The sequence below is a fragment of the Cygnus olor genome, chromosome Z (assembly GCF_009769625.2).
Source record: "Cygnus olor isolate bCygOlo1 chromosome Z, bCygOlo1.pri.v2, whole genome shotgun sequence".
NCBI classification, from domain to species: Eukaryota; Metazoa; Chordata; class Aves; order Anseriformes; family Anatidae; genus Cygnus; species Cygnus olor.
Genome location: NC_049198.1, coordinates 15991974 through 16280331, shown reverse-complemented (window position 1 = coordinate 16280331; position 288358 = coordinate 15991974). Strand labels below are relative to the sequence as shown.

The 288358-nt window shown below is 38.5% G+C and overlaps 2 protein-coding genes and 3 long non-coding RNA genes across 11 annotated transcripts; 2 read left to right on the top strand and 3 right to left on the bottom strand.

Annotated features, from left to right (window-relative positions):
- Window positions 1-57346: 57346 nt before the first annotated feature.
- On the bottom strand, window positions 57347-64789 carry LOC121061675. Its single transcript, XR_005815209.1, has 2 exons — window positions 64668-64789; window positions 57347-60745 (listed from the first exon to the last, which is right to left on the bottom strand). It is a non-coding gene; the product is annotated as an uncharacterized LOC121061675 (long non-coding RNA).
- Window positions 64790-78595: 13806 nt separating this feature from the next.
- Window positions 78596-84485, top strand: LOC121061674. The gene is made up of 3 exons (XR_005815208.1): window positions 78596-78762; window positions 82520-82675; window positions 84393-84485. It is a non-coding gene; the product is annotated as an uncharacterized LOC121061674 (long non-coding RNA).
- A 13155-nt stretch (window positions 84486-97640) lies between these two features.
- Window positions 97641-123010, bottom strand: EMB (embigin). Of its 4 annotated transcripts, none has more exons than XM_040540873.1 (11): window positions 122990-123010; window positions 117358-117441; window positions 115102-115194; window positions 113655-113744; window positions 110551-110725; window positions 109213-109301; window positions 105811-105938; window positions 104352-104634; window positions 103562-103595; window positions 101570-101643; window positions 97641-100217 (listed from the first exon to the last, which is right to left on the bottom strand). In XM_040540873.1, exons 2-10 carry the CDS (start codon window positions 117383-117385, stop codon window positions 101586-101588), a joined length of 978 nt encoding a protein of 325 aa, XP_040396807.1. In that variant the 5' UTR covers window positions 117386-117441; window positions 122990-123010; the 3' UTR covers window positions 97641-100217; window positions 101570-101585. The 4 variants fall into 4 exon arrangements, with proteins under 4 accessions (XP_040396807.1, XP_040396806.1, XP_040396809.1 ...); XM_040540872.1 differs by lacking the exon at window positions 122990-123010 and adding an exon at window positions 122332-122523; XM_040540875.1 differs by lacking the exon at window positions 122990-123010 and adding an exon at window positions 122155-122175.
- A 24135-nt stretch (window positions 123011-147145) lies between these two features.
- Window positions 147146-156076, bottom strand: LOC121061644. 2 transcript variants are annotated; one of them, XR_005815196.1, is made up of 3 exons: window positions 155717-156076; window positions 152301-152369; window positions 147146-150011 (listed from the first exon to the last, which is right to left on the bottom strand). It is a non-coding gene; the product is annotated as an uncharacterized LOC121061644 (long non-coding RNA). The 2 variants fall into 2 exon arrangements; XR_005815195.1 differs by lacking the exon at window positions 155717-156076 and adding an exon at window positions 153086-153506.
- On the top strand, window positions 153064-269346 carry PARP8 (poly(ADP-ribose) polymerase family member 8). Of its 3 annotated transcripts, none has more exons than XM_040540786.1 (28): window positions 153064-153512; window positions 153882-154034; window positions 155263-155336; window positions 156087-156093; window positions 206563-206600; window positions 210633-210722; window positions 212056-212126; window positions 214412-214489; window positions 219091-219185; window positions 222255-222315; window positions 223387-223477; window positions 226846-226912; window positions 228617-228742; window positions 230847-231411; window positions 232738-232791; window positions 232895-232990; window positions 247050-247142; window positions 250923-251048; window positions 252499-252564; window positions 253846-253913; window positions 254262-254310; window positions 255175-255287; window positions 255455-255527; window positions 257586-257655; window positions 259510-259586; window positions 260534-260603; window positions 262621-262705; window positions 263710-269346. In XM_040540786.1, exons 2-28 carry the CDS (start codon window positions 154018-154020, stop codon window positions 263810-263812), a joined length of 2523 nt encoding a protein of 840 aa, XP_040396720.1. In that variant the 5' UTR covers window positions 153064-153512; window positions 153882-154017; the 3' UTR covers window positions 263813-269346. The 3 variants fall into 3 exon arrangements, with proteins under 3 accessions (XP_040396720.1, XP_040396719.1, XP_040396721.1); XM_040540785.1 differs by having other exon boundaries at window positions 153065-153512; window positions 156087-156141; XM_040540787.1 differs by lacking the exons at window positions 153064-153512; window positions 153882-154034 and having other exon boundaries at window positions 154633-155336; window positions 156087-156141; window positions 230847-230958.
- The last annotated feature ends 19012 nt before the right edge of the window (window positions 269347-288358 follow it).

Below are 288358 nucleotides of genomic sequence, written 5' to 3'. Positions count from 1 at the left end.
CTCTGTACCTGCCCATACAACTCCCAGCAGATTGTTTGCCCTACTGGGTGCAGCACTTCCTAGTTTTTAAACTCTGTATTTGAATAGCAAATCTGGATGCTTTTTGCATGGCAGCAGCAATGGGAAAAGTATTCTATACAGCATTTTCAATCTCCTACTCCATCTACTCAGAGGCGCTTACAGTTTAACCTAGTAAAGATTTGTTTAAAAGGTATTGGCTAAGCTAGTCAGCCTGTTTGACATTTGCTGCTGAAAATTGAAAGTGTGGCATTTGTGTTTATCTTTGGGTCCATAAAATAATAAAAGAGTTTGTTGAAAAAGACAGCTGGGGGTTATTGCATCTTACTACTCCAAGCAGGACTAGCTTCAAATTTGGATCAGGTTACTCAGAGACTTGTCCAGCTGAAATTTTAAAATCTCCAGGGGATACAAAGTGCAAAACTCTTTTCAGTAGCCTTCTCTAGTGCTAGACTACCATCCTAATGAAGAATTTATTTATGTGATGTCCAGTCTCAGCCTTCCAAGCTGTGGTTTGTGACGACTGCCCCTTTTAGTTCATCTGACATTACCAGGAAGAGATAGGTTATTTAGTCTTTGTAGCTTTAAAATAATTGTAGAGCCTGTATGATTTACATTGTTAGAATTCTGAAGGGCACTATATCATTTTACACATGTCCATAGAAAATTTTAGGAAAAAAAAAAAAAAGAACTAACAAATGGAGAAAGGTACACTCAAAAGGTTCTCCTTTTGAGGAGAACTAGTTTGATGGATTTTCAGTTGGAAAGGATATCCATAACACGAGGTACAGAGGTTCTTTCATTGCATGCAATTAAACCTAAATAGGGTTGAGTAATTACAACTAAAAACAGAGAAGAGTTCTCTCAAATTTGGCTTGCATTAGAGGTTGATACTGAATTTATTTTATTCATAGCAATCATGTATTATGTAAGTTAACATATGTTAAGGAACTTCCTGAGTATGTGCTGTAAGCTGATGGAGAGGGGATTTGGGTATAAAATTGAAGCCAAAGTTAAAAGAAAGTGATTTGTCTCAATGAAGTTCAAAGAAATGAATTTAAATAAACAAAGGCAACTCAAAATTTCAGATTGATGGCTTCTAAGGATGTTATACTGTGCTCAGGTGAGTCTGGTAAAACTCATGGCAGCTGATAGCAGACGTATTGAAAAGATAACAGTGAGGTGTAGGGCTCACCTGTGCATGCATTTCACTGTCTGAATGTATAGAGAGGAGCCACCCATGGAAAAGTACTGAGTAAATGTTGTACATGAAACGCAAAAATATTCAACACTTGAAAGGAAGATGGATGACCTCAGTAAGGTCAATATATATAATCAGCATAGAAATGCATTCAAGAAAAATACAGTCATTGCTCCAGGGAGACTAAAAAATAATGGTAGCAATAAACATTATGGCACTAAGTCATTTGAATATATATACAACTTTACAACTCTAAGATATTAATTTGGTTTTACTTAAATAGCTATCTATACATTTTGTTTGGACAGGATGAAGAGTTGCAATTTAAACTTGCTGAAATGCTCTGTTTTATAATTTGTTTTATTATTTTTTAGCATATTTTGTTTAGCAAAGATTTCAACAAAGTGATAGTTATAATGAACTATTTCTATTTGTGTTAAAATTAAAAAGGCAAACTTTACTGTATTTGAAGCCCCTCAGTGGAATTATTTAGATTTAAACTAAGATTTAAATTGGTAGTCTGCAATCTTAAATGTGAAATATGAGGTGCCACATCTTTGTAGAACCTCTATAGTCATTTCACTTCTGCAGCTTCAATTATGGAAGTAATGATCAGCTATCATTACAGCTTCATTTTGTGGAGTAGATTTTTCTTAAAATCAGACGATGAAATATGTACATTATCTACAAATCTGGGCCTCATAAGATCCAGGAAGACTGGATTCAGGGCAAACACTGCTTTAAAAACAAAACAAGACAAACAAACAAACAAACAAAAACTTCAAGAAGATGCAGCAGTTGCCTACAGCTTACATTTCAAGTCATAAGAAAGTACAGATAAAAATCAGAGCAAGATAAGAGTGAAGGTTTTTCTATTCTGTCCTTTTCGTGCTTTTTTTTTTCAAGACAAAAGAGTTCTGAGAAACGAAATATGTTAGTGCAGTATGGGATGAAAAAGTGACCTCAAAGTAATGAGTTTATCTGGTTACAAATGAGGCCACATCTCTAAGATCTGCCAAAATGTGTGAAAACTACAGTGGAGCCAACACTGCTAGCTTGTTGCCTTCTCCTGCAACAAGCATTTAAATTTAAAAAACACACTAATCTGAAAGTGAATTTCAATTGCAATTGCAATTGCTTCAGAAATATATTTAATGCAGATTTCATTTTAAACAAGGATAACATTTGCTCCAGTGTGACCTCAGACTTGTATAAGATCTATTTTTTTTTTTTTTAAATATACTAACCAGTATGTTGAAGTACAATAAATTTATTTACAGTTCAAGGCTTTTCTATGTTATAATTACATGTAAACTGTTGCCACATACTATGCAATATATTTCACTTGTTCCATTAAGTATGCTAGTTTAGTAGCACATTTGAAATATTATTTAAATTAAATCCTGTTTTTTGCAGATTGCAGTGCAAAATCCATTATATGCTGGATGGAGACAACCTACTTAGCTAGTGCATATTATTGCATATGAGAGGATAAAAAATATTTTTCATGCGCAAAGTTGTCTTTAAAGGCAAAATAGTATTCTGATATTCTCAGAGAGAGAGAGAGAGAGAGAGAGAGAGAGAGAGAGACTGGTATGCTAGAGATTATACTGTGACTTTCTTTTCTTTATATCTTCCCTAAAAAAAATCCCAAAGGAAAAAAAATAAACCCTTTGCTGAATCTATTCCAGGGTAACGCACAGCCTTCCAGATGAATGATTGTAACATCTGGGGATCCCTGGATGGTCTTCTCTGCTTAGAAATTTGGGTAGAATTTGATGATTTTTGCACTTGCTTGTGTGTTTGCACTTGTCTGGAGTTCCTTGTCAGCTGCAAAAGCATAGAGGATGTTTGTAGTGTGCACAAAGAGTGAATCTAATATTCTGGAAAGTATTTCACTCTTTACTTATGGATACAGTGGATAAATGTGTTGGGGGAGGGAGTGAGGAGGGAACAAGGCAGAAATGCAATGAACTGCCTTCTGCAGCAGCTTACCCTTGCACTCAAGATGAATAAATGCTATGAGAGAGTGTACTGTAACGGGGCTGGAGAAGAGCTTTATGGGAATGGGATGTGCCTGAGTCCATATAAGATAGGGACGAGTATTTATTTACTTATTATTTGTTTTAGAAGGCTTTGTTTCATTAAGTATATGATGTGTTAAATGGGTGATCTGGGGTGGGGGGCATCCAGCTAATCCTAGCTGCTTCAGAAGACTGAACCTAGCAAGACAGAAAATATATAGAAAAATAGGTCTGAAGACTGATACGAGACTAAATAATGTAGTATTTTGAATATTTAGGGGTTAGTTGTTGTTGTTTGGCTTGTTGTTTTTTTTTTTCCCATCTTTTTTTCCTGCTTTGTGATAGTCAGGTTCTGGCCTTGCTCCTCTGCTGCAGAGCATGCATGTGCTCTCTGGACTAACTTAACAAGGCTAAGTGCCAGGTCCTGCACTTGGGGCACAATAACCCCATGCAACGCTACAGGTGGGGGAAGAGTGGCTGGAAAGCTGCCTGGGAGAAAGGGACCTGGGGCTATTGGTCGATAGCCAGCTGAATATGAGCCAGTAATGTGCTCAGGTGGCTAAGAAGGCCAACAGCATTCTGGCTTGGATCAGAAATAGCATGACCAGCAGCACTAGGGAAGTGATTTTCCGCCTGTACTTGGCTCTGGGGAGGCCGCACCTCAAATACTGTGTTCAGGTTTTGGCCCCTCACTACAAGAAGGACATGGAGGTGCTGGAGTGTGTCCAAAGAAGGGCAATGAAGCTGGTGAAGGGTCTAGAGAACAAGTCCTATGAGGAGCAGTTGAGGAACTGGGGTTGTTTAGCCTAAAGAAAAGGAGGCTCATGGGAGATCTTACTGCTCTTTACAACTACCTCAAAGGTTGTAGCAGGGTGTGAGTCTCTCCTCCCAAGCAACAAGCAATAGGACAAGAGGAAATGGCCTCAAGTAGTGCCCTGGGAGGTTTAGGTTGGATATTAGAAGAAATTTCTTTACTGAGAGGGTTGTGTGGCATTGGAACAGGCTGCCCAGGGAAGTGGTTGAGTCACCATCCCTGGAGGTCTTCAAGAAACATGTAGAGGTAGTAGCATGGCTTAGTGGTGGACTTGTCAGTACTAGGTTAAAGGTTGGACTAGATGATCTTAGATGTCTTCTCCAACCTGAATAATTCTATGATTCTATGCTTCTGTGAATCAGTGTTTCCCCTCAGTAGTGGGATATGTACATCTCTCAAGAGCTGTTGGCTCCCAGTAGTGAAAACAACTATTCGGAGAACAACTGTGGGCAGAATTACAAGTTAACATCAGTTGCTTCTGTCTTGGGAGAATGCTAATTTAGGTGTAGTTGTTAAAAACTTAAAATGACTGTATGTAAAGGTAGGTAAGTTGGTTCTTAATAGGTCTGTAAAGAGCAATTACTCCCTGAGAGAGACAGAACTGAATAAAATGTTCAGAATACATCTCTACTGTACAATAAAACCTATTTTATCTTCAAGCTCCTTAGACCAATAGAAGGAAACCTCTGCTCAAGTTACAGCAATGTCTTAGACTTGTGCTGTGTGCTGTAGCAGGAGAAATGCCTTTGAGCTTGTTTCAACTCAGTCCTAACTTCTCTGAGTGTTCTGTGTGCTCCAGGATAATCAACTGCAAGGTTTTGTAATTTTTATTATAGAGACACCTTATAACTGAGTTTACATAAGTGTCCTGTAGTCCGTGTTTCTCAGTCTTAACATGTAGTGAGAATTTGGAGGATCTCTATCAAATGTACTGTTGTTCGTTGCATTTCCTTCAGCAATGACTGTTACTGGCTATATAATTTTGTCTCTGTGTGTGTGTGTGTGAAATGCTGGATATCCTGCTGTTTCTGACAGCATCTCTGACTTGCCGATAGGAGCTGAGCTCTTGACACATGCTGCCTCTGTAGGCAGCAGGTCAGTCTGAACTATGACCCTAAAGACCTGGGGCATAAGGCATGCTGGATGTGGTCAGAATGCAAATTGGCTGAAATGCAAAGGAAGGATTTGTTAAAGCTCATACCAAAAGCACCAGTGTGTTCCAGAGGGTGGTAGGGACATAATGAAATATGTAAGTTTTGAAGATCCAGATCAGTCTGGCTGCATTTATTGAAGCTGACATGTCACCATGGTATGGCTTTTTGTTCCTCCGCTGTGAAAATTATTGAATGGTCTAAAAAATGCCACAGACAGGTGGTTGACCAATGCAGTCAAGACTGGTGGCTCTAGAGCAAGATCCCAGAATGCCTAACTGCTATCCATTCAAGTTTAATTAAAAATTAATATTTTTTTGTATAATGGTATAACTGCAATATAGTAACTTTCTGGATGGCTGTGTTTCTAAGTAACTGAGTATGTCCTACAAGTGGATCTCTGATGAGGTCAGCTGTAGACTAGAAGCAGTCAGCAGGCTGTAATCTATGTGGATTTAGGGTTGAGAGCTTTTCAGAACGGAAATAACAGCATTACTTTCCATGAGGCTCTGGACAAGGAAGTCCCCTGATGCTTGCAGGGATTTTGTGTGGTGAAGTGCAGGCTCTCTGCTGTTCCATGTGCAAGGCAAGAGGTTGTAAGCAGGGGAACCTTCTTTTGGGATAAAGGGGATACTCCACTACCATGTGACAGGACTCTTAGAAGTTAAAACAATTTGATTAATTTGTTTAATTTTGTCTTTTTTCTTTAAAGAATCAGCCTGAGTTCAGATGAGTACTCACCAGAAAGGATAAAAGAGCGCTGTGAAGTCAACTTGATACCTATGAAGCTTTTCTTCACCAATTGTGAACATAATGGTTTAAAATAAGCCCTCTCAAACAGTTTTTTTCCCATGCAGAATGAACTGTAAAATTTTCATCTGACAAGGGTTATTTAAATAAAAACAGAATCACTCCTTTTTAAAAATTATATGGCTATCAATTATTTGTAAGATTAAAATATTTTTATGGTAGGTCAGATTTTGTTTGTAATAGATTACTTGAATAGCATTTATTTTAGATCCTCCATGCTTCATGCTTTTCAGAGACGACGTAGAGAATCCGGACTTCCAATGAGACTAAACTTTTTGGAAACGTTTCCTGAAGCACATGGCATATGAAATGGGAGCTTAGATGTGATATTAAAGCCACATAAATGAAATTATGTAGCATAAGTAGCACAGTTATGAAACTCTGAGATGAATAATGGAATAATATAAGCTTATAAGAGTAGTAAGAGGTTTTATCCCACAGTATCTTCCTAAGATAAATTTTAGAAGCTCTGATTTGTCTATAGCACTCAAGTACTACTGATTTTCAATGTGTGCTAGTTCCTAGTTTCATAAGCCATATAACACCTCTGCAAATACAAAATGTTGTAAGACACTTGGAGCTTTGGATTTAAGCAGCTCCAAAATTAATCAGCCTCTCATCATCTGGTGAATTTTTCTTATGAGATAGTCTCTTGTTGCTACAATGTACTTAAATTCTAAAGGCTAGCTTATAGGAAGAGTTGAATGATAGTGTTGTAAAAATAACAGACTCAGACTCTGCTTAATTTAAAGTTTATGTGGAATGGTTGACTACTCAATGCTTGGTCATTGCATCTCCTGAGACCATAGCTATGCACTGCTCCTGCTTTACTTTGACTAGAAGTATTAACTTTGCTTTTCTGGAGACTTTCTGTAAACAAGACTTCTTTTTGAAGGAGTCTGAATTTTTTGATTGTTTGGTTCTTCTGGAAGGAATCCTTCACTATGAGGGTGGTGAGGCACTGGAACAAGTTGTCCAGAGAAGCTGTGGATGCCCTATCCCTGAAAGTGTTCAAGGCCATGCTGGATGGATCAACCTAGTCTAGTGGGAAGTGTCCCTGCCTGTGGCAGGGGTGTTGGAACTGGAAAATTTTAATGACCTTCCAAGCCAAACTATTCTATGATTCTTAATGTTTTTCATCTGCTTGCCATTCCCTGCTTGATTTATATAATTTCAAAAAAGTTACATATGTTTTAGCCTAGCAAATTTTCAGTCCCTGATTCAAAACATGGTTTCTAACAGTTATCAGAGAGGTTATTTTAACTCAATATAGGCAACTGGTTTTCTTCCCAAAACACCTTCTACAGTTTTATTTCCCAAAACTGAGTTTGAAAAATCTCAACATGGAATGGAATACGGATTTATGTGGAATAAATTAATCTGAAATTGGGATCCTCTAATCTAAATGTCATGTGCAGCTATAGGCTACATTGGAAATGAGTTCTGAACTTCACACTTGTCAATACAATATTAACTTATATTTTGATATACATGACATTGGCTTGTAACAGCGATACTTGCACAGTCCATCTGAATCATCTGTTAAATTTGGAAAACTTATTGGAAAACACAGATCTAGAGTAGTAACTGTTAGGAGCCATTCTTTGTTTCCATCCAACATTTTTTCTCTATATTCACCTTGCTAGTATTTGTCATTATTGTATTAATTGCTGTAGTAGCAGAAAACATTTTTAACAACAGAAATAGCAGAGTTATCGGAATTGAACTTTGCCCCATTTCTACACAGTCATATCAGATAATGTAAAGGCTTTTTAAGCTTCCTTCTCAGCTGTTTCCTGTCACACTTCATTTTGAAGTGGGTTCAGAGAAGACCACTGCAGTTTAGTGCAAGTGTCCTACAAACTTTATCTGAAGCCATATTCTGTCACTTATGTCAGACTAAATTTGAGTAATGCTTGCTTCACATTTGCATGTGCTGAATGTTGTGAAATTCCACTTAAGCTTTTTTGTCTTCATGAGTAGATGTTAGCAAATATGGGCTCAAGTTTAAGACATTTGTAAGCCAAGTTTTTCTGTTCAATGCTCTTAATGTCATGTCTAGTCCTGTTTCATCCTCTACATTGCAAGTGGTCATAGAACAGACCTGAGAATACTTGGACTTTCTCTTTGCACTACCTCCAGCATTTAATGTTTCTTAATACCTCTTGCTTCTTTAGTTTACTTTATCTTCTCTCTGAAAATGCATATCATAAGAACAAGTACCACTGTTAAGAATTTATAATACAAACAGAAAACAGTACTTACATGAAAAGTAGTTGACTTAATTCTAACTTGGACAAAGCCAATGTGAAAAGCAAGCTATTAATAAAAGAAAGAATGTTCACTATATCCATGAGACTGCTGTTTTACTGATGATAGTGTTTTGAGGCAATTGGACATATCCTTGACCCCAAGGAAATAGGTAAAATGAGTAATGGGCCCTGGCAGCCAAGACAGTAAAACGCATTTTGGGCTGCATTAAACACAACATAACCAGACAGTCTAAAGAGGTGATTTTCCCAGTGTATTTAGCATTGGTGCTGCCTCACCTTGAACATTGAGTGTAGTTCTGGTGTCCACAATATAATAAGGATGTTGACATACTAGAATGCGTCCAGAGGAGGGCAGCAAAGCTGGTAGCAGGGCTGGAAGGCATGTCCTGTGAGGAGAGGCTGAGGACACGGGTTGTCCAGTCGACGGCCTCATTGCTCACTGCAATGAGCAGGGGAGGTGTCAAGTCTGGGAACTGGTGACAGGACGTGTGGAAACTGCAGCAGGGGAGGTTCAGGTTGGACATTAGGAACAATTTACTTACCATGAGAATGGTCAAGCACTGGAACAGGTTTCCTAGAGAGGTGGTTGATGCTCCATGCCTGTCTGTGTTCAAGAGGCATTTGAATAATGTGCTCATTAATATGCTTTAACTTTTGGTTAGCACTGAAGTGTTCAGGCAGTTGGACTAGATGGTCTTTGAAGGCCCCTTCCAACTGAATTATTCTATTCTGTTCTAACTGTCCCTAAGTCCACGGATGTTAAATATCATGTTTCTCTCTATGCTTTTGTAATGCTCGGGCTTGAAACATTGTAAGTACTATGGATGCCCTCTCCCACACCAAATCAATTCAGACCACCTGTCACATACTTAGTGCTTCAGTTATGAGAAATGTTACTCGATTAGATGAATGTCCATAATATGATGGGTAGCAGACTTGCAGGTTGTCTAATGAGGTCTGAAGTGCTTGGTTTGAAATGGGAGTTGCTTTGTGTAAGTGCAAAGCAACACTCTCACCTTTTAACCCATTGGGCGAGTGAAGGGAACATAAATATTCCTTATTCTGAATTTTGGTAGCCTCATTCTCTTTACTTTCTTTTAAAAAGTAATTGTTTATTTCCAGTCCTAATCAATGTATTTTGTTCATCCTAGCTCACACAAAGAGGATTTATATTGATCTAATGGTCATTTTCATTTGTCATCTGGGATCAAAACAAATTTTTCCTGGAAGTTATTGGCTTGAAAATTGACTTAGTTTTCTCAATTGCCTGTTATTTATATTGAGTTTGAAGCATGTTTAGTTTGATAACATTGACTTAATCCTTTGCAAATATATTTCAGTAGGCTACTCAAACAGAATGAAAAAATAAATAAATAAAATTGGCATATCAATCCATACATCTAGTAATTCCAAACTGCAAATAGCTGTCTTAAAACAATTACAAATTTTCTATTAGAAGTTCAAAAATTTGCCACAGGGGCTGGATAAGAATTGGTTCAAAAGCCCTATGGATTTTGTCATGGATGTTTTAATGAACTATAATATTACAATTTTAATTTTGGTCAGGATGACTTTTATTCCCTTTATTGTTTAAAAGCATTTGCTATTCATGTAAATATTATTTATAGTTTTACTTAAAAGCAAAGCTGTATGTTTTTTTAAACTGAATTATCAGAAAAATACATGTAATATAAAATATGCTGTTTTGTTATTTGGTAAGGATGTGTATAATCACTTTTGAGGTTAATACAATATAAATGCAAAGGTTTCTAGATTCACAGAACTATTCCTATGGTGTCAAAAGTTATATCAAAATAAGATAACTAGTAACTATCTTAGGTATATCTCATTTCTCTGGGTAACAAACCCCAAAGAGTTAAGAAGAGTTTTCAGTATTAGAACTTGAAAAAAAAAAAAAAAAAAAAAAAAAAGCTGTTATTTGTGATATAATCCTTTTTTTCAACAACCCAAGTTATTTTTATCAGTGGCAACAGCTATGAAATCTTGAAGTCTGTAGGAACAGAGTCAAACCTATTTCCAAGCAAATCCATTGCAGTAGGGTTGAGTCTTTTGTACTGTCAGGTTATATTAATTAGTTTTGTAACATAAACAGTGTGTGTGTAATAGAACCTTTCTGGTTTGGTCTATAACTAATGACTTTGTTGACCACCAGTTGTTCATAATTACATGAGGTTCTGTCATTGTCCTTCTTGGTGTCTTCTAATAAAATGAAGAGCCTATACAAGGTCTGGCCTTGTATGCAAAGCATTCTTCATCTTCGACCTATTCTCTAAAACTTTTTCCACATTTACTTGTTTTATTTTGTGAGAGGGAAGGTTGGAAGGATTAAAACTGAAAAGTTATGGAAAATATTTTTATTTAACTATTATCATAGGAATATAGAATGGCTTGGGTTTGAAGGGACCTTAAAGATTTTCCAGTTCCACCCACCCTGCAACGGGCAGGGGCACCTCCCACTACACCAGGTTGCTCAAAGCCCCATCCAGCCTGGCCTTGAATGCTTCCAGGGATGGGGCATCCACAGCTTCTCTGGGTATAATTATTCATTGATGTTATTGCGTTTGTGTGTGCTTGCTTGTTGTTCGTTTTTGTTGTTGTTGTTGTTTGTTTTAATTTTGTTTTTGTTTTTAATGATTGAGCATCAAGATGGTACTTGCACGGTAATTCCAAAAACCTACTTTAAGTGACAGCTTAAAATACATAATTTGTTCCCCATCCTAACTCTCTGTGTCATTCTGATAGAAAAAATGTTTTCCATGGAAGTAATATTATCCTGGAAATACTTACTTAGTATACAGAATTTGAAGCATGGGCACAATGCTGTGACTTAATTTTACTCATAAACTTTTAAGTATAAACTATACAGATGGGTGTAATTCAGACACCTAACTCTGAGTGACATTATCAATGCCATCTGTTTTGTAATATGCATGTTATGTATCTTCAGACACTTTTTCATTTTTACTGAAAAAAAAAAAAAAAAAAAGTATTAACTTATTCTGGTAACTCCGGTATTCACAGAAGATACATATGCTAGAAACAATTGAAAGTATGACAGTTTTCTTATATATACAATTACCTTCCCTGCTGAATGTACTAAAACATGTCTCTCCATTTCCAGACATCTTTTGTTACATGAGAAGGAGCACTTATTTTTCCAAAATATTTCTCTTCTGAACTTGTTTTATTTCGTGCTCTTATTTATTTCATTCTGCTTATAGATGGTAGATATTCACTTCTTTTGACTGCATTATACAGAAGACAGAATTTAACTGTGACACTTCTGAGAAACTCAGTATATTAAATACAGAACATGTCTTGGCATGTCCATAGGAAATTAAGTCTCTTGTAGAGGAGTAATGTGAAGTACTTTATATTTTTATTTATGTATTCGTCAATTTGTATAGAACACCCATCATGACAATAACAAATTCTTAGAATGTGATTAATGAATCCATTAAAGCATTTAAGAAATAAATCTTATATCTTTCTAAACCTTAGCTATCAAAGCAGCTGTCTGAGAGAATGGGAAGTGATCTAGGATGCTTGCATATCCGTACTACATAAGTAATTGTAGATTTCTTTGTAAAAATGTTATGTCTATACTCAGAGCAAGATTCTAGCCCACAGATGATGCTTTTTGTGGACTGGAAAGGTTTCTGAAGTATTCCATAACTATTTCTCCACTTACAAAATGCTTCTTATTTGTGATCTCAAGTGGTTTTGCTTTGCTTATCAATTTGATCTCTTTTTTTTAAATGTTATTTAGACAAAAGTTAAATGGGACAGATAACCCTGGCAGGGCCTCTCTGACAGGAATATGAGCTGATAGGGCATTAGTGTAGGTGGTGATAAGAAGTAGTGGATTACTACCTCATGCCTATTACTGATGCCTTGAAGACTCAAGAATTTGGTAATTTGACTGTAGTTGGCTTTAAACTTGAGTCAAAACTATATAAGAACTTAGTTTCATAGAAGCTTAGGCATTGGTAAGTGCTGTGTATATGCGTAACACCTTCACCCGTCTGCCTACTGCTTAAAATCTTTCATGAATAGTATATGCATAATAAATTAGCTAATATTGCAAAGCCCTTGTTTTTTCTCTCTCAGTTCTTCATGTGATGAACAGTACTTTTTTATTATTTTTTTTTTGACTTTCATATATGATGATTATACATGTTGAGTCATAGTACTCTATGAAGGGTTGGAGTCTTCCCAAAGGGAGCACAGGAGAGAGTGTTCCCGTTGGGTAAGCAAATGAACATACTTGTATAGTAAGGCAGCTTGGTTGGTAATTACACAGGTGGCAGACACAAGGGAGAAAACAGCCTGAATTGAGAGGCAGTGGGGGGAACCCTCCAGGATCAAAACGGGCTGAACAGGGTTTGTTACCACTTGGTCACTGATTTTAATACTGGAAAAGCTTGAAAGTGAGTCTCTGTCTCCAAGAGCATAACTAGTAGGAAGCTAACTTAATGTCCTATAAAGCTTAGATTTTAGCCCTATGCAGGCAGGGAGGATATTTTCTGCAAGCAAAGCCTCTGGTCCTCCCAGAAGACCGTGGCTATTTTCTTTTGTGTGGTGAATCCTGCTTCCCTCAGAATGTGGTTTCTTCATCCTGGTTATTCCTTCCTTCTAGCTCCCAGGTCCATATGATGTTTTGTATTTTTTGTTTTTTTGATCTCACCAAACATACCTGGAAACAAAAAGAGATGCACACTTCTTTTAAAATATTTTTGCTGGTCTTTCTTGAAAAGCCACCTGGCTTGCTGAGTGCTAGATATTTATGCAACCACTTTGAAGTTCTGTTGCTCTCTTACAGTTTTGATAGAGCTATCTCCTCCTGCAGCTCACTCACTTCATCAGCAAGTACCTCGTGCTATAGGTAATGTCACTTAACCTAGCTAGCAAGGAGGTTACATAGATACCTCTGGGATGGATACTAAGATTTTTATCAGTACAGGCAAAAATACTGAGAGCAGTGCTGCTGTTGTAGACATCTGTCATCTTTTCTCAGGGACTGCACATCACAAAACCAGCTGGTTATTCTCTAGGTAAATGCTAGTTACATCTCTTGAACTCCAAACTGCTTTGGCCAAAGCAGAATGGAAATATCACCGTTTCAACAAATTTTTTGTCAGTGGTATGCTAGCCTTTTGATAGTACTCTAAGTTCACAGGAAGTCACATACATACTGAGCAATAGCCTGAGATTCCTGAAGAAGAGAAAGAGAGAGAAAAAAGACAACTTCCAAGACTGTGGAATTTCACCTGTTTCCTAATACTGAACCAGAGTATTTTATCCGTGAAATCATTTAGTGATGGTTGGATTGGCTGGTATCTGAACTCGTTCACTGAAAGATCCCTCTAGCCTCCTAGATAGATGTCTTGATTTTTATTTATTTATGTTTGTTTGTTTGTTTGTTTATTTATTTTCCAGCCAAGTGCAATAGTGATTACCAAAAGAATATTCATCAACAACACTAGCATGAAAACAAGATGGTTCTGCTGATTTCAAAATGCTCGGTGAGGCCAAGTTTTGGAGGAGAAAAAGAAAAATATTGTTTAGTATTTGGGAACATGCTGTATTTGTATTTTTTTTAATAATGTTTTATTAAATATTAAGAACAGGCTTCCCATTGAAATAAAACATTCTGTTCAAATTCAAAGTACAATGCATTTTCTTCATTGACTTTTCACTATGTAGGTGTTTTGGCATGTCCTACTTTTCACAGAAGCCTTTTATTCCAGAATGAATGTGATGTATCACAGATATGTAGAGATATTTATATCTACTGATATTTAGATATAAATATCGATCTATGTTGGATGGATAAATCTATATACAACTATATGAATAAATAGAAATAGAAATGTAGAGATATATCTAATATATTTTTGTCTTTTTTATATCATTTATATATAGATATAATCTACATTTTCTGTATTTATATAGATGCATATACATTATCTATGTAAATATAGACATATTTTTCCCTGTAAAACTGATGTATATATAGGCATATGTTTATCTTGCACTGTTTTACATGCTTCTGTATTAACTGAAAATAAGAATGTGCAATGAAAAAGGCTGTGTGGTAATGAAAAAGACTGTGTGATAGGCTCATCAGTATTGCTCTGAGATGTCTAGGCCTGCTGTAGAATTTGATTATTCACTAGAGGAGAAGATTTAGTAATTAAAACTGAGATTAATTTGCTCGTTAACATTAAACTTTTTACAGTTCAAGCACCATTAGCCAAGTACAGTCTCTGACGTCTTTTCTTCATCGGAGAGCTGATATCCCCTGTGCTAGTTACAGAGGAGAGGCCAGACGCTGGTAACGAGTGCTTGCCCGGTTGCATTCCCTGCAGTGAGGACCAATCCTGGAGTCACAGCTCTGATGTGACCACAAATAAGAAGCAATTGTACCTTGTATGTGACACCCATGAAGTCAGCCTTGGACCAGGTGGCTGCTGTGCCATTAAGTTTGAAGGCGCAGTGCTTAAGGGTGGCATGCTCCTCACCATAACTGTGGCCAAGGGGCTGAAGCCCTCTCTGCTGTCATGCTTTGATGCCTCAGAAGCAGTCTGCCAAATGACTTATACTTAGCACCAAAGCTCAGGCAGCCAACCAGAAGCCAGAGCAGTTGCTGCACAAGCCTCCGTTAGCTCTAATCTTGTCTTATTATGATGGGTCCAATTTCTGTGTTCGTCGTGTCGTCAGTGCTACAAGCTAACACGGTGCTAGGGGAAATGAACTAGTATGGGCTTGAGTTGTGTTCTTAAAGGAAGGAGTAATGGTGAAGAATATGTCTAAACCAACCAAACAACAACAAAGAAAAAGGCCCAGGAATTTATAAAGGGTTAAAAATGGAGAAACAGCAGCTAGGAAAAGCTTTATTTTATTCATAAAAAAGTCCGTGTTTTCTGTTAGAGAAATAGATTTAGGTTTGTTTGTGCTAATTATGAACATGGTCAAAAAAAACTTCAGATGTTGTGATGCCATATTAAAGATTATTCTGTCACCTGCTCAACAAGACTGTGTTTGGATTTTCCTGCACATAGCTCCCCTAAGTTGTGACATACCCTAAATGCAAGGAAATGATCACTACTTCTGATCACTACTTCCTTTCCTTGGTTAGGATGATCTACTCCACGTTCTTGGCCCTTCTTATGGGTTGGGAGTAGATGAATGGTCCTTTTCTTTTCTAGGCCTGACAGCAAGCACTTGTGTCTCAGACTGTTATAGGAAGGATACACTGGAAGGATAAAACAATGAGAAAATCAGTGAGTCACAAAATGTATAATTTAAACATAATTCATCGTGACTCATTCATAAGATGTTTTTTTTTTCAGAGTTTCATGTGACAAAACAATAACCATAAGCATAATCATCAGTGCCTAGTCAATCGTCTTTTTCCAGCTATGCAATTCTGTGATTCAAATTATTTTGGAGAGTCTTAGCAGATACAAATCAGCACAGAACCGTTAGAAGCAAAAGAATTCAACGACTTAGACCAGCTGCAGGGTCACTCTATTTTATGAGTGTCATACGGTGAGTTGAACTGGCACAAACATCTTCAGTTATTACTGTCCCTTCAGAGAAAATAAGCTGTCTTTCCCATCGACCCTTCACGCAATCCCCGTATAACTCAGCCTCCATTCCACTTCTTAACCAAGATGATGGTGGAAGCAAGCAATGGGAATTATTCTGGTAAGGGCAGCCTATCCAGGAGACTCTCACAGGACCTGCATGGGTGCTTCTAGAAGATAAACAGACCAGTAGTGTCTGTCAATATTGCAGCCAGGGCTTTTGTCTCATAGGTCTGCCCTGCCTCTGGAATAAGTTCTGTGGGTCTGACTACTAAGAGGTGTTGATGTTGCAGCTTAAATGATGCTTGCAGAATAGGTAGCAGTTGCACAGCTCTCCTAATGAATGTGTCCTTTGTTGTAAGGCCTTGACACAGTGCTTCACATTCTCAGTGCTTCTTGCATAAATTAGATTAAAATACAAAAGAGAAACTGAGTAAGCAGACTTTTAATACAAGAAGACTTGGAAGGGACTGAAATGAGGAGGCAGACAGAGGCAAATTCTTTTATCAGTATGCTCCCAGTACACTGGGGGAGCTACAGCAAGTTACTAAATCAGAAGCGGTCATGTACAGCTTTTAAGTAAAAAGGGATGTATGAAAGAAACACAGAATGTAAATCAAAATCTAGTATTCCAGAAGAAGCCAGAGCAAAGAAAGGCATATGCAACCGTTAAGTGGCAGCTTTTATTATTATGGAGAAAAGACAAAGAACAGAATTTTCCAAGAGTCATCTTCCACAAATCCAAAATGCTAGACATTTGACAGATCCTTCTCAGTTGTTGTTAAGGTTGTTGTCCTTGTGAGTGAAGTTCATGCATTGTGGTTTAGATTAGCAATCCGATGTATTCAATCATTAACACAGGTACATTCCTATATGTTAAATGGTACGTAACTAGTCATGGCTCTCAGCCTACATCACATGAAGATCTTTATTAGTTATAAGAAGTAGTCTTCCCAGAGGAGGTTTTTATATTGTTGCTGCATGATAAAAATGTATCTGGTTTTAAAGGTTGGTTTGGTTTGGATATTTCCCCTAGCAGGTTTCTTCTGCTGTTTCAAACTTATTTAGAAGGTTTTTGAGAGGTTAACGTTTTGTGTAAACTTACTGTGTACATAAAAGAATCAAATTGTGGATACATTTTCTGAATAAAATATGTTGCTATATTATGTCATAAGGCCTGGGTTTGGTGCTCCTGTGACATCACTTATTTCAAGATTAAGTACTATGCAGAATTTCCGTTGAAATATCCTATAAACTTGTGTGAGTGTATTGAGTTTCGTACCTGATTAGCACCAGATGACTAGTGAAGGTCAAAGCTGAAGAAAATGAATAATAAAGTGACAAATGTCTTCAAAAACAAAGGACTCTGGAGTTGCTCAAAAGCCATCTTTACTACCTTAAATAATCTTTTTGTAGACAGGTGAGAAGATTTGATAATATGATACAGATCAGATTAAGAGCATAAATTCTGACAATTTGATTTTAAATAGCGTATGTTACATAGTGATGCAGAACTGTAGCTATAAAACCCTAGCAACTCAAGAAAGGAGAACAATTTAAGGGGGTGGTGCTGTAAGGTACAATTCTCAAGTCGATAGAATACTAGAGATGAAAAAAGAAGATCCAAGTATTATCCAGATAACCTATGGCTAAACTTTAAAAATAAGTAAATAAATCATGTTCTGCCATATTATGCATTCGTTTACATTTATGACAAAACATTCTGAAGTCATATTGAATAATCAGTCATTAATAGGAGGCAAATGTGTTAAATTACTGAGATTTCTTTGCTAAATATTTCATCCTTAAAATGTATTCCAGCCTTATATAACATAGCCTACAACCATCAAAATAAGCCAGGCTCATACTGGACATCTGACTGTAAGGGATCCTAAGTAATTTTGAATACTGAAAACCAGCACCAACATAATTGTCTGATGTCTGTAAAATCTTTTGAGTTATTTAAGGAAGGTAGAGATTCCACAGTCTCTTCAGGCAGTCTGTTCCACTGGCCCTGACAGAAACTTTCCTAATATCTAACCTGAATATTTTAACTACTAAGCACATTATTATTTGTTCTGTTCTACTGCGACCATGAACTGATTGCTTCTACTTTTCAGATGCATAAAAATATGCTTTAAAAGTCTTATCATGTAAGCTTTGGTTTCTCCATTAGATAAAATAATCCTATGCTATTCAATCTTTGATAGAGGTTCTGCATGGACCCTTGATCATTCTCTTTTCTCCTGTTTTCTGCAGTTGGCCCATAGTCTTCAGAACTGCAACTGAGCTCTTACTATTGTTGACTAGAGCACAGAGATCAATTTGTGCATATTTCAGATAATGATTCGGATTGTGGTATTTTCTCCTTTGCAAATTTATTTTATTTTGATAAAGATGGTAAGAGATAAAAATGCAAACTTCTTGTTTAATAGACTTATTCCAATATATTTGTCCAGCTAAAAAGAATAATAAAAATGCACGGGGTATACAGGCAAATGTAAAATATATATATAAAAAAATCATATGCAAATTTTTCATTTCAAAAGAAAGATATGCAAAAAAACTATTTTTTATGAAGGTAGTGTTGATGATAAAGTCCTGATTATGTCAACTTTATTAATTTTTCAATACTGTAAGTGTGAAAGCTTTAATGGGGCTCCTGTCACAACCACAAATGTCGGTTGTGCATTCTCTGCAAAGCTGAAATTGTCCTGTAACTAAAGGTTTCATCATGTATACCAATTGAAGAGAAAATATCATATTCTCCAGATCTTTTCACTTCCTCTAGAATACTTGAGTAGCTTCCACTTCAACCATTTTGCAGTGTCATATGTGTATTGTCATTTAATTCTCTAGAGGAAAAAATAAAGACTTGTCCTGAAAAAGAAGATGTTCCTGAAGGAAACAGAAAAATAGCAAAAGTTTTTATGAGGTGGGGTAGGGTAATTAGTATCTCTGAAAATCAGGCCATAAGTGGCCATTTTTTCAGTTAGAAAATAGATTAGTTTTGAGATGGTTCCTTTTATGTGATTGAATTAACTCTAAGGTTTTTTTTATGAGCTATTTATATCAATGTACAAATCTACTAGCAAAAAGAAAACATTCTGAAGATGTAATTAATTTGCCTTGATCTATTCTGTATATTAAATTGTAACAGCGTATGCATCACTCTTGAAGAGCTTGCTAAGACACCAGCTGAAGTGATTAATAGTTTTTTGGATCAAATATCAGCCTTTCTTTTTAAATAAAATAAATCCATGTGAACATCTTAATACAAAGTAAATAGTGTGCTTCAATATGATCCATTAGGTGCAGTCAACAGTAAGAAAATTGAAAGAGTCCCAGCTGTTCAAGCATAAAGCAAAGCCCAAACGTGTTTGTCCTGAATTCCTTCCAGAATAGTTCAAGATGCTCTGGCAAGCATACTTAACCTTCTTATTAAGAAGCTCTGTATTGTGAAGTCCTCTTCTATACCCTATTTATAATAGATCGAGCATTGTATTTTGTTACTTAATTCCCAAGACTGTAAATGTGCACACACATACTATGTCAAAAAGATTAATATTCTTTATTCACATAAAGTCTGTCTGGACTTAGCTTCATTTTTATACACCTACAGCATACACAAGTTGTCATGCAGTTTTCCTGGGGGAAAACTCAGATCCTGAAAAAGTGATATAAATAAAAGTTGTATGAGAACTGCAGTTTGATAATCCTTATAAGCCTTTGGTATTTGTATATTACTTCTTTTATTTTTTCCAAACTATGTCATGTTTTTATGTGCTGCTTATGACAACGTTGAGCTGATAAGTTCTAAGGTGTGGCTATGATTTGGCAGCTTGTATTTGGCTGTTTCCTCTGTTTGAGAACAGACCAATGTGTTTTGTTTGTTGGTTTTCTTGGTTTTGTTGTTGGTGGTGGTGGTGGTTTGTTTGTTTGTTTTCTTTTTCTGAACCAACAATTAAAATTGCTGTTACTTGACACTTCATTAGTTGTCACATAATCAGCTTGCAACCATCTGACAATTTCAAATTAAATAATGACTTCACTGTAAGTAGGCAGGAGTGTCTCATCTGGAACAGTGTTGATACCATTTAAGTTGAAGTGTACAATTGTTTTTCTCCATGATTACTATAGCAGTATGTGACATTTTATCCAGTTCCCAGAAGTCTGAGTAGTAGCCTCCAATAATGGATCAAGTCAAGAGTCAGTTCTGTGCCAAGGTGCACTGACAATACTGTGTATCCTCCCTCACACTGTGCTCTTCAGGCTTCATTTCGACATGCTCACTGAAGAAGTCTTTGCATCTCCTAAGTGTATGCGGGGTATGGATGAAATTCATTTGGAGTAGAGATGACAATTGCTAGATCTTCAGACCTAACCATTTTTTCAGAAAATGATCAAGAACTTTTTGGAGGCAAATAGCAGAATGTTGATCTAAATTTTGGGTTTGACTTTAATAGTAATGCTAACTTGTGCACCCTAAACAGTCGTCCTCTCACTAGTTCTTCCTTCTTTTCCCTGTAACATTAGTGAATGCTTTCTGTGTCTGCTTTATAACCAACTTGATAACGCTTTTCTGTTAGGTGAGAGCTTCATATTAAAGGAGTGCTTAATATAGCTTCAAATTGAAATTTAGCTCTCAATTCAATTGATTTATTTATTTTCACTGGATTTTCAGGAACACCTATGTGTTGCAGTCTGGGGAAAAACCCAAACTGTCAAGTGGTTTGTAGTCACTCAAAAACATTTTGTGCTTAAGTAAACTATAAGAAGTTTAGTTAGCATACCCCAAACAGAGAAATTGCTCAAAATTGCATTTTGTGGATTAAAAAGTATCATCCTGCGATATGAAAGCCCCTGTGTATGCTTTGGGTAAGGACAAGGCTTCAAGACAAATCTTAATGGTGTCACTTTTTATGGCTGCCTCTTACGCATGGTACTGCAGAGATGATCAGTATCATTGACTGGAAAGACCTCTGCTGAACAACTTGTTCATGTACACATACCAGTTTGTCTCACAGGAAAATGCTGATGCCTTGCTTGTAAACTGATTGATTTTCTGATCTCCTCTCAGGGCTTGGAGAAACTGAGTTTTGATAACCTCCCTGGTGGGCTGCTGCAGAACCAAGGAGCTGGAAAGCTTTTTCAGTCTCACCTCCCAGACTTTTGACTCACAGAAACGACGTTTGCAGAGGTCTAAGATCATTGAGTAGGCTAGTTGGCAATCAGATTCCACAGTTTTTGGATTCCATGGTGCTGAAATACGTCACTACATGGTGAGATAAGGTCAATACAATTTCAACCCACAGAATTTACTCAGTCTACAGAAAACAGTAATTTTCTTTAGTTTCATTTCAAAATATCCAAGCATTCAGATATTGAAATCTCAGACTGAACTTGCTTTCACTTTCCCATCTCTAATCATCGTCTTCTTACATCTCAATCATGTTTGCAGTTACTATATTCATTACCTGATATTACCTCCAAATTTTTGAGACATGTAAATTTTTTATTCCACTGTTCTTTAAACTGCAGATGATTGTCTTTGCCTTTTTTTTTTTTTAACCATACTTTCAAAGTAAACATCTTCTGCATAGTACCAGAATTAAGCTGTAATTCTGTTCTGATTTTTTTTCCTGTTTCTCTTCCTCATGTTTTCTAGCATGGACTTGATTGTATTTTTCAATATTTATTACACTGAAGTATGATTGTTGTTTTGTTGTTGTTGTTGCTTTTTGTTTGTGTGTTTTGTTACAGTTTGTTTCTTTTCCTCCTTTCCCCAGATAAATGCCCACATAACCCCTACGATTTAGGTTAAGAATCTGCAAGTCTGTAGTGCAATTCCATGCTCCATGTCTGTGCTTTCCTGCACTGGTGAATGTTTTAGAGGATTGTTCCTTCTTGAATTTTTTTCTGTCAAAGTTTTCAGCTGTATGTCATCTTTCTCCTAGTGCGGAAAGGTGTCTTGCAGTGGATCAGAAGCCACTGTGACAAATTGAATTAATTTCTAAAGATTTGGTCAATTATTTTAGAAATTAGTAATTATGTACTGACTTTTTTTTCCAGATTGTTTTTATACTCATTACAAAGAAACTTTTAAGCAAGCCACAATCTGTGGGTTAAAAATGGTGGGAGCTTTTCAGGGAGTCTCTAGTAACGCTCCCTTTCTTTCACCCAGTCATTCAAGCAATGTTTGATGTATTCCAGCATGAGCCTAAAGTAACTAACAGTGTAACTAACCTTGCTTTATTTGCCCTCTGTCAGCCTCCACTGCAATTATGAAGTTTTCACACAATCTGAAGGACATTTGTTTACCTGCCTTTTACTGTGAAGAAAGAGATTCTGGATGTACTTGATGCATTCTGGATGAATTCTGGATGTACTCCACCTACTGTTATCTCTTGCTCTTTTCTGATATTGCTGTTCTTTTGATATGACAAGTAAAGTGCCAAATACATATGAACTTGGTAAGTTGGAGATAATAATAAAAAAAAAAGCCATCAAAGCTCTTAAGAACAAGAGAAGGAGATCCTAAGTACATTAATAATATTTTTAGCTTTTTCTGGAGACAGTTTCATCTGAAAGGCTTTTCTGATTCACATGCACAACAAAATTTATGAAACGTGAGATACTCAGTTCTGCAATTCCTTTCCTGCTGCTTGTTAATAGTCGATAAATATGAAACATTATAAAGTGTTCAGAATTTAAAAGGATGCTGAAGACACGTGGGAAAACTTAGGGCTTGCTGAAGAACATAATTTTGTATTGGGAATAAAAGTAGTAGAAGTAAAGATTTTTATGTGAAGTCTTCTTTTATTTCATCTCATCCACTGAATTACCCTAAAAAGCACATTAGGTGAAGAACAAAGACTGAGCAGAGGCTCTATATCAACAAAACTTTGAGTCACCTAAATAATTCAGCAGGCTTCTAATGCATTTTGTCCATTAAGGCTTGTGATCATTTTGGACAACTATGAATTTTGCTGCGATTCTCCTGTTTTCCAATATGATCATGAGTGCCTGTGTCTTTTTTTTAGTTTTGTTTTTAGAGCAAAGATAAGTGTGATTATGTGTCTAAGCATTTTCTCAGGCATAGGAAGGCACTTTGCACTTCTAAGAACACTTCTATTCATCTTGTCTGCTTGAATCTCAATTTAAAAATAATAATAAACTCACCCAGTTTTCTATACCAGTTGATGACAACCTGAGCAAACAATCACCCTTATTTTGTTGGCAGGCATACCCACAGCTTAACAAAATCAGTAATTACTTATGCAAAGTCAACGTGTATGTAACAAGGTACTCATTGCAAAAGTGTAACACCACTCCATGGATCTTCTGTGAAGACCAAACTGTTGAAGCACAGTAATCACATGTGCTGCTTCTTGTGGCTGTCACTTCTAACAAAGCCCTCTTCACCAACCCCATATACCCTGTTATCTCTTCACTGTTTGCCATTTGTGATGGCACCCCGTGTTTCCTGAAGTGGCAGGCTGCATTTATAAATCAGTAATCACCACAGTAAACATGCAGTTGATTATCTTTTTACTTTCTGGGTATAGGGGTGTACATTTGTATATCTCTGACACCATGTGGTTCTCGCTATCATGATGATGGGGAATGGGATGGGATGGGATGGGATGACAGTAGAACAAACCCCAGGTGCCTCAAAACTTCCTCTCTGTCACTGTGCTTCTCATGCTGGTTGCTGAAACTCAAGGGATCAGAAATCTCTGACATCGAAACCAGGGAAAATAGCTGAAATAGACAGGACTGCACATACATATCCAGCCAGTTTTACTTCTAAACTGTGATGGTAAATATGATAGAAAAAAAATGTGTTTGTACTGTCCAATTTTACACTTAAAAAAATCAAGACACATGAACCCCCTTTCTCTCAATTTCAATGAGATGACGCAGAATGACTTGTGGCTGTGGAAGGAGAAGGGCTGTGGAGAACTCAAGAGAAGCATAACAAAGTTAGGTGCCTGGGAAGCAGAACAACAGATGAAACTGACTTTTGGCAGTGAAAGCTAATGCACAATAAAAGGAATAATGGTAACTGCAAACACAGCTTGTGGGGGGTTAAATTAACTGTACCTTTAAGGGAAAAGAAACCTGTGCATAAGTCCATGAAATTATTTGCCTCAAACGTAATTGGAGAGCAAATACGATTGTAAGAAGGAGAGCTAATTAGGATATCTGTAATCATTTTAACCTTTGTATAATAAAGATTAGAATGAAATACTGAATACAGTATATTAGTTATAAAACTTTATGATTATTTTTATCTATGACTGATCCAGGTCATCCTATTCAGAAACAGTGAAAACAGATATAGCATAGAAACATGTCTTTTATTTAGGTTTAAATTTACATATATTAATGTATATGAATTAATCAGAACCTCCTGTAGCTAAATATTCATCATTTTTTAAATAGCTGTACCGATGAAACAGTATAGTTTATTTGCAGAAAGAAATATTGTTCCTGGGGAAATACAGTGAGCTGAGGGTAAAAAGAAAGGGAAGCTGTAGGGAAGAATACTTCTGTGTTATCTCATTTCTGTAGTATGTAGGAGAATTTACTGTATGATTTGAAGGAAAATTCTTGACTTTTGACTGAAGATGGATTCCACACTGTTACTAGACTAATAACTGGCAATACAGGACTATCAGTATCTGTTCTATAGAGTCTCCTGGACTTAGTACGGACTGAGTTCAGGCTTAGTAACTGGATGCTGTCATATGTCAGTTTACTCTCTAGAATTTGAGCTTCATTACAGTATTCAGTTGAAGATGTTGTCAGGTTTGACGTACTGCCACGGAAAGAATTTCTGACAGCTTTATATTCGATACATTATTCTGCTAAAAACATTTCTCAAAACAATTAGGAAAATCTTCAAGGGAGTGGTTGAACTCAAATATGTATTCTTGGAACTACAACTGTCAATGAAATACATCATTTGAATGTCAATTTCATTTTGTTCAAACATTACAGTTAAAGATTGCAATGTATTTGGTAACTCTAAAGCAATTATGTCAGTGTGATCGCCATCTGCACTAGTCATAATTTCAAACCAGTGCTATTCTTTTATTTTATTTTTTTCTTGAAAGGGAGAGGCCTTTGTTAATCTTATATCGAACTGAAAATAAAATAATCCTTCTGTGGAACTTCATCTATCATAAAAGGAAAATGAAATATGAACCTCTTACATTATGGCATTAATTTGTCTGTTGGTACATTCGTAAAGCAAACTGTTGGAAGTATAAGAGAGAAAAATGCTTCGATTCTGTTCATGCAAGCTGCAAGTACATAGATGGCTTATGAAATAAAGCTTTTGAAAACTGTCACAGTGTATTTGTAGGACCTGATTCTGAAATGAACAATGTGCTGGAAAGCTTTCATCCTCCTGTATGGTCTCAAATAAATCAGGGGGGTTTCTAGAGCATTTCTAAAAAATGTCAAAATTGCTAATGTTATGTGCATATTCCTATTTCAAGCAATTTCTGAAGTAAAATGCAAGTGTATGATATTAAGAGAGTGATTTATATAGCTTGCAAGTTCTAAAAAAAAATTGAAAACCCATATCCATGTTTGAGTTCAGTCTATATTTGAGTATTTTGTCAGGTTTAGTAAATAAACAGATAAAAATTGTTCTCTTGATGTGACCTCCATTTGTAAGGTTTGGACCCTACAGTAATGCAGAGGGAAATCTATTTGACCCTGGCCTATTGGAATACAGCTACTGGAAGAATGAATAGCTTTGTCATCTGCAGTTTGTCTCTTTTAGTTTTGTACTAACAGAAGAAAATCATAGAACTACAGCGGAGAGCATTAATAAACTAGGAAAAGCATTCATTCAGCTCAAACCTTACCTCTTACAGCAGCCAACTGTTGAATTGAATTCCTAGGGCAGAATGAAAGAAGTTTTTTATTACTTGGTCTCCCACCACTGAAATACTTGTATTTCAAGCAAGAGGCATAGAGAGTGCCTGTGTACTTAATAGATGTCTCTCCCAGACAGTTTCAGCATCTGTGATGTTCTGTTACAAAGAATTCCACCACTTCCCTATGCTCTGTGAAAGTGTTTTGTTTTTTTTTTCTCTTCACAGATTTATGCAGTTGCTTGGAGACATATAAAGTTTGATAAATCTGACATGTCAGAGGGCGTGGTTTATGTTTGTTGTTGCTGATGATTAAAATGTGAAGGTAAGTAAAATATTTACACCTGTTAAGGTCAGTAGCTTCTCTAAGACAATCTCTCAAGCACAGTTAGAAGGATTAAAAAAAAAAAAAAAAAGGTGCAGCTGTTCCTTCCTATGGTGCTTATAGTATTATTTTGTCTCCCATGTAGAAAGATGTTCTGCAAGGAAGGGAAAGGAGTGGTGAAGAAAGACCTGTACTGTAGTTCTGGTTTAGTTTTGAATCATGTGGAGGGGGAATCTCTGACTCTGTTCTTACCGTATTGAAGGAAAATATCTTATTTTTGTTAATTATCTATAGGCATCCCTGGAATCTGGGAAAATTTTTTTTCGCTTTTCATTCATGAATGAAAACTTTGAGCTCTACCATATGAGTTCTATATGTGCTGGAGGCCTTCAAAGGACAATGGTTTCTGTTGCTGCATCTTGTGTTTCAATAAGCTGCACCTCAGTGATACTCAGCCTGAGGCATGAAACTGTTGTACATAATCTTCTGTGACTTGTCTGACCTGTCATGAGGAGCAGGGAGAAGACAAAACTACTCTGGGTATATTTTCCTAGCTCAGAAAATCCGTAAATCACTGGTTATTTGAAGCTCAGAGGGCATGGCAGGAGAGCCATTTCTTCTTGATATGCTTTGGCTACACGTGCTACTCATCATTGTCAGTGGTGGGATCCTCTAGACCATGTGGATGTTGGGTCTCATCTGGTGTGACAGTTCTGTTCTTTAGTTGCATTCAGACATTTGGGGAATGTGTTTGTTTGTTTGTTTGTTTCACAAGTCATTAGCAGAAGACAAAACCATGACAATGCATGAATAAACATGAAAGGAAAGTCATGAAAGGAAAGGTCCTGGAATGCCTCTGTGGATGATGTGTGAAACATTCTTTTTGTTTTATTTTACTCATGGATATAGGATGCAGTTGCAAATATATGCAATATATTACTATAAAAAAGGAATATATTTCTTATATTAGTTAGGTTCATTCATTCAAATAGTATAATACCGTGTGGCTTAGGTGATCTGCTAATTGGCTCAACTAATCAATCAATCACTTTGCAGTGAACAGCAAATGTTCAGTTTACAGTTGGCAGACAATCCATAGCCTAAAATCTGTGCATGACCTTTTCACTGTGGAATGAGATCAATGACTCAGCCTGGGGACTAAATGCTCTCATCTGTGTGATTTGCTTCCTCTTGTGTTTCAGTGAGTCCTGTCTGCATGTGAAGGACTACTGGAGCCCTTGTAAATTTTTTTTATTTTCCTGTGAGACTACAGTCCTCACTATCTACTCACAGACTACTGTCTCACAATTCTCTCTGTGTGGAATTTGGACATAGGAAGCACCTGGAACAATCTGAAGGTACCGTCATGAGGGGAGCAGAGAGGCAGGTGCTGAACTCCGTTCTCTAGTGACCAGCAATAGGACCCAAGGGGATGGCATGGAGCTGCCACAGGGGAGGTTCAGATTGGATATCAGGAAAAGGTTCTTCGCCCAAAGGGTGGCCAGGCACTGGAACAGGCTCTCCAGGACATGGCACCAAGTGTGCTGGAGTCCAAGAAGCATTTGGACAACTCTCAGACATACAGTCTGATTTTTTGGGTGGTCCTTTGGGGACCCAGGAGTTGGGCTTGTTGATCCTTGCAGGTTCCTTCCAACTTGGATATTCTTTGATTCTGCGATCTGTGGTCAAACCTACTTAAGCTGGTTTAGCCAATGTAAGAAGTACCAAAGCAAAATAAATTTATTTTTTGTTGTTGCAAGCAAAGGGAGGAACTGAGATGAGACACAGAACATGAAATACAGTCTGGAAATTTAACTGAATTTGTGCTTTGCTCTTTAAACTGCTCTCATGAGATTCTTTCTGGAAGAGAGCAGTCAGGCTCTTGTAGTTCCTTACATCAGTTTATATGATTTGGAGGTATGAATAGCTATGCACAGTGTTCACCGTTATAGTTTTTCTTTATATTTCTGGCTAAGTTGTTTAATGTAAAGTCCAAGGGGGGGGGCGGGATGGGGAGAGAGATTGTTTGCTTTGGTTTGGTTGTTGTTGTTTGCTTTTTAAAGGACTAGTTCTCGTGGCTTCTGTTTCTTGAATTCATTCTTCTTTCCACGAAGTTCGCAGGTGGACTGTAGATGACTATAGTAATGCCTTCATTGTGTTACATGTATTGATGTATTGCCTGGGCAATACTTTTGTTATGTAGTAGTCTGTCACCCTCTTTGATTTTTTTGGGTAGATTAGAACTTTGCAGAATGAGCTTATTTTATTTTGGTGCATTTTATGTACTTTCTCACATAGTTAGGCATTACTTCAGATTGTTGTATACAAGAGTTGATACAATATAAACTGATGTATCATCTCCTCCCCTGTGTGTCATCCATTCAAATTCAGTTCACATAAACCATGACAAATTGCCAGCTATGAAATAAGTAGATACTCTCTATTGGTACTATATTAGTATGAAATTTAGCACCCCTAATCAACACAGCAGACTGACACATCAATGTGAGTTAAAATGAATTTACTTTACCATCAGTGAGTTTGTCCCCTGGTTTGCAGGTTGCATGCTATTTTATGGAAACACAATTTCAGAATCTTGAGCCATTAATGATCCTGAAATTCACTTTGAAAGGGTTATCTTCAAATCTCATCAGATAAAAATTCATTCCTAAATTGTTTCATGCCTTTGGGCCTCTCACCTACAAAACGTTTGTTGTATTATTGCTGTGTGACACTGGATTGTTAAAATTGAAAAAGAGAAGTCACAGTCAAGAAACTACACACCTGTAAGAGATTTCTTAGCATTGAAAATAACTTGCAGACCCTTCCAGGTACGTGGCATATTTTACGCTTAATACTGATTGCCTAAAGAATGCCAAAAAACAGTCGGGGTAGCAGCAGGAGGTGCTTTAATCTGTAATTCCCCAAATACTGAACTGCTTTGTAAACATCTAGTCTTAAACCAACCTAATAATGTTATCACCTGATTAGATGTTTCCAAATTTATTCTCCATTCATTGTTGTCCCACCTGGCATTCTTAACACTCATTACAAAATTGAGTCTACTTAATTTTATTTGTCCTTTTTCCATGCAGGTAGCTATCAATATTGTATGCTTGGTTAGGGAACCCAGTTAGGAAAAGCTTGGGGAGAGTAGGAGGAGGCTTCCTAACTGTTGGAGCAGATTCACGTACATGGGAAGGAAGTGGGTATAAAAGAAAATGAGCCCAAGTCTGTGCTCTCTAAAAGGTACACACCTCCTGTAATTTAAAGCACATGATTCAAGAGGGTGGATGTGACCTGTTCCAGCCACCTGGAAGCCAAGGACTGCTAACAGACAACCAAATGTAGCTGGTATGGTGGAGTAAGGTATTTTAATCCACCACTGGGCTTTCTCTAATAGAGAGATTAATTTTTGACTTGGAGCAGTAATTCCATTGATTGCAGCGCATGCCAGATCTTTTCCCCAGCTAAACAATTACCTGTGTTTCCTGAAGATTAGGCTGAATTCTCCATGTATCCCAACTTGATGCTGTTTGCTCTGTATTTTTGGTTGTCTGCTTTCAGGCATCTATGCCTCTCTAGGAGAGCTTCATATTTCTTCTCAGGCACATTTCTTCTCAGAAGCCCTGCCAGTTACATATAACTTGCTCTGACAAATAGCCCTGTCAAGTAGTCAGAGTGCAGCCTTCAGAAGTGTTCTGTGTATTGCTGGTTATTGTGGGGGTTTTTTTGAGCGTTTGTGTGAACATTTGTGTGAGCTGTTTCGTTTGTGGGCATGCTGTTATTTAAAACGATACATTTTCACTCACTGCTCTTGCCTTGTCTGGGCTGTGACTGAGGGACTGATCCTTCCATTCCCTTTTGCTGACAATTGTATAAATTCATCTCACTGATAATGTCTTTTTCTTCCTAATGTCCAAACTGCTTCTCCTGTTGTTTTGTTGTTGTTTGTGGGTTTGTTGTTTTGTTGTGTTTTTTTTGGTTTTTGAAGTAATTCAAAACTTTAACACCTGCTGTGACAGGCAGTGTTAATTGATCTGCTCTAGAGAGTATTAATATTATTATTAGATACCATGCAGGAATTCCTGCACCATTTCACTCAGTTAACTGTATCTGTGGCAAGACTGTAAATCTGAGGACTTTTTAGGATAGGCTGTGAAGTCCTCTAAGAAAACCAAACTGTTGCCCCCAGCTTTGCTGATATCATCCCAAAGGCTTTAAATGGTGTTATTTCTATTTTTGGTATTATGTCGTGTTTCCTAGAGAGGAGCTGTGGATTACAGCTACTGTGGGTGATGTGTTTTAGAAAATGCCAGGCTGTTTTCAAGATTGCTTGCCCTCTTTAAGGCTGATTTATCAAAATGCTTGATTGCAAATGTCACACTTGTTCCACTGAAGTCTGTGGAGCTATTAGGTATTCAAATGACATGTTTCACTTTTCAGGGCTTTGGATTTCATAAAACTGAAATATTGAAATACAAAGTGTGGGTCAAATAGCATGCTTATATGAAGTGAAAGTTCTGACAGTTCTTTGTCTTTCCTCGTCCATTTACTAAAATTATAGATTGCTGAGCAGATGGACATATATCAACAGAAGAAATGTAAAAGAGATCACCTCAGCCCTGAATCAAGTCATTCTGGCCATTAGAATTAGCCAGGTTTCCTCCAGTTTTAAAAAGTTAAATTCCAAATGTAATCTCCACAGATAAGATGACTATGAACTGAAACTATCTGTCTGTGGCCTGCAGCTGTTGCTGGAAACCGTGGAAGCACATATTGGGTTTGCTTCAGAAAGGAATCACCTTCAGGGTCTCTGGTTCTACCGATGCTTGTGGCTGCTTCTGTAAAACCTCTCAGACAACCTCTGCAGCATGCTGAAAACTGTTTCTGGTTCTGCAATGAGACTAGCAGTTGGAGCAAGACTGGAATAGTTCCCTTTTGCCTTTCCCCTTTCTTTTTACTGTAAATACTCAACACTATATTTGCAAATTGCTCTAGACTTCTCAGTCCCTCTTATTCCCTGCTTTTGCCTTTCTAAGGAGTAGAATTGGGGTGGGGAGGAGGAGATGTGAAGCCTGTTTCTCAGGGCTTTTGTGGTGGCAGTCACTGTTGTTGAGATGTTACTTGTCTTTTGATCACAACAGGGGCAGCTTGTAGCAAGTCTGGTTGCCAGTTTCCCCCCGCAGTCACTGAATCCACCACTGTTTTGATGTCCACCATGGTGCATGGCAGCCCCTTACTGTGGCTCCATCTGTGTGCTGGCTTCAGTGAGCAGTAGACATGATTTTTGATACTCACTGTGTTGGGACAGCCCACAAGTTGGTGGTGTCAGCCAGAGCCCTAATGAACCATGCTTTCTATGGCTGCTGGCCTGAAGACCAGTATGGTAGGTGATTTCTTTGCCAGCCCCACGTGAAGCTAAACATGCTTGTAAATGTGATAAAGATGCATCCCTAGACTATTGCCTGGGTTTCTTTCACAGAAATTAACTTATTCCCACATGGTCTTATTTTCAGCTTTTAAAATTCTGATGTTTATATAAACTCTTTAAAACTTGGCTTTTATACCTACATATTATCTAAATAACTTGATCTTCTATCCTGAAGATTGTCTACAACCAAAAGATTTAATCTTAAATAGACCATATTATGGGCAAGATGAGTCTGTGCTTGTCTTCCTTGCTCTTTTCGTAACTGTTTGCTGCAATCAGAGATGAAATATTGAGCTGGTTGGACCTTCAGGATGACTTTGCCTTCCTGTACAAAATGTGTGAATGGAAAAAGGAACACCAGGTTTGATTAACAGCCATAAAACACTGAACTCATTATAAGATTGACAGCATGTAATTAATATTCCAAAGACTTTTATACAGCATGTAGTCAAATTAGATATTCTAGTTAAATGTCAGATTCCAAACATGGAAAACTAGGGCAGAAAGGAATACTTATAGGAAGAGCATTTTTTCATAATAAACTGAATGAAAAGACAACTGCAGTGTTGATTCTACTGTCATACTAAAGGAGTCATCTAAATTATAGTCTGGCTCAGGTGACTGATTCCTCATGAAGAAATGATTTCTTTAAACAGACTGCCAAACTAGGTTCTTAAAATCTCATTTCTTACTTCAAAGCTTATTATGTAATACTAGCATGTAACCTGAAAAAGAAAAAAAAAAAAATGGAATTATTGAGATTAATAAGGCAAATGAAGTTATAGAATGTTTTATTCCTATCAGTACAGATGAGTCTCCTGCTTGAATTTCAGATGTTCCACATATGGGTGCTGTTTACTATTTCTAGTATAAACTAGGTGGTCTGTTAAACTGCATGCACATTATGAAAATAAAGGCCTTTAAAATGTTATTCATAAGTATAGTTCACAAAAAAATGTAGTTGATATAGAGTTCATAAATGCTAGTTTTAACTAATCAGTTATATATATATAACTATCAGTTATATGCCTGCATTTTAAATTGCTCACAAATACAGTGCTGAATTTGGCAGATTGACCTGTAAACTACTGAGCATAATAAAGGTAGTTTCAGCTGTATCTTTCAAGTTCTTGACTTCTTACACGGAGTGTCTTGCTAATAATATCACTCTTACATTTATTTGAGATCTCCAATTAGATAACAAATATCAAATTATCTAAGAAAACTTGAAGGATTATGCTGTGAAATGTCATCCTCTGGACTTTTCTTATTTCTTACACCTCTGAGGAAGCAGTATACATGGCAGGGGTGTCACCCATATGTCAGCAGAGGCATCCCCAGGACTGTGAAGATGAGGTTGTGATCTGCAGCAGCAACCCTGGTGACATATAGGTCAAACTTGCCAACTATAAATTGGATGTTGTTGGGACAATCTAATTGTTTGATGAGCATAAGGATGTGGTAAGTGGCTTGGGATGAGTGTGTGCTTTACCAACACTGCAAGACTCAGTTGTCCCTTGGTGTTTTTACAGGCTGCAGACAGCTTCAAATGAATTTTTAAGCACCCTCCTACTGTTTTGAACTGTTTTATATCACACATCTTCTTTGCTCAACTTCCTTGTCACAGGAGCTTCTTAAAGCTCCCTGATTTCAGACAGACTGTGGGTTGTGCTGTGGCCCCTAATTTGAGGTGTGTTTCCTGACACCTAAGCCTTGGTTTTATGTAGCTTGTGACACCTGATTTTGGTGTCTGTTTTGGTCTGCATTTCTGATAAACAGGAAGTTGGCAGCCGCCCAATGAGTATGTGAGTCCCTTCTCTTTTTTCTGGGTTTATCCTAAGCAGGTACAATGTCTTCTTTTAGAGTCCTTATGTGGGATGAGTTTTTAAGCCTTAAGGGGGGAAAAAATGCCTTTCTCCTCCACAAGAATTCAAACACTTCATTTTAAACAAAACTATTCTCCAGATAATATTTATCTTAGTAGTATATCCTTATATATATGACAAGATATATCTTATGTTGTCTGACCAGTTAGCTTAATGACTGCAAGGTGTGGAATGAAGCCATCTTTATTATGCCATGGGGACTCAAGTATTTGAATAATTAAGCTTGAAAGAGAATTATTATTCTTCATAGTCTAACTCACATTAAACTGCAGTCCAAAGACATCACAGTGGTAATTATCACTGAAAAGCAATGCACACTTTTTCTTTTGGTAGCAGAGCAGTTTAAAAATGCTCTTTTCCTTTTTTTTTTTTGGGGGGGGGCTATTTCTTGGTGTTTGTTTTTGTTTGTTTGTTTAAGTTTATGTACCAACAATGTCTTTGCCCAAGATGATCTTACAGCATTTCTTCCCCTAGATTTCTACAAAACCTCCTTGAGTTATAGCTTTGCATAGCAGCTGACCTCACCTTTCTTTTAGTGTTCTATACTGGCTGTTAATACTTGTTCTTCACACAGGCAGGCAGCATACCCTGAGGCTAAGGGAAACGCATAAGGAGTGGCAATGTTTTTTTTTGCTTTCCCTAGACAAACTGCTGCATATGTGTGCCCCTTCAGTGTCTCTGCCTGCTAACATGGCAGGTTATTTATGAGTGTTTTTAGCTTCAGAACATAGCCGTGTTTTCTAGACAGACTTTGGCTGTTTGGAATCTCTTGCCTTGCTCCTCCTCATCGCTACTGTTGTAAGGAGTTCAGTCTTGTTAGTCTGTGCTCTGCTCCTGTCCCAGCCTTGTTCCATGCTGCTTGCTGCTGATGACAGAGCCTTTCTGGGATCACCAGGAAATGTCAAATGTGTCATCTACTTTCATTTTCAGAGACTGGCTTCTCTTACAGACATCTTCATGAAATTGCAATGACATTCCTGCTTTGTATTTTGTTGTTGTTTTTATTTTGTTTGTTTGTTTGTTTTACTGGATTGGGGAAGGGAAAGAAAAGGGAGAATGACTTCTGTTTCCACTGTTTCATGTGAGAATTGAAAATAACTTTCCTACAAGATATTACAGGTTTTTGACATAGCAAATGTCAGAGCAGAAATAAGGTTAAAACTGTTGGTGGAGGTGTTGTCTTTCCTATTAGCTTACCTAAGGAAACTGGCTTGACTGTCTGCATTTGGCTATATAGTGTTCCTGTGTAGGTGGAAAGCACAGTACCTGCTTTATTAAATAATGCTCATAAAGCATCTTTGTAGATACTGATACTAAGGAAACCAGAGCCCCTGTCTGCAAAACAGAGCAGAAGGTTTTTTGGACACAGGACTCTGAATCACATTTTTCTTTACCCCTTCTTTCATGTAGTTTAGCAGGTCAACAAGCTTAACTTTTGGAGGTTTTTTTCACACTTTCACTTAACCAGTGTAAATAGTTTTATCTAGACAAGTGCGCTTACTAGCTTCATGAGGCAAAAGTGCTGCTCCCTGCAATTAAATGAATCAGAATTTAAAAAAAAAAAAAAACGCTTTGGTTGTCTTGAACCGTTTTTTTAGTTACCAGTGCCTCCTTTTCCTGTTCCTACTAAATGTTAAATTCTGCTAGCCGTTGAAGTACAAACACATGTACAAATACAGTGAAATGCAGCCATACTTCTTCCTTGCAGCATTCACTTTTCTCCTGCAGTCTGGTGGTTATCTACTTGCTCAAGCTTTGTAGCTGGGAACAAAGAAAGTATCTTGCCAGTAACAGATGGCAGTGAAAGGAAACATGGAATGCATTTCACTGAATCATTTGTTCATTAGTTACAGTTAGGGTAGAAAGAACTATTTTTGACTGGTGCATATCCCTTGGGAAGCTAGTTTTTCATTTGCATATTTTTTTGCTAAATTCTCCTGGGGCCCTGTTAAAAACAAGATAAAATACTTGACAACTGCACTCTAGCTTGTATTCTGCATTTTTAGGTGGGTCATGAGAATGTTTACCTTCTATTTCTCCACAAATATGCACACACTGAAATATTTTTTCTGTATCAAAATAAAGACTAGAGACATTGATCATGGGTGATGATGGTTGCGAAATTCCCAGGAGACAGTTACTTTGCTGTCAAAATACAGGAGTGTCATACAGCTGTTTTGCACAAACAGAATATTTCAGCCTCTGAAGCAATGAAATTAAGCTTTATTCACGCCTTCAGTGTATTATGAATAAAAGATGCATTCTGTATCACTGCTTTGTAAATTTAAAAAAAAAAAAAAAAAGCAGCACTGTATGGCTGCCAAAAATAGCTGATTTCCCCCATCTGCCATGGACAGGCTGGAATAGGGCTGTGTGAATCCTGCCAGCTCAGTCTGGATTTGAATAACAGCTCTTGTAGTAACTGAGCAACTCTCAAAGTAGCAAATCAGTAAGGAAATAGAAAAAATGTGATGGAAAGGTGGTAATTCCTACAAATACAGCCAAGTGCTACAAATACCTGAGGTTTCCCTCCCTATTTCACCCGAATCAAAAGATTTTGAGGAACTGTGGTGGCTTCACCATGCTGGGCAGCTCAACTCCAACACACGGTTCTTTGACTTCTCCTCCTCAAAGGAAGAGGGGGAGAAAACACAATGGAAAGATTGCAAGGGTTGAGACGAGGACAAGGGGATCCATCACCAAATGCTGTCACGGACAAAACAGACTCAGCATAGGGAGATTAATATAATTTATTTCCTATCACTAGCAGACTAGAGCAATAAGCAAAAAAAAAAAAAAAAAAAAAAAAAAGGCAAACCAGAACCACTTTCCTCCCCCCAAATGCAGTGCAGGGAAATGGGGAATGGGGGCTGCAGTCAGTACCTGATGCTTCATCTCCGCCGCTCCTTCACAGTTGCTCTCCACCAGGGGCCTCTCCACAGGCCGCAAGGGGAACTTCTGCTGTGTGCCTGGAGCACCTCCTGCCCTCCTGCTGCACTGACCTTGGTGCCTGCAGGACTGGTCCTCTCACATTTCTCATGCCTTTCTCCCAGCTACTCTTATGCAGCAGGTGTTTGTTTGTTTGTTTTTTCCTTTTCTTCCATTTGCTCTCCCAGTGGCCCAACCAGCCTCGTTCCCTGGCTTGTCTCTGGCCAGCGATGGGTCCCATTTGTAGCAGCTGGAGCTGGCTCTGATCTGACATGGGGCAGCTGCTGGGCTCTGCTCACAGGGGCCAGCCCTGCAGCCCCTGCTACCAAAACCTTGCCATGTAAACCCAATACAGGAGTGTAGATTTTCACCTTCCTCTTCCTTCCTTTTTGCCTCAGTTTGCCTATCTGTTCTGGAGTAAGTTAGCAATGTCAGAAAGGGGAGATTCATTTTGCTTGTGGGTTGTGAGATTAGTGGTTGTTTCCATTTTTTCGGTAGTACTTTCCAATGCTTTGATTTGATTTTGGCATAAACCATCTCTTTCTGTCACAAGGTCAGACCTTCGGGCTGAGAAATTTCTGGACGAAACCATTCTGCTATTTAGATCATTGCCGTAGCAGTGGTTTGCTTTGGTAATATGGACCAGCTCCATCAGAAACCTTGAAAATTGAGAAGAGACTTCTAAGGAACATTTGCTATCACATTGTATGAGGAAACAGGGCTGTGAGTCACTGTGTTGTCATGGAAGATGTGAACATGTATTACCATGCTTTGACTTATATATGGGTGCACAAGAGCTGATTACACAAAATGAAGACAGTAATAGCCCTAATCTTACTGTCTGTGGTTCCAAAGGGACTTTGTGGGATGTGCGTAGGTGGTAACGGGTGGGATTGTCCAGATCCCCATTTATTTTGTCTGGTGGTTGCTCCGCTGTTTTTTGCTTGTCTGTGCTTTTGCATGGTGCATGATGATTTCTGGGATGAAGGTGTGCAGCATAAAGCTGCCTTTATGTTCTGGATGCCTCTTTATATACACAGAGGAGAGCAAATTACACTGAAAAGCAAGCTCTGATCCTGCCCACTCTCGTGACGTTTCTGTAATGCATTAAAACGGTCATGTGTTGCTTAAGGTAATTTGTGCTATATAGAATCATGGAGGGTGCCTCTGCATGAAATAGCAGATGAAGATGAGCTTTGAAAGGCAATGTATGTTCGCTCTGTGGAATTAATCTGCCTTTAACAAAGCTCCTATTCATGCTACACCATTGTTACATAATTTCCATGAGTTGCTCTTTCTCTTGGTATAAATAAATAGCAGGAAAAAGCTACATGGGGTTAGAAAACAATCTAATAAAATTAGAATGCTATAATCAAATCACAGGTTGTAAAATATGTTTTATGAAGACAATATTATAAGTTTGGAATTATATGTATCTGAAGATGTCATATGTACCTATAGCTGATCTATTCTCATACACTGTGTATTTAAGTGCTGCTTTTTAGCCTGTGATTTCTAACAGTACACATTTGTCAGAACTACTTTTTTTGTTGTTGTTAGTAATTGCTTGGATAAAAAATGCTAATAAATCATAACAATTCATATCTTTATTTGTAACATATCCTTTTCTGTCAGACTGAGTCAGAGGTAGAGCCAGTTATTTGAAAATCCATTCTATTACGAAAAAGCTCCGGCTCATCAAAATTTAATAGAGGGTAGGTTTAGGCTAGATAAAAGGAAGAAATTCTTTACTCAAAAGGGTGGTGAATCACTGGAACAGGTTGCCCAGAGAAGCTGTGGAAGCCCCATCCCTGGAAGTGTTCAAGGCCAGGCCGGATGAGGCTTTGAGCAACCTTATCTAGTGGGAGATGCCCCTGCCCATGGCAGGGGGCTGGAATTGGATGGTCTTTAAGGTCTCTTCCAAAACAAACCCTTCTGCAATTCTATGAAAATGATAGTAGGCTTACAAATACATCTCCATAATAGAGGGAAGAAAGATGCAAAAACTATTTGATTCCTATTACCAGCAATTTGACATAGTGCTAAGTCACCATTGTTCAGAGGTGTAAAATTATGCAAAAGAAAAACTATATTCAGTTTCCTAAATGCTTTAGAAATACTTTTGTCAGGCAATAGTGAAGTTGACATCAAGTTTCCAGTTCCGTTCAGTACTTTCAAAATATTCCCACAGTGGTTACTGCAGCTTCCCTGTTGTCATGCCCTTCTCCTAACTACCTCGGTAGCGGTCTACCTAGTGTAGCTTGAAATGCACATTGACTGATCTTTGTGAGTTCGAGGAACACAATCTGCAAAAACATTGCATGTACATTCATGGTCGTTCACTTGTTCGTCATCGGAACATCACTGTATGAGAACAGCTTAAGAAAGTAGAAAAGTAATAACCAGAGTCTGGGTATCTCTTGAATTGTAGTACAAGGCCATGTATTAAAAAAAAAAAAAAGTCTTATTTAAAATTGTGTGAAAGACAATGTTCAATAGTGTGCAGTAGGAAGGGGTATAAGTCTTTTCATTCTGCTTTCTCTCTTGTATTCTGACTCTTGAGCAGCACATCTGTGTGGGTTTGTTTGTTTGATTTTTGTTTTTAAGATTACATTCACGTCTAATTGGCACTTGTTCTGAATTTTGAGACATGGATCATAACTTCACACTGAAAGAGTCACATGTTGACAAAAGGTCAGCATTGAGGGACATCTTCTGAACTACAAACTCATCTTAATCTTATTATTCATTAATAGCTACCAATTCTCTGGTTACGATTCCAACAAAGTGGTGGTTACTCACTAATGACAGAGTGACTTTGGTGATTTGGTGACTGAACTAGTGGTGGTTTGTTGCTGATTTTTAACTGAGTGACAGGAAGTAGAGCTTACCTAAGTTTACCCTATCCTGTTCACTGGAACATCTTGCCTCATGTCTAAAGTGATGTTTAACCTCTCAGTCACCACACTAAGCTTCGGAAGCTGTGGTGATTGATCCTAATTACCATGTGTCCTTTTCCTATGATATACTCAAATGCATAATAATAAGCTGTTTCACTACACTGTTTGATCCAATAACACGCACCCAACTTAGCTGGAATGCATATTAGCTTAGAAGTCTTCTATTGTGACGAAGAGCTGCCTTAACCTGAACATCTCTGCTCAGGTTACACAGGAAAAAGAATCTGGCTCATTAAAATGTATTTTATCATCTGTATGCAAATGCTGCATTTTCAGGACCTGAAAATATAGGGAATTATTCAGAGCTGTCAGTGGGGGGAATGACTGGATGATTTAATTGGTCTCTTCCCTGTCTAACTCCTAAGATTTCAGGAATACAGATGAAAATATAAATTAAAGAGTATGCAAAAAAATTATTTTGTACTCTCATCTTTTGTTAGGTTGATACTTTTCATTCAAGGGCTGAGAAACTTCATAATTGGGGCAACTGAAGAACAGATGTATTAATCAAGATCTTATGGCCTGAAAGAAGGGAAAAAAGACTAAATTTTTTCTTTACTATTCTTCCACACCTCTGCTTTTCTCTGCTAAGACCTTTAGTCTGTATTGCCTTAAATTTGCAGATCCTATTTTAAAGTACAATAGAGTTTCTTCATATGAAAACCTGTAAAAAAATTTAAAAAACAAAAAGATTTTTTAAGCTCTAAGACACAAGCTCAGGAAAGAATGTAATTGTTATTCAATTTTTAGGTATAAGAATAATTTTCTTAATCTTCAGGGGATTGTTGACGAGTTTAAAAAGAAAAAAGATACCTAAGTAATTAAGGTATCTTAGATACTAAGTAATTAGGTATCTTAGATACTGAGTAATTAGGTATCTTTAGTAAACTGTCATTAACTATCTGATATAGAATCATCTTCCTTTCAGATTTTTTTGAGTGGATATATTCTGTAAATTAATTTATCCCAGAAAATAAAGTAAGTGGCTATTCTTCTGTCATGAAGATAGTCTTTTTTTTTTTTTTTTTTTTTTTTTTTTTTTCTGTCTGGAGGATATCCTCTGCACACAATTCACACATTGCCAACAGCTAGAGAGGCATATCGGTTGGTGTAAAGAGACTGAAAAAACTTTTAATTTACTGTTGTATGAAAAATTAAGAGGACATGGTTTCTTTTTTCTTGGTGCTTAGTACTGTATGCGTTTATAGTTTCTGGATATTTTAATTGCATATGTCTCTGTATGGATGATGAGACTGTTTCTCTCTCTCTAATCATTGTCCTTTATAGGGGAAAAAAAGTCTTCTTCATTTTGTGACTTCCACTAATACTTCTGGGTATTGTAAAACAGGCTCAATGAATCTTGTTTTCTATCCTCTTGATACATGCTTACAGTAGAGACAGAATAATAAATTGCATATTTGAAACTGGATACATGTCCCTTAGACCGATACTAGTCTATCTTATTCAATTACTTCTGAATCTTATCCTTCTCTGCCTATGTTATTTGTATATGGAAGATAGAGTCCTCTGGGACAGCTGCATCCTTTTTCGGACAACATTGCAGAGGATGCAGTCAGTAGCCTTGACACAGAATTTCCTTTTCACTGTCATATCCACAGCAGTACGATCACTTTCCCTCTGCATCATACTGGGAATTACAGATTCTTCAAGAAGCGTACAGCTTGGCACTTTGTAATCTCTATCCAAATGGAAATCGTCACTGAAAATAGGACCAAAGGTTGCATAAAGCAACAGGTAGAAAGAATGTGTTATGTTGGGAGGTCCCTTAGTATTGCACCAAATTGAATATTTTCTTCAGACTTTTCATATAGAATTCCTTCAACTTCAAGCTTAACTTAATTCTGTTTTTTTTATTTTACTGATACTTGTATGTATGGCTAAATTCTCTTGTTATGTGTTCTAAAATCAGACAGTCCACTCTAGCTGTGTGTGTTCCTAATGTAAACATCAACACCTTCCATTTTTTAAGGCCTTGAAGATGTAGTAGACATCTTGAAACTGTTTGTTTATATGTGAACTAATTATAGATTTCTATATGAAAAAAAATAAAACACAAAGTAAAATTTCTGGAAGTTATATAATCATTACTGTGTCAGCTTCCAAGTTTTTGAACTCAAGTAGAGATAACTTCAAATATCAAGCCTCACCGCTTAGATTTGAGAGCAGTAATTATCATGCTCTTTCTCTACTGTCAAAAGAGAGGAAAAAAGAACTGAGGATCTGTCTTCTGTTTGTTTTCACTAAAACAGAGAAGTTGACAGCCTTGGAACTTCTGTCTGGTTAAAATCTTTAATGTGCTGGTACTTTCTGTGGCAAGAATGGTTCTTAGTCATTTTTCTTCCCTTTTACATGTCTTATGCATCTCATACATTATCTAGCATTGGCTGTCTATATGAATATTACCTTTCATAGACTATGGAAGAGCTGTATTCTCTAATAACTGATTGAGTATGCAGTCAGGTTTTTTTTGGTTGGTTGGTTGGTTGTTGTTGTTTTTTCCAAAATAAATATATTTTTCCTTCTGCAATGCAACAAACCACTCAGTTACCGTGGAACTGAGTGGGGACTATGTGTACATTATCTGTCAAGAAAAGGAAAATGATGCAATTGGAATCAGTTGTCTGGTTAATCAGGGAATAACGGAATGCAGCACTCATTTCTGGGACATTACATATAATGGAAGTATATAAAACTATCATTGACTATGCTCTCTCCTCATGATTTGTGTGATAAAGGATAAAGTACTCATTCTAGTCTAGCATAAATGTGTCCACCTTGTACAATAGTGTTATTGAAAAATGCAGTTTGTAGGGTAACATTCAAACATTGCAATCTCAGCTTTTCCCTTAAAAACAAGAGCAATGAAATCCTCCTATCTGTGCAGAAAAGTTTTTTTTGTGTGTGTGTGTGTCAAAAGGTCTTCTGCCACAGGTTGTTCTGAGCCCAGAGGGTTTTACTTTATCAGAGCTCTCTGGATTGCTGAACAACAGCAAAGAATATCCACTACAGAATGATTTCAGAGAAGAGTTAGAGATGCAGTAATGACCTGGGATGTGACCTTGCAAGGTGCTGACTGCAGTCTGCAGGATGTTTGGCATTCACATCTCCCACGTAGTGTTCATTAACATCAAAATTTTAAGCCTGCTTAACAACGTAGAGAGTGGGACCCTACCAACCTTACCTAGAGCTTCCAGTTGTATCAGCTCTAGACTGCCTGATAAAGTGCTCTTAATATATTAACTGACTGGATATTGTAATTCACTTGAGCTAAGTGGCTAAGTTGCAAGGCTTAGAAGTTGCCATAGTAGCATGATTATGAAGGCTTAAGCTCTTCTTTCACACATACACACAAAAATGCAAATGGGTGCAAATGGGTATCAAAAATACTTTACTGGTATGTCCTGTGAATGCTTCTGAAAGCTTTAATTCAAGAACTGTATATGTAGGGGTAAGCCTTCTTTAAAATTTGCAGAATGCTGAGTAATGTTGAGCATCTAATAAAGCCTTGTCTTTTAATTTTAAGAACCTAGAAATACTCTGCAGTGCATATATGCAGAACTTCAGAAACATTTTATTTAATCAGCATCTCATTGCGTCAGGAATCTTTAAATGTGGATTTAAAAGCACAAAAGTGTAGTGTCCTTTAGGAATGGTGATGTATTCCTGATGAATACTGAAATTTTGTGATAGCTCTTCAAACCTGTCCTGTGCCGTAGTTCTCAGATTCACTGAATGAGTTTCAATTGCCTGTCTTGCTGAAAAGCCCGTGTGTGTAAGGTAAAGCACACATGATAGATGAGATCATTCTGTAGTGTTCTGTTTTTCTCCCCTTTGAATGTACCCATTCACATCTGAAACATAATACTCTCGCTTTGTCTACTCTATCCCATAATGTGTTTTGGTATTCACTAGTGTTACACTACAGCAGTTGGTTCATGAGCTCTTCCAAGCAACTAAATCCAGACAAATCCAAATGTGTATCGTTCTTTCTATCTCATTGCAGTAGCTGGGGAGTGCAGCTCTGACAGTCTTCCTGAAATCAAAGCATTGTTTAATAAATCATAACAGAGCTTTCAGCTTTTAGCCTAAGCAAAGGACTGAGTTCTAATATTTAGACTTGCTGACAGCTGACATTTAGGAAACTTATTTGGAGGATTTATTTATTTATTGGGGGGGGGTGTCAGATTCTTTCTCAAGTAAACCACTCTAGTCTACCATGTAAATCCTGATAACACTATGAACATATAGTATTTTTAATTACCAAGAATGCATGATGCTACTTATTAATCCTATGTTTTGTTAAGCAGTCAGGAAAACAGTCTCTGGGGTTGTCTAATGCTCTTGCCAGGTATACCTACATTGTTCAGAGGCAGAGTGTCAGCACTGCTTTGTTAAGAGTCTCCAAGGTGAATGGAGGAAGAGAAACAGGGAGAATTGGATACAGCTAATAACCAGGATCTTCAATTTCTTTCCTCAGTTTTCTGCAGCTGCAATTTATGCTAATCTTTCAAGTTTAGGGAATATACTGCCAGATGCATTGGGTGAAACCACATGGGTGTCCTTAGGTGGAATACTTGGAATATGAAGAATAAATTTGTTTATGCTTCATTACAATGCTTGTTTGTTTGTTTGTTTGTTTTTTGTGTTGGTTGCTTGCTTGCTTGTTTTCTTCTCGGTATAACAATACATAGCAGCAAGAGGCTTCATCTTGAGAGAACTTAAGAACAAAGTGGAAAGGCAATCGTGTTTAATTTTATTGCACTATTACTACAATTCTATATTGAGATCAGACAGTTGCACGTGAAATAATTGTAATTGGCTGCCTGTGCATCTCATAAGCAGCTAGCTTCTATACTAGTACAATCATAGTAAATCCATTTGCAAATTAAATTGAATTGCAATCTATTATTCCAGCATGTGTCATGTGTGTTGGGCTTCCTGAAAGCTACACTGGTGTGTTAAAGATGCACAATAACTCAGATGTCCAACCCTTGGAAAAATACCAGCCACAGCCACTGCTGTTTCAATATTTGTTGGGACTGTGTTTGTGCTATTGCAAATAACATCAACAACATTACACTTAGCTTTCTTTATTATTGACATTTCCATAAAATAATCACCTATATTCTTTGGGAAGCTTCTGGAGTATATAAGCAAAACCTTAAGCTGGAAGTAACCCTTTCATGTCCTACCTTTCAAATAAATCCATTTTGTGTTCACTTTGCCTTTTTTAAATTAAGAAGAAGAAAAAAGAGGGGGGAGAGGGAGGAGGGACGGGCAGATGGATGGACCGTTACAGCTGAGCTGATTTCCCTGCTAAAGAAAAACAGAGTTCAGATCAAAATGAGCATGCTGCATGTGTATGACTTTCTTCAGAAAAGCTTGGATGATACTGTTAGGTCTCAGATTAAAAAATGTCTTTGGTTTCTATTAGAAAATGGAAATAGAAGAATTTGCAATTTTGTGCTGCAATTCCTTCAAGGCTGCCCAAGTTCTGCCTGTGTTGGAGAGAGCAGTTGACAAAATTGCACTCTGAAGACCAAAGATTCCCCAAGCATCTATGCATACTAGGGATACAAACCTACTTCTCAGAAGCATTTAAATATGTTATGGGTTATTTTGCCCTTCATCTCCAGGAATATGTAGCCCAGATCACAGATGCTATTCCCTTTTCATGGCAAAAGAAAAAGAAGACTGATTGAGTCTTTGACAAAATAAACCTTTTTCTATTTTTAACAATAAAAAGCTATCAGTGATAAATCTGTGTATGCTGAGACATTTTAGTTCTAAAATGCCTCATTGTCAGTGCTGTGCAAGGTGCAAAAAGGATGAAAGAAAGTCTTATTTCCAAGCCTGTGCACCTATAAAGCTAGATACAAAAGGGAAAAATAAATTTGGCTGGTAGTCTTTGTGAAGACGTAGTAAGCCCAAGGACATCACTTAGTTCAAATATTAAGTAGAAATATACAGTGAAAATTAGCTTGAATCTTTACATTGGGATACCTACAAGTAGTCCCTTCATTTGAAATTGCTGGAAAATTTCAACAGTTTGGGTTTTTCACTATTTTTTTAGCAGCAAATAGTTCTATGTTATGTGAGCAAAAAATATTTGTTTGCAATGGTGCTATGGGATCATGGAATAGCTAAGGTTGAGGGGGACCTCTACATGTCATCAAGTCCAAGTCCCATTCTCAAAGCAGGGTCAACTAGACCAGGTTGCTCATCTTCTATCTCCATTTTGTTTTGTTTTGCTTTGTTTTAGGGAAAATAAAATAAGATTTTTCAATAGCACTAACGAAACCAGTGCCCTGCAAAAAGGATAGATGAATAAGAGGAGAATGAGCCTGTTATTACTGATTTCTGTATCTCTTGCATTTGTTTACTTGCTTGTGTTCACCAGATGGCCTCTATTTTATGCACAGTCCACTTTATTTTATAGTTGTGTGTAAATTCTGTACTGTTATCAAGAAAAACAGTATTGATACTTTGATAAATAGGTTTATTCCATAGCCTCTGCTTTGGAAGTGCTGCCTATACAGCCAGCTGAGGTGCCTGTCTGAGGTTAACTTGAAACCACTCTGAGTTTGTTAGGGCTCATATGTACTGTAACATAAAGTGATCCTGTCTGTCTGATATTACCTGGTGTTTTTGTTGTATCTCCTGGCGTAAACAGTGGCACTTAGCTACATGATACCCTATCTGTTCTCTGTTCCTCGGACTTCTCTGGTCACTGATATTGCTGTCTATAATAGTGCATTGAAATATTGGTAGGAAGGGGATTTTAATATTGTTTGTTGTATTTTCCCGTCTTTAACATGAAGACATCTTTTGGATCAATTCCCTTTCTTGCTTATGATTTTGTACATGGGATTACAGGAGAAAAAAGAAAAAAAAGAAAAAAAAAAAGAAAGAAAGAAAGAAACAGTCACTGCCAAAGTGAAAAAACAATGGGTATAATTAAAGCTGTCTTTGTACAGCTTAGCAGTAGGAAACAAATACAGTTTAATCACCCAAGTATTTTGGTTTGCTGTAAGACTTACAATAGACCTGAGAGACTATTTCTAATATTTTCCTGTGTAAGATTCTGAAATTTGAATTAGCTAATATATCAAGTAATAGAAAATGTTCAAATAGTTAATGAAGATTAAAGGTTTCTTTTTTACTTGAAAGGTGAACAGTAATTTATTAAAATTAATATAGAATGTGGATGAAGGCACAGTACAGAAACTGTTAAGCTTTTTTAAACTAATTCAAATACAGTTGCCATTGCTGTAAGATTATTTGCTCAATTACTTGTCTATTAGCTGAACTGAAGATAGAGTTTGGCTTCAGCATTTTTCCACTTTTTCTTAAGTTTTATAACCAAGCTTTTCAACTCCTTGGATTATCTGATCAACTGATTAAAAATCAGTTATCTACAGCCGTGGTTCCAACTTTCTGTTGCTTAGGGACTCATCACATCTATATTCTGCTGTTCTCTAGAACTTTCTGCAATCTTATAACATTGATTGCTTTCACAATCCTTTGTAGTATTTCTGTATGCTCAGCCATTGGGGTGCATATGAATGCATAAATGAGACCCCATCTGTATGAGTATATTCAAAAGTAACTTTTCATCTGTAGCTTGGTAATAGCTTAATTCATTATAGAATTGTAGATTTGTTTAGGTTGGAAAATACTTCTAAGATCATCAGATCCAACTACTAACCTAGCACTACCAAGTCTAGCACTAAACCATGTCCCTAAACACCACATCTACATGTCTTCTGAATACTTCCACAGATGGTGACTCAACCACTTCCCTGGGCAGCCTGTTCCAATGCCACAAAACTCTTTCAGTAAAGAAATTCCTCCTAATACCCAACCTAAACCTCCACTGGCACAACTTGAGGCCATTTCCTCTTGTCCTATTTCTTGTTGTTTGAGTGAGTCCACCTGGACCCATAGACTTGTGTACATGTGAGTGGTTTAGCAGGTCACTAACCATTTCCTCATGGATTATGCTTCATTCTGCTGCCTGTCCCTGTCTACGAGCTTGGGAGGCTGAGTACCCAGAGAGCAACTGAACTGGTCTTGCTGCTAAAGACTGAGGCAATGCAGGCATTAAAGACCTCAGCCTTTTCCTCATCTTTTGCACTACTTTTCTCCCTACATCCAATATTTGATTGAGATTCTCCTTGCTTATCCTTTTCTTGTTTATGTATTTATAAAAACATATTCTATTGTCCTTAATGGAAGTAGATAGATTGAGCTCGAGTTGGGCTTTGGCCCTTCTAATTTTCTCCCTGCACAGCATTATGACATTTTAGTAGTCCTACTGAGTGCCCTGCTTCTCCTTCCAAAGGTCATAAACTCTCTCTTTTTCTTCCTGAAGTCTAGCCACAGCCCTCTGTTCAACCAGGCTGGTTTTCTTCTGCGACAGTTTGTCTTTTAGCACATGGGGACAGCCTACTCCTGTGCCTTTAGGATTTCCTTATGTGATAAGGCTGACAGCTGTCAATGTCCAGTCCTCAGCTGTGAAATCTGATGTGGGAGAGGCTGGAAGCTCAGTGTGGAGCTGAGAAGTTAGAAACCTCTGGGGGTAGCAGGCGTATACCTGAAGGGTTAGGTAGAGCATATTGAGTCCTTAATTACCCCAGTTCATGTTCTTTTACTGAGGAAAGATATGCTTAACCAAGATCTGCTCTTTACTGAAGGTACACTGATTTTTGCTCTTATTACTGAGAACTTCTGTTTTCTATGTAAATGTTATTTCGGTGTATATTTTTGATATATTTGCATAGATCGTCTTCCTTTTAATAGTCTTAAAAATGAGACAGAGAAAAACCTTAACTCTTTTACTTTGAACAAAAGCAGCTTTCTAAAATAGAGTGCTTAATCTGAGGCTTTTATCTCTGCAATTTATTTAGAGAAGCTCAAAAGTTCAATGTTGATATAATTACTTCTGTTCTAAAATCATGAAAACAAACAAAAATAATAATAAAAATAGATAAGTGCATGGAACTAAAAAAAAAAAAAAAAAAAGCTCCCAGCATTGAATTTATTCCCTAGGGAGCATTTATCAGGAAGAACCCATGTAGCTCTTGAACTTTTACATTTTAAAAGCTTCCAAAGTCCTGGTGTGTGAGAAAGAAGACCTGATAAAAGTGGAAAATCCTTGCCTTAGAGTGTAAGGATTATGGAAACTGTTTTAAAGAAGTGTGTAGTTTTGTAACTTCTTGGAGGTTATCTGTAGCAGTTTAAATTTAGAGATTATGTGGAATAGCTACAAAAATGCTAAAATATTAATAATTTGTTAACTAAAGAACAACATGAACTTCCATATTGTAACATGACATGACTTTTTTTTTTTTTTTTCCCCAGGTAGGTAGGACAGAGAATTTTAACCAATTTTTGATTTTTTAAGTATTTTTTGATTGCAAGAAAAATAGATAATTTGGGTGGAAAAAAGACCCAAATTACAGTAAGATGCAGAAGCAACTGTCTGTGATAAATTGTAATAGCCTTGATGAACACTGCCAGATGGATGGATGTTGTGCAACACTTCCAAGGGCTGACTAGTCTGTTCCTTAAAAAATTAAAAAATAAAAAATGCATGATATCTGAGAAAAAAAAACATGTAATGTCAACGCACCAGGAAAATTTATCTTTAGAAATCTTGAAAATAAATTCTAGGCAACAAATGAAAAAGTGTTGAAAATAATGTTAAACCTTTCAACTAAAATCTCTAATACCTTGACAGATAACGCAAAGTGGAAAAACTTCGTTGGGTAAATCTACATATGCAAGTGCAAAACTACTGCACACTTGAAGCAGACTTCATTATTGTTCTTTTATCCTGTTTTCCAAATCAGTAAATAAAACTTCCTTCTGGCAGGAGGAAAGTTCTTTCCTACCTTCCCCTCCTACCTTCCTTCTTCCCACAGAAAGGAAAAGAAACAAAATGGTTCCATGTCAAGTCCACAAGTAAGCCTATTTCTTATGGATTGTAGGATGAAGTGTGAACTCTGATCAAGCTTTTCATATGGCTTGGGCAGCATGGAAGTTTTTCTTCACATTTATTTAGCTGATAAATGAGCAGTCAACTGAGCAGTTTTCCCACCTTGGGAGCACTGGAAGATTGGTTTTCACAGAATTTTCATGAGTTCTTTCCTTTTTTTTTTTTTTTTTGTCAGTTGTGGCTGATCTTGGCCAGAGTGTTCAAAGGTTGTCACTGGATCATGGGCATGCATTTCCACAGATTTCATTCTTGTAGGAAAACAAAATAATAACTTCACAGTTTTGGCTGTATTCAGAGTACATGTTTTTTGACAAAGAATTGCCATCATGTTGGTGGTAAGTTCTCAGTTCCTCAATATGAAAAACCTTACCTATGATAGGAAGGATATCCATAAATTAGATTGTCACTAAAGTTACCAATTTCCACAAATAGTTTAATATAAAGCAATTTTTATAGTTTTTATATGTAATTTTTATACAACCTAATTTTTACAGTTAGGTTAACAATGAAAGTCATCTGGTTAAAGGTGGTGAATGAAGTAACTGCAGAATAACTTTAAATCTATTTATTCTTTTCCTAAAAGTAATTATCCTGTGGGCTTTGAGGAAACACATTTCTTACTATGTAGGATTCTTGAGAAACCTTCAGAGAGAATCTAGAATGAGATATCAAAGGATGGACTTGGATGGTGCTTCAAAAAATTGTCATAGATCTGGGAGTCCGTCGTGTCAAAAAGAAATCTGAAGCCCTGAGAATTGTGCCAGCCATGAAGTAAGAATAAGAGGGGCACGCATCCTGAGTGTTTGCAAGCACTGAGATGAAAGAGTTGATATTAAAAAGTCATAGCTATATCTCTGACTGTGATAGCCTCTCAACAGTACAAGTGTCAGAACCTTATCCTACAACCAGGGAGGTGATGATTTAATATTTCATGTTGTTCTGGTCTTCTGTTTTTCTCACTCTTGCTGGTTTCTATTAAAAGACCTTCTCTATATATTAAAGTAGGCTGTTATAAAGAAAGATTCTAAGTTTGAATTGTTTGTAAAGAAACTTGTGTGTCTCTGAACCTGGAAGTGCTATGGAATAAGAAAAAGATGATACATCGTCAGCTGATTGTTGCAGAGTAGTATGTGTAGTGGCTTTTTTGAGTGACCTAATGCAACAAGAATAACATGCAAAGGGGTAAATCTGGAACTAATTTAATAGACATGACTTACCACAAGTTCCTTTCTAATGGTAGCTAGAACACAACCTTTTTCATTTCCAGAACTCTTAATTTGTCGTTAAAAACTGACCAACTTCTTGCCCTAGTCTTGTAGTCTATGTGACTCATCTTGGTAGCTCAGAGATTACCACTGTTCTGCCTACCTGATTGTTTTGGTACAAAGCAGTAGAGCTGTGGAAGGGAAACTGCTTGTGTTTACTACAGAAAATCCTGGCCATAAAAATATTTTGGTTATTATTTCTTAAATGCCTTAGTGGTTATATAAAATAGTATAAGGGATAATAAAGTTTTGGAAGGCAGAACCCTATATCACTGTTTGTTGCCAGCAGTTTTGATGCCTGTCAATTTTCAGGAGTTGGTGGAGGTATGAATGGGACAGCTGCTGGAGCATTTTGATATAAATTGTTTGTCTTGCTCCTTAGCAGGCTGCTTCATTCTCAAAGTCAATGCTGGGTCTTGATCCACTTGCCACAATCATTTTGCTGCTGATCTATGTCAGAATTTCTGCTGTTTTGAAAAATACCATTGAAGTTTTGTTGTTATAAGCAATGAATCGTAAAAGGGAGGGAAAAAAAAAAAAAAAAGAGGGCACTGGCTACACTGGCTATCTATTTGTGGCTTTAGATGCAGAAAAACAGGATGTGAAAGAGCATTTAAGATGTTATTTTCAGCCTACAAAAAAACTGCTGCTGGGAGGAACCCCAAACTGGAAATTTATTTGCACTCGGTATGATGTAATCAGCAGAGCATTTCAGTGAGAGGTCAATTTTTGCTTCATTCTTCATCTTTTCTTTTTTTTTCCCCAGTTTCCAAGAGTAACTAGAAAAGTAATCTTAATGGTGAAATATTTGCTCTTTATTCCATTCTCAGCCTTCAAATGTCAAGGAGGGAAAAACTACTAATAAATGAAAGAGGCTCTAGGAGGCCACAGATCTGAACATTGGTATTTTTGCAAGAACATTTGTATTATGGGGTCTTTCTGGCTTTCTAAATGTGCGTGGGTGTGTTTTTACATTCAGGGTCAGCGTGACTTCTGTAGAGAAGTTGGTACTCTGAAAACTTGATGTCTGCTAGATCACCTTTCCATTTTAAAGAAACTGAGGAAGCAACTAATGGTGCTCTAGCAAGTGCTTGGGGCGTTGCTAGGCCCTCTCACTGACCCTGTAGAAAGTACTATGTGATTTTTCCTCGGTGTTTGATGAGTTTATCTATTCTGATTATATGAAACACAAATGAACTACTTAAAAGTGATTAAAAGATATTGCCATGAGCTCCTCTATAGGCAGTGTTGATGGGACCAATATCCTGACACAATGTCCAATATTTAAAAAAAAAAAAAAATTTGGAAAGTGTTGGATATTATTATATTTGTTAGGTATTTTGCTAGGGTTTTCTACGTGATGAAATAATAACCGTTGCAAATTAAGGTAATTTATTCATTGCTACCTCCTTGAAATGAGGTAACTAGACCACTGTAAAACTGAAAACTAAGAAAAAAAATTTTAATAAAATAAACATTTTTTTTTTAAGAAATAGGGCGAAATAAAAGCTACCTCTGAAAAAAACTAAGTACTCAGATACTGGAAATATCTTTAAATCTGGGTTTTTATGTAGAAAATCTGTTATTTAATTTTTAAACTTCTCATAAAACTGAATTAAAAAAAAATCTTTCACATTAAAACATCTCTGAGGAAGTTAAATGGTAATTTATTTTCATGTTCACTTTTTGTTATTATATATAATTATTTTTTTGAAAGAATGCCTGAAATGTAAACACCAGTAGAAATTTGAATATCAAACCAGGAAACTGCAACTTTACCAGAGTAATCTTTTCTTCCTTTAATGCTTTTAAAGAGATAGGAATGCTGTGTTTGTGAAACACAATTTTTCAGGCAGAAAAGTTTAATCCAGTCATACATAGTTCTGTTTCTGTTCTTGATAATGTTCTGAGATTTAAATAGCTCTTTACAGCAGCAATGGCTGATAACTGTTGGTTTTTTTGTTTGTTTGTTTGTTTGTTTGTTTTTTCCAGTGATAAGTAATGAGTTAACAAAAAGTCTGTATTGCTTTGAAAAAATATTTAGTTACTTTTTGACTTGCTGCTCATTATATTGAAAATCAAAAGTGAAATATTTATCAATTATCAATTATTATATTCTCATTTGGAGCAAAGAAATGTAAATGAAATCATTTGTACTTTGTTTTTCTGTCATGTAGGCCTTCACACACTGTTAAGAGTAGTTTATACATAGTGTGTGTACGTAAGTGTGTGTTTATAGGTATGAGAAAAACTACCTATCCTTCCAAAGAAGTTTTCTTTGATCACAAATCTGTCTTTGATACTTTCATATGTGGACTTCTGATGACTTTATGGTTTAGATAATCAAAAAGTAGTACTGAATCTTTTGCGTATGTGCTTAACACCACTCCTTTCCTCTGATTTTCAACTTTGCCAAATGTAAAAGAAGTAAAATGAAACAAAAACACAACACAATGCAGTGGCCTTCTCAAGCCAATGCTTTTGTTTACCTTGTGACTTTCCAATACCCTGGATCAGTTGCTCAGAAACATAGCATCCATAGATAAAAGTATTTTTTCAGCTAAAAATAAATAAATAAGAGAACTGTGCATTGGGCTGGACCCTGTTGCCTGTCCTGATGGTATTGAATTATTCCAGAAAGCTGACTCAGATATCTTGTTCCTCTTCATCAGACAATGAAGTATTGCTCTCCTAGATCCCATTGCATCCTCTCACATCTCCAGACATAAGGTATTTGACAGTAGCTTTCTCTAGGATGTTACAGTGATTGCTTTGTACTAGCTGGCAAAGCTCTTGCAGGCCTTTCTAAAAATATGAGAAACTATTCATTATACCATCAGATGTCAGATCCTCAGTTTGATCAGAAAATATACCAGCTTTATGTGATGCTTTGTTGCATACCCTGCAGCTCTAAGATATTAATTTCTTGATCTATAAGAGTGCAGTTGTAGAGATAGTCTTACAATGTCAGTGCAAAGAGGTAATTTTTTTCCAAGTGGAATGAAAGTAATCTGAATTCAGAGAGCATCAGGTTTCTTTAGAGTAAGTTTGCATTTCAATTTAATCTCCTTAGCAAGGATTGCATCTGAATCTAATCTACTTCTAATGTGTGTGTGAGAGGGGAAACTACATCAGGAAACCATGGATCTGAAGAAAATTTAATTTCTGATTTAGTTAGTCTCTGACACATTACTTATCTATTCCTTTCCAGATTAACAGCTATCCTGTTCATCTCAGGTAGATCGAAAGCTTTGATAAGATATCACAAAAAAACGGAGATAGTATTTGCTCACACTTACTCATGTGCAAATAACCTCTTACCTAGCCCCAAGGCTCTTCAGTGTCAGACCTGACACACAGATGACAAGTTTCCACTTTCCAACATTCCTCTAGAATTGTTTTTCCTCTTAGGAGTGCTTACAGTTAGTGACTTCTGTCTTTTGTGTGCACTGTGTGTTTTCAAGGAGGCTTTTTTTTTGTGATTCAGAAAATATTAGAGGGTATTTGTTGCTCTGTGTGAACGGATAATACAAATGACCACATGAGGAAAATTTGATAATATTTTTAATGATTGTGTCTGATGCATTATTAACAGTTTTCATTTAATGCAGATCATACTCTGGCAATGATCTGTCACTTCAAAAACAGCAAAGGTTTCAGCATCTATTTACCATTGTGGGTATATTATACAGGCAAAAATAAATCATAGAATCACAGAATATTCTGAGTTGAAAGAGATGCACAGGGATCTCTGACCCACTCCTGGCTCCACTAAAAAAAAAAAAAAAAATGGTGTTTGAGAGCACTGTCCAAATACTGCTTGAACTCTGGCAGCTCGGTGCTGTGACCACAGCTCTGGGGAGCCTGTTCCAGTGCCCGACCACCCTCTCGGTGCAGAACCTTTCCCTAGCACCTAGCCTGACCCTCCCCTGTCCCTGCTCCATGCCATTCTTGTCCCTTAATCCTTACCCAGGGGCTGCCAACCATGTCATCACCACCTGCAAGCTCTGTACAGACCAGCCCCTCCATTACATGCAGCACCACAACCCCACCTCGCCTGCCTCGCCTATCCCTTCTGAAGAGCCTATAAGAGCCCTTCATAACACACCAGTCACAGGACTCTTCACACCAGGTTTCACTTCAGCCGGTGATGTCGTAGCTGTGGGACTGAGTCAACTTCCGTCTCCTCTTGCTTGTTCCTCATGCTGTATACATTGGTGTAGAAATATTTCAAATGTGCTGCCATGTACCCAGCACCTTATGGAGCAGACTGAGAGATAATGCACGCAGTCCCTCAAATGCTGGTGTGCCATCCCATAGTTTATGACTGGCAAGCCTGGTTTTATCCTTTTCCCCTTCAAATCCAGTTTAAAGCTCCATCAGTCAGCCCTGTTAATTCCTGTGCAAAAATCCCTTTTCCCCTCTGAGAAAGATACATTCCATTAGGTGCCAGGAGGCCCGGTGTTCTGTAGGCCATACCATGACTGAGAAACCTAAAATTCTGCTGGTGACACCAGCCTCGGAGAGACACATTGATCAGCTGGATCTGCCTGTTCTTTTCTGTATTGTTCCCCACTACTGGAAGGATAGAAGAAAACAATACCTTTGCCCCTGGTCCTTCACCCAGTTGTACCAAGGCCCTGAAATCCCTTTTGATTGCCATTGGACTTCTCTTTGCTACTTCATTACTGCCAATACAAAACAGACAAACAAAACTGATAATAGTTAATACACAGAGGGCTGTACCAGTTTAGTGAGTTCTCTATTAACATCTCTTATGTGGACCCCAGGGAGGCAGCAGACCCTATAGCAACCCTATAGGTTGGATCTGGTTGGCATGTCAGGCTCTCTGTTCCCCTCAGAAGGGAGTCACCTATAACAACGACCCTCCTACCTTTTTTTTTTTTTTTTTTTTTTTTTTTGTGGAGGTGGTTGTAATATGGGGGTACACTGACTTGCCCTAGGTGCAACTCAGCATAGACTTACCTTTGTCCACATCATCGCCTGCCTGTCCAGGTCCAGAGCCTCATACTCTTCGTGTAAGGGCAACTGTGAAGGTGAGGTAGGCAGGGACGGGATTCACCTGCCTCTCTGAGCAGAAACCTGCTTTCATTCCCCCCTTTCTCTTGGGTCCCCTCCTGCCTGGTGGCAAGAGAGTAGGGGATCCTTCATTTCTTGTGTTGTGGCTGGCTGACATATCTGTCTCAGGGATGATAGGATATGGTTCCATCAGTCAATCTCCTTTTCCAAGTCCCAGATGCCCCTCAGCCTGCCCACCTCCTCCCAGCTATGTCACCAGGCTGAGCCATTCTTCTACCCAGGTGCACCTCCCACAGGTGTACTCACTGCTGCTGTCAGACACTGACAGAAAACTCAGGCATACCCTGAAGCCTGAGACTCAGATAGCCACAAGTTCCCCTGGGAGCCCCGTCTGAACATTGTTGATGTACTTTGGTGCTATCTCTGTGATGATGTGAGTAGGTAGCCTCACATCTATGATGATGTGAACAGTTAGCATATTTCCTTGTATTTCTTACACTGCAAGGTAGTGGGTTATTATTCACAGGGGTATGCTAGGATGCCTTTCCCAAAGACCTTGTGGAGACAGAAGTTCTCCTGAGGGCCATGCATTAGACTGGACATACACAGCAGCTGCAATGTTTGGTGCCTTCTGAGATGAAAGACGTGATATTTCTTTGATGTTTATTTCAAAATTTTAGTTTCATAACTGTTAACTATTTCTGCTCTGGGACAGTAACATTTGGTGAGCCTGTCAGCCAAGGCACAATTATAATGATATTAACTCTGTCACCAGTGCTCCAGACTGTTCATGAATGTGCCAGAGAAGCTTGCTTTGTAAGCACAGGCTATGAGAGACAAGGTAAAAATACATTAACAGGGTGGCAAGAGTTTTTCAAGCAGGTAGGAAAATTACTCTGACTCTGGATGTACATATTACATTAAAAGTGGTGATCTTTGGGACTATTGCTTCTCTGCTGCATGGCTGCTGGGCTGGGACAGAATGGGGGAAGGATTCAGCTTACCAGCACAAACACCAAATGTGTTTACGTTTTATATTCTGTCTCACCATTAGTGTTTTAAAATACCATTATTCTAGTTTCAGCTCTAATGAATCAGCTCTAATCACAACCTGGCTCTGCAGTTGTGATAGACACGTCTATTTTTTATTTCTTTGCCCATGTCCTGAAAGGATGCACCTGTGTATGTGGAACGGTAGAAACAAATGGGAAACTCAACCCTCCTTCGGGAGGGCAGGGGAGGGATGGGGAGGAGAGGGAAGGGGGAAGGATAGGGAGAGAAGGGGAGGGCAGGGCAGGGCAGGGGAGGGGAGGGGAGGCAGTGGAGGAGAGGGGAGGGGAAAGGATGGGGAGAGGAGGGGAGGGGTAGGGAGAGCAGGGGAGGGGGGGAAGGGGGAGGGAAGGAGGGGAGAGGGAAGGAGGAGAGAGGGAAGGAGGAAAAGGAAGGGAAGGGGAGGGAAGGGGAGGGGAGGGGAGGGGAGTGGGGGGGGAGAGGGAAGGCAAAGCAAGGCAAGGCAAAGCAAGGCAAGGCAAGGAGCTTGCTTTATAGTTGATGGAGGAAGATGTGGTAGACATGTTTGATTTTTTGAAAATGTTCAATTACTCCTGAGAGAGTCACTTATTACTGACTAATTCCAGGCTGTGGTTTGATCAAGATTAGAAGCAGTGCTTATTCTTATCACAAGCATTAATTAAATGTTAGGTTTTTTAATATGGATATAACTGAATTGAAGATTACATAAATTGCAACAGTAGCAACACATCTATGAAAGTACAGAACAAAAAGGAAAGCACACAGCTATACCTAACAGAGATCGCAGAATCACAGAATTACAGAACACATTCACTCTTGTGATTGGCCATAATATAGATCAGCTACCACAGATCACATCTATCACATAATATAGATCAGCTATCAGATATTGCTGCTGAGGATCTGAATATAAGCAAGATATTGATTAAAAAAAAAAAGAAAAAGAATGTTTTATTTAACTACATTTACACCAATCCACTGAGCCAAAGTGTTGTTCTCTGAAGGGGACAAGATGTACTGGGCAGTAGCTTTTGGTTAAACCTGAATTTCCAGTAGAAAGGCAACAGGTAAAAACTTCAGAAATTACATTGTTCTTAGATGACAATAAGAGGATAATGCCAATAAAACCATGATCGGGTCAGCAAAAAGGAAAATGGTTTCTATGGAAAGGTAGTGATGAGATCAGTCTGAAACCTTTGGTTGGTTGCAAATGCAAATGATCCAGGAAGGTACTGAACAGGGAACTGAGATTTCCTAGGGCTATGAGGGGCCTATAGAGTGATGTATATGCTGCTGGTAAGTATCAAATTACAAGATTTTTAAAGGTTTTCTCTTTCAAAACCCTCATGGGACTATTAGAATATAAAGATATAACAGTGTAAAAAGAAATAGATAAACAATAAAAGCTACCCTACTGATCGTGGGTAGCAGTGGAAATATAAGTGTTCTATATTAGAACTGGGGATAGGAAAAAGAAAGCTATTCTGAAGTCCATACTTTGAGTCCATGTCACGTTAAAGGGGATTTGTCCAAGTCAAACATTTACCTGTTTCAGAGCCCTGCTAGGGACTTTCACTAAGACAGTTTCACAAAGCTGAACTTATTTAATAAGGTGACATATATAACAGATTTGGAACAGTCATTTATAAATTTACTTACTGCAATAGTGCTAATATATGGTAATAATGCTAACAAAATGCTATCCTGGGTATTCCTCACCAAAGGGTGAAGGCACAGAGCTTAACAAGAAGGCATCCCTGTCCTGGTGGAGGAGAAGGAGCATAGCCTGTTGACTGCCTCGTCTAGATTTCCAGTTTCTTCCTTGTCACCCCCACTCTACTTTTTCCTCACTCTTTTTTTCCTAACACTATTTTTTCCTCCTAACACTAATCTTTTTGTTATTTACACTAATTCCTAACACTCTTTTATAACCTAACCTTATCTGTTCCCTCCCTCAGGTGATGTTTAGCATGATTTTGGGTGGAGAGTCGAGTGCTATAGTCACGTATGTTTAGCATGTACTTCATTAAGCTCATTATTGTATTCAGGGGCATTAACTTTAATATCCATTTTACCCCTAATGAAGCAAAAGGTTTCACTCAGGCACCATGGCCTTCAAGATTCTGTTCTGCCGCCAAAGCAGGGCCGTCCTGCCAACACAAGACTCCGTCCTTCAGCAGCCTCTCATACCAAACCTGCAGACCTCCGTCCACATAGTTTGTATAAGAGATAAACAGGAGCAAGCTGCCCAACAACCTTTTGCCCAAGGCTGGTGTTTAACAGTGACACTAACAAGTCTGACTCTTCTCCACATTATCCACCCGGTGACTATAGTCACTCAATTCAAGATACAAATCATGCTTGCATGGAATCAACCTTGGGGGTATCCCTTATGTTCAAATTTTCTTCATCTCAACCTAGACACAGCTCTAATTCAGTCCATACAGACATCATGCACAACCGATGAATCAACATCCAAGTTAGCATGCATTTGATGCAAGCTAATAAAACAGAAGAGTTACAATAATTACTGTCAATGTAGATTGTAAAAAAGAAACAAGCCATCCTGATAGTGAGAATCCTAATCCATGCAAAAGTTTGTTCAACCATCCTCCTTCCATGCTTTCTGTAAAGTCTCTACTCGCTTTTGCCATGTACCTCATGCTGTCTGTTCATTAAGGTACTGTGTTACTATTGGTATATGGATGCAGCAGGCACTGTTGTCCAAGTCCAAGTATCCACACACTCCATTTTCATGCAACAATAGCAAATCTAATGTCAGTCTGTTCTGTAGTGCCATGTTCGACATTGCCTGTAGTTGCATATTCAGTTTTTCCAGCGTGACCCGAATTGCACTAGCCAGTGCTGCAATCTGCCTGGTGAGGTTACACAACATCCTTTGATGCTGGAATGCTGTGACTTGAGGTGTGAAAACTGATTCCAGGGCCCATTCAACTACAGTTCCTGTCTTGGTGTATTGACAAGGGTCTTTTGATTACCTTTTGGTTCGTCCCCATGGAGCTGGTGCAAGGTGTTGTTCTCTCCAGAGGTGGCAAAGTGTTAACGCTTCCAGCACATGTTGGCATCGCTGACTTCTCACAGGTAAGTCTGTAGTCCATGTTCCATCGCTACTAATCCGTGCGGTGTGTCCAGTAGAGGGTTTAGTGAGTTCTGAACAAATCGTATCAGACCAGGTATCATTATTAGTCAAATGAGACCAAGCGTCATTAATTGGGGTGGTACAGTTACAACAAATGCAGCATATTTGGAAAGCTTGAGCTACCAGGCCCAATCTTTGAATTCCAGCCTCTCAACTGCTGCAAGTTATATTCCAGTTATAGTATCTTGAGCTATCGATGAGCAATATTAAAGTTTGCATATCAGATATTGACCTGTATGGGATCATTTGGTAACCCAGTGGTCCCATCCCAATTAATACACCAGTCAGTAATCTGCATGTAATACCAGTCATCATGCTGAGGTGCTCTCACCTTAGGAATATGCATTCTCCATGGTGTGTTTGTGTACTTTTCTCCAGACAATAGATTGTCGCAGCTTTTTCACCATCAGCCTTAGTTTTTAGTGGTAGCTTAGTGATATTTCAATTATCTATGGTTACATTTTTCTTAAGGGTCCACTGTAGGACGTATTTCCCTTCCTCAATGTGCCATGTTAAATTGGTATGGTTTTGTGTTTTCCACGTAGCCTCCCAAGTTTAGGTCAGTCCCATGGTCGTTATTCCCCAAGTCACTGGTGAACTGGCAGACTGGGGAAGGGAAAGGCATTCTGTGATTTGACTAACATTATCCATGTACCCAAAAGCTTGAATTAATCACAATATGAGATTTGAATTTTCAGGTTTTCCAAGAAAGGCTCCTAATAATATGATAAAAATAATCCATGTAGCTGTCCCCATGTTAAAATTTTGGTATCTAAATTACTATCACTATTAAAACCACAGTAACTCCAACCATAAATATTAACAGCCCTTGAGTGCATCCCGGCTCAGTGTAGGATAACCTGTTGTCCCATGTGCAGTTTCTTGGTGTCAGTAGTCCTGTAAAATATAAAAGAGAAGATGCTCGGTCGTATGTGACCGACAGATGTTAAGTTAAAAGGGGGTGTAGTATCCATCCAGTATTGATTTGATGGAGTTTTCCAGAGCAATCTTTTGCTTCCCAAGCATAAATGTTCTTTGGGATTGTTAGCACCATTGCCACTGTCCCATACTGAGGCATTTTAACCAGCACAGGCTGGCCTGCATAAAAGGCAGTAGTGTGTTCCCCCACTTTTTTGTCTGCTTTTGGTACTACAGTTGTGGCAGGAATGCTAAAAGCTTTCATCTTCGGGCAACTATCTTCACTCCATCTATTGTTTAGTTGGTAGATGGTATCACGGAGTCGTAGATGCCACCCAGATTCATAGGTTTTAGCATATTGCTTGATCAACCCATTTGTTCGTTCAACAATACCATTGGTTTGGGGGTAGTATGGGGTGCGAAATACCCACCGGATCCCTTCCTCCTTTGCCCAGTCTTGTACCACCGTGGTTGTAAAGTGTGATCCATCATCACTCTGAATCTCTTCTGGAAGGGGAAGTACACTAAACCATTTCTTCAGACTATGGACTGTATTTTCCCCGGTTACAGCTGTAACAGCTTTGGCTGTGGTAATTCCTGAAATTAATTCCACCCCCACCAATATGTATCTTTTACCCCTTGAGGGTCGTAGTGGGCCTATATAACCAATCTGCCAGGTGTGCCACAGCATTTTCTTATCTCGGATATGTAAGGGAGGTGCTTTACTCACATGGTCTTTGTTAAGTCGCAAGCGACATTGTGAACAGGCAGTGACTACTTGTTCACACAGCTTTACTGATACAGGCCATCCTCGAGCTATGCCTTCTCGACATAAATCAGCTTGACCAGCGTGGCCTCGTTTTACATGCAACCATTCGAGTAACCGTGCCCATTTGTGGTCATCATTCTCGACATCAGTATTTTGTAATTGTGTGAGGTTGTCAAGTTGCTGATTAAACTGAGAAGTGACAGTGGCTAACCGATCGCGTCCTTTTACCCAACCAATATGCAGCACCCTTTGTTCTCTTATTTCTAGCAATTGCTTCCAGCTGTCAGTCTGCCAGACAGGGACTCTATCTACCTGCCAGCTGTTTGCTGCCCAGTGGCCTATCCACTCTGTGGCTCCTTTATAAACTGCATACGAGTCAGTATAGATATGACTGGCACCATGCTGTGCAGCTAGTAAGACTGCTCTAAGTTCCCCCACTTGAGCACTCCCTTTACCTGTTTCTTCTAATCTTTGTCCTGTGGCTACTTCTAAAGCCACGGCCTTATATTTCCACTCATTATTTTGCCTATAGGATGATCCATCAGTGAACCATACCTGGTTAAGGTCACTGCCTTCCCTCAGAGGAGATGCCACATGAATTGGAGATGGTTTGCTTGGTGGGGTTTGGAATAGTAAATTACAGTTTATATCTTTCTGGAATTTAGATACCTTAACATTGCCTTCTGTAATAGGCATGATTTCATTAATACCTTCCAGATAGGCATACCACTTACGGACTTTGGGTTTCTGGGCAATACCTGCAGGGGGTACCATACCCTTGTGAATTATATCTAGGAGACAGAAAGGCCCTTGAACAATTACACTCTGTTCTCTTCTTATCTGTTCTGCCCGCTTCACTGCTCGCACTAGAGACAGCAAGCCTTTTTCAAGATCAGAAAATCTCATTTCGGTGTCATTGAAAGAGTGGGAGCTAAACTCTAGTGGTCTCTGTGGTCCTTCTGGTCCTTTTTGCCAAAGGTTACAATGGGAACCATGCTCACTGAATCCCCATTCTACATGGATAGGGTCAGTCGGGTGTAAGGAACATAGCTGTTGAAATAACCTCAGTTCTTTTATTAATAAATCTAATGCATCCTCGTGCTGTTTACTCCAGACCCATGATTTCCATTTTTTTAGCAGATTGTATAAGGGACGGGCAACGTTAGAAAAACAAGGAATATGTTTACGCCAGTGACCTAAAGCTCCCAGAACTTGCTGCAACTCCTTTGTGCTAGAGGGACTCTGCCCCTGCTGTATTTTATCCAGGGTGTCCGGAGGAATAGAAGCAGCTCCTTTAATCCACCAGACTCCTAGGAATTTAACCTCCTGCATGGGCCCCTGGCATTTTGATATAGGAATGTCAAATCCGGACACTATCAATTTTTCTCGTACAGCTTCCATGGCATTTCTGACTCCCTCTGCATTTTCCCCTCCTATCAATATGTCATTAATGTATTGATATATTACAATGCCTGGCGGGGTGGGGATTTCTGTTAAAACCTTTGCCAAGACATCATGAGCAATAGTAGGGGAGTGTTTATATCCCTGAAGAAGCCCATTAAAGGTATACTGTATCCCTTTCCAAGTAAAAGCAAATTGAGCCTTATCATGTTCCTGGAGCGGAATCATGAAAAACATATCTTTAACATCTAAAGTTGCCATCCACGGGTGTGATGCTTCCTGAATTTGTGTTACCAATGCTGCAATATTTGGCACAGTGGCAGTTAAAGGTGTGGTATTGGCATTCAATTGCCTATAATCATTCATAAACTGACACTGTCCATTCAGCTTTTCCACCAGACATACAGCAGAATTGTAAGGGGAATGCATGCGAGCAATAATACCTCTTTCTTCCAAGTCTGATACCAGCCTGTCAATGTCCGAATGCCCAGCTGCTAGCAGAGAGTACTGCCTTAACACATCACTCTCATATATCACTTGTATGCAGGCTGCGTTTTGCACAGATGCAGCCAAATCAGAGAACCCTGAGATCTTAATAACAAGGGAATCTCCTCCTTCTTGCGAGTCTAAACCGCCATCCCAATAGGCAGCTTGTGTAGTCAACGAACAATTTTGATTATCTTCTGCAATGTCTAAAAACACTGCAGGACCCCCACAGCCGCCTGCCTCTTCCCCACTTAATAAGATGCTCTCCCCCGCCTCAAGGGAGACTCGCCACTCATATTCCATCCTGGATTCCTCCGGGTGCCTAGAATACTTTTCCTGCAACTTTGCTAATTTTTCCGGAGACCATGGGGTGGTTTGTACTGTAGTACAAGCATTGTCATCTCCATCATTTGCAATTTCGGTTTTGATTAACGGTTGTATAGGTACAGGTTCCAGGGTAAGATCATAATCCGAATCTCCTACTAGTTCATTGTCCTCACTACTGTAACAGATGTCTCCATCCCATGTCTCAGGATTTGTACTGTGTATTAGTTTGTGGGTTTGTTTATCAGAGACTGAGAATGGCAGCTGATTTAGTAAGAGATCTAATTTTTCCTGTAGTTGTTTTTCTCGCCTTTCAGCTGAGGCCAATAGCATTTTAAGTTCCCTATTTTCTGTCCCTAGTTTCTCCTGTTTTTCATTTTCAAAAGCCAGTGATGTTTTCAGCCCTTCGTTTTCTGATTTTAATGCAGCATATTCCACATCTGCAATTCTTTCAGGGGGAGGAGATTCTTTAACTTCCTTTTCCTCACAAGGCAAGCAAGCCCCCAATACTGCACTAACAATTCCTTTGCCCTTGCCTTTACCTTTCCAAAATTTTTCCTCACTTCTACATTCTTCTATCAGCTCTATCACTTTGTCGTCGTCATTCCAAAATTTTTGGGCCCATTCTTTTCGTGCTTTTGATGGTGCATACTTACATTTTCGCAGCAGTTTATCCATGGCAATCCTGCCAACTATGCCAATTTTAGTGCCACGTTAAAATGGATTTATCAGAGTCAAACATATGCCAGTTTCAGAGCCCTGCTAAAGGCTTTCACTGAGTTGAATGTATTCAATAAGGTAACAGATATAGTATTGTCATTGATAAATACACTTACTGCAGTAGAGTTAATATACGATAATAGTGCTAGCAAAATGCTATCCCGGGTATTCCTCACCAAAGGGTGAAGACGCAGAGCTTACCAAGAAGGCATCCCTGTCCTGGTGGAGCACAGCCCGTCATCTGCCTCTTCTAGATTTCCAAATTTCTTCTTTCTCTCTCCCACTCTTCTTTTTTCCTCACTCTAACATTTTTTTTCCCCTAACATTAACTCTTTTTTTTTCTCTTTTTTTTTTTTTTTTTTTTTTTTTTACACAAACTTCTAACAGTCTTTTATATCCTAACCTTATCTGTTCCCTCCCTGGGGTGACGTCTATGGGTGGAGAGTTAAGTACAATAGTCGTGTATGTTTAGCAAGTACTTCATTAAGCTTATTATCATATTCTGGGGCGTTAACTTTAATATTCATTATACACCTAATGAAGCAAAATTTTTCACTCGGGCACCGTGGCCTTCAAGGTTCAGTTCTGCTGCCAAGGCAGGGCCGTCCTGCCAAGACAAGAATCCCTCCCTCGGCAACCTCTGATACCAAGCCCGTAAACCTCTGTCCACGTAGTTTGTGTAAGAGATAAACAGGAGAAAGCTACTCAACTCCCTTTTGCCCAAGGCTGGTGTTTATTAGTGACACTAAGAAGTCTGACTCTTCACAGTCTAAAATGTTCAGAAGTAATACTAATCATTTTTCTTGGTTTCAGGAAAAAAATACCATCAGAATACTGTGTCTGAACAAAACTGTTGCCTCTCAGAGATGAACCTCCTATGTAGACAATTTGGTCAGTCTTATCTTTCTATATAGGAGACTGTCTATATAGAGTAAGAAAACTGTCTGTTCATACAGAGTAAGAGTGATTTACATTGTGTAAGAGTAATCAGTTACCCTAGCCTATCTTATTACAAAAGACAGAGGTGAAATAAACAAGATTTTCAAAAGTGATATTTTCAATTTTGGATTCTTTAAAAAAATAAATCTTATGCTCAACTGGACACTTTGAAAATGAGATGCAGAAGTTTTTCCCAAACAACTTCATAGTATCAAAAGGGAGAGACAATGATTTTATGGAAATAATAATTTCTGACGTTGTAGCATAGATGGGATGTTGATGAGGCAAATGCATGTGTTGAATATTGTGTTTTGCCATTACATTTTTGCATTTTTAGTGGTATTCATAGTTGATCCTCTTGGTATTCATTTGCCACAGGCTTATTAGGAACAGAAGCTTTGCAGTTGTTGTCAGGAAGAGCAGGAGAGGGTTGTGTGGGAGTGGTGGTGTGTTCTGTAGAAAAAGGTCAGCAGAAATTAGGCTTGCAGATTATTATGCATATTTTTTAACATCTGAGCTTTGATACAGCTGTTGGATGTGAATATATCCGTGGGAACATTCTTTTCACTTATCTGTTCTGTTGGTATGTATCAAAAGAAAGCAGAGGGAAGCTGATTGATTCTTGCCTGACTTTTCTTGTCTGTCCCAGTTAACTACAAGAAAGATTAAAAACAGTTCTTTGTCTAAAGTTTCTTTGTCTAAAAGGTATATCTATATCCTTATGTATGTATATATATGTTTATATATATATATGTATAAGAACCTACAACAGTGGTGTTTGTAGGAAAGGAAAATAAGCTGAGTTTATGTTCTGTTACTGTTGCAATTAAAAATGTATTGCCTGGAGCTATTAAACTACTAGGGATTCAATGCCTGTTCTTCAAAAGCAGTAAATTGGAGTAAAATGGAGTAATTTCAGTTGGTGTGGACAGTTGTCAATAGAACACAGGCAGCTGTGGCATACAAAGCTGTTGTCTCACCTACACTCCCTGCTTTTTAAACCCTTTTTATTCCTTAAAAGATAAATACCTAATGCATGGGTAATCCTGAAAGACAGTATCTTACCTTCTGGCAAAAGATAGAAACAAAAGATAGAAATTTTACAAAACTTTTTTAAAGCTGTTTTGACAAACATATGGTAATAAATTACTGGTACACACTAGAATTTCTTCCTACATTTTTAGCATTAATTATGTTAACTATTATACATGCTATGGAAATTTATAAATGTTTTCTTGTAGTGTCAAGCATCACAGATGTCAAACTTAAAGAGCCTATTTATCTGGATATGTACATAAGTAAGCTTTTTCTAGAATGAATCTGTTTATTTGAAACAGCATATGCTCACTGTGTTTTACATGTAACCATTAAAAATCTGTGAAATATTAAATATGATATTAACATAAATGATAATACCAGGAAAACAAACATTTTCTTCTCAGTTTTTCTATCACAGTATGTATAATAGGACAAAATATTTTCTATAGTGTATGTAAATAGTGAGCATTAATTATTTGCTGTTTCTAGAGGATTGATGCATGACAAACTTAAAGTATCATGGTTATGAATACTATCATCATACATTATGAAAGGACAGCATATTCCCCAAAACTATGCAATACAAATGTAATATAATGACATAAATGGGATCTTCCTTCTGTAACTATCCCAACAATTTAAAGTGCTTCATTAACATAAAGATCTTGCATAGAAGAGGATTTGCTGACATTTTTCTCTGATTGTGGAAAGCATCTTCCTGTGAGGCCTGGCTGCCTGCATCCCATAGGGTCAGCAGCTGTAGGACCTGCACCAGCTGTAGGCCCTCATTGATGGTCCCACTCCACTTCTCCTGTTCTGTCTCTGTCTGGAAAAAACCTGTTCCTCCCCCTGCCCCCCTTAAGTGATTTGCTTGAATAGCAGCATTTTGTGGCGTTGCTGCTGAAATCCTGGGGTGCTCAGGTTTTGAAGCTTTGCTTCCCTGACAGGCATCAAGCCAAGGCGTGCAGATGAGAAAAAGGGCCTCATTCTCCTGGAGTGCTTTTTGTGACCACCTGTCCCTTGAGGATACGATCAACCCCCTCCTGCCTCCCAGCCACAGCCACAGAGTCCTGGGCTGGAGGAGCTGGAACTGGTGTTGCAGAGAAGTGTCATGGAATGGCTCCGACTGGTGTGGCTGGAGAACAACAGGGGAAACTGGGGTATGGAGTGACAGGGGTCATCTGTATTTCCTATGTGCTTCTCAGGATCTGCAGCCTGGCTGCTGCTCTGAGGGTTTGGACGTCCCTGCCCCGGTGCTTGGAAAGGGGAGGCTGGGAGGGTGGGAGTGAAGTGTGATCTTTTGCAGCATTTACACTAACTAAAATCACCACACATTCCAATAAATTCTCCCCTCTTGATTTCCTACATCATTGAGGAAATGTTGGACAGAATTCCCTGCAACGGGCTGTTCTTTGGTTTTGAAGAAACCACCACTTGAAAAGCACTGGGATGTTTACTGGGCTCTCTGAAAGGAGAGCTGGACATGTAGAGGTGGCAGCAGCAGCGTGCCGATGCGGATGTACGCTCCATACCCATGGTTGACCAGGCGCTCCCCTGTGTTCGATGGGGTTCGCTCCACAGGAGCACTGGGTGCAGGAGCCTGACGGGAGCTGGCGCTTGAGGGCACTCGAGCTCTGTGACCCCTTGACACTTGGCCACTGCCCATGGGACGACTCCCAGATGGGGGCTCATAGTTCCTGGACCACCTGCGCAGCCATGGGTTTCTGCTCTGGGGCCTCTCCCTGACCCTGCTCCAACGCCGACGGGTGGATGATCTGACTACGTACTCCTGATAGTCATCATCTGCTCTCACTGTGTGCAGGACACGGTCAAAAGGCTGCCTGCAGAGTGGGCACAAAGCTGTTGTGGTGGCCCACTTCTGGATGCAGCTGAAGCAGAAGCAATGCAAGCACGAGGGCACACAGGCTGCGTTGTTGATGTCACACAGACAGATGGGGCAACAGCAGGGTTCTGATGCCTACGATGGCTCTGCCTGTTGAGTCCTGCTCCCAGTGGCCATCACAGCAGAGCCACTTCCCTCCAGTGTCTCCTCAACACCCGAGGTCATGTCCTGCAAGAAAGATGTGCAAAGTGCCTGAGTTTTCCATGTGCTAGGAAGAGAAAAGCAAAGAAAACTCAAGAAAGCAGAGGGAGATGGGAGGTGAGGGCCTCCCAAAGGGTCTCCTTGAGGGCTGAAAAGCACCAGCAGCCCTCAGGCCAGCCAGCTCCATGGACTGACCTTCGCCCTGCCTGTCGGCTTGGCTCTCCCTGTGCTGGGAGGGGTTGCAGACTCTGCCCCCTCTGCAGAGTGGGTGCTGGGACCCTGGGGCTAAAGAGCAGTGAGGCCATGGGAAGTCACAGCCACCCCACAGTGACATCACAGGGGACGTCAGGGCCACTGGGTGAGGAAAGCAAATGCCCCGGAGAGGGGGGGCAGAAAGCCTGCTTCATGGGTTATTTTCCATTTCTGTGTGGCCTTGCAGGGGGTGGTTTAACCTCAGACTGATCAGGTCCTGTGACAGGAGGCTGGTGTCCCTGGGCACAAGGGCCTGGCAGTGGGCACTGGACCTATGCAGGCAGGGAAATCCTGGTGACCTCCTCAGTGCCAGCAAAGCGCTCAGTGCCTCAGTGCCTCCTCAGGCTCAGCTCCTCCAAGGTCTGTCAGAGGATGTCTCGCACCTTGCCACCAGTGGGAAAGCCCCAGAGATCGCAGTATGGTTGAGGTTGAAAGGGGCCTCTGAAGACCCTCTTGTCCCCCTTTGCCCTACCACCCCAACTTGAAGCAGGGACAACCTGCCCTAGACAATGCCCAGGACGATGTCCAGGCAGCTTTTAAAGATGTCCAGGGACAGGGGGGACTCTGCAACCTCTTCAGGCAGCCTATGCAGTGCTAAGTCCCCCCTTCTGTAAAGAAGTGTTTCCTGATGTTTGGGAGGAACCTCCTGTTTTTCACTTTATGTGCATTACCTCTTGCCTGGGCACCACTTGAAAGAGCCTGGCTCAGTATTCTCTACAGCCTCCCTTCAGATATTTATATACATTGAGATGCAGCCTGAGCCTTCTTTCCAGTTTGAACCCAGATCCCTTTCATCAGAGCTGAGATGTGTCAGCCACAGAAATGGTTGAAGGCTGAAGGGAGTCCTTGTGGGATGCGAGGATGTTTGTGAACATTATGAGGGGATGTCGTTCAGGGGCTTGTGGAAGTGTGCAAAGCTCATCCTGAGATGGCTTAGGGAAGGCCCAAAGGCGGGGGGAATGGGCTGCATACAACTAGGTCTGGGAGGAAACAGAATGCAAAGAGAAGGAAAATCATAAGCTCATAGGAAGATTCAGGTTGGAAAGACCATCAAGAGCTTAACTGTGCAACTTACCTGCTTAAAGCAGCATCAGTGAGGTTGGGCTCAAGGCTTTCTCCAGCCTGGTGTCAAAAACCTCCAAGGAAGCTGCATAGTCTCTGTGGACAATATGCTCCACTCTGGACTGTTCCTGTTCTGAATTTTTTTCCTTTTATATCCAGTGTGAACTTGTCTTGTGTCTGTGTATGCCAGCTGTCTTTCATATTATCATCATTCACTGCTGTGAAGAGCCTGGTTCCATCTTCTCAACATGCAGGTCATAGGTAGTGGTTTCCGCAAAACTTCCCGTTCTCCAGGCAGAAGCAGCCTCATCCCTCAGGCTCCCCTCCCAGGGCAGGTGCTTCAGCCCCTGGACATCCTGGTGGGCTTCCGCTGGGTTCACTCCATTTTGACCACATGCCTTTTGGACTACAGAGCCCAAACCAGAGGATGCAGCTTCTAGGTCTAAGATGTGCTGAGCTGAGGAGGATCATCACCTCCCTCCATCTCACTGTGCCCCTGTTCCTACAATGCCAGATGTTGCTGATCTTCACTGTGTACAGCTCCAGGGTGACTCCTGTACAGCTTGCTGTTCCCCAGGGCCCCAGGCAGGTACCTTGCACAGAGATTGTTGAACTCTTTGAGGGGTTATTTCAAGACTCAGTAGTCTCCTTAATAATGTCTTTTTGTAAAATTTGGACTAGAATGACCTTCAGGTCTTAACATTTTTAATGGGTTCTGCATAAACTTTTATAGTATCTTTAGATTATAGTGATAGGATAACTGAGATAGGAAGGGTTCTTTTGCAATCACTTACTGACTGTAACCCCTGCTTAAAACAAGACTTACTTCCAATGTAATTCTTACTTACAATGGCTTTAAACTAAAAGAGGGGAGATTTAGATTAGAGATTAAGAGGAAATTCTTCACTCTGAGGGTGGTGAGGCACTGGTACAGGTTGCCCAGGGAAGATGTGGATGCCCCATCCCTGAAAGTGTCCTAGGCCAGGCCGCATGGGGCTTTGAGCAACCTGGTCTGGTGGGAGGTGTCCTTGCCCATAGCAGGGGGACTGGAACTGGGTGGTCTTTAAGGTCCCTTCCAAACCAAACCATTCTGTGATTCTACGATTCCAAGACTTGCTATATACATTACTCAGGGTCTTATTCAGATGAGTTTTTAATACGTCCAGTGGTGTTTCCTTAGTCTTCTTGCTGTCTTTATTTCTAAGTTTCCTATATCTATGATTTCTTGACTTTTTATGTAATTGTTACAACTAAAAAAGGCTATAAATTTACATTGGAGAGAAATATTAATTTTCTAATTATTTGTATGTGATTATAGTTTAATTAACAGCAATGCTTTTACTTGGGCTATTACTTGCATTATCTCAAGGTTAACAATATTTTAGAATCATAGAATCATCATAGAATCATAGAAACACAAGGTTGGAAAGGACCTACAAGGTCATCTAGTCCAACCGTCCTCCTGTCACCAATACTATCCACTGAGCTTCTAAATCATATCTCGTAGCACCTTGTCCAGGCGCTTCTTGAACACTGCGAGGGACAGTGAATCCACCACCTCCCTGGGCAGGCTGTTCCAGCACCTGACCATTCTTTGAGAGAAAAAGTTTTTCCTGATATCTAATCTAAATCTCCCCAGAAGCAACTTGTGGTCATTTCCTCAAGTCCTATCATTAGTTATCTGGGAGAAGAGGCCGACTGCCTCCTCGTCACAGCCTCCCTACAGAAAGTTTTAGAGTTCAATGAGGTCTCCCATGAGCCTCCTCTTCTCCAGACTAAACAATCCCAGCTCCCTCAGCCACTCCTCACAGGACTTGTGTTCCAGTCCCTTCACCAGCTTCATAGCCCTTCTCCGGACACGCTCCAGGGCCTCGACGTCCTTCTTGTACTGAGGGGCCCAAAGCTGAACAGAGTACTCGAGGTGTGGCCTCACCAGAGCAGAGTACAAGGGGATGATCACCGCTCTGCTCCTGCTGGCCACGCTATTTCTAATACAGGCCAGGATGCCATTGGCCTTCTTGGCCACTGCCGGCTCATGTTCAGCCAGGCATCAATCAACACTCCCAGGTCCCTTTCCTCTGCACAGTTTTCCAGCCACTCTGCCCCAGGCCTATAGCACTGCACGGGGTTATTGTGGCCAAAGTGCAGGACCTGGCACTTGGCCTTGTTAAACCTCATCCCATTTGCCTCAGCCCAGCAGTCCAGCTTATCCAGATCCCTCTGATGGGCCACTCTACCCTCCAGCAGATCAACACTATCTCCCAACTTGGTGTTGTCTTCAATCTTACTGAGGGTACACTCAATCCCCTCATCTAGGTCATCAATAAAGATATTAAACAAGATAGGCCCCAGTACCGACTGGGTGCTTTAAACAGAGGTTGTATAGATTTGATCAAAATGTCAGAACTATGAGAATCAAAGGTACATAAAATTTGGAAAGGGTATGAGGAGCAGGCTGAAAAAGCAGGTAGGTTGTTTGAGAACTTGGGAATTTATTTGCATCTTTTACTTTAAGTTGTCTGAGCGTAGGTACTTAAAACAGAACCAAAACCAAAACAAAGATGCCTTGGAGATGTCTAGAAAGTCTGTGAGAATCTGTGCTGATGAATGAGTGACTCTTTAATATTAGATCACAGTTAAATGAGATATTCTCTGATGATAGCATGGATTCTCAAGGAGCTTCTGTCACCATTGGCTTCCGTATGTGGATTCAGAAGGTGGTGGAAATGTTTACAGTACAACCAATTCATACCAGTCTAACACAATGGTAATTAACATCAAGTCCAAAAAAACATTTTTTCTTCAGCTTTTCTATTTCTTAAGAAAGCTTTAAGCTTCTATAGCCTGTAACTAAGTGCGTATGACATAGGGATTTCCTCCATTTATACACTCATAACTAATATTGGTTGATGAGAAGCTCGATGTTTGACAACAAGAGCTCGCAATGTGTGCTTGCAGCCCAGAAAGCCAACTGTATCCTGGACTGCATCAAAAGCAGCATGACCAGCAGGACCCCCTACCTGGAGTCCTGCACCCAGCTCTGGGGCCCCCCAGAGGGAGGCCCCAGAGAAGGACAAGAAAGATGTGGACCTATTAGAGTGAGTCCAAAGTAGGGCCATGAGGATGGTCAGAGGGCTGGGGCACCTCTCCTGTGAAGAGAGGCTGAGGGAGTTGGGGCTGTTCAGTCTGGAGAAGAGAAGGCTCCAGGGAGACCTTACAGCGGCCTTCCAGTACCTAAAGGGGGCCTATGGGAAAGCTGGGGAGGGACTCTTTGTCAGGGAGTGCAGTGATAGGAGAAGAAGTAATGGCTTTAAACTGGAAGAGAGTAGTTTTCAATTAGATATAAGGAAGAAATTCTTTATTCTGAGGGTGGTGAGGCACTGGAACAAGTTGCCCAGAGAAGCTGTGGATGCCCCATCCCTGGAAGTGTTCAAGGCCAGGCTGGATGGGGCTTTGGGCAACCTGGTCTGGTGATGTTTAAGGTCCTTTCCAAACCAAACCATTCTGTGCTTCTATATCCTGCCTGAGGACAGATCTCTGGGTGGTATTTTTAAATACTTGTTTAATCTTAAACGAAACCTGAAACACACTCAGCAGACATAACAATAAGAACATGCTGTTTTGAACATCCCAAGGATATTCAAAGTTTTAAAGAGCTATTGTAACTAGCTGGGAGGAGAAGGAGGCGGTGAGGAGAAAGGGAGGGTGAAGAAGTGGGGGAAAGCGTCCACCCTGTCTCCCTCCACAGATTGGCTCCCTGAGGAGAAAAGGTAAAATGTATAATGATTAATAGTTTCTCAGAGATATTTACTGAAGTATAGAGATGATGGCAATGAGTACAAATACCAGATTAATCTCACAACCTGTAATTTTATCATATCATAAGCTGATGTTACACAGTACAGTGAATGATAACCTGAAAGCAGCCCACAGAGATGATAAGCAGCGTGACAGAGAACACATACAGTAACTAACATGTTATACAATACAACCCTGAGAACAAGCACCACCCAGAGAGAAAAAAAAAATCAATATTGTGACCAGCAACTATTAAGTCAAATTAGTGCTTATAACAAATTTGTTTTAACATGCCCTGATCAGATCTGTTGTTACCTCAATAGTGTCTGCCCCGTATCTGGGGCCAAAAAGGCTGTTCTGGTTTAACCCAGCAGGCAGCTGAGCACCACAAAGTCATTCCCCCACTCAACATTGGGATGGGGGAGAGAATCAGGAAAATAAAAAAAAAAAAAGTAAAATCTCACGGGTTGAGATAAAGACAGTTTAATAGGAAAGAAAAGGAAGGTAAAATAATATTCATAATAACTTAATAATTCAATGTATTCATTCATATAGCTATATAAATAACATTGTTAATAATAGATTAAAATATTATTAATATGTCATATGAAAATATGATTCAGTTTGTACAGCTCATATTTAAATAGGTCATTGAAGCAGTTATTTCTGGTTTTGAGCTCAAGTCTCAAAGTAGTTATAAAACAGATACAGACATATATGACTGTCTAAACAACTGCCCTTGTTGCAGAACTATAAGGAAAAAGAATTTTAAAATTAACCTGTTTTTTAGTTTTTCAACCTATTTACTTTTGTTTTGCCCACCATTCCCACAAATGATCAAGAAATCTATGAAGTGCATTAGGTCATGCACTTTATTGGTACTGATGTAGTTATTGACATTTCTTCTCAGTTCCTGACTTGGTTTAACATATTTCAGTTTAGGAAAGCAAGGGAAAAGTAGTCAAGGTACATCACTGTATATCAAACTCGTATGAGTCATTCATAACAATTTTAGGCCTTGAAGAGTCCAAAATTGTGTAAATGCTGATTATCAAAAGGTATTTCTTTCTCAAAATATCATCACAGTTTGAGACAACCAGACAGACAAATAACCAGAGAAAATACAAAATGTATAGCTTTGTGCTTTAAAACCTTCTTCACTCTGAGAAAGTTGTAAATCTGACCAAAGATCCTCACAGATCAAAGGAGAAAAGAAGCAAAAGGACAAAGATTGGGTAGCACTTCCCCAAGACATGCTGCCAATGTTTCATTACTAAAGTTTTGTCTGATTCAGATGTAGTATCCTGATGCATTTTACTTGAACTGTAATTTGTTCAGCTCTTACAGATCCTGCATAAGCTTTTAGCACCTACTGCATCAAGAAGTTTGAAAATTCGACTTCATAGGGTACTTGGTGCCCCTAATTTTGATACTGGAAAAGACAACAAATAATTGTTTTGTGTTTGCTGCCCTCATGCCATTCATAGTTCAGGTCTCACATACAGGTCTCCAGAAGATCCCTCTAACAGTCACTTCTGGGCTGAAGAACCCTAGTGTAAGCACTTCATTTCTGCTGTTAGAAAGCCAGGAATGGACATACCAGGAACAACTAAGTAGATCTAAGACTCTCCAGCCTGCAGAGAGAGTAAGGTGGAAGTTTGTGAAATCAACAGGGAATGATTGTACATTTTCTTTTCCAATGTACAGGCTAGGGAACATTAAATCAAGCTATTGTGGGCAAGCTGAAAACAAACCAAAGTGGGTGGCCTTTTGCATAATGTTCATTTAAACTAGGGAAATTTACTGCCACAAGCTGCTGTGCATACTGAAAGTTGGAGTTGGTTCAAAAAGCTTGTGAACAAGGGAGAAATCCTTTGCAAGCTCTTAATGTAGAGTTATAGCACTTGGTCAGTAAGCACCAGACCTGCATGTTTTTGAAGATAATGAGAGCATTTGGAAAAAGTAGTGCATGCTCATTCTGTTCTGATTTAGTTCCATAAGCATACATTATGGACAGCTATCAGAGCATGGATAATACATTAGATGGACCTCTGATATATGCAGCCCTTTTGACCAGCACTATCATGATTTTAGTTTGGCAGAATCTTTGTTTCTTCTGGCTTTATTTTCTGTAAGCTTTTGCCAAAACCAGGAAAACATGAAAACTCAGATTAGCATCATAGTCCTTGATCAGGTACATCTAGGACAAAGACTTCCTTCTAAGGACTGAGCATAATTGTTTTGGTCAACTGACTTGTAAAGGCATACTTGTCTAGCTTATGTAGAAGCTGGCAGCACAGTTAATTTGAGGTCTTTTAGCTGAAAAAATCCCTTTAGCAATATGTGCTCCTCTCTCTGCTGGGTCATTTGCCTGTGAAGCATGGAAGCTGACAGTAAAATCTTTGAAATGAAACTGCCCTTTGGAATTACTGCAGCAAACATTGTTCTTTCTTATAATGAAAATTTTCCTCACTAGTAAGTTTCATCTGGCAAATACTGACTACTGTTTGTGATTTTTTCTTCCAAGATTTTAAATTTAATAGGGTGCATTTTAACTAATTTGTAAGTCTAGCAAGAACTAAAACTTGTACAAATCCAAATACAGATGCTGATTTCTGGATATACTGAAGAATCCCTTTTCTTTCTACACATGTAATGTATTATTTCTTAGGTTTTCCTAGATAGTATGTGTGTGAGTCTTTTTTCATCTTTCTCTTTGTACATTTCTTTTTGCCTAAAATTCAATTTCAGCTGTGTTGCTAATATGTAAAATGACATTCACAAAACATTGTGAAGCCATTAAGTGTATTTTCACATTTGTCTTCTTAAACTGCTGTTTGCATGTTGGTTCCTCTAATACAAATATTAAATATAACTCAGGAGGCTAACATGGTTAACTATTCTTTCATTATCTATTTTAAATAAGACATCTGATCCTGTATCTAACCATGTATCTAACCATGGCATGCTGAATGTAGTTGTCCAGGCTGGAAAAGAAATAATGTTACTCTCCAAACAGACCCTTTCAGTCCAATGTTTGGATGCTTAAACAAATCAAAACACATTATTTTAAAGGTGCATTTAAGAGTGCATTTTAAAACTTTTTTACATAAATATTCTACTAAAATCTTTTGTGTACCTCTTCTGGCAATTTATGCTAGAACAGTTTAAAAGACTTCAATTCTCACGTGCCTCTCAAGTTCATCTGATAGAGATTATTGCACTGAGAAGTCTGTTGTTTAAAAAGTCAAGGACACAGATGTTGCTTTATTTTTCATTCTCTCAGTCTCACTCATTAAAAGAGGAAGTGGTGAATGACTATCAGGACTGAGGACTGACTTAACAGTGCAGCTGACTGAACTTCTAGCTAGCTATTGTCAAAAGGGGTGCTTACCCCAACATGGGCTGTTCTCCTGCTATTTGTCAACTCTCTGACTCCATAGGGAAGGGGTTCCCAAACCTTTTTGATCATGCGCTCCATCAGCAAAAAATGTTTCAGAACACCTGCCCAATATAATTTGTTTTTGGTTGTTGTTTATATGCGTGTACTACTGTACTAATATACTATGTACATTATAAAACCTGCACAAAAATAGAAGCTAAAAAAGGATAAGTTAAAGATGAAGTAAAGACTACGTTTTATTTTAAAATTTTATGTATTTGTGTTACAAGCTGTGGTGCTCTGTGAGCCCAGACTTTTAGGCTGTCTTCCAATTTTCTTATTTACAAGCTGGCTCTGGGTTAACCCTTCTCGTAACAAAACTATTTCCAAAACAATGACACCCTGTGTTACAATATTGTGGGCTTAGTCCTTGGAGCTTAACAGAAGCATGTACTGCAAATATTCAGGCACTCCAAAAACTGATATTCACATCAAGAATGAGACAGTATATCTTTATGTTTGGAGCTCCCTAAGAAGCAAAGCTGTGTATTACTGATGAAGTTTAAAAGCATAATTTTTTTTTCTTTTTTTCTTCCTTTTTTTTTTTTTTCTCTGAAGGTAAAGGTTAAGAACTTTATTCCTTGTTAGAGGACTAGAATATATGTTGATGAATGTATGGAGACTCCTTAGACTTCTTTCTACCCTCTTTGTCTGCATCTTCCTGTGCAGAGAAGCAGACAGAAATCCTCTTCTCTCTACTTTGTCAAGTCTTCTGTTTAGCCACAGTGGTCAGGGACAGAGACACCACAGGCTAATGAGCTGGATCAGGCTTCTCCAGAGCTGCTTAATTTGCACTTGCATCATGTCTCAAATACGCAATGGTATTTCTAGGTGTCACTGGTTCTGGTGGCTGTGTTACAAGTGTCAGTGGTTTGAGCCTACCTGGAAGCTTAGACCTACAGAAGAGCTTAGTATCTGCAGCACTGAGTGCTGCGATGCTGGCACTGATGTTCTCCAGCAGAACTGGAGCTCCTGGAAAAACACAATGGTTTTCTGTAGAGTTCTGGAAAGGAATTACATGCTTCAAGAAAATTATAGAGAAAAATCATCACACTAAGTAAAGAACCACTGTGCCCTGTAGGGTATACTAAAGCTTTCTGCGAGGAAATATTGAAGACAGTGGTACTTGGAAACTTGCTGATGTTTTCAAAATGCAAAACTAAAGGAATGATCAGTGAGATGAACTCTTACATCCATGTAAACTAACGTAATTTGTTGAATTCAGGCAGAAGGAAATTAGGATAGAGGAAATAGGATAGGCTTTGGAAAATTAGAAATTGGAAATTAGGATAGGCTTCGGAAAATGACATTGCCTGCAAACTAATTCGTCTTCCTGACCTGGAAGAAGACAAATAATATTTTACTGCCCTATATACTTTAAAATGATATAAACTTTCTATGTAGACAAAATTCCAGTTTTGACAGACTGGAAAAGATGATAGCAAAATGGAAATACATATATCTTAAAAACAGACAGACATTCTGATTAGTAAACTTAGAAAGTTTCACTCTGAACCCTTTTTTTTTTTTATGAAGTTATTACTTCTCAGCTGATCTTGCTACTTCAGTTCTGCAGTCAAATAGTAATGTCATTTTCCTGATATTTCAGCTCCCAACCTGTTTGTCCTTTCCAAATTCATTTCTGTTTGGATTGAGAGAGCTATCAATCATACAGCTTAATCAATGTATGCTGTTCTTTGCAGATGTCAGTGCTATCCAAAGTAAGTTTCATGCATATTAATATTGTAATTTTATTTAAGCTTTTGAGCAAATAATGTGATACCTTGTGGGACACTGAGAAGGGAACAGAAGTCATCAAGACTAATACGTGAGAGAAATGTATATTACAGAACAATGCTGAAAGTCTTTTAATCATTGTCCAATTTCTGGTTCCACATGAAGAAACAATGGAATTGTGAAAAAAAAAAAAAAAAAAATGAAGCCTGTGAGTAATTTCAGCTTCTCTTCCGTAAAGTATAATAAATTTGATGCTTCCCACTTTAATTGCTGATGCATCATATCATCATATAAAATATTAGTTACCATTCCTACATGTTAGGATGGGGAGCCCCTCACAAATATCCTGGTGTAAGATTCAAGTCATTTTTGAAAAGGCAGCTCTGGGGAGGTAGAGAAGTTTTTCAGAACTTCTGGTAAATTGGAGAAGACAGTAGAAATAAGAGTGATTTCATTGGTTAAGTCAGCAGAGAGAGGTGGCTTGCAGGCTGCACGCTAATGTCTATGCTGCCTTCAGGTCTGTCAGCTAAAATTAATGACTTGCTGCAAACTAGAATGGACTGTTTTCTGTGAGCTGCTGGGGACAAAACAGCTTGGCAAGGTCACATTCCGTGAGCACTGTGTTCTCATTAACCTCAGCCCAGCCTAATAATCAGTAAAAAATAAAATTCCAGTGTAGATGTGACAAAAAGGCAGTAATGTCTGATTATATTTGGGATACCAACAAGAGTTAAGGAAGCTTATTCTATAAACAACACATTTAGCTAGATAAGACCTTAGAGGAGCAAAACCATATTTACTGAAATTAAAGGAAGCAAAATATGAATATATTCCATACCTGAGAATGAAATATGGTCCTATGATATTCACACTAACATTATGCATTTCTTTTATGAAGCACAGATTCTGTAGGCATTTTAACTTCCTTAATTTTCTACTCTCTAACAATATTAATCATGAAGAAGTGTTTTCTTTATATTAAAGAAGGGCCACAATGGTTTTTTTTTTTTTCATTTTGTTTAGATTCCTTAGGAGATTTTATAATGGAAAAAAAAAAGGGGGGGGGGAGGGAAAAAAAAAAAGCTGAGACTTTGGATTCTTTGCCAGAAAATAGTGTATTTTGACCTATAGCCGGGGTACTCTGCCCAAACCAAGTCAAAAGCTATGTGCAAAACCACACCACATTGTGTCTTCATTTTTTCTTTCATAAACTTAAACTTGATGTTGTGTTTCTTCATACAGGAAAAGAATTTTGTTTCTCTCGAGGTATTGCTAAGAAAACTCATAAAGCTAAATTAAAACAACAGAAGAAAAACCACAACACATTTTAGAACTAAAGATAAGGCAGACTATAGAAAAACATGAATAAAGTTTAAGATCATCAAAATTTACTTCAAATGCCACAACGTAAAGAATACAGGAGAAAAGTTAATGATTTCACATGATATACATTGGTATAATGATGTTATGCTAGTTGTCAGCAAACTATGCCATTATGCCAGGCACTGTGCACGCAGTAACTCAATCTACATCCCAATAAGCTTGCAGCCTGCAGTGAAGCAGCCAGCCTCCAGCAGCTCTTTGGAGCTGCTAGCTGTCCTTGAAAGGAAGAAGTTCTTGAGAGTTTCTCAGGGTTATATGTCTTTCTTATTTTACAGTCTCCCTGTGTGCTGTAGATTGGATGTTAGGAAAGGGTTCTTCAGTGAGAGAGAGGGTGGTCGGATACTGGAACAGGCTCTCCAGGACAGTGTTCACGGCAGCAAGATGCTGTAGTTCAAGAAGAATTTGGACTGCTTTCAGATACATGGTCTGATTTTTGGGTGGTTCTGTGTGGAGTCAGGAGTTGTACTCAATGATCTGCACTTGGGGCACAACAACCCCACGCGATGCTACAGGCTGGGGGAGGAGTGGCAGGAAAGCTGCCTGGCAGAAAGGGACCTGGGGGTATTGTTCAATAGCTGGCTGAATATGAGCCAGCAGTGTGCTCAGGTGGCCAAGAAGGCCAACAGCATCCTGGCTTGGATCAGAAATAGTGTGGCCAGCAGCACTAGGGAAGTGACTGTCCCCCGTACTTGGCTCTGGTGAGGCCGCACCTTGAGTATTGTGTTCAGTTTTGGGTCCCTCAGTACAAGAAAGATATCGAGGCCCTGAAATGTGTCCAGAGAAGGGCAACAAAGCTGGTGAGGGGTCTGGAGAACAAGTCTTATGGGGAGTGGCTGAGGGAGCTGGAGTTTAGAGCCTAGAGAAAAGGAGGCTCGGGAGACCTTATGGCACTGTATAGTCACCTTAAAGGAGGCTTTAGTGAGGTGGGGATCAGGCTCTTCTCACAAGCACCAAGTGATAAAACAAGGAGAAATGACCTCAAGTTGTGCCAGGGAAGGTTTAGTTTAGATATTAGGAGGAATTTCTTTACTGAGAGATTTTTGTGGCATTGGAGCAGGCTGCCCAGGAAAGTGGTTGAATCACAAACCCTGGAAGTTTTCAAGAAACTTGTAGATGTAGAACTTAGTAGCATGGTTTAATGGTGGACTTTAGTACTAGGTTATAGACTGGGCTAGATGATCTTAGAGGTCTTTTCCAACCTGCATGACTCTATGATTCTATGACCCTTGTAGGTCCCTTCCAACTCAGGATATTCTGTTCTGAGTCAAAATTAATTTTGTTTATGCTAACATTTATCATATTTGACATATTGTACCTTTAGAAACAGATAACCTAAACTAAGTTTGAGGAATTACATATTTCTCTGGAAGAATAATAATAATCTTATATTTATTTTGCCACATGGTAAAGGCAATGCTGTTCTCCTTTTTCACATCTTGTATTTTTTCTATGAAGCATTACTGAAGATATTTAAGATATCTCTCATTTTTTCTTTATGAGCTAGCAAATTTCTCCTTTTCCTTGTCACCTTGGAAAAGAGCAAACATACTCAATGAACTTTATTGTTGTTCCTAATTTGGAAAACAGCTGTGGGAACAAGTGGAGCCTTGCTAGGAAAAGAGAAATCTACACCTGTTATGACTGATATAAGTTGATGATTCAAGCCTTGCATCTTTGGTCTTCCTTGTTTAAAAGGGCCACTGAAGAAGAGGTAGTCCAGGTTCATCTCAGGGCTAACTTCCTGAAGTGTGCATCTTACTATGATGCTTGACTTGAAGAAGTTGTTCAGGTCAGGCTGTTGTGTATACATAAGGCTACTTTAGAATTTAAATCTTTGTTTTAAATCACAATTGTCACTGGAAACATCTCTCTCTGTCTTTTCATGAAGTGCAGGGTGAGCAAGATATAAGAAATCTTAGCTAGGACGCTGAGTTAAGTATGCAGCATTAGGAGAGAGAACTCCTGCACTGGGAATACACTCCTACTACTATACTTAACATACTGCATCTCAGTGACATTGCATTCTTCAGTCACACACTTCCCTGTGATCTGTTATCTGTCAAAAGCAATGGTATCTCCTGTAGTTTACAACAGCAACAAAAAACAGAAACTTAAGTAACTTAGTGCTTAAGTAACAATTATTTTTTCGGAAAGGAGTCCTATCTAATGTGATGTGTGTGAAGTCTCTGATGTATGTATTAGCAGTCTCTGAATGCTTGCAGAAAAACACCAAATATCTAAAAAAGGTATAGTAATTTAGGGATATTACGTAATTCTCATATCACAAAATGGTGACATCCCTTAAATGTATCAGAAATTAAAATGATGGGCTCCTTATAAATGGTCTTCTTATATTAGCAGGCATGACTAGGGAGTAGATCAGTGGTGACCCACATCTGGGGAGAAACAGCAAGGATTGCCAGAGAACCACCTTTTGCTGAAAGAGAAGAAAAGGAATACATGTAATACCTAAGAAATGGAGAAAACAAATGAACTTGTCTCCCTGGGATTTTGGTGAGTGTTTACCAGTATTTAAAGCATGGTCTCAAACACCGACTCAACAAACTCACAGAGGAACAGCTCTGTGCTCTGATTAAATTCATTGTATTGCCTTTCATGCTGTAGGCAATTTGTAGTCCAGTGACAGGATGCCAGAAGCAATGTGTTTATTTCTAATAAGTTTCACATCACTTCACGTATGAATGTCATGTGAGCTTTACTGGTCGGAGGCATGACTGTGCACCACATGCAGGTGCCTGCAGTCTGTGTTTAGGGGTAATCCCGGCACGGGCTCTCAGTAATGACAGCTACTGGGTTAAGCGGAACAAAAGCAGCTCGTCCTTAACGCCAAGTGCTGAAAAAGGCAGTAAGAAGGTGACATCTTCTGGCCAGAGAACAGATTTGCACGGCCCGCAGACACTTCTCCCGCTCGCGTGTCTTAGGGAGAGCAAGGAAGTCGTCATCGTCTCTACCGAAATCTCCATTTGCTTTTAAAAATAAATGTTAGTGGTGATACCTAACTATTTTCCATTGATATCATTGAACCTCCTAATTTGGGCAATCTTAATAGTCTACTACTAGTACTTGGTCACTGATGTTTTTGAGTTGGGTTGCACTAGATAGATGAACTCTAAAAAAGTGAAAAAACACTTTTTTCAACCATTTTTGTTTTTAAAACTTTTAATGAATATTCATTACCTAAGGGAATATAAAGAATAATACATCTGTAGTGATATATGGTAATGGCATCTTCATTATCTTGTCCTAATGCTATATGGCATGCAAATAAGTGCTCATTCTAACTCAGAGACTAAATTTATGCAAAGGAGAGTTTCATATATTATAACACAGATGGCAAATTCCAACACCCAATTTCTTTTAGTGTCTGAAAACTGATGGACAGCTTAGGTTGCTGAGTGGGTGAAATGCTCCAGGATAATTTAGTTCAGAAAACTTTTATATTATTCTTTCTGCATACTGAATTTACTAGAAGTCCTTTGAAAGTCACCATAAAATTTCCATTATTGAAATGTTACCTGTCAGTATAGACATTGATGAATAGAATTGGTGGTGAGAGCTGAGGAAATCGTACAAGAGGTTTTTGTTTTTGTTTTTGTTTTGTTTCCTGTTGGTTGTCTCAGCTGACGTGCCCATTTAAGGTCATCTGAGACTTTATCAAGATTTGTAAACATTCTCTTAAAAGTTGCCTGGGGCTTAGTAACTTGGGTAAATCAATGACTTTCTTTAGAGTACTTGACCTTAAGCTGTGACACCAGAAATGGGAAAAATTAAATAGACTAGCATGTCCCTTTTTCAAAGAGATGGTTGGGGACGTCTGTGATGGGGCAAGAAAAAAACATCCTCCCCATACTCCTTCTCCCCACTCCTTCTCCCAATCCTGGAAAAAAAAAAAAAAAAAAAAAAAAAAAAAAAAAAAAAAAAGCTGTTTTGGTAACAAAATACCAGCCCTTGAGCATGCTCCTAGTTAGGTACATCGGTGCTTTGCCATTGCCCTTAATTTCACCAAGATAACTATATACCTTTCTCCTTGTGGATCTTCAATTATTCACCAACCCTTTGTATGGAAATTACACTTCCACATACAGCTTTTTTTTTTCTTTTTTTTTTTTTTTTGCTTTGTTTTGTTTTCAAATTACATGTTAATACTTTCTTCCAAAAATCTGTTCTGCTTTATTCTTCTCAGCAACAATTTCTATCTACTGTCTTTCAGGAAAACCAGTGCACCATGTCTTGTGTTAGGCTGCATTTCGGTCTTCGGACTGTGTTTCTGTGATTCCTTCCATCCAGTGTTGATGATGATCAGTCAGTCTTTATAATCCTGTGGTATTTGAGGGGTTCAGTCACAAATTGGGACCTTCACTATCTGGGTGATATGCAAAAATAATACTACAAAAATACAAATCTAGGTAGGGTAGGTTTTGGATGTCATTGCTAAATTTGCTGTTGCTCTTTTCTATCTATATTAGGGAACATTTTGTTAAAGTCCGGATCCTGACTTCAGGGATAGGGACAGGTGGATGTGGCTTGTGAAAGTAGTTACCCTTTTCACAGGCTTTCTGGAGGGTCTATAATAGAACTGCAGTGTGCAATTTCATCATCTTTTTCATCGCCATTACTAGCATTAGAGTAGCAAAAAGGGAACAGTATTTTGACTCTGGTTATCAAGTCTTGATAAATGGGTTGTAGGATTTCCTTCCTCATCATTTTTTGTTAAAATGTCCAACAGTTTAAACAACTCCCTGAAAAACATCGTGTCATATCATGTTTCCTGACTGGTTTCACTCTGTCAAAGCAATTTATCAGCTGGCTCATTTGGTCCCTGAAGTTTGGGAGCAAACATTTTGCCATGTGCACTTCTGTCACATTCTGCATTGTGCAAAGTGGATTTCCTTTTGGAGGCTGGGAGTCACATCTTTCTCAGAATGAATAACATTCATTCTGAATGAATGGTGGTGGTGGTGGGTTTTTTTTCTTTCTTTCCTCTTCTTTTCTTACCTTTTTGATGTTGTTGGTGTTGGGTGGTTGCTTTTGTTTGTTTGTTTGTTTGTTGTTTGTTTCTTATTAAACTGTCCTTATCTCGGCCCATGAGTTCTGGTAGTTTTCAATTCTCTCCCCCATCCCACTAGGGCGGGGAGTGAGCTAATGACTGTGTGGTGTTTAGCTGCCTGCTAATAACAGCCATAACAGAAGTGTAGCCTTTGGGGGCGTATACCCATAACACAGCCTTTCTAGAAATAAATTTGAAGAAAAGAAACTCAGCACTATTTTAACTATTTATTTTGAAATATTTAGTGTACTGTAAAAACAGTAAAGTGAATTACAGCTGAGGAGTTGTACTTGCATTAATAAAAACACTGGCTTGATAAGGTGTATAAACGATTGCTAGATGATGATGGTGTTTTCACCCTGATAAAGAGCTAAACTCCACCATATCACTTTGCTTTCTGACCCGCCCATGATCCCTTAAAGGATTCCTGGGCAGTTGGGTTTCCCTATTCAAGCCTGTTGCATAATTAACTCTACACGCTTACTCCATATAGCATTAGTTGCCTGCTGTGTAGAGAGGATTCTCCCTTTGAACATCCAGTGTAACACAGGTAGTTGTGGTGCCAGGAGCAGCTGTGCTTCAGTACCGACAATTTCTGAAGTGTCTCAAATCCCCTCATATGCTGTTACTATCTCCTTTTCAGTTGGAGTGTAGCGTAAACTTGATAACCCTGGCTCCAGAACCCCAGAGGTCAACCTTGAGTTTCTCCTGGGGTTTTCTGCCAGAGGCTGCATGCTCCCCAGCTGCAGTGTAAAGCATGTTTTGCACAGCTGTTCCAGTACGGACAGGCCCAAGGACTACCTCATGAGCTATTTCCTGTTTGATTTGTTCAAAGGCCCATTGTTGCTTGGGGCCCCACTTGAAATAATTCCTCTTTTGAGTCACTCAATATAGAGGACTCACAAGCTGACTAAAGCCTGGCACATGCATTCTCCAGAACCCCATAAGGCCTGAGAAAACTTGTGTTTCTCTCTTGTTAGTTGGTAGGGACATGGTTGTTATCTTATTGATCATATCCATAGGGATGTGGCAATGTCCCTCTTGCCATTTTACTCCCAAGAACTGGATCTCTTGTGCAGTTTCTTTGACCTTACTCTCTTTAATAGCAAAACCAGCTTTCTGTAGAATTTGAATTATTCTCTTCCCTTTCTCAACTACTTCTGCTGTGTCACCCCACACAATGATGTCATCAATGTACTGCAGGTGTTCAAGACTTCCCCCTCTTCCAGTGTGGTCTGGATCAGTCCATGGCAAATGGTAGGGCTGTGTTTCCACCCCTGGGGCAGTCAATTCCAGGTGTACTGGACACCCCTCCAAGTGAAAGCAAACTGTGGCCTGCATGTTGCTGCCAAAGGGATGGGGAAAAATGCATTAGTGATATCAACGGTAGCATACCACTTGGCTGCATTTGACTCTATTTCATATTGAAGTTCTAGCATGTCTGGCACGGAGCTGGTGTGAATTCATTCAGGCCACAATAGTCCAGTGTTAGTCTCCACTCTCCGTTAGATTTTTGCACTGGCCATATGGGACTACTAGAGGGTAAGTGAATCTTGCTGATCACTCCTTTGCTCTCCAGTTGATGAATTAGCTTATGGATGGGAATCAGGGAGTCTCGGTTGGTGCAATATTGCCACGATTGCACCATTGTGGTAGCAATTGACACGTGCTGTTCTTCAACCCTCAGCAACCCCACACACAACAGAATGGGCAAGGTAAACAGCTACTTAATCTCCATACTTACGACAGCTATACCAAAAGCCTACCAATAAATAGCTTTTTGGGTCCTCAAGTACCCTCTCTTGAGGTAGTCTATGCCAAGGATGCATGGAGCCTCCAGGCCAGTCACAATGTGGTACTTTTGACACTCACTTCCAGTTAGGTTTACTTTGTCCTCCAATACAGCTAATTGTTGGGATCCCCCTGTCACTCCAGAAATATAGATGGGTTCTGTCCCTTTCGAGGTTGATGGCATTAGGGTACAATGTGCACCAGTATCCATTAAAGCCATATATGTCTGTGGGTCTGATGTGCCAGGCCATCAGATCCATACAGCCCAGTAAATCCAGTTACCCCTTTCCTCTGCCTGGCCAGAGGCAGGGCCCCTCTAGTCCTGGCTGGAGTATCCATCACTTAATTCTTGCAAGTGTGAAGCAGAGGTCCTTTTATTAGGGTCAGGAGTAACATCAGCCCTTCTACTCCCTTTGGGGAGCTCCCAACAGAAACTGCAGCAGTATTTTTTCTAGGACAACCCTTTTTGGCTGCTGTTTTTCCTTGCAGTTCATGTACCCGAGCTTCTAGGGTTGAGGAAGGTTCACCATCATGTGGAATAATTGCTGGAGGTGACTTACTGAGACTAAAGTTATGTCCACATCTTAAGAGAAGGTTCAGCACTGAGGAAACTTCCAGGGTGAGATGTGGCAGATATGCCAGGAATCTGTTCCATGATAGTCCCCTTGGCAACATAACCTGTAGCCTTAGATAGTGGCACCACCACAGGAGCTTGGTGTGCTGACTCTGAGAGAAATAGCATAGAGGGTGGAGTGACATGGAGACAATGTGGCCAGGTTCTGTGATATCACCACAGGGATGGGGAATTTGGTGGTACTTTGGAACTGACAGACTGCATGGACAGCCCTGAGCCAAACTGATAAACTGCATAGCCAGACCTGAGCCAGCAGTTTTCTGTTTTTGTCAAAAGCATGTCCTCTGGGTGAACTTCGCTCATTATAATCTCATTATAATGCCAAAACACACCTCCATCCCGAAGGCTGCCCACCTCCAAAGTACAACCACCCTTTGCATGCCCTCTGAATTCCTCTAAGCCTGTATCTTTAAAGCAAAAGTGAGAAAATTCTGTACCAATAATAACAAAGGTTTGTATGAGTAGAGTCACTCAAGCTCCACCTGAAAGTAAGAAAACAGTGTAAAAATAGCTCAAGAGAGGAAGAATGTTAGGGAAGATAGCACAGACAAGCCAGGAGGACATCACTGACTTCTGGGATCAGTCAATGGGCTCAACCTCTCTTCTCTCTCCCTCCTTCCTCCCTGCCCGCCCGCCCCCCCCATACAGATACCTATTGGGTGAGATTTGGGCCCTTGGTGATACTGAGTGCTTCCCTGGGAAACCTAACATTCTTTATGGAGTTGTTTCCTAAGTTAGCTTATTTGCAGTTGGCTGTATTAGTCATATTTTTGGTTTGTACATGTTTTGCAGAGAGTGTTTATCACCAGCAATCCGAAAGAATTTGTACTCCTGTTGCTTCAATAAACTGCACCAGTTATTAATCTACTAGGCTGAAGATGAATCATAAGATTTGTGCATCCATGATCATGGTAGTTCAATATATTGAATGCCAATGGACCTACAGTGCTGAACTGGGCGTTGCTCAGAACCTAAGCCAGTCACCCCTGGCCCTTCTGATGTCTGAGGACAAGCTGGAATTCAAGGGAGTTTAGTTCCTGCCAAACTTCTATACCCTTTAATGACACACATTCCACTTCCTCATGTCCTCCCTGTGGTCACACACATAAGGATACTCTCTCCCTCAAGCAGGAAAGCACTGACACATAATAGTTGAGATACTGGTCTATATGACTGAGAAGGAAGATATATGTTCTTCAAGGTGCTGAACTTGTTGGGAAAGTTACTCCACAGCCAAAATTCAGGCCCATAGGGAAAGGGAGATTTTATTAATTTTATGAAATTTATGAAATTTTCTTCATATTGCCAGAGCTAGCCAACCAATAAATCCACTGTTGGTTTCTCTCCATCACTCCAGTTCATTGCTGCCAGTGCACTGGAGTACAATGATTCACTCTGTACAAACTTCTGCGAAGTAGACTGCTTGCACCAGATTTCATTTGGCTTTTTGGGTGCCTGGTCATTGTCCAGATCACTATTAGCTGTCTCCAGTATGGTTAATTCCCTTAGGTCCCGAAGACTTCTCTCCGTGGTGGTCCACTCATCTGGGTGACATAGAACATCTTCCTTGAAGGCATATCCTTCTTTCATGCCTGACAGGAGTCACCTCCAGAGGCTTGTGCCTCTTTCCCAACCGCTGTCAACAGCCCTTTCCCTGGAGAGGGATCCCAGCTGCCTGGCTACCAGCCTCAGTATCCCAGTATTAGGGCAGCCAGGTGAGAAAGTGCTCACCTAGGTGAGATCTGAAATCCTTTCATAAATCTCACAGCTCACTCAGGGATAGGGATCAGGTGGTTTCTGGCTTGTTTATGATTTCTGTCCTCCTGTTCTTGTGATGGCCCTGCCCTACAGCAGCCTGCCCCTTCCATTTCTCCCTCCTGGAACCTCTTAGGAGGAGCTTCTTCCCTTACTAGATGAGCTGACTATTTGACTATAGTCACCATCGACTGTTGGCCCTCTGCGTTAACCACAGGATGTGTTACCAGTTTCAGAGACCTCCTCCCCCCCTTGAGGGAGCTGGATAGAGTTAACTACTGTTTGATAGGAGCAGGCCAGGCCCAGGCACAGTGCAGCAAGCTGGGCTGGAGTCCTCTGGCATTACCAGGGTCAGGGTACACGTCTATCAAAAATTATGTCAGCTTTTTAGGATTCTGCACTTGTTCAGGGGTGAATCGCAAAACCATCGGAGGAGAAAACCGTGACAGGTACCTGTCCATATCCTCCCACACACCTTGCCACCCACCACCACACCGTCTCGGGGCAGTTTCCTGGGTGGTATTCTTAACTAATTGTTCAACCTTAGGAAAAAACAGAAACACATTTTGCAGACCGAGCAATAGGAGTACCCAGGGATGTTCAAAATATTCAAAAGCTGTTGTAATTAGCCCATAGGGAAGGGGGAAGGAGGTACTATTCCTTACATCCTCCAATTGACTCCCAGAGGAGAAAAAGGAGTGAGGGTAACTGTTAATATTCTACAATAAAAGGTTCCTGAAATACAGACAGGATAGCAATGTAGGGCCTGGATACCAATTACGCTCAAGGCCAATGCTTTAGAGCACAGTGAACTGAAAAACAAACAAACAGGACAAACAAACCAACAAACCACAGCCTTTAACAAGCTCTCAGACCTGATATATAGCAGAAGAGAACATGGCGAAGATCACATAAAACGGGATCACAAAGAACAATATTGAGAGCAAACCAGCCACAACATGGCCAGCAACTATTAAATAAATATGATAATTGTAAGCTCTCTCTAAAGTACTTTGGTGATATCTATTGTTATCTCAACCCTTCGAGCCCCATGCTGGGAACCAAAAAGGACTGTGGTGGTTTCATCCAGCTGGGCAGCTGCACTCCACCACCCCGCTCTCTCACTCCGCCTCCTCAAATGGAGACAGGGGAAGAAAGCATGACCAGGGGAAGAAAGCATGACCGGGAAGAAAAAAGGCTCACAGGTTGAGATAAGGATGATTTAATCAAATGGAAAAGATAGAGAAAAACAAGCAAAGGCCATGTGGAAGCAAAGAGAGACAAAACAGTAATTCTCAGCTTCCTATCAGCAAGTGATGTTTCGCCACATCTTGGGAAGAAGGGCCTCAGTAAGTGTAGTGGTTTTGGGAAGGACAGATGTTTTCTTAATGAGAGACACACAACCCTCCTCTACCCCTCCCTTCTCCCTCCCCTTTCCCAGCTTTAATTGCTTTTTCTACAGCTTTTATTGCTGAGTGTGCCATCTCACACTATGGAATATCCCTTGGTTGGTTTAGGTCAGCTGCCCTGGTGATGTCCCCTCCGCACCTCTTGCCCACCCCCAGCCTGCTTGCTCTGGGGGTTTGGAGGCAGCCTTGGTGCTGTGCCAGCACAGCTCAGCAACAGACACACCAGTGTGATACCAGTGCTGTTCTAGCTACAGGTGCAGAGCACAGCACTGTACGGACTGCTGCAGGGAAAGTTAACTCCATCCCAGCCAGACACAGTATAATGTCAGTTTGCATTGGGGAAAATTAAAATTGGGAACACTGTGCCTTAATTTGTCTTGTTCTCAAGAATCTGTTTAGTCATATGTGGTGACATCACCTTGAAAAAACAGGTCAGTATTATGCAGCTGAAGTATAATTATTGTACTAACCCTTAAGAATAACAATAATAAGAAGAAGAAACCCATGTACTACCCATAAGAATAACAGAACAACAAAAAATTAGCATGTTTCTGCTAGAAGTCCTTAAAAGATACCAGGAAATGGTGTGAGAACATGGTTGCCACACAGGGATATGCTTCAGGGATGCCCACCACAGCTTGAACCATCCTTGGATTAGGCTTGTTGTGAGACAAAGGCTCTAATCCGTGTTTGATAGACTTTTCTTCTCTGAATTTACATAATTACTTTTTAAGCTTGTCTACACTTTGACACTGCTGCAGCCGTTAGTTCTCAGTTTAATGACATCTTCTGGGAAAACTACAACCTAACAATATGTATACAAGCTAGCTGTTATTTTTCTCGTATCAACTTCTGTTACCTACCGCTTAAACTGTTTAAAATTTTATTCTTCTATAATTCTGAAAACTGATTTTCACATTTACAGTTTTGTATTATTGGCAAACTTTCTCATCTCACCAAGAACCCTTCTTGCTTTTATGAGTATGTTGAACAACATAGATCTTAGCACTGATCCCTTGGTATGCTCTGAAAGCTCAACATTATTCCTCATCTTTTACTGCTAAAGTCTATAATAGATCTATTGGTCTATATATTGGTCTATAATAGATCTATTACTTTTTCCCTAGTCTTTTCAGGAATTTTTGGTGTGTTTTTGGAAGTGCAAATTCACCAATTATTTTTTTCCACATGCTTACTGATTCCTTCAAATTCCTTTTACAAGTTTGTGCAGTGATACTACTCCCTCTGCTGACTCTTCCTCACTGTATCATTTGTCTCTGCTGATTTTATTTTTACTCTACTGATGTATTGACCAATTTACACATCTGTCACCTAAAAGATTTCTTTCCAGATGCTTTCCAAACTGTAGTTAATAAAGAACAGGGTACACTCTGTTCTGGAGGATATATTTTCCCACATCTTCTTATGCTTCTATAAGAGACAGATACGCTGCCCTGATATCTTTCCTGGCTATTCATTCTGGCATTCCTGAGCTTGTCTGGGATCAGGAGGCAGAACACTTCTAAAGGACGTTTGTTTTAATTCACGACCAAGGTCAGCTTAAGTCATTCATCTCTCTACACATTTATCTAATGCCTTCCAGTTCTTTGGCACACCTCTTTGCCTCAGCCTCTTCTCACAGACTCTCCTTCTTGCCACCCTGTCACTTCTGCCTTTTTGCCCGCTTATCATGTCCTAATGTTCACTATCATTTTCCTCCTTTCTTTCAGGTTATGCTCTCCTGCTTGCCTTACCTGTCTGCTGAGACGCTGGCCAGCAGCAGGGTTCAGTCACAACATATTTTATCCATGCTGTGATAGATAGACATCAGAGTATACTTTGCACACATTTTGGGGGGGACAGGTCACTAGGAGGACAAGAGCAAAGGCACACTGTACAGTTTTCATAGACAGTATCTGTGATCTTGCAAAAGAAAACATAAAATCTCTGGATTCAAAGGAAAGGTCAAATTATCCACTGTTAGTATTTTTTTTTCCTGTCACTCAACATACATAGTACAAGTAGCATCTTAGAAAATAAGTTAGGAAGGGCAGAGACAGCTTTTCCCAATGTTCTGTTTTAACTGTTGCTGCATGTAGGGTGTGGCAGAAAAATTATTAGCCTCAATTATTAGACTCATTGGCTAAGTTTGATATCAATTTCATCAGCTAGTAAACAAAGTCATGTGTCTTCCACAGTAAAATTTTGCAGACAATTGCTGCACAGTAGCTAATAGGAAACTGTTCCTTCTCTTCTCCTCGTCTCTTTAAAGCCAGGATTATCCCCCTTCTCCCTCTTTTCTGGCAATTTTTCCTTGGTATGCTGGCTTTCCTTTGTACGCAGTAAGATACAGTGCCCTAAACTAGCCTGCAGATAACTTTACGTAACACCTATAATTTTGTTAAATGAATAATGACGATGTCATTGACCTTTTATTAGGTTTGATGTACCCCATTATCAACATAAGCTGAAATAGCAGCTAGTACCATTCTTTCTAAAATGTGGGTTAGCAGAAAGTTTGCTGTTCATTCTCTGTGCACACTTTGCTACCTACCATCAACACCAGAAAACAGCCAAGCAAAGCAAAACTCCAAAGGTGTGGAAGTCTGAAGTAAGTTATAGGAAGTGATTAAGAATATTCATTAGCTCACAGATCCACACTGTTAACAACTGTGGCTTAGTAGAAGTGAAAATACCTGAGTAATTTTTAACCATAGTATCTTATTTCCTCATGATGGCATCTGAGGTTGCTGCAGATACTTGTAGTTCCCTCTGTCTAGCCTGACATAAGAAACACCAATTGGGAAGCTAGTTCCCCCAAGTTAGCCAATCTGACAGAAATACTTTTATTTAATTCTCCAACAGCATACTGCCAAATTACATCAGATATCCTAAGTAATATATGCACATATTTGGATGGAAAGAGGCCAGCAAGAACATTTACATACACTGTACTTTTCTAATTAGTGTATATATCTCTTGGGATTCTTTTTTTTCGGAACATTTTCCTGATTCTTTCTTATCTCTCTGTTTTTTCATTTCTGTGCTATAAAAGTTTATGGTCACAGACATTAGCATGGGCACTTGCTGAGTGGAAGAACCACACGCCCTGAGACTAGAGAGATCCTAGCAAGTCCTGATTGTGCAACAGTAAAAAAAGAGATTAAGCTACAGTTGTTAAAAATATGTAAAGGCTACTGCTGTTGTATTTGCACAGAGGAGATGATTTATTTCCAAATCCATTGTACAACGGTTGAGCTGTCAAATCTTATATGGTATTATTTTATGTATGTTCTTTTAGAACTTAGAAGACACTACGACCATCAACAGCAAAGGATATAAATACTGCTATTTCTCTCTTCTGAAAGAATTCCAATTTTTGCCTCCCCGTTCTATTACTGTATCTCCCTTCTACTTACTGCATTCTAAATTTCTATTGCAGATTTTTCAAAAAGCAATAGAAAAGCATTTGGTAATGCAAGCATATGGCTTAACTCTTTTATTCTATGACAGTAAGTTGTTTTCTCAAATGTCCTGATTATCTTTGTTGCACATCCTATAGCTGCTCAGGATGTGACTGTTTATTGGTAACAGTTAGCTGTTATTTCTGCCACACAGAATTCCTTGTCCAGAAGTACTAGTCCAGGCAAAAATATCAATGATGAAAGCTAAAGGAGTACTCTACCCTCTTCTAAAAGTCTGCCTGCCTATCTTGGTCTCCTGTGCTAGGGAGATACAGCTGTTGATAGCTTAAGAACAACTGACAAGAAGTACACTTGCTGCTGTGCAGTTCATTTTAATTATTTTATCTCAGATGAACTCTGCAGGCAAATAGGGCCATCAGCAAGGTTTAGATGTGTTACTTACCCCTGGGGAGACAAAGCGTTAATACATACTAAGATGTCATGTTACATCGACATATTACATGACATATAAGCACAGCAGAAAGCAACATAATGAAATATTATTGGCTAGATGGCTGCAGCCAGAGAGTGGTGGTCAATGGCTCTGGGTCCAGGTGGAGTCTGGTGACGGGATCGAGTGCACCCTCATCAACTTTGCAGATGACACCAAGCTGAGGGGTGCAGTTAATACGATAGAAGAGATGTCATCCAAAGGAACCTGACAGGCTTGAGAAGTGGGCCCGCATGAACCTAATGAGGTTCAACAAGTTCAAGTGTAAAGTGCTGCACCTGGGTCAGGGCAATCCCAGACATAAGCACAGACTGGAAGAACCCATTGACAGCAGCCCTGCAGAGAAGGACCTGGGGGCTCTGGTCGACAAAAAGCTCGACATGAGCCAGCAGTGTGTGCTTGCAGCCCAGAAGGCCAACTGCGTCCAGGGCTGCACCGACAGAGGGGTGGGCAGCAGGTGGAGGGAGGGGATTGTGCCCCTCTGCTCTGCCTTGTGAGGTCCCACCTGGAGTGCTGCATCCAGGTCTGGTGCCCCCCAGCAGAAAAAGGATGTGGGGCTGTTCGAGTGAGTCCAGAGGAGGGCCACAAAGATGCTCAGACAGCTGAAGCAGCTCTCCTATGAGGACCTCTGGTCTCATTGAGGGGAGACCTCTCTGAAGCCTCTCAAAACTTAGACGGAGCTTACAAAAAAGATGGAGAGCAACTTTTTACATGGGCAGATATGACAAGGGGAAGCGGTTTAAAAGAAGGGAGGTTTAGATCAGATGTTCAAAGGAATCTTCACTATGAGGGTGGTGAAGCACTGGAACGGGTTGTCTGGAGAAGCTGTGGATGCCCCATCCCTGGAGGTGTTCAAGACCCGGTTGGATGGGGCACTGGGCAACTTAATGCAGTGGGTGGCATCCCTGCCCATGGCAGTGAGATTGGAACTAGGTGATCTTTAAGGTCTCTTCCTACCCAAGCGATTCTAGGATGATATGGAAGATCCTTAGGTCTCTTAAAATAGAGAGCAGAATTTAATGTATATTTCAATTGCCAAGCCCATCACCGAGACTTGTCTTCATAGAATAAATAAAACCACTCTAAGTGTGTTTTCATATCTTGTGCTTTATAAAAATAAAAAATAAAAATAAGTAACACTATCTCAGATGCTGAGACTCACCCTGCATAGTTAGACTCCACTTCAGCTGTTACATTATCCTGGAAAAATGCCATTTTTTTCCCCCCATTGACACAGGAAATAGAATAGGTTCTCAACTTACATGTCTAACTAAGAAAGGATTAATTGCAGTATGTGCATTTAGAAAAGAATTACCTGGACATTTTCCTTTGCCAATTTCTACATAGAAGGTTACAGATCTGAGTAAAGGCAGTATGGTGGTCAAGCAGATGAAGAGGTTAGAAGAGCTGTGGGTGTTCCATGTTAAAGGTTATTCATACAGACAAAGAAAGAAAATAAATTCTGATTTCACTTTTCTAAGGCAACACACAAATTCAGTCTTCAGTTTTATAGTTTCTTTGTTAAGTTTATTGGAATTATTTCTAAGTACAATATTGCTGTTTCATACTACTTATAACTATTCTCCTTATTGCATAGATATTAAACATATAGGAGAAGATATTTCATTTTCTGTATACATCTTACTGCTCAGGCAAAACAAAACAGTCAAGTGAGCACAGAGTATAAAATCAGAGTAAAATAAGGCAAGCATGATAAAAGCAGTAGGCTCAGTAGTCTTTCAATAGAAAAATAGATTTTGCTGTCAAATTTCCTCTGAAACTCTTAATAAACATTGCAAAAGAGAAAAAATTAACTTAACTATGGTAAACAAATTCTTTCCTTCAAGGCACTGTTGCAGAACTTTTAATGTCAACTTGAAAATAATTCAGCAAGTCAGCTGATGGAAATACTACCCTACTAATGAAAAAATAATACAGTCTTTATTTTCTTAAATGGAAGGTTGATTGACAAACAAACCAGACAATGTCTTTAAGAAAAAAAAAGTCATTATTTTGGCTAAGATGGAACAAATATTAGAAGTTTGAAGTCTCATAAAATTCAACAAAAACAGGCTCAGTCAGTTGTCAACAATAAATTTAGACAATTCAAAGACCACTTTGGTAAAAAGTTGTAAGCCTTTGAACTTTGATTATCTTATTTCATATGTAGTTCAATGCATTTTCTATGTGCATGTTCTGGAAGAGAAAATAATAGGACTGCAGAACTACTTGAAACTAGTGAAGTTTTCCAGGATCAACTTACTTTCTTTTGGAACTAGAAAGTTTATTTCCAATTTTAGTTGCTCAGTCAACAGTTTTAAATACATAAGTCAGAATATAAACCTTGTTTTCTTTGGCTGAAAAACAGTTACACAAGTGCACACAAATGCAGATTTTGGTATCAACATTAATACCGATGGCTTTTTTCCTCTCTTTCTCAGGATTGTACATCAACAGACCTACAGCTAATAGCTTAATTATCCTGGCCCACTATTAGGTAATTCCTAGGTCTCAGTCCTCAGGAACTATTCATATGGTTTTATGCAAGTTCACAATCTAGTAAATTTGTCCAATATTTGTACAACTTAACTAGGAATCTGGTCTTGCAGCTGCTCTGGATGTACAGCAAGTGGAGGGATTTTCAGTCAATAGGACAAAGCATTAGGAACCATGGCCCTTTAGCATTCTTTTGAAGACTTCAGTGCAATTCTTTTCCTCCACAAATGCTTAATTTTTTTTGTTGGTATGGAGTTTGCTTACTAGAATTAGAACTGTGGATCCTTACACTTGGATTTAACTGCTGTGTTTGAAGGAAATAACTTAAGAACTGTTTTTAGCTCTGATTTGGTATCTTTTGGCTTGAATGAGATGAAAAAACTCTTTGCCTAGAATTACCTTTTTTTTTTATTAACGGCCTTTTTTGTTTTGTTAAATGCTATGTTTGCTTAATAAAACAGATATGAAAAACAATTGCAGTAGGAACATCTTGAATATATACAACATGGGTTAACTATTTCTCATGAGATATGTCTTTATAGATCCTTAGAGCTTCTTTCATGGCATCAAAACTAAAAAAGGTAGTTTTGCCTTTAGAGTTATACCAGTTACTTATGCCAATTATTTAATACCTATTTTTTATTATTCCCCTCTGTAGGGGAATAGACCTAAAAGGTCTGAACCAAGGCAGACATGAAGAATAAGCCTACTTACCAACCCAAAAAATACAAACTCCCTTGGAAACAGAGCAAGCAGAACATGCTGGCAGCAGGTCAAGATCAAACTACAATTTCAGCGGCCAGTTTGACTCTAATACAGTGCTGATAGGAGGAACACACCATAGATCTAAGGTACACAGTTCAGGTTCTCTGGTTCCTGCCTCCTGTTGCTGCAGCCCTTGTTTACTAAGGCAAAACACTATTCAAGTAACATGCCTATGGGTGGCCAAGACCTCATACCACAATTTTAGGATCATGTAGGAATGCTAACTGAAGGCAGAAACAAGTTGTTCCAGTTTCTGATTAGAAGTCTCCTGTCCCCTCCCCACCTTTTAGTATGCTTTTTTGGACTGTACCTAGCCTCGTTTTAGTTACAAAGAATTCCGCTTTATTCAGAAAGCAATTCATGGACCTATAAGCAAGCTTACTTTTTTTACTACTGCATTTCCTACGAAAGTCCATATTCTATAACAAATGATAAACTTAAAATTATGTTTCAAACTATCAATATACAGAAGTAGTTATTTTTAACCTGCAAACATTTACTTACTGTAGCAAAAAAAAATACTGTTATATCAATAAGAAATTCATATAAAAACCTGTAAATGCATTGTCTTTTATAGTGCATAGAAACTCCAAGGCAAAATATAATAAACATAGTATCTTATCAAGGGAAATCTTTATCGGTATTCAGCCCTTACAGTCAATCATTTCATGTTTATATACTTCCCATTGTTTTTTATTCAAGCTTTAACCTTTATTTGTTAAAGCTGCTAAATAAATGTGAAAAAGTAGCAACGAAGTACAGATCAGACTACCTTTTGTTCATTTCTAACAAAACAGCCAATGCTAGCCTTTACCTTTTTCTGTCTTCAAAAATGGCCACTTGAGGCAATGCAATTTATATTTTTTTTCTTTTCACTTGACTAGGGAGTTTGCAAATGCCGCCTGCTTTTTTCCTTACATTTTTTTTGGGAGAAGAAGCGCTTTTGGAGAGTCCACTTTTTCCTGTCCACAAAAGAAAAGATATTCTATTTTTTCTTTTGGATTAGCAAAAAAAAAGGCTAGTAATGCAATCAGCTGTTTTTCTATTAGTTGCCTGTTCTTCCATTAGTTACGCATTTTCAGTTGCTGAATATATAATGTAATTAATTGGTGTATTTATTATGGCAGCTAACTCTTCAACAACAACAGCACAATTTAAGCAGTGCCACAATTCTGTGTGTGAACAGAACTAGTGGTACTCATGCTGCTTTACTGTATTACCCTAGAATTTTTAGTTGTTCAACACCTTTGCTGTTCTCTGGTAAGAGTTTGTCAAGCAACACCATAAGCAAAAGCAAGTAGAAATACTAATTGCACAGTATATGTTAAGAACCACATAGGTGAATTTCTTAAAATTTCTGTGTTCTGTATAAAGTATAGTCAGAACTGGTTCCGCATATCTCATACATCCTGTGGTCTACATTTGTGCAAGTGTAGGCAACTATTTCAATTTTATTTTGGTATGGTACTGTACCCCCATTGCTTCTTCCATCTATTCTGAAATAGTGACAGAACACCCAGTCTGCACAGTATTCAAGTGCTTAGCCTATATGGAAATAGTTTGGCACCACAGCCATATGGCAGTACATCTTAAAAGAAATTCTTAAGTACTCAAAACATACCTATATTTCCTTCTGATTTAAATAAAGCTAAGCAAAAGTTATAATGAAGACATTTTCCTGTTCACTGAAAGTTGCGAAACTGTTGATGTTTCATTTAAAGTCATGATAAAGATTTCCCTTTGACTATTTCTTTGGTAAAAATGGTTGTATGTCACATTTGCTTTATATGCTAGTAAAAGGCATTGTCTTTGGTGGAAATACATTTTTGATCTTGCAAGTCCAGCTTTCTAACAAGCCTTCAATATCCACTTTTTGATAATAAGCCCATTCTATATTACCTGTTCATTCAATAAAAGCAAGCATAGTTCTAATTTATGACAAAATTAAACAGATCAGTCACAAAACAATATGAAATCTGACCACATACAAACTGCCTTTTAGTAAATGACAAACATCAATGTTACAGACACCAAGAGTCTATATGCAGTATATTAGAATTCATTATCTGTATAAAATGAGCCATTTCACAGCTATTTTAAAAGCATCATATTTCTCACAAGTGTAGAAGAGTCTATGTAGAAGCACGGTTGATGTTTAAAATGCATAGCTGCATATATCTTCTGTAGCTTTGTGATGGTTTCCGCTTCTGTAGGCTTAATCTCCTGAATTAAAAGAATAAACACATTATGACATCAATTCTATTATTTTGCTGTGTAATATTTTTCTATGTTTGTTTGAAATTAAGCTGCATTCCAGTTTATATTTAACAAAGTATTTGAGTGGTCCAGTTCATGAGGGGTCCAGTTCATTATTTATCATTATTTTCTACTTTTATCATTATTTTATAGTGGTCCAGTTCATTATTTACCTAAATAATGAAACCCAAAAAACCTACCTAAATAATGAAACCCAATTTGGAGATGTGAATCCTTAATGATTCAGTGGGAGTGATATGCCACAACTATGGAAATGTGTGCTTAGATCCCAAATGGGTTAAGTCCATGGGAGCCTAAGTCACAGCAATCAACAAGCACAATAATATGCAAGAAACAGTGGAGACAACATACTCTTGGAAAGCATTTGTTCTATTTGTTCTTGTTTGTTTTCTGATTTGTTATTCTCTTTATACGAGCTTTACCTCACGCTATTCTCATTCTGGTCTTTAAAACAATGGACACAGAAATGTTCTTCCCTGAGGTAGGTGACTTGTGAGAAGGAAAAAGACAGTACCAGCAGTGACACAAATGCAAAGTCACTCAAAGCTCTCATCGTAAGATGATAGATCAGGGTGCCAGATGTAGAGGGAATGATAAAAGGGAAGCAGCTGGAGTGTGTAGGATTGGTCCTCAGCTGACAGATCTTCTGACAAGCATTTCCAGCTGGCCTACGCAGGAGCTTGTAATTAAACTACAAAAAGGACAGAATCTAGGAAGTTCATTATATAGCTTCCACAGGGGCACACATCCTCTGCTTTCTTCTACCACTAGTTCCTTCAGTCACTATCTATTAAGCTCTGTCTTTCCTAAACTCCTATAATCCTTTGTTTCACATCTCTGGTACTGCCACATTCCCCATTTTGAGTTCCACTCTTGCTATTGCATCCTTCCTCTATTAATCCCACTTAACATCTAAAATTCCAGCTTGAAAGATTCATCAACAACCCTTCTGCATCTCAGCACCTACCCTGAAATTCACAGAAATGTTTTATGATCAGGAGGCAAGCAATTAAGGAGGTTAATCAGAGTCCTAGTTTAAGGCCTGCATGGGTGAATGGAACTACTAAACCACAACGACAGCATTCAGCTACAAAGTTTTGGACTCACTATCTTGCTGACATCAAACAATTAATGACAATATATTGTTCCATCTAAATGGGAATTCTGTTACTATGTTGTCCCCACATTAAAAAAAAAAACATTTGGGATGGCACAGTGGATTTCTTTATTATCCTTGTATTATGGTACTCCAGAAAAAAAAAGTAAACTTTTGTCTATGGATTTTGTCTTTTACTTACCTTTCTAGGAACGGGATTAAACTTTTCTGTGTCTAGTGCTACTGTTTTCCACACCGTTGCTTTCTTCTGATTTACTGTAAGAAAGAGGATAAATTTCAAAGCTCAACTTCAAAATGCAGGATGAACATAGTCATCCCAAGACTCAGACTGCATCTGACATGTATTTGGGTTATAAGAAAGAATAAGATTATACAAAACTGAAGCAACCGAAATACTTACAATAAATAAATAAGTAAAGAGTCTTTCAGCCAAGTAGTGACGGTTCATGTCAATCACTTTCAAAAACAGCCCACCAAGTTCTGGGCAGAAGGGATATCATTGCAGTGATAGTATTTCCAGAAGTAACTGCTATGCTATCTTTTCATTCAGTTCTTTTAAATTTGTATATAAAGTGAATGACCACATAAATAACACAGAAACAATACACAGGATAACATCCTCAGTACAACTAACTATATTACATTGGTCACAATCAAGACTTAACGCTAGACTTGAATTAACAATTCCCTTGCTGGAAAAAAAAAAAATCTATTTCTGAATCACTATCCTCCTACCTAATACATTGCTGGATGTGACATTTCAATTATAATCTCACGAACCAAGTTTAGATACATATTAGTCATCACTTGACATAAACAGACAAGAAGTGTTCCTTTGGAGCCATTCTCTGTGGTACACAAATTTGTCTTCTAAGCAACCAGTAGTTGAAATAACTTTCAATTATTAGAATCAGACGAGTAGTACGTAGGTTAATAGATTTTCCTTATATGTGGTTATCTTATGAGATAGAGCTGTGAATTACAGATCAAGGAGCTGACCAAAAACCATGGCATCACAAAACATCCTGCATTTCATCCAACATGAAAACTTACTACTTTAGTGCACTATATTGTGCTACAGTCCTACTGTAATACAGTTTCAGCACATTTATAAGAAGCATGGCTGAGCAACAAAGGCAATTATTCAATTTTCAGCCCAAGACAAATCCCCAAACATTTAGCAGTATAATAGCACACTATTTTCCCAAGACAAATCCCCACTTCATAGTATAATTGAATTACAGCTTTAAAGCTGTTTAGATAAGGGGAAAAGCACTAAAATGTATTTTCAGCTAACACTGAAAAAAGAATGGGAGAGTGAACACAGTGCACAGAAACAAAGAAGGTCACTGCAGCAAGAAATTCAAAAAAGGGAAAGGCACTATTCAGAGGAAGAAGAACAGCATATCCATGGTAGTAGGGAAAAAGTCCTTGAGGGAAAGGAAAATGGGAGCAGACTGCAACACATCTAAAGAGAAAAAGGAACTGCTGGGCATCTTGGAAGAGAAAAGGAAAATTAACAGGACAAATACAATGTCTGGGCTTCAAGGGACAAGGGAAGGAAGAGAAGTAAAATTTAGGTGAACTACCCTTTAAAAACACATCATCCCAAGGTATAGTGAACCACCAACCCTCTAATGGAACAGCAGCAGAAGTGCCTGCAGCTGCCCCTTTGATTCCAGCAAGGTAGTGGATCCAGTGTCCAGGGAGCCCAAGCCCTCTGAACAGTGAAGGGTTGCTCTTGAAAACGGAGCTAACAAGACAGCTGACAACACCAGCTCCCAACACCCAGCCACTACAGCCTTACAGGGTACCTAGAACAATCATGGTTTTGACTGCATGCAAATTAGAGAAACATTAACACTGACAAAACAGAAATATGTCAGAAAAAAATTTCAAAGCCTCTTCTGAAAAGTTTCCACTTGAGTGTGTTTTTCCTTTTAGAATGGGTTTAGAATGAGGAGATACTTTCAATTTTCTTTTGTTAGGAAACTGTATCTTCCAAACACCAAAATTAAGTGCCAGGTAGAAAACAGCATTCTGCAATCTGGAATTACGAAGTCTTAAGAAAGGGAATAAACTGTACTTTAGCATTCATTAACCCTTACCAACTGGAATAACAACTAGTATGAAAAAGAAGTATTGAAATGTAATATATAAATTCCTTACTTACAGTTGCTCAATTTGGTCAAATTCTTTTTCAACTTCTGCATAACAGGAAAAGGTAAAACAGAATTATATAACGTCTTACTTGACTGCAGACACTGAAAAAGTTATTCTATTTTTAATTATATCATTAATTCCATGCACAAGCAAAACCAAATCTTGTGATTTTTTTTTCTTAAGTTTCTAATTGTTCTTCTCTCCAGTGGAAATACTTGCAAATCTGTTAATAAACTTACTTTGATCAAATTCTATTAATGTGATTTTATATATAACATGATACGCATTAATGTATAGACATATAAATATATAGATAAAATATGTGCATACCTATGCATGCAATACCCACATATATAATACATATACATAATTATATATCAAGTCTTGTTTCATCTTGCACATCTAGTTTGGCTTCTCTATGTGCCTTTGGTTCAGCAACCAGGATCACTGAATTTTGTTTTAATATCTACTTTTTACTACTTGCAGTTGCTTTCATTCCCAGACATTCTCCAAACAGGTATAACAAAACAAATTAATTTGGAAGCAAGGGGAAAAAATATTAAGGACTGTACCAAATCATTTATGAGGAGCTATTTCATATTGAAAGAAATTCATACTTGAATTCAAGATTCATGGAAAAGATTAAAAATTCAAAAGTACTTTTTCCTAAAACACTACATTATTTTATCAGAAAGCACACAGACTAAGTCACACTGAACTTGTATGTGAAGCAGTACAGGTCATATTCAACGTTCGGCTGTAATGTCAATGGAAAACTAGGAAAGACTAAAAAAGCCTACCTGCACATTTCTCTCTCCTTTTCGAATATATCTCAAAAAGGAAAATAACAGCTACTAATACAACAACTTCAGCTACTATTGCTAGAAAGGGCTTGAGTGGCACCATGAGTGACAGAACTTTAAGCTTCAGTTTTCCTTTACTTTTTCCTAGTTCAAAAGCAGCTTCACACCAGTATACACCATCATCTTTACTGGTGAGCTTCAGTATCTTCAGTTGGGTTACGTTGGGAAATACTCTATTTATTACATACTTGTCCAACAGCAAAGAGTCATTAATGGCAATCTGAAAATAGAAAATTAGAAGTCGTATTAATACAATGAGAAAGTGTTTAATCAAATTACTTGTAACAGTTATAGTATCTCTATAGAGAGAGATGTAAAATTAATTAAGAATATGTGGCATTTATGAGGTATAATTAGTCCACCTTAAATGGAAGAATTTATCTTAGCTGGCCACCACAGGTTCCCTTTATATTTAGTGAACAAACATATGCACTGTTAGGGAGCAAGTTGCCTGACTTGCTTTAGTCAATTAATTTAAGATCACATTAAAGGTATACTTGACTCTACAGACTCTCCCACTGACAAGCCTTAGGTGTCAGTATCCGATGCCCAGGTTTCACCACAGCACAAATCATATGACTTCAGTCAGACTGAGCTGGGAATGCTGCTTTGCTGGCATAGTCTCGCAAGTCAATGCTTCTCTCCAGCAGTACTGAGACTATTTATTTACTTCCCCACTGTTGATAGAGTTTCCCCCAGAAAAGGATTAAACCAAAGTGCCTGTGCTCCTCAGGCTAATGGGGAACCTGAATGGTGGGAAACTGCTGATCTAGGCTCTCAAGGCAGGAGCTGAAGTGAGAAGATTATTTCAGCTCCTTCAGAATCAAGTTGCACAGCAGTGTCCACCATAGGATGACTTCCTTCAGGTCCATTTTTTAAAAAGGTCTTATTGGCTAGGAAATGGGAACATGCTTGTAAAGACAAGTAGAAAAAGAATGGAGACATTCTTGTTCTCCCTAAAGTTTCCAAAACCTTACATGGCTAAAAAAAATCATCCTGCTATGGTAAGATTCTTTGGTATCAGACAGTAAGATTTGATAAATGTAACCATCATTAATATATTTTTTATTATTATTTATTTTTAAAAGGTACCACAAGACTCACCTGATTTGATTTACTAGTTTACTCTGGACTGTAGGAGTATAGCAGGGACTTTTTGTACAATATTTATTTTCCAAGCCAGAACACAAACACTACATTTCTGTAATAATGAATACTTCTAAATATTGCATAAATGCTTTTTTTTTTTTTTAATTCCCCCTCCCTCAATGTGCAGAGATTTACATTAACTTTGATGGAAATGCAGTCTGTAGTGCCTGAAGTGATTATACTTTCCAGAGTGTCTGTACTTTTTTTTGCCACTTTGTTTTTCTTGGCTGACAGATGGGAATCTTACCTGTTCACTTCCATTGGTCATGTACCAGGTCCAAGAAATGGGAGTATAACCGGAACTTTTACAAACCAGCACAGCTGCATCTCCTTCATAAGTGATTACAGGTTTGTCTTTTACGTCAATTTTCGGTACTAAGAACAGGTAGAAAAAAGTTCATGAAGTGAGGACTATAGGTTTATACTACAAAAAGACAAAATATATCTAGATACATATTCATAGTAGTCTATTCATTTTATCTCCCTTTGAATAACAAACATAGTTATACCATTTACCACATGACTAATGAAAAGTTATTTCAGGCTGATATTCCAAATATAGAATTTCTACAGAGGACTATACAAATACTGTTCTTAGTTTATATATAATCATAAAAGTTGCCAACTTGTATTGAAAACTAAGTGATAATTAGTCCATGGTGATTTCTACCCTTGTCCATTTTGTCTTACCCTCCTTGACAGCTGTGAGCTAGGTTTCATTTCTAGTACACTAGAAAGTTACAAAAGCTTTTCTGCAATTTCACTCAATTTGCAAACTGTCAGACTTCTATTCCAGCTGTAATGCTACCAAGTAATGGCATCAAGCAAGTTCTGCATGCAGATCTTTTTGTGTGTAACTGAAAGGATTTTTTTAGATTGAGGGAGTCTTATAGTTGTAAATATTTTCTTAACTAAAGAAAAAACAATTTTGGGGTATATGCCAGTAAAAGACTTTTCGTCCAACCTTCCGAAGCACAGAACATGGCCACAAGAAACAAGTCATGAGCTTCCAACTTTGGAGCTATTTGTCCTAGCTATTACAACTGCAAATACCCTGCAGACTTCCAAGACCAGAAGCCCATAAAGGACTTTTGAATATGTTGAGGCATTGCACAGAGATAGAGCTGAGCAAATATATCATGATAGACTATGGATTTCCCCTTCCCCCTCCTTTCCCTCGTTCTTTTAATGTCTACCAGCATGTTTTCCTTTTATTTCATTTTCATTTGTTAAGTTTCATTGCTCTCTTAAGTACAGATCCAGTACGTCTTTTAAATGCTATTGGTCACACAAGAAAAAACATGCCAGGAATTTGCTTTCAGCAGTTTTGACAGAATGATTTGGCATACTTAAAAGAGTAGTGTCAGAATATCTTCACCTCTGTCACTGAAAGATACAACTTCACTAACAACTACCACCACCTTCTCTGCAATTTATACATGATGCAAAAAAAGCAAGTTGGAAAAAAAAAGCAGAGAACATGCCAAAGCAAATACAAAAACCCTTGTAGCCAGCCCAACAAATTTCCACAGTAGTCAAAAAGACCTTGGCCATGCTGATCAGTCTCAAAGCACAATCGTAGGCTTAAACAGCAACACGTGACCACCTCAGATATGATTAAGGACATGAATGTCCATCATGCATTCTGGGATCTGGCTCTCCAACAGAGCAGTTTATTTTGCATGCAGGGATTGTATTCTTTGTCCTCCCAGATTTTTTGTATTCAAATCACCCAGAATGTGGGGACAAAATACTGCTGCTACAGACAAACAAAAAAACCCACATGGTTGGAGATTAATAGATGGGTGACCCTGTCAGTATTTATATCAGTTTTCCACGCTGTTTTAAAGAATAGGTTTGTTTCACAGCGCATGTACCTGGACAGCTGCTGAAGCAAGCAGAATCCGTGAACAAATGGCAAGTATAAATTACTGAAGACTACAATTTGTTAATCTAGCCATTAATATCGCCTATGTTTATAGCCATTATTACAACACTTCATACTAGTTTTAAAATACCCATGAAGAGTCACCATGTTTAATAATCTGAACTTCCTATAAGGCTTCTCAAAACATTACAGTTTCCTGCAGACCTGCATAAGAATTTAACTCCTCTCCAAGTCTTCAGGGTTATTCCAAGCCAGGAGGGGAATGGTGACAGAAGAAGCAACACATCCAACAGTGCCTAGCAGCTGAGTGGAAAAGCTATTGGCATTAGTCACAGCAGTGATGACTTGAGCCATTTTGTCTAGGCCAACACATTACCCATCTCTTGCTGTTTGAGAATTATTCTCACTGCATTATTGACTAGAAGATTCAAGGATTTCTTTCCTGTTTCCTACACTCTTGCAGTAATCATGTGACATGTTGTTCCAGTACTTTTATGGCATCAGAAGTGGCAGCATTCAACTGCTGTGAGGCAATTCTCCCACCTTCTTATAATAAATCAACCAGTCCTATTCACTGTGTTCTGGAAAAGATTACTTCCCTGTTGATGTATTCTTGCCTCTACTGAAATTGGTATCTTACACTTTCAAAATAATAAGGCTTCCCTTACCTTTTTTAATCTGTACAAACTTTGGTGGCCATTGAACTAAATCTTACCCACGCATTGATAAGGCAAGTATACAGTCCTTTTCAGAAAAAAAAGAGGTTCAAATAAACTACAACTTTGTCTTTCCACAGAATTGCAAGGTAGTCTCCCCTGGTTGAAAGCTTGAAAGCAAGTAACAACATCACTATGCAAAACCTGAATGTTTTTGAGAGTTTCCCGAAGTCGTATGACCAGATACCATGCTGAACAAAGCCAGCTTGCAGCACTGAGTATTACACAGCCTTGCTGGTTAGATCAGTTGAAGTTAGGGTAGTTATTTAAGAGTCTGAGTTTTTAGGAGCACTGCAAACTCTGGATGGTGTGTAGAGAGAATGGAAGTAAATCCCATCTGAGATGTATGCCCTCAGTAGCTTGTATTTGTTTCATTTCCATGTTTTTTCATTCAACTGGATTTTACCTACAACTATCAAGGGTGAAATTATTGGAGAAGGAAGGTCTAAGAGTTCAGCTCTTCATTCATGCTGTCCAGTGAAGCACACTTACTCATTATAATATGGGTTGTTCTTACACAATATATAATGAAAGACAAACTGAAGCATTAATTTGGTGTTACAGAAATACAACTGAATTTGTTCAAAAACCTGCCCCCATTCTGCCAATTGTTGCTGCTCATGTAACACTAAATCAAAGGCCAAGTTTTCAAGTCATTGGCTGTGCTTTCTGAAGAACTGATATGAGATACCATCCAGAGAGCCTTTTCCACTCTCACCAACCTCTACCAAAAGTAATGAATACGTACTCCCTCTGGAGGGATTGGGAACGTAGGGGAAAAAATCAGTTACTCTTTCATGGGAAAAAATTAAAATCAGCTTACATACTTTTGTTTGTTATCAGGTTTTATTAGAAAGGCTTTTAGTTTTTGCTCAAAACTTTTGCTTTCTTTCAAGTCTATAGAAATTGTGTTTGATAGTCATACTCATTTAGCTTGGCCGTATTAGTGACCACTCATCAAATTAAATTGCAATTTCCATATTATCCAGGAACCATTAATACCAGATTTCAATTGTCAGTTGAAACAAAATATAACATAACTTGCCTTGTAAATGAAATACCACGCTGAATTTTTCTTCACTTTTCACAGTACAACTGTAACTTCCCAGCTTACTGTTATCTGAGATTGTCAATCTTAAAAAAAAAAAGTTTTACCATGTTGGTTTTACTTATATTTTCTTTTTTTTTTTTTGTCCTACAGCTGTAAATTACTGCTAATAAACATTACGAAGAAACCAGCAGAGTTTAGTAGTGGAACAGAGAACAGATACTGCTGAAACATTAAGACCCAGGTTCAGTGCAATGTAAACCAGCACATTTTTAAGAAATTAGAAAAGCACACAGAGAACATAGACACCATTCTTACCCTTGTTACTCACAGGCACTCACACAGGACCAAATGTCTTTAAGTAGTATGATCCACAACTTACTGAGTTAGATGTGGCTTCACCATGAGAAATCTATAGCATATGCTACATAGGACATGAAATAATTTAAGTGGTTTGATCTTTCTAAAGCCCATCCATCAATGGGTTAGTTTAGGTCCAACATAGAACAGCTTAAGAGCTGTCATCTAATAGTTTGACAGCAGAGAAAATGCTGGACTAGATTAATTTTACAGAAATTATTTTTTGTGTTTGTGTACATGGTAGCAATGTACATGTAGTAGCAGAACAGTGATAGAACATTCTCATCACATTTTCCATTATAGAAATTTTATATGAACATTAGTGATGTTAAGAAAACAAAGCAATACAGAAATCAACTTGAGACTACCTGGTTAAAATTAGCCCATTTACTATTGAACTTGAAAAGAAAAAAAAATGTAAACTGTATGAGTTGAATAACAATTTTTGCATTATTTCTCGAGTTTGTGCAGAGCTGTAAAACAGTTCTGAAAACCTTTAAACCAAGCCAAATAATCTCTTCTGTAAATCTTATTCCTTCTTCTCTTTATTCTGATGATTATTAAGTAAAAAATTGGTCACTGATGCCATTCAAACCTCTGCAGAACAACACTGATGAGAGAATGGTAGATAACATGGTAGTAGGAAAAGAAATTGAGACCAGTTAGCAATCTCTGACTGAAATTACTACTTTGCTTACTGAACAGAATTACCAGGCCTCAAAGAACTGGGCCATTATCCTATATTCTTGTCCTGAAGAAACATTATTTATCCAGCACTAGGAGAAGAAACAGGAGATCTTCCTCCAGGCTTGAGGTAACTGCAACCTTCTTTCCTTTTCTCAGCTTCAGTATGCTATTATGAGCACCTATTAATCATTGCATTCAGTTCTTTTCTACTATACACAGGCATATACACAGCCCTAAACAAATACTGTAATAATTCATTAAAGTCAAACTGCAAAGAATGCTACTTACTGGATGCTCCAGCTATTTTCCGTTTTATTGATGTGTCCAATTGTTTCATTTCCCTTCTTCCAAGTCACTTGAAGCACTTTCACAGAGGAATATTTATCATCCAGTTTGCATGAGAGCTCAATTCTAACTGCACTGTCCAAAGTGATATTTTTTACCACAGCAGTACCAGATTCACCTAACAGAAGTTGAAAAGTAATATTTATATGAAAAATATCTTATTTCTTTGTTCTAAGGAAGGAAGAGATTCAAATATAGTGCTCAACATTACATGAGATTACAGGTGGATATAGTTATTTCTTGTTATACTTTCCGGTGTGAACAAAACTACAATACCAATCAGCTTTTGACAGCAGTTCTTTTAAAACATAACTAAGTTATTAAACATACCCATAACAAAAACAACATAGTGACTCAATTATACAGGTAGACTTCCTAGAAGGCTCAAATATAGATTCATATTCATATCACTGAAAGACAGATTTATGATTTATTTTTGTTTTGGGTTAAATTATTAAATACTTTGTTCTTACAGGAGGTGGGATAAGGATTGGGGTAACAATGTCTGCACAGTCTAAACCTCCTTTTTGACTTGTATCTGACATTTAAAAAAACAAAATTTAACAACTTTGTAATGAATACATGCTTAGAGGATTAAAAGTGTATCGCTATATATGTATAGTTCGTCACGGAATCACGAATATCCTGAGTTGGAAGGAAGCCACAAGGATCACTGAGTCCCAATCCTGGTTCCACACAAGACCACCCAAAAACCAAACCATTTGTCTGCGAGCGTTGTCCAAACTCATCTTGAACTCTGGCAGGCTCTGTGCCGTGAGCACTGCCCTGGGGAGCCTGTCCCAGTGCCTGACCACCCTCTGGGTGCAGAACCTTTTCCTAACACCCAGCCTGACCCTCCCCTGTCCCAGCTCCATGCCGTTCCCTCGGGTCCTGTCCTGTCGCTGTCCCCAGAGAGCAGAGCTCAGCGCCTGCCCCTTTGCTCCCCTCGTGAGGGAGCTGCAGGCCACCATGAGGCCTCCCCTCAGCCTGCTCTGCTCTGGGCTGAACAAACCAAGGGACCTCAGCCGCTCCTCATACATCTTCACCTCTAGACCCTTCACCACCTTTGTAGCCCTCCTTTGGGCGCTCTAACAGTGTTACGTACTCCTTATTTTGTGGAACACAAAGCTGCACACAGTACTGAAGGTCAGGCCACACCGGTGCAGAGCAGAACAGGGCAATCACTTCCCTTGACTGGTTATATTAAAGTTACATTAGTAATATCAAAAAGAGCTTGACTTGTCATTATTTATATGCATCTATGTATCAGCCAGTTGCAAATTTTTTCAATGCTGTAAAATTATGGGTATTGTCCTGCTGCCAGTGAAGTTGTTAAAATCCACAACCTTATTATTGCTGGATCTGGCCTTTAATGCTATAGCTGCTCAGCTTGAAACCAAACCATTTTCAAACCTATTTATGGCTGCCTCCTATTAACAAGCCACTGGAATTGTAAATGTCAATTTGAAAACACTGCAATGTAGTAGAAAAAGTAACTTCTTTGGCTTTTAACCAGATGCACGAGCCTGAAGTATGCATAAGCAGAAAGCAGGTTTCAACAGCAAAGTTATCTTCTCCAATCCATATAAAGAAACAGCCTTTTATGAAAGAAAAAAAAATTCACCTCTGACTTTGTACTCATCAGCACTGACATTTTATTTCATAACTGGACTTTTCTTTCATGCCTTCTAGATACAGCTGAGGTTAGCCTACCTAACACTCTGTGAAAATTCATTCTGGACCTCAACTCAACCATAGGCCCACCCTGTAGTACCTGACAGTCAAAAAAGTGTACTTGGATTTCACACCTTGAGTCGTTTCTCAGAGAAAGGGAAGTTTTAAAGTACACCTCCGACTTGCTAATGAAAATCATACCTAAAGAGCACAAAAGCCTGGCTGAGGTGGAACCACCAGATACTCCCAAAGAATATTTAAACTCTTTTGGGTCTGGCAGAGACATTTTCAGCTTACAGAACAGTGTGCCCAGAACTCCAAGTCCCAGCTGAAAAATTACAGCTCTGTTGAACTGGAGTTAAACTCAAGAAGTACAACACATCCATCTTATACAGCAGAACCATAATCAGTGCAACTCATTTATTAGATCCATTTATTAAACTCAGTAAGTAAGCCAAGCATAACTCACCTTGGCTGTTTATGATCAAAGTAATTTTGCAAATGGGATTAGTTTCACAGTAGTGAAGTTTTACAGTCAGGCTAATCACAGTGGCTAAAAATAGAAAGGGTACCTTTTGAGATTCATTATTCTAAAATTAAATCCACACTTGAAATGAATGGAACATGAAAACCTTATGCTGTTGAAGATTAGCCATTAGGAAGGCTGCTACCTAGGGCATCTGCACCAAGAATACTTGTACCAGAGCAAGAAACAGACACTATCTTACTAACTACCTCATTTTATATTAGAAGAAAATAATGCTCTAAGAAAATACAGCATAAATGTTATGTGACTATCCTTAAAATACCATACCAGTATTTTGTACAGTTCTAACTGATCTCTTTTTCAATTCTAAGTAATTCCCATTAGATCAGGTTTTTTTATTTAACCAAAAAAATAGTTATAACTTCTTTGGCAACCAGGAACTTCGCATCTATCTTAGGAGGGGGTTTGTCTTGTCTTTTCTCTATGCTCTAACTCTTGCAATGCTGAGAAGCTGGCTAGCACCTGTTGGGTAAGAAACACTGCACCTTACGTTGTCTCTTCAAGTGGATTCACCAGAAGAAAGAAAACGTCACTTGAATTGATTTGTGGGGGTGGAAAATGATAGCTATGCATTGTTTTACTTATAGTGTTAATAAAATACTCAGAGTTTCATTCTCCACTGCAAAATAATTATTAGAACACAATAGTAAATAATGCAACTAATCAATTCATTTTTTCTCTAAATGACCTCATCACTTGCCCATTCACTTGCTGTGAATGGCTTACTTCAATAAAAAGTTACCATCATATATACTCCTAAAACAAACAGAAAATATTGCATGCAATCATAGATATTTGTAACATAACTGGAAGAGAACATACTCACCAGAAAGGAGTACCTCATATTCCACATAAAAGCCATTAGATGTGTTCAACTTGGTGTCCTGCTTGAACTCCAGCGTGGTAAGATCTGGACCTAGAAGGTTGTGGGGAAAGTGAAGTGGTATGCTATGATGCTATAAAGGTAGTCATACAGCAATATGGTATTGCATTTGTTTCTTACAGCAATCTTTCAGGGGAAAAAAAAAAAAAAAAAACTTTGCCAAAGCTGACTCCTATGGAGATCCTTTCATATAGTTTGTGTTAGTAGCCACAATCTTTAAGTACCACGGTCATATGACCATTTTTGTAATAATTATGCCATTTTAGAATATGGTTTCTACCTTTTATATAAATGCTTTAATTGTGAATTTCAGAATACTCCAAAAAGGGCACAACTATCTATTTCACAGCCTAATTCAGAGAGTCATTTTAATATGCGTCCGTTTCCTAAGAAGATGTGGATCCTAGACCTGTATGGCACTACAGCAAAGTTAAACAGGGCTTGGAAAAGTAATAAACATCAGAAAAACAGAAAGAGAATACAGAAGGACAGAACAGTTATTCCTGATACCACTACAATTTAACAGCCACAAAGCTAGAGGTAAACCATCTTCTCCAGATACTGCTTCACTGAATCTAGAGGCAAGAATGCTCCGGGCTTCAGTGGAACATGGTCAGAGCTCTGCACTACTTCACAAGACTCCTGTTATACTCAAGGGAATTTGCTTCCCCACATAAAGTGCATCAATACATACTATAATCTGCCATACTAAAAGTGTAGTCCCTTCCTTTTGGGGGCAAAAGTGACATTTAAAAGGGATTAGATGGCTAGCAATATGCCTCTTATGCCTCTTCTGTAGGGCTAAGAGACTACACACTGCTAAGGGACTACATTTACAAATCTACAAAACTTGAGACAGCTGCCAGGTAGGCAACTGTGGGATTAGACTGTTTATGCTTACCACTATACTTCTGCTCTTCACACTTCAAGACCAGAGCAATGAAGTAAATTAATAAAGCTGCAGCTTTAACAGCAGATGCAGACCAGCTAAGGAAACATCACCCTTTCACATCTACATAAATAATTGTTTCATTGGTTCTGTACACAAGTTCCCGGTAAACAAGTTCCTAGTAAACTGAAGTGCACGCTCTGGGAAAATGCAGTGGAAATTACACTTAAAGGAAAGGTCAATTCAATACAATTACAGCAATCTTCCATTTTTTCAGTTTCCAGATCCTTTCCGTACAGCTTTAAACAGAACTTGTACAGTCTTGATTTCAAACTTTTTAACTTGGTAATTACCAATAATATAATTCCTCCATAATTACTTGATAAATTAAAACAAAAACGACAACAAAAAAAACACAGACATGGCAGAACCTTGGGGTAACTGAAATTTAGAAGTAATAAGACATCTGGTTTGTTTTTTTTTTTTTTTTTTTTTTTTTACCAGGTGTAGATGCATCAGGTCCAAGCATCAAGTGATCTGAAATGCTGCCCCCCCAAGTTTGCCGGTTCACAGTTTGTGCAGTTGTCATGGGCTCTGAAAGGTTTAAAAACAAAGCTGTTAGATATTGACTTTATTATCTTTAAATTTCGGTGACAAAAAAAAAATAAAAATTCACATGTTAAATAAAATACACTATGTATTTTAAGCCATGTGTTTTACAAACTTACAAAGTAGTTTTATTCTCAGTTTTTGTTTACATAATTTAAGATGAATTATAATTTTAGGTTTAATCTGCCTAATCATACAGTATTGCAGGAGAAAATGATTCCAGGTTTTGTAGAAGGAAAGGGACTTCATTATCTCCTGTCTATGCACTGAGAAGGTTCCCAAGTGTTCCCCTTTGGAGTCAGGAAGATCAGAGAAAACTGGGCTACAGCTTCTCTGAGCACTGGGTGGCAGAGTTTATCACTATGCAGTAGAAATCTCATCTCTGAAAGCCTAAACATCCTCAAGGTATTTCTTCTTTCCTTTTGCTGCACAAAATAATGATTTTAAAGGTAAGGTTCTAAAAATCAAACACACACGCCTCTCAGCTATAGCTGTTGCCAGAATCTGGTTGTGCTGAAGGAAGTCCCTGCTAGTGGTTTGCATCTTGTGTGTCTCTGAGCAAATGTAAGCAGAGGTACCACATGCCTTCAAACTGCTTGCCCATTCTGTAAAGCAAGTTTGTTTTGTTTTTTTTTTCACCATGTCAGCATGTCAACTCACAACCTGAGGAATGTTATGCCACAGGCAATTAGCCTTATGCCTGGGTTGTGCCATCTGTGCTTTCACACCTTCCCTCATGCTTCAGCCAGTTTAAAGAAACAATAAACCTGTATATTAAGGTGGACAATGTGGAAGCACTTAAGGCTAGTTCATTTGGTAGCTGTTGACAGTACAGTGTTATTGTCAACCCTGACTACTAGTCCAAAATTAGCTTTTTTTTAAGCAACCTAATTATGAAACTGTCTCCTAGTACTAGACACTAAGTCCTCTTTCTCTGAACAGGAGTGCAAGCAAGCCTCAATCTCTGTCTAAAGTAGAAACAAACAAGTTCAAAAGTTTACTCCTGAAATAAGACATGAAGGCTGAAGGAGGTCTGGAAATAATTTTCTTTGTGTGTGTGCAAATGCTGTGACAGCATGCCAAGGTTGTTCTCGATCACCCAAGTTTATTGAGCCTACTATATGCATCATCTGGTTCATTTCTGAAATCCTTCAAGGTGATGGATAACAACTACCATACAAACCGGCACTGGTACCTTCTGAATCTATCTCAAAAAAAAAAAAAAAAAAGACAACTCATAAAATGGCTTGCACACTGATAGATTTCTCATATTGTCTTTCTTCCTCAAACTGCCTATCAAATGAGCATAGTCAGGTAAGGTCACATTATGCAAAATACCTTGTGTACTTTACTTCATGTATAGGTGTGTCTGCATGTGCATGCAGAATTATTAAATCCATTTGATATTGCACTTACTCCAGTTCTCACGCACATTTTGCTAAAAAAGCACTGAAGTTGAACATCAGGGAACTAGCACTATCTTCAAAGATAGAAGAGTGGTTAGAATAACTTGTCAGAACTTGCTATGAGTTCACGTATAAATACACCTAGCCCAAGTTTGATTTGTGTTAATCAGCAAGAGCTTTTGTGCACTGCTTAACTCCCGCTGCTCTTATCTGACGTAGGAATAAACAATCATCGGTTTCTTCTCCAGTATGGAACACACTACTCCCAATCACAACCACAATTAGGGTCCCCAAATAAAAGCAAATAAAGGGCAGGGTCAACAGAAGGTTAGGACACATAGATAATCAGATAGATGAAGGTAAAATGATTCTGTGACGTTATTGCACATCTCACTAATACAAGAGCAAAGACTTCACATGAAAAATTGTCAAGTGTTAAGTGCTAGAACAGAACTTCCTGCAATGTTTCTAGTTTGGGAATTGTCACTTCTCTAGGGTCATTGTCTGATTTTATGGCAATTTCACAGAACTGTCAGCTTTTTCCACAGTCCTTGAGATGCTTATGATGCTTACATTTTTGAAGTGGCTTGAAAAGGCCTAGATAATGCATTTGCTTCTTTTTCTTCTGAAGAATGTTACAAAAGAATTAATTAGTCTGAAAGTGTAAACTCTACACACAGTAAGGTAGGATCACTGGGAAAAAAGTATAATAACTCTAGGTATAGTGAAATAAAATAATTACCAGGAGATGATTTAAGTCCAGTTGGCATCCGAGTCAAAGAGTTCTCTTGAGTCTGATTGGCATCCTGTGGTGTCACAGCTAGATCTAAAAAGAAAAAGGCTTTAAAGAAGCTTTATTCTCTCACAACTGAGTAAGAAATATCTAGTTCATGAACAGAATTCAAAGACAGCCTCCCCACTACCATTGTTTTCTTGGCTTCTGAGCATAAACAGACAAAATGCCAAGAACTTACTTTTAATTAGTTGACTCGCTTATTTTAGGCAAGAGAGCTTGAAGAGGCTTTATCTTTTACTTGACCTTTCTAATTACCTGATGGGGAGTTTTGTGTTTAGATCTTTTCCTGTAATCAGCTTTTAGTCAGACCACTCTTCTCAGCTATTCTTCAGGAATTTCAGCAGACTAGTAAGCTTTATAACCAGTACTCAAGACCCATCTTGTCTGTAGGCTTAGCTTATGGCAGCAGATAATACTGATACTAGTTGATTATTTTTAAACAGTTTGGCAAATTCAGCAATACAGTAACAAATCCATTACAACCTTGCATACATGTACCTTGTGACGGAGTAAACCAATACATTACCTTCAACTATCACTTTGATGAGCAAAAGAAAAGCTATCTGCATCACCCTACACCGACTTCACTAAGTAGTGCTAATCACTATTTCCAATTTCCCTAACACCAGCACAAGTCTGATTTGGCTCTTACAATACATTTTTTGTAAGACTCAGGCAAGACTCCAGAGTTTTGCTTTACATTCCTTACTGGAGAAAGGACAGCAGGGGAAGAGGGAAAAATTTTAAAATTGCTTAGTTTTAGTATGCTGCTGTGTGACTACTCTGTTGTGAATTCAAGGTCCCTGGAAAATTTACAAAAACAGAGATGCTTGCAGCTTACTTTCTGTTCCCACATTTGTATGGTAGAACTAACTAGCTTAAAATAAAGATTATCTTCACATGATTAGATATCTCAGGACATATTCCATTGCCATAGCAGTAGAATGTGCTCTTCCTTATACTCAGAGCAACCTCACATCAGTAGCTTTTAAGTGATTTGGCTAATTGTTACAAAGCTGTGTTTGTAGCCAGGGAAAGAAGGGCACATACACTGTGTTTTGCAGTTTTAAGTACAGACAGAAGGGGTAATAATCTCTACTAGATATTCAAGAGAGTATCAAGCATGGAATGAAAAGTGAAGAGCTACATCAGTTTGAAGACATTCAGACTTGTAGAGAGCCATGTGCTTTCAGCAGCAGGTGAAGTTCCATACTGCTAGTTTCCTACACCTGAACAATGCTACTAACACTCCTATGCCATTTCAATACTACAATCACAGACAGGCTTTCCAAGGGAACCTCCAGCATACAACCACTGTAAACTGCATCAGAATCATGCCTGGCCCACACTACCTGCTCTCTCAATCTGCCCATCATACTTCAACCAGTTTGGATCAAGATTATAGGAAGGTAGTTGAAGAGTATAATTTAAAATGAAGCATTTGGGGTTCTTCACAACTGGGATTTTATTTTTCATAGTTAATTAGTGCACTGGTCCCACAGCCAAAAGTGCCCCTCTGCCCTTCACCCAAAGCACTTAACAAATAAAGAAATCTGTTCAGACTGAGTACCTGCTGCCTTATGATCCAGCTGTGTGAAAGCCAAGTCTTATTCTCTGCTTGAACAGAGGCGATGAGAGGGAGGGGTATTATGTTCCTGATATTAAGGCTAAGGTTGAAGGTCCATGAATTTTATATCTCTGCAGCATCTTGACACATTCTGAGGGAGTCATGGTGTCATGGATCACCTGATTCTGTGTCAGCTTAGTAGACATAGCACCTGCACAGTAATTAAAATCCCCCAAGATGATAAATTTAGAAGGCGCCAGTGCCCAGCTCTACAGCACCTCTGTTATCACTCTGCAACAAAGCCAAATAACCTGCAACATGGTTTGCATACTAACAGGATTCTCATCTTGGCTGTCCTCCCTGATTAACATACCAAGTGAAAGCAGTCGAGGAGTGTTATTTCTGGTCACCATTGATTCTACATCTGTCCATACATAAAACTGCATGGCATAGAGGTACCACTGCACCTCACCCTTTCATAAGCATCCTGCTGAATAGCATAGGTTATTGAGATGAACCACTACTGCATGACCAGTGTGATCAAGGGAGGCAGTGATGTAAGCATATCCAGTGGAATGAATAACTCCTCAAACTATTGACTCAGGGCTGAAATTACTTAGCCTATAATTGATTTGCATTAGCTTTAATCAATAATGAGGACTGCTCAGTTCTTCTTGCCCTACACAGAAAGGGCAGGTGAATATGAGGACACCAATGTATTTTTCCACTGTCCCTGCTGTAGCCAATATTTGGGAGATAAAGCATGATGTATACCATACTTGTAATCACCAGAGAAATTTCAGGCTTTTTAATCTATTTGCTCACTTTGAGTTCTACAAACAGCTTGGCCCACTTAAATGTCTTCACTAAAATGCAGCAGAGAAAAATGGTTAAATAGGGGAAGAATAAGATACAATTTGGTATAATTTAGCATCATTAATTTAATGTTTATTATCAATGAATTCAATACCCATTATTTCCTGTGGAAATGCATTCAGCAGTTTCCAAGACTGGCAGCTGGAACCTCCTAGTGGCACTAGAAAGGAAAAAGCTGCAGTCTGAGCTCTCATGAAGCACTGGAGAATCCAAACAAAGGGCTTCCAAATGCCCCATGAAAAGCCCTGCCTTCAGGGCAAACCAGAAAACAAGAATATGGAAGCAGAGTCTAAGAAAACAGGTGTATCCACCACTCACAGAGCTCCTTGGTACCTTTAGGGGCAGAAGCTAGCAGATGAGATGTGGGGGGTTCGCTTTTCCTAAGGGAATCTGGCAGCACGTGCTCCAACTAACCCAGGCAACTGAAACAGCATCCAAGTGAAGCAGCAAGCTCTGAAGAACTCTACGTCTTGACACTTAGCAATTAGAGACTACCCTAAACTCAGTACAGAATAAAAGTGATGGTTAAAATTTTTCAAAGCAATTAAATTTATCAGGACTGAAGACAAAAGTAACAGAATAATAAAAACTCCACTCAAGTTACTTATCTCAAAATAACATCTAGGAGGCCTTTTGGCATCAGCCTGACCAGCTGCAGGGGGATATCTCACCAAACTTGCTGCAACTCAGTCCTTGTGCATGTGGTACTCTCTCCATTTGCTTTTGCTGCAAACATTTATTTTGACTGAAGACTGCTGAAGCTGCACATCTCCAGAACATACTGTTTTCTGGACTTCACCAAAAGGCAGTGTTAGTACACCTGCTTCCAAAGTTGCAAGAACTTCACTTTGGAGCACCTGTGCAGATAGTCCCTATGCTTGAAAGAATAAAGCACTATTTCCCTGTACTTCAGACAATATGCAAATCATAGTATGAAGCCTTTCTACTTATTGAAGTTGCGTCTCTTAAGTGCTTTCATATTTATATAAAGTCTGAGAAACAATAGCCTCACTTTATACATACAGAGGGTAAAACAGGATAAAGTCACTGTTTCATTTCTGATGTCTGCTCAAAACCAGATATGATATCTACTACTTTAGAAAGATGGTAGATTTGCAGAAGTTACCTACTAGAGTGTTTTTGTTTTGTTTTTGCCAGAAGAGGATCTCATTTCACTGATGGCTTTATGTAAGTTTAGAATTGTTTCAGTCACCATTAGGTACAGGTTCTGGTAGTAAAAGTCATCAAAAAATAAGCGTCATCTGGCCAGGTTGCCATACCACGACTCACAGGTTCCTACAAATATTAGGCCATGTACAGTCACAAAACTTTTTGATAACTGAGATCCTGTCAAAAAAGGTCTTCTAATTTATGTGTGTACATAAATACACGTATTTTACACAAGCTTTGAGAACTGCAAGACGTTTTCTGTCCTTCAGTGTTTTCTCGTGAAACTACTACAAATTTTAAGATTATCACCATGGAGGAATCTGCATAGATCTCCTCTCAGTGTTGGAGTGATTAACAGAGGAACCAAGAAATGTATAACTACTTACTCATATACTACATATGGACAATGCAGCTAAAGCACTAATGATGTTCACGTAACATGCAGAACTGCCAGCCTTGGCAAGATGTGCTCCAACAACTGCATCCTCTATGGCAAATACCAGAAATCTGGTATTTCCAACCATTACCCTTCTGTGGCACTCTGCCAGGCTTTATAAAACAGTGATCAATAATAGAAATCCACTAATTTTAGAAGTAAGCTCATGTTTCCTTAGAAGTGGCTGGCCTGCTCTTGGACTACTGAGAAACACCAGGGAAAGCACACATCCCAGCACATTCAGGTCCTTTTTTATGAATATTTTAAAAGCAGCATTTAAAAGTGCTATGTAAGAATCCTCCAACAGACATTTTTCAGATCCTGACAGGCATACTAATGTTTGACTAAATTAGCTTACCTGCTTCAGACTCAGAGGGACTCGGGGGGTTTCAGGACTTTAATGCCCTATTTGTTAAAAATATGGCAGCCACCAAGCGCTATGCCTCAACCTCCCTGCCCTAGCCTCGTGAACTAATAAATCCTCCCATCTGCGAGGCAGAAGGCAGGCAGGGTGGAGGATCTGGAGCCACCAGACACAGCCGAGCACCAGACCATCACCAGTTCCTGCGGGCGACCCCACTTGCCAGCAGGCCCGGGCACTCTCCCCAAGTCGGTTTCTGAGGGGCTGGGTAAGGCAAACCGGAGTGCCGGGGGAAAGCTTCGACGCCCGAGGGGGGCTGATGGAAGGACGAACCTCATCGCCGGGCCGAGAGGCGCCTCCTACGCACGCCACCGGCTCAGCCCGGCGGCAGCAGGATCCCGGAGGGATGCTCCGCGGGCCGTGGGACTGGGTGCGAGGCGGCGCTCCCGAACCCCTTCACCCAACCCACCCCGAGCCCGGCGCCGGCCGGCGAGAGGAGGGAGCGCTTACCTGCGGGGCTCCCTCCCGGGAGGCTGAGGGGGAGGCAGAGCAGAAGCAGCAGCCGCCTCGGGCGGCTCCCGGAGAAGCGTGCAGGCATGGTGGGCGCCCCGCCGCCGGGATCCTCCGGCCACCCGCCCTCCCTCCGCGCTCCGCTCGGCGCCGCGCCCCGCCGCAGCCGCTGGCCCAGCCCCGCGCTACCGCCCTGCTGGGGAAGCCTGAAGCGGGCCGCAGAGCCTCTGAGGGGGTGGGGAGAGCCGGCTGCCGCAGCTGCGACAGGAGCCTAAATAAAAAAATAAAATAAAATAAAATAAAAATATAAAAAAAAAAGCCCACAACGCCACGAGCACGGCAAACGTCAGGCGGCGGCTGGCGGTTCCACCGGTCGCCGCCGCGCCCCGCGGTCAGGACACGCCGCCAGCGGGGCTTCAGCGGCCCCGCTCGGGCTTTATGTGGAGCTGCGAGGGCGGGGGTGGGAGCGGGGGACAGCCGGAGGGGGCTGCCGGCCCACCGCGGCTTCGGCGGCGGCCTGAGGAGCTGCCCGAGCCCTCTCGGTGGCTGGCCGGCGTCGTGGTGTTGGCCAAAAGGGGGCTGCTGCCGCCGGACCACCTCTGCCTGAACGAATTTGTGAGGCAGTTGGCTGCAGTAAGGTTTCCTGAGAGAAGATTACCTAGCGAACAGCACGGCCTTTCTCTGCCCTTTGTCTGCTGATCTCCTGGAAAGCCCAGCTTTGAGGGTCAGTGGCTCTAAGGCAGCTGGGTTATACTGTATCAGAGTGCAGGCTTCTCAAGGGTCTTTGCTGAATCTCCTGGCTTGGACAGCAACACCTGAAAACACTATTTTGAACGAACATTTTTCAGGACTTGACTGCCTGGAGCATCTAAAATCAAAATTTAATTGCTCAGGATACCATAATGTATACGTAGTTGTGTGCACATATATATAAATGCACTTACATATAGAAATATATATATATATGGTTTTTACTCGATAAATAATTCAGTTTGGATATTACAGTATAAAATCTGGGCAGCTGGCATGCTTTGAAGGACAGTCTCCCAGATGGGTTACTTGCTTCTTCCTTTTTATCAAAATAAGGCTGCTTCAGCTGATGTAGAAGCTGAATTGTGCTTAAGGTTTGTATCAATAATGCAAAAAGGTCCCTGCATTTAAGCTTTTACATCATCTTAGCATCATGGCAGATAATATGCTGGCAGAGCCGTAGAAATTTATGCAGAGTGTAAGTAAATCAGATCTTCCACTTGTTGATTTTCCAGCATTGCACATCTTTGTGCTCCCATCCATGTCCTCCAAGACCAGTACAGTGTACTTCAGATTAAAACTTTCCATCATGAACCCCCCTAAGAAATATGACTAATGGCAAAAGACTGGGAACAGAATTGCTTCCTTAAGCCCTTACTATGTGTCAGAGGAAGACTTGATATGCCTGCTGGCTGTTCAGGACCACAAACAGATAGTAGCCTTTTCTGCTGTTGAAAGCATGAATGTCTTTAATACACTTGGAGCACAGGAACAAGGGTTTCCATGCTCCATCTCTAATGTTGTTTAGCTCATGTACAAAAAGTAGGGAGTCATATATATATATGTATACAGTCTGTGCACAATGATACCTGCCCAGCTGTAGATCCACTACTTTTGAAACTTGGCTACAACCTACAGTGGAGTTGTGTTTCCCACAATACTAATCTGCTCTTCGATTGAGCCCATTGAATTGTGAGCCTGCTACAACTGCATGTAACAATGGGATTTGGAGAGGGAATCCAGTTCAAATAAGGCTGTTCAGGAATGGCAGAAGATGTTCAGCTTTTAACGGGAAAAAAAATGTCTGGAGCTTGAAACCTGTTTTGTATGAACCAGTTAGACCTGAAGAGACATACCTCTTAGACAAGGGAAAAAAAAAAAAAAAAAAAAAAAAGGCTGTAGTGGCTGTCTTACTCTTTTAAAGTATGACAGAGCTGGTCTGTGGTTCCAAATAGCTCTTCTTCCTCCTGAAATGGGTGGTGGGACAGGCAGGTGTGAAGCATCCTTCCTTGTAAGAGAGATAAGAAAACCTGATGTTCACCTGATTCAGCAGTTAGGTATGCAGCACCTTTTTGTGAGGCAGATTTTATCTACCAAAAAATCGTGTGGCCAGATTAGTGCTGGACAAGTCTACATAGAGGTCTGTGGCTAAGCTCTGCCTGCAAGCAGGAATGGGGCTGCTAGGACAGTCAGACCTAGGATCTAGCTTTGTCAGGGATTGCCCAATGGAAACATAGAGGTTATTTGTCTTGAGTGACTGTACATTTAGGATGGGCTTCTGCCTTTCTCACCAAGTTATCATAGAGCATCAAAGCAATCCAAGGGCATGCTGAATATCTGTGCAGGATTCCTTCTCAAGTCTTCCTCGTGGCTTGTTGTTTGGTAATAGTACATCCCACCCTTACCTGATGCTGCAATGGGAAAGAAAAAAAAAACAGTTATTAAACGACTCCTTAGTGAGCTGTTATTTTTTGACACTCGCAGTATGAGATACAGAAGCCACAAAGCAACGGAAGAGGGAGAAAGCAAACAGGAAGCTGAATTTAGAGGAACCGTTCAAGTAAAGAATCTAACAGCCTTTTAAGAGTTTCACTCCTGTAAAATTTTTTTTACCATAATAATATGCTAGGACTTCATTATTCCCCAAGTACTAATGCTGGATTGCTAGATCACAGAAAGTGTTGGAGTAAGAGTTTTCAGAAATTACAAGGTTTGTGATAGCAAATTATGAATAAACTAAATATTGGGGGCATTCAAAAATAAAAAACATCAGCTCTCATATTTGCCTGTATTTTGAAACACTGACAAATGAGTAATTAGGAGTTTAAAGAAAAGTATCTCTATTTAAACTTTAAATAATAAGACTAACCTGTGCTATCTATAAATACCCAGAGTATTTTCTTCTTCTTTCTCTAGCTATCTCTTTTCTCTCCCTTCTAGATAGAAATTTTGACTTGCTCACATGGTAATTAGTTGGCAAATATGACAAAGTGCTGTATTGGAACAAGGATTTATACATTGACCTGTACTCTGGTTTACAATTAAACATTTGTATTGATAAAACCTCTAGTAGAGGGGAAACTGCTGGTTTGTTCATCTGGAAGTTCTCTGATGAAAGTTTTCATGGCAGAAGGAAAGTAAATGGAGCTCTGAAAATTGCTGTGATGTATTGATTATTAGCTGAAGAAAAATCCAGATGATAATTCATTACACTTCACTTCCCACAGCATCTTTTGTATAACAACTAACCACATGTTCTCAAAGCCTATTTATTGGTGTTCGTTTATTTCTGCTAATATCTAAAACAGCAAAGTAACCAAGAGACAAACCTGATCCAGCTGTTTCCTTTGCTGAAGACATGCTTTGTAAAGTCAGCTCACGATGTGGAAAGGTGACTAAGCATGAGCCTGACTCAGTGCCCGACCACCCTCTCAGTGAAACACCTTTCCCTAACACCCAGCCTGACCCTCCCCTGTCCCAGCTCCATGCCATTCCCTCGGGTCCTGTTGCTGTCCCCAGAGAGCAGAGCTCAGCGCCTGCCCCTCCGCTCCCCTCGTGAGGGAGCTTCAGGCTGCCATGAGGCCTCCCCTCAGCCTGCTTTGCTCGGGGCTGAGCAAACCAAGGGACCTCAGCTGCTCCTTATACATCTTCCCCTCCAGACCGTTCACCATCTTTGTTGCCCTCCTTTTGACACTCTCTAACAGTTTTCTATCGTATATCGTGGCATCCAAACCTACACACAGTTCTGGAGGTGAGGCTGCACCAGCACAGAGCAGAGCAGGACAAATCCCTTCCCTTGCCTGGCTAGCAGTATCGTGCCTGATGCACCCCAGGATACAGTTGGCCTTTCTGGCTGCCAGGGCACATTGCTGGCTCATGTTCAGCTTGCTGTCAACCAGAAGCCCCAGATCCCTTTGCATAGGGCTGCTCTCCAGCCTCTTGTTCCCAACTCTGTAGGTATATCCAGGGTTGCCCCCTCCCAGGTGCAGAATCCGGCACTTGCTGTTGTTAAACTTCACATGGTTGGTGATTGCCCAGCTCTCTGATTTGTCAAGATCTCTCTGCAAGGCCTCTCTACCCTTGAAGGAGTCAAGAGCTCCTCCCAATTTAGTGTCATCCACAAACTTTCTTGGTATACCTTTAAGGCCTCCATCCAAGTCATTTATGAAAACATTAAAGGGAACTGGCCCTATAACTTAAAACGGGAGGTAACGTTTGTTTATAGATTTTTTTTTTATTTTTTTTTTAAGTGGAAAAGTAAGAAAATCAACAGTGGCAAAGCCAGGAGTTAGGTTTGCAAGTCCAGGAGATATGCACTCTGAAAATAATGTGCTGGTGTAGATGCTATCCTACATCGTAAAGTAAAAATACAGAATGCGTGTTTCTGAAAGCCAAAGCTAGTACAAGCTATTGAATGCAAGTACAAGACAACAAAACTCAATTTTATTGTCTTCCCCAAACATTTATCTTTGGCTTGCTCTCTCTGAAGGATTTAACTGAACTGACCTCTTGGCTGGATTTTAAATTACCGGCTGCTTGTGCAATCTGCATGCCCTGCAGTTGCCTACTCTGCAATGTCTGGATACTCCTGAATGGCTGAGTCCTGGTATCTCCTGTTACCTCCTAGCAGGCAATTTGCAAGATTAAGCATATAATCCCTATTGAGAATTCTGTCATTTATGAAATGCTTGCTAGGATCTGAGCTGTCATAAAACAAAAATTTGGGTTGTTCTTAAATTTTAGTTTGCTATCACTAGTGTTATAGAGATTGGCAATGCTTATCATACATGATATGACATTTTTTGTTATTGTAAGGGGGTTGATATTGTGCAGGGTTGCACATTATGTGGTGTGGGTCACCTCAAATGGCTTCATTCAAGTGGCAAAGGTACTATAATCAGACACTGGCAAATAAAAGTCAGCCAAGTAGATTGGTTAGCAGTTCTTTTTGTTCCCCTCCCCCCCAGTAGCCCAAATAAGACACAAAACACAGCTTAGGTTGAAATCTTTTGTAGAGACAACTAAAAGCTTTTCTACAATCTGTTAATGTAGAAGTAAAGCTCAGTGTGATACCGATGTATGCCACCTGATCTGTTATGGTTTAACACAGAAGGCAGCTAAACACACACAGCCACTTGCTCACTCCCCTTTCCCTAGTGGGGAGAGAGAATTGAAAAGGAAAGTGCAAGAACTCGTGGTTTGAGATAAGGACAGCCTAATAAGAAAAAATAATAATAACAGCAACAAAAACCACAAAGCAAGCGATGCACAATGCAATTGCTCACCACCAGTGACTGATGCCCAGCCAGCCCCTCTTGGCCCTCCTGGCCACTTCACCCCCGTTTTATTGTTCAGTATGATGCCACATGGTGTGTGGGCATCCTGGCCAGCCTGGGCCAGCTGTCTTGGTTCTGTCCCTTCCCAGCTCCTGGTGCTTCCCCAGCCCCTCGCTGGCAGGGCAGCACGAGGAGCTGAAATGTCCTTGGCTCTGTGCGAGCACTGCTCTGCAACTAAAACATCAGTGTGTTATCAGCATTATTCTCATCCTAAATCCAAAGCACAGCACCACACCAGCTACTGGGAAGAAAATTATCCCAGACAAAACCAGGACACTATCACAAGGTTTGTTTTGCAGGTTGTTGCTTCAAAATGTGCAGAAAATATTCAAAATGTCTCAAGCAAGACCAGCTTTTGAGGGAAGTAGTATCTTTCATTACAGTAATGTACCTGGAAAAAGTAAGCCAGCCTCTGATCTGAATACAATTTGGAAAAGGTTATTATGCATAACTTTAACTATGCTGAAAGCATGCAGTGTCAACTGCTGCTTTAATAACATGAAAAAGATTGCCTCTGATAATTCTTTTTTTTTTCATGAATTCTGCATTTTCCAACCATTCAGACTCTTTAAAAATAGTTTCTCTTTTGTTGCAAAGATAAAAATCACAAGAGGTCCTGTGGACAATGAACTACACAGGAAAGTCTCCTCTGTTGTTCTGCTGTACTTGCTCAGTTATTATTAGTAGCGGTCAGTGGGAGCAGTAAATAGTCTGGTGAAGCTGAGGTCTTGTTTACATCATTGAAATTAGGCTTTGTGTGGTTCCTGCTCTGGGGGAAGTAATCTGTGTGCTACAGGAGATAATGCTCTTCTGGCTTTTTCTGTGTTTTTGGTGACCGCTTGTTGACTTTGCCTAATTCAACTGACCTGTTTTATGGCTTTACTGCACTGCATTTTTTTTCAAGTAGTCCACACAAACCTAGTTTCTTTAAATTTCTCTCTTTTCTTTTTTTTCTTTTCTTTCTCTTTTTTTTCTTTTATTTTCTTTTCTTTTCTTTTCTTTTCTTTTCTTTTCTTTTCTTTTCTTTACTTTTCTTTTCTTTTCTTTTCTTTCCTTTCATTTTCTTTACGTTTCTTTTCTTTCCTTTACTTTTCGCTCCTTTCCTTTACGGTCCTTTTCCTTTCCTTTCCTTTCCTTTCCTTTCCTTTTCCTTTCCTTTCCTTTCCTTTCTTTCCTTTCCTTTCCTTTCCTTTCCTTTCTGCTCCTTTCCTTTCCTTTTCCTTCTGCTCCTTTCCTTTCCTTTCTGCTCCTTTCCTTTCCTTTCTGCTCCTTTCCTTTCCTTCCTTTCCTTTCCTTTCCTTTCCTTTCCTTTCCTTTCCTTTCCTTTCCTTTCCTTTCCTTTCCCTCTCCTTCCCTTCCCTCTCCTTCCCTTCCCTCTTCTTCCCTTCCCTCTCCATCCCTTCCCTTCCCTTCCCTTCCCTTCCCTTCCCTTCCCTTCCCTTCCCTCCCTTCCCTTCCCTTCCCTTCCCTTCCCTTCCCTTCCCTTCCCTTCCCTTCCCTTCCCTTCCCTTCCCTTCCCTTCCCTTCCCTTCCCTTCCCTTCCCTTCCCTTCCCTTCCCTTCCCTTCCCTTCCCTTCCCTTCCCTTCCCTTCCCTTCCCTTCCCTTCCCGTCCCGCTCTGCTCTTTTTTTTTCTTTTTTTTTCTTTTTTCTGTTCTCTTTTTTTTTTTTTTTACCAAATGTGTTTGCAACACTGAAGATCAGACCAGAAGGACAGCATAAAATAAGTAACAAGCAATGTGGCCTAAGGCTTATTGGTTGTATCCATACAATCAATGGAGAGAAGTCATTTCAGTTAAACAGCACACTAGAAATTTATTAGTCATCTTCAATAAACTTTAAAAAATCTACCTCTAATAGCATCCTTTCACTTTCGAGGCTGTTTTCCATTTAATCTGTAAGTGTTATTTTAGAAAGAGAAAAGAGGACTTCAGCAAAAAAAAAATAATCAGAAAGCTATGTAACTAAAACTAAGGCATTTGTAATTTCAAAATCCCAAGTTTCAAAACAGTTTGTATTAGTTTTTTTAATTTTATTATGCTTAGTGTATAGTGAAACTACATTTTCAAGCTCTTCTTTATAAGAATGTGGCATAGAAAATTAACTGAAAGTTAATGTTTTTCTGTAATCATAGAACTGCAGAAGTGGGAGCTTTATGGAAGGGAGAAGAAGAAGAAAACAAAAGGATTGCCAAAGTTGTAATAAAATCTTCATCTCTTTTACTGACTGCAGAGTTGTCATAGCCAAAAATGAAGAACTATGCTATGATTTCATCACTTCATAACATCACTGAACACAGGTAAAAAGTCCCATCCTTATCAGCACAGAGGCTGAGACTGCAGTCTGTATGCATTACAAACATCTAACAGTAGGGACTCTGATTGTCTATGTTCACTCTCCTAAAACTTATGCATCCATATACATGTTGGCAGAATCATTCCACATCAGACAATGCAAACCTATGCACCTTGGAATCTGCACGCTGCAGGAATTTACCTACATCTCTTGTACCATACGCTATTTCTAATAAAGAGAAAATTCAGTTTCTTGGTTTATCACAGTAGTAATTCTGATTGCTTTTAATTCACCCACATGTAACGTTTATGTAACAGGTACAGAACTATTTAAATATTCTCTAAAATGATGTGTACTCAGAATTGAATAGGTTGATACTTTAATAACATAAAAATAAGCATGTTGATCCAAAGGCAGGTGGTGTCTTTTTTCTTTGTGTGGGAAAGAAAACACCATTCTAAAGCAAAACAATTTGCAAATGTTTCTAGTTCTTCACATGTAGGAGGCCTTCTTTCAGAAATAGATTGTTTTTCAGTCTGCAAATATTTTGGTTGGATTAGCGGAAACTGCATGTAGCAAACAGAGTTTAGACATAGGAAGGAAAGCTACCAGAACTCTTACAAGGAACTTATTTGTCTGCAGTAAGGAGGAGGATCAAGAGTCAAGTTTTGCATGTCTAGAATTTGGGCAGTATATATTTGTACATAACCACTTTCCCTTGTTGGCTTTTACAGGCTGACTGTACATCAAATTCCTTCAGCTTCTCTCATGCCTACAGTGCTACACTTTTTACTCCTGCTCTGGCAATATTTTCATCCAGTGCTGTAAACTGCCCCATGGAAAAGTGTCCAGTGGGGATCTGTGAGAGAGGAATCACAGGGCTGTTGTACAGTCATCTTACCTATCCATGTCATCCTTTTAATACTTAAATTTTATTTGACACTGGTGAAAATGAAGTTAAAGTGCCTTTTTCAGCTGAGCTTATGTCATACCAGAAGGGTTCAAAGATGAACTTCTGAAGGTGACTTTTTAACAGCAGATTTGATCTGGGAGGTGCTTCCGCAAAGGATTCATCAGGGTTATACTATAACTTGTGCAATGTTACAAATATTTCCAGGGAAAAAATACATACGTAAGTGAAAAATGCTTCAAACACATTAGTGTGTATGTTGTGAATTTCAAAGAAAAAAAGGAATGTTAATAGGTAGATTTTACTTTCATGTCTGATTCTGCAGCTGTTAATACATTCTGAAATGTTTCTGTACTCAGTAAGCTGGGGGAGGATTACGCAAAGATGACTTATCAGGTTTACTTTACAACAATTAAAAATATTAAAGATTCCTTATAAAGAGAAGAATGTGTAGGACATATCAGCAGTGAAAAATCTACAAAGGCAATATGAATTTCTTCAGAGATAGCTGATATAAACTTATCCTAGCTGAATTGTCAAGTTTATTTCAGGCTTTGCAAAAAAGCATCTTTTCATTCTTTATTGTTCCAGTTTCCATTGCTTCAGCTTGTTTCACCTTCTCTTGGTTATGATTGTCACTGGAACCAATTCTATAGTCTATTGTATAATTTCAGTTTACAGTGTAAAACTTCTTTTTTTTTTTTTGTAATTATTGCATATTGATTAATTCAGCAGCAAGTTAGTATTGCTAAGAGAGCTTTTTAGAAGAAAAAAAACCCACTTGTTCGGTTTTTAAATAACTCAGAAAAGCAGTAAGTAACAAATTACATCTGATATTTGTAAGACTTTAGAAGGCATCTTGCTAGGGGTTGCGTAATTGTTTACCGGAAAATAAGGTTTCAGAGAATAACATAAAGCAGTCTGATGTGAGGATGTTGGGTCATTCTGACTGTGCAGATGACATATATTCCTCTGGCTGACTTCTTACATTACTGGAAACAAGTCTGTCAGAGGAAATTGTGTTCTATGTATGCGGACCCCATTCACATGCTTGACAACATTTGTTTATCCTCATGCCAGCCATGTGGGTATAGTTAACTCCAGAGAGACACTAAGCAGCTCACCTGAGATAACCCAGGAAAAGTGTTACGCTTGACTGTTCTTTCCTAGCTTCTTCTGCTTTGTGTTAGGTTCTTTTTGATTCCTTGGGATAAAGCTGGGTGGGTAGAAAAGGCTATTCAGGGTGTAATGAAAAGTCAGGGACATTCCCTACTGGCCTATTTTATTCCTCCTCTTTCGTTTAGGAGAGAGCAAGCCATGACTATTGTACAGCTGGCTTGTTTGGACTTGGCTAGGGAAGAATTTGATTTGCCCACTCCAACACAGGGGCAACTGGCACAGGTTGCAAGGTGACCATGTAAGTCTGCAGAAAGTGTTAATGTGATGATTTTTAAGTAAGCAAAAGTTTGAATGCTTTTATACGTTGGCATTATGTTGGAAATCAGATTCCAAGTACAGCTGACCTGAAAAACTGCTGTTGTGCAACAGGTTTATTATCCTCTAGGATTTCTGCAAGGAATTTGAATGTTTGTAGATCTTCAGGACTTGATAGTTACAGATCTTGTGAACTTAGAGCTACCATGGTATATCAACTAGGAAAAGGCTATTTTTGAACCTGAAGCTTCTAACAGAGATGTCATTTCTGGGTTTTACAGATAGATACTGTCCAGCCTTATTATAAAAGTGGCATGCTCACTACTACATTGGACTGTCCTGGGATATTCAGAAGTAAAATTTCAGTTACAGTTTCTTTCTGGTACAGACTTAAACCTTCCTGAATGCTTCATAAAATTATCTAAAGCTTCTCACGAAGTTGCAAACTCAAAGCCTATTAATTCAAAATTACTTCAAAGCTTTACTTTTCTCTTTTCTTTCTGCCTGAAATCTGTGACTAGCATAGTTGGAAAATACATGATCCTCTTTTCATATGCCTTTTTTAGTCACTGTTCTACTTAACCTTCCTAAGGAAAAAACAGATTCTTGTATGAGTATGGACAAACGTCCTGCATCATCTACTATATCCCACTTTATCAGTGAAGCATATCTCATCACTATTTCTAGAGCTTCTCTGAAGGACCATCCCTGAACACTGGAAGAGAAAACAGTTCTAAGGGAGCTCTCATTACAGTAGTGTATTTTCAGCAGTTTTGTGCTACAAAACTTGCTCTGCCCACCAAAACTCCACAAGTCACATCTTTCCTTCTTAGTAGAAAAAAATAAAATAAAATAAAATAAAATGGATTCATGTGCATTTATTACTTTTTTAGCAGTTTCCCCCTTATGCTACATATTCATTCTTGATGATGTTTGCACTCTTTAGCAGACCTTCATGCTTTGTGATGTCTCAGGTAGAAGTACTGCAGGTGTTACTACGGGAGAAACAGAGATCCTTGCAAGGAAATTCCATCTGTAGATGGTCTTGGACTGTGGAACATAATATGTTCCATACAGCATGTTATTTAATCTCATGAATGAACAGACTGAGTGATGGGCTTTCAATTAGTTAATTTCACTCTCTTTTTTGAAAACTGCAAAAATTAGTCTATTTTCAAGTATTCTTTGGCGTTAAGACGATGTCAGAATAAAGGGGATGTTGTTACTGTCTACATTTTCTTAAAACATACATTGCATAACATTTTATAACACATGGGGGAAAAAAAAAAAAACAAAAACACACACACACTTTGAGCTTTTCAAAAGAAGAACTTTTCAAAAGAGAACAGGATCTTGTAATGGCAACCTGAAGGCAACTGAAGCCGGATACTTCATGGTTCCCAATTCTTTGTCTGTATGCCAAGTATGCAGCTTATCTGATTCACGGTATGACTGTCCACATTTAGTCCTAAACAGGCATCCTCTGTAGCTCAAAAAAAAATTAAACGTCTGGGCTTTCTAAAAGGAAGAAGAATACAAAAGGGACATATCTGACAAAAGGACTGGATTTCTCTGGGAACTGACCAAATATTTCTCCAGAAGATTTCTACTGAGAACAGCACTGCTATCAAGTAGCATTTTTATTTCTCTTATTCAGATAATGCCTTTGTGCAGCATTTGCTACTTTTCCACTCCTGCAGCAGAAGCTAGAGAATAATGTTTATTGTCTGCATATTAGTTTCTTGCTTTCTAGACGTTATGTACATGTGGTGGCTTTTGCCCTTTTTTTTCCTTTTTTTTTTCTTTTTTTTTCTTCTTTTTTTTTTTTTTTGGTGTGTGCATGAGTATAATTTCAATGAAGAAGTAAAATCCTTAGCTCTATTTCTTACTGGAAAAGATGAGATCAAGAAATGTGAATATCATCCCCTTAATGCTAAAACATTCTAAGTTTATATAGTATTTTTATCATTATTGCACTTCTTTCTGCATAGACGTAGAGGGAAAATGCTGTGTGTACAATGCTATCAGATCTTGAACTGCAGTAACAAAAAACAGCTGATAGGAAACTGCATTAGGTTCTTCACAGTGTCTCTGAGGCAGCAGTTACACTGGCAGTAGGCACTGACCAGAGAACAGGCTTGGGATCAAACTAAACAGTAGCGTGTGATTCACTGTCAAATTAGAAACAGTCAAATCTCGCCCAAAGTCCATGTACTTCTGGCACAGATGAACTTGGACTTGAGTGCAGGTTTGGGCCTGTATCTGGAAGGCAGTGTAGACATATCCAAAACAAACCACGTTTATGTAAAACCCAGCTAACTAGGAATATGCAAATCAGGCCTAGAGAAAAACAAGAAAACTTTATCCAATGCAAAATTATTTTTTGTATGATAATGACCAGTCATTAGTTTCCTTTCACAGATAACAGTAGTCTGCCCTGGGGCACAACTCTGCCGGGAAGAAAACCTCCTCTTTATAATTCTGCTTTATTATTCCTAGGCGATGTCACTGCTGATATTAACATACTGACTTGCAGAGAGGTTGGATGGGTGGTGGCAGATACTTTATTATACTTTATTTTGGGGAAAGAAGGTGGTCTCTGCTCAACTGGGAACTAAATTGACTTTCATCACAGTGAATCTTCCATTAAACATATTTTTAAATTGGAGTCTGCTTTACAACTCAGTAAGCTCTGTTAAACCAGCAAGAGGGAAATGTACAGATATCTGCAACAATTAACTGGTGGGTTAAACATGTCTATAGTATAAATGAGTGATACATACTAATCAAAAGACTTCACTTTAATGACAACAGAGAGTAACATCCATCTCTAATTCATACAGAATCTATCCTCTGTGAGTTTTCACCAATTTTTGTTACAAATATTTATCATCACTCTGACATAAAATTAGAAAAGAAAACAGTACAGGCTTGACCTCTTTGCACTACCTGTGGCACATTATGCAGGGCACCTTAATGCTCTCTGGTTAGAGTAGTGCATGTCTGGACCTGAGTTCTGCCTAACGAGCTGGAGGGATATCCTATTCCTGGCACGCCATCTAGTTTCCTCTGCAATTATGACTAGAAATCCTCTCCGAGTAGAGCCAGCCCTCATCTCCCTGATATTCCATGTAAACTGGGATCTTCTGAATCCCAGCTCTAAGCAACAGAGGCACAGCTTGCAGCAAGTAGCCTGGATGCCCTGAATGCCCTGCAGACTGACCATGTTTGGACAAAAGCTGTGAGGAGTCCAAGCTCTCGTAGCTGGTCTAGAAACCGTATTCCATTTTAAAGCCATCTTCATCCAAAAACAGATGAACAGTGAGTTTTCTCTTTCTTTTAGTTAGGACATCTCTAAAAATGAATACTCCAGTTGTTTTTAAAAATGCTAAAATTATCTTCATGTAGAGTGGAAGAATGTTCTGGTGTTAAAAGCTTAGAAATACAACAAGACTTCATGGTGCATTATATTGAGCACTGAATACTTTTATGACAGTAACAGCATTGCTGAGACTGGCTGTTTTTGCACTGCTGACCTGCAAGATTAAAGGAGAGGTGATAATTCTCTGGAGATACCTAACCTACTGTCTAGTTCAAAAAAATTCATTGCTTCTTGATAGAAGATTCTGCATGTTTGGTTGTTTTAGGAGATATTTTTTTGTTGTTGTGAGTGGAGTGGACAGGAGTCAGGTGAGACTGACTGTGGTAAATAACAGTCATAGCATAAATGTTTCTAATAACTGAATTATACTGATAATATGGAACTTCTGAAGTGTCAGTTTTCTCTGTCTTGCATTATATTGTTCTGCTGAGTATTGCATAAAACTGTTGAAGCTATAATACAGTGTATAAGACATTTTAAAAATGAATACTTTCTTGAACAGGTAGTTTTTAAGGAGGTATGGAGAGTTTACAGTCGAAACAGAGGGGAAAGGCTGGAATAAGAAAGGAGCTGTGTGTGTTTTTATAGGGGTCTTTTACTCCTAGATCTGACTGCAGTTTCAGTATCTTCCACAATGAGCTCTAATAAAGAAACAGAAGTGGCAGTTAAGCTTGCAGAGAATTATATAGAAGGAACAAAAAAATCATGGTTATGAAGAACTAGTACAACCATGAAGAAACAAAATAAGCATTGTTAAACAGAGTGTTTTCAACAGAAGGTTGAAAAATAGAAACATTTTCAATTGTCAGCCCTCACAATTTGCTCAGTCAAGAGACAAGGACATTGTAAGGATTCGGGATAGCATCTTAGAGTGTCTCATTTCTTCTTGATTGAAAGCTGTATTATGAATATAGGTCATATGACTAGATAAAGTGTAAATGTTCTAACATGATCTGTGTGATCTTTTGGCTGTTATTTCAGATAGTGCTTAAATCACCCAAAGTTTTTCAAGCATTATTTCTCTCTTAAAATAGAAAGTTGGATTGTGATTTTGCTAGATCTGTTTTACATGCTTAGAAATCTGCGAGGATACTAAACAGTGAATGCTGGCAAAGAGTGCTTTATGTAGCAATTAATACAAAATGAAGAGATAGCCTTAGAAATGATTCTTTGGCTTTTCCTCATGAATATTAAAATGTGTTGTTTCAAATATTTGAATGGTACAGTTAATACTAGCACATCTGCCTAAATGCTACTGATGACATCCCTGTAATCTGGTAATTATCAAAGTAAAACCAAAGTAGTTCTAGTTGATAATTCCAGAGTTTTAGTGATGGTGATAAACAAAAATTTCAGCACAGGGGCTTTGGAGAACTTTTCTTTCTTTTAAGAAAAAAAAAAATGGGAAGGTGTGGGTCAGGTTCTTAACGGTTGCTTGGCACTGCACCTTAAATGTCTTTAAGTGCTAGGTGCTTCATGTTGCAGAAAGCATCTAGTGAAACTGGTGGGAAACCTAAGGAAACCTCTTTTGGGAAACAATGGTTGTTGTCTGCCTCCCTATTTCTTTGCCTGCCTATCCTTGCTTGTAAAGTCTGCACTTTTTTTTTTTCTTTTTTCTTTTTTTTTTTTTTTTTCCTTGCTACACCTACCCAAACCTTCTCTTTTCCCTTCATGGTGAGAAAAGTTGTGACTTGAGAAGGTACTACCCCAGAGTAAGACGTGAGTCCATTTTTCCTGTCTTTGCTGGCACTAAATTCTCTCGCTGTTTATAATTCAAATGTGGTTCTAGATTTCATCTCAATGTTTTATTTTCTCGGAGCAAGGAAATTCATGTACACCTGCACATGAAAATCTGTTCATCTACCTTTATGCTGCTTTTAAAACTGCCTATTCAGTACTACAGTACTCACTACGTTTTTATGCATGTAGTCTGTCATCATTTGTATCTTCTCAGGGCTCCCACAGCCCCCCCTCACCAAGGGCTGTCATTTCTTTTCCCTATCCCCCAGGCTTGTCCTGACATTCTGAAGAGCTTTGTGTTTTTAACAGACTCTCATCTGTCCCAGGTCCAAGAATGAAGACAATGCTCTTATTTTGTAGCTATTTGGTGTTCTCTGTGAATTTTTTCATTGTTTTGGTAGCTGTCCTTGTACAGACACTTCAGAATATATTAATTTCCTGAAAGAAGCAAGTCTGTCTTTGTCTCTTATACAGCACTAAAAGTACATAACCAGATACTGCAAGCCTGTTCTCAAGGCAAGTTACTGATATCAACATCCCGACTACATTGCCCTTACTGCATCTATAGCTAGAGCAGATATAGGGACCTATCTGTCCCAGGGGCTGACCCTAACCTGAGTTGGCTGATGAAAGAGAAATTGTGAAATGACACTCCCTCAACACTCACAGCAGGATAAAATTCTCTTGCCAAGAGGGCACTAAAAGGAGACTTGCTCTTTCCCTGGGGAAGACTCCAGCCCATCCCTCTCTCCCTAACCCTGGCACACTCCCTACCACTCTGTCACAGCTTGTACATTTGCCACAACGTAATTAAAGATTAATTAGGCAGAAGAGACGGACTGAAAGGGAGCAAGAATTGTGGCCATGTGGTCAGAGCACCTGCTAGGGAGTGACTGGAGATAATTTAAATCCCATGTGCTTTGTTCAGGATCTGTTCTTGAAAAAGAGCATTGGGAATCCAATCTTTCATTTAATTTTGTATTCCAAATTTTCATTTCAGAGTGACAATCTTACCCAGCAGGTGTCAAGTCATGTTTGTCCTGCACTGAAAATACTTGCCAGTCCTGTGATCAGAAGGAGAAGCGGCCCCAGCAGATGGGGAAAGTGCTAGTCCCCACCCCGAGGTGTGCATGGCACCCTCAGTAACCCCAGCAGCAGTGAGCACAAATTTGAAAATGAACATTTCTTCATTGGTGCGAAAGCAGAGGAGCGGCAGAGTATGAAGTGGTAGAGGCAGTGCCCTCCTCTTCCCTTCCCATGCAAGGCCCGTCATGTCCTGCAGGGCAGAGCCCCTCACAGACTGTCTGGCAGGGCTGCCTGGAGGGCCTGGGCTAGTGGTGCTGCTGGTGGGCTCTGTGACCAGAATCCGCCTTTTTCATGTACATCTTCATTTCTTGTTTTGAGTAGGTGGCCAGCCTGGGTGGAGACCATGACTCAGGCAGAGTCCATGAAGACCTGCAGGCTCAGGCTGGGGCGAGACCACCAGGGTAGGCAGCTCCGGCCTCCATGCAAGCAGACAATGCTGCCATTTGTGTGTTAGGCCCTGCTCCAGTCATTACATGAGAATTTCATCTAATGACAGTTTAATTAATAACAGGCCTTGGAGCAAAGACCAGGAAAAGGCTCTTGTGAACTTATATCCCTTTTACATAACTGCTGGCCCCTGAAATCCAGTTAACAAACAGGGACCGCTGGGCAGCCTCGCTGGCAGGGCTGACAGGGCATCCCCTGGGCATGGGATGCAGAGCAGAGCAGACGTGGCACAGCGGCTCTTCCTGCAGCTCACGACAGTGTCCGACCCACTGATCATTAACTTGGCTCCTGGGACAGACTGACGGCGGGGCTGTTCCCTGTCTGTCCTGCATGGAGCGAGTGTCATGGGACTGACTCTCCTGAAGAAGGGAGCTGGTTCTTAGCAGCACTAAAAGAAACCCTGAAACACTTGCATGGATTACAGTGGAGTCTGTCCAGGGTTGCTCAGCATGTCAGTCCTGTCAAAACTAATGCGAGATGTGCAGCAGCAGCCCTTCTGAGACATACTCTCTGGCACACCATGGCATTTGGATGTTTCCAAGGTAAGGTGCCAGCTAAACAATGTTAGTAGATATTTTATCTCTAATGCCTATGTGCAGAACCTGTCTCTTCCTTGGATCCATACCAGGTTCATATTAGCTATCATTCGATTATTACGTATCTCCTAAGCATTGTTTTCTCTAAAGGACTCATGTAGTAATCTATTCTAAACAATAATCTTTCATGGCCTTGAGAGAGTCAAACACTTTGTTATTGTCATTGTAAATATCCTCAAAACTATAGCGTTTTTACATAGTTCAGTTTTTAAATGACTTTTTTTTCTCTCATTCAGGGATGTCTAGATTTGATATCAGTCCAGGATTTTGGTATTTCATTTTATCTAAAGAAAAAATGGCAAAGGAGAAACATGGTAGTTTTTATTCCTTTAATTATGATTTTGTTACTTTAAATACAGAAGTGAATTTTTACCCCTGACATATAACTGTCTGAAGTAAAATAATCCTACCTATAATTTTAATATTTTAGCAATTCTTGGAGTAAAAATACACCTGTATGTACAGTTTTGCTCACCCATTACTCTTAAATGCCAGTAGCAACTGCATATGTTGTACATGTCAGCATTTTGCTTATATTTATATGCACGTAATTTGTCATCACTTTGTACCTCTTTAGGGCTTGGCAATGATTTCTGCGGTAGTCTCTTCCAGTTGCAGCGTCCCTTTCGAAAAGTGTTTTTCCTTCCTGAAGTTTCTTGGCAAAAGGCATAAGAAGGTGTAGAGGGAGAAGTGTTATTAAGTAAAGCAAAATGGCATTTCACTTTCAGAGAATATAGTGAAGCTTTGACACAATGTTAATTGTCCAATAACCCACAGCATGTTTGCATTATGTTGAAAAACTGCCAGACTTTTCCAGGAGGAAGTATTTTCATGTAATTTATGAAGGTATCAGTAAAATAACATTCAAATAAATAGAATCATTCCAAACTGGGAGAATTTGGAGAGGTCAATAATTATCTCATATCAGGACTTTGGCTGGGTGATGCTTTTGAAGATGTCTAATCCTTTTTATGACCATATTTAGAATTGTCATATAACTCAGAGACCCGAAGTAATTCCAAGTAGTGAAACATCAAGATACTGAGAAGAGCTGGGCTGAGTCATGTCCCCCTAGCATAGTTTCAAGACATCAGTTTCACCAGGGAAAAAAAAAATCTTTTGGAGAAGGAATAAAGTATGTGCTACTGTCACAGAGTCAATAACTTTGGTAAGCTAATTACTTGCCATAAGCAGCTGTATTTTTAGAGATGAACAGAATGATATTAGATCTGAGATTCCAATTTCCTGAACAGGCATCAGAGAATATTAATATAACCACAGAGGCAAAATTAGTATCTTCAATGTAAAACAATAAACAAGCAAGCTACCCCTTGTTTGTATGCTTTCTCTTTTCTGAACGGATTTTTCTCTTGCACTCTTTCCCATTTTTTCTTTCGACACATTCATTTTTTATTCATTCTATAAGACTATATTGCTAAATTGTATGCAACAGTCACTATCAACCTTATATAAAATACAGAAGCACTTGCCAGTAATAAATCTTGCATGTGCTTCTAAAGTGGATAAAGTGTTTGTATCTTGTGTTAGGTCCTCCCTGCAGCATTATTAAGTGGAACAGTTATTACAAGACAGTGCAACACAGTCTATATATATGGATGGCTGTTTATTAACCACAAGATGATAGTTTAACAGAAACACCTCCTAGTTGGTTTTGCTTAAACTGCAAGTGATCATGTTTCCTCAGAAACCCAGGAGTGATTTTTTTCTCAAAATGAAAAATACATAGTAATGATCTAATTCAGAAATCTCCCATATTATAAGAATATAAAGTAGTATTTGCTTAGAATGCATATCATGAATTTAACGAATCTGAAACTGTATTTGGAAAAAAAGAGTTATCACAGGTGTTTACTTACATTGAGATATTTAACCATTTGGGGAAGGTAATATACAAATATTTTACCAGTGAAATACTGTCAAATAAGTTGTAAGGTACAACTATAACATCAAGGTTAAATTATGACTACAGCAAAAGAGGGTCAGAATCTATCTTGTCTTACATCTTATACAGGGTCTATAGGAGACTTTGCTTACTTAACCTCAAAGCACTGAGTTTGACTAGCTCAAAAGGGGATTTGTAGCTTCTTTCTGCAACTCTTCCTCCAGTGTATTTTCCACCAGCCTAAAAACAGTGTAATCAGATTGTCCATGCTTTTGTTCTAATGCACATTTCAGCTGTGTGAATTTCATTTTACCCGTCTTCATGCTGTTTGAAGAAAATGTCACTGTTTTTCCCCCCTTCCTGATTTTGATGGGAATCTTGCACAACGGATTTTAAGTCATCTCTAAAACTGCTAGCAGAGCTCACAGACTGGAAGACAAGAGGAAGAGGAACAGTAAGGAGTAGAAGAAACTGAAGGCAGTGGCAGGCAGAAATGAACAGGTAGTCAGGGGATGACACCTCCAGCCCACAGCAGAGGAAGCTCTTGTAACCTCGGAACTCTTGCAACTAGTTGGACAGGGGAGATGGGTTTCAGAACATATGCATGCACTTTAGTAGGACAGCCAGCTTGCCTCTGGTTATTGGAGGAACAGCTGGGGCATGTACAGGAGCCTCATTCTCTGTTATTAGCTGTCCCCCAGCTCCTTTGACTGCCACAATAATTTTTGCCATGTTCTCCATGTTTTCTTACCTGTAACAATGACCAGCAAACAAACAGGGAGAAAAAAGCAAAGTGTTTTGGAAGATATGATCTAGAACTCAGATTGTTCTAAAAGCACAATTGCTTAAAATAAACAAACAAACAAACAAAAAAATAAACTTTCTTTCTTCCTCTTATTTTGTGTTTAACCCTGTCCCCTTCCAAAGATCTCAACCCCACCTGTCTCCCAGAAGACCCCAAACAAAACAAAATTGCACAGATCAATTTGATGGACAGTGCTAGAGCCCCAAGAGTCTGTATAGCCGAAAGGCAATTTTTAGCTTACAGAAATTTTGCATGTACACAGCCTCAGCTGTCTAACTGAATACTTCTGGTTATATACAGTTAGAGGGCAGTGGTACACACCTTAAACATTTCCTTTCTCACACAGATGTATATTATTTATTATGATATCAGAGACAATAAAAGAACAAGGTGGGATTTAGCAAATACTGTCACTTCAAATTATTTTTATATTCTGTATTACTAAGTTATAAAGCTTAAATGTACTGCTGTTCTCCCAGTTATTTCTGGATGTACATCAGAAAGTAAATACACGAAATCTTTAAATAAAGCTGCAAGAGGCACAAAATATGCTTTATTCTTTGGACTCACTGGGTGAAGTTTGATTCCAATACAAAATTTTTACAAGCACAAAATATTTCAGGATAACCTGGATAAACTGTCAAAAAAAAAAAAAAAAAAGCTTAATACTGCATCAGACAAAGAATAAATACAAGGATATGAGTCTCTACAATCATTTCTTCCTGAAGAATTAGAAATGCTACATTACTTTCTTAAATGGTGATATGGCCACAAGATAATAATTTTAAAATGTGAAAGAATTTAATGGGACTTATGCTACTAAAGGAAATGAGTTTCTGAACTTGTGCTCAAATGCTTGTATGGAGAGTAACTATGCCTTTTTTTTTCTGCAATATCTTTTTTCTGAATTATATTCCTCACAAGTGTTGTTTAAAATAATTTATTGGGTAGTATCATTCTACTTCTCCATGGGTAGGAGGACAGAAGTGAGGGATGGCTTTAACAAGGATTTTTTCCACGGATCATAGAGTCAAAGAGCTCCCCACAGCCAAACCGCTGGCATCTATCTAGGTAGAAGGGTGGCATTTGTTATTGCAGACCATGAGAAGGCAGTTGCTTTAGTTGGGGCTCTGTGCTCACAGACTGTTTGCAAAGTGATTTTGAGACTGCCATTTCCCCTGCCATAGAACACCTTATTTCCTGATTAGCTTGTGTCCTTACCCATGTGGCAATGGTCCACCCTCCAGATCTTAGTTATCCTCATCATCACTAAGGTAAAGAATAGCTGAGGTAATTGCACCACAGTATTTGGCCTTCCGATTTCTAAAACTCCAATTTGTGATGAGTTATTGTGTCCTTCTCAAATCACTTTTCAATGATGGTCACAATGATCACGATGCCAGCTCAACTGGCATTTTTTAGGAACCCTAATGTGAAGGGCAATATTCTGTACTCAGTAGAAGGTTTATGTTTTAGAACGTAAGTTTTATGTTCCTGCCTCTACAAGGGGTAAGTACTGATTACTTCACTGTAATCAGTATATATGAGATCAGATTTGAACTTGGGAAACTACTTGGAGTAGCTGCAATCTATCAGTGGGGTCTGCCATAGTCCTGTCCCCTCTCTTACACCAGCACATTGCTTAACACAGTCAATATGCTTTAATAAGCCACTTGAAGAGCTGTTCTTGCACGAAATTGTTTTTTTATGTTCACCTTATTTTTGGTTTCATTCCCTGAACCAGCTCACTTTTCTGTTTCCCTCTTTGTACGCTTAAAAATCTCCTGTTTCATATCCGTTTTCATTGATCTAATTTTGACCCTACACCACCATGCCAGAAACATGGCCTTAGGTATCACTAATGATTGTCAATCAAATATTTTTCTGAGAGGCAAGGATTTCAAAACTGCAGAGTTGCTTAAACTATAAGTTGTTTACCTGGACGTTCCTCTTACTTGGCCTTCTACCTTCTTAGAAGAGTGTCAGAGTGACATATAAACAATTGATCTTTTTTATGGAGTAACAAAAATGCCTTCTAAGGGAGAGCTTGAATTATTTGTTCTGATTAATTGTATGGATTTTTTTTTCCCAGCTGAAAATAATATTCTCTTTCATTGAGTAATATGGCTAATGCATTCATTCCAGAAATGGGAAAGTTTAACTGAGTTCCTTCCTCTTCAGGAGGCTTAGATCTTATACTTCTAAACTGAGTGCCATAAATACACTGCTCTCAGACGAGACCTTGTAAAGCTGTTTCTCTTTGTCTAAACCAAAAGTACAGTCATCGAGCAAGGGGGTGGAATCCTCTTGAGTGACTGTTCAAACAACAGAGCTGAAGGTTCATTGCTTCTCGCTTAATGTGCAGCTCAAATGCAAGCTCTGTTCCACTCAGGCAGGAATAAAACCAAACTTGACTTCTGCCAAATATCCTATCTAGAAGATGGAGGAATTTTCTGGGGCGAGGTGCTCTTGTTGAGGCCGTTTCATCTGCTTCAATGGATATGGGGAGGCAAAGATGTGAAACAAACAACATGTGGCCTTGTATGACACAAGGTAAAAGTGCATTTATTCTAAAGGGCAGTTTTATTACTTCTTTTTCCTAAAATGAATGTCCCAAAGTGAAACTTATTGTTTCAGGCTGAAAAGAACAACATTCTGTTAAATGGACCAGAACATCTCTCTTATTTCAGTAAGAAAGAGATGACAGAAATAAGTTTAGCTTAATCCAAACCAAACATGGTTTTCTTTTTTCTTTGATTCAACAGCAGAAGTCCCAGTCAACGGGACCTGTGAATGCTAAAGGCCTTTGACCTGTCATTTTTAGGAACATACATATCACATCTTCGTTATTTAAACACCTTTGTGAGAACAGCTATCAAATCCTGTATTGCTTGAAAGCTGTTCACTCTAATCATATCTTTAACCAATTATATTACTTTATCCATGATTTGTGTGGGAATTATGTAACATGATGTTGTGTCTATTTCTTGATTGTGTAAACAGAAGAAAAGAAATTTCTGGATCAAATGTAAATAGAATCATAGAATGGTTTGGGTTGGAAGAGACCTTATAGATCATCTAATTCCGCCCCCCACCCGCCATGGGCAGGGACACCTAATGTATGTACAAGATATAATACCTTTATTATACAAGTATCATGCAATACTTGTACAAGATATTAATGTACATGCAAAATTATCATGGCTGCATACTGACATCATCCAATAAAAGTCTTGCTGAATATTTTTGAAAACAAGCAAGTATAAGCAATGGGATGATAGCCAAATTGTAAGGGATTTGTAAATGTCTCCATGAATAATTTTTCCTACTATTTACCCAGCTCTTCTCTTGTGACTGACTTTACCGAAATGCTTAAATCAGTGTTGAGTATTTTAGGAGTCTACCCAGCTGCATTTCTCTTTTAGCATTCTCTTGTCAGTGTGAAATACTGTGCCAAGAACTATATCTGTATAGTTTACAGAATTTAGATAATTATGTAGGAAGACCAAAAATTAATTTAATAAAAAAAAATAAAAATAGGGTTTATAAGTATAGAACTGTCAGTAGCTACATAAAAAATCACCAAGACACAACAACTAAGATTAATCTTCTTACGTAACATTTTAACACTGCTTTGCACAACAAAACATTATAGAGAATCACTATAGAACTGAAATAGCATAACAGTTATGATGGATGTATTAATCTTTCATTTAGGGGAACTGCAAATGTTTAAAGAAAAGGTCATTGAAACACTAACTAATTATTTTTACTAGTAATTTCTTTCCAGCCTTGAAATGTTTCCAAATATTTAAGTGTTGGCCTCATGGTTTTCACCACTTTGGAAGAAAAGAAGGAAAGCATTAAACACAAAATGCTGTACAAAAATATGTAATAATTGATGTTGCCACCTAGAAATCAGTAACAATGACCTAGTTTTATTTGTGGCTGTTTTTCTATACTAATCCTGTAAAGCAATGATGTTGTTGATTGATTTAGTCTATTTACACAAGTACATATTTTATGTTGTGAATGTTAGAAGAAATTGGTTTCATAATACAAAAGGTATAGTATAAACACACTGTAAAACTTGTAAAAAAACTTATCAGACAACTGATCTACATTTGATAATATACTGAATTGCTGATTATAGATGTTAGATTGGGCAAAATAAATACAAAGTTCAACCAAAACAGATGGGGCTCCAGCAGGTTTTGTAAAATGGGCTACTTCACTGCTGGCAGCCTGGACCTCATTTCAGAGCAAGAGAAAAGCAGAATTGAGGCAGAATTGGAAAGAAAAAGAGGTTAAATGTAAGATCTGAAAAACACAGTCCAGAAACCTTTATTTTTATTTTTATTTTTTTGTATTTGTTTCATCATTAATTTTGTGGTTTTGGAGTAATAAGGCATCTCTCTGGGCTATGGTAGAGGAATTGTGCAAGAGGGCATCTTTATCTTACTTTTAGTATGTAACCTTGGTCTTGTTGCATGTTTTGTATATAAGAGAAGGAAATGAGAAGAAAATAGCATTGTGAAAGCTCAAGCCCTTACATCATTATAGTCATTGCTTCATTAGTGGGGTTATCCCTCTTTCCTTACAAAATCATTTATTAATTTTTTTCAATAAAGGCAGTGGATTAATTTGGTATCGTTTTCAAGCAAATATGGCATTCAGGGAGACGTGTTTTTAGTGTTTATCTGAATAAAACTATTAGAAATATTGAGAAATAATATTATTAGAATGATATTATTAGACTAGGTAGAGCTTCACCAAGCTTACAGAAAATGCCACTTGTTGTATATGCATACACAGGTTTTAAATATCAGAATAAGAACGGATGTGAGTTAACTAAGAGCTGTGTTTAAAAACTAATTAATTGCTTCATTTTAATTCATTACTTGTCTTGCTTGCATCAATGGGACTACTCATGCTGAAAGCCTAGATGTGATTTGTAAAAGCAAGATCTAACTGAATTCACAATTTCTGCAATGAAGGCTTAGCCTTCAATATTAGTTGTTAATACAGATGGCCTTTTTTGTTTTAAATGAGAAGCGAGAATACTGACATGATCTCCTTTTAAAAAATCAAGTTAAGTACTTAACTATGTCTTTTCTTCCCACTAAAAGCAATCTTGCTCCTTTTCTCCCAGTTATTTATGGACGTTTTTTCATTAACACCTTTATTTTTTCCTCCCCTCCCTCTCCCGGTCCCCCACCCTCAACAACTGTAGATTCACCTCTGAGGGATCTTTTCCTTGTAAGCACTACAGGCTTTGCTTTGCATTTGATTTATCTATCTTTGAGGGTGCATCAGGTGTTCTTTCATTGCCACTTTTCCTGTTTCATTAATTTCCTATCTTGTAGACAGGCAGCAGTCTAACCACTGGATATCAGAAGCTGGTCTTCTGCTGAAAATAATTGTGAAATTAGCACATGTTTTTAGAAGGAAAGACACGTACTTGATATGTGACAAGCATGTTTTTGTACTTAAACTGTACAAACTGCCTCAAATACATAAAAGAGAAATGATTTGTTTTTCCAAATACTCTGGTGGGTTTAATTTATAGCTCCACAATCTTTTTGCCTAAGGATTTTTTAATTGTTCTAGTCTCGTTGGGAAATAGGAAAGACTGCAGATTTTTTTTTCTAGTTTAGATTATGGCATTATTTAGTTTTTAGTAGTGGCTTCTTCATTCTGGTACTGTTGGCTCCTACTGTACCTCAGGGTTAAAGTAACAGAAACCACGGAACAGACTGACTTGTAATAATCACGAACATGGCTTGCAAACAAATGATCTTGGTAAGTACCAAAAGATATGGTCAATGGGATTAATACTGTACACTTTTGGCTGGGTTTCCTGTGAGCTGAAGAAATAGACAAAACCCCACACAATGTACTCATGTACTCTCTTGTACAAGTTTAATGTTAAATACAATACTTGAGCTACTATTTATAAAAAGAAAAAAAAAGAAAAAAAAAAGAAAAAGAAAATACCTACTCTGGCTCCTGCCAGGTTATAGTGCCATTGTACCAGAGGGGAAACAGCCAGGGAAGATGGCCTATAAACAGATAAAAAAGAAACCCCCCTTTTTCTGGCCAATGGGGCTCTGTACATGAGACTATGGGAAAGTGACTAAAGAAGACAAGCATGCAGAATTTTAAAGTTAGGCTGTTGTATGGAAGCTTGGGATGCTTTTGGTAAAAGATGCATACACTCATTAATTATTGTAAATGTCACTGTCTTTTATGTTTAGTTCCTTAAGATTAAAGAGTGCTTTGGTTTAAGAAGACTGACTGAACATTCATTAACCCCTGGTCCTGATCTTCTGAAGGGAACAAATTCAGGCACCCAAATCTAATTACATCTCTGGGGTTCAACACAGTTGGTTGTGCAGCAGTAGCTGAACAAACGCTAAATGAGTTCGCATGGGTACAGGAAGCAGTGTAAGTAGCAGCAGCATAAAACTCTGCATGTGCTAATTTTCCCTTTCTTTGCTTCTCATTTAGAGTTAGGTCAGAGATCAAAACAGTACACCACAGCTTGCAGTATAAATGTGATGCAGTCTTCTGGTGGAATTAGTCTTTTGTTTCTAAGGTCTAATCTTGCAAGGTGCTGAGTGCTTCCCACCCTATCAGTTTCAGCTGAACTGAGAGTACTTGGCAGTTCCTTTAAGTTTGGGTTACAAATTCTTAGTTAACGGCAAGCACAGGTTGGTGGCAATTGAGGTTGTTATAGCAAGAAAGCATCAGTACCTGATAACAGATGGTGACATGGTGAATCATTTTTACTGTTGCAGAAAATGGACTATATGGAATATTTTTAGCAAGATAAGTATTTTACAGTTTGAGTACTTTCTGGCATGACAATTTGCAATTAAGAAATTGCAATCTGGATATAGGCAACAAAGTGTTTTTTTTAACTATGCATTTGCTCAGCAATTGAGAAATTTGCCAGGTAGCAGGTTCAGCTGTGGTAAATTACACCAGTGATGCTATGGATTTTAGAAATAGTCTGTGCACCCTTGAGCCATTCAATAAACATTATCGTCTGTGACTAAATGTGGATTGGGAGAGACATGCTTACATGCTGCCTGCTCAGTGAGTGAAGGCATTAAAGCTCTTGGGAATTTAGAATACATGTGATGCTGGAAAGTGAGCACAGCACACAGCCAAGTGAAAAATGGATCTCAAATTCTGCCTCTCCCCTGGGCTTAGGCGCTTATCTGCACTTGAGATAGGCCTCTTGGTTCTGATTTGGAAGCCATTTCTTATGCTCACGCAGGATGACGTACCTTCAGGACTGATCACTGTTTGAGCTCAGGGTGTAACTCTGATAACAGTTAATTGTGGAGACAATATTGTCAGCCTATGAATATAAATTCACAGCTCTTATCTCCTAGAGCAATAGTCTAGCTACTGGGCTGCAGAGTAATTGAGAGGAAGGCCCCGGCTACTTGCCTTACAGAGCACTGCCAGTGTGCAACCAAACGTGCCCATGATTCACAGAAACAACGATGATGCTGGCAAGAGGCAACTCACTTCAGGAGCTGGTGGGAGGCAGAGGGTTCCCCTTCTGGATTTGCTTGTGATTGACTTCAGAAAGTCTTGGATAAAAGTTTTGGAAATATTCCCACTTGCATCTCTTCAAAAACTCCATTTCTGTGGACAAAATTCCATTATACCCCTCTTCTTTGAGCTGCTCTTGAAGTGACCTGCTAAAAGCGAGATGGAAGAGATGAACTCAATGGATATGATAGATATCAAGAGTTGAAAAGAGAGAGTAATGATGCTTATTAATGGTGTAAGAGTTAATGAGGAAAGGAAAAAGAAACAGGAGAAATGAGGGTGGCATGCAGCGACTTAAAGATGAGATGACATTAGTGAAGGAGAAAAAACATGTTGAAAACATCATTAGAAAATGCAATGCTAGGAATTACAGTAAACTGTAGTGTTATTTGGGACTCTGATTGCATTATTTATTGAACATTACTGAGGCCATTTATCATGCCAGCAGCCATAGTTTTAGCTATTGTGGGCCTCAGTGACGTCTGGAAGGATGAGTACTCCCATCTTTGATGGAAAGCTAGAGGCCTCTGTCAGCAATTCCCACATCTGTGTATAAAACCCACACATCCTTTGGTTTTGTTTGAGGTAACTCTTGCGCTCTTTAACAGGAGATTTAAATAAATAAATAAATCACTTCACTTAAATAAATAAATACAATCACATTGGAAATTTCAACATGGATTTAAAAAATAAGCCTCGATCCTCTGGTACATCACTTCAGTGCTTCCTCCCCTCCTCCGCTATTACTCTACAATAGCAAATAGAATACATATCAATAAAATATGCTAGCTGAAGGTTTCTCTCTTCTAGGCTAGATGAGAAGGCTTAAAATCACTTTCAAAAGCTTATGGTGAACTGGACATGTGATAGTTTAAGGTATTGTTTCATAGTGTAATGTAATTAAGTCACTACTTCAGTTTTTATCACACAAAAATATTTAATGTTTTTATGTATCATACCAGTATTTTAAGTCATGTTGTTAATTCCATTTTAACTGGCATTCTTTTTTAAAAAGCTATAGCTTTTTATCAATGGACCTGTGCTAACCCACTCCAAACATCAGTTAAAATGTTTTATTCACAGTAAAATTCAATAAATTATGATGCGTATGATGCACTACTGTGTTTTTAATCCAAACCATGTCATGCTTAGAGTGCTGACCCAAGAAACCAATCTGTTACTAACCATTTAACAATACCAGAGTGATTTGTATGGCTTTATATTGTTTTGAGCTGCTTTGGATACCTGTGGACTGTGGCTACCTAGTTTGGCAGTGACTACTTGGATGAACAGCTGAGGGCATTGTTGTAGAAGTCAGCTGACTTGACAGATTTCAAAGACTAGAACAGGCTTAAAGACAATTAACTGACAACTCAGCATTTCCTTGATCTATCTTACATCAGAATTCTAGATTGAAACTGCCAATATTAGAATTATGGTGAAAATTACACCAAAGTTTGAAGCAAAACATTATTTTTTATGCTCTACATCACTTCATTGGGAACAATGAAGTGCTGCTTCTACATATCTCACAACTGAGCACCTGTGTTTTTGGAATTTAATGCCACAGTACCATTTTAAAATGACTGTGTCATTTTAAGAAAGCTAACTGAAGGATAGTATTGTGTTTTCCTGCTGTAAGAGTTGAATAGTATTGATCCTTTATGTGTTCCACCTCCAGGAACTCAACATCTATAGAAGTCAGCAGGCTTTGCCATATTGGTGACTGTCTTGAAATTGGAGAAAAAGCTCAGATTTAGTTTTGTTTTGTACTAGAGTTTTGGCTGGTGCATGTAAAAGTGAGAACTTTTTCTTTGTTTCAGAGGGCTGATGGTGGTTTTATATTTTGGAGGATTTTGGATTCTTTTCAGTGTCCCTGCCCTTTTGAACTCTCCCATATTACAAAGACAGCATGGATGCTAAATAGTTACATTGCTCTGCATATTGCATACAATGACAAATCCTCATATTTTAATTGTTCTTAAGACTTAAAATATATGTTTAAATGTAAGAGGAACATTTTTAGAAAACAAATAAATAAAGAAAATACTTTGTGACAGAAAAGTGTGCTTTAATGCTAACTGGTACATTTCTAACAATTTTATTAATGGATGGAAAGGTGTGTTTTTTCCCCACATAAACTGAAAAAAACATCTGCTTAGTCTAAAGCAGACAGAGCCCATCAATGAGCAGAAATTGGCCGAACTGTGCATTTCCTCAATAACTTTTTCAGTCAGTGCTCACACATTATTTCAACACTTTCATTATTTGGTTTCTATCTCTCCCTGTATTCTTCCCATTATATTTTGAAACAATCTTCTCACATAGACCTTCCAGTCATGTAAATCCTCAGATTTCAATTTCTTTTCTCCCATTTTACACCACTATAAATATTATCAGGTTAAGTTTCTGGGAATACAAATATAAAACTTACTTACATTTCTTTTATTTAATTGAGGTAATCAGTTCTGTACAACCTACTGAGCTGAGCTGAACTTGAGATAGACCTGAAAATGACAAGAACTGATTTTCGAGTCTTGAAAAAGCAATTAGACATACATCAAATTCCCTTAAGCCAAAATCATTATTTCCAAGACCGACTGTCCTATCATTCATGAAATTACTTGTAAAACTCTTCGGAAAGTTTCTTCAAGGGAGTAGTATAATCTACATCATTATAGAGATTACAGCACACATACAGACATTGTTGCAGTACAATTTAGGTTACATGGATGTCAGCACCTTGTCAACCTTTACAAATTTAAGAATCATACATACAATCACAGAATGGTTTGGGTTGGAAGGGACCTTAAAGACCATCAGGTTACGACCCCCACCAGGGACACCTCCCACCAGAGCAGGTTGTCCAAAGCCCCATCCAGCCTGGCCCTGAACACTTCCAGCAATGGGGCATCCACAGCTTCTCTGGGTAACCTATTTTATCTGTTATATATATATACATATATATCTATATATCCATATATATATATATATGGATCAATTCTAACTGTAAAGATTCACCTAGATTTTCCAACCTATTTTCATTTTTTTTTTTTTTTAATCAATAGAATGAACTCACTATATATCTAGCTTCTCCTCAGTAAAAGACACCATTCCTGCTACAACAGTATTGGAGTCGTCAGATAAATCAAAGGCCAAAGTGGCCAAGAATCTAGAAATTTAAAAGCCACTCACAACAAATAATAATAAATGCTTAACCTACCATATTTCCAGACTTCTCATTCTATTCAGCTGATGCTGTGAAATCAGCCAACAACCATATTAGTTTTCCTCAAGACTGGAGTATTTTTTTGTGGATGGTTTTTTAATTCACTGTTACCGAGTCTATGGGAAGTCTGACACTTAAAAAGGCAGTCAGGAATTGTGTTAATTGACATGACACTGAGAATAACCCTGTGGTCAGAATCAGCTGTAAGACAAACTGCCAGCATAAATTCCCTGTAAATATCTTTATCTCTAATATCTCTATCTTAACATAGACCTTCTTCTGCAAGGTTTGGGACCAAAAACCCACCAGAATAAATCAAGATCTGATTACATCATCCAATTATGATGAAGTGGAAGGCAGCAAAGATGGCTGCTGATGCCACCTTGCCATCGAAACCAGAATGGGCACCCATAGCAAGCAGGTAAAAGCAAAAAGCTGAAACTGCAATATCCAAGGAACTCTATAAAAGCATTGCTCGTTGACCATGCTGGCTTAACTTGATAGAATGGCAATGCCTTAGTGCATTATAGCGACAAGTTCTGTATCCTACCCTGGAAAAGTCATGCTGGAGTAAAAGAGAATTTACTGAACAGCATTGAAAAGTAGTCTGGAAATCTCCTTTCAAAGATAAATTATTTTCTTAGAGGTGGAGAGTTATATAACATGATCAATTTTTGTTTTCTTTAAACACTAGCTGGTTTTTATTACAGTTTCCCTTCTACTTCCTCCATTAGACAAGAAATCTTGTCCAGATAGGAGCAAATATAGAATCCTTTTTTCCTCATTTTAGCCATTTCCACCTAAGAACGAATAACCAAATAATGACTGGGTTTTCCTCCTGTCCTTGAAATCAACAATACCTGATTAATACAAACTCGCCTAATGAAGACACCACTAGAAAAACTGTGTTCAGTAATGGACAATCGATGGGTGCTGTTGAGAGGTAGGTGAATACACAGAAATTGAATTTTATGAATATTATTTTGAGCTTTGTCATCAGATCTGTTTCCACTGCCTTCACACCCATTTATGGGTAGGATTGAGCCTGCACTTTGGCCGGTGAGGAAGGCTGGGTTTTACAGCACTGCCCATCCCTTCCGCCTGTATGTATGGCTGCTGCCAGCTGTGCGGCCTCGGGGCGGGCGGCTGGACGCTGCATCCACACCCCTGGGGCCCTGGGGCCCGTGAGGCGAGAGATGATAGGAGACCGGGAGGGGTTTCGGGTCACGGTGCCCAGCGCCGGGTGCCACACGCGGTCGCTCCCTTCCCGCTCCTCCCATGGCAGCGGGGCCAGGCCTCCACGTCCCGCCGCCCGGGCCGGGGGAGCCTCCCCCCGTCCCCTGGCACGGCGGGCGAGCACGCCCCGCTGCCCCGGCACCGCACGGCCTGCGAACCGCCCTGCTGGGGCTGGGGCCGGGTGGGGAGGCGAGAGCCGGCTGCCGACGGCTTCGTGGAGCCCCGGGGCGGCCTCGCGGCACCCGCCCCTTCCTTCCCCCCGCGCCGCCTCCGCCGGGGGAGCCGGCGGGGCCCGTACGTGCTGGGCCGGGAGCGAGGGGAGGCTTTGCGGAGCGGCACGGCCGCAGCAGCGCGAGCCTAGCCGCGCCGCCAGGGACCGGGTGCGGGAGAGGCAGGGATGTGAGCCTTGGCGGCGGCCCCCCCCCCCCCCCCCCAGTACCCCCAAATCCCCAATCCCCCTCTTTTTTTTTTTTTTCTTTTTTTTTTTTAATCCGAAAAGCAACCACAAGAAGAAAAAAAAAAAAAAAAACCACCCCCCTAAAGAAAAAAAAAAAAGAGGGCGTGGGGGGGTGGGGGGATCCCGTGTCGCCGCCGCCACCCTCCGCTGGATCTATTGTCAGGGAAGGAGGAAATTGGCAGCCGGCGGCAGCGGCGGCACATCTGGGCGGGCACATCTGGGCATGCAACATCGGCTCCCGCCCGCCGCCGCCGTCCTCCAGCCGGCCGAGCGGATCCCTCCGGGGCCCCCGCGGGGCGGCTCCTGCTCGCCAGCCCCGGGGCCCATCTTTCGGGCTGAATTATTAAACCTGGCAGCGCGGGGGGGCGGGGTGGGCTGGAAATAAAGGCTGGTGGTTTTTTTTGTTTTTTTTTTTCCTTCTCTCTTTTTTTTTTTTTTTCCTTTCACCCGGGATCTATTTCATGGGGATGTGTTCAAGGCAAGAGCGGATTCAGAAGGATATTGACGTTGTGATCCAAAAGTGCAAGGCGGAGAAGGACTGCCTGTTTGCAGGTGAGTTACCCCCACCCGGGCGCCAGCCAGGTCGGTGGCGGGGAGCCTGCCGCGGAGCCCGGTGCCCTTCGCTGCCGTTCCCTGCAGCTGGGCCGCCGCGGAGCCCCCTTCCTCCTCCTCTTCCTCCTCCTCCTCTTCCTCCTCCTCCTCCTCCTCCACCTCCTCCTCCTCCTCCTCCCCCTCCTCCTTCTCCTCCTCCTCCTCCTCCTCCTCCTCCTCCTCCTCCTCTCCTTCCGAGGGCATGTGAGGGCAGAGGAGGCCAGGAGCCGGCTGGGAAAGGGGGGGCATCCCGAGCTGGGGAGCGTGTGCGTGCGGCTGTGCCCCCCCTCTCCCGCCGCCTGGCGCAGAGCCCCCGTGCTTTCCCTCCGTGGATGTTCTACCCATTTTTTTAAGTGGGGGGTGGTCGCAGGGGGTGGCCGAAGCCTCGTTCCCCCCCCCCAAACCCGCCTGCAGGGCGGGTCCCCTCCCGTGCACGGCGGCGGGCGCTCCGGCACGGCGGGCGGCTGCCTGTTGCCGATGCCGGCGATGGAAATTCCTCGCCGTTGTTGCCATAGCACCGGGCACTTGTTGCAGAGGGCCGGGGGACTTGGTGCATTTCCCCCCGGTTCCCGCAGAAATTCACCCCCCAGTCCCGTTCCTAGCTCCCCGCGTCGGTGTCAGAGCGCCGGGCAGTGAAACCGCGGCGATTTCGGCCAAAATGAGGAGCGAGTGGGATGCCAAGTTGTCATAACACAGCGCTTTGTGTTTCAGATTTCAGGTACTCAGACTCCACCTTTACCTTCACCTACACTGGAGGCTCCAAAAGGTACTCCTTTCCACAGTCGTGACACCCTTCTTTTCCTGCGCTCAGGGAGCTCCCTTGCTTCGCTGCCCTGGCAGGCTTTTTTTCCTTCCTTTTGCGAGGAGGATGCATCCGTAAATCATCTGCCTTCTCGCAAACGTGAACCGAGCAGGAAGCATGGAGGGAGGTGATCAGAAAGGTGATCCCAGCTGTCGGAGGCTCCTTCGCCTGGGTGCTGCTCCCTGGCGCTCCGCTGCTTCAGGCTTTTTGCTCCTGTCCCTAGAATTTCTGCCATACGTAAGCCTAACTGAAGCGCAGCAAAGGCATCAGTGTATTTGATACAAAGTTAATACATCCTAAAAAAAATATGAAAAAGGTATGATTTTATTAAAAAATAGGCCAAATTTCACATTGGCACCTTATTCTCTTGCATTTGAGAGCCATGTTTAGTCCCTTGACAGACGCAAGACTGTCTGCAATTGACCAAATTAAACTACTGAGACGCTAAGTGAAATGTCAGTATAGCTTATAAGGTTATGAAATTGTCTTAAGTGAATGGTGGTTTAAATATCATTTCTAAATGGATATGAGGTTTTGGTTATAAACCTGATTGTGCATGTACAAATTTATTTGAATCTGTCAGCATTTATTGTGTTCATCTGTTTTCAAAAGGAAATATTAGATGAACAGTCAAAAGTCCATGTAAGTTGAACACACATCATTTTGTCTCCCTAGACTTTAGTTACCTGGTACTTGATAGGGTAATTACAGTACATGCCAGGTCGTCATCTTATCTTTTAGCTGAATTTTATCAGATTTGGCAAGATGTCTTGGTTTTATTATTTCCTTTTTAATTTTCCCAGTTTGGTGATTGTTTTTCCTTCCCAGGGTATGCCGGGTTAAAGTACTGTGCTCTGGAGTCTGCTCTTTGCAAGCGAGCCCTTCAGTGCAGGCAGCATTCCTGCGCCATTGGTTCTGCTCGGTGCACGCTTCGGGCCCTGGCTGCAGGGCCAGGCTCCCAGATGGGCTCCAGGCTGGTAGGCTGCTCAGGAAAATGCGTTCCCCACTCAGGATCCCGTCCTTCCTCACTGAAGGAAAGACAACTTAGGCCATGTTCGGTGGAGTAGATTAGTTCCACTAGTAGCTGGGGATGAGATGTGTTTCTGGCTTGCTTGAAGTATACTCTTTTATTTAGGGTTTTAGTATACGTTTGTTTTGGTCTTGTTTTAGAAGGTAGTTTTGAAAGGCTTGATACAATAAAAATTATCTTACAAAAAGTATTATTGTTTAGTTAAAACAATTGAATTTGAAAGTTACTTAGCACTGATCTCTAAACCAAATATTGCAGCAAGCAACCAGGAAGTGAAACCTGTCTATTGTTTCTCTTTTCCAAGCTGAATAAGGTAAAAAGCCTAAGGGCATAGCTGATGGGAAACAAACCGGTTTATAAATGCTGGAACAAAATGTTGTCACTCTACAACGAGAGACGGAAGATGGCTGTGCATCTCGCAGCCTTGAATTTTAACTGGGGTCAGCATTTGCTTAGGAAACTGTTCACTGGAAACTAGTCACAGGATCTTGCATATTCAGAAGTTACACTTAAAGAAATTGGTGAAGGTGGGTTGTTACATAAAGGATACCCAAGTTTCACTTTCCTTTTGACATTTCAAGGACATCTTAAAAAGCATCCTTTGGGCTATGGGTTTCAGGTTCTCTGCTCTTTTTTATGTTTATTTGGAAAGGTGTTTTATAATCTTCTTAGCGTACAGTGGCGTACTGAGTGGCCAGGTTGTGAAGTACATAAAATGAAAGCTCCAAGCCTTGACCGTCGAGGGCCAAGCTTTTATTTCTCACATCAAAGATGAGTTAGTGGTTTCTTCTCATAGGAGGTGCTGGCCAAACACCAGCTACCCTGTACTTTTGTGGTATTCAGACAGGACTCCAGCAAGGGCTCAGGAAGGGTCTGCGGTGGTAACTTACACGTGGTATCCCATTAGGAGGGCACAGGGCTATTTAAGGATCTTTTTTCATGCATTTGTCCATGATTTTTTTCCTACTGGTATTGCTGTAGCCCAGGACTTCTGAGTGGCGATGCTGTTTATAAAGCGTTGCATTCTGGAATCGTCCCTAAGTGACAAAACCTCTATTAGCTCATGACCACAGACTGGGGATCAGCTGATAGGCCTAGTTCTGTTGCTTCAGATATTCAGTCTGATGACTTTGTTCTGCAAAATGACAAAAACACGGGTTTTCAAGTGACTGGTAAAGGGTATATGCTGGATTTTCAAACTGAGAGATAGATTTATATGAGTAAGAATGGTGTGTAAGGTAGATTACAGTATTTTAGCACTCTCTTGTTTTGCTTTGAGCTAAGTCCTTTCCATGCTTCATTTCCTCTGGATGTTCCTTAGGTCAGTGTGTGCTGTGGCTTTTTTTTATCCATAGTGTTTAGATACCAGAGCAGAACCCCCCCAAAAAAAGTTGATGTGTTTTCTGTTTGAGAAGAATTCTTGGCTTTACTCTTGGATATACGTAGGTTGCAACAGTGCCAAGTTCGACATCTCTAAGGGTTTTCATCTTCATCCTGTAGCTGCCTCAAGTACATATTAAGTCCATTTGTCTGCGGTCTTAACATACTCAGAGCCAGATTCTTGGTAAATTAGTGTAAGCCTATGGAAGTCAGTGCACCAGTATTGTTTCAGTATATGAAGGACCAAGGATTTCTGTATTCATTAAACTGTTAAGTTTATACCTGTGAGATTTTTCTTCCTGGGGCCAGCTTCTCCGCCTTTACCTGATTTTCCCTGCTGCTCGTATTGATTGCACGGACCCCTCCTGGGTTAGTTCTGTTCAAACACTGGGGTGGTACATAACCACCTTGCAGATCACACCAAGTAGATAGACCTGATCCAGAGCATATTCATCGTAGCTTCAGTAGAGTCAATTTGTATTCCCACAGGACAGTCCTGAACCAAACCTTGAGGGCATGACTTAGCTTTTGTTCAAGAACAGAGGTTCCAGGGAAACAAACTGAGAATTATTATTATTTTATTCATTATATAGACTCGTTCCAGCATTTGACCTTTAGGTCGTATTAAGCTACTATATATTGTGTAAATAACATATGTGTAAATGGTCACTGCATTGGCATAAGTACACCTAAAGGAGATTGTACCTCTGCAGGATTTTTCTTGAAAAGTTAGGAGGGAAGAGTATCTGTAGGTGCAAACATATTTGTATTGCATGAATTATCATGAATAATCTTTTACCTGTGTAGTTTGATTAATTATTTTGGACAGTACTTCATGTTCAGACATTTTTTTTTTTTTAAATGCACTGTGCTCACACTTCCAAATTATTAGAGATGTTGTACACAGTGGAGACGATGCTTCCTAGTTTGGGGAGGTTGTAATTAGTAATTTTTTAGTGAAGCATGTCTTTGTACATAATATGGGTAGTAAACATGAAGCAAATTGTTATCAATGTGATCAATGTGATCATTTTTAATTTCACTGTCAGAAAGTGATAGATACCCTATAAAGTGAGGTGTTCAGTTGGGTGCTGTGACTGTGCAAGATTTACTTTTCTTTAACTACAGCTGGCAGAATATTGGAAATGGGTGGATTCCTTATGATTTTTACTGCAGGATCTAAAAAGGATATTAAAGTATGAACACGTTGAGGTGCTTTCTTTTTTTTAAGAATCTCTCATTTCCTTTGTCCTATTATCTGCCCCTGAATGAAACATTGCTTCTCCAGAAACCCTGCAGACTGAACAGAATTGTGGTCTGTCATCTTTGAAATAAAAATGCATGATGCCCGGAAGTTGTTTTCACTTTATGTGTCATTTGACATGGTTTACATAAAAGCAGTGCTCGGTTGTGCTGAAGAAAAGATGTTTCATTTTCTTAGTGTTTTTCTCACCTCCACTTTTTTTTTTTTTTTTTGAGGCTAACCAAGGACATCATATCAGTCCTGAAATATCTCTTTATTCAAATATGTACTTAACTATCATTGGCAGTGAGGGACAGTGACAGTAATCTGCGCATGAGAACAGGTCTTATATTGCAGCATGTTGTTAAGAAACTAGATAACACGTATAAAAACTAAACACAAAAGCTAATTAGTTAACATCTCTCATTTGCACAGTGGGCTCTTGTCTGCTTTTTCTACATAAGCAGGATGATCCTATTAATGGCAGTTCTGCAGAAGCAACGGAAGTTAAATGTTGGTCTAAGATAATTGTTTATTTTTGCTTAAAACAATGACAAATTGCTAACTTACATTGTTTTGATTTTGAATATTTTTCTTTTTGTTTTCTATTCGAGGGCGTACACGTACTGCTTAATATTGCAACATCAGAGATTCTGATGTAAACTGATGAGTTAATTCCCACCTCAATATAGCAGTGAAATATTTCACAGTTGGGAAGTTGTGGCACTGAAGGAGTAATAAATTGTTTGAGGCTATCTACAGATAGAGACAAAACCCATGTATCCGAACTTGTGGCATATTATATGTCCGCTACGTGTTTGAACCAGTCGTTGATAAATAGATTCATATGATTGTTTTTTCCCCTTTAGTGGTATGCTCTTTGAGTTTTCAGGTTCATACTCTAGTGTTACGTACGTGAATTTAATAAAATTCAGTCTACATCAGATTTTCCATTTGTTGAATAGTTTTGAAATCCTGGTGTCATTCTGGTAATGCTGAAAGTCAAGACAAAAAAAAAAAAAGTGAAGAAAGTAGTTTCAGACTAACTCATGTCTTTTTTATCTTAAAATTTACATTCAATTTATATACTATATCAAAAAGGAGAGATAGAATTGAAAAACATTTCTAATCCAAGACATAAAAAATATGTCCATACAAAAATATAAAAATGGAACACTTTTCTGAACATTTTAATTTTCTTTGTTCATTTCCAGTGTGATCTAGTTTAAGACTTTTTTTTTTTGTCTTTTTTTTTTTTGAATAGGTTAGTTTTAGCCTAGCTGCTATGTCTCTTTCACTGTTTACTGGCTTAAGGGAGGGAGCAATGCAATGGCTGGGAAGAAGCTGTTGGACTGTTCCTTTTAGAAGCTGTGGTGGCTTGCGTCAGATGCAAGTGTCGCTGAAAGTATGACTTAAGACTTAAATGGTTTTGATGGAATCCATTGCTCTGAATGGTTTTAATTTAGCTGGAATCATTTTTATAAAGGCCTTAGGAAGGGCTGATGCAGGTACGGTTCATCTTCTATTGCTGATGGCTGCACTTAACTTTGTGTTCAGGTTATTTAATATGCAATTGCATTCCTAAAATCTATCCCTACTGTATGTAGTAAGATAGATATGAAAAGTAGATACGCAGCTTGTATTTAATTGTTTATTTCTGTTTCAAAATAGATGGAATACTGTACACTGCCTTTCAATTTGAACTTTCTTATCAAATATGACTTAACATTTTTGCTGGGACCGCACCATTTCCTGGAAGATAAGTCTGTGATGTGAGATGGAAATCTAGTTCAGATATAACATGGCATGCACTGAGATTTTCATTTCTTTGTTAAGGATTCTGTAGATGCAGTAATGTTGAATACTGCCATGGATACTTTTAAAAAACAGTTTTGTGTCGGGTATTAATTAAGTTTCAGTTTTAAAATCTCTCTTTAAGACAAGCCCCTCTATGAATTCCAGCTAACCTACCTATTCTGATACTATACTGCCTTCTAATACTGGCTGTGTAGTACATACATGAAACTTAGCTGTATATTCCTATAGATAGCTTTTTGATAGATGATACTATAAGAGATTCAGTACGTGTAATTTAATAAATGATTCATCCTAAAAAGATATCTAGTAGAGCACTGTAGTAAAAAAAGAAGTGATTAAATGCAATGTTGAGGGTTTGTTAAAAGCAAAATCAAATCCATTCTACTCACAGTCTCATTGAGCTTGTCTTCGTTTGGTGATCTTGTTTCTGACAGATTTTTCTAGCCTTGCTGTTAGAAAATCAGTAGTGTCTGAAGTGAACCCATCACTACATCTGGTAAAAATGACATTTTTTAGGGATTGTGGTCTTGTGAAGATCTCAGACTAGTCTGTTGAAGTGAGGGGCTATCCTCTCTCTGCAACATACTGTACTGATACTAAGAACAATACGTTCAAATCATTAATATCTATTCTTTTGTCAGAAAAACATGTTTTCAGGCATGTAAATGGCCTAGTTTTCAGAAGTGCTGAACTCCCACACTACATAGTAGTCTCAGTATTACCATGTACTGCTTAGCACTTTTCAAAAGCTTCAGGTTCTTTATGCAGGTGTATTTGTATGCACTGGTGTTTCAGTGTTTCAGTAGCACAGAGCTGGGAAAAGTGCTTGAAGGTTTCTACAGAAAACATTTTCAGTAACTTCTTTTTCTGCTTTCATCACATATTTTAACATATTAAGTACCTAAAATAAACCTGTAGGCTGTCATTGTTAGTCTTAATGTGATAGGACAAATAATTTTAAAAGTGGAGTTCCCTGTGACAAAATAAATTTAGATCACTTTTGTCTGTATTGGGACCAATGCCATTTCTGATTTTTCATGCTGGTCCCTAATAATTACCCATATTTTTCATCGCTCATAAATAACGAGCTGAAGATACCTGTTGGCATCTTTCTTCCATGGACTACTTACTGTGCAGAATGTGAATTCTTATTTGAGTCAGAGTCAAATCACTCTGAGCCAAAACACCTAGTTTAATAAGCTTCAGCAGCTGGAGGGAAAGCAAATTTTAAACTGCTCGGAGAGTTTAGTTTAGTTACAGATAAAACAGTTAGTTTAGTTACAGCTAAAAACGGGATGAAATGTGAATAAATCTAGAAAAGGTCCAATGTGCATCTCCACGTTGGCATTAAATAAATCACACTTACGAGTACAGCTTTTAAGAATTAATGTCCTCCTTGCTACAGGAGGGTGAAAATTTTTACGGATGTTTCATTTTAACTTGCCTCATCTGAGGAAAAGGAGCTCCTTTTAACAGAGTGAAATTGACTCATAAAGATAAGCCTGCTATCCTGTGCAGCAGAAGCTAGAAAAATCTCACTGAAAGAAGAGGGACTAAACAAGGTACAGAAATACATCTCCTTCCAATGCCTACCCCTGACAGCCTTCTGCGTGCTCCAGATCTAAATGCCAGATTGCATCCAGCCTATTTCTATGGGAGGAAGAGCAGGAAAGAGCCTTGCATCATGATGGGGAACAATTGTTGCTTTTATGAGTCAGGCTTCTCTTGGGAGGACCCATTACATTGAGGGAGCTTTATGTCAGACACTGTGTTCCCTTACTACAGGGGTTAAACAACATCATAAATGCTTTTGGCATTGTCTAATCGAGTGGGAGTAAGTCACAGTCTTGCACATACTCGCATAGGGTTAGTTCTCAAGGAGGAAACAATCATGGGTGAAGGCTGCGGGCTGAGCATCCTTCCATGACTTACATGAAGGCAGAGTACTGGTGTGAGCCCTGCAGAAAGGCTTTGGCTTTTCTTGGCTGTTGTAGAAGACCCGTCCTAGCAATCAGTACCTAGCTGAATCCCGTGGATGGAGTTCATCCCAGGGAGACTCGTGTAGTGCTTGGCAGGAGCCCGTCTGGAGCAAAGAATTGAGGGCAAAGAGGAAGCTTGGAGAAACAAGCAAGCCCTCTAGATGTCTCCTTCCAGCCTCAAGGCAGTGATCAGAAATAAAAGGAGAAACAGCATGCCTCCTGTGTAATGAAATATACTGTTTGCCAAAAGGGAGTGCAAAAAATGGTGATACGCCATCTGTAAAAAGAAGTATATAATTGAAGAATTAAGTTCCTTTCAAACTGTGTAGCATTCTGCATTTTTCTCATGTATTACATGTTGCCATCTTGAAATCTTGTTGCTTTAAATGAATGTTCCACTTTATGTTTCTAGGTAAGAATTTTTCATATTTCAAGAGCAAAGCTAGAAGGCAGGATAGTTTTGCATTGCTCAACTGTCTGGTTTCTACCCAATAAGGTGTTTGTAGCAGATAGCATTTTCTCTCAAGTAGGAAAAATAGCCCGTGGGTTAGACATGGTATTCCAGGTCATTAGCTTTTCTACAAATGGTAGAATGATTTATTTTAGGGTTGTTATTTTGCTTGTTTGTTTTGTAGTTTTGCTCATTCTTACTCATTCTTTTTTCTTAATGTTGAAAAATTCATCTTTAATGGGAATTCTCACCCAGTAATAATCATATCATAATGAAAGATAGGAAAATAATTAGGATGCTCTTCTGTCAGAGTAGGGCCTGGGGTTCATACAGGTGTTAAGACCAGGAAACATTTCCTTGTCTTAAATGTACTTGCTAATGATCAACTGCTTGATCTCAATTACAGCAGGGTAAATCCAGAGTAATTCCTCTCATGTGGTGGGGCTCACTTGGGTCCACAGTGATGCTGCCAATTTTTTTTTATTTGTTCCTGATGACACGCCTAGTGAGCAGCAGTCCAGGTGACTTTTCAGATGGGGACTCAGGAAGATCAGAGTTGTGTTTTAACCCTGATACCTTTGCAGATATTCTCTCATATTTGGGTACGTTCCTGGATGGTGGGAGAGCAGCAATTTATCCAAGGAAACACAGCTTTGTTGCATACATTCTTGTCAAGCCACTGTCATGGCAAAGTGCAAAGACAGAAGGCCAGTTGTCAAAACTATGCTGTTCTGTATCTTCTTCAGCTTTAGCATCTGAAAAACAGGTTGTCACAGTCCTTTCTTAAGAACATAGTTTGCTAGGCCACATGAAAATCTCTTTACCTGTCACTCATTCAGAATGATTATTAGATCTTAAACTGAATCCCAAAATGTTTTCAGAGCCTTTTGTACACATAACCATTAGTTGAAACAGTTGCTGATTTCTTAAAGAGAACTATTCTGTGAATACACCTAAAAGGATTGTATTAACTTAGTCTACATTAAAAATGTGCGACATTACCAGTGTGAAAACTGGTCATTTCACTATATATTTGTTCAAAACAGTGGAAACATTAAAAAAACCCAAGAGTTTTACAGTACTTCAGACAAAAAAAAGACAACCTGCAAGTGTTAAAAACTTCTGGAAAATGTACATTCAGTTAGTGCTTTATAGCAGTTATGGGTACTATCAATAGTTCTGCTGTATGGATAGATAATTACAAAAATTAATGTTTTCTACTGGTTGAATATGGTACTATGAACATTACATCAAATCTTTGTACTTTGCCATAGTTCTAATGAAATTCCAACTGAAAACTGAGCTTACTAATTCTTGTCTTGTAAGAAGTTGTAACGTTAGAGAATTATTTTGCTATGAAGATTTAACTGTCCTATACAGCAAGGCTTGTTAAGCTTGGTGTAAAATTTCATTAAGATTTTGTAGGCTTGTATGTTGAAAAAGGACTCATGTTTTATCAGTGGATGATGGGAAGACTGAAACTGGATGTATTTAGGTGGCAGCAGGGGCAATATAACCCTCTGTGAGAATTGCCTTGGGCGTGTACTAGTTTTGTTAACTCAGGCCAATAGAATTTTTAAAGTAGCTTAGTGTTGGTCTCTAGAGTATGAAGTGAAGAGTCACCATCATCAGCTTACAAAAGATGCAGTCTCTCTTGCCTTTAGCTGGCTTGTCTGCACTTTATTTACACCTTTTGCACCTTTTATTTACAAATATCTGTATAACATGAGAGCAGCAGAACATTGGGCATATAGTTGTGCTTCTTAGATGTTCCCCATGCCAAATTTAGCTACTGAAGGAACTTTCACAGCAAACTTCAGTCTTGGTTAAAGGTGCCCTGCCTTTGTTACTGAAATAAAATTACATGGGATTAGCGGCCACCAGTTTAGTTCTTGTTAAGGTATTTTACTAGGTAATCTCTATCTGAAAGGACATCTACAATTCCATGTTTTGGATATTACATTTTGTTTGTTTGTTTGAATGTTTGTGTTTAGTATTCTTGCTCTTTGTACCAATTCGTATATTTATTTTGGGTTTAACTAGAATAGTGAATCAAAAGACGTACATCCTTCCTATGTACAACACTATAGGGAGTAGATGAATAGAAGAAGACTTAAGGCTCTTTCTGTACCTGAATTTATATTATACTGATAAGCTTTTAATTGTTTTACGTCATCCCTCTTGTTTTGAACAATTGCTTACTATATTGTTTCTGTTTAAACAAAAATAAATAGATATTTAAAATACTGCTTCGTAAAGGTGTTACCATTTATTTAAGGCATGAAGAATTATATTCATCCTGTAGTTCACATAAAACCCGACCTTTGTCAAGGATGACAGACACACAGAGATATGGAGTGTTAATACCTTTTACATGTAGCGCTGCATCACTTCGAAGTGGGCATGGATGTGTGGAAGCTACTGGCCTCCTAGTGTGCTAGTAAAGATTAGGCATTTGTTGTCTGCAAAGTGAGCAGGAATTGCAGCTACATGAGTAAGGATAAAAATTTCAAAGGCTATCAATTTTGCTTGTGGAGGACATAAACTGATCATCATTTAGGGTCAAGAAAAGCTTTTACCCTGGCTACCAAGTCTTTCCCCACGTCGTCTGTTAATAGTGGCATCAGCAGGCAAGAGCAGCGGGTCAGGTCTTTGACGAACTATCAAAGAAGGGCTCTGTGAAAAAATGGCATGTCTTCTGTGGCTTGGCAATTTCTAAAGCATGTCTCCGGCTTATTTCAGAGTATGTAGCAGTTGTAGAGCTTTTGACATCAGTTCTGAGAAAATTGTCATAAATTGCTGGCATTAATGAGCACTTTGCTATTGCTGTGGTTGCTTACAGCATATTCCCATTTGTATTTTGTCCCAAGTTATTCCTCTATTGTACTTTACGTGATGTAACATTATACGTATTCTCAGCTAGTTTAAATTGACAAATTGCCATGGAATTCAGTAAAGTCATGCCAACTGATAGCAATGAGGAGCTGTCTAATTATATTCGTCTTGTTAAAGAATCTTAAATAGAGCAAAGTGGGGCAGATATGCCTGAACTGATAAAGAAGTTTACACACATGGTAAACACGTGTTCTCAGCAGTGTGGCATTAGAGCCGTAGGTCTGCATGTGGTGTGACTGCATCAGCAAAAGCGCTGGCCAAGACTTTCCACTTGCAGTGCTAGGATGAGCTTCACAGAGCCCTGTGTCTGTTTGCAATGAAATCGTTCCCACATGATCACTTTGTCCCAAGGAAAGTCCTTTTCCCCAGAAAATACCATCTCTGCACTCCATCTTGAGAGATAATGATGACTTGAAACTGCGGAAGTTGGAGGTTTCACGCCAGTCCTGGCTATGTCATTTCCATTTTGGCTGTGCCACTGGCGAGCAGGGCTCTATGCAGTTGTCTTTGCATTGCTTCCCAGCTTCTCATTTTCCTCCGTTCTGTCTGCTAGCTTTTTGTTTTCCAGAGTTGCTTCGCATGTTGATTTATTCTGACAATAACCATATCCATTGTGGTCATACTGTTGGAGCAGACAGATGTGAATTAGTTGGTATTATTAACAGTACTAAGCAAGTTAACACAGAGCAGCTATAGATGGCATATCTTTCACTTCTCTTTGCATTATACATATCCCGAGATGCTTTTTTTGGTTCTTAGGAAGTTTCACCAGAATAACAAAGGATAAGACTGTTAACCAGAGAGATCACGTATTCATTGTTGTTCGTTATTCTGGCTTTTGTGTCTAATCTGTGGGTGGATAGGAAAAAAAAATCGGTTGAAATAATTGCAGCTGCAGCTTGAGTAGTTGGCCGATTTCGATTTAAAAACTTTTCTAACTATGATTTCTGTTGTACCCAAGTAAGACTCAACAGAGATGTTTAGAAATAGTATGCATTTCAGATCTTTCACTGTAGATGCTGCACACATATAAGAATGTATTTTAGCTTGAATCAATAATTGCTCTGTGCTCTTAGGCATATTAGAAAATGTTTTAAATAGGACTGCAAAGTAAATAAAATAGATGTTGCTTTACTCTGTGTCCTGTTCCTCAGTTTACAGGCTACTTACTCTTTAAAAAGCACTCTTTCTGGATCTTTGAGATTATTTTTCTAGTAACTTATCTTTCAGTTCAGTCTCCCTTGGATATATTCTGATATTTCCATCAGTAACACCGCACAATTTGTTGGGTACATGGTGCTGTTGTCACTCTGAACTTCCAGGGTGTTGAGTACTTGCTTTGGGAATCATTAAAACCTTCTTTTAATGCATTTATCCAGTAATGTAACCGATGTAGGGCAACTGTTTGCCCTTGGATGATGGTGTTTGAAGTTTTCCTTGGTTGACTTCTGCTTTGTTCTGTACTGATCTATGTGACAGGTGGAAGCTGGTCCCTCTTCATGTCGCAGGCCAGTTGGCAGAGTTTCACTGGTGCAAGCCAGGCTCTGTGGGTATGTCGATGCTTTTTGAAGGGTGAGGCTTGAAAACCAGGTGTGCCTGTTGGCACTGGGTCGCTGTGGCCTGCACCACTGCACATCCGAGCGACTGTTCTCCGCTGGTGCCAGCGCAAGAACGATGCATGACGGGCTGACAGATAGCCCAGCTCCTCAGCCCCATGTGGTGGGAGTCAGCCAGGGGAAATAAATCATGAAATACTTCAGTGAAATAATGGCGGGGGGAGAAACACCCTTTCCTTGCCAGCTAGAGGACTGTCAGGCAAGCGGAAGGAGTTCTGTGAGTTCAGTATCCGTGAAATTTGGAAAAAACAGGTTGAAGGTGGATTGCAGGCCTTACTTATTGCTTTCTGGCGGGCTCTGAGTTCTTCAGGTTGAGCATAAAATATTTGCTGCTGGAGAGGAGCTAAGCAGAGAGTATTTCTTTTCCATTAGCAATTTCATATCTTGTATGCAAACCTGCAGCATATGCAGCCACTCCAGACCGTATCAAAAATGTGCAAGCATGTTGGTTTTAGACGTTGCCAGCTCCCTCTTTAGCATTCTGCCCTTTCTCAGAGGTTTTATAGCCCTGAATACGTCAGTTGTGCTCCATAATAAGAATTTTCTTTTTCTTTCTTTCTTTGAGTCAAATCTGTGCGCATTTTTATATGTACATGCAAATGAGTTTAACCCCTCAGGTTCCTGGTAAGTTGCCACAATGGCCAGGAGTGTGGCAGAGGTTCTGCACCATCGCCTCGGGGAGCATTAATGTGTGACTGTACACGGCAGAGCCTTGTAACAGGAAGGGGTTTGCTGTTTCCTTTTCGTTGTCACTGCTGTTGCATGAAGGACTATAGAAGAGAAATCCGGAGGGAGTGGTAAGAAGAAAAAAAAAAAAAGGCAGGGGTTTGGATTCGTCTGGGTTACAATGCAAAGTGGAAGCAATGTCATAAATCTCTGTCGGGCTGTGGATGGAAAGGCATCTTCATTAAAGAGATTACGAGTTAAACAGTGAGGACAGGATAAGATGTTATTTGTTGCTATCCATCTACTTTCACCTATAATTAAAATACTTAAGAAGACAATAAGCACAATGTAAATAGCAGCCTCTTTTCATTATTTGTTTACCTCTCTTTTGTCTGAGAGTTGTTAATCATTTATTTTTAATGCTAGTGAATAATTCTTTAAAGAAGTTGAAGCTGGGTGTGTTAGGTATTATGGTAGAGTTACTTCCTTCAGAGATGTGTTGCCAGGTTTTGTTTCATTTTATTTTTAAGAGCTGAGGCTGATCCATATTATGTCTTGTTCTAATATATATATGTTTTTAATTAATTAATTTACGTATCTGACTGACATACATTCAAGGCTCAGGTGGATAAAACAGTGGAGCTGTTCTGTCTCTAGTATTCTGAAGTTTCTTCTTGGATTGCTACACATGGCTCTGCAGTGGTAGTAAGTTATCTGGGACATTAGCAGCTACTAAATGAGAATCCTTTACTGCTCTCAAACTTCAGTGATTTCAGTGTCTATTGATTCAATGTGCTCGTGATCAACTAGGTAGTGTTCTCTAGTGAGAAATTATTAAATTGTGAGGTGAAGGCTGAGTGGCCTGGGGTGATTTTGAGACTTTCCTGTATAGATTATTTTTACTTTGAAGTCAATTGGTGAGAACTGCTGAATTTTTTATTGTTGTACTTGACAAGTTTCAGTAGATTATTGCATAAACATTTTCATTTTGCTGCTGATTCGTATTTTGACTGAAATTAAACACAGAAAAGGTTTCTGCATTTAGTCTGTTCCTCTTCACCTCAAGACTATGTAAATTGATGAGATGACATAAGCCTAATTAAAGAGAAAGTGCAGTAGAAATTCCTTTATATGGTTGTATTTTGCCTGTATCATGCCACTGTTTTCAGTTAGAGATGATTGGATTAACTGAGGCCAATATTTAACATGTATGAGCAAATTTCATTTGGAAATAATTCCACTTATGCTTTAAATTGCTTCGATTTGTTTTGCTGTCTTAATACCTGTAGCTGCTGTCATCTTCATAAAGTTAAAGCTATGATACTGGTTTTATTTACAAATGAAGAACTTAACCCCATCTATCTCTCTGGCCATCTATCTAGCTAACAGAGTCTTTAAATGCTCCTCATACTTACATTTTGTTTCCTTTTTAATGTAACTTGCGTCAACATTGACCATTTCACATGGTCAATGCCACAGTCAGTAGAATGCCACAGTCAATAGAATTTTGAAAGAAGAATAGATGATCAGCAGACTGTCCACTGATTAGACTTGTGAGGGATTCTGGTTTTTCTGGGATTTTCTTCAGGATTCTCCAACACGTACTATGTAATGTTTATCTTGCTGGCATTAGCATATGTTCATATTTATGATGGGATGTTGTGTCACTGAACTTTCAGCTTTCATTATTTCCTAACCAACTACTGCACAGTTAAAATAATAAAATAACAAATGATACGGCAGAGGTGACCTGAGAAACAGCATGGTGAAAACGTTCATCTTTAAGAATAAAATCTAAGAATTTGATCTAGTGGGTGGCATCCCTGCCCATGGCAGGGGGATTGGAACTAGATGATCTTAAAGGTCCCTTCCATTCTGTGATTCTATGAACTTTATTTTCTGTTCAAAGTGAAGATAGATGAACACACTGAGTAATTACCAGTGTACTAGTAAGAGTGCAGTGTGGTGTTTCTATCAGAGAAGCCTATACTGTTTGACCTTTTGAGCCATTCCCAAAATATCTGTGGAATGAAGTTTATTCATTTCTTATAGCACATGTGTCACAACACATATTGGCTTTGTGTCTGGTTTCCTGTGTATTGGAGCTGCCAGTGTTGAGAGCTAGCTCCAAGGATGCTGAGAGTAGGCTTTTTCAAGCCTCAGCAAATGAAGAGGGAATGTCCTAAGGTGGCTGGTAGAAAAAGCTGCCAGGCTTATGATGGGACATGCACTTTCAGGGAATTTAGGTACTTACCTGCTGTCTAGAGTCTTGAAGCATTAGGTATCTGCACCAACCTTTTCGTTTCAAAATGTCACTAAATGTTTGGTGGCAGTGGTTCGCTTTCCTTCACAGCATCGGTGGGGCAGACCCCCTCTGAGAGCATGTTGCTGCTCTCATGCCCAAGGTAGCAGTACTACCAGGATGCTTGGATGTGAGACTTGACAGCTCCTCTAGCCCTCCTGTTAGGCTGCTCTGGCCTTAAACCAGAGCTGGGGCCACCGGAGGAACCCAGTGCCTAAAAGTTCTTTAAAACCTGTGCGTTGTCCAAGACCCATCTCGTTTGCTGTTTTATCTGTGAAGGTTTCTAAAGTTGTGTCTCACGAGCCCTAATTCTTTCTGTATGGCAGTGACTAATTGTGTAAAGCTGCTTGGACGCAGGCAGCTCTGGTCAGGTTCTGGAGCAGAAATGTAGGTGCTTAGGAGACATGGCTGGTTAGCAACGTAGATATCAAAAGACTTTTTAATGAGCATTCAATTTTCTATCTCCTGGGTCAGCTAATGAGTTCCTTTTGTGAAGTGAAACTCATCTGATGTCAGTTGACATAGCTTCATGTATTTTTCAATGGAATTTTCCTCTATATCCATCTTTTAATACAGAGCAGTTGTAAGACTCTTGCTTCTTTGTGGTCTTTTGAGTAAAGTGACAGCTGCAGCTCCAGCATACCGTCTGTGTGAGATTTGGGAGCCACTGAATTGTGAAGGATACATCAGGCCCCTGATATCTTGGATATATTCCATGAGTAAAAAAAAAAAAAAATAATCTTATTTTGTTTCACTGGTAAAGTCAGTGTATTCTGATCCTCAAATAAACACATCTCAGTCTTACAACTTAACCTTAAACTGCCTTGGTGCAACATGTTTTTTAACCTATTTCTACTGTCATGTGTTCTCCTTCTTGAGATGATAGTCTAAAAAAAAGTTAGTGATAATGGAGGCGTAGCTCTAGATTGTCTTTCACAGATGAGTGTGTGAAATGGTATATGGATGTACAAGATGGGTATATGAAATAATGTAATCCAGTCATGAGCTTATGGACTTCAGGAGTTGTACAGTATGAATGAATATACTTGCATTCAGGTATTTGAAGTCCTATTCAAGGTATTTATGGCATAGTGCAAAGTGACATATAGTTGCATCAGTGCAGACATCTGGAGATTTAAAAAGTGAGAAATTCTGTTAGGTCAATTTTAAAACAATACGATCATGCAAATCCTGCCCTAGTGTACCTTTGGTATATGTCTCACAACTAAAGGAATGCTGTTGTCACATTTCATTATGAAGTCTAAAATTCAGGAGTTTAGTGACATTAGAGGATGTCACTGGCTTCACAGGAGTGCTCAGGGACACTGCAGGACTAATACTCTCCCACTGTCCCACATCCAGCTTCATGCCTTCCAGTAGCTGATTCAGGCCATAGATCACCCTGTATACATGAAAACCTGTATCCTCAGCGGGACGTGCTGCACTTCTGCCTACAGTCAGAGCCAGAAATGGTGTAGAGGAGAGCATGATAAGAGACAGGGGTGGAGAAACTGGGGGAGAGTGGGGAGCAGAAGATGGCTCGATGCTGATAGAAGGACAAAGGGAGCAACAAAAAGATGCCCACATGTGTGTTTGGAAGGGGAGATGGAAAGACAGGTGTGAGAGCTAGAGTCAGAGAGAAAGCACCAACATTAAGAACATGTGAGAAAAGGTCTGAAAAAAAAGAAACCTAATTGAGAAAGATGGAAAGGATTTTAAAATGCATTATATTCTAAATAAATGTACCATTCCACATCAGAATAGTTAAAATAGGATAGGAAGGGGAATAAAAGGAAAAGTACATTTAGTTGCTGTATTCACAGGGACAAAATAGACTACAGAAAAAAAGAGCTGAAAACCCTTAGAGCAGTATGTAACTGTATATGTATTCTGTGCAGCTGTGTGGAATAAGGCAGGTTTTCTCAGCATGCATTATGGACAAAAGTCTATATGTATGTCCATTATCTACATGTAATAAGATAATGTTGGTATGACGGCCTCTTTCTTGCCAAAAGGTTCAAGAATGATTAAGTTCTCGATCCCAAGCATCATGCCTTCAGGTCTTGCAAAAGACATGTATGCTCTTTTCATATGGGTAGAGAGCATATTTTCTCTTAGTCTTACAAATAATTGGCCCATTTAAGATTTTACTTAAAAAAAAAAAAAAAAAAGGGATAGATACCCTGTTTGTGATCCTGCCTCTAAAACAGCACAGTTTGACAGAATTGTAGGACATTCTTAATGGTGCACATGAGATGTAGCATGATCAGATTCAAATTTGGCTTTAAACTCATTTGTGTCTCTATAACCTATGAGTTTGATTGCAAACTGTAACAGCAATCATTAGATATAACTCATGGCAGAACTAGCATTTTCATTTCAGACAAACAAATTTAAACTGTGTTAATTATGGAATACTTTTTGGATGTGTATGACCTAAGTTTCTTATTAAAATACTTCTGTCTGCAGTCTGGAAACTAAATATGTGCGCACTTGTATGCATAGAGATGGAGAGGTTTGTAACATCTGTCTAATTGTCAGTGGGTTTTTAAATATGGATTGCAATCCTGATTCGCATAAATTTACTTATAAAAAAGTTACAGCGGAGGATACTGAGATGGAATCAGAATGAAGCCTGCAGGAGTAAGTGGGGATGGTGGTAGATACAGTTACTGGCAGGAGCAGCAATGAGGCATGGATCTGGTGCTGGTAGTTCCACATTTTCAAAGCAGCTCTCATGATATTCCAAAAGCAAACACTCAAGACAAGACTTGGCATCATCAGGTAAAATCCTCAATGCTCTTCAAAGTTCCTTTTAAACTAGAGAAGTACAGTTTTTTTGGAACCTTCATGAGTTAAAATGGAGAAGAGAGAAAAGGAAGGTGTAATCTGGATGGATTTGAAGATTTACAGAAATGTTTGAAGTCATATTGCTGCAAGAAATCAAAGTGCACAGCAAGAAGTGAAAGCTCCCAGGGTATACTGTTATGACCCGAGTCAAAACGTTGTACCATACTTTCATACTGGTAACTCAAGAAATATCTAACATACAGTGTATGAGAATGTGTCAGTCTGCATTGACATTGGCATTTATGTGATTTTTTTCCCCCACAGAAAGAAGGATATAAGTTGCTAATTATTTTGCAGTTCAGCAAGTTCCTTTCTCCCCTCAGTAATGGCCTTTAAATAGCGAACAATTTCCTTTGAAATTAATAAAGTTTGATGGCAGTATAACCAAGCAAAAAAAGAAGAAACTCATTCTCTTTTAATTTTCCTGTATGCTTCCTTTCCCACATCTTAGACTGTAGATCACTTTGATCCTAAGTTATAACAATTCTTACCTACCTGGATTTGCATAAAATCCGTAAAAATGTTTTTAATTGAAGCATGTTAAATATTTGTATATATTCCTACGATTGCCTTAATTACCTCATGTTTTGCATAGGTGTAGCCACTGAATCTGAATGAAACAAAGGTCACCTTTGGGAAAGCGACAGAAATCAGAGGCACTTTTCATGGTTCAGGGAAATGAAGTCAGGTCAGGATAGCATTCTGCACTTTATTCTTTAAAGGGTTTATTTATCTGGCCAAAAGCTATTTTGCCTTCACTGATTCATTTTAAAATAAACCTTCAAGCATGTCTGTTTGACAGACGTGGAGAAACTATGTCTGAGGGAGAATCTGATTTAATTCAAATCTTCCTTTTAATTTAAGACTTCTGGTAGCAATGGGAACTCAGAGATATTCAATGGACCTGAAAGAAAGATGAATGACATTTTTATGGTGCCGTTTATTTAATCCATCAGTGCTAGGACACTTTAAAATTAAAATATATGATCCCAGTAACTGTTTTTTACTATATACATTCCTTAAAGAAGAGTGTCTGATGCATGCTTTTAGAGCATCACCCGGCTGTAGGTTACAGCCTGTCATCTGTGTGCTCTCTGGAGACAGCATTGGGAACATCAGCTGTCTAACTCCCATTCTGTGAAGAGTTTCCTCTTTTCTGAAAGAGGAGTAATATTTATGCGCATGGCTGCTGCCAGTGCTGTTTCTTAACAGCATATCTCTAAAGTGTTTCATTAAGATCTGCTGAACCTGCATGACCGCCCATGTCTGTAATGAGTCGCATTTGGAGGCAGAGCAGCTGCTCTGTGTTTCTGCTGTGCAGATCTGATGTATCTGTATGGTGGGATGTACTCAGGTTCATAAGACTCTTTGCTGTCTTGCACAGAAAGCCCATATGTGTAACCAAATACTCTTTGTATCAAAATTTAGACTCCTAATTTTGCTCCCATTTGAGCATAAGTCCTCAGATTGTGCTGTGAAGTGACCTCAGTCTAACTGTGGTTATATAGTTTCTGTAGATATATAACACAATAATCTGTAGATATTTTTCTAAGGAACATGTGGCTCTTCCATACGAAGTAGCCCTTGATAATGAATAGTCCCCTGCTTATGAGTTTTTCTACTGCCCTGCCTTTTGCATAGAAGGCATTTTGTGTTGTGTTGTTCTGGGTGTGTTAGGAATGCCTTGTCTGACAGGAAGGGGTTACCACCTGTCCTGAAGACACTCAGAGTGTGAATTCAGCTTACCTGCCCTAGGGAAGTCAGATCTTCCCAGGTGAGTATTTTGTCTTTGGCTTTGATGTAGATCTCAGCCTGGCAATGCGTGTTTTTTTGGCAAAGCACTGTTGTCGGAGCAGCGGCTAATAGGTCTCTGCAGCTAGATCCCAATCTTTCAGAGAACCAAAGCAATTCCTGGGGGAATGCACGTTTTCGGGGAATGCACTGTGTATCATTAGAGGCTTTTTAAAAACAGGTCAGGCTTACCGCCTTGATCTCCTGGCAGATGTGAGTCCTCCCCCAGACATGAAGTGGTGGGGGTGGCAGTGAGGGGGGGGTGGCAGTGAGGGAAGGGTGAAGGGTGGAAGACACAGCAAGCAGAGCTGCAGGGCCGCTGCCTCCTCGTTGGGGGTGAGCCCTGTGTGCTCAGTGGGTTTGGGCCATGTAAACTACAGCTTCCACGTTTCCTTGCGTTTTGTAGAGGCTAATGTTTTTTTCCTCAGCGTGCTCTCTGAGTATAGGTGCTCTGTTGTTAACCTTGTAGGCCAGGGACTGTGTCCCCTACAGGCCCCAGGCCTCAGGTTCTGTGCTGCTTTGTAGTGTTTTTTTCCAGAGCTTCACCTTCAGGGTGGATTGATGCTTTAACAGGTACCTGTCGATTGAGAGGTAACGTAAACAAGTAGAAGGGTAGGTTCAACATGGGTTTCTTGCCTCAGTTTTGCATAACTTAGCCTATATTACAAATGTAGGTTCCCTGGTTTATTTTTTTGCTGCTGTGGCGCATCCTACGACCATGTGTCAGGGTCTCTGTGCTGACTCTTGTCTGTGTAAACCACCTTTGAAGAACCCAGGCTAATGCCCAAATCTGAGGTTTGCCTGCCTGCCAGGAAAGCCCCATCTCTCAGGATGTCTTCAGCTTGGCACTGCTGTCTGTGTGTCTTTCCCCTCAGCCCTCCAATGACTGCAAAAGGCAGCATTAGGGCCTGGACTCCTTTTCTGTTGCTGTGGAAGTGATTGATCTCCAAACTTAACACCTTTATCAGAGAAAACAGAAAAGCCATTATTGTGCTGAAGTAACTGTACTCATTACTTGCTTGCCCTTAGTTACTGTTTTTTTTTTTTGTTTTTTTTTTGGTGTATCTTTCCTGACAAATCGCTAGTTGTTATTGCTGTCCTTTTTAATGGAAAGAACACAGCTCTGTACACTGTGAGAGTGAAAAGCAGATGTTAAACAGAAAAATAGAGGCAGTTCATAAAGGCAAAATAGAATTCATGTTTTGTGTATACAGATTCACCCACAACAATACAGATAGCATTTTCAAGTTTTACTTGTGCCATTTCCTTCTCTCTGTATTCATCATTCTTAACTAAGTTTGAACACTGCTGTAATTTTTTTGTCATGCTTTTAGTTGTACGTGCATTTTTTTATCTGCAAAAAATACAGGTTTCAGGTGCCTGATGCAAATACTCTTTTGTTTTAAGTCCTTCCTCTCTCGCATGTCACTTTCTGCTGTCCTTATTAAGAAAATAAGTTTTTTTTTTGTCCTTGAGTGTGGACTTGAAATCTGGGGTGGGAAGGGGGAGAATGCATGTAGTATTACGCAGTTTTCATCTCCTCCAATTGTAATGGCAGCCATCTCACACAGCAAACCCTGCACAGAATAATCACAGAGTCTCTATATGTGAAGGCAAGAAAGGAAGTCTGACATACTTGTGAGGGAAGATGCTATATATATATGCTCATTGCACTTTTGGAGAAGAAAATGATCAATTTCAGAGGAATTACTGCATGGATAGGACCTCTTAGTATGTTGCCAGAATTAATCTGATAAGCATAGAAGGTCTTTTGAAAGGCTTCTTTTCGTATATGCATAATTGTTTGCACAGTGACTTCACAGTAGAGATTTGGCAGGAAGGTTAATATGTTTTAAGCACTGTTTTGTATTATATAGTGTTCAACTGTGTGCAAAAACTGAAAATGCTAGGTTATTTTTCCTTTTTTGTGCCTCTCAGCTGTAATGTCCTTAATCTTTATACGGGCATAGAAAAAATGATCAGTATGGTGAGTTCAGCTTGCTGCAGTATGTATGTATGACTTCTGTGCCTATGAAAGCAAGTCTACAGTATACATCTGAAATCCAGAAAGCAGTGTTCGAACTATCAAGTCTTCTAGTATCTCCATTTCAACAGTATTTCATGGGAATAATGTAATTTCACTTCATAGTGGTGTTCTGAGATTAATTAGTTCATAGCGCTTTATCAATACTAAATCAGAACTGTCAAATCATCATTATGATATCCAAAGTTCAGGCAGCAGGAGCACTAGCAGTTTCAACACCGGATGATCTCTTGTCCCACTGCTGAACTGTTTGTGCTTGCTTGCTAAGGCTAGCACGAAAACTATACAGTAAACCATTTATCTGCCTAGCAAACTTCATGGTGTTTTTTTTCTTTTATTGCTTTTGCTTGTACAACATTTACATTTCCTTTTTCCTTGAACTACATATGCAGTTGGTACTTTAAGTCTTTTTGTATATATACCTTAGGACTTAACATTTCAGTGCTTAGCTTTTTCATGATTTGCAAGAAGAGAATTTCACAGTTTATGCTAGTGGCCATGCTAGTTATTTCCTTGGGAGCTTTGACATCCTTTGATATATCTGACAGCTTTTCATTATAGTTTTGGGACTAAATGAGAAAAAAGTCTTAATAACCAGTATGGTCTCTCATGTGTACAACCATCTGGATCTGAAAATTTAAGTCAGATGATACAAATTCAGGGGTGAAATGAGTGAAACATGCAGCTGTTCAGTTCCAGAGTCTAGTTCCTCACTGTACTTAATGTAATCTATCCGCAGACTGTTGCCCAAAGGCAGCTTTTTGATTGCCCTCTGGTAAAGCGGGATATGTGGCTGTTATTTATATCTCCTCCCTTACATCAGTGAGTTGATTTCTTAGAATACGGATGGTTATGGCTTGCACAATCTTTAGATGCAGTGCAGGTGAGGGAGTGCAGTGGGTTGCTGAATCTTGAGGTGGGGAGGGAAAGGGATGTAATTCTTTTTTTGGTGGCAGTCCAGGCTTTAGGTCAAATTAAACACAATATGAAGCTTCTCTCTTGGGGGTCTAATATTTAGCTAACTATAAGCTCTTTTAGCACTCCTGTAGCTCACCATCCTTGTTCCTGCATATCTCCTCTGCCAGTCAGAATATTTCACTCCCCTCTGGTTGTAGGTTGTTTTGCTTCATCCCTTGTAATTATACATTTATCATCTCAGATGTATCTGTATGCCATACACATTCTGATAGAGTAAGGCATAAGCATCTTGCCATGTTCCCCTGTGGTCTGGTTTGGATTTCTTTAGGCTTACACTTCTAGTGTTTCATTCCTCTAAGAGGTGATGCATGCTGTAATGTTTGCTCCTTCAGATTCATGTTTTTATGCAGAGCGCACATTGAGAAAATCTCTTGCGGTCTTGCTGCAGCGGCAGGAGCAGGCACATCCTTACTGCATGCAGACCGTTTAAGCATTCAGGAGAGGTTTTGCTCACACTAGGCTCCGGTTATAGCTGGCAGGTTGAGAATTAACTATCGGAAAATTTCCGTAGCTTTAATATCAATCACTGTAGAGCAGTGATAGAATGACTTCTAACTATATGTATCTGCTAAAGCAGATAATTGTGATAACTAGGCAGCCACTTCTTCAGACATGAAGATGAGAGCTGGGAAAGGGGTGAGCATGTGTAAAACATCAGGCTTTGGGGTTTTCCTACCTAATAATGTAGCTGAGAATGAGGTGGACTTAGCGAGGATGGGGTATGCTGGTGAGAGACCTGCCTGAAGCTTTGAATATAAAATTGATAGATTCTGTAGCACTGAACAGCACAAGTTATTTCTAGGTGACCCTGTCATGGAATCCACTTAGTAAATATATAAAGCTCCATATAAGGCAAATTAATTACATTGAGACACACATTCAGACACCTTTCTTTAGATTATTAGAAACTCTTCCCATTTCTGACGTAAGAGTAGGTAATGAACCAGTGTCCACACAGTTGTTACTGAATGAACACTTTTCCTTTACTTTAAATAGTTGCTCTTTTTTTTTCTCTTGAAACTTCATCAGAATCGTGTCAAACTCAGCTCAGCCTTGTTTTTCCTTGGCGTCATGTAAGGATGATTCTCCCTCTGCCCAATCATTCAGCTTGGGAACAACTGCTAAGAACCTGTGAGATGAGGTCTGATTTCAGATCACAAAATAAATTTCCATCTTTTTTTTTTTTTTTTTGCAGTTCAGGTTTTTGTGTTAGGTGGAGCCTATTAAATCTGCACAGAATGTTTATTAGCTGCACCACCTTTGACAAGTGCATATGATTCAAAGAAAGAGACTTCTAAATTAGAGTTTTCTAACTGAACGCCATAGCTTACTGAGGAAACCTCGACATGCTTATGGCTGTGTTTCTTTTATTCTGCTCAGCTGAAAAAGTTCAGCAACTGAATAAGTGGCAGCCATTAACCTGGCATCTCATAAGGGAAAGTTTGCATTCCCTTTTGAACCATCTGTTCTTATTAAAAGACAATAGTGTAAATTAAGGGACTTGGTGTTCCCTAGTATTGTCTAACAATCTAATTTATTAGACTTGGGTGTTCCGTCATGAAAACGTATGGTGTAGTTTGATAAGCTGTGGGCTCACAAATGACAGAGGTGGAAGGAAGACCCTGTGAATAAGTTCTTCAGGACTTTACTGCAAGCAAGTTGCAGAGAATTCTGCTACTAAAATGTGTATCTGGAAAATCTATCCTAGTTGTTAATGAGATGGCTGTAACTTTCTTTTTCCTTTTATATTAAAAAAAGAAGTGTTAGGATAAACTTAAGGCAAGTTCCTGTATATGTGTATATGCATGTATGTGTGTGTCTATACACATATACATACGTACATATATATGAGTATGAGTACATTGTATTTTATGTAGCTTTCTGATGATGGAGAGTCTCAATACATGGCGTACAGACATATCTCAAAAATGACTGTAGAAGTAAATCTGTTCTACCTAACAAGAGGCTAAAAAAATAAAAGCTCCACCATGATTTTTTCATTGATTATATATTTCATACTTGTGCCTGATGCACTATACGACAAAATAGACTTGAATTTATATTTACAGGTTGCAAGCTTCTACTGTGCATATTAAGGACTGGATTATTCCTGCCATAAGCTATTTCTGCATGCTTCACTAGAGCCACACCAATGTATGAGCTCCAGGTTGGGCCCTCAGCCAAGACTACTTTCATACATGTTATTTTTGTGCAAGGGCCTTGCCTTCATTTTTCAATGGGTTTCGTGACATTCAGATATATTCCACCTGACTTTAGGTGCTTACCTGGAACTTCTGCTGTAATAGGTGGGATTAAAGCAGAGAGTGTAGTATTTAATATAACTCTATAACTCCCTCTTGCATTAATATATTTGGCTTCTGGCTTTGGACATGTGATTCTGTGATGTTTGTATGTTTGATATATGAAGGGTGAATGATCAAAATAAGCTGTTTTTCTTCATGCTTTCTCTCTTCAGCTGTTCTGTTTTCCTCAAGGAAAAAATCTATTTCCCTATCTTCCTGAGTTTTAGAGAAAGCAAGGAGTTACAAATCTCTCTTTTTGTGTAAACCTGTTGGATTCCTGTATTAAATCAATAGGTGCTCTTCTTTTTTGAAATCCTTGATTTCTAGACTTATTTACTGGAGTGGGACCATAATTAGCCTGTCATGCTGTATTAAATGATGCAGTGCTGTAGCTTTTGTTTCCGTTCTGCATTGCTGTGTAATGAAGATAATTTAGCATTCCTGACATAGTATATACTTGTGTTTGAGTTGTGTCAATAATATATTTCCATGGGTGGAAAGATTCATTAAGGAAGTAATTTTAATAATGCATGGGGAAGGTAGGAGTTCTGCTAATGAGCAGACTCCAAAGTAACCAAAACAATAATTTAGCTAGGATCTGTTTTAATGTATTTGTAAGTAGGCAAAATGTGAAACACTTGTTTGGAACTCTAGGGGGATCATATTGAATGGTCTTAATAGCTTTGCTCAAAGTATTATAATTTAGTCATTATGGGGACAGTGGGATTTAGGTTTTGTGCTTTATTTCCTTACTTGACCAATATAGCCTATGTGGCAAATGTCAAGGGAATAATAAATAAACCTTCTATACCCTGTGGATAGTTTCCTGTGCTTGCACTAGCATTATTATTTATTTATTTTTATTATTTATTACTGTTGCCACTTAGATGACAGTTGCTCATCCTGTCTTAATATGAATGGGGGAAAGAGGAGAATATTAATTTAATACAGAAGACTGTGTATTCTCTAATGAGGCTCATGCATCTCATCCCCTTTAGTGCTTTTGCGTAAATAGTCTATAATACTCAGAAGTATAGCTCAGGGAGGATTTTAATTGTGGAGTGCTATTTTCAGATGAATTTTTTTTCTCTCCCACCGAGAGGACAAAAAAAAGTCCTTGTCTAGTGAAAGAGGTGCTGGGAAAAGTTTTCTCAAGTTTTGAACAACTGGAGGGAAGGAGTGGTACTGGGCCTCCTTAACAACTTAAGTCAAACTTACTATGTAATATGTCTTGTTTCTCAGTCATGGCATCTACTAAGAACTCTGAGAGAACTGGTCCAAGTTGCACAGTATTTTTTATTACATACAAAAAACCTCACTGAAAGCTATTACACTGATTTCACTGCCTAGTCTCCTAAGCAGTATTAGTTACTGTGGTGAAGATTTATCCGTGGTTATCTGCATGAGTTTGGAAAGATCATCTTAGTGCCTCCTGTCAGTGAACACAATCTCACTACTGAGTTTTATGGCTGTCACTGTCAAGTCATCTGTCCTGCTAGGCAGGAAAATAATTAGAATATCTAGGTTTGTGCAACATACACAGGCAAACGTATGTTAATGTCAGAAAAGTCACATTGTCCTATGCATTATGTATTTGCAGAGCCTTGGTGTGAACACTCCCTCCCAGTGTATATACAGGATCTTACATCCAAATCATGACTTTTAGTCCAGATTTACGGTGTATTTGTGTGTTTCTGTAGCATGAGACCACAAAGCCTCACCTGAAATAAGACTGTAGATTTACTTGTGTAGATTTTCTCTTAATATATCTGCAAGGCACAGGGGGCAGCACTCTTGCTTGAAATTTGGGATGTTAATGTTGTACAAGTAATTAATTTAAGCTGTTCATAAACTAAAGTGTTTTTTTTTCTTAATAAGTCATCTAATTGTAAAAGTTTACAAACATGTCAACTTAGATACTGGCCTTACTTACTTCTTGTCTTCCTTATTGCGTTATTGGCAAGGAAACTGCAAAACAAACAAGCGTTGCTGTTCCTTGTGACCCCTGGGCTGTTGTTGCTGCATTCTTCGTGCTTGTGTTATCTGGCAGCTCAACGGGCAAAGTTGCTGCAGAGTAAACTTCTTGCTACAGCCCAAGACATTCTGTACGTTGGCTCCCATGGAGCTTATGCTTCTGTTTTCCTTCTGGAGTTCCTTTTAATATCCCTTTGCAATGAAATGTGTGGTTGGTTGGTTGGGTATTTGCCTTCAGTGATAGATCAAGTGCAAGAGGTTCTGCCACTGTATTAAATAATGGGATGCTTACTGTGTTGAGGCTACAGAGGACACAAGGTTCCACAACTACAATCTCCAAAATGCTCTGAGGCCATATAAAAATGTTTCACTTGGAAGTTGTTTAGCATTTTGATTGAAAACTCACCTGTAGGAAGCATGTGCTTTGCATGGATTTTTTTTCTTTTAGCAAAGACATCATTTTAAGTGTTTAAATAAATAATGACAAATTTTTAAACCCTTTCCATTTAGCATGATGAATTATAGCCCTTTTAGAACTCTATGTGAAGCAAGAAAGGAGCAATGGATGTGAAGAGGAGATAAAAAAACAAAATGCAGAACACAATTGAGAAGGAAGAAGAGGACCTTGTAGGCAAATTGGGAAGGAAAGGTCTCTTACGGAAGAGAGGCGATGAAGGCATTGACTTGTGCCTTACATGAGAATGAATTGAGGTTTGTCTGTATTAGCAAGTGATTAGAAAACAGAACAAAGAGAAAAGTTATCCTTTCAGTAACTTCAAGGCAATGAAACCTGAAGTGCGGGAATTCTTACTAAAAATCTTTTTAATAATTTATTTCAAAAATAAGTGTACGCTTTAAAATTGTAAATATAAACTATTAAAAAAAAAGCTTCAGAAATGTTAGTGGTCCACAGAACCTGCAGATTTTAGAAACTGTCAAATGAATAAAACCAGATTTTATTCATAAGCTGAAAATATAATAACATATGCATTTTAAACTTAAAAATAGTCCTGAATTTGTTGTTACTTAGATTTTTCTGCAGGGTATGGAAGCAAGTTGGTATGTATTATGAAATTCAGGCAGCTCAGTCCTAGGAGTCAGTTTAGGTGGGAATGTGGAAAACAAGAGCTCTTCCTTTCGACAGGTGGTGAGTGTCAGAGCCCCATGTCCTCTCAGCAGAACTCAGGTGACATTCTTCTCAGAAAGTCAAGTGTTGTACATATTTTAAACAAAATAATGTGTACTGGGGCAGAGGGACAAAGTTATTTTCTTGAAAATAATCTATGACACCCCTGCAGTATTGTTTGTCATACTTGCCATTGGATTTTTTCTATTTTTATTCCAGTGCTTTTTGTTTCCTTTCTGTTTCTTATAGCGATCACTGTGAAATACTTATTAGCAGAGAGATTTCTGCCAGACTTCTGACCTCAGCATACCTAAAGGAAGTGCCAAGGGTGAAAAGTTTCTCTCTCTGTGAAGGAGGTAGCGTGCTATTGCTTAAAGTACAAGATTGTCATCTAGATCAGTCTGAAATTGAGGGAAAGAGAAGTAAACCATTCTCCATTCTTGTTTGTGTTAGGTTGTAGGATGTGAATGGACTGAAAAACCCTCTCAGCTTAGCATTTGCAGATCTTTCATGTTTTGCCTGAGGGCTGTGTTCTTACCTGTGCTTAAAAGAAATAAAGTATAATACAAATACCTTGAAAGGCAGATGAATCTTTGAGCCCTGTGAGGGCAACTCCTGTGTTACATTGCTTTGGAGGCTCACAGCTAAGGAGAGGTTTGATAAGCCTGCAGATACCTTAGATGAATTATGACTACTCATGACTAACTTGGAATTTGAATCTTGAGTGAAGACAGTAGTCTTGGACAACTGTCCAGTGAAACCTGAGCTTTCTGAAGTTCTGTAGGTCTTCAGGAAAGCTCTCTCTTCCCTTTTGGCAGGTGATTTGTGTTTAGCTAGTATTTTTGTAGCACAGACTCAGACAGATATGGACAGCATATAGCCCATGTTCATGATTGTAGGCTTACATGGGAAATGTACGCTGTTTGTTTTTGCTATATCCCTAAACCTGGAAGATGTGTCTAGAGTAGTTTCCTCACTGGGCTCAATATTGTGTAGTCATGCGTACTAGATTTCCTTGGCCTAGTCCCTGCATGTGTCAAGGTTTAATAAGTGAAAAGTTTCACCAAGAGAAATAACCACCCATATATGACAGCTGTCATCTCTTTGCATCAGCAGGTTTCAAGAAAACTACCTCATATTTGAGTTGGAAAAGCAGTGAACATAAAACCGTAGTGCCTCATACCTCAATTTTTCATTTTTCATTGCTTCATCATATAATACAAACATTATTAAATCTGTTTGGTGTTTCCCACCCCTGGATCTGAGGTCAGTAAAAAATGCCTGGGTTAATGTCCTTATTCTCATGTTGGGAAATCTGGGAAGTAAATCTGTAGATGTTTATTTGGTACTGACTTGATCAATGAAGGGTGTAAAAAGGCTTCTTCAAATCTGCTCTCAGATAAACATCTGTTGGGTTGAGGATTTTATACCCACAGGTGACTGGTTGTTCTGCCTGTATCTTTAGGGCTGCTCGCACTAATGCTCTCAAAGCACAACCCTTTTGAGTGTAACTGTGGTTGCTTGTGAAAATTTTCTGCTGCCTGAAAGCAGCTTTCCTCTCTCGTTGCATGAGTAAACTTTGATCCTTTCCCCTTATAAATGTACAATCAAAGCAAGATTGTATTATCTCAGATAGAGATCTATGAAGCACGTCAAATATTTGTTATTGGACAGGTTTAGCTGAACACCCGCATTTTTAACTGGCTGAGCATGTACCTGGTACTCTGCGATGTTTAAACCTGAATAAATAAGTTTACCTAGCAAATAGGAAAAGAGCATGAGAAGGGATTCTTGAGTTGTCACAGGCAACCTTATAATGTAATGGCTTTTGCAACACAGCAAAGCATTAGAGAAAATGGTCTTAACAAGAGATAGTTAAGTTTCAACTAATACACAGTGATACTTCACTGAAATCTGAGTAGAAGTGCCTTAAGCTAAGAGGAAGACAACTCTTGATTTACCTTTAGGTGCAGCACATAGGACCTGTTGGGGCAATCTGCATTTCATTTGCCTCTTGTGTAGTGTTTTCTGTCTCCTTCCCCATACAAGGACCGAGGTGTGCTGGCCTCGGCTGGCTGTAGCTAGGCCTGGCTTCTCCCCAACTTGGCAGCGGGGTGGGCACGTGAGGGTAAAGGGAAGCATGGGTACTGGCGGGGGGCGGAGGGGGGGCGGTGGGGCAGAATGGCTCTTTGGTCTGCAGGAGATGTGTGGATGGGAGACCCTGCCTCTCTTATGGAGGTATTTAAGGCAGTGTGGGAGACCAGAGGGCAAGAGGTGCCCACTCCTTACCGCCTGACCAGAGCTTTCTGATCTCACTTGAGACTAGCTCCTTCAATCCCCTTGCTTTTCCAGAAACCCCCACATTTTCTGTCATCTCCATTTCAACCCACTGGAGTTTAGTTTCCAACACACCAGGATGGTTGCTCTGCCTTTACTGGGAAAGACTCGGAGTGCCCGTGCTGCTGAGAAACCGTGAGTCAGCTTACTCAGGGGAAGGAGGAGGGGGCGAGGAAATCTCCTTTTTATGATGTCTTCCCACACTTCCTGGTATTTCTATTTTGGGCACACTGACTCCAGAAGCTGTGGGCTGTGTTTTGCCCAGCTTCAGTTTGTGTGAAAATTGTTTCTCCCATCTAAGGATGCTGGGATCACCTACTTTTCCCGATAGTAGGTGTCAGTATCCCAGGTGCCTTTACCCATCTATAACAAAGGGCTGATGTTATCATTTCTACTTTGAGTGAATTGTAGTAGGTGGGCACCGGGGCAGGAGGCTTTGCTCAGCTCTGCAGATGTCAAGACCAGCTATGTTATAGGGGTTTTCTGAGGCATTCCTTACTCCAAGAGGCTGGTGTTTAGAGTCTAACCGTTGGGGATAAATAGAACTGTAATTAAATTCATAGGAACTGTGGTCTTAACTTAACTAAAGCATAACTGGCCTCACAACAGTGAGTAAGTTTTTGCAAATAACACACTATCAATTTGAGCAGTTTATACAATAAAAAACCCACTTCTACCTCTGTGTTTGGAAGGTAATATTCAGAGGGTCAGCATAACAGTGCTGAAATGATTCAGATATATTAGGCATCTAGATAAAAATGATGCCAGAAGAGGTATAAAATAGTGCTGCTCAGTTCACTTGCTGAAAACATCTTGCAAGTGCTTCATTTCTATTTCACACTGGAGTTAAGAACTGCTACAATAGTGCCAGGAGGAAAAAAATAGAATTGCTTCAGCTCTGTTCTTACACCCACAGACGTTCTTTAGTGTGGAAAATGAGTCATCAAGAAAAGATATTTTTACTTTGCAACAGACATTAGAGAAATGTTGATCTTCAAACAAACTGTGTGTCAATTGATTTACCAGTCAAAAGGTTCAATCCTGCCTGCATTCTCTTACACAGATCTTCTTTTCTTTGAAACCACTGGAAAGGCACAACTACAAGTGACCAACCTGAGCTGCCCAGAATTCACAAACAGCTCAGATGCAGTCCCCACTTCAGTAGTTTTATGATATGGCTGATGGGAGAGGTCTGCTGGGCTATCTCAGCCTCTGTGTTTTTAAGAAAGGGGCTCAGAGATTAATTGTCCTGGGCTCTTTAGCCACCCATCCTCTGGTAGCATGGTGGGGCTACCAGCATGGGGCTCACTCGCCAGCTCTGCCACTGGGATGCAGCCAGGGACGTTAGTTGCTTTTGGAGGTGGAGGCTTTGACATATCTCAGCTTTGCAAACATCTTTTGAAAAGTTCCCTGTTACTGGTGGAAATTAAGTAAGAATTGATTTGTAATTTGTCCTCTTGGTTTGAGAAAACTGTCAGCCAGGAATGGAGGGAGGCTGCTGTTTCCTATCTGAGAATTTGGCCATTAATTTTTCTTTAGTTTGTATTTAATTTGGGATTACAAGTCTTTGCTATAATGTGTAATAAACATACGCTTTTCATCTGTAGTTTTCAAAGCATTTTGCAGAGAGAAACAGGAAGCACGATCCTCAAAGCCACGTAAAGGAGTTTATTAGTTGCCAGGTGCAAAGCTTAGATCTCATCTTAGTTTTTTTTTTTTTTTTTTTTACTGGACCATGCTTCTATCAGTCTCAGTTGTTCAAAGATGCTAATGGCTCAACTGAATATAAAGCTACAAACCTACAACTACAAGCCCTTATTTATCACCCCAGGCTTGTTTTCTGGCAAGATAATGTGACTTTTGTGTTAGTATGTAATGTTAATGTTATTATACCTGTTATTCAATTGGCTAGTATTTATTCTTAGTTTTCCAGATGTTCCCCCTGTGCAAATTTGCAAACTTTCTGTATTGTTCCATGATAATTGATCGTTGGAAGTTTGTGAGCTGTGAGGATTATTTTTAGGATACCCTTAAACATACTTGGTGGGTATATAATTCTTCCTATTTGGAAATCAAATGAAGAGTTGGCAGTTAATTGTGCAAATCCCGCACACAGGTGCTCTCTGCTAGGAGCTGCTGTCCCTGGCTGCATGCCAGCGGTGAGGCTGCCAGAGCCCCAAGTCCAGCCGATGGCGAGGCTGAGCATATGTTCCCACTGGGCTCAATAAGCAGCAGCATTCAGTTACCCTGGCAGTACAAATGGACTAATCCTGTCCCTCTTTCTCTGTCAGTTCAGGCTGAAGGTCTGTTAATGGGAAGCACGTACTCTGTGGGTCACTCTGCTGGCTGGACTCAGGCTTGCCTCTGCCTGCCGCTGTGCCTCTGTGTGCTTGGAGATGTGCCTTTAATCCCCTTACCTAACTCTAACCCCTGTGAAATGTAAAGTATCCCCATTTTTTGTTACAGCTGTTCAGCATCTCCCCCTGCCAGCTCCAGAGGCTTGCTGCTGCCGGTGCCTTCAGCTGTAGGCCTTGCTGTCGCAAGCACCCAGTGTGCGTGAAGGCCATGGAGATCTCCTCCAGCTGCTGTGCTGTACTGACTCATCAGGCTCTTTCCGGAAGGCTTTAGCTGTCTATTAATAAACTAACTTGCATTACTTTCGCTTGTGCCTAGGCAGACATGAACTCCTTGAACCCTTTTGTCTGTTTATTTAAATTAAATATGATTTGAGGGCAGACTGATTTGGGCAAATAATCCTTTTTCTCTTTTTTTTTTTTTCTTCCCTCTATGTGTCTGAATCTCTTGATGGGACGTAAAGAGGCAGTTCACTTCCACCTCTTGGACTGGATGGTCAACTACTGAAACATCCACTTGCCTGATTCTGCATGAAGCTTTTTAAATGCAGGAAAGCAGTTCTTCTATGGAAACAGGTGTTAGGGCTCCCATTTGTTTTAGCAGCAGTTTAATTTAGGAATGTAATTGACAAGTATTCACAGTGCTTGTCACTCTCCTCATCTTTACAGCCTCACACACTCTTTGGGTTAAAACATCCTTGCCTCTCTCTTTTCATGGCCTCTCCTGTAAAAGAGGGGCTGACAGGTTGTTTTCAGTTCTTAGAGAAGGAACGAGGTTAGTTTCTGTGCCTGTGGATTTGAAGGAAGAGACTCTAAAAGGAGAGGCAAACAACCTTTGGCTTAGAATTTTGTTTTTCTTATGGTGTAAGATTCACCAAGGTCAATTAGGGGGGTTGCATGACCTTGAAGAATAGACTCCTAAATTAAACATTTTACATTCCTAGACTTCTAATTATCTGAACATGCTATACCCGTATATATATAATTATGTTTTATGTTTTGTGTTTATTTTAATTTTGTTTGTTTGTTTTTAGATCAAGACTGTAGCTTCTGCTTGCACAAATACTTTGAAAACACATAGAGCTTACCGGAAATACATTGTATAAGTTGTTGATGCCTACGTTTGCTTACTTTATTAAACGCATTTGCAGTATACTGCTGCATTTCCGCTTCTCTCCTGATCTAGTAAAGTAAATATAGTACATCAAATGAAATTAGCTTCATTTCACACTTACTTAGCAGTTGATCCAGTGTCCTGCAGGATCTGCTTTTTATTTTTAAAACAAATCAAAGAAAATGTAGTTATTTCTCTGTAACTTCATTTCTTTCTAATTACCATCTTGGGAGGCAAGTGGTTTTGATGTTAGGAAGATGTAGTATACATTACGCTGATGTTCATTAAGTTAGAATGACATGGTGAATTCACAGAAGGTGAGGGACAATAAATTGCTTTAGAGATTGAATTTGAATTATCCTAACTTCTTATTATAGTTAAGATCCATTAGTTGTGTGAAGCATCTTGTACAAGAGTAGTTTCCTTTCCCAAGTTTCAAATGGAATAGTACTCCAATGGTAATTCAAATGGTCTGTAGTGCAAAGAATGTTTTCACAAAAAGAGAATCTAGAATTAGAGGATTTGTTTTATTTCTAAAGAAGTCACTTAACTGGCTTTGTATGATGTTTCTTCCAACTTTGCTTACCACTTTTCTGTAGTACTTTTGGCTCTGTGTTGGCTTTGCCGCTATTGTAAAGCTTGTGGTGATGATAGGATCGGTCCTTTCGGTAGGACTATGCAAGAGTGTTCATGCTCAGTAAACTCTTCTATAAATGTAATGTATAATAGGAGGTATGTATATGTGTCTTATTCCTATTGGAAGTCCCTCTTGTGCCATTTGCCTTTTATATCACTTATTAGTGCATGACATCAATAAAATTTTCAAGCTTTAAAAAAATCAAACTGATTGCTACTCATCTCTTTGTGGACACTTCAGCAAATTTAACTTCAGTAAAATTGCCTTGCTCTAGAAAGCAGTGGCATTCAGTCAATTGCTGTGACTGTCTTATGGAAGTTTTGTGTGTTGAAAAAGTGTATTGTAGGTGTTCCAAAGGTAAAACTTGAAATCTTAGTTTCATTGAAAATGAAGAGCAGCTGTCTTCACAAAAACCTGTGAAAATGGCAAAGTTCTGCAATTTGCAGAGGGAAAAAGCAGTATTTTTTGATCTGTAAGGAATTTCATCATGTGATGTATTCACAGTTGAACATACCTAGATGAATTAGGCAGATAATAAGTACAACATTTTGATTATATAGTTGGTGATTATAAAAGGTAGCCAAAACTCAGTCAACTCTACTTCTTCAGTTGGTATAGAAGATAGCTGTATTTGGCAAGAGTCAGTCAATGTGAAAGACATGTATCCTATGGATGACAACAGTTTTGCCACCATTGAAGAACTTTATATGAGAAAGGGTGGTCTTCCAGATGGTGCTTGTGGTACAAAAGGTCTCTTGTTATCTGCCCCTGACTGTCTGTGTGAACTGGAATGTTTCAGTGTCATTCCTGTGTATTAAGTTTCCTGCCTGTAAAACAGGATAGCTGCAGCTTTCCCACGAAACCATTACCCCAGCACTTTCAATGGTGTTCCCCCAGCGCTGAGACCCAGAGAGAGCAATAGGTATGTCCTCTGGTGGTCCAGCAATTAGACAAATTGGGGGGTACCAGGGAGGAGAGGGGAGAGAGGCTTGTTTCTGCTGTCTTCAAATCAACCAGCCTTTTGCTGCTGAATAATAGGGGAAGTGAACTAGTCAGTGTTTAGTTGTGCTTTTTTTGTTTGTTTGTTGTAAAGAAACAAAAGCTTGAAATGTGTTTGCTTACATTTCTAACTGTGTTCTTGTTACATGCTGTTAGTTAATACTGCTTGATCTGACTGAGGACTGAATGCTGTAGGATACGTTTAGTATAGATTTTCCTTTATGCTTTGAGGGCCTTATCCTGCAAGGTGCTAAGCAGCCTCTGTTCCCATGGGCTTTTCAGCAGGAGCTGGGAACACAGCATGAGCCGGGAGGTGGCCCAGTCCTCATGAGACTGGATCACGTGCAACCTAGTGTAACTTAAAAACACGATGAAGCTTTTCAAATGCTGCGATTAATACATCATGAACTGTCCCACAGTAGTAATTTTGGTGCTTTAATATATTACTGAAAATATTTCATTAAGCAGTAAAACACTGCTATATATTTCAGGCCTCTGCTGTGCATCTCCTGGTGTGAAAGGGGACTGTTATCTTCCCCTTAATTTCTGTGGTGCAAATAAGTGCTACACCTTCACTGTTTCATTTCACCCCAGGCAGTAATTCTGAACAGTTATCCCACTTCTCTTGGGCTTAGTGATGCTATCAGATGATGGAAAGTGAGTGACCTTTCAAAATGGAGTGAACTGTAATCATTCTGCCACTGGGGTCCTGGTTTGCTGTAGCACCTGATGGGGCCATGGAAGGATGTTTATTGATCTAGGTACTCGCATGACTTGCATCACTGATGTATCTGGTGACAATTGTGTAAGCAGGTGAGCAGTTTGACCCATGTCTGCTGGTAAGCTTTTTGGCGGAAATTTTCTGAGGACATTAAAGTGCAATGTACCCACACACTTGGGGAAGTATTACCTGCTGTTTTTTCTTTGTGATTCAAGGAAAAACCAAAAACCCCAACCCACAAATTAGTAGAAATAATTTTTCCATGTGTACATAACCACATTATTTTAACTCTGTCTTTGAATTATTTGCGGTTCACTTAGCCTGTGCTGTGTTATGTTTTATATGTCCTCACATGGCTGAGAAGACACTTTGGATCTCAGTGAAACCAGCCAGGATTTTAAGACACAAATGTCTGAAGCAGACCTCTGGTTCTCTATATTTAGGTGCCTCAGTACAATGGCCTCAGTAAGCAGGGTGACAAGCACTTGCAGCTGCATTGCTGCTTCCATCTATGCTTTCTCTGCAGCCTGGGGCACTGCTGTCCAAACAGTTTTTCAAGGCATTGCAAGCACATGTGGTGTCAGTAAAGCATCACTAGAGCATTATTCTTTGATGTTTCATCTTTTTTTTTTTTTTAAATTTCATTCTATAGGTTGTTTTTGTTCTTTTTATGCTGTCAGTATTTTTTTTTTTAATAAATTTTTTTACATCAGTATTTGTATCTCTGTCTCTGTTAAAGGCTCTGAGGAGATATTTAGATTAAGAACACTGCATTAGTGAAAGAGTTACTGTTTTTTTTCTCACATTAGCAGAAGGCCAAAATTTTCTGACCATGCTTATTCTTCATTCTAGAGTCATGCTGGAAATACTTTGTAATAGAGTGACTGATTACAGGACTTACCAATTACGGTTTGTTTCCAATCATCAGGACGCTTTCCAAATTTTGGTGATCATTTTGGTGGCTGATTATGTTAAATAGTACAAACAGACCAAGTAGTGAAGAAAGGATGAAGGGCATACATCATCTTTGAATTTTTTTGTTGCAGATATGCTGGTGAAAAAGCTGAGATAAAGGTAAACCTTCACCTTTTTGAAGTTGGTAGGATCTTTGCCTATTGAATTTCATGGGGCTAGGATTTCTTTGTGTGTTCTGAAAAGTATGTAGCAATTTTGAGTGCTTTCACCTGAAATTTTACTAATTCCTCAAGGGTATTTTACATGCTGGACTTGTAGAAAGGTAGACAACTTACTGTTAAGATACCTAAATTTCTATAGAAATCAATGATAAACTGGGCATTTTTATACATTTCTGAGTACACTGAATTATCTAAAATAGTGGATGTGTACTGATGGGATTTTCAAGAGAATAGAAACAAGTGAAATATCGAAGTGCGATTTCTGCACAAATTTTATTACCTGATTATTTTTTTAAATCTGGACTATAAAGCCTCATTTTCAAAACTGCTGATGGTTCCCACTGATTTCTGCTGGAGAGGCAGAGGTTCAGCACACATGAAAGGTAAATCAGTCTCTGAACACTTTGTAGTTACTGACTGCCTTTTGAAAATGCGTGCATTTTTTCTTGCTGGGTGGCATATAGCAAGTCACAGTAACAGCACTGAGAATACAACAGCCTCTGTCTTTGCAAGAATACTGGGGCTTCCTAAGTCAGTGCTTCAGCTGACATGTAATTACTTTTATGGGAAGACAGGGATCTAATTAAGACCAGTGGAGGGATTTTTTAATTGTATCTTTGCAAATTTAAGTAGTATTCAAAATCTACCTACATATTGGGGTAGTGCGCTAAAATTAGCTTCGGTTGCTTGTTCTGTAGTTTACTAAGTGTTTTCTACAGGCAAGTCTGTCAGACTATTTTCAGGTATGATTTTCTGGGTATAGCATGGAATATAATTTTCTGAGAGCAGTTGCACACCTGGAGGCATTCTTTGGCCAAAGAACAGCCCATATATTTAGGAGTTATCCTGTATTATATGGACTGATACTGAACGTGCTTAAAAATAATTACAAAAATTGTGCAGCGTGAGTTCTATTGCAATTTGTCATGAAGAAGAAATGAGCACATGTGATGTTCGGGAGCAGCTAAAATTCATGAGCAGTTGGTGGAAGGACTGCTTCATTCATATCTTATCTTTCCACTTCAAATGCATGAAGAGTTTTTGGACTGAATATGATTTTGCACACTACTGAAATATCGTACAGGCAAGTATACTTTGAACTGTTTGCCGTGAGTCACACTGGGAGTCGTTCATGTCATATTCAGTCTAGAACTTTCTTCTCTGAGCTACCAGTGAGAAGAGGAGTAACATTTTCATAGCTCTTTGAAACTAGCAATGGGAAATGTTACTTAGTATCCTTGCCAATGCAAAATTGTTCCACAGGTTTTTCTTAAGCTCTTTCTCTGGTCTGACTTTTAAATGGCTGTGGGATTAGACTGCTACCACTTTCCCAGGAGACTAATTCGCAGTTTAATGGGGTTCATCATTCCTGTTTTTTGGCTGAGTTATACCTTTTCATGTAATTTCACCTGAATATGGCTTGTCATTTTCCCTTGGGCTCCCGTATAAATATCATACCCATCTTCATATGTACCCTCTGGAAATCATGCTGCAGCAGCTGTCAGATATCCTACCACGCTTGCTCATTAGTTTGCCACACTGTATACCTAGCTGTCTGAACCGGTTCACATATTTTTCCTCTCTGGCCTGTTCAGCCAGTTCGGCAATTGTTTCTCGATAATTCCTGAACTCCCTCCGGTTTACTGGCATCTTTCTAATGCTCAGGACACGCTGCACTGAATGTTGTGTTTGAAGTGTTATTTCACCTGTGCCCTGTGTGTGTGCATCCCTGTGTGTCTCTAGTCCATAAATACGGTATTTCATCTATACCAAGAAGAATTGGGGATTTTTATTTTTATTTTTATTTTTTTTTGTGGGGAAAATATTTTTGATTCTGTCAAGTATCTCATACAACTGAGGAGCATGAACATATTTCAATATGTTATTTCTTCATTGTGCAGCAGTGGCTGTCGCACACCGCATTAGATAAACAAGCAAAATTCTAACTAATTAATGAATGTGTAGAGTGGTATAAGAAGGCTGCCTAGAACTTTCTTTGATAAAGACTGCATGTAGGGGGAAGGACCCACACACTTGTTAGGGACACGATGGTGTTAAACAGTGAATGTCTCCAAGGTTTTACAAAGACTTCATTTAAGTATTTAATTATTGGTGAGATGCTGGAACTGTCTCTTAAATGATTGGACTAAAGTTCCTCTGACAAGACACTCTTGTCTGTCCTTGGGACACGGGTACGCTCTAACTGCTCCATCTGCAACTTACCTCATGTGTCTGCCTTGGGATTGTAGTTTTTTTCTTTTTGTGTCCTTTTTTTTTTTTTTTTCTCATTTTGAAAGATCTCAACACAGAGGACTTGCAGAGGGGCTGGAAAAGTTTTCTGTTCAGTTGGTGTGAATTGAAAACAGAGTTACTAGAATTATAGGGAAAAGAGTACATCTCAGAGTAGCTTCCCAATAGGAGCAATGTGGATCAAAAACTCACAGCTTTGAGATAATTCTTAACTGGTTCCAAAAAGAACATATCATGTGGTTGCTTCTGGCAGCAATGGTCCAGAAGGAAAAGAAAGCAGCTGAAGGGAGGAAAACCGTTTTTTCCCCTGAACAAAACCCAACTAAAATATAGCAAACACATTGTGGGTGAAGATGGGCCCAACCCTGGAAATATGATGCCCAAAGGCTGTGATCATTTATGCTGCTGTGGCTGCAGCTCAGCTGGATTAAGAGGTTGGTGTCCAGTTTGTTTGGTAATCTGTACGCTGGGGAAGAGTGAACTTGTCTGGAGAGCTAATGGGGAGGATGGAGAGAGAATGCAAACCAGTGTGATCAGTGGAGAGAAGGAAGAGCCTTCTGAAGAGGGGTTTGAAGCGAGTCATGTCGAGCTGGACCTGGTCAGACAAGGTGACTGCAAGAAGACACTGGTTATGTAATTCTGAGTGAAATAATCTGTTCTTGATATAGTCTGGTTGTGAACAATCTGGCATTACACATTGCCATATTTTAGTGTAACTTTCTATGTATAAAATAAGTGATAAACAGCACATGCTTTTTTTTTTTTTTTCTCCTCAAGTGTCCTTGATTTGCTTATTTTGTAAGTGCTATTTTTATTTTTAGGACTGCCCTCATTTTTGCTGGAGTGATGATTAATCCCGTAGACTTCTGTGCATTTACTAGAAGTTGTCATGCTTTTTTTCATTGGAAGCTTTGCAAAAGGGAAATTGTTGAGCTGCAGTCTTCTGTGTCCCCTTTATTTGAATAACATGCTAAATCAAGCAGTGCTTTATGAATAATGTTCACCATTTGATTCAGATGTGCTTTGGTTGTGTGAAAGGACCAGTAGTACAATTATTCTTAGTGACAAATGCAAACATGCAATAGCTTTGACTCAGCACCTCTGTTCCTCCAGGTTATGTCAAGAAATGATAGCAGTGCCAGTTTTGATATATTGACACTGCCCATATCCCTTTGGAGTAGTTTTCGTTTGTCATCAAAAGAAATAGTAGATATGCCTGGGATTTCTCATATGTCATCACACATACACATTCTACACATCCAAAGGAAAAGATTACTCAGTCATTTGTTATTCTTTCCTGTATAATTGCAGGTGCACCTGTTGTGGTTTAACCCGACCGGCAGCCAAACACCACACAGCCATTTGCTCACCCCCCCCTCCCCCCCTCTCTGGGATGGGGGAGAGAAACGGGAAAGTGAAGCCTGTGAGTTGAGATAAAGACAGTTTATTAAGACAGGAAAATAATAATAACAACAGCAACAATAATAATAATAATAATAATAATAATAATAATGGTAATAGTACTACTACTAATAATGTGTACGAAATAAGTGATGCACAATGCAATTGCTCACCACCCGTTGACCGATGCCCAGCCTATCCCCAAGCAGCCGGCGCCGCCCCCCCCCGGCTAGCCACCCCTATATATTGTTCAGCATGACGTCAGATGGTATGGAATACCCCTTTGGCCAGTTTGGGTCAGCTGTCCTGGGTCTGTCCCCTCCCAGCTCCTGCTGCATCCCCAGCCTGCTCGCTGGCAGGACAGAGCGAGAAGCTGAAAAGTTCTTGGCTTGGTGTAAGCACTGCTCTGCAACAATTAAAACATCAGCATGTTATCAGCGCTCTTCTCATCCTAATCCAAAACATAGCACCCTGCCAGCTACTAGGAGGAAAATTAACTCTGTCCTAACTGAAACCAGGACAGCACCACAGGGAGATTTGATACATAGTGAAAGGAAGAAAGAGTGGACGCACAAATTTCAGTTCTTTGCAAGCACCTGGCTCTATCGAGCAGCAAAAATTGCTGTGCCTGATGCTGGGTCATCAATTACTGGATCACAGGGGATACAAACACTCATCGAACTAATGTGTTTCAGAAATACATTTAAGGTGGCCTGTATATCTGAAAACAAGTTGCTGGGATGCACACATGCACATTCAAAATATTTTAAACAGTACTTAAAAAGCTGTTTAGAAATCCATGAGCATGGATAAAGTGGCAGGTATATGAAGTCCAGCTCTATAGCAAGCTGCAAATGTGTAAAACAAGCAATCACCAAAGCTTGCACCCTTTGGAATACATCTTGAAAATTTTTAGCAAAGAATTAAGTACTTGCTTACAGAAATACCAAGTGATTGTCAGGGGCCAGAAGTCTTGTATATTCTATGCAACCTGTATGTAATCTTCTTTGTCAGGTATGAAGGATTCCCTTGGACTTTAGTGGGATTTAGTTCCAGTTCTAAATTCTTAAAAAAAAAAATAGTGCGAATATTCTTGCTACCCTTGATCAGCTATCACTTTTTCTGTAACTGTCCTATGTGCAGGAGAACTTAGGTCTACCTTCTTAAATTTTCATCTTATTTGTGAAGACTTGATTGTCTGTTCTGGAAGGTAATGTTGTTTTTTAGTAATTGTTATTTTATTTAATGACATCAGTTTTTATGTCACTGTATAAAAAAAATTAAAAAGAACAGCACACAAGTCCTCTACTTACATAGTTATTTGACTGTGTGAAAGAGCAAAAAGCCCATATATTTCTTCGTGTTTTAACAGGCCTTATGCAAACTTTTATTTTCAGAAGTACGGAAGATAGCACATCACATGACATGATTCTTACTGCTGTTCATCTGTCAATGTGGAGATGGGTGTCACTTTGTGGTTAATGTTTTACATAAAAGAAACTTTTTTCAGTTATATTTATACTTTTGTTGGATTATTGGGACTGCACTGTAAAGGTACCATGAATGAATATAACGCGGTACTTGCTAATCTTTACACTTATATTTACTAATGGTATTTACTTCATTTATGAATGTGATTTGCAATAAATTAAAAGGGTAGATTATGTTATTATAAATGTATGTTTACAAATGCATTTTAAGACTGTCATATTTTTTTACTAAAGACATTGTGAAGAGAATATTAGAAATAGTTGATTAAATAATTTACCCAACAAGCACATTTAGAATGTTGACATTGTTTCATTTCTGAAAATTGGCTTCAGCCGAGCCCTTCCTTAGATGATGTGTGCTGAGTGGGATGGATTCTTTCAAAAGGTCCTGTGTAGAAGAGAGAGATTTTTTTTTCCCATAGCATCACTGCATTCTTTTTGAAGAGTTTCATAGAAAAGTGATAAACTGTATGCTAGCACCCTTGGTGTACAGACCAAACGATGAATTATTTTGCTAATTCACTTGTTCACAAATTGTCAAAAGCCCCTCACATTTATCATTCACTTGTGGTTGTGACAGTTCAATGTTGAAAGAAGAATTTGCATTAAGTTTGTTTGGCCTAACTGTAGGTAATACAGTAGTAATTCTTGCTTATTTTTTCAGTTGTTTTTATGGTTATTTTGTCTGTGCTGTTTTCAGTGTAAAACAAAATGGTTCTGTCCTATCTGATTTTGGAGGTTTTGTCTTTTGTCAGTGTCCATTAAGCCAAAGAAAGATTTTTGCCATAGAAAATTGCTGCTTATGGCTGCTGGGTTTCTTCTGCTGTTATTTGCATGTACGTCATCTTCATAGAAATTGGAAGAAAGACTTTACATTGAAGCATTTTACAGCCTGTTTAACTTTTAATTTTGAATTTTAATTCTCTTCAGAAAATTTGCTGATTCAAATAAGAAATAAGCTACAAAAAAAAAAAGATTTTGTTTCTTCTTAAATATTCCAAATTCTCTGTGGAAGTAACCTGCTGAGTTTTTCAGCTGGCCAATAACCTAATACCTCCATCTCCTACCAGTTCTCAAGGCACTGGTTCAAAGGTCATACATTTCAGGGATGCAATTTGAGACTTTTTTTGGATGGGATCCCACATTACATCTTCTGAAAATCATTATTTCCACCGTGTATTTGTGATACGGTTTATTGCCAAGCTACTCGGTTTCAAACTGGTTCTCAAACCTCAAACGAACTACTAGAAAGGAGTGTGTTATGTGTTTGTTGTAGAATTCATTTGGATTTTTTTTTCATTTGAGTGAAAAGACTAAAATATTAGGAAGTGTCTAGCTTCAGTGACAAATTGTGGTCTTGTTGAAGTGGAAGAGAAGGCTAAAGGGCATGAAAGTAATAGGAATACGTTGAAGGATTTGGATGAATTTTTGAAGATCAGGGTACAAAGCAAAGGTGGGAGTGAAAATACTTTCTGTGCAATTAGTGGCATGAAATGCTGTTCTTCTGTTGCATGTGGGTTTTTTTTGTAGATACCAGAGAAAAGTACATACGCTCTAACTAGAAACTGGTAAAAGATTACAATTTCATTTGCATCTGTTCAACTGGACCTTGTTCTTATTCCTTCTTATTGCCTCACCTAGAGTAGAAAGTGAAAATATCAGGTCTGTTTCATGCTCCGCTTTCAGAAATATTATACAGGCCCTCAACCCAAGGTTTTCACCAGTGTAATTTTATTATTCTTGAAGGGGTTTCACTAACCTTTCTTTCAACTCACCAACTTGTTCAGAATTTGACCCTGGCACATAATCAATCCCACACTAGCATCTAATCTTATATATTTGTACATAAGCTACTTTCCTGAGTGTTAGTATTGATTTTCATGTATAGAGCTTTGTGCATCCTATTAATTACCTTGTTGCATAACTTCATTGAGCTAGATTTTGTATTTTGGCTATCACAAACAAAAGTAGTTTCTTTGGAATTTTGTAGCTCCAGGTGCAGTTATATGAAGAAAGTCTTATATACTCTCGTTACATTTCGTTATAGATTGGATTCAGACTATCATAAGGTGACAAAAATGTTGTTTCCTTTCTTCAGCAAGCTTGTGAGCTGCAACATTAGCACATGGAGCTCTGGCTCTAGTAGAAAGTGCTAAAACTGGAATAGAAACTAGATCACAATTTCCACACTTAATAAGGCAGTAAGCCAGCAGCTGCCATGGGACAGAGCTGGCTGAATTGTCAGAACCATTCCATGGGCATAAATCTTAGACTTGCGCCAGATGCTTCATGCTGTTCCTGCTGTGCAAAACAGCTGGAAATTCAGCTTAAAGGATTTGTTTCCTAGAGAGAAACTACAGCTGGCATAGGGTTGAGATAAAGTGAGTTTGATGGGAAGATACGTCATGCACTCTTGCTACAGTGTCACTGTTGTGGCTTCGGAATGCATGTCTGACCCTATGATTTTATACAATGATAGGAAAAATCTACAGTTCAAGGCATGCAAAACAATCTTACAATTTTATTTAGAGAGATAGAGCTGTGCATAATGGCAGGTAGAAATTTGACAGGAAGATGATCTTTGGAAGAACATTGCTGTTTCTAGTTTTTCTCTGTACTAAATCTGTGGAAACAAAACTGTTACATTTAAGGGAGTAAACAGGTACTTTTACTTTTTATGAACATGCTTTGTCTCAGTAGATTTTGTTTTGCTTCTTTTAGCAGTTTTCGTGTGTATTTTTGTTTATTTTATTTTATTTATTTATGTATTTATTTTTCTCAGAAGCTTACATTTTGTGGTAATGTTTTGCCTGGTAGTATATTCAGTTTGGGCTTTACTTTGACCCCATAAGATATGGCTCATGAAGGATTCTTGTACGGGAGTGTGGTTTAGTATCTCAAAAATTTGGCTTCAGTGGGCTATCTGAAGGCCAGTCAGTCCTACCTCTCTTGGGTCTCAGAGTGTTGGAGTCTGATGGTCATGGCTGCATACACTCTGTCCACTCACTAATGTGCATTTCAGTCCTAACTCTGCAAATGGCTCTGTGAATCTACAAAGGCTAAAAGTCATTTTTAACTAACTTCAGGAAAATGTGGTAATATCAAATGCAGGTGAATCTGCTTGTTCTGTAACAAAATGGGATAGATTCACCTGAAAAACAGCACGTATGTTGTGGCTCCCCATTTGGTTTATGAATTGGTTCTCAAATGCAGATAGACCTTTGCAGGATAATCTCTCTGAAGAAGAAACAGATGTGTTTAAAACACATTGGAAAATGCTTGCAGGAAATATTTTATGAATACAATTGTTACTAAGTAAGGCTAGAGCCCTCTGCATGTGAATATTATTTCAAGCAATAAGAAGTTTACGTTAAGATCACATAAGCAGTGAAACATGACATTTCTCACTAATTTCTTGTAAGTTGCTTTACTGTTTGTTAAATAACAGAAAATTTACAAGGCCCTTTATAGTCTGAAGGTAGTTCTGAGCTTAAAGGAAGAGAAACACATGTAGTGTAGGATGACTTTTGGAGCGGGTCTGAGCTGAATAAAACAGAAATAACATGATCATTGAAGCTTTGTTTACACCCAGGAGTTTAAATGTGCTCATGAAGCAATGTAACAGAACTAGCCAGGGTGATGGTTGGCTGGTTAGAATGTGTTTATGGGAATGGGAATAAATTATAGTGCTATAAGCTGTATTTATAGCAATAGCTGCACTAGGGTTGTACAGAGGAGCTGCTATGCCAGAAGGAAAAATCACATCCCTCGCTGGAATAATCTTGTACATCTGTGTCCAGACCAGGCCTAAATTAATTCCAGTTGCCTTTCTGAGTACTTAAACAAGAAGGCAGCTTCAGTACAGGCTTTCTTTGGCTCTGGGAGGATTTAACACTGAGAGGTGGTGAACATCTGTGTCTTCACTGAACCTGTGGTTTCTGAAGGTGCCTTAAGCCATCAGTGTCTTGTGTTTCTGTCTTGGCTCCAAATCTCATTAAAGTCAATGGGAAAACATTTCAGTGCTGCAGGACTGGAGCTTCTCAAGAGGTGAACCTGGTGTAGCTGGGTTTCTGACAACTCAGGTGCACAAGCGGTAGGAAGCAGTTTATCCTGGGTGTAGAAAAGCGTGCTGAAGTGTGATCACACATGACAATCACAGAGGCTTGCTGGGACAGATAAAACAGTTTTGCGCTATTCGGTAGTCCTACTTTGTTTTTTCATTACTTTTTTTGATTCTGCATCCCGAACATAGCTAACATATCACTACCAGCCCAAGCAAAGCGCCGCCTCTCTCTGGGGGCTCTGACAAGTCATTTATTCTCTCCAAAATGGAGTTTAAGTATGTGCAAGAGGAATGGCCTGTCTAAAAGGGCTCCCATGGGAGCTTACTCTGGCATGATGTGTCTCAGCGTACAATGTCCGGGGGACACTGAGGAGAGGGCAGCACAGAGATCCCAATGTGTGCTGAAAAAGTGAATTTAAATAGGAAGAAGACAATTTTTCACTTTTTTTTTTTTTTTTTTTTGGTGAGATGGGAGAGGCTAAGAGTGTAAAGAATTTCAGGTTAGACACACCCAACATAACAAGTAATTCTGCTGAGTTGAGGACTCAGCTAAGTTTGGTCGATTCCTAAGCTGAGTCAGTAGTGTTTCTAGTAAAAACTGATGGTTTGTTATAATTGGAAGTAAATATCCCATTTTCAAGCATTTTACTGTTTAATCTTGAGTTCACATCTTGTTCACATTCTTTCCTTTGAAGTGGCAGCTCGGGCTTATCAGATTCCATTATTATTTCTAACCATATTACCATTTGATTTTTGTTTGGCAGCTAGGTTTTCTGTTAATGCTTTTCAGATGGAGGTGACATCAGATTTTGGTGGTGAAATTTTACCCGTAGGGAGACTTCTTATTACTAGGTTTACAGAACTATGTTACTTCATATAATTTTTACCTTTTCTTTCCCCTCTTTGGTAATATTCATCACAGTACTGAGACGACTGCTAGATTCAGTGGGCTCTGTATCAGACCTTGAACTTGCCTACAGTCATTGCAGGAGCTGGTTTGAGGTTATTTCTAACCTGCATCTTCATGAACCTTGCATTTTATTTCCATCTCACGAGATTTTTTTTCACAAGTGTATTTTTTCACATTAGTTTCCATTTAATGTGACCACAGCTGCTGCTGTCACAGCTACCACATGATGAAAAAGGAAGAGAAACACACTTTCACAGAGTTTCTGCACATAGAAGCATAGAGTAATTTAAGGGGGAAGTGACCTGTGCAGGCTACCTGGTCCCCTCTCCCCCCGCTCACTCAAAGCAGGACCAGCTTCAGAATTAGACCCGGCTTCAAGGTTAGATTAGGTTGCAGACAGCCTTATCAAGTTGAGTTGTGAATATTGTCATGGATGGAAATTCTGTAACTTCTCCAGCCCCTGCTCCTCTCCTCAATGTGAAGAACTTCTTTTATGTACATACATACATGGAATTTCACTTCTTTGCTTCAGCTTTTATACTGACTTGAGGGAGGTTTTTAATTTGAACACGGAGTATTTCCTAGGTTCTAGGAAGACTCTTCTTTTCTTGGAATAAAAGTCCACACTTGAAGATAATACAATATGACAGTAGTCAAACCCATACACAGCAGTTCTGGTGGCAGCGAAGAGATATACAAGCTGCCGGTCTAAAAGAACGAGACTGAAGTACAGCTTTAGGTAATAGAAGGAAGAAGTAATGGTTACAAACACAACATCTAGAGGATAGTTTTAGTAAGAACCGGCCCTTCATTAACTTACAGCTTTTTTTGTTATTTATTTTATTATTATTTTTAATCACAGGACAAAATTCTTCATACATAGCTGCACTGAGATATAATATTCCTTTATTTTGGAATATTTCCCTACTTAAAATAGTGGCATTTTATGTCATGACAGATTAATTAGATTTAAATACCGCAGTCTTTAGGCAGAATGCTCCAAGATGATGAGACGCAGATGCTGCCTATCCAAAAATCTGGAAAAGAACTAAAAGAAAAATCACAGAATGTTGACATTACACAATGACGGGATTTAATCCTGGCATGACTGAAGCTATCAAGAATTGTGTGGCTAAATCTGTTGTCAGATATAATAAACACTCTTTCTGCTTCCATTTATGTGAACATGTGCAGCTGTTGAAGAAATGGGCATCTTTGCTTCTTAGTCAAACAATACATAAAATGTATTATGCTAGAAAAGATTATGTACAAAAACAGGTGACAGAGCTGTGCTGCAATAGATTGATTTAGAGAAGAAAGTATGAGACCTACTTTTTCGTATTGATTCCCTCCTGCAGTCATTGAATTGTGGAAACAGAGCTCATTTAACTGAAGTTCTTGAGAGAGAAAGAAAATATTGTACGTGCATTCATTTTATAGTCTACATGGGAGTTATATTCATGTAATTGAAAAAGATCCACCAAATCAGTTTTCAACAACATACAATACACAACAGAATTTATTAAGAGGACTGTGCCATCGTGTCCTTGTCTGTCTGCTTAACTCACTACAGACATGAACATGCATCATGTATTATTTAAATGTGTATGTTGACACATACAATTCATAGGATTTAGAATTGGAAAGAACGTGAATTATACAACAGAAAGCTTTCAGCGTGCTGCAGAGTTGAATTTTTTTTAGGGCTAAATGAAGATGTACGTTACCCTTAAATAAAATAAAGATAATGAAAATAAAAATAAAAGGGTTCTTAGATGACTGAGCAGACCAGCATGTTCATTTTTCCTGCTCTCAGCAGTGAATTTAGTGAGCATCTTGCTGGGTCTTAGGAAAAGCATAAGTATGCTGACCTAGAGGATGAGGACAATATGTTTGTATATCTTTTTTCTGATGAAGCAGGCTCTGGTAATCCATGTGTTGAAGATGCTCTTTAGTGTGACTGTGGGTCTTTAAAATTTGATTTTAACTCACCTTGACAGAGAGGTATAGGTGTCAAATAAGATTGCCACAATTTTTATAAATATGGGGGTTTGAGGAGAGAAAGGAGCCTAAGCAATACAGAGCTTGGCTGAAGCTAACAAGAACATACAGCATGTTAAGGGCTTCATGCTGAGCTTTGAGTAAACCCCAGGAAGAAATGTAGAGAAAACTGGGCTTTTCTAGTTCTGATGTTCACAGGGCAACTTTTTTCTTTTTTTTCTTTAGCGAAAGTACATTGTGAAATACTACTCTAAAGTAAATATAATGCAGTCTTGATAATTCTTTTTAAGAAGGTTGAAATCAGGATATGCCAATTTAGCCAAGTAAGCTTTCAAAATGGGCATGACATTTTTTTTCCTTGCTGTGCACTTCAAAAGCCATCAGCTGTTACCTTCTGTTCTGGAAACCATCAGGATCCTATAAATAAACATAAGATAATATAGGAACAGGAAAAAAAAATCTTATGCCAGCAGTTATTCTTATTATTAATTCTGTTGTTTCTTTTTTTTTTTTTTCTTCTTTGCAGTGTATCCTATTCAGTGCATGTCTCTGAGGACTACCCAGGTACTGTGCAACATTCTTGTCCATGACACATGTATACGTGTTACTGTAAATTACAACATTCAGATGAGAATATTTGAAAGGGTGTTAATGTGTTCCAGGTGCATCCTTGTGCTAATCACTTTCCATTAGTCAGATAATTTTCACAGTCATTTCTTCCTTTCAGGTATCATTTATCAACCGGGTCAGGGTGAGAAAACCTAGTTCACAAGTTTACTGAGACCAGATCTTGTGATGCTTTCCATGTTTGGAGCCAACACAGTGATAGAGGAGGGAGAAAGCGCCCAGCTCCTTTTTGGCATGGTAGATAAAGTCTGATCTTTCAAGAGACTGAGCAGTCTGGCACGGGGCCAGCAGAGCAGTTCAGTGTGTTAAACCTTAATGAGACTGATGACTCACGTTCTTAAAGTTAAACCTGTGGACTGTGCAGTGATGCTTCTCAGGGTCTGCAGGAGTTGGGGTTTGTGTACAGGTGTCTCTTTGGTAACGTAAGCTTGCAAAGCTGTTCCCAGCTGCTCTCTTTTTTTTTTTTTTTGCTATCTCAAGCATTCACAGTATGTACATCTGCTTTGTGAAGAAGAGATGTCTAGTGTGTTAGGAATGATAATGACTCTTTGCCATTTTACAACGTTGATCCTGAAAATACTCACTGTGATTTGGTGAGCCAGTGTCTTTGTCTCCTGTATTTGTACTAAATCTTTTGAGTTAGCCATGATCAGCAGCAATGTTATCTCTTTTCTGGCATGTATTTTAAGGGATATTTTAGGGACACACCAGAGCGTGGTGGTGTCTAGCATAGGAAACTCTCTGCTGGTATCCTCCTCCTCAACTGGAATATGCCTTTCAAGCACTGTTGCTTGTTTCTAGAGTTCAGAGCACTATATGCCCATCAGATAAATTTCTCACTGGATAAGTCTTTGCAGATCATGGTTTAAGTCAATTAGTGTGTAGCTGTATCAAAGTTGTATCCTTTAGAGATTAAGGGTGTGTAATACACAGTGAATCAAACTTTGCATACCAGCAGAAGACTGTCAGAACTGATCATCAGATAAATTGCTAGTGTATGTAATAAATATATGGAGAGATAAAAGTGCTGCTTTACAAATGTTCATTCAGCCAGAAGTGATACCACAAGTGAATTTTAGATACCATAAAAAGACCTTTGGGTACTGTGTATACTCTAGCTCCCTGCATTGCTATTGTATATGCAGCATCACCACGTTGACACTGATAACTGTGTAGATATTGCTGAATTGCTTCATAAAGCATCAAAAGATTACAAACAGCTAAGCATTAAATCATACCTCTGGGAACCATAATATGACATGACAACTTTCAGTAATGGAATGTGTTTGAAAGTTTCATAATTGCAAGCGAAAGCTAAAAATATGCTCACAACGGTGCACTGAAGAAGTTAATCAGAAGAGTGTTGAGACAGTAATGTCTGAAAGTTATTCATACATTGCTGAAAATGTGAAAATATAACTAAAAATTTTAGAGGCAAGTAATAACAGTTCCAGCAAAATATCTTCGTAACCATTTTCTCACAACATTGACAAAAGTGGGGGAGAATAGCGCTCCTAAGGAGCAGTTACAGAATATCACATCAATGAGTAGACTAAAGTCCCTTTAATATAAGTGGATCGTGACTCCTGTGAGAACCATTACAGCAGCAGGTATTTTGCTAATGAATATATGTTTTGACTGATACTTGGCTAGCTGCCATAAACTTTTAGAACTACTATGGTCTTTTATGCCGGTGATTTGTGGGTTATGGACACATTAACAGAAACATCCCTCTCTTAGACTGCGTTAGACTGCAGTAGAGCTGGGGACACCCAGCTTGGTAGTGAGTAGTTGTTTGCCTACCTGCAACAAGTTCAGGCAGACTCCACCTAACTGTGTTGGAAATGGGATCTTGAAGAAAGCAGGCCAAAACCAGTATCTTCATTTCAAGTTTCATTACACTGACAGAAGGACAGGAAAGGAAAAACACACACACAGAGAAACAAAAACAAAAAAAGCAGTGGTTGCCAAGTAGAAAAGGAAAACAAAAGCTTGGCAGTGAAAAATATCATCCAGCTGCCACGAAAGAATGACAAGCAATGGGCATAAAATATAATTAAAATCAATAAAACCTTAATTGAGTCAGCCTTTTTTCCATATATATATTTCTTGGTAATCATATATGCTGTACAGCACAAATTGTTGTATTTCCTACATTTTCATATAGCAATAAGTTCTAGCACGTGGATTTCCTTATCTGCACCCATATAGTGAGAGCTGGGTAAATTTATTTAGGTCTAAATGATGTTCTCTACAGCAGTAAGCTACGCTCCCAGACTTGGGAAAGGAGTGGGCATGTGTTGCATGCCCAGAGCCATCCAACATGGTGATGCTGGCACTGAAACGGTGATGGCAAGGTGGAGCCTGCAAATAGAGGCAAGGCAGGGGGTCAGGGGGAGGGTGAGAAGCAGCTGCCCTGGGTGCATAGCTTACAGCCTGACAAAAGTGGCAGGAGGAGCGAGTGCTGGCAGATGGCTGGAGGCAGCCCCTCTTACTCTCGCTGTGCCGTGGCTCTAAAACACGTCCCCATGCCAAGCATGTAGCCGAGCAGATGCAGACTGAGCAGATGGAGCAGGTTGCAGTGCCCACGGAGTGCAGCACTTAGGAGAAAGTGGGGTCAGCCTCCAGGAGCAGCTACCTGCTCACAGTATGTGTTTGCTGTGCTGTGCACAGACTACTTGGGTTACCTCACGGGACAGCGCAGGAGTGAGAAGTAGGCAAAGGTGTGGGGTAGCGCCAGACATGGTAGCTCTGCGTGAAGGTGGCAGAAAGGCTGATTCACAGGTGGCGGGCTGGGAAAGCCCCATGCGCCTGTCTGTGCGTGGCGATGCAGCTGCCAGTCTGCAAAGGCAGCGTGGCACACCTGTGGGAACAGCTGACGCTGCTGCGAGGAGGGGGCAGCCTCCCTAGGGCTCAGTCTGGATGCAGACTTCCCAGAACCACTGCAGTATGGGTGGCAAATTGCTGGATTTACTGATCAATTAATGTTTACATTATTTCTAGCATTCCACTGGAAGCACCGTGGTCAAAGGCTTTGAGATGTGGGGTTGCAGCAGTGTGCTTAAAAGCGCCTGCGAGTTCATGCCCTTTGCTGATGTTGATAGATCAAGCCCTTGATAGATCAAGCCCATGATAGATAAAGCCCTTTCAATTCTCTTACTTGCCTCTCTATCTCTGATTATCTTAATTGTCAGCCTTTCTACTATAGAGTGGAAAGTCCAGTTTAGCCCAGATCATTAGAAAACAAAATTTTTAATACTTTCATAGGCAGTTCAGCAGTTCATGCAAAATTAGCTTCTGTGCATACTGCATAAAAACTTGCTGCTCCTTTTTTGTTGTCAGTGGAGGTTTGGTTGGAAATAAAAAATCACAGTCTATTCCCACATTTTATAAGAAAGTTTGAAGTGTGCTTTCAGTATTCATACCCATACCCAAAGTTTTTAAAGGGAACAAAAGATTTTTTGTTCCTGAATCAGGCACAAGAAATGTTCTCCATTGATTAGAAGATAATTCAAACATCCTTTTTGTAACTGACCAACATGAGGCATATATATTTTGCATAATGTGCTGTTAACAGCCAGCTCACTGCATGTTAGACCAAGCCTGAATGTTGGTATCAAGCATGACAGAAAATGTAGAACAAGTCATCCTTTTGGAAAAGGTTGGCACCAGCCCCTATGGGTCTTGGGACAGTTCTGAGCAGTGCTTGGTACACTTCATGAAAGCCATAATGTTGGAATGCAGGGGGGTTGGTTGTATAATATTTGGTTCTTAATCTTCCATCCTTTTTGTACTTTTCTTTTATCTGCAATCTCTCTAGAAAAAAGCGCAGCAAGAATATGATAGTGTTGGGTTTCCCTCATCAGCTGTGAAGTGATTCATTATGGTAGAAGGGTGGGTTGTGCAACGAGGGAAGGGGCTGGCAGAGCACCACGGGACTTCAACATGCAAAGTGTTTTTCTTTCATAGATAACACATATGTTTCCAGTTCTGATAACGATGAAGATGTGTTAGTTACAACAGAGCCAATTCCAGTAATTTTCCACCAAATTGCTACAGGTAATCTTATCTCCTGATTATTTTACCAAGTTCATGTTTTGTGAGGGAGGACAAGACATTTCCTGTACTTAAAGGGAGATGTGTTAATATGTGTACTTGTACAGTTCACTAGTTCTTCACAGGCTCGCTGTAGTAAGTTGTTCTACATTTCAGAATAGAATAAATTAAAATACTTCTTTTGGGGATCAGCACAATTGTGTAGGCAGAATGTATTTTATTCCTTTAATGTTCTGCAGTCTGTGCTAAAGTAATTCTCCTCAAATACAGTTAGACGTGCTTAATACTTCCCAATTATAAGTTTTCATGCTCACTTGCTTAAACCTTTATGAAATCTGTACCACTGGGGATGAAACAGTCTATAACTATCATTGCCTCTGGTGAATTATTTCAAAAAAATTCAAACAAAATGATTCAGCTATTTCACAAATGAGACTACAGGAAAAATATTTTTCCAGTGATTTTGGGAACCTCTTCATTTGAAATTACATCCATACTTTCAAAAAAAAACCCGTTTAATACATAAAATGGCATTGAGAGATCTAGGCACTTATATACAATATATAACCAAGATCTCTGTATACTCCACACAGATTTTTTTTTAGACTTTATCAGCTAAATTCCTTGATGATTTCAGGCTATAGGAAGAACTGAGTAAAGCAGTCTTAAATCTAGCAGTTCTGCAGATAAGAGTGCTTGACTTTGTGGTATTTTTATTATTGTTACAGAGCTTTAAGGTATTTTTGTGTGCATGTATAACACAGAATTACTTTGAATTCCACTGGAAAATCAATATGATATTCAGTCTCTGATCTCATTTACGTAGTAAATCAAGAATAATTTTATTAAAGTTACTGGAGTGGCACCCTAACAAAAACTGGTCATTATAGCCTGAAGTTTAAGATTGTATTAAATTTTATTAATTCGAATAGATTAAATTTTATTTGCAAGTATGTACGTAATTTGAAAAGAAGTAAAGCCTATCATTTAAAATAAGATATAAACCTATATTTTGTATATAAGTTGATCTGATTTAATTATTGCTGAGGGTTTTTGATCTTTCATTCTTTTCATTCTTTTTTACACAGAAGTTTAAATTACTGATTGGGAAAAAATAATCTCCTAAATGGACCCGCTGAATTTCATTTCACAGTTAAAAACATAAGTATTCTGAAACATAGTCTCTTGTTAATTTTAGACTGTTGTATTGTAAACACTTTGGTGTCCTTCATACCTGTGACTTACTTAACTATTTCAACTAAGTATTTAAAGTCAGTATATACAAAAGTATTTCACATTTTTCATAGATGTTCTCTATTTTCCCTTTTATTTTAAGAATTAAGAAAAACCAGCGATGTCAACTATTGCTTATCCATAAAATCAAAATTACAGAGGGAGAATGGAGAGGTATGTATTTCTTGGATGTATATTTTAACGAAAGATATTTTAAGAAACAACTGAAAATAATATGTAATAGAATAGAATTCCTGTCAAGTGCACCCTTACAACACATTTTGGAAGAAATGTCTTAGCTTACTTAGGCCACTACTGTGGCCTACAGCAATCCCACTGGAGCCTCTGGACCTTCTCCTGGCAACGTTCACCGTAAGTAATATCTGGAGTGTGAAGGCTTTTCAGTCATGCTTGTATTTGTGCTTTACCTCTGGCATGGGCCCCTAACTAGTCTCACTGAGATGATATTAAGAAAGAAATGGCACTAAAAGATGAGGTCTTCAGGGGCTGACAGTGTTAGGGCCTCAGAGAAAGTACCACATAGGCTCCCACCATGAGTGGTGCAAGAGATTGAGCACTGTATCAAAAATTCAAGTGCTTAACTTCAAGACTTTCTCTGACAAGGTTGATTTCTGGATTTGGAATATTTGTTTTATGACTAATGACCTTTTAGGCTCTGATCTGTATTTTATTCTGGAAAAGGGGGTTAAGTATGATCAGATATGATAATGGATATGGTTGTTTGTTTTCATTAGGTGAAACCCTATTCGATTTTAAAAACTGCACTTGGAAGTATTTTGATTCTACTGCCACATAATTTTATGCAATGCTCTGTAAACATTAAAAGTTCAAATGCAGTATTTACCCTTTTGATGCAGAATTTACCGTTTGGATTAAAACCTTAAGATATAGTTAGTTTCCATGGGACAGACTTTTGAGTTTTTCCTTTTTTTTTTTTAATTGAACAAGGTACTTAAGTATAAAAACACTGAAAAAGCCTTTAAATAAGTCTCTTAACGCTGTTGGCTAGACAGAAGTTTTAATTAGGATAGGATGGGTTTTACACTATTCTCATGTGAGAGTTTTGTTTCTCTTTAGTTGGCATTGATTTTTTGTTCACTTGGGTTCTGTTTTAACACAAATTTCCCCTTTAGCTAGGGTTATTATTAAACAAAGATGATTGAAGTCACTTTATTTCTTTTTAGTAAAGTAGAAGCAGATATGATTTTTATGCCTCATTTTAAAAAATCGCTGTGAAATTGGCTGAAATACAATTTTTGTTCTATGTATACATGTAGTAACTACAGAAGGAATTTAGAGGTAAAGGTAAGGAGGTGGGATTGTATTGTCTGACCATAGAAATTGGTGATGAGTATATTTGACATTTATGAATGTAGGGCATTTAGGGGTACCTTCTCTACTTTGATTCAAACGTCTGATTTGTATTCCACTGTGACAGTTCTGTGTATCATGGAATCATTGAATGGTTTGGGTTGGAAGGGACTTTAAAGATTGTCTAACTCCAACACTGGAATGTGTAGGACATAAACAGAAAATGTGCAGAAAGTACATGGTGTTTGGATTGAAGTAAAGAGTTAAGATTTTATCACATATTCTTTATGGGATCCTTGTCAGAATAGAGCCTAGAAATAACTAATGTATTGTGAGAAACAAGGATTAATATTTTGAATTAATTACGTAATTATAACTAAAAGCTTCATTGGTAACAAGTAGAATATAACACTGCAGTTCATGCTGAATTGAAGTCTGTACCATGAGTGGTTCTATTTATTTGAGTGCAATTATTCACAGAGCAGCCTATTTAGAGCAGATTTTCTTGGGTAAGCATATTACTTTCTAATCTTTAATTTTCAAAGTCTTAGAACAGAGGCAGTCAGAAAATTAAGTTTTAAGTTTCCTGGCAACAGGCTGGTACTTTTTAAGCAGAGGTTTGTCAGAGTTTTTCACAGAAGGGGACTTAAAAGATCCCATGCTTAGGCTTGAATTATTTCCTTAAACTATTAGAATTGATTTACCAGAATCAAGTTAATTAAAACTTTATTAGGTCACTGAAATGCTTAATGGATTAAATACAGAACCTCTGTCTTGGTGGGTAAAGTATGCTTTGTTTAGCAGGACCACAGAGTGAAGTAGTCCTGAATATTCTAGTCCAATTCCTAAAATACCACGCTGTCTGTATCCTCTGACAAAGTATTTTTCTCCGACATACATTTGGGGTTGTTTTTTCGTACCCCAATAGTGTGTGTGAGCTTTGTCTGCTCTTTCACTATTCTTAAAATGGGCCCATAGTACTCCTCATGAAAAATAATACTAAAATGTCATCTCTTATTAAGTGTGAATAGAGCTTATTTGCAAAAAATAGTCTTCCTGTGCTCAGAACTATAAATGCAAGACAGAGATACTGCTTTTATCATTGTTAATTTTCATTTTTAATTAAGGAGTCACAGCACAGCAGCACACTTGAAGAAGATTCTGAAGGGGATAATGATTCTGAGGAATTTTATTATGGAGGACAGGTAATGAAGAATATTTTGCAAATGTTTCAAATTTATATCTGAAGGCCTCTGTGGTTCATTTTATTTTAATTTTTTTATAATTAATTTATTATGTTTATTCAATGTGTGAATGTAATGTGTCTATATATATAGTATTTTATAGTAAAAGTATTGAGTATGTTATACTGTATAATCATGTCAAACTTAAAATAAGGAGAGCTCCTTTGCATTTGTAAAACTGCAAGAACAGAAAATCCAGCTGTTCTTCAGGATGTTTGAAAATAGAAGCCAGTTGCTTTTTTCCAGGAAATAGACATTTACTCTTTACAGCATATCCCATTATTGATACAAATGGGAAGTCAAGCTGGATCCAAATATGTTTCCTGCTGGAGCGTTGCCATTTTGTAAAGTCAAGAGCACTGCAATTTAATGGTAAAAAATGGTTATTACAAAACAATTTTAATCTAGGCAACGATCCATTCTTTCTCTGAGGTCTACAGTTAAATTCACCTTGAAAAATGCTACATGTTTTTAGATAAATGTGCAGCTCTGTTTTCCTTCTTGCTCCCTTAGCAGAATTAGTTATTATTACACCCTGTGATGTGCTGGGAAATAAAATATCTTTATATCTTTTCCTTTTGCAACATCAATAGAACGCTTCACGCTGCTAGCCTCCTTTATTCAGATTTTTGTAATCTTTTTAGTCTAAAGATTGCCCCAAAGGAATCATTCCTCCCTTATGTTTTTAGAACTGTTTGCTTTGATGAACATTCTAGCGAATTACAGCTGGCATTTATGAAACTTGTTGCTGCCTCCGCCTGGAGGCTGAAGCCATCCACACCCTGAGAGTGCAGAGTGAGGCTGCAGGAGTGTGTCGGCAGTGCCGGCTGGTTGGGTTGGAGCAGGGTGTGCGGCATGCTGATGAGCAGGGCATCGCTGAGCCTCTCCTCCAGTAGCGTGGTGGGGCTTGAACACAAAATATGAGTTAAAGTGCATTATATTTACAGTAAAGTATTGAAAGCCCACCCCTAAAAAGCTACAGAAAGTGATACTGAAACTGGAACTGAAATAATGTATTTTCAGTATGAGAAAATGACTGACATGGGTACAGACTCATGTTCACTTGAGAAATGACTGCAGGGGTTGCCTCCCTTCCTCTGCCTTTTAGTACAGCCCCACAGAGTGCTGGAGAGGGCTGTGTACACATACTTCAGTGCAAAGACCAGTATCTTATTTTAATCTGCCTGAGAGGAAAAATCTTCTGATTTGTGCCCTGTGGTGATGAATTGTGTGTACTGGTGTCATTTTTCAACTCTACTGAGAGAGCAATAACCTCAAGGTGAAGGAAAAGCCAGCAAGCAGCTGGGAGCGCTTGCTTCTAGAACCAGTGCAACTACATTTGGTAAAGGATGCCTGCCAGTGCCCAAATGGGTGAATAAATATTAACGCTGCCTATGAGATATGAACAGAGAGAGCAGTAAATCATTTTGCAAGGTGTAAAAGAGTTGTGTAATAGCAACTACTGGTCAGAATTCGGTTGCCTTATATTTGAAGTTGGAAATGCATTATATTGTCATTCTTTGAGCTAGTGTATTTAATTGAAGGAATGATAACAGGAAAAAAAAACACAGTAAAATTGTAGTTAAATCAGTAATAAAAAAAAGACATTAGATGATTGGAAATGTCTTTAGAATAGAATACTCCAAAAGCGATATAAGGAGAAGAAACAAACAACAACTACAACAACAAAAGACATCATCAGAAATGTATTTATCAGGAGGAAAAAAAAATAAAATGTCATGGTCAAAAAGATGAAATTTTAAGGAAAATCTATAGATTGAAGTGGTTAAGGACTTAGGAATTAAGTAGGAAACCAGGTAGTGAGCTAAGTTCCTGGAGAGATAAAAGAACAGTCCTTTTTCAAAGAAGGTGATTTTAAGAGTTGTTAAGTGGGCACCACATGTATTGTGATTCAATAATATAGAAATAGAAAGTAGTCTGTATGGAAAGTAGTTGACAGTATTTGCAGGGAATAGGTAAGGTAAGCTGCTTTATTTGAGACAGGTGTTTGCTGTGCCCACAGAGAAGGGGGTCAAAAATGTTGATGCTAACAACTATGGGGAATAGCTACCGGTATAACTGTGCGCGACACAGTTGGAAAAGGTGGAGGTCAGGGTTTATACTAACATTTCTAAGTGGTTACAGCTGGAAAGACAAGAAAGCAGCTGATGATGAAACAAGGAGCATGGGAAATTGCATTTGATGGGCAGTGAAAACAAGATACGACCTTTTGGTCATAAATTAAAAGCTTGTATCTGCTTCCTAGCCACCTGCTTGTAATCCTGCCTAAGGATTTAATGGATAAATACTTTAAAGTAGCTAAGTGATTCAATAGCCTAAGTCCTATTGATTTTCAATGGGATTTAGGTCTGTAAATCACTTAATCTCCTTTAAAAATGCAACCTTTTGTCATTATATGGGACAAAATAATCTGAATTAGGTCTCAGATTAAATACCAGGACTTTCTAAACACAGACCCTTCAGACACAGCAAAGTTATCAGATTTTTAGCTTTTATTTTCACTTTCTGGGCATCTCTTTGTTAATTCTTACTTTGAATCTCTATCTTCTACATTTGCAATAGAGAATAGTAGTTTGAAATAGTAATACTACTGCTTTTGGTGCTTTCTCCCTCTCTTATGCTTCAGTTACAGAACGTACTTACAAATTTAGATACACAAAACTCTGGCAATGTCCCCTATGTACATCAGCATGTCTGTGGCACTAATTTAGGGGTGGAAAATACCATACCTGTGGTCTTACAGTTTGCCAGAACACTGCTTTGGTTCTTTCTGGAGGTCATTACCTCTTACCACCAGAAAATAGATGGGAGAAGGCAGTATGCAGAGCAATTTGGTGTTCTGCATAGTGTTCCATTTGGATTTTATTAATACTTACATGTTAGAGTGGATAAAAAAAAATGTGCTTTGGGAGCAACAAAGTGATGGGTGAACCACAGTTATGATCTGTGAAAACATTGATATGCTCTCTTTGGAAGCAGAACAGCAATTGCTTATGCTTATTTAAACAATTCATTTTTGAGTAATGATATATACATATATATATATATATTTACATATACAAAGGTTTGTTTACTCCTACCTGAAGTAAAAGAAAAATAAATCAGTAAAGGTTTTGTTCTTATGCTTGTCTAGGTGGGAAATTTTTCTGATGTGCCTATCCATACAGAGCGGGGATAGCTTGCTTATACCTTTCTGGTGGGGAATATCATCAATAGCTCAAAGTATGTTCACGTGCTATGCTGATGAACTGCCTTATGTTTGATGAAGTCTAGGTCTAATCAAATTATTTGCTAATTTTCATAAGTAAAAGGTGATCAGGTGATTATTATTGTAATTCAATTGAAATGTATTTAATTAGATATGTAATGAAAAGTACAGCTCCAGATATCAGAACTGAAGTGCTACAGCACTGAGGTCAAGCAGATTTGGATGTATGAACTGAAGAAACATTACTGCGATTACATGGACCTCTGCAATAGCAGGAATTCTCAGCAGGAATTAATGTGTAAAGATATTTTAAAAAAGATATATTGCAGTCTTGTGCTTTGCTGTCTGAATTTGTCAAAGGTACAAGCCAGGTCTTATTCTCGTTTCTGAATGTGTCCAAATTACGAGATCATTGACTTTAGTGGAATTACTGTTTTTCTAATTGGTGTAAAGAAGTAAGAGTCAGGGTCATACAATCACAAGCATATTGCTTAATGAGAAAATAGTAATTGACTTTTAATAGATTGTTACAAGCCTAATAAAGTATATTTGTCCTTACAGAAGATAAGAGGATATTTAATTATTTTGACTTCATACAATCCAACTAGACAAGCATGCAAGTTTTTTCTTTATAGTATAAACACTAAACATAACCATAACCACTCTTCATGTAGCTTTCATGAAAAAAAATGTGATGACATCTCAGTACACGTTTCTTTAGACCTTATCTGGTAAAAAATGCTTAAAATGGGAAGGTGTCTTTAATTATTTCTCTTTTTTAATCTGATGTCATTGCACTGGTGGTTTAAAATGTAGCAAATGTAACTTAGATGCTGAGAGACTTAGTGCATGGAATAGTGTCATGCTTCTCTTGTTGAGCCCACGCCATTCTGTGTCCAAAATATATGAGAGTGTGACAACAAGCAAGAGGGAGCAAATCTTTGTGCTGTGGTAGTTAGACTGGAATGGTCTAACAGGAGATATCTGATTCTCCTCCTACTTACCAGGTTAAAAATGCAAGAATGTCAAGAGGCCCAGAACAGCCCCCAGGACAAGATAGGATAGAGGAATGAGTTCTTTGCATCTTTTCTTCCACAAACAGGAGTTGGGCCATCTGGAGTTCTGATACAGAGGTGCCTGCTTTGCAAATCTCATTGCTTAGAAGAGCTAGACCACCTCAGTGCTTCAGCTTATCAACACAATGTCCTTTCTGAGCATGGCATTAAGAAATCTTTATGCAGCACATTTTGCAAGGAGAGCTTTCAAGAGCCTAGATCAGATGCCAGTAATGAAATAAATAAGAACTCCTAGAATTTTGCTGTTGTTTTGGTAGGTTAGCTATGATGGAGAACTTCACAAGCACCCACAGTTGGAAGCTGATTTAACAGCAGTGAGAGAGATCTATGGACCTAATGCAGTATCTCTCAGGTATGTCATCTACCCTTTTGTATTGTGGAACCTGTCACATTTTGGAGGCTGTTTTGTGTACTTTCCCTCACTGCCAAAACACAAGTCTTCTCTGAGCTCTGCATATTGTGACAAAAGGAAGGGGCACTCTTAGCTAGCAATAATGCGGTATTTGGCTTCATTTTTGTGGCAGAGTATTCAAACAACTTGCTTGGAACAGGTCCTGGAAGCTTGTTCTAAAATATTGTTCTTTGCACTTCAGTAGGCATTTGATCAAGCTGTTGTATGTTGTTGAAAATTACTATTCATCATTACTCTAAACCCTTGTTAAACTTTTTATTTGTTGTATTCTGTCTTCTGCCCTGGGGTTGGAACAAGAGGTACGATAAGAGATTTAGTAGATGTTGTCCCCAGGGAAAGATTGAAGGAGTTGGTTTCGTCTAGTCTGGGGAGAAAAAAAAAAAAAAAGGCAGAGGATTTAGTAAGTTTCTCTTCTTCAAGAAAAACCTTCAAAAAACAGTGATCAAGTGTTCTCCATTGTCACTGTGAGAGCTACGATAAGAAAGTAGTCTGTTAGAAACAAACAAGAATTTGGTTAGATTTTAGGAAAGCTTTCTAATTGTAATGAGGTGGGAAACTGAAGAATCCTACACAAGGAAATGGTGGAACCTTGGTCAGGGGTAAATTGCAAACAGAAATTACACAAAAATTCTGTAGGGCATATATGAGCGTACATGATTCTGCAGCAGCCTATAGCTGTATGGTATGTTTTATTCACTTCAAGTCTTTTATAACTTCATTTTCCATCTATGTAATTATTAATAATTTAATTAAAATAACAGGGAAGATGTAACAGACCTGTCAGAAACATTACAATTAAAATAACAAAATTGTTATATAAACCAAGTAATAAAATACAGAGATTATAACCTTAAGCATACGTATATTGCAAGTAACAATTCCCATTAATCTAAACAATAATCTCTGTTATTTTAGAGTGTGAGAGTGTGTGTACAACTGTGGTGTAAGATGCCTTTTGAAATTAAGTGGAAATTCATTACATTTTTAGGACCTGGAGAATTAAAATCCAAATGGTTATGTATGGGTTTAGGAAATAAATTAAATAATGTTTAGTTGCCAACTGTTAGCTATGAAATTGAGAATACCCTTTGATAGCATGCTTCCTAAGGCTCCTAAAATTGAGTAATGGTAAATAACCTTTCAAAACCGTAATGCATCTATTATGTTGAATCAACTGTTTCGTTGGATGCATTGTGATCCCTCAGGCTCACTGTATTAGAAATTGGCATTTGTGGTTGCTTTTGCTGTGTGGAAAGCTTCCATGCTTCTTGTACTCTGCAGTTGAAAATACACATGAATTCTTGGAAATGATAAACACAGCATTAAGCATTCAGTTTCATCCCTCTCCAACAGCTACACTTCTCTGACTGCAATAGGCCTGTCTGACAGTGACACCCACTAAAATGCATTTCTTAGAGAGTTGACCCTATTATTCAGTAGTCTCCTACTGTCAGAGTGAACTTTACATACATACAGAAGGGGAATTCCTATACCTGCATGCTTTTCACCACAGCCCTTTGAAAGCTGGCCACCAACCTATAAGAAAGGCATCTGGACCAACTGATCCAAACTCTTCAGTATCTACTTACATTACTTAAGCATTGATAGACAGAGGATCTCTGGAGCTTCAAAATCAAAATGTGTTCCTGGAGACATTGTGGGCAGCAGATCATAAGCTTCAGGCACTAGAAGAAAACAGGATTTTTTCCTTGCTTTTAGCTTGGGGAAGTAAACCATCATGTCTCTAAAATCCATTTTTCATGATGGTAATGGAGTGCAGGCAAAGGTATTTCAGTGAATATGGAAATTCCACAGTTGTAACTTATTTTTATCTTCTTCTTTCTTCTACTAGCATTTCTGTGTTTAGTTGGTTCAACTCAATTCCTGTTTAATTCATAAAATTAAGCTTTATTCCAACCTTTTGGATCTGTCATGTGAGTAACACCAGCCTGTGTTCATAAGTACTAATGATGAGTTTATAGCAATCTGTTCTTTGGATCTTCAGGAAAATTAACAACAACAACAACAAAATCTGAGATCAGCTATCTCCTAACAAAAATACTTCTGTATTTCAAGGTTACTTTATCAACTTCATTTATGCACAATTGCTACTGTGTGCTCTTAGTAGTGTGCACTCTTTCTAATAGAAAAGCAAGGAATTCATTGTGAGAAGCGTGTAAATGCAGTGTAAAGCCAAAATCCAGGGACTGGGAGTGTATCAACTAATCTGTGAAAAACTGGAAGTTATTTTACTTTTATAGAATTATCAAGTCAATTAATTAAAATAAAAGTAACTTTTGTTTAAGTATAAGAATGAATATTTTCTAGCCCTATTTTTCAGAAGTCTTCACATACCTTGGTCGAGGGCAATGAGAGTGGGTCAGAAAATAAGAGGGAAAAGAGTCACACTTTAAGATTTCATATGGCAATGAAACACCTATGAGCATAAAGTAAATCTGCACCTTAGAGATTCCAGGAATACTACAGGTGACAGATGAAGTAAGGTAGCTATTGCCTTGAGCACGTTACAGGGCAATCGGTGTGTTTTGACAAATAAATACCCTGAATGTAAGAAGCAAGCCCACAGGTATAATGTGCCATGGTCAGGGCTTTGTTGTTTTTGTCTTCGTTTTTTTATCTCAAGCCTCTGCTTAGGTCAACTAGGATTTTCTTTTGTCATAAATAACAACAGTATGTGACCATTATTGTTTCCTTGATCTGTTTGTGCAGTACATCAAAGATACATGGCAGTGATCGAATGAGAATTTTGGGGAATTATTAAATAAAATAAAAATAAGTAGCCTATTTAAGCGAGATAAGAAAGAAAGTTTCAGTGCAGCGGGTGTTCACCCACTGGGAATATTGATCCAATCTATGTAAATGTGTATTTTATAACCATTCTGATTTTACAGCCAAGATTATCCTTCATAAAATCTTCCCTGTTGTAAGTACTCCTGGGCTGAGGAGTATTTTAAAGAGCTCTAATGTAATGTAATTCTTTCCTTTCAGGGAATATGGAGCCATTGATGATGTAGATATTGATCTGCATATTGATGTTAGCTTTCTTGATGTAAGTAATCTAATCACAAAATTACATAATGAACATTAATACCCATTTAATTCTGCTACACATCAGGCACTCTAGACAACTACTGAGACTTTCGTTTTTCAGAGGCTTGATTTTCACAAGTGGCTGTGACGTTAATGATTGCTACCCAGTGGAAAGGTTTCCTTTTCATTTGACAATCATGTTGTTAAGATGTGTTCTAGGCTTTTATTTACTGCTTGTATATTTCCTTTCAAACGTGCTTTGTAAATGGTAAATGTTTTAACTGATGTAAATGAAATACATTTCTTTTTTTGCTATCCTAGACATTAGTTAGGTGAAAGCACTTCATAGAGTCCTGGAGAGAAGACGACCTTGGCTAGAGATCTCCTGTGTGCTTCTCAACATCTGCAACTGATTAGGGAGAGGCTTGAGTGGCAAAGAAGACTCAGGGCAGGGGTGCTGTCGACTGGCAGCATGGCTTGTGTAACTGTTACGCTGTCATTAGCTCCATACTTCCTCACCTCATCTGTGCAGTAACTTCCTGTCCTCTAGATGCAGAATGAAAAGTAGTGCTTTTAGGGGCATCATTAGCTTCTGTACAGATATATCATATTCTCAGGTCAGTACAGCACAGAAGATAGTTTTTCTTGGGCTCTTTGAAAATTAAGAGAACTTGATTATACCTTGAATAATCTTAATCAGTATTGAGAAGGAGCAAATGTTTCCCTTGCCTTATGTTATGGGTTCAGTGTCCTTTCCATCTTTATTTGCTCCTTTGCTTCTCAGCTTTGAAGCAGTATGTCTTGATAGATGGAAATGTGTCTGCCTGCACTGTGGATGTAGTGTCATGTAGAAACCTGTGCTCAGTTTAAATGGGCATATTCAAGGACTGGAAACAGTCTAACACTCCTCTTAAGGTCATTAACAGGCAATAGTTTTTCTGAAGTCTCACGTTTAAAGTTGGATTAGATATCCCATGATGGGTAAGTGGATGGGTAGTGTTTATACCAACCCCTAATATAGACTGACAAAATGCAACGATTCTTCATGATGTCTAATGGTATCTGTTGTTTTCTTTTTATCTTGAACTAGGAAGAGATTGCTGTGGCTTGGGATGTAATTCGCACAGAGCCCATAGTAGTGCGATTGCACTGTTCGCTTACACAGTACTTAAATGGCCCAGGTTAGTCACCTGTGTATTCTTCATATGCCTTGTTTGTTGTCTCAGTCTCAGCCATATCCTAAGTGACAGATACTCATTTACTGCTAAATCTTTGACCCTGTATGTACTTAAATCTATTGCTGAGAGCAGTCTTGCTGGTGTGAAATTGTTATATGTATTTGCAAGACTAGGCCCTAATGATGGCATGAGTATCTAGTTTAAACTCCTGGAAGCTGAGTTTAGGAATTTGTTTTCTTGATATCCTTTGAAATGCAGCTGTGTCCACTAGGAAGCTGAGGGTTTATGAATAAATGTCTACAGTTTCTAAAATGATTTCCTGACTTTGGAAATTAGGGATCATCTTCACAGATGCAGATATTACTGATTAGGTGTACGTGCACAAATCTATGGAGCACATTAATATGCCCTTTTTCATGTACCTTTTGAAGAACCGGACCATGATAATTATGCTGTCAGCTTCTGATTTTTATATGAACATATGAACTCTTGGGGATCTTCAAATTTGAATGAGATTTTTGAATGTTGTGCTGACATCCGACTCTGGTTGTTCAGTAAAGCTTCCTCATGACAGTAAAAATATCCCAACTCATGAAGAATCAGCTGAGAGAGAAGATTTGGAAACATCATGTGCAACAGTCAACTTCAGATATATTTTTACAGAGGAAAGTCAAGAAGTGTGTAACTTGGATCATAACTTACCTGGATTTGGAGGCTTCCAGTGCAAGCTGTCAGTTCAGGCTTGTATCCGTAGGAGAATCCTGCCTCTGGAAATTGAATAGATATTTCCAGTCATAATATGTTTATTCATTACAACCCCTTACTTTTTGCTTGACTTTGGCCCTTTTGCCTGTATTTTATTGCTTTGATCTTTTCTGTAAATATGCAGATCTTAAAATATGTATTTGGCATAGCAAGTAGCAGTGTTAGTGTTCAGAATATTTCTATCAAAATGTAATTTTAAAAAGTACAGCAAATAAGAGAGATTGAAGCGTGAAGAGCATCATGCAATAAGAAATGATCTAGTGAAATGAGAAGTAACAAGAAGTTATCTTCTGCACTTCTGACAAGGTTAAAACAGGAAGTTTAGTTCTCAGTCCTGCAGCTGACTGATTATGGTGGCACTTGAGTACTGAGGGGCGAGATCAGGGCCAGAGGCAAATGCTTCTCTGGTACGGCTGCTGTTTCAGCCATGCCTCTTTATTTACCAGAAAAAGCACAATGAAATCCACCATCTTTTGTGTTAATAAGGCTCTTTCTCTGAACGCTCCTTTTGCTCCTTAGATATGTTGTTTTGAGATTACCAAGTCATAACTTTATGACACGTATATTTCTCTTTTAATACTTTCTGTTGTCTGATAAAAGAAACAGAAGTTTATTGTGTTCAGTATACTCCAAAGCACAAAGGGGGATATTTTTACCACCTTGCAGCTGTTTACTATACTGATTTTACGTAGTCATTCTTCTAGTTAATTACTTTTTTTCATTGTTTTACCTGAGAGCAGTTTCTCCCCCGGGCCGTAGAAACCTATCTTAGATTAGGATTAATCAGCCTTTGAGGGTACTGGGCTGTCTCCTCTGACTGTAGAGTTTAGACAAGAATTACAGTCTAGACATCAGATTTTAAGAGTGGTGAAACTAAAGTGTGGTAATTCTCACTGAAGATAGTCCACACCCCACCAAGCATCCCAAATTTGAAAATCTAAAGATATTGCTACCCCTAATCAAGTCATTTCTTCCTTTTGAAAAAATCATCAATATAACTTCAAAAGATGAGGTTATATTTGAGTAAGAATATTGGGGCAAGCATCTACAGTGTTTTGAACTAAGCGAAATTGGATGGCAAGGTTAGATACACTGCATTTTATTTTTAAAATTAATTTATTAAAGGGAAATTAAAAGATAAACTGGCATTCTGGATAAGAGTGATCAGAATAATACAGATTTAAAAATACTGATTTTCTAAGAAGGAACCCCAGATTTTTTGTTTTCATTCATTTTTATTTTACTATGGTCATTAGTTCCTTATGTAATACAAAGTATATAGTCCCATTTGTGTTTGCAATATGTGTTGGCTGTTTTTCCACCTCAGGGACCTGAGGGTCTCTCAACAAGTGCTGGACTTCTGACACCTGCTTCTTCTATCTAGCAAATGTTACTAAAATACTTTAGTAATACCAGGAGCTAATTTCTAGCCTCCAACCCTTATGTTTTCAATTTTTTGACAGATGAATGTGGATATACCACTGGTAGGATGGGTCTTGAGTAAAATGCAGGGTCACTTGGCCACTGGAATGCATACATCAGGCACTTAGGTGATGAATATTAAGGATTCTCTATAAAAATGCCCATAGAAGGAAAACCCAGATACTAGTTAATTCAGTTCATTCCGCTTTCATTTTCCTCATAGTCATAGGAACTGTGACAGTGTGGAGAAATAACTGATCAGACAAGGGGTTTTTCTCCTCATCTAGATCCAAGATCATGTACGTTTCTAAGTTTCTGTGAGGAACTTAAATTAGTTAACTTTTATTTAGGAAATTTTAATTCTTAGATACAATAGTCTTCTGAAAAATAAAAGAAATACTCAAGTGAACTACACCTTTATAAAATTCTGAAGATTAGATTAGGTGTGAAGACTCTCACTTTATTGCAGAAAACCTGATATGTTTGATCACAGAATTCACAGAATTGTAAGGGTTGGAAGGGACCTCGAGAGATCATCAGGTCCAATATGATATACTAAAGAAAGTATATCAGATCTTTCAGGAAAAGGGCTTAATTTTGTTTTCAGTTACAAAGGGATAAAATCGTTGTTTTCAGTGACAGCAAGTTCACTTTGGACTACAGTAACTGCATCTAACAGTTCATTGAGATTGTCCCATGGCTATTAACAAAAGGTAACAAATAGTGCACTCAGACTTCTCAACTGAGAAGATATTCAATACATAAATTTATTTACAGATAGGGCATTTTAATCTGTGTATGTAAAGACTACTTACTTGGAAGAAAAATTAAGAGATTAGATGAGATGAATTACCAGCCCAGATACATTTAACCTGTAGTTAGTAACAAAGCTCTCTATTAACAAAGATACATTTACATAATTAACATTAGTGGGAAGACATATGTTCTAGGGAATCCAATTTTTAAAACAGTTGTTTGTTAAGACGACAAATGATATTGGCTGATACTCTAAAAACGGCCCTTCATTTCTTCATAGACTCAGGTGACATGACTGCTTTCACAATTTCTTCAATGACATTACTTATACTAAAGGTCCGAATACAACAGGGTCCTTAAATATAACTTGGATGGTTATGAGTTCTTGATTATTCATTTAAACTCAACAATATCTCCATTTTCCATAGTGCCAACTGTGGATGTATTTCAGATCTCTACTAAGGAAAGATTTGGGCTGGGACATCAGCTGAAAAAGTAAGTCTGGAAAAGTGTAAACCCCTCTTTTTAAGTAAACATTATGTATTTTTTAGTTCCTGGCCCATGTCACAGGTTGTCAGATTGGTTGGACGAAAGTGTTTTGGTTTTATTCAAGTGAAAGTACCATTTTTTCCTCTTTAGGTTAAGTTTTGACAGTTGTTGCAGAGAACCTGGTTTGTGCTGCCTGTCAGGGTTTTCTGTCAGTTTACTGTCATTTAGAAAATAAGCTACAAAAGTTTGAAAAGACAGTAGCTAAGTGTTTGATTTAATGTTTCTGCTTAGATTATGAGGTCTCTGTAGCAGGAATCTTTGTGAGCATCATGAATACCATAAGGAGGCAATACTTTCATGGTGGCCTCTAAGGTTTACCAAAGTAATCAGGCCGCCCAGTTTTGAGGACAAGAAGAAAGAATAGTAGGAAAAAAGCAGCAGTTTCATGTGTTCGTGATACAATTCAATTTAATAGAATTTCGCTGAGTAATCTTTTCTTATGTGCTTGTGTATGTGTAATGAAATGACAGGAATATAGGCTTTAATATTTGATCCTTGAAACAGTAAGACTCCCTTAAGAAAAAAAAATATTTTGCTGTTTGGTGTTTAAAGAAATTTAGTGCAGCATTTTCATAATCTTGCAAATGAAACAGTTATTAAAATCTCTCTGATACGTGACTTTGAAGAAAAAAATTAAAAATCTCCCCACACATGAAAACTCTTTTAAAACATTTTAGTATGAACACTGTCTCGGATTTGTGCACTGGGTAATTACCAAAGGCTCCCATAGGACATTTTCAAGTAAATAAATCACAGATGAGCAGAAATCAGAATACTCGTGAATCCCATGGCCTGTTGTGGCTGTGAACACCAGGTTATTCATGTTTGAAGATTCACTAAATTTTCAGTAATGTCCATACTGACTTCTACTTTGTCTTTTGCTAGTGCTCATAGACCCTGAATGCTAGATTAGAATCACAGAATAACGTAGTTTGGAAGGGACTGCTGGGGGTCATCTAGTACAACCTCCCAGCCCGAGTTACACTAAATTAAAAGTTAAATTAGTTCACTAAGGACCTCAGGCAGCTGACGTGTGAAAATCTGCAGCCTTTCTTGGTAATCTGTTGTACTTAACCACTCTTCCTGTGGATGTGTTTTCTTTATAGCCTTTATGTTTCTTAGCTTCCGTTAGTGAAACTTGCAGCCACTGCCTTTTGCTGTGCACATCAGGGAAGTGTCTGGCTCTAGCTTCATTGTAAACTCGTCTGAGTAGTGTAATACTTGACATGCCTAGATTTATGCCTTTGGAGAATGTGCCCCTACTTGAGCAGTGCGGATGTTGTATCTTGTCTCTGCAGTCACTGGGGAGAGAGATGCCTAAAGCTGAATGGGATGTCTCTGAATCAGTTTGTCTGTAGATCTCCATGAGAGGCATGTGTCCATTAAGTCTTGCGGTGGTATTTTATGCAGACTTTATTCTCAATAAGAGTTCCATGTGAATTAGTCTTATCTGGGGGCGGGGGGGAAACAAGGATTTTTAAAGAGCCGAAGTGCCTAGTCATTGGTCCACATATATGATAGAGAAACTCTGCCTCTAGGGTGAGGATGTTGCATTATCTAGCCTATATGGTTCACAGGTAAACCCTAATATTTAACTGCATATGACTTGGCTATAATAAGAAAATCTTTTTTCTCTTTCACAATTTGCAGAATCATGCAAACATTTGTAACACAACAGTGGAAAAACAGCAAAGAGAAATCTAATTGTACGCACAATAAGAAGGTGTCTGACAAAAAGGTGAAATCTCCTCTGCACATCTTTTCTACGTTGCGCAGGTAATAGCAAGTAAAACGAGCTGTTACTATCATACCCTGTTCAAAATCCACAGCATACTTCTAAAGGTGAAATGTTGACTTTTCTCCACAGAGGAGTGCTCTGTTTCTACCTTACCTCATGTGTTTCCAGTCATTTCCTTGCATGACTTCAAAAGCAAACTGGGTACTACTGCAGTTTCTAAGACTATTTGAAGGCAGAGTATTTCAATGCCCTCTGAAACATTTCAATGCCCTCCTCAACCCCTCTGAAACAGCCATGATTCATCTGTAACTGGAAATAATTAATTTTATATTACTTAACTTGGTTATATTTATATATTTACTAGCTTCGTAGTATTTGACTGCTACTTTGAAGAGTAAGAACATATATATGTAATTTTGTGGTTGTCCAGCTGTTCTTTCCACAACTGTGTGTATTATTACTATTTTTTTTCATCTAGAATGGTCTTTAATCAGACTGATTTTAAGAGCTGTAGAGCATCCACTCCTCTCCACTGTTTGAGTAAATGAGTGTTCACCATTTCTGAAATGTAGGCACAGAATTTCAAAAAACAAAGGCATTAAAAACATATGAAAATAGTTTGTGAATAGTTCAGTTGAATTCATTATGTTACCCATACTCTTAAGGGCTTGTAAAACGAGGCTATGATTTTACCCCTTTCAGGAATATGACTATTTACTCTAGCATGTTTGCCTGTTTACGAAGGGTTGACAAATCACCCCTTCTGTGAGTTTGTATTGAGTGCTTCTTTGAACATTTCTTCTTCTTGATGAATTTTGTAATTCTAATTTCCACGTATTTAAAAAAATAGAGAGGGTTAGTACGGAAATCACTCACATTTGATGAAGGGAGGAATGTCAAAGATGACTGAAGATCTGTCTTCTCAAATGGAGAAGAGGAAGATGGTGTTATTGTGTAGAGTAGGCTCGCTCATTGCCTACCATGCCACACAATTGCCCAGTGCTTGCTGAAACGTGGGGTTTGGTTTTATTCAGAAAGGGCAGACAAAAGACAGCCCAATCCTTCTCCTGTTGATTTGCTTGCTGGTACTACAGTTCCAGAGATCACTTAGTCCAAATGTGGGGACCTTCTCTCCCTCCATAGAGCGCCATTCCTACTTTCTGTCTGCCTGAGGGTGGTAATGAGCTAACTGCAACTGTGAGTCAGCCTCCACATGCATTTTCTACTGTCATCACTTGCTAGCAGGGTGGGGAAAGCTGCCAGCCTCTCCCCTTGGGTTTTCATGTCTTTTTTGTTTGATCAATGTCAAAAAATACTACAAAGATTGGGGTTGCTTATAAACCATAGAAAAATGATTTGGCATACCTGACGCTGGTTCTTGCTTTGCAAGGACAGTTGAATGTGAACATTATAGAAATGTAAGAGATCAAGTGTGTATTGTTTTGTAAAAAAAATAATAATGTCTTTTGTTCTTTTATTTTTGTATTCAAAATATGAGCCCCATGCATTCTCATTTCCAGTGTTAAAGAGCTAGAATCTGTTTAAAACAGGACAGAAGAGCGTCAAATGGTCTTCCACAAAGCATCCAGATTTCTGTGAGGTTTTTAAAAAAGTTAATTTCAGCAGAATTAAATTTGATTTACTGCCTGCAAGTTTAATTGCTCATTATATCTTCCGTACCATCTGCACATAGAAATTGTTATTCCATGCCCAAAAGACAATAATTTGAATGGGATCATGCCATGATGAAAAGACACATTTTGATAAATGCATTATAATCTTGTGTGAAATACACACTTTCCATTTCAAAAATATTTTCCTGAATGAATAGTTCGTTTAAAGATATAGGGACCTGTACCAACAGCTGTAAGTATATAGCCCTAACTTCTACTTAAATAGTCATCTCGTCAATCAGTGAGAGTTTGTGTATATATAGGACTAAGAAGGTATTGGGAAATTGGTCCTACATACAGTTGTTCTTTTTTTTTATTATTATTATTTTTATGTTGGGCTGTGTTTGCCACTAGTTAAATACATGAAGACAGGCAGCACTTAAAAATTTGTATGTATATCTGGACTTGCTTGTTTCATGCACATTTTTGATTATTCTCCAATTATGTCTTCCCCTTCTTTATTTTTAAGGTCGCCAAGTTATCCTCCACCTGGCTGTGGTAAAAATAAATCAAAACTGAAGTCAGAACAGGATGGCATCTCCAAAACTCACAAGCTGCTGAGGAGGACTTGCTCTAGCACAGTTAAGGCGGAGGATGTGTGTGCCACAAAATCTCACAGAACCTTTGGCCGCTCGTTGTCTAGTGACCCTAGGGCTGAACAGACAATGGCTATTAAATCGCACAAACTGTTGAACCGTTCTTGCTCTGCAGCTGTCAAGCAGGAAGAGTGCATCACTTTAAAGCCCCATAAGTTATTAAGTAGGTCATGTTCTGGGGATCCTCGATGTGAGCACAACAGCACCTTGAAGCCCCATAAACTTTTAAGTAGGTCTTACTCTAGTAATCTTAGAATGGAGGAATTGGATGGATTGAAGAATCAGAAGTTACTCAGCAAGACCTACTCCAATGCCCCTAAATCATCCAAAATGGAGCCTTTCAAGGAGTCCAACATAGCAGAGGGCAGGAGGCTCTCTCTTACCTCAGGGCTTATTGGTATCTTAACACCATCCTCATCATCACCTTCACAAGCTGCTGTGCGTAGTGTTTCTTTTTTTATTCTGCTCATTTTCCCCTCATTATTTTCCAAACATGTTGTTATGCTTATTATGCAAAAGTATTAATATTCAGGGGATATGTTAGAGGATATTTTGGAAGTTTTTAAAATTAACTGAAGAACAGTGGAGTCGGCTTTTTAAGGTGGATTTAAAGTATGCATACACATTTATGTCATAAAACCAGAATCTGCCTAGGTGAAGACAGAGTTCACAACTCACCTTGAATACAACTCACTGTACAGTTGCTGGCCACAGGAAAAGTTCAATCATACACATCCTTCCCTACCTCCTTTCTTGCTGCAGGAAGAAGAGACAGTGTGAGCTTCTGTGCTGCAAAATTGACATGGTCACAGAGGTCTTTACTAATTTCCCTTTTTGCTTCATGGGGGAATCAGCCATCCTTTGGCTCATTAAGGTGCCAAGTCACCTCTCCTTCTGGTCTTTTCATCTGTAATTAATATCATACTGGAAAAAATGCAGTCATGGTTCAGCTCACCTCTTGCACATTTGTGCTTTGTGAAAAGTTTAGCCTTCAAATGCATTGGTGGCAGCTGGAGGTCAGGGAAGGAGTTAGGCCCACACTGCCCACCTTTCTTTCCCCAGAGATATGATTGATTGAGAAAACAAAGGGTAGCACATACTGTTATTTTAAGACATGGAGCTCACACTTAATTCTTCTGCTTCTGCCTGTGGAGCCAATCTGATTCTTATTCAAAACAAGGTCTGATTAAAATAAATGTCAGCCTAGAGGGAGTTCTGTACCTTACCGATTCCTATAACAAAAGTACTTTCTAATTTATGCTGTTTTACATTGAAAGAAAAAGGCAGGAGGAACCTGAGTGGGATCTGAGCACAGAGACCTGTTAGCATGGTGCTCACAGAGGTGAGATTTTAATAGATATAAAAGAAAGATTTTCAACACTTTTGTGAATTACATTAGTCATTCAAGCCTAACCACATAGTCCATATTTAGATAGACAATATGCAGTTAAAATTTAAAGAAAGTTACCAAATACCAGTTCATCAGAGTGGAGTGAAGGTGTGGGTGTTTCCATTTGAGATTAAAGTTTTGGGGATACTAAGATATAAAACCTTATCAGATTTTAGAAAAGCTAAAAATCCATCCCACATTCAGCAAATAAGTAAAAGGATTGATTATTTGTAATGGTTTATGCAAATTAGATATATTTTTAGATGCAAATATTGTTTAATTAACATATTTACATACAAACATTACAAACGTTTTGCCATTTCCTTATAATTAGTCTACCAAAACTGAAGTTGCCTCAACTTCTTTCCTTGCAGCAAAATTATGGTGCAAAATGCATTCCGGTACGAGACCATGGCTTTCTTGTGCAGGTAGGATGTCATATCTTACCTGTTTTTGAAACGTTCTGGAGCACAAGCTGACTGTTAATTATTTATAAGCAGATGTTGTTATTCTCATTTTCATTGTTCTCAGACTATTGAATTTGCTGAGCAGCGGATACCAGTATTGAATGAATACTGTGTTGTTTGTGATGAACCCCATGTGTTCCAGAATGGCCCTATGCTGAGGGTAAGTTGTATGCTTGCTGGGACAAACAATGCATTTTCTAATGCCTTAAGTAGCAGTGGACCATACAAAGTTGTTAAACTATTGAATTATTTCAGATCTGTTTCATCCTATTGTTCATTTAAGGTGCAAAAATGTAATGCATATTAACTAGATTTTACTCTAAATTTGAAAAAAAACAAACACATTGCAAGTAAGGGAAATGAAAAGTAGGCTTGTATAGAAATCATAGAAATTTAAAAGAGTTATATATTTCACTGACAGCTATTATGCTAGAGTAGCCATAATTAGATAAGCTACAGGAAGTGCATTGGGATGTTTTCATGGTCCTCTGGCACCCTTATAAAAGCTCAGGGTCATGTCAGTCCTTGAGCTTCTATCTGAGCTGTATTCAGATGATACACTGGTGATAATGCTACAAGGTCTTGAAGTGCTTCTGGCCCTTATTTGCTCATGGACCTCTGGAAAGAAACATTCTCTATAACGTGATAAAAAAGCCATGAGGAGACGTTCTTTGAATTGTCTGATCTAGCAGCAACCCAGGCAGTGACCGAGGCCAGGAGCACTGTGGTGGTTATGCCCACAGTGTGGCCAGTTTCACAGGTTTTCCTTTCTTCCAGTCCCATATGAATGAGAACCAGGAATTTTCCATGCTAAATGATGCATCCTCTCATGCTGTTTGGGAGTGCATGCAGTAAACAAGAATAAGATTCATCCTGAAAGACACACTTTGTCTCAAGCTACTGGATCAGTGCAGTATTGTGAAAGAGGAGGATAAAATATAGGAGGATAAAATTTCTTAATTTTAGGACTGACCTTGCAGTTCAGAATCCTTCTCATTTCACCTATTATGAGTTCTGTGGAACCCTGTGTAATCTAAAAAGACACTAAAGCCATGGAAAATTGTATTTAGTATCAGTGTGTGGATGGTCCATCACCTCATTACAGTTTTTCAGTGTGGCCAGCAACTACATATGAGTTGAAGCAGGCATCATCTATGATAGTCCCATGGAACTAAATTCAGAAAGGTTACTGCTTACACAGAAGTCATGTCAGAGTTATTCCCTGTGACTCTCAGTGGCACCATGGTCAGGCGTTCTGACTGCAAGCAGGGTATGCACATATGCTGCTGATAGGATTTGCAAAAGCATCTATGTACTGGGTTTACTCTGATTTAAACCATAGGTAAACCTGTGTACTTTTTGAATATGCTATCAGGTGTCTATTTGCCCCCTCAAGCTCATATCTGCCTTTTAAAAACATGGCTTTCTGTCAGATCTGTCAGCAACAAAACCCTGAATAGAAGCCTGTGGAAAAGGCACCAATTCCTTCTCTTTCATCTTTGAATGTACTACATGCACTGTCCGTGACAGAATGAGATTAGACAAAGTGAGTTATATGTAAAGTTTGGGTAATATAATTATTTAAATCACCAGGTTTTGTCTGTTGTCCATAGGACAAATCAAACTGCAGGATTTCTTCCTGTTCACACAACCATTGAACTATTAAAAAGAAACAAAATTTAAAGTTACCTGCTCTAAAATAAAAAAAAAAAAAAAAAATCATCTTGCTTTCCCACCTTAGAGATCAAAATCCCTCAGAATGACTTTTCTCTCAGACATCTTCTCTCAGCAGAAAGAAAGGGCATTTTCACCATTCTTTTGAGTTTGTCAGTGCTTCAAAACAAAGTTAAAAATATATTTGCCATTAAACACCTATTCCTCAGTGCCTTTGCAAGCAGCATAATCTAACAAGCTTTGCAAAAATGCAAATGTGTCCTTGCATAACCTGGAGAGATGGAGATAGCAGGAAGAAATCTAGCATGCTCTGTGTATGCTTGAATGACTCAATAAGCAATATAGAGTCTCCATTAATGATTCTGCAGTGCTGTAGACGGTGAGAAGGGAAGGATCTTAGTTTGAACATAGCTTGAGTTTGCCAAAGGATCTTAAGGAAATTTATGCTTCATTCTTCTGAAAGCTCTGATAGAGGCGGCTTATAGTAGTGAATTGTAGGGTTTATTTACCTGCTTCATCTGCACATACATATGCATATGTAACTCTGTGTGTGTTTATATAAATGTATACAAAGGGAGCAAAGAATGACCCAACTGAAAGAAGACATTTAATACTGCTGCAACAGCAGATCTCAGAAATACAGTACTTTATTAAGTAGAATGGAGAGGACTGTCATTAAAGGTAAAGCTACATGGGATCTAGCTTTAGGTCACTTCATGGATCCCATATGTAGTATCCTTAGCCTTCATAAAGAGGTTGAGAGTCCTTGTGGTTTTGATACCACAGTAACTTTATCAGCTGTCATAATCATCAGCTGCTTTTAAGATTCTGTGTCTTGATCCCATCTTCTACAGATAACCATTTCTCAAAACCATTACTTAGTCTCTCTCTATAGTTGGTTGTATATAATAAGATGCCACAGATTAAATAGTCCTGGATGCATCACCATTCTCTTTCTATAGTTCCTCCACACAGATCAAGGTGGGGTCATGTCTGGGTGTATGTTTTCTTAATGATGAGGTTCACTTCTGTGACTTGGATCTTTTTTTCAGTGACAAGGCATTATGAATTTTAAAAAGGTTAGCAAAGTTATTGCTTGAGAAATTCTGTTTAAATGTATTTGATTTTTATTTTTTTTGTCAGTCTAGCTTGGTTTTCTATTATTTAGTGGAGTTTTATGCAGTTTCAAAGAAGACATACTAATTGCCCAGAGAGGTTGTGGTGTCTCCTTCTCTGGAGATATTCAGAACCCACCTGGATGCCATCCTGCACAATGTGCCCCAGGTGATCCTGCTTGGCAGGGGGATTGGACTAGATCGACTAGGTTGGACTTCCAACCTCAGCCATTCTGTGATTCTGTGATTCTGTGATGCCAGTAAAGAGTTTGATTTTGCAGTCCTCTATTATGTCTGTCTGAGACCTTTTCTGAACTGTGGTGTAGTTTAATTAATTTCCTTGAAATACAGCTTAAAATTTTAACAATTGCCATCACACAGTAATGACACTATTTTAATACTTTAATGATACTTAAAACTCCCATACCTTGGTGTAATTTTTTTGTGATGATCATTAATGACTTGCACAATTCTGGTGCCAGCCCTGGTACAGCTGAAGATACCAAGCAAAGTTGTGAGGTAAAGCTTTTCCTTTCTGCAGATTTGCACTACAGGCTGTGTTTTTGTCTTGGTTATACACTACCTTTGAATTAGTCTCTCAGTGCAAGCTTTCTTTTGAGAATTGTGACTCTTTTTCCTAGAATACATTTTAGGGGTGGCGGTCTGTTTTCAATACCTATTTTAATTTACTTCTGCTTTCTTAAAATCTTGATATCTTATTTCCCATAAAGTAAGAGGAACTTGATGACAATATGTGTCGTTTTTGAACAGCTTAATTTAGACACTAGATCCACTTGTCAGATGTACCGTTGTATGGAAGATGTCTGTTGTACAACAGCTGCACAGCACAATTGCATATGTTTAGTTTTATGTTCTTACAATGGACACCTGTCTTACTCCAGAGCTTGTGGTATTAATCTAACCATGCAAGTGCTCCCTGCTAGTTCAGGGATCCTGTCATAACACAGGAATCTTTGGAAGTTGTTAGGAAGTTGTTAGTTCTTAGTGACTTACTGAAGATGAACAAAGAGGAAATTCTTATATTTCTCCTGATAATTTCTTTGTGGAACAAATTATGGGCTTTGGATGACAAACAACCAGTTCTCTTTTGAGCTTCAAAAGTTACCTGACATACAGAAGAATACCATATACAGTCCCCGCATGTACTCCATAAGTGTTTGCATATATAAAAATACAGTATGTAGACACTGTAACTTTAAAACACAAACGTAATGCTTTCATTTGTCTGAAATGGAGGTAGGGGTCTTAGAATAGTACATTAACACATTGTATACCACTTTTTTTTTTTTAAAAAGGCCCATGGTTGGAAAAGACCTCCAAGATCATCTGGTCCAACCATCCCCCTACCACCACTGTCACCCACTAAACCATGTCCCTAAGCACCACGTCCAACCTTTCCTTGAACACCCCAAGGAAGGTGACTCCACCACCTCCCTGAGCAACCCGTTCCAATGCCTGACTGCTCTTTCTGAGAAGAAATGTCTCCTGGTTTCCAACCTAAACATCCTCTGGCACAACTTGAGGCCATTTCCTCTCGTCCTATCACTAGTTACCTGTGACAAGAGGCTGAACCCCAGCTCCCCACACCTTCCTTTCAGGTAGTTGTAGAGAGCAATAAGGTCTCCCTTGAGCCTCGTCTTCTCCAGACTAAACAACCCCAGTTCCCTCAGCCGCTCCTCACAGGACTTGTGTTCCAGGCCCTTCACCAGCTTCGTAGCCCTTCTCTGGACACGCTCCAGGGCCTTGATGTCCTTCTTGTAGAGAGGGGCCCAAAACTGAACACAGTACTCGAGGTGCAGCCTCACCAGAGTACGGGGGGATCGTCACCTCCCTGCTCCTGCTGGCTGCACTATTCCTGATCCAAGCCAGGATGCCGTTGGCCTTCCTGGCCACCTGGGCACACCGGTGGCTTGTGTTCAGGCGAGCATCAGCAAACATCCTGAAAACAGTAGAAGTCTGCTCATTTGAATCATTAGACAGTGCCTCATGTTACTGTCTTTGAATTTATTCTGAACACAGTTGTAGTTTAGGTCAGTAAGATGTAGACTACTACTTGTTTGTAAACTAATGGCCAAATTTTCCTCCTGAGACTTGAACTGTTTCAAGAATATTTTTAATTTTTTTGATGATGTTTTCAAGTGGTTGGTTTCTCACTCACATAGATTGTAAAAATAGTAAAATCATCCTGATTTCTGTCAAACTAACATGTTAGACTAAATATTAGAAGTAACGTTAGGAAATTGGAAATAGGAATAGGAAATTCTGATTCCTGATTACTGTCCATTTTTACAGAATTTAGAGATGTGTGGAAAATGAGGACCTGTTCCTGTTAACGTTGTAGGCTTTTTTTCCCCTGTTGTCCATGCACAAAGTTGAAGAGATTCTTTAATACCTGCCCTAAAGAATTTTCAGTCTAGATATGTACCAAATGCAGGATGAAAGGCGGTGTGTCCTCCTGTGGTTTTCTCTGTGTGAATTGCTGTAGAAAGGGGAAAGCTGGCTGAATTAGTACTGGCAATGGTAGAAACACCAACAGGGAAGATGCTGCTGAGGGAGGTAATATCCTTGCTCTGCTCCTGTATACAGTGTTTGGGCTTGAAAGAGAAGGCACTTCCTGTGTAAGGTATAAATATACAAGTGTGAAAGATAGTTTGGCTTCTCTTTACACAAAATCACAGACCAGAAGGCATCTCTGGAGGCCATCTGGTCCTACCTGCCCTGCTCAAGCAGGGACACCTGGAGCAGGTTGTTCAGGTCCATGTCTAGATGGCTTCTGAATACCTCCAAGGAGGGAGACTCCACAACATCTCTGGGCAACCTGTGCCAGGGCTTGATAAAGCTTTAGATAATGCTATTTTTAGCTTCAGATAAAGCTTAGATAGAGCTCGTCCAGTATGAAACGATAAAAGGAACTGTCTTCCAAGAGTCCTTCTCAACAAGTGCCGGGTCCTGCACCTGGGATGGGGCAACCCTGGCTATACCTACAGACTGGGCGACGAGACACTGGAGAGCAGCCCCACAGAGAGGAATCTGGGGGTTGTGGTTGACAGCAAGTTGAAGATGAGCTAGCAGTGTGCGCTGGCAGCCAGGAGGGCCAGCCGTATCCTGGGGTGCATCGCTAGTCAGTCGAGGGAAGTGATTGTCCAGCTGTACTCTGCACTGGTGCGGCCTCACCTTGAGTACTGTGTGCAGTTCTGGGCACCACAGTACAAAAAGGCTGTAAAACTGTTGGAGAGTGTCCGGAGGAGGGCGATGAAGACGGTGAAGGGCTTAGAGGGGAAGACATACAAGGAGAGGCTGAGGTCACTTGGCCTGTTCAGCCTGGAGAAGAGGAGGCTGAGGGGGGACCTCATCGCAGTCTACAGCTTCCTCACGAAGGGGAGTGGAGGAGCAGGTGCCGATCTATTCTCCTTAATCACCAGTGATAGGACCTGCTGGAATGGTGTCAAGCTGAGGCAGGGGAGGTTTAGGCTAGACATCAGGAAGAGGTTCTTCACCGAGAGGGTGGTCGCACACTGGAACAGGCTCCCCAGGGAAGTAGTCACTGCACCAAACCTGTCTGAATTTAAGAGGTGATTGGACTGTGCACTTAGTCACATGGTCTAAAATTTTGGGTGGACCTGTGTGGTGCCAGGAGTTGGACTCGATGATCCTTGTGGGTCCCTTCCAACTCGGGATATTCTATGATTCTATGAATATGATTTGGTTCATCTAGCTGTAAAAATGTGTTTTGCAAAACTGATGTCATAAGGTAGTAAAGAAACTTCAACATTATTTGTTTCTATATTAAAAGAACCAAATATTAACATTTTTAAAATGCCATATGAAATTCTTCATGTTACTCTAGAACTAGTAATAATATTCTGGGGATGAAATTACTATTTTAATAATGCAACAGTTTTGCTGGTAAAATACTGAAGAGACATCTTGTTTTAGGAATTCAGCATGTGATAACTACTTTTATGATAAACATTTAAATATAATGAGATCATGAGTGATTATCAGAAGTGGTTATTTTATTTAAGGATCTGATTAAGCATTACAAAAATATATTATCGTATTCAGCTTTTAAATAGTATAATTTAAAATGTGTAGCTAATGTCTATCTTAGTGTCTGTATGCCTTCCGGATTTCCTTATTTACCATTGTTATAATAAAGTCATTGGTAAAAGAATGTCATGTCATGGATTTTAAAGATGTGCCAGACAATTTTACAGGAAAAAAAATTCCTTGAACATATTCAATATGATCATTCAAACAAACAAACAAACAAAAAACACCTCTGGAACTCTGGAGATCAGTAATTTTGGAGTCAAGAAAGCATTCTTTACACTGCCACCTTGTGTTAAAATCTCAAACCAAGATTTCTTTAGAACAAAGCAGGAAATAGCCATAAAAAAAATAGCAAAACTAAATATTGAAGTTAATTTCTTTGAAATTTAAATGCTGGTGCAGACATCTCCACTGTTTAAACTTCTTTCCATAAAATATGAATGTAAAACAATATTTGAAATACCTGCTGTTAGTATTTAGCTGTAAAAATAAGTGCAGTGGGGTAGTAATGATATATCTGTATTTATATTTGTAACCTTACATTTTTAGAATGTTTTTCATGACAAAGTGCTCAGTTGTGATTTATTCATGATGAGTAAAATCATGGCCTTGGTGAGCTCCCACTGACTGGAATAGGTCTTGGATTGCTGCATCCTTTGGATATATGTTTCTTAGCCACCAGTGAATAACATAGTGGTATTGATGTTCCAGAATTAGTATGCCATTTAGGAGTGGGAGGTTTCTAGAGTAGAATAAACATGAACTATGGAGAAAAGTGTAGATATACAAACTTATTTAGATAGACTGGAGTTTAACCAAGATGATGGAGATGTTTTCATTCTTGTGGAATAACGTTGTGATCTTTCTTATCTTTAATCCACCATATAGCCTGGTTTTATCTCTTTTTATGAAAAAAAGCCACTCCAGTTACAAGCAGTACTTTGGCAGAATGGACTTCAACCACTTTATTGTTCACTGAATGTAAAATGTATAGCTTGTCGTGTAGCCAAGATCTTAACTCACGTTGCCCAGATAGCACTCTATAATGTTTGTTTATTTGCCACCTATTTATGTATTCGGAATGGAGGAAAAAAAAAAAGTGTCTAATCTTTCCAAGAATAGGAATTAAAAAGAAAAGCAGAAAATAAAATCTGGATCAACCAAAACAAACCCAAAAAGAAGTGACAGTTCTTTCTCAGTCTATTCTTTAATCTTTCTACAGATTATATCTGCTTACCACCATGGTATCCCCTACATCTTTCAGCAGTGTGTTCCATATTTCACATGAATATTGTGAGATTGTTTAGAGAGCTTACCTTACATATTTATAGACAGATAGGTTATTTAGTAAATTTTTCCTGCTCTATGGCAGGAATATACACACATATATACACAGTATATAAATCTTGGGTCAGTAGTTTGACTTCGTTTGAAAATTCAGAACAAAGATATACTTATTTACAATTATCTGTTTTTTAAAGCAATTCTTAAATCAGTGCAAGTTTAGCCATAGTATACAATTCTATGATGAAGTACTTAATTTTTAACGTTTATTTTTAAATATATATTTTCCTGTAACATAAGAACCTGTCAATAAAAGTTGTTAAAATACAGATCTGAATTACAATTTTAATTGTAATAAATCTTATATTTGTAATCCACAATGTGGTAGTACCAGTTGGTTCACTCAGAATTATAAACCATAGTGGAGTAGGCAGATGTGCATTTAACTTGCCTTTCAAAATAATCTTGATCATTAATAATTAAAATTGCTTAAGCTGTGAAGCTTGATGAACCTTACATTACAGTTAATGGTATTTCTGGATGGCTTCAGTAATGATTTAACAAAGTACAGAAATCGTACAAGTTGGACTCATAACTTTACCTTCTAATTCTGTGGGAGTGTGTTCTAGGAGACACATAACCTAAAACTTTTTGTTTTATCAATTTTGAATTGAAATGACCTTTCTGTTGTACTAAAGGAAGCTTAAAAGTATTGAATTCATAAACATATTTTGCTCTAGTGTTCTCAGAGGTAATGAGAGTTTACATACAGCATTGAAATAGCATTGGTAGAAAGTATGCAAGCACCTCATTAGTGCTGGCCTTCCTGTTGTGCTCGTATTTGCCTCATATGTCACATCTGTAGATACAACTGAGATTTCTGTAGCATTTGTTCATTCATTTGAAAGCATGACTAATAGATGTAAGCTATGAAAGAGCCAGGAAAGCAGCTTTCCTGCAGCTCTGGCTTCAGATATGGTAATGGTATCCTTATTGGCCTGAATATAATTGATTCTTAGGTACCGTGGAGTCAGGTGTTAATGAATTAGCAACTGCCTTTCCTTACAAATATAACTAAGAAATACATCTAAAAATCCATACCTGACACAAACTAAGAAATGAACCTCAAAAACTTGAACGGTCCCTTCCAAAAGAAAGCTTTACCCACCAATTTCCCTTCCTCACTTCATTCTTTCTCTCCTTCCCTCTCTCTTCTACTCAGCCCCTCCCCCCCATATGTTTTGAATATTATTCCTGCTCTATCCTCAAACATCTAGTAAGTGTAATGAAGAGAGACAGAAGTTCCTCCTGTAGAAAAGCTTTACATGTACCATGGTTGAAAGCAGGAAACAAAACACGGATTTGAAGATAGCTTTCATTTCCCCTGACTGTTCCTTTCATTAGGAGAAGTGAGATGGGCTCTAATGGTTTCACCTTTACCATTTGTTACATTTGCTGTAAGTCAGACTCCGAGCTCTCCTCGAGCTTCTCCTTTTAGATCAAGAGTTTTTAGGTGTGTCAGTCATACTGCAGCCACATTAGTGGCTGTGTGACGTCCCCCAGAATGCAGTAGAAGGTTGCACATTGCTCATCTGAGCACAGCAGCAGCACATGTTTGAGAACAGCAAGATAGATCAATATCAGTTATGAAGGTTTCAACTCTTTTGAATTGAAAGAATGTCTGGAAAATATTTTAAGTAATGCATGAGTCCAGGGATCAGAATATGTCATAGTAGCTGGATGGTTTGCCCGTCTGCCATTTGCAGGTCACTGCTGTCAGAAGAGATACTTAAATCATCTCACACACAAACTCTGACCGAACCTTTTTTTCTTCCCAGTGCTGTGGATGAGTGCTACTGAGCATGCAAAGATTGGGGGTGGCTAAAGGAAAACTCTGAAAGCATTACTCTGCTCAAAAAATGCTGTCTGCTTCTATCAGTGCCTTCTGCTTCTCAGCATTTTCAGTCTCAGGTTAACTGCCCAGCTCTTATTTTCTTCTGTCTTTTTCCCACTGGAATAATTATCTTACTAAATAGTCTTTCAGCACCAATGGTCTTCACTTAGCTAACAGTTTTGTGTAAGCCAATGACCTTACGTTAATTTTCTCCTTTCAAGTTAAATATAAGGTATATGTGTGAGAGCACTGTTGAAGGGGAGGTACAACTGCCCACTAGATTTGGGAAACGAAGTTTCCCGGTCAGCTCTGGAGGCCTTCAGGGTGGTGGTTGTAATTGGTAAAATTTTGCATGCCCCTAACACTGCACTGTTAAGTGAGACTCAAGTTTGGGAACACATTCTTAAGTGTATAAATCCTATTTAGGCATGTATTTCCTTTTTGAAAACAATGGAAACTAGTAATATAAAAGAAGTTGGTTATTATATACCTTTATGGATACAGGTCCACATCAGTAATGACATGTCCTTTCATATACATAAAAGTTCTTAAAAACTTCAGCTTGCTGAATTACTATTACTAATTATGTGGCCTTAAACCAAATTGAGAGTATCTAGAAATGACATTGGAACAACATCACATTTATATATTTGTTACTGTTTTTGTTCTTGTTTGTGTGTTGTGGCTAGGGGCATTTCTTGTATTTAAGTTAAAAAGCCAGAACAAGACTGTTCCTGTCTGATGGGCTCACATCTCATTATAAGAAAAGAGACAAGTGGCAGTATGCAAAATGCTAGCAGCAGTGTAAGAGCTCCTTTGAATTAGTTTTACCGTAAAGCCTATGATTTTCTTTAAGCTCTGTCTTCTAGAATTGATTTATTACCTTCTTTTTCGTATTTTTTCATTGATTCTAGCATGAACAATTTTGGACAAAACCAAAATAAGGAAATGTGATACTGGCATCATCATATGACAAAGAAAGGCTCTTGGAATGTCTACTGCTTAATTTTAAGCCAGACTTTTCCTTTTGGTGGGAAAGGGAAGAGTTTAAATGGTTGAACCTTGCTAGTGGCTGAAGTAGTGTGAAATGACCATACCAACATCTCTTAGAACATTCTACTAATGTGGATGGGAAAATTTAGTTAAAAGCTTCTGATTGGATTAGACTGGGACAACTATCAGAAACAAGACCCAAAAGTGCTCTGAAAATGTCTAGAGTTCAGATAAAAAGGCATCTAGAGTGGGTATATGAAGGCGGGCTATTGAAGTGTCCATGTAGCTGAAGGGCCCTCATTATTTCCCCATTCAACTGACAGAGCCCTGACACTTTCATGTAATGTAAAACTACATATTTGTTCAGCTTTTAGTTGAAGAGAATATGTAGAATGCAGAGGTTGTACAGAGTTCAGTTTTTTTCTGGGTAGTTCTTTCAGTGATTTTTTTCTTTAACCAAAGGTACTTCAGACAGGGATTTCAATATTTCTGAAGGTAGACAATTTACTTCCTTGAAAGCATCAAAGACGACAAATTCAAACTAGAGATACATTACTTTTTTAATAACAAGTTTAAAAAATTGGAGAGAAAAATCTGGAAGTGCTGTTCATTATTTACTAGAATTTTGTACAGAAAAACCATGTGGCTTCCTGACATGTTTGTTTCTCAAATAGAAATGAGTTTGGTGAAACCCATTTCCATTACTGGGAAAAGTTTTTTCTTGTGTTTTGAAAGAGATTGACAAAGCCATTCATCTGGCTTTATTATCATGTCATTTACTATATGTTGTATCACACTTACTGGACTGTGAATTTCTGTGAAATGTTTTGGGAGCCCTTGAATGATTTTGTGTTCAATTTCAAGGTATTTTCCATAAATGTCTGAATATTGAAATACATACCACTAGACTGTGGCTAACTTGGGAATGTAGTGATCCTTCAGTCTGCATTTCTAAAACACTATTTTATCAGCATTGTCTTGTCAAGTCTTTACTCTAAAAAATATTCAGTAGGCATGCAGGTTCATCAAATACATGAAGTCAAAAGAATTTTATTTTACCTATCAGTATTTTCTGTTCCTCTTCAGAGCTCAGATTTTGCTGCCTTGTTTCTCATACCTGCAGTTCTCCAGCCTTAAGATCTTAGCTCCAGTGTCCACTTGAGAGAAAAAAGCTTTCCAAATGTCAAGCATAAGTGCAATGATCATTTTCCTTATTTCCATCTTCCAGCTACTCAGACATTTCTGGGATCATACAACAGTAAGAAAAAAAATAAAAGAAAAAAGAAAAGAAAAGACAAATCCTATGTTCCATTTGCTATCTGCAAATCTCAGGGTAACTTATTTTGTTGAGGTTATAAATAGAATGACAGCAGTGAGTATTTTCTTAACCCTCGTATTCGTGGCTAAATTATTTATCAATCCTTTGCTCTCAAATTAGAGTCTGCATATACTATTGAATGTTATCGACAAGATGGCAATGCCACCATGCTTCCGCAGCTAAGCAAGTGATAGAGGCACCTTCTGAATGTGAAAGACTTTGAATAATGACAATAATAAATACTTTTTGTCTACTGTGCAATGGCACAGCGAATTGGATCATGTTAGGCTTCATCTGCTGCCTAATGTAATGTAACATAGCAGATAAAATAAATCAAATGGATGATACTCTTAGACTTGAAAGATGATAGCTCATGTAAAGCAATTGATATAAGAATATGAAAATGCAGTACATTTCAGATGTTTATTGAAATCTACAATCTTTGAAAACAAACAAATGCATATTTTAAAGGCTATGAAACAGGTGACTACAAATACAGCAGTATGCCTATTACTGACAAAGCTGTTGCCTGGGTTGGAATTCAAATAAATTTTATGTTGTTTTTTTTTTTTTGTGTGTGTGTTCAATATTTTTTTTTCTTCAAGGGCTTCTTAGAGGCATTGACTTGAACTTCAAAGCATACTACTGCGATTCCTTTAGTGATTATGATGGTAGCTACACTTGGAATTCTTAGCTGTAAAAGTTCAGTAGTGCTTGCTAGAGATTGTTTTTAAATTTCAGTGAGTTAGGATTCAATAACATGGATTCAAGCAAACAGTATACAAAATATTTTTGCTTGTTTTCAGTATTGTAATAAAAAGTTTCATTTATTGGGGTCAATTTTAAGGAAGGCTTTAATTTATTTTTCTTGCTTATATTTGTTTCAACTCTTTGTTCATTTTTAATGCTTATAACAATTAACTTTTTATGATTCATTACTTGAGCCTTTTAAAAGTTAATCTGCTAATTATTTTTTAGTAAATAAGTGTGCAGTAACTGTAAGGAGTGTAAATGATTAGGGAGCATATGAAGGCATGCCTATTCATAAAGCTGTATTTTTTGTTCCTGTTTTATGCCTCATGAAGGCATAAGGCTCAGGTCTCATTCAATTTGCAGAAGTTTATATATGTTTTTTATTCTAGTATTGTGATGGCATCGTGAATTGAATTCTTTTGAAAAGCAAAAAATGATTCAACAGCGTCTTTTTTTTTTTTCCTTTGGTATCATAAAAAAGGGTTCAAGATCTTTATTTATAAAAATAACATGTAACCTTCCCTGATACAGTTTTTATTCAATGAAAATGTAATGTATTTTCTAAAAATGTACAAATACGTTGTTAAATTAGTTTTTAAAAAAATAAACCTAGCATCTTCAAGTTTTTGTTTCTTGGATCAAATTTTTGACTGTTTTCAATAGCAGAATAATAAGCTGTGAAGAAGCCTGCATTTTTGAAGTGGGAATGACACCATTTAGTTTCTGGATTTGTTCTCTACAGTTTTTAGTTATATAAGACATTTGCTATCTGATAGGACAGTTTGAAGGACATTTGGGTACTGTAACTGTAATTTTGATATTGTAATCTATTTGGATTTGGATTTCATTTTTGTTTAGTCTTTAGGAGTACTTACGAGTTTTAGAGTTCTCAACACTTGTTTTGCACGTTATTAAAATGCTACTGTAATGTATCTTCCTCAATAATTGACATGTATTCATAATTTGAAATTAATGCTGCAGTTAAACATCTGTAGAACAGAGTTAACATTAAATGTGTTTGTGCTTCTTTTTTTTTTTTTTTTAGGTATTGCATGATAAAACCAATAACCTCAAACTAGAACAAAAATACAATTAACTTTCTTTCTCTGTGTAGCCCACTGTTTGTGAACGGGAGCTCTGTGTATTTGCTTTCCAAACATTAGGAGTGATGAACGAAGCTGCTGATGAAATTGCAACTGGGGCTCAGGTAGAATTGTCTAATAATTATTACATATCTGATTTTCTATAGTGTGTGCAGTTTTTTCAGTCTCTTCTAACATTTATTTTACTTGTATTCCCTGTATGAGTATTCTTTGGTAAGTATTATTTATTTGTACATTCTTATAGCCATAAATGCAGTGTTTATGCATGACATTTTCAGATGTTAGTAATGAGGTGCTTCCATTGTTTTCCTTCCATGTAATTAGAATAACCCTCTTTTCTTGTTCTGTTGTATTCAGTTAGGTCACCTGGATTGTTAATAAAGGCAGACATTGTCATCTGCAGATAATTCCCATTTATTTTCACCTAATGAGCCATTACTACTCTCAAGCAATTAATAAGCCACTTCCTGTTCATGGTGTTGGATGCAGCTATCCACTGAGCATCTGTTATTTTGATCATTAAATAACAGTGGGAAAGTCCTTATTGATGTTTCTACATAGATTTTTTTTTCTATCTTCTCAAGGATTAGGAATTTAACACAGCCTTGCTTTCTGACTCTAAATTCAGTTATTAATGTATTTATAACCATATAAGTACTTGTGTTTTTTTTTCATGATTTTGTATGTGTCTTAAAACAATATTTTAAACTATGTTTTCAAATCACCATTTAATCTTAATTTACAATAGTTATAGGGCTTCAGTATATTCAGAAGTTAAAATGGCCTTTTCAGATCTTATGGAAAAGTGCATTCCTCTCTGATTACCTAAATATATGTCACTGACTGTGCACTTCTGTGGTAAGCAACATGTTTTTTGGAAGAGCAAACATTCAGTTCAGTTAGCTTTAAATAGCACTAATGAGTCTAGCCACTGGAAATAAACTATTTGGCTAAGTGCCAGAATAACGTCTTTTAGCATTTCCTCAGAGGAAGAAACTTGGAGTAATGTCTTCTTCCCTTGAGAATATAACTGAAGACCTCAGTTATGTCTTTCTGTAGTGCTGGACTTTTATTTTCTGAATGTACCATACTTATAGGGTATTTAGGTACAAGCAAGTAGCTCTCACTTCTGTTTTTAAATATGGCTTAGAGGAGAGGTGGTGCTTGTTAACTCTCACGCTTTGTTTTATGTAGGTCTTACTGTTACAGACATATGCAGAGCTTTCTCTAGCTCCCTAGAGCACCTCTTCATCTACAGAGCATTGCTGAAGAGTACTGAAGTGATTACAACCTTAATGGTGCTTAAAAAGAGATAGAAAAAACTTATGTTGAGTGTTCTATCGGACTGAGGTGACTGAATTTTGTTGGGTCTCACTGTAGTGTTAGCATCACACCCAGCTCACTACATCTGATCTGGTTGAGCTCTCTTTCCTGTTTGCAGAAAGAGTTCAGTGCTTTTAGGGTTTGATTCATCAGAGCTATTTTTGACAATAGTTTAGGATGGTGTGAGTCACAGCATAGGCTATCAGCACAGAGGTTATTTTCTCCATTGATTATGAAGAGAGTTTAGGCAGACTAGTAAGATGTAGGTGTTCACACTGTGAATCTCTACATTTCGTCAGATAAAACTTCCTCCAAGTCTCCAAATCATTTTGTGTAGTGAAGAATCCTAAGTATAGGTTCCCATTATTAGAAATTACATCCTGTTTTTCCTACTGTGCTTTCATCTAGTTTCCTAAGGTAGACACCCCTACTTTGTCACTCACTGTCTTCTGATGGCTCCTTCTTAATGATAAGAGATTATACTTGATAAAACTTTCAAGATCAAATTCACATCACCTTCTTTTAGTCATTGTCAAAATACCTGAAAATTAAACACCTGATTTTTTTTTGGTAGTTTGGACTTCCTGTAAAGAGCAAGGGAGGTACTGGGAGATTTTTTCCTCCTTGAAAATATTTAAATCCTACCTGAGGTACTTCAATGCCCACTCATAGGAAGGAGAAGCTCACACCCAGCTATAAGAACACTTACTAGGTCCACAGCACTTCCTACTACCAAGGAACACATACAGAAGTTCGTATTATGTTTGCTTTAGACTTATCTTGCAGTTTCAGCTGCTGTATATTCCATCAGCTCAAAACAATGATCGCAGGGGAAATCAGGGGATTAATTAAGCCTAATCTATGCACCTTTTCCCCAGGTTAAAACAAGCTGCTGTTATCATGGTGAGAAACAATATAGAAGTCAACATTTGTTTTAAATGAAGGCTTTGGGATGCTGTTCTAATAAGAACTGTGCCAGTTTGAAGACAACATCCCACTGTGCAAGTAATAAAGGAAGACAACTTTGGATCACTGTATTAAGCAGTCTGGAAACTCAAACAACTCTTCCCTAGTAGTGTTTTGCAACTGAAAGCAAAGAAGTGCCTCTAAGAAGTATGAACTTGGGCCCAGTTTCATGGTAATACACAACTGCAGGCCTGGTTGCCCGACCTGGCTGTGTATAAAGACTCCTAGTCCCCTTTGCAAATACTAATGCAGATGCCCTATTTTTGAAACATTTGTCACATCTGTAGCTATTATATACTGGATAGAAATCAGAGCACCATGGAGAAAGCAATGATTATTTAAGTAACTTCATTTTTCAATATATGTGAGCTAGTAGCTGAAACTAACAGAATGTTTTTAAGCAGGTAGAGAAAATTGTCCATTCATGCTGAAGGAGCAGAGGAGGAGAATGACAACAGTATGACTCACTGCAGCATAGTTCCTTTTCTCTTTCATTATGATTCTTATTTTCATTCTTTAAAGGACCATAATTTTTATTTCCTCCATATGATCAGATATAATAGCAGACATATAATGACTTCCAGAACTTGAGCTGTGAGATGAGATCTGATTTGTCTGGAATTGTGAAAGGAACCAGGGATGCCTACTAAGTACAAATCTTCTTGCCTTTTTGTTTCTTTCATGGAAAAGTCCATTTTTACAGAGGAATGTTTTCAGATAACACAGAGAACCCAGGTGGAAATGAGCCAATTTGCAGTGATGTTTTTACATAGCAACTTTGAATTTCATTATCAGTGGGATTTGGGTTTCACAGCTGCCAGAAAGCTGCTTTATCTCTGTTTTGTGATTGCTGTAGGCTCTTTTTAATCTCTAATTTACTAATTTTGAAACAATTACACTTCAATCTGTTGCAAAATTGTGTATGTGTCTACATGTGCCTATGTGAATGTCTGTACCCATTACACACATGATCTTACAGTGAAATCTTGGAAATCGTAGTTAATCAAATTCATGTTATAGTTATGTGTAACAGAAAGGAAGGGAAAGAAATTCTCCCAGTGTGAGATGTGCAAGTAACTTTTAAATCACTGCGCTCTTCTGGCTTTAGTAAAATCAATGTTTAGTAGTGTTTTTATGATTACAGTGTTCAGGAGAACAGCAGGCGGTGGTACAAGTTCACAAAACCTTCCTCTTTCTTGAGTAGCGTTCTTCATTGGCATCTTCCACCCAAGGGTACACAGATCCAGCACAACTGCATTTTCAGAATGAATTTTGTCCAGGAATTATCACATGTACACAAGAGAAAGCAGGACTACAAGCAATATGTCTGGAATGATCGTACATTTAAGACTAGATATTGGTCTTACCTAGGCACCTGGAATAGTATAGTAGGGCTGGACCTAAAGCCTTTTGAAGTCATTGGGAAAAAATCAGTCTTTACATGCTATCCACGGAACATACTTTTAGCTAGTGATGAAATAGGGTATTTCTGTAATCCACTAAAAAAAAAAGAAAAAAAAAAGAAAAAAGAAAGCAGACTGGGTGATGAAATATGAAAGTACATATATTTAATAAATATTTTTCTTCATCTTTAGGTGGTTGATCTGCTAGTATCCATGTGTCGGTCTGCATTAGAGTCACCTAGGAAAGTTGTCATTTTTGAGCCATATCCTTCTGTAGTTGATCCTAATGATCCTCAGATGCTGGCCTTTAACCCCAGGGTAAGTAGTTGTCTTTCATTATGTCATTGCTTAGTTTTAATAATGCATTAGGTTTCAAAGCAAAGCCTTATTCATGAGTGTCCTCTACTAGAAAAGATACAGCTCCAGCATATAGCACAAGCATGTGGCTGTTTTCAGAACTCTCTATTTTTTTTTAATTGTCTCTGAGAAGGTATTTGGGAATAAACTTTAAGTTGCATTGAAAGTTAGATTGAAGCCAAGAACTTCTTTTAAGACACGAATTATAGATGAAAAAACACCATCTTTGGTGTCTTCTCTCAGTGTACGTTTTGGATTTTCCATTCTTAAAGTGGTTATTGCTATTATTTCATTTTCTCTTTGTAAACTATTATGTCCTTAAACTTACTTTTATCAAATGTTGGACATAAAAGTGGAGTCATGTACAAGTATTAAATTTTGAAGAATTGTTTGCTCTTTGGACTGCAAATGCTGCTTCTCATGGAAACTCTAGGGAAGCCATGAACCTGTTATAACTCACTTGAGCCATCCTCAAGGGTATAAATGAGAACTTTGGATGGCCTGCGTGGGGAAGCATCCCACTTTTCCTGAACAAAGGCCAGCTAGCAGTGGTTCTTCCTCAGAGGAAGGGGTGAATGTATTCTGTAGTGCATGGGAAGGAAGAATTGCCAGAGGGGCTTGGAAAGGGGCTGATGAGGAGACAGGCAGCTGGGCAGGGCAAGGGTTTAAAGTGGTATAAGGAGTACGAAAAGGTGTCTTGTGAGAAGAGGTGTAGAGACAGCCCTAGGCTGGCATGGCCCACTCTATCTCCTCTAGCAAGAATGCCAGTATGGATGAGGTGAAAGCCCATGGGCAGGAGTTGGCAAAACCCTGAGACAGGGAACTGGAGCTCTTGAAGGTGGTGTTGCATGTGGAGCTGGTGAAGCACAAACTGCTCAGAAAAGGTGGACCTTAGGAATCTCTGGTAGCAGTTCCTAGGCAGAAGGTAAGCAAGGGTCAGAATGAAGCAGAGGGACAGCTGAGGGACCTCTGATGTTTTCTAGAGCAGCTAGCAAAGTAAACATATCTGCTTATTTAGCATCTTATTTAACAGCTCTTTGTTCATTGCATACTTAATAGCATATTATCCAAATAACTGGCAGAGCCTGTGTTTAGTTACAAATATTTGTTTAAAAAGTGACCTAATCTTTTGAGTTACATTGTGGTGTATTTGAGATTCTAGTGAAATTCAAATAACAGCCATCATGATAATATTTTTCCTGAAATTTTTGTGAACTACGAAGGAGGAAGTCTGTGTATAGACAAGGTGGAAGAAAGCTATTAAAAAAAAAAAAAGAAAAAGAAAAAGAAAGGAATGGCTTGGTGAACATTCATCCTAACTTTGATGAGGACTTCACATCAAAAAAATGAGTTTTTTAGAGCCAAAGACCAATAGTCTGTTAATTTATTTGCTTATTTTATATTACATCAGAAGAAGAATTATGACCGAGTCATGAAAGCATTGGATAGTATCACTTCTATTAGAGAGATGACACAGGTGAGTTTAAAAATCTTTACATAACATAATAGCTTTTTCTAGAACTAGGAAGATGTTTATATGAGGCCTGTGATGGGTGGGGAAGGCAATAGTATCAGCCCTTTTCTATAGAGCTGTAATAATAATAAAATGTGTGCTAAAAATAACAAACCTACAGTATCCACAGTAGCAATGAAATTAAGGTGATGAAGTAGAATTTAGGTCTTTTAAAGTTTAAATAAGAGATAATAACAGCAGAATGGGGCATTGTAACAAGATAATCACCAACTGCTGCATTTCTGGAAATATCAAAGTCAAACCGGGTCTTTTATTTCCAAAGCAAAAGAAATTGATTTTGTGATGGTGTTCTGAATGATAGCTTTATTTCTGTTATAACAAAACACTTGTTCAGCTAAGTGTGTTGGGGACTTGGAAGGTTGGATCTCATGGGATTACTACCATATGATTTCTCAATATTCACAGTGGAACAGAATCTGATAGCTGTACTTATGTTTAATGCAACACTTCATTTCCCAAGCAGCCCAGCTGATTACAACTGATTATTGAAATCTCTCCCATATACCTTGCTTTTCCAACTGTTATATACATGTAACCTCACAAGAGCTTAAAAACTGTATTTTGTATGTATTTGTCAAGTACTTTGGGATTCTGGAATGAAGAATGAGGTATAGAGAGCAGTAAAACACATTGAAAATAAAACTTCAGATATTTTTTTACTTAATATAATATCTCTTAAAGGGAAAAATAACCGACATTTAACCTTTCTTAACGTTAAAATAACAATTTTTAAAGGAATGATTTACACTGAGATAAAAATTAATAAATACTTTCAAAGGGAATTTAAGCTGGTAACAGTATTTTACTTTACCAGCTAATACCATGTAACTGTTTAAAAAAAACGGGGTGGATTATCTTGGGGTATTTTGAGAAACCTGATTTTGTGAAGTTCCAATCCAATTCCTTAACCCAGAAACTGAACGTAAGTACATCTTCTGCTGTTATCCCTGAGATCACCAATGTTTTGCTATAATATACTCGTTTTGATGCTAATTACATGCTTATTATTTTACTCCAGGGAAAGTAATTGCTATATGAATTCTTCTTGTTGTCAAAACACATTTATAACTGTACAACACCAAATGTCAGCAAAGCTGTGATTTAAGCTTAATAATGAGTCCCATGTATTCGTCCCATTTAATGGAAGAAATCATGGGCAATGTAACATAAAATTTAACCTTATGATTTCAACTAGCAATAAAGAACATAATTACTATTTTCTAGGCACCTTACTTGGAAATAAAGAAGCAGATGGATAAACAAGACCCGCTTGCACATCCTCTTCTACAATGGTATAAAATTGACTCACATGAGATGATAATTATTAAAGTACCAAGTTGAATGAATAGTGACTTCACCAGTATAATTCGGTATAAGCTCACCCTAAGAATTAATACTAGAGCTAACATTTGCAACTGCTTTGTTTATGGGCTGTTTCTGGATGTCATCTGGGGCAACTGAGAACACTGCTGGCTTATTTTACGGCCTCACATTGATCTTGCAGTCAAGATTTGTTCTACTGTCATCTGATAGATTCAAAGGCGTGCAGCTCAGTGCTTTGTTCTGGCTGTGCATAATGTTTTTAAAAAGGAAAGTTCTTGGTTATCATGCCTAATACATATAACTGTTTCTTCTTATAGGGTTATTTCTAGTAACAGATCACACATTGTAAAGCTTCCAGTGAATAGGGTAAGTGTCTGTGGGTCTTTATTTTCTTATTTCTCATGGCTCTTTTTCGATGGGAGTCTCCTGGCCACATGTAGGTGTCTATATTCAAACTGGTCACGTGGACCCCATTAACAAACAGTGGAGAGAAGTAGGCAGTTTCAGGTTATGACTCATAGAATCATGTTGTGAATATCTAAATCAAGTCAAACAAATTATAGTCAGAAAAATTCTATTTGAGGTGAGTAGGTCAAATGCAAGTGTCTACCTGCAGTCATGGGAGATTGGGTGAAAAATTCACTATTTTGGTTACCATTTAGAATGTTAAATACAGAATTGTGGTGTTCATCTGCACTGCTTTTTACACAATACACCAGTTGTGTAAACTGAGACAACTTGTGTAAACACAAGTTGAGAATACTGTGAACTTGTAGTTTACAGAGAACTTGAGTATACTTTAAAAAGAATATAGCTCTGGAATTTTAGAAGGATGGTACTGAGATTAATTTCTTAGTATGTATGCCTCTGATATTCTGTTTAAGGGCATAGTAATCTGCAGCCTTTCAAATCTGAATCTTAATTCAAAGCCAACTCTGAGCAAAATACTGTGATGAAATTGTTCAAATTAATTACCTTACTAGAGCCATATTAGGCTGAACTCTGTTTCAGAAACTTCCATATGTTTCATATGCCGAAGACTGTTCTTACTGCTTGATTTCAGATAAAAGCTATGGTAATGAGACCTATTTCAACTTAGTTTGTGTAGGTATTTAGATGCAGTCATATATTGTGCAAAACAACATGATATGTTAAGAACTACTATTCTGGAAATGCAGTTCTTTTGTGTCCATCAATTTCTTTTCACATATGAACTGTTATATTTTACAGCAACTAAAGTTTATGCACACTCCCCACCAGTTCCTACTTCTCAGCAGTCCACCAGCCAAAGAATCCAATTTCCGAGCTGCTAAAAACCTTTACGGAAGTACCTTTGCATTTCAGTGAGTACATATCTTTGTATTAATCAAAGGTTACTAAAATGCCATGCTGTTTTTTTGTTCCTACCATTTGAGGTTTACAGCTGTGAATGTATTGTTTTAAAGGATTACTGATTTCATTTTGAATTTTACACTGTGGATTTTAATGCTTTCTCCTTTTAATTTTTCAGTGGTTCACACATTGAAAATTGGCATTCCATCCTGAGGAACGGCTTGGTTGTTGCTTCCAATACGAGGCTGCAGGTAAATAGTAGACTAAACAGACTTTAGCTAACCTGTGCATGTTTGATTATGTATTAAAATTAGGTGAGTTGTCAAGGGTTATGTTTCTGGTAGTCATGTAGGTGGCAAAAAGGGGTGACTTCCTGGAAAAGAGACTTTTCTGATGCAATTAAAATGAAGTTAGGTATCTGCTAAAATAGCTTTAAAAAATCCCATTGGTAGAATCTGTGTTTCAGTTTTACATTGCATAGCAGCACCTCCAGGAGGCTTAGCTCAGTACTGCCTAAAAGCAATCTGAGATTAAAATTTATGCCTATATTATAGGAACCCAGAGCACACTAGATTTACAGAAGCCAGGTTTAGAGTATCTTCACAGCTCCTCAGGTTTTCTTACGAGGGGAATGCGAGCGTACTGGTAAGGAGGGATCTATAGCAAACTTCAGTTTGATTTCTCTGCAAGACCACTCTTGCAGAGCAAAGTAGTCAGTACCAGAGGGACTAGAGGACTGCGATTTGGAGTGTTTAGCATCACAGTTTTGACACCTGTTCCCCAGTGATGAATCTGTGATCCTGATTAGATACCTTAGAGGAGGATTCAAGGGTGCTTACTAAGGTTTAGGGAACAGGAAGCACTAGAAAAAAAGGAATGGAACTCTCTGCTGTTCCTCTGAACGCTTTGGATGTTTTTCTTAGCATCTTTGTAAGATACTTCACCAAGAAAGCAGGATTTAAGCTCCAAAATACACCCAAGTAAACCCCTTTATGCTTGGTGGTTTCTTTCTTTCTTTCTTTCTTTCTTTCTTTCTTTCTTTCTTTCTTTCTTTCTTTCTTTCTTTCATGGAAATAGGAGGAAGCAGTTCGTACAAGTCTGTTTTATACAAGTCATCATTTTTAGATCTCTCACACGACTAAGCCATATTGTGAGCCCGGTTCATTCTGCTTACCCCAGTACCAATCAGTCAGGAAAAATATCTACTCACCAAGGATCCTGTGCAACACTGTAGAACCTGGAGAAGTGAGAGCATGATTGTATTCCTGTAGGAGCGCTGGCACATTGCAGGCACAAAGCAAATATCATGGGGTCAGAGCAAAGAAATAAGGGCGAACATGACTAGGAAGCTCAGTGATCATAACATTTACCTTCATAGGAGATACTCTGGGTTCTTGCATATACTCCACCAACTACTTTGTGTGGTTTCTTGAAAATCTCATACACGTAAGGCAGTCAGTCCCTTGAGGAGAAGTGAAAACTGTATTTCCCTCTTTCCAGACAAGATTACTAATAAAACGTGCTTGTTTTGTTGCTTAGCCTAGGCTCTGTAACATGGAGCCGTTATGTTGGTGAAGAAGACTCTTCCCTTTCCATTCTTCTTTTCAGACATTTTATAGCTCTGTGGCTAAAACACTGTAATGAAGCGATAGAGTATGTATGGCTGAATTGGCTCAGGCAAAAGCTTGGTTGCACCCATTCTTCCAGTACTCTGGTTGAACTAGTGACTGATTTATTGATTTTTTTATTTTTTTTTGGCATATGAGTACTGTCATCACCATCTCTTCATTTCTTAAAGGAAATAAAAGCAGCTGTTGCTGCATTGTTTGCTCATCCAAGGCCAGCTGGTGTACTTTGGAAAAACCTTCTGCACCTAGCCCCTCAAAGGGTGGCTTAGGCTGTGGTTCCTGCAAAAGTTTTGATGTGAGACACATGCTGAGCTGCTCAGCCTTGTTAAGGCTGAGGTGTATTGGGCCATTTCCAGAAGCACTCTATGTAAGCATCCCTCATGGTAATGTTAGATTTTAAAACAGAAAATGCAATTTTATGTACAAATCTGATATAAAATTATCTTTGGGCATTTGGATACAGTTCCCAGAATATATAGTTGTATATTCACAGCATTTTGTTTTGTTGTTAGTTTTGGTTGTTTTATTTTTAGAGACTTCTTTGAACACCATTTATTACCAGTCAATAAATCAGTGCAATGGGCTGGATACTGATCTACATCGAGACGTGTGTTTATCATTTTTACTTTGTCCAGATAACCAAATAATTGTTAAACAGACATTCTGCTCTCTCTTTTTCAGCTCCATGGTGCAATGTTTGGAAGCGGAATCTACCTTAGTCCATTATCAAGCATATCATTTGGTTACTCAGGTGATATTTATAAATCACTCTAAAATTGGAGAAATATAGGGGGGTGTCTTAGTCTACTGCTCTTCTTACCAGCTTCACTGTTTACAGTACTGTAGTATTTATCTTTGTAGACCAAGCTTAGATTTTCTCTCTTTTTAATAAATTATTTTTTCCCTTATTAAATACCTATCCTCATTTTCAAAGGTGCTGAGTACCTTGAAAGCTTGAAGTAAATAGTAGCTAGAGTTGGATGCTGTTTGTAATGAAGCAGGTCTTGACTATGCCATGGAAGTCCAACTTTGTGATATCTTTTTTATTGGTATCTGCCTAAGTTCATCTAAAACTATCCACATAGTTATAGGCTTTTAGGATCTGATCTGACAAAACAAATATTCATCAACAGACATGTTCTACAGCATATGTTTAAGAATATTCCCAAGTATTGCCATGTCAGGGTCACATAAAAGATACAGGATGTGCTCATGTTAGCATGGCAAGGGCAGGAAATATAATTTGTCCCACTAGTAAATCAAAAGTGAGTCATGTAGAGTTTTCTATATAAGAATAAAATCATAAATAGAAGCGTAACAGAAACATGATGTACCAATGTGTACATTGAGAAACATTTGTACAGATTTTAAAGTGCTGTGATTTTCTCCTTTAGTTATATTTACCATTTCCTCACATATAAACATGTGTTCGTGTGCATGTAGATAAATTTAATTTTGAGAGTGTTAGTTATACCTTCTGTTGATTTTAGGTAATGTCACAATTAGTTTTTAGAACTTAGCATTTCGTACTACTATTTACTGAGTTTTAATATCAGCAGACTTTAAATGCACTTCTAGCTTTTCAGAGATTACACAAGTATGGAAGCATTTTAGGACTCACTGAAAGCTCAGGTTGAAGCACCATCATCTAACAAAATTACTTTCTTTTTGGACAGCATTGTTTTGTCAATTTCAGTGTGTTTTTTCTCCTCTTTCTGCCTTTCTCAGTCCCTTCCGTCCAGTATCCTCCAGAAAGGAAGTCTATACCTATGAACTATATAATACTTTATGCTAATAAAAAGCACAACAGAGTCTATACTCCTCATTACTTCATAGACTTACATTTTGCCATAATTCAGTCTCTGTTTTCAAGCTGTCAAGAAATGTGGGAGAGTGGAAAAGAAAGGATGTCTGTAATAGCATACAGTACAGGAATTTTACATAAACACAATGTGATGAATGTATGCAACATCTAAGGCACAAACGTAGATGTTTAAATTTCTTGGATGGAAATTTCATCCAAACTGGCTGACTAATAATATATTCAGCTGTAGATAAATTATTTAAACCTAGATAGACTTTAAAACTACCTCTAAACTTTAAAACTACCTTTAAAACTACCTCTAAATAACTACTATTGAAAATTTTATTTGGATTTACTAAAAGTATAAATAATGCTAAAGATGAATATATAAAGTTCTTTCTCATGATATTACTGTCCCTCCCACAGTAAATCAGACTGTTATTTCAGCCTGAGTAGGGTCAGTTAAACTCAAGACATTCTAAGATGCAACTCTGTTAAACAATGACCTAAGACATCCTGAGCTGAATTCAGTGTCATTTAATCTCACTTTCCTACCTGCTTGGTGCTAATTTGGCTTTCCCAAGCTCTTTGCAACACATGCAGGTATACAGGTAATTTGCAGGATTAAATCAAATTATCTCTGACAAAGAGAGCTGTCTACCAACAAAAACTACCTTTCTGGCTGCCGTGAAAAGGACTGTGTGTGATTCCCACCATGTTACCACTTGCATTCTCCATACTTAATTTCGGTTATTGTTGCATTTATATACCAGGGTATCTTACGTTATTTTAATATCTTAGGGATGAACAAGAAGCAGCAGAAGGTGTCAGCTAAAGATGAACCAGCTTCAAGCAGTAAGGGCAGTAACACATCACAGGTACAGTAGTATATCAACCATCTCTGGAAGTTTTATGGTTTTATGTTTGGGAACTTGATATCAGAAAAGAAGGCAATATTCCCTTTGTGAAGGTTAACAATTTTTTTATATTGAATGAAATCGACAAGTCCAGAGACTGTAACCATCAAATACAGCCCAATTGTTTTTAGTAAGAATTTATGGAGTGTAGTACAGGCCCCTGTACCCTTCTTTTCCAAGCAGAAGTATTTGGGAAGAGAACAACAACAAAATACAGATGGCGTTATGACCCTTAGCAAGTCCTTGCTTTTTGAACTCCAGAATTTTTACTGAAAAACAATGCAAAAAGAATTGAAAATGGTTATTGCTGGAAAATTAGCGTAGTATTTCACTTATACCAAGTCATGTGTTGGTTTGTTGTGGTTTTTTTTTTTGTTTGTTTTTCACAGTTTCTGCACATTAGACCACTATAATTCTGCTTTATTTAAAGCAAACTCATAACAATTATGTATAGGACTAAATGCTGAGAAATTACATCTTACATCTGTCTTTATTGTTAACACACAAGAACTATAGGATAATCTTGCTTTGAAGAAAGGTTGGTATGTAAGTGCAGAAGCCATCAGAAATGAGTAGGCCAGCAGTATCAAGGTAGTAGCCAAAGAATCAGTGATCAAATTCACTGTGTTTCTTTTGTTTTTGTGTAATTTGTTTATCAGTAGCACTCTGATATTTCTAGTACTCTTCTTGATTCTATAATAATTAGTAAGCTTTCTTTCAGGGTAAAGGAGTTCAAATCTTTCCTATGATAATCAAAAAAAAAAAGTTTTAGAATGAAACCTCTATCTTTGCTATCTTTGCTTTATTAATAAACCACTGACAATAGCAGCTTTACTACTTTTTCACTGTTTGCCTTACAGCACTAATTAAGTTTTCTCTTTTTTTTTTTTTTTTTTTTTTTATCTCAGTCACAGAAGAAAGGACAACAGTCACAATTTTTGCAAAGCCGTAACTTAAAATGCATAGCCTTATGTGAAGGTAAGCTGAAAGTCATTGAAAAACCGTTTTATTCATAGGCACAGTGACACTGTATATAAATCAGTGTGAACTTGAGTTCCAGAATTGGTTGGTCTTAGGTCAGAAACAATTGGTAGGTATATAACAACTTGTTTAATAATCTCTGTATTTCAGTTCGGAACACTTCCTTGTTCAAAGAAAACCTGTAACACATCCCGATTTTTTCTGAAATAATCATATGCACAAAGTGACTGATCATCCAGTCTGTCTTTCAAATATGATCATATTCCTAAGTCATCAATATGGTCCAAAGAAAGTCTTTATTTGAAATGGTGACTTCTTGCAAGCATTTAATAAATACGTTGAAAACAAAATTCTGAGAAGCAGGTGGTTTCCTATTGAATTTCAATTAATTTTGCACTTCTCAGGCAAACGTGTTGTTCATCTGGTAGCCAGCTTGTTGTTCTGGACTGCTTCAGAATTTTTATGAAGTTAAAATCCATTGCATATGATTACAATTATTCCTGAAAGACTTGGCTATTCTTTTAGTAATTAATGAAAACAGCAGCTTCTGAGAAAAAAAAAAATAAAAATATGAAATTTGAGTAAGAACAATTGGTAATGAGTCTCATTGGCCAAACGAAAAGAAATCATGTTAAACTCAGCTTGACCTCCATTTTCAGCATTTGTTTATTTTAAAAAGTAAAAATTAAGACATGGTAGAAAAGGTGTTATTTCAAAATGAAAACTATTTTTATGCTACTTTTAAAAATAATTATTTTTCAGATGTTCAATTAAAGTATTTAATATGATTAAGGCTGTCAGTCAACATGAAACTTAAACATGATCTGGATAGGAAAATATACAACTTTATGACTGTAGCTTTCAGAAAAAGCTATGAAATGAATCTAGGCTTTACTAGAATTTACTTTTAAAAATGCTTGAAGTTTCTAAATATAAATTACATCTTTATCTTTCCCAAGTATTAATACGGGATAGAAGAGATGAATATGTAGGACTTTGTTATCTCTGTCATTCTTCCTTTGCATTTCTCAATGGATTGTGAATGTTGTATGGGTTAAAATATATGGTAAAACATATTTTACTTTATTAGAAAATTATTTACTATATTTATTACTTCACTTTTCTTTGCAAAGTGTTTGGGAGAAGGTGTCTATCAAATATAGATTTGAAATAAATTACAACAAATAAATGTCTGTTTAAAAAATAAAATTAATTGAAGAAATAACGTAAAAATCTGGTATGCAGTTATTCATGGCAGTGTTTAGATGCATTTAGAGAAACTTCTTCAAGTATAGATTCATAGCAAAGCTACTACCTAGAAATAAGAATGTTATTTTGAATGTGTTGTTCTCATTATGCTGTTAAACAGCCTATCATTAAATACATTGCTGTTTTCTAAATGTTGAGCAGGTTTTGGCAAGCTTCACAATCCCCTTGATTATACTTGGTGTGCTTAAGTTTTTAAAAATATTTGGTAGTATTGCAAATCCCAAATCTTTGGCATCTCAGTTTGAGGCGCTGTCTTTTACATCTTACTGTTGTCTCAGCCACCATGAAACACAAACATGTCTGTGCCAAAGGCATTAGTTGACTCAGATCCTCCTTAACAGCCCTATGTCCATTTAAAATCAGTTTTTAATAAGCATACTTTTTCATTTTTCTTGTTTACTAGGCTCCAGAGCAGGTTTTGGGCCTTCAAAGAACTCTGTTTATGAGACGTACCAAATGATCATAAAAGCCAACCTTAGTTTAAAATCATTTCTTAACGAGCTGGCTCCCATACATCAAGCATTTGTGTTTTCTGGAAAGTAGAATGTATTTTGGAAACAAGAATCCAGTTCGTCTGCCTGTTTGTACTAACAGCCAGCTTGGATACTACACTTGGCCACAGACATGCACTGGAAAACTCAACATTCCCACAAAGCTATTTAAAGTGTGTAAAAAAGCAAAGATTTTAAAGCAGTATTTTCCTGACATGTTTTGATCACTATGAAATTTATTCTTTCCCTGATAGTGATAACCTCATCTGATCTGCACAAACATGGGGAGATATGGGTAGTTCCCAATACAGATCATGTGTGTACAAGATTTTTCTTTGTGTGAGTACAAACCTTCTTTTAACATACATCTGTCTTTTCTAGGCCTTTGTCCACATGATCCTGACAACAGTTGGAAATGAAATAGATAAAAGTTATTTCTTTATAATTCTTTAGAGAATTGCTTCAGTTTTTACTTATGTCTATAATTAATTTTGATAGAAAATACATTAGTGACAAAGATTTAGTAGTCACTTTTATAAAGAAAAAAATGCAAGGAATGGAGCGTTACTGATTTTTCCCACTCTATAGCATTACCTCATGTTGCAGTAAGTCTCTCTATCTATTGCAAAATCTCTCTTCTATTCAGGTGTATGATTGAAAGCTAAAGAATTCATTAATGAGAAAAAGCTTCCTATCTGTGATTTGAGCGTTTTCTCTATCAGCTATGACTTGTCAGCTATACGTTGACACAGATTTTAGCCCCGCAAAAAAAGTCATGCAAACAAGTGGAGAAGCACAGACTTCAGATTCACCAGCTCTGAGGGTTTGCAGTGATTAGGATTTCTTTATCTATGCAAGTCCTTAATGCAGATGGGTTCTTACAAGGATGAAACCCTGGAAGATTTCATGGTGTCACCTCTAAGTGGAGGTCCTCTTGTGACAAGAGTTTGGGTGCCACAGGCATTGCAGTGCCTTGTGCATGCTTTGGTACCAGCCTTGTGCAGGGTGGTTCAGGAGCAGCCACAGAAACAGCCCTTTCCTTTATACATCCACCAAGAGGGGAGCTGCTAATGCATTTCCATGGACCCAGTACTGGCAGCACTGCAGAATTCCCAGTGGGCTGTTCAGCCTCAGGTTTTCAATGCCAATGAAAGTCCTACCACCATTCACTCTCTGGAGTTTAGGATCTGCATGTAACAATGAAGTAGAACATTTGAATAGTAAGCATGTTAAAGCATAGAATAAATGCTTTTGATTATTGAATAAAACAGGGTTTTGAATGTTTTTAGGTAGACTAATAAAACACTAACTTGATTTTATTTTCTTTACTTTTTTGTTTTTAGTTACGAAGATGGTCAAGTGGGTGATACAAGTATAAACACACAGGAACCAAGCATTCATAAAGAGATTCTTCGAGTCATTGGCAATCAAACTGCTACTGGTTAAAAGGACCACTGTTATTTAATTGATGATTTGGAAGCCTTCCTCAGTCTCAAAGCTGGATTTTGAACTGAAGAAGATGCAAAAAACTAATTTATTATTATTATTCTAAGCAAATTAACCCTTTGAATACTTACTGTTTTCTTACTTAGTATTTCTTATCTCATCAAAATATCTGAGATGCTATGAATTAGCAACTGTAGGGTGCAAAGTACATACTACAACTAATAGTAATTAAACAGGCATTTGGGTTGCTCACAATAAACAGACTTTAAAAAAGGAGTTTTGTGCGGATATTTTTATATTAAACTCTTCAATTGGAGGTTTTAGTACTGTATACTGGTATTTTAAATTTAGAATGAGAGAATTATAAGCAAGAGAGAAGATTTTATAGCGGAGAACCTGCATTATACAGGATACTTTGCAATAAGTAAAATATTCTCATATTTAAACACAATAAAAGGTTGCCTGGAACATGTCAAATTAAAGAGATTGGTTACCTGCAGCTATCTTTGATTCATTTTATTTTACAAAGGTATAGCCAGGATTTAGAGTCAAAAGGTTAAAACAACAATATATTTTTGACGTAATGAATGAAACAAAGTAAAGCAATGACTCTGACAATGTATGTTTAGTTTTTTTATCCTCTCTGGAAACGCTGTCTTATCCATTAAGCAGCTCAATTATATTTTTTAATTAAACAAGATTAGCAAACACCTGGAAATCGAGAAGCTGTTAACTTTCTTTCTTTCTACAAGTTTGGTTTTTATACGCAGGATTTTACGGTTTCTTCAGATCAACAAAGTTCTTTAATGTTTTCATCCTAACATTAGCAAGATTGTTCTGTGGCTAAATTTATCCAAATAAGTAAAAGTACCTGCTAAATTAGAGCTTTAATATGATTGGGTTGATTGTTGGTACATCAGAAACTATAAAAAAACGCAAAATTTTACTGGCTTTCTCTATGTGAAATAGTTTTATTAATTTATTTCTAAGGAAAAACAAATCAGTTAAAGTCTCTGTCCTTTAAACTAATTGTTTTTTTTTCCAAGTAAGCATGATGGCAACGTAGATGGGGCCCAGTCTCCATGGCATAAAGAATATCCTGTGCCCTCAGCAGCTCTCGCATTAGTTATCCTTCACCTGGCGGTACAGGCCATCAGAGAAAGTAAAAAGAGACTGAGTCACCTATTACATGGTTTTTGTTTTTAATAAAGATACTGAAGAGCCAAGTAGAAGCATAGCAGAGAGACCAGCTAGTGGTTTTTTTTTTTTTTAAACAGAACTCCATTAGGGAGATAATGTTCACATTTACTGGTAATGGGTGATTCCCTGTTTTTAGTCCCAAGTTATACTCCCATATTCCTTGCTGCAATTGAAATGCCCTGCAAGTAAAATAATATTATTGGGACATACTTAAAGTCTTTTTTTAGCATTCCAGACTTATTTGCTGGTGACCTCCATTTTTCTGGGTTCACACCTGACCTGCCAACCCAATTCTATTTTCAAAACTCATTTTGCTATTGAATTTTTGTTGACTTTCACTCTCATTTGGTGGACACCTCATGTGAGAACCACTACTCTAATTGTTATCTTTTGTGACACAGGTTAACTTCTTGAAACAAAGAGGATTCCTGAAATTTATCTATCTACATAAAGACTGCATTAGGTTATGTAGCTGCACAAAATCAGCATAATTCAGAAGTAGAGCTGAAAATCTGGAATACCCATCCCCCCATATTTTGTCCTGCAATATGTGTCTGAATCTCTCTTTTTGCAGAACACGGAAAGAGACTAGAAAGCAAGTCCACAAATTGCCCTGCAAGTCCTGCATTGACTTGCTGGCTGACCGTTCACCTTTCTGAGAGACCTCAAAAAAATAAAAAAGAACAGAAGATGACCATGAATGAACTGGAGAAGTCAAGTAAGTAGTCCCCTTCCCAGTCCCCTCAAGTTACAGCAGGGTCATAAATGAAGCCTTTCGAAGAAACCTTGAGTGTAGCTATTGGAGTGAGTTAGCCTTGCTTTGCACAGTGGTGTCATGATGCTGACCATGTGTGGTGCCCTAAGTACAACCACTGGAAAGGGAGAGAAAATACGTCTGCCAAATTTTAAGACTGCTCAGAAGATTGTCTTAAATGTATGAGAGGAAGGAAGGGAAAGTGGAAAAAAGCAGGCCCTAGAGATGTAGGAGGAGACCTTGCTGTTATAGAGGGCCTGTTTCAGGGATTATCAAGGGGCCTGGCTGAAGTATAGGGGTGAAGGGGGATGACCAAGAGTAAAAGACAATATGATGAGCACAGGCAATGGGATCTGAAGGGGCAGGTAGTTTGTTGGTAGGAAAGCTTAAAAAACAACAACAACAAAAAGTGTTAGCAGCTGAGGTCCCACCCTTTGTGTGGTGAGAAAACATGGGTGTAACAAAGCTGCAGCATGGGGAGAAGTACAGCATTGTGCCCTGGGGAAGCTGAGCCACCTTGAGAGGTGGCAAGGATGTCTGGGACACTGCAAGGACACAAGCCCAGTGTCGCACACAAAGCAATGGAATTAAACAACGATTCATTTGCTACACAGTAACTCAGTCAATTTTTTCCTGAGCCAAAACACTAATGAGAAACTTCTTGGTGTTATGTTGCCTGCTGGTGAAAACGAATCTTCAGATTGTACCTTTAGCAAAATGTTAATTCTCATTTTTTAAAGGTGAAGGAAAAAAGAGAGGTTCTCTGTGGATTTGTTAGTCAAAAACAAAATAGCCCTTCTGTAGCAGACTTCAAAACTGAAGCAAATACTTGCTCACCGAGAACTAGAATGAGTGAGCCTGAGGAGGAGATTTTATTTGAATGATTTTTGTGTAGCTTTTATCCAAGGCTGGAGTTGCATATTGTCAAATTCTTACAAATAATAATTTGCATGGATTCCAGAGGATGAGAAACAAAAAGCCAGGATCATCTGAGAAAAGGCCCTGTGTTATCCATAAAGCCCTTGCATTTGCCTTCCTCTGCTGTCATGCGCATGTACTGATGATAGAGTAACCTTTATAACTCCTACTGTAAAAATATAAACCTTTCAAAACTAGCTTTTAACCCCTGAGAAAAAAGAGACCTGGGCTCTTACTATTTGCTTGGTAGAAATCTCCATGAAGCCATATCTATCTAGCTGTGACCATGTCCAGCATGGCACAACCAAGGGAATTCTTGGGAAGGAGCTTTGTAACTTCCTTCTACATCAGACACCAAATTACAAGCCCACAAATATGGAAAGTTAAATGGAAAAAATCTGTTAATCCCTTAATGTACCACCCTAATTATAAATTGCCATATTCGTACTTCTATAAGTATTTTAAATATTGAGAAAGGAATAAAAAAAGATACTTTTAAACCTTTCTTGAAATTCAGACTGATATTTAGCATTCAAGGGGTTAAGCAATTTGGGTTATTTTCTTACTGTATCTATAATCAGCATAGCTCTATTTTCTTCAGCAGTGCTACACTGTTCTGATCACCTGAGTCTTTGGCTCTGCGTTACTTATCATCAAATAGTCAGTTTGTGTAATATTCTGCTTAACGTTTTACAGGAACTAGTTGATGACACCAGAATTGTTCATGCTTGTGTGTTCTCTAAAGCCCTTAAAAAACTCTTACTGATGCTGTATAATTTTAATATTATAACTGTTGGTACTAAAAATGCATCTGATGAAATAATGCTAAGATTATGCTTTTGTTAATACAAATATAAGACCACTTCCAAAAGAAGACTTTGTGCTTAGATCAATTGTACTGTGCTTATAAACCACTTCTTACTGTGGAAATAATTAGCAGACAACTGAATGAAGAGAATCATAATTTTAGAAGAAACACTAAAAAACTAAACAAATACAGAAAGAGTGTCTAGTTACTTTAGCATTATATTAGTTTAAATGGATTTCTTCTTGGCTGTAAAAAATGTAAGATAAATAAATAGAATACTTCTTGTGACTGACAAGAGAAGAAACTCTACCAGAGCAAAAGCACTCTTTAATCTTAGCATTTTCAAAACATACAGGTTTGGGGGCTGATCCCACATTGTGCTGATACCCACTGCAGGTGCTGGGAGCTAGGCCCTTGAACAAATAGAGGCGTTTTTTGTACTCGTCGTTCCTCACTCTCATGGTGTTTTACAAGCGCCTCTGATGCAAAGACCTATGGCAGCTGGCATCGGCGTGCCCGGTCCATGGCTGGTGGGCCATGGCAGGTCTTCTTTGGCTGCCCAAGGCTGGGGTAGCAGCAGAGGCATCACTGGTGAAGGTGGTGGGGAGAAGAGGTGGGAGAGACCCCGGCAGGTAGGCCCAAGCCTCCCCGTGCTTTGCAGGGCCTATGCTTGGCTAGTAGGGCACTGCGGGGCCTATGGCATGGCATGCATAAAACCGAGGGGGCGGTCAGGTGTCCTGCTGGATTTCCTTGTTACAAACGCTACCTCAAGGGGAAAGACAGGCCTGTGGACTAAAGTGAACAAGGCTGTTTGTTTGCAGAGCATGCAGGGTGAAAGCAGTTTGAAAAGTATCTAGAATTCAGGCAGTCAGGGCTGTAATGATAACCAAATTTATTCCTTATAGCACTGAGGAGAGGGATTGTGCTTCAGAGTGGGATAGATAAGTAAAAAAGCAAAGATTTAAAGCAAAGCAGTGCTCTGCACGTGTAGCATCATGTACAATGCACAAGGCTATCACAAGGAGGTTGGGTCTCCTGATTTGGTTTTGGACCTTTTGGGTATGAAGACCCCAGGCTCCTCTGCCTCACCATGGCATCAGCTATGGCCATCTCCAGGCCTGCAGCTGCTTCAAGCAGGCAGAATAAAATACTGAGCTGCTGTTTGGTGTGATGAACGCAATCCTTGGCTGGGTGTTCCTGCTAAACTTTCGTCTGCTGGGGAATGGCGATGATGTAAATTATGACCCATTACACTTTGCATTGGGATTTTGTACACAGTATGATATACTAGGTAGAACATTTTGTCAGGAAAAACAAAACAAAGAATTCAAACAAAAACAAAGTAGTAGTTAGATGAACATATGTAATGTGTGAAAAAGCTGTTGAAGAATAGATTACATTAAACATTTACCAGCAAGTCAGTAGAAATAGTCCTTATACACATTCAAAATCATTTAATGTTCCAAAAATAATTTTTAAATTTACCCAGTATGTGTTGTATCTTTGAATTTTAAGAAGCAGCCACTCTTTTATGTAAACATAAAATATGCCTATGTTTCTTTTAATTCTGCAGCCTTTTTTTCTCCAAATAAATTTGTTAAATTCTGTGCACAAAACATTACCGCAGCCTGCTATTTAGCCTATGGTGCCTTAGAGTTACTACAAATATTTAACAAAATGTACATAATGTAAATACTGCCAAAAGATCACTAAGGCCAAATATTTTCTCTATTCACTTTTTACTGCACTTGCTTTCTATTGCTCTTTAAGCCTCTTTTATCCAGCTTTGTAACAGTTACAACATTGTAGCCAATGTAAATGTTTACTTTCAATAAATCAGAATTTGTTCAACAAGCACTGTGCATTTGGGCACTATTTTGAGAGCTCTGTTCGAAGTTAAAACAGTCTTCTAAGAATTAAAAGGAGTCTCATGCCTTTTCTGGACTTCTGCTAGTCTCAACAAAACCTAAAGCTTATGCCATGCTTCTACACATATGATTGGAGTAAATTTTTTCTGCAGTAATCTTTTTAAAAACGCTTAGATGATCAGTAAAAATAGATTTTCGTGCTCTGTTTATCTGAATGTGTTACATGACTGGTTCAAAATAGAGATACTGGAATTAAAGCAGGATTTTGCATGTATGGTGTCATATAAAATGCACAAGAATGTCTCAAGATGCATTTTATAACGTCTTTTAAAGAAGTCTCTGTGTTTCTGTAGAACTGTTCTTGTCATGGAAAACACAGCAAATGTATGAAGAACCATGTCGTACTTAATGTGGGTATGTTTTAAGTATAAATGCACATCTGCAACTCATAAAATATGCAGACATTTGTGGGACTGGTTATTGATTCAGTGAGTGTACTTTTTTTTTTTTCCTCTGCCTGTGAGCTCATTTTAATTATATGGGTGAATACTGTATCTTTTGAAAGTTTTAGCTTTTGCTTTGTAAAGTTTATTCATTTATTATTGCAGAATTTGGATCGGAAATGTTAAAGTGATACTATTCTGAATGCTGATAAGTATTTTACACAAATATAAATAGAGAAGAAAAAATGTCATTGCTGCACAAATGACTGATCACATAACTTTGATTAGAAGCTACAGGCTGGAACCTGAGTTCTGTAATGGAGGTGTTATTCCTATTTTGGGGACCTTAAATTTGGAAGAAATGGTGACTTCCAAGCTCACAAGCCAAGAGTTGTATGATTAGTGAAATCTCAGACTCCTCTAAAATCAGTACCAACAGATAGCAGAAGGGACAGGATTTGTACCAGCTCTGGCTTAACTGCTGATCTGTTTCCAAACTGCTGCATCTTGTGCTCTCTCAATGTTAATCAATAGTCAATGGTATTCACCTGTTGAGCAGTTTGGTGTGGGACCTGAGAGATAAATAATCCAAATGTTAACTGACAGCAATACAAAATTATTGCAGTGGAGCAGAGCTGCTTTCAAATGGAAATGTTACCTTTTTGACAGGAGGAAAAGCAGAAAAGATCTGATGGCTGTTGGAGAGAGTACATGGCATATTCTTAAAGCTGTATTTACATGTTTGGCCAGCTTCTTTTTTGTGCATTACTGTGCAGTGCAGATTGCAACAAATAATTTTGCACAGATCGCACAGCCAGGACCCCCTCCAAGAGGGATTTGTCAACCTGAAATATTAGCAGGCTGCTTAAATAGAGCTGCAGTAACTAAATAAAGTCAATAGTAGGTGAGGGACACAACTTTGCTATGCCCCAGCTCTCAGCACAGTGCAAGCTCTCTGATTACAGGAGGGAAGAAGTCTTAAGGAGTATAACAAAAGCTTACTTTAGGGCCCAGTGCCTTGCAAAATCCTAGCATCAAAACAGGTGAAAAAGAGCAACAGCATGTGAAAAAAAATACAGTAGATTTTAAATTGTTTTTTTTTATTAGCCCAGATAATAGCTCCCTCAGGATGATTTTCTTAAACGTGGCAAACATTTTCCATTCCAGTATGAGGGGTAGAAGTGTAATTCAACACAAGGAAATAGAAGCGTCTGAACGGGGCGTAAGACCCTTTTAGTAGCAGCACTAAATGTAGCAAGCCCCTGTGCGAGGCATCAGCTATTGGATTTCAGCCAGTTCCAGAAAACTGGCATTTTGCAAAACACTGAAGCAGTGGGAATAACACTAGCAGCAGGAACAGTGACTGCTGCAGAAGCAAGAGCAGCATGAGTCTCGAGAGATCATGTCTGGAAAAAAATACAGGAACTCCTGGCTTAAGGTTTGCTCAACAAAAGCCAGAGTTTATCATCAGCAAAGCAGTTCTAATTTGTAACTTTTAAAGAGAAAGCTTTCCATTGTTTAGGAGAAATGGGGGGAAAAATGTTTGTTTTCTTCACCCTGCTATCCTGTAGCTGTATAGCTCAGTGTAATACCATGCCTGGGGCAATGTCGTACTGTACTTGTGTATAGCAGGCTAAGGTACTTACAGCAAGCAGCAGCAACTTTCCTACAGATCTCAGGCTTATTTAGCCTGAGAATGGCTCATTAGCTGACAATTCCTTGGATCCTGTCTTGTATTTTATTCACAAATTTGGTTAAGTCTGGACAGGTAAAACTGTACAGAAGGGGAATTGGTGGCTGATAATTTCCTCACTGATTTTTAGCTCTGATCAGCTTATTCGTCCCATGTGAGCTGTTGAACAAATAATTTTTCTGACTGGTCGAGAAAAAAATCTTGTTCCCTCCTTCCCTACCAGGCAATAGGGGTTTGGGGGGACTTCTGCTCACAACCATCTGCTGACATTAATTCAGTATGAGGAAGTTTGAGGATGAGAGGGGTCAGAGCCCAAACTAATTTAAACGTATTTATGTGTAAATATATGTGCTTCTGTAATATGTGAATATAAATAAAAAATAGTTCTATTAACTCAAAAGTAAGGATTGGGATATGACTGTTTATAACACTTTTGACAAATGTAGTTTGTTACAAGAACAGGCTTTTTAACAAATACCCACTTGTGGTAGCTTTTGGTAGATATGATTTGCTGTTTTCTGGTGATGACATGTCGTGCTAGAGGCTTCTAAATTCCTGCCCATCAGGTGTTTCAAGGGGTGAGTCATGCCTTTTCTGTACATGCTACTCCTTAGCTGGAGCGTCGATCTTCATGCAATATTCCATCTGTGTATTTTTCCACTCTTTGCCTCTTTACTATCTTTGGCAAACTTACATTTCATGCCTGTCATGCTACTCAGTAGGATGTAAATATTAGGGAGTTAAAATCTGTTCTGTGCTTGCTGAGCTGCTCCTACTTGTAGCATTATTATTATGATTATTATCATTTTCTGCTTTAAAAACATCTTGATTCTTGGCAAATGTTTGTGAAGGAAACTCCAAGGTCTCCCTTACCATCCTTTGTTTAGGTTCCTTCAGATTGTTTGCTTTGAACAATTTATTTTATTTTAATTTTTTTCCCAGCGTCACCTCCTAAGAGTACCAATAGCATTTGGCCCATTTTATGCCCTGGTTATATAGATCTCGGTGTCTGCTAACAACTTACTAAACCTGAGGTATGGCACTGCATCTATCTCTCTCTCTGACAGGCTGGCTTATGTTTTCGCCCAGGTTTTATTGTTGTTTGTTTGTTTTCTTTTGTTTTGCTGTGGTTTGTTTTAAAGTCTTCAGTTGTAATCACTTGCACTACTTTGATGCTGAAAAATTATATTAAAATTGAGGACTTAGGGAGGGATAAGCATTTTGCTATTTGTTTTGTTGTTCAATGATTTTATGTTCTGTATAACTAATATGACCCGAATTTCTAATCCATTGCAATTCTCTTCCCTGTCAAGCCTTTAGAAAAGCTCTAAATATTACTGTTAACTTGCAATACTGAGGATATTTCAGTTAAAATGCAAAAATGTGCAGGCATAAATAATAAAAAAACCTATTGTAATTACAGTCCTGCAATATGAAAAGCATGTGTGCAACCCATTTACGTATACAAGTGAATGAGACTGTGTAGCTGCAAGAGTTTGCAGAGGAGGATGCTGTTAAAGGCTCGGGAGTTTTATATACACAATTTCCTCTCATAATTTCCTTTCATCTATGCACAATTGGTGGTGTAAGTTTCAAATTCTCCCTACCTGTAGTTCTGGCTATATCTTTAAATAGGGTTTAGGTTGGATTGCTGGTCTTTTCCAGATTCTTCTTTTCCCATGTTATTATTAGGAAGCCTTATTGTGGTCTTAGTTACTTTAATGTACGTTATTGATCTGCTAGATTAATCTGCTTAGACAATTTTTATAAATTCATTTGAAATGGGCTTTTTCATCAATCAGCCACCACAAGCATTTGCTTTATTCCTGCAGAGATTTTTTTTTACATTTTTAAACCGCAAGTCCATTTACTTGAATCAAACTTTTCCTTAGAGGACTGAAAGATTTGGTGGCATGTTTGAATGAGAATTTTGAGAATTATGAGAATTTTTACTTGTTTCTTTTTAATTGGAGTTCCCACAGCCTGGGCAGCAGATGCTTTAGTGTACTGTAGCAATCTATTAATTGGTCCAAATGAGGACTGCTTTTATTTTTGTCTTTTTGGGAGGTACCATTGACATATTGATTAAAGCTAAAAAATCTGGCAGTTCTGATCTAATTCTGTTATATGTAAATAATGTTATTTTGTATAAATCTTTTCTTTACATTGGATCTTTGGACATTTCTTTGTGGATCTATACTCACAGATATTCTTGCCAACTCCAGAATGCATGAATGCAACGAAAGAAACAAAGCTACAGTAAGGATGTGGTTCATAGTCCGTGCTGACTCCTGAACTGTGCCTGTAAGTTTTGTGAGTGTTTACAGAGGATAAAACTGTGCAAAGGATCACAATAGCAGTCTCTGAGACGTACAGTCATCCTCAATGCCCAGCAATGTTCTCAAGCCTGTTCAATTTGCTTGTGTAGGCACGGCCATCCTGATCAAACTCAGGAGGTTTGTTTGTCTAGACCTAGGTTTTTGCCTACTCTGTAGCAGTGAAGCTATTCCTTGGTGAAAAATTACATTTCTAAGGCAGTGCTATGCTCACTTTTCACTTTGTACAGTCTCCTGTGGGGAAAGCAAATGCAAAATGGATGAAGGATGCTATTATTTTGATTTATAGCATTATTCCTACCTCCTGAGTAAATACAAGTCATTCCACAGCATTTAAGTCAATTATGATTCAGGCCTCTATAAAGACTTCAATATCAACAACAATAATCTTTGTTTTCTTTAACGATATACACATACATACATATGCATATATCCTTTTTAATTTTGATTGGCGAGACATTGTTTGAATACAGGAAATTTGGCACCATTGTGTTATATAAGGCAGAGATCATCTAAACTAGCAAAGACAGCTGGGCGAGTAGGGCTCAGCCATGAAGTGATTTATTCCGCTGCTCTGCTGAGCAGAGGCTACTGAATCCTGTGGGTGGTTAAAAAAAAAAAAAAAGTGAGCCAACATCCACTGGAAATTTCAGTCTGTATGATAAGAACAGATTCAAAACTAAGCTTCTTGAGGTGCAAGGTTTGTGGTTTAACATATTCCATCCCACCAGCTCCCAAACAGGGATTTGATTAAATACCTGTACTTCTTTTTTTCTTTTTTCTTTTTCACCAGAAACTTTCTCTGGGCATGTAACTATAACCAAAAACTTTTTTGACTGTAAAAGCCATTGCCAGTTAATCACAGCTGTGTCAGTTTAAAGATGTGATTTCCACAACTTAGTCCCTTAGATTTATGATGCACTCTATGATTTTTATTTCCCCCCCACGTTATGAATGCCTCATTTCTCTTGAGGGCCATAAAAACTTGAAAGGTATAGTAGCAATATGCAACACAGACTTCCTTGCACCCTCTTACTGGTCTGCATAAAACCTGAATTGAGGTACTCATTTCCTGCAGTGATTAATCAACATAATGTGATCACTTGATGAAAATCATTCTGTAGCAGTTAGATGTTTTGGAGAAGGGTGGTAGATTTTTCTGTTTGTTTGTTTTCGATTTTGTTTCACCTAGCTCCTTCAGCAGTAAGTGAAATTTGTTCCTTCCTTTTTCTACTGGTGTGAGATCATCTCCGGATATTTACTTTTGATTTGATTTCTTCAGTTCTGAATGTTGGGCCAACCACCCAAAGGCTGCTTAACTGAGGAAGAAGTTTTACTTACAGGATTTTTCCTACAGCCTCCATACTGGACCAGACACCCAGTATGAGAAAGACTTAATGAGAACTGCTTTTCCAAGCTGTTTTGTTTTGGTGTGCAAAGTTAGTGTTTCCCACAGGATGCACCAGAGATCATACCTGTAAATTTGGCCATTGTCTCAGATTCCATCTGAACTGAGAGCTATCTCCAGTCATACCTGAGTCACTGGGTCTTTCACCTTTTCCTGTTTGCCCAGTTATTTTTGCCTTTGCCTTCTGGTGTCTAACTTCAGGATGTTAAAGCTGAACTATTTTAAATTTCAGCTCCAGCAGCTTTGAAGGCTGTCCTGGGGCAAAGCATGCATTCTTGCTCAAGAAAACACTTGGTACTATGCTTACATTTGAAACATTTGCAAATAATATATGTTTTTTAATGCTGTGCTGGAGATGTACTCTATGATGGAGAACACCTAATGGGAAAGGTCACCTAGCTATGTCCAGATTGTCCTGGGCAATCTCTATTGGCTTAAAATCACCTCTCCCTGTGTTCACTCTAGGTAGCGTTGCCTCCCCCTCCTCTTTTGTTTGTGTGTGTTTCACATTCAAACAGGCCTTTGCTCCAGCTGGGTTTCCTTATAACCAAAATAGCAGTCACCAATCACAAGTTTTTAGACAAATGATTCACCTTCCCATGTGGAAAAAAAATGTAAGTCAACAGAAAATAAGCTGGATGTGTACACTCGCTGCTGGAATTAGCACAGTAATATATGAGATATGTATTTTATATTGTTTTGAGATATAACACCAGTGTTGCAGTAGCAAAAATGTGAAGACTGAGCTTTCAGTCACTTCTTTTCAAGCCTTCTTCACATCTGAATAATCAGATCTGGATTCTCATCAGTGCTATGTGACATGAATGCACCCTGCAGTTTACTCCACAGCCCCCTAAAACACATGCTGCACATCCTAAGCTCAGGTCAGAGCCTAGCTTCTGCATGCGTGTATGGTGGTAGAGAGATCTTCCTCGAAAGCCCAGGCTTTTCCCACAGCTGTGCATGCAGCATGTTTCACATATGGGGGAATGTCTCTAAGAAGCTGTGCCTGTTAAAGGGCAGAAATCTCTGAACAAAATGCAACCCCGTGTCAAATGTGCAAGAGCTGGTGGTAGCAATTTATCCTGTTGTGAAAAACAGGAGGTGTTCTGGGGGCTTCCTTCTGTTTCAATAGCTTTTCCATTACCCTTCACCTGCTGCATGACAGCAGTTTTCAAGTCATAGTTAACACAAAGCCATGCCACACAACTCTGAAAGGATGTCAGTCCAGAGACCATATATGTAATATACCCCAAAAGAAAGTGAGGTGAATGCTTATTATATAACACCCCAAACCTTCTTTAGTTTGTAAAAGTGAAAGCAAGTATTTTCTGGGCTGTGTTGGCTGCACCAGCAGAGAGGAGAGAGCTGTTCCTTCAGTTGCCTTAACACCAGTGGAGCAGGGCAGTCCCAGAGGAGAGCAGACTGGAGCACCATGCATGAACCTTCCTTCAGCACCTCCCAAGGGGCTGCCAGCCTGAGAGCTACATTGTACCAAAGAAAAGGTGAAATATGTCCTGCCACAATCTTGTATGTTCTTCACAGTAGAGCAGAAATTATTTTATTAATTGCCACAATCTAAGGAACAGAACAATAGACCCAAACCTTCTGCTAGTGAAAAACTATACTGCTCTTTCATAAAAGCCAACATCATCTCTGACAGTCTTTTTAAGAAGGAAATGAGTCATGTTCAGTTGTTTAAAATAATAGGTAAAACACACCTACCTTTGGTGCTCTGTATTATAGAACTATTTGACTGCGGCTGTCCAGCAGGTATCTAATCTCTGAAAAATATACCATTTCATGTTTTCTGATCACCAATTTTAAGTGAGTCTCGGTTTGTATGTATATTTATGATATCTTTTTACAGGGTGCAACTGTCTCCACACATTGTACCAGAACATGCTCACTCTTGTTTGACTCTTAAGATCCAGTTGTCACCTTCGTCTTCATCCTTTCACAGAATCACAGAATCGTCTAGGTTGGAAGAGACCTCCAAGATCACTGAGTCCAACCTCTGACCTAACACTAACAAGTCCTCCACTAAACCATATCACTAAGCTCTAAATCTAAATGTCTTTTAAAGACCTCCAGGGATGGTGACTCAACCACTTCCCTGGGCAGCCCATTCCAATGCCTAACAACCCCTTCAGTAAAGAAGTTCTTCCTAATATCCAACCTAAACCTCCCCTGGCACAACTTTAGCCCATTCCCCCTCGTCCTGTCACCAGGCACGTGGGAGAATAGACCAGTCCCCACCTCGCTACAGCCTCCTTTAAGGTACCTTTCTGGTTTGTAATCCCAGCCTTTCCACCAAGACCTTGTTAGACTTCCAGAATTTCTCTAGAACCTGAGCAGTAGTCAGAAGAAAGAGGAATGATGATAGACTATAAAGCTGAAGCTCAGATTTTTGAGGTTTTTTTATTTCCTTCTCTTCATATGGACTCATTTATGCCTTTAAAACCAGCTCAGAAAAGTGTTTATTCTTATCACTTGAATAAAATATTGTTTAATACGTTACTTAATACTTAAAATTTTGCTTGCTTCCTCACAGAGTGGTGTATTAAAAACATAATTTTATCCTTGATCTCTTTCATGGTTGTAATATTTGTTCAATGCACAGGTAATGGGAAAAAAAAAAAAAGTAGATAAGTAAGCATTCCTAAGTTTTATTAGGTATTTTTATCTGAAGGGAAATCATGAGATATGCAACAGTAGCAGTTTTCTTCCAAATTTGCTGAGCTGTGGGGTTAGACCTGATACTATTTCCTCTTCCTACTATTGTAAATTTTGGTCATTTGGCTCCATTTTTATTACTGTAATGAATTATGTAAACTGATAATTATCATTATCAGCTATGTTGAGGCATTGAAAAACATTATCAGGTATGGCATTTAGCCGCAAGCTGTATGGCCAAAATACATTTCATGTGTAAGCACTTAAGTACAGGGGGTTTTAAGGATCCATAAGCCCTTAGGTTTAGGTTTTCACTTTATAAATCTTCGAGAGTGCCATCAAGCACAAATGATTAATACACCTTCTTGGCTGGAGAAGGGTAAAATAAATTATCTGTATGAATAACTGAATATTTACTTTTTATGTCTATGAAATGGACAGTTCAAAAAACCTCTGATGTTATTTCATCTACCTTCAGCATTAGCCCAGAGATATTTGATTGTCATCTAATATGATACAATTCTTCTTCCATGTTCTTTGAGTATAAGAACAAGTGTTGTCTTTTCACCAAGACATCATCTGGTATAGGGCTGCAAGAGGATACCAGTTAAGACTCATGATGTGGCTTACAACCTGGACATTTATAAAGCTTACGCTTTAAGAGAATGCTTATTTCACAGTATTTTTATTTATTTTATTTGGAAAGAACACTAACAATGATCTTTAAATTAAGTAAAATCAACTAGATGTATATTGTTATGCCAGTAAATGACCACATATTTGTATATATTAAACAGCAGCAAAGAAGAAAAAGGGTTTCCCCACAAAAAGCCTGGCCCTGACATCTGCATGAGAAATACTATGAGATGCGTTTAGTAGATCTGGCTTTCCAAAATGTGCTACCATCTCACTACATAACTAAAAAATGATGATGTACAAGACAGCCACTCCCAAGCACTCTGTGGTTAGTGTTTGTCATTAGGTTTCCCCTGATTAATCCTTGTTTCTCTCTTTACAGGTATGTAGTTGAAGTGATGTATATTCAAAGGGGGAGGAAAGAAAGACTGGTGGTGAAAGTGGATAGAACTAAAAATTATCTTTAAGAGCTTGGAGCTGTTGTCCAGGGTATAAGAGTAGGTATGGCTGTTCACTTTAAACATACTCTTGTATGGAGCTATTGCAAAGACCACATACACACTTCAAAATGTTTCTGAGAACACAGATTTAGCCAGGTGATCTAGATGGCTTGAAGGCAAAATAATTAATATACTATGCTCAAATACGGTGGCAGTTGTGTTTAAAATACTTTGTAACTATATAAATAAATGTGAAGAAATCCACAGCACATCCTATTTGTTTCTCATCTGTCTTAATTAAAAATGTTTACTGCCTTCTAGGATGTCTTCTTTGTAGCAATGCTTTGATTGTAATGTCTTATTCATTAACAGGTATTTCTTTACTTACATCATCATCATTTTTACCAAATCATAGCTATGAACATATAGACTAATATTTACTTACAGTACTTCTAAGGGAAATATTATCATTGCCTTCCATTTAAGAGAAAGGGAAACTGAGGCACTGAGCAATAAAATGAAACCCAGTTTCCTCAAGCATGGAGTACTACAAGCTGTTCCACATAAAGGCAATACATCCAAGAAACAAATGTAATCATTAAGGCAAAGGTGGAGGCAGTAGTAGTCTGGGAGGCAGGACACAGAATGAACATGAAATAGCAAGCTTTTGATACTGGGCATCTGGATGTCTCATATAATGAAATTTGATTTGTGGGTGGGATTCCTAGATGCTGGCACCTTGCAATTAAACAACATAATGAAGCAGTCTAACAAAACCTCCAGTGTACTGTCCAGCTTCCACGCTGAGCAGCAAGGGAACTTTGGGGTTCTCTGAAGAGGCAAGGACATTTCGGCCAAAACAGTGTTCATGATCTTACTCTTTACTAGAAAAAAGCACCAGCCAGCGTCATGCAACAGAACAGACCTTTCTGGCACATCACAGCAAATTAGTGTCCTTTGTTAAACTGTGCATTTAAATAAACTTCGAATTCACAGTAGGTGTCGCCAGTTCTAACTGATCACCTCTTGCCTAAGTAATTGAGATAATGAATTTAAAGAATAAAGAAGGGAAAGAAACAGGAAAAAAAAATAGTTTTCTTCTGTCTTCCCCCTCTCTTTCTGATAATAAAGAAACCATTTCCTCAGAAAAAACAGAGTAAAAATGGTAGACTCTGCCATGCACAGTGGATAGGCTCTGCCACCCCAGGAGATAGCCTAGGCATCTTGCAATTTTCTTAGTGTGAGCAGGTGTTAGTGTCAGTATATTGCATTGCTTAGAAGTCATTGCAAAACATCTTTTTCTGGTTGTGCAGATAAAGGAAAATGGAAGTGACAAAATTTTATCTTGAAAAATATGCTAAGGAGTAGGATATGTTAATGGAAGCCCTACATACTCAGCAAGAGCTCATTTCTAAGACTTTTGTTTTTCAGTTTATCTGATAAAACAAAAGGTTGTCCTCCTGTCACATGCACAGCAAGTTCTGCAGAGTACCTTAGCACCTTGCTTAGTTTCAGCTTGCCTCTGACAACTTCTTCAGCAAGAAAAATTCTGCATTCTGGACAAAGGTCAAGAATGAAATTTTAAAAAGCATTCAATGTCAAGAACTCCAGTTCCGTCCTGCAAAATTTCTTCAGTTTGTTTGGTTTCAGCAGGACAGGATTTATAATATTTGTCCCTTCTGGGCACGAGCTTGGCAGCTGCCAAGAGTTGGGTGCTGACACTTTTAAAAATTCCTGATTTTTTATTGCCCCAGAAATAAGATTTCACAGGAATCTTTAGAAGAAAGATATTTTTTTTTGGAAAGTGGCAGTGCAGTAAAGCATAAGGGTGTTTTCTTTTTGGTGATACACCGTCTTCTGTGAATTAATATTAAGTAGATACAAATAGGAGCTCAGGAGAAGATTAGGGTGTGGAGGCTCCATGCTGCACATGCAGCAGCCCCAGCTCCCAGTCCTGCTGCAGCACACTGAGCTCTTCGTTTCTTCATTAACAGTCGTTGAAACATACCCATATTTAATGCTTTATTTCAGAGTGATTTGTGTCAGATTTTCCAATGTGGTTGTTATTCTTATATTTTAATTTAGGAAGGAAAACTTTTCCTAATAGAATTTAGTGCTGAGGGAAAATTCTGGCTTTCATTCAGAGACTCTTGAATTTGGTAGATATATTGCATAAAATATACATTAAAATGATGCAAATCTGAGCCACCTACAGTGGAGCTCAAAGTTTTAGGAGAAGGACATCCAAATGGTGTGATAGCTCTGTTAACTTCCTCCTGCACAGTCAGTACTCACACAATGTAAACTTGTGCCCCTTATAATTCATACACTATGGTCACCTCATTCATAATGTTTATTTTATTTTCTCTTTCTGCACTATTCAGGTCATCTGAGGCTCATTCTTAATGAAAGAGTTCATATCCCTTCTTTTTATGCCCTAAATTTTCTTCATATTTTCTGCCCCAAACAGGAGTATAAGTTGATATAATATACTCTCTGAAGAGGATAATAATTCTAGTCTGTGTTGCATTCAGTTTGCAAGCTTTAGTCCAGCCTGCACAGAATACATTTGCTTACCTACTACCGACCCCCTTGCTTACTTTGTAATTTTTTTTTCCTGAAAAGATAACTTTGAGCTTTTTCTCTTTCTCTCTTTCTCTCTTTCTTTCTCTCTTTCTCTCTCTCTTTCTCTTTCTCTCTTTCTCTCTCTTTCTCTCTTTCTCTCTTTCTCTTTTCTCTCTCTCTTTCTCTCTCTCTCTTTCCTTTCCTTCTTTCCTTCTTTCTTTCCTTCTCTCTTTCCTTCTTTCTTTCTTTCTTTTTCTTTCTTTCTTTCTTTTTCTTTCTTTCTTTCTTTCTTTTTCTTTCTTTCTTTCTTCCTTTCTTTCATTCTTTCTTTCTTTCTTTCTTTCTTTCTTTTTCTTTCTCTCTCTCTTTCTCTTTCTTTCTCTCTCTTTCCTTCCTTCCTTCCTTCTTTCTTTCTTTCTTTTTCTTTCTCTCTCTCTCTCTCTCTTTCTTTCCTTCTTTCTTTCTTTCTTTCTTTCTTTCTTTCTTTCTTTCTTTCTTTCTTTCCTTCTTTCCTTCTTTCCTTCTTTCCTTCTTTCCTTCTTTCCTTCTTTCTTTCCTTCTCTCATTCCTTCCTTCAAGTGTCTTGGTCTTGGTATATTAGTCTCTATTACCTCCTCTTACTAAGTCATTCACATTTTATTTTATGAGTATTCCACCTCCTGTCCTGTACCTGATCTCCTTGTGAGAACACCAAAATAAATTTCATTGTGAGAACTTTTAAAAACAGACTTCATTTCAGAGTCATTGTTGTCAGATGAAATCTATGCCAGTGTAATGCAGAGGGAGGCCTAATGATATTTACAGAATTGCCTAAATGACTTAGGAACGTTGCAGTAAGATAAAGCTGCATTCTGCTAGGTACAAATCTAGCTACTTTTGTAAGTAGCCTTTAAAGCCTGGTTCCTTTTCTTTCTGTAGACATGCTTATTAATATTTCCTGCATTGCTCCATTTTGAAATTTGTGCTGATTTCTAAAGCGTTTTTTAATATGTAGTTGCTAACTCCACATCGTCCCATATCATCAGCTGCAGCAGGTTTGAAAGTAGTAATTGGACAAGTAATCCTTTCAGGGGAAAACAGACCGCGTCTGGTTTTAATAGCCTTAACAACACTTATTTCACATTCTGTGCAGTCTCTGAGACTTTGGTAGAGAGAAGAGAGTAGATTTGATAACAGGCAACTCATGAACCTGACAGAGAAACATGAAAAATGATTTTGCCCCCATGTAGATGAACAGTATGCAAAATTAAACTCTTTTTTTTTTTTTTAGAAGGTATAACAATTGGGAATAACGTGAAGTTACCTGTAGATTTCATTCAGTGACTATATGTCTTTTATAAAAAACAGATATAATGCTTGTTAAAGGACCACAGAGTGGTCAGAATGAAACACAGTAAGTGGTGCTATGCAGGAATTCAGATTAGATGGGAATTTTATTTTTCTCAGTATTCAATGTATAAAAGTGTATTAATATTCACTATTCATTATATTAATTATTATATTATAATAAAATTATATATAAATTATTTATATAATAAAATTATTATATTTTATAAAAATTTTATAAAATTTATAAAATTTTATAAAATTTATTTTATAAATGTTTATTTATAAATATATATATATAAATAAATATAAATATTTTATAAAATTTTATAAAATTTATAAAATTATATAAAATTATATAAAATTATAATAAATATTATATTATCAATTAATATTCACTATTGTTGTCAGCTAGTTAGAGAACTGATAAAGACTGTACCTCAGAAATATATTGTTATAGACATCTGCCTAGAAGTGGTTGGTAACTACATGAATGTGCAAGAATTTGCCAGATAGGGCTGTCCAAATTCACTGATGATGAAGCCCAGTCTTCAGGTGGATTCTAAGTCAGGGATGACCAAAACAAATTAATATATTTCCGTGCACAACAATTTATGTAGGAGTAACATTATTTATTTATTTATTTATTTTTACAATAGGATTTGCTCTTATTGAGACATCCGTTTCCTCAAAAATGAGTAATGAGGTGAGAAAATATGCCATTATTTACAAATTATTTCCACTGCAAAAGAAATTTTGGGGTAGTTTTGGGCAATCCATGAGAATATCAAATCTGTTCTCAGCTGTAGTCTAGAAGACAAATTAAATGATAGGAGTTGCTGAGAAAGGATTTCAGGGTGAAACATGGATCATTGCACTAAAGGCACCTGTGTTCTGCATGCTCTTCAGGTACTGAGATCAACAATGTTATAATAGACGTAGGAATAATGCAGGGGGAAGGGTATGGCTAGAAAACCCGTATGATAAACAACTCTTCAGCTTATGATAAAGGTGCTTTTAAGGGGAAAAGTTGTATAAAGTTGTTGGCACCATAGAGAAGGTGAATTGAAATGATGCATTATCATTTCTTAATACAAAAGCACTACAAGGTACATAATAAAATTACAAAACCAAACACAGAAATGAGTTGCCTTCCACTTGATGCATCATGAAATTTTGAAATGCATTGCTGTATGATGTGGTGGAAGCCAAAAACATAAATGGGATTAGATAAATTAAGAGAGGGTAAATCTGTCAGATGGTATGATGATCCTGCTTCTATCTGTAGCTCAGAAAGTCCATGTCATTATAGCTGGAACCCAAGAGTTAAATAATATATAAATAAATAAACTACCTTTGTACTTGCCTTGTTTCTGATATTCTTCTCTGTAGGGCTGCTACGAGGCATTGATGTAGCCATGCTACTGAGAAAAGGGTAGATTTTTGTCTGATCACTTTTTTCCTACCAAGTTATATATCAGTTTTGAAATTCACCTAACATTTTCTGATGATATTGGTCTTTACTATTATTTTCCATTCATATCTGATGGATGGCAGGAAGAAATATTTTCATTACACATTTTACAGTTAAGGTTTTCTGTTGACTCTCAGAAACATTTTGTAACTGTGCTGTTAAATGGATTTATACATTTATATTTTAATTGTTACATAGCTTTTGGATGAACTGTAGAGAGGGAAAACTGTCAGAGAAAAGAGGAAGCAGGTAGCAGCTACCTTAATAAATTGATCTGGCTTCAGCAGGAATGCAGGGATGGACTGCTTTCTTGAAACCATCTGTGTGCACATTTTCTAAGCAGTTATTTTATTTGTTGATTCAAAGGTTGATTTTTTTTTTAGATAATAAAATAATAAGAAAACAGATAGTATGTTTCAGAGAGAATGTATTCCTAAAGTATGATGTGGAAACATCAGCTGTGTATCCATTATGTGAAAGATTCTTGGCACCCTTAGGCATACAATTCCTTTATTAATTTTTTGGTATAATCTTTTTACAAGAAAATAACTACTCATTTTCCAGTTCCTGCCTCTTAATTTGTCTTCCAGCTCTAATCTTGCCAAGAGGAATCAAGATCCTGACTGATTCCCAGCAGACTTTGATGTCTTCCTGCATCCTTTCATCTATTGTAATTCACTCCTTTCATATATTATTTCCTTCTCTTTCCCTTTCTTCTTTTTAACCCCTCCACTCTCTCCAAGCTCAAAATGAAATATACCTTAATAGCTGAAGATGCAGTGGCAGTATGCATAAGGAAACTGTAACTAAAGAACTGTAAGCCCACCTAATGGGTGCATGAATGATAAAGATCCACAGTGCCTTCCGCTCAGACATAGTGAGCCTGGTATTTGTTTCCAATTTTATGAAAAAAAAAATAAAGCAATCTTTGAAATGCCTAATAAAATAATTGCTTTGAGAGGGCAGACTCATATGTCTCCTACAGACATTAATCCCTCATCCGCATTAAATCATGAGGAGAGACAGGGAAATATAAAGACCATAATTGAATATGAGTTATATACAGTATGTCACAGTTCCACTTGAAGATAGGAGTATATGTGGAGGATGAGTTTGAAAATGAGTAGGAAAGTGGTTGAGAAGCCAGTTTTTAAAGCAGTGATTTTTTTTTTTTTTTAAGAAAAAATAAAACATAAATTGTTTTAAATGATTTCTAAATGATTCTAAATTATTCTAAATGCCAGAATGACTTGGTAGAAAGTGGATCCCAACAAACTGAAATGAAAAAGCTAAATAAATGAAATGGTTCTGTATTTCTATAGTAAGTACTGTGAGAGAACATGCAGCAGGGTGACTTTACAAATCCATCCAGTCAAAACAATGGAAAATAGTGTAAGTGCTCCTGATGTTGCTCAGCTACTGCAAAACAGATTAAAAAAAATAAAAAAAAAAGAAATTCTCATTTAAAACATGGAACGGAGTAAAGATTAAAATTCCAGAGTGCATTTGATCTCTGTAACATTTGCCAAAGTGTCCCAGGTCCTGCCCAGGGTTTTGCATGTCAGAAAGAACTGCAGGATATAGATGACTGCCAAGCAGCTGCCTCTGCAGGAGTTTTGTGACAACTTTTTGAGACGTTTGTGTGGTGCCAAACACAATGACATTGTTGTACAAGGCTGATACAGTAGGAGTAATAGTCGTGGTAATAATAGTAATAATAAAATAATGGTGATGTGCTCATGGTTCAGAGGTAGATCGTAAAGCCAGGAATACAGATACATAGAAAAGATAACAAATAGTACCAACAGTACTGAGAGCACTGCAAATAGTATCATCTGTTCTTCCAGATCCTTCTCAAAACCCACCTCTGCCTTAAGGGTTGAAAAAAAGATTGCCAAAACACATAGGGACAAAATAACGAATAGTTATGGTAACACGGAATAGAAATGGTCATCTTCATTGATTGCGTATCTTCTTTTGCTTTTGTAAGGGACAATCACTCATAAGATTGTTGAAAAGATGGGTATTGACTTCAGCTTGCATAAGGAAGATCTTTAGTAGTTTCCAGTAAATAATTTTACCACATCACCAGTTTCTTATTTGGCATAAAGAATTCTAAGACTAAGAGCTTTGTCATTGTTTGTAACTTCAGTAGTAATGCTGAAATTGCACATGAAAGCCCAGGTACCACTAGGGCTTCTAACTTTTTAGCTATGAATTACTGCAGTCTCAAATCCTTGGCAATGACTGTACCAATCTCATTTCTATGTCTATTGAAAATAGTTGAATTTTCTTCAGAGAAAAATAGGTATTCCTGTGCATAACACAGAAAATTTTCATACTTTAGAGTCGTTGCTTCCATTATTTTTTCCACACCAGTACGCTTTAGCTGCATTAATATATAAGGTACATTACTTTGTTTCAGGAGTTGAAACACTTTAAGCAGAAGCATTTTTTATCTCTCTCTCTATTTTTTTTTTTAATTAATATTTTTTGTGTGTGTATTTCAGTTTTAGCTGTGACTCTTCCAGTTCCTGTAGGATGTACTGGTGCAGTATTTCTGCAGAAAAATTGACAGCAAGAGGGAAATTCTGATAATAATGTCTCAACTTTAACTGTATTTAGTAATCTTGTTTCCTCACTCATTCCTTTGTGGACCTCAGCTGCAAATATTATAGACTACAGAGACTCACCAAATCCCCACATATTTATGGACCTTGTTTTCAGTCCCATGGGCTGAGAAGAAGCTTCTTCAGAAAACTAAACCAACTAACCCTCTAGGCTCTTCTGACTTCTCTGTTATTCCTATCTGGCAGTATACATCTGTATTTTTAATATATAGCTATGTCAAGCAAGCATAATTCTGCCAACATGAACGGCTGCTGGTGCATTGTCCTTCAGTTTTATGACACGAGTCACTGTAAATTGTCTTGTTTATTTAGACATCATCAAGCTCTACCCTCAAACACTCTATGATCTTCTTTGGTATTTATATATACACTCTTTGACAAAACATCTAAAAAAACCCACCATGTCTGTAGCATTGTTTGCTTACCTTTGTAGAGCAATCCATGTTCAATAAATCAGGTTTCTCATTATTATGTACTGTCAGTACTACTGACTTCAATATAAATTTGGTTGTATCTGTAATGACCTCAAGGTTCTTATTGGCATTTTAGCTGCTTCAGTTCCACAGGTGAGTAATGGGTGAATGCCACATGCCAACAACAGTTATTCTAGCACACAGGTTTTATAATGGACAAGGACAGTACATTAGTTCACATTGATTCCTAGCTGTTGGCATAATAATGCCTGGTATTATGTCAGGCGTAATAAATAATACCTTCTGTCCCACTTCTCTGTAATATGGATCATCATGTTTGGCCTGCTTTGTTCCCTCTCCTCTATGATATCCACTGAAGTTTTGGCACTACTGAAGTTTTGCCATTAACTATGGGTTAGAGGTAGGTTCTGTGTGGTTTGAGAACTGCCCTGTATCTAATAATGTTGTCCTTTCACATTTTAGATTCTCTCACTGGTGGAGACCTGCAGCTTTATGTGGCCTTTTTTCACAGCAAGAAAACAAGGCAGAGTAGGGCATGTTCTAATTGTCAGATTCGGAAAACGTTGTCTGATCAAAGAAAAATTTTACTGTATGCAGGAGTCAAAAACTTAACTTTATGAGTGTTAAAGGCAATGCACACTGCATAAGACTTTCAACTATGTTACTTGGAACATACTAACTAGCATATTTGCTAATACTGTAGTTGCACATTTAGGCGTAAAAAAAACCTAATTCATTTAATTGATAGTCTTGCTTAAAGGACTCTACAAATTTCTGTCCTTAAATATTAATTTTGAAAAAGCAAAAGAGATGATACTTAACAATTAAAACATTATTTTGCAATATTTGAAACAGGCAAATTATTTAAACATGCTTTTTTTAATGCAGATTGATTAAAAAAGGAACTTCTTAAAAATAAATTCTGTACATACATATT

Bases quoted from the DNA above. Each gene is read 5' to 3' on its own strand.
- EMB (XM_040540872.1), bottom strand. From the start codon at position 122,419: ATGCCTGCACGCTTCTCCGGGAGCCGCCCGAGGCGGCTGCTGCTTCTG. The intron at 104,635-105,810 runs GTAAGATTCCCA...TTCTATTTTCAG, and splicing joins TGACCAATGGAAGTGAACAG to ATTGCCATTAATGACTCTTT. The intron at 103,596-104,351 runs GTAGGCTTTTTT...CCTGTTATGCAG, and splicing joins AAGGAGAGAGAAATGTGCAG to AAGTTGAAAAAGAATTTGAC.
- PARP8 (XM_040540785.1), top strand. The intron at 214,490-219,090 runs GTAATGAAGAAT...TTGTTTTGGTAG, and splicing joins AATTTTATTATGGAGGACAG to GTTAGCTATGATGGAGAACT. The intron at 260,604-262,620 runs GTAAGCTGAAAG...TTTCCCTGATAG, and splicing joins ATGCATAGCCTTATGTGAAG to TGATAACCTCATCTGATCTG.